General features: G+C 46.0%; 6 protein-coding genes across 10 annotated transcripts; 2 read left to right on the forward strand and 4 right to left on the reverse strand.

Moving 5' to 3' along the window:
- Positions 1–16683: 16683 nt before the first annotated feature.
- Positions 16684–45896, forward strand: LOC129346207 (metabotropic glutamate receptor 6-like). Its single transcript, XM_055003533.1, has 10 exons — positions 16684–17172; positions 24241–24457; positions 25931–26066; positions 26152–26306; positions 28541–28681; positions 31594–31794; positions 32901–33040; positions 34412–35347; positions 42327–42552; positions 45841–45896. Exons 1-10 carry the CDS (start codon positions 16684–16686, stop codon positions 45894–45896), a joined length of 2697 nt encoding a protein of 898 aa, XP_054859508.1.
- Positions 45897–53135: 7239 nt separating this feature from the next.
- LOC129346141 (ZW10 interactor-like) lies at positions 53136–64286 on the reverse strand. 2 transcript variants are annotated; one of them, XM_055003437.1, is made up of 10 exons: positions 64218–64286; positions 61482–61581; positions 61240–61389; positions 60014–60180; positions 58442–58498; positions 58193–58344; positions 57202–57373; positions 56947–57086; positions 54026–54185; positions 53136–53352 (listed from the first exon to the last, which is right to left on the reverse strand). In XM_055003437.1, exons 3-10 carry the CDS (start codon positions 61304–61306, stop codon positions 53248–53250), a joined length of 1020 nt encoding a protein of 339 aa, XP_054859412.1. In that variant the 5' UTR covers positions 61307–61389; positions 61482–61581; positions 64218–64286; the 3' UTR covers positions 53136–53247. The 2 variants fall into 2 exon arrangements, with proteins under 2 accessions (XP_054859412.1, XP_054859411.1); XM_055003436.1 differs by having other exon boundaries at positions 61240–61351; positions 64218–64280.
- A 1284-nt stretch (positions 64287–65570) lies between these two features.
- On the forward strand, positions 65571–76259 carry WDR13 (WD repeat domain 13). Of its 2 annotated transcripts, none has more exons than XM_055003433.1 (10): positions 65571–65678; positions 70090–70176; positions 70836–71076; positions 71753–71862; positions 72097–72227; positions 72697–73004; positions 73364–73544; positions 73640–73781; positions 73944–74062; positions 74480–76259. In XM_055003433.1, exons 1-10 carry the CDS (start codon positions 65599–65601, stop codon positions 74662–74664), a joined length of 1584 nt encoding a protein of 527 aa, XP_054859408.1. In that variant the 5' UTR covers positions 65571–65598; the 3' UTR covers positions 74665–76259. The 2 variants fall into 2 exon arrangements, with proteins under 2 accessions (XP_054859408.1, XP_054859409.1); XM_055003434.1 differs by lacking the exon at positions 65571–65678 and adding an exon at positions 68452–68510.
- A 300-nt stretch (positions 76260–76559) lies between these two features.
- Positions 76560–90114, reverse strand: SUV39H1 (SUV39H1 histone lysine methyltransferase). The gene is made up of 6 exons (XM_055003435.1): positions 90021–90114; positions 82432–82586; positions 81337–82002; positions 79525–79671; positions 79293–79422; positions 76560–78483 (listed from the first exon to the last, which is right to left on the reverse strand). The coding sequence occupies exons 1-6, from the start codon at positions 90037–90039 to the stop codon at positions 78347–78349; spliced, it is 1254 nt and encodes a 417-aa protein (XP_054859410.1). The 5' UTR covers positions 90040–90114; the 3' UTR covers positions 76560–78346.
- Positions 90115–101155: 11041 nt separating this feature from the next.
- On the reverse strand, positions 101156–128668 carry WAS (WASP actin nucleation promoting factor). Its single transcript, XM_055003670.1, is given in 13 exon segments — positions 101156–101385; positions 104370–104475; positions 107718–107918; positions 107920–108143; positions 109581–109734; positions 111711–111753; positions 111899–112076; positions 113401–113451; positions 114524–114565; positions 117352–117448; positions 117688–117774; positions 119579–119719; positions 128519–128668. Coding segments are annotated over 13 exon segments (1491 nt in total). The 5' UTR covers positions 128633–128668; the 3' UTR covers positions 101156–101332.
- Positions 128669–136273: 7605 nt separating this feature from the next.
- Positions 136274–213194, reverse strand: SLC38A5 (solute carrier family 38 member 5). 3 transcript variants are annotated; one of them, XM_055003232.1, is made up of 16 exons: positions 213031–213194; positions 169427–169627; positions 163770–163839; positions 161854–161972; positions 161601–161674; positions 157491–157583; positions 157262–157343; positions 153429–153511; positions 150521–150579; positions 149020–149163; positions 148006–148085; positions 146484–146584; positions 145879–146003; positions 142478–142622; positions 140071–140174; positions 136274–137718 (listed from the first exon to the last, which is right to left on the reverse strand). In XM_055003232.1, exons 2-16 carry the CDS (start codon positions 169516–169518, stop codon positions 137614–137616), a joined length of 1476 nt encoding a protein of 491 aa, XP_054859207.1. In that variant the 5' UTR covers positions 169519–169627; positions 213031–213194; the 3' UTR covers positions 136274–137613. The 3 variants fall into 3 exon arrangements, with proteins under 3 accessions (XP_054859207.1, XP_054859205.1, XP_054859206.1); XM_055003230.1 differs by lacking the exon at positions 213031–213194 and adding an exon at positions 197040–197141; XM_055003231.1 differs by lacking the exon at positions 213031–213194 and adding an exon at positions 196750–196918.
- Positions 213195–218268: the final 5074 nt, after the last annotated feature.

Raw genomic sequence — 218268 nt, forward strand, 5'->3', positions numbered from 1 at the left:
CTTTTCCCCCACGCAAAAACAGTGCAGGGGAGGAGAGTTTTCCCCTTTCTGTAACCACCCGTGCACAAAATACCTCCATGTGGAACAGCAGAAATGGGGAAATGTCTCCCCTCCGCACTGTTTTTGCATGGGGAAAAGAGCTTGGGAGAGAGGCAGGACCCCTCCCTCCCGTGGCAGCAGTTTTCTGAGCGCATTGGCACGCTCTTTTTTTAAAATAGAAGCCAATCCCTGTGGTGATGTGTCTGCAAGGAGCACGGGTTGGCTCCGTGGAGAACTCGTAAAAGAAGTCACGTGTAGAGTGACTGCAACATTCAGTGATCTGTCATTTCTCCCCAAAGGCTGGCTGAGCCCAACTGCACAGTCTTGTCCACTGTTCTCTACGACTTTGTAAGGGGTCCTCTGCAGAGGAGCATACTTCTAAGATTATATGGGGTCACCACTGGAGCGGCCAAAATGTCTCCGGTGGGTTGCTTATTTTGATTCAGGACTATGCTCTTGCAAGATGCAACCAAGGGGGGATAGAACGCATGCACACATGTGCGTGCTCGTATGCACACACACAGACGCCGCTGCTGCTGCTCTGTGGTGCGGCAACGCACGGGTGGGGCTTTGCCGGCCCCAGCGCATTTCTGTACAGAAGCTTGGAGGCCTGCCAATCTTGGATGGCAGCTGAGTGCTCTGGGAGGGCTGTTCAGCCACCTGGTCGAGTTGTTCCAGGCTAGCTGTCACAGCAAGGACTTGTGGCCGAGTCAGAAAGGGCAGTTATCTACCCGAAGCAAAACAGAAGTCCTTAAAGACGAACAACAGGAGCACTGTCTTGTGAAAGCTCCTATTGGAATCACTGTTGTTCGTCTTTAAGGTGTCACTGGACGTCTGTTTTGTTTTGCTACAATAGACTAACATGTCTACCCCTCTGGTGCAATCTACCCAGTCAGAACCTGAGACATGTAAGATGTGTTCTTGGGCAATGCAGGAAGAAGGGGTAAAAACAGTGTTGCATAGCAGCTCCGTCTGTTGTACGCTTTTATTCACAGTGTGCTTCAAGAGGAGTCAGCGAGTCCCTGTTCTGTAGTTCTCCCCACCCACCCCCTTGCTCTCCAATGCCACAAAGTTTCATACAAGGTTCCTCCATACAAGACAATTCCCTGCCCATGAGCATGTCTGGGAGGAGGATCCAAGCCTAGCTTCATCCTTACATGCTAGTTTTCCATGTGCAGGGGATTATATAAATGTGTATGCAAACATATGGATGGCTCGGTCTACTACCTTGAGAAGAAGGCGAAAGGAACAGAGAATAGAAACCAGAAAATGTTGCCTCTGGCAAGTAGGGTTGCCGGATCTCAGAGTTGCATGGTTGAAGCTTCCCTCTCAAGGTCTTTACATGCAGGGGAAATTATCAGCATGAGGGAGGGGCCACAGCCAAGGGACAGGCTATTTCCCTTAAGTGGCCAGGTTGTATCCCTTGCCCACTTCAGGAACCACTAGGCGCCAAGCCTGCCCTTAACCTCTCATTCACACATTATGGAGAACAAAGGTTAGGTCCAAAAAGCCCCACACTGGGTCCTGTGTAACATTCGCACATGAATTGCAGGTTCTCATCAATTCTCCCATGCATGGTGTCCAGTTCGGATCATGATCGTGGCATGTGCAGAGAAGAGGCTGTGCCACTTTCCTGACTAACAATGGTTCTGGTATACTTCTGAATTTCTTCAACAAACCAAATAGTTACACCCCCTACCCTATAATTTAAGGTCAGGAAGGCAGGGGGAGGGTACTGCTGAAAAATGGCTGCTTTGGAGGAGGGAGTCTGTGGCACTATGCTCCTCTGAGATCCCTTCTCAAGTTCCACCCTGAAATCTCCACCAATTTCCCAACCCACACTTGGCAACCAGAGGGCCAATTTGACTAGAGCTTTGAGTTTAAAGGGGGAGAGGGTCGAGATTAGATACTGCAACTTGTTTTCATGCACAAATGACGATACACAAGCAGGGTATGCCATAAAGTTCATGCTCCAAAGCAGCCTTTTTTCCAGGGAGATAGACCAAGAGGGGTAGCCGTGTTAGTCTGTCTGTAGCAGTAGAAAAGAGCAAGAGTCCAGTAGCACCCATAAGAGCAACAAAATTTGTGGTAGGGTGTGAGCTACTGACGAAGTGAGCTGTGGCTCACAAAAGCCCGTACCCTACCACAAATTTTGTTGGTCTTATAGGTGCTACTGGACGGTTGCTTTTTTGCCAGAACTGATCGCTGCAGTCTGGATATCAGTTGTAATGCTGGGCGATCTCAAGACACTACCTGGAGGTTAGCAACCCAAGCGAGTACCCAGAAGTGACATCACCATGTTGTACGATGTTCTACTTGATTGCTATGGTTTCTACCATAGAGACTGGGGAGATTCCGCAAGCATCACATGAAGTAGTGATATTTAGGGTTGCCAGGTGGGAGGTGGAGGGGTGTGAGCATAACCTGCTCCTGCAGTGCGCCCCAATGTTATCATTTTCGGTGTTTTCACTAGGTTTGGGGCCAATTCTGGCCCTGGCAGAACACCGGAAGTGACATCATCGGGAAGTGTGCGCAGCCATTTCACTGGCCTGCCTGCCAATGGTGGGCAATCTCTGGGGGGCTGCCCTCCTCCAGTGATTGGCAGGCAGAGACCGGAACCCCCAAGAGACTGTCCGCCAGCGGGCAACCAAAGTGATGTCACTTCCAGGTGCTCACCCGGAAGTGCCATTGCGATATTGCCTGCTGCTGTTCTCACTCTGTACCCCCCCCCAACTGCCTGCTAGTTGCCAACAAAGGGCCACCAAGCTATTTGCTCTACAGCGCCACTGCACTAGATGGCCAGAGGGCGTACTGCATCTTTCAAACCTGGCAGGCTCTGGTGGTCTCAGGAGCCAATAAGATCCTACCTGGCCTTAGACAACATCCATCTCTGGTTCCTTAGCCTGAGCAACTTGTTATTGGGCAGCCACCCACCTCTCCGTCCCTCTTGACCGCCAGCCCTGCCAGTATCTCTTCAGTACCAGTGCAAGGCACCCTGACCTGGACAGCCCAGGTGAGCCTGATCTCGTCAGATCTCAGAAGCTAAGCAGGGTCGGCCTTGGTTAGTACTTGAATGGGAGACCTCCAACGAAGACCAGGGTTGCAGAGGCAGGCAACGGCAAAACACCGCTGTTAGTCTCTTGCCATGAAAGCCCCACCAGGGGGCGCCATAAATCAGCTATGATTCGAGAGCAAGGCAGTGGTCAACATCAGCCCAAGTGTCCTAAGGTGACCTATATCCATGAGTTCTCTGTATGCTGGATGAGCCAGATCTCCACAGCCTCTCACATTAGCCCTGTTCTGCTAGAAGGATTGAGAGGGCCAGACCCACAAGGGATCATCAAGATGTATGAATTAGGAGGACAGCTGATGTTGTCCAGGGTCAGTGTGGCATGTTGGAATGGGATTAGCCTAATGCAAAAAGCTTCTCCCGGGCGCTGCTTTCCCCTCCCTTCCTGCTGCCTGATGTGGTTGCTTGGAGGGTCTCAGACCCTCCCCCAAGCCAGCGTTCCAGCCTATATCACCAGTCATCTTAATCCAGTTTGGATGGAAAGGACCCTCCGTTTCCTACCCTGCCCCCCAGCCTGATCCTCAGAAATGCACTCTCCGCTCGCCGTCTAATGCACAACGCTATTATCTCAGCGGCCCAGGCTTTGGCACCAATCCCTTTTCACGGCAGAAGGAGACATGCCGCTTCCCGCTTTAATCAGCTGCATTTCATCACATACTCGCAGCATTCAAAAGTCACGGCCCCGTATTTATGGCCCTTGGCTGGGGCAGGCAATTGCCTGCCATCTTTCGATTCGTGAACATGCGGAGCCCTGTGTTTTCTGCTCTCGCTAGGGCTCGGGAAGAGAAAAGGGTGCCCTAAAACCTTCCACCTGAGATCCTGTACCTGGAGGTCCTAAGAATTAAACCTTCTTCATGTGAAGCGGTTTCTCTACCACTCAACCATGGCTCCTCTTGCTTTCCCCAAAGCCACCCACTTTCCAGCCTCCACTTCCCCATTTTCATCCCACAGCACTGTCCCTTTAATTAATTAATTAATTTAATTAATTAATGTCATTTATAGTCCGCCTTTCTCACTGAGACTCAAGGTGGATTACGCAGTCTCGAGGACAATTTCGTAAACAATGCCATAGGGAAAATAAACACAAGTTTACAAAGACATTACATTAGCAAGAATCCAATACAGAGGATGGTTGTTGTGGGTTTTCCGGGCTGTATTGCCGTGGTCTTGGCATTGTAGTTCCTGACGTTTCGCCAGCAGCTGTGGCTGGCATCTTCAGAGATGCCAGCCACAGCTGCTGGCGAAACGTCAGGAACTACAATGCCAAGACCACGGCAATACAGCCCGGAAAACCCACAACAACCATCGTTCTCCGGCTGTGAAAGCCTTCGACAATAAATCCAATACAGAGTTGAAGAAATGCTGAAACAGAACATAATTAATCCTAGGCTGACATAGGAGCACATATTTAAAGCAACAGATAGTACATAAGGCAACATAGTGGTGAAGTCTCTGGGTGGTGAAGTCTGTGGGTGAAGTCTATGGTCCCTAACGCATTAATCAACCCGTTAGAATCTTAGGGCTAAGCTCCGTGATCGAGTGGAGTGCAAGTGGAGCACAAGTGAACAGGGAGGAATACACGTGAGTCTGTTCACTTGCGATTCAAGTGTAATTCGTCACTTGTAGCTTGGCCCTAAGGTGCCGTAAAATTACTGTTGCTGCAGCTACTACTGCCGCTACTTCTTATTCTTATTTTTCTTTTTGCTGCTACAGATGCATGCGACGACGACTACACAGGAATTTCTACCTGTTATCACTGGTCAGGAGGATCTAGTCAGAAAGTGGCTTCCGGGTTTTAAAGACTGGGCAGCCTGAGAGATAATATGAGGATGTGAGAGGAGAAAGCTGGGATTTGCAGGCAGCAAGATTTTTAGGGTGAAGACGAAAAATGAAATCCGGCCCTCAAGTCACAGCTGACTTATGGCCACCCCTAGTGGAGTTTTCATGGCAAGAGACTAACAGAGGAGGTTTGCCATTGCTTGCCTCCGCAACCTTCGTCTTTGTCGGATGTCTCCCATCCAATGACTAACCGAGTCTGAAGCTTAGCTTCTGAGATCTGACGAGATCAGAGTCACAGGGGCTATCCAAGGCAGGACAGGGTAGAGATAGATGTGACTTTTTTAAGCTGTAGAATCACGCTGTCTGCATGCAGTCCCGACATATCTTTCCTTTCCAAAAATGGCTAAGAAAGCACTTTGGGGTGTGAGCTTTATAGGACAGGAGTGCACAGATCCCCAAGAATAATTTAAAAACATGAAATAAAATTAAATGTACAAAGAATTGGAATTGGGTGCAGAATCCATAATTATGTGACACAGATCTCCACTAGATTCAACCATGAAACTGGTTTGTTCTCAGCATGGCCATTAGAGCAGAGTCTAATGAAAACATTGCCTCTCTCAAAGCGTAAAATACCTGCAGCTTGAATGCTTGGGAAATGGGACATCGTTTTAACAAAAGCTATGCCCGGCGGGAGGAGATGCGAGTTGTACACCAAGCATTTTCATGATGCAGACTTCTGTCTTTCTCCCTCTCTGCCCCACCCCTCAGTTTATATTATTTCAGCGCATGCCTCTTTCTTCTCCAAAAGGTTCTAAAAGGTCCAGGCGCACAAGCTTCTCAACTGTTCAGTAAGAGCGCAAAACAGACATGTTACAGTCGCCAACTTCCCGGTGGGGCCTGGAATTCTCCCAGAATTACAACTGATCTCCGGATGACAGAGATCAGTTCCCCTGGAGAAAATGGCTGCTTTGGAGGGTGAACTGTATGGCATTATAACTAGAGATGGGCACGAACCGAAATACGAACCAAAATTAAGCACGAACCAGGCCGGTTTGTGGTTCGTGAACCACGGTTCATCAGATCCCATTTCTGACGAACCGCCATGAAATTTTAGGCTGGTTCGTTTGGTTTGTTTTTTGGTGCGTCACTGTAGACAGCCTGGTGCCAATCAATCAGTTTCCTAGGCAACAGGGGATGGACCTTCTGCTGGCCCGGAAGTGAACTTCTGCTGGCCCGGAAGTGATGATTTTCTGACCTGGATGTGATGTTTTCATAAACCAAACGAACCGGTTTGCGAACCAGGGGCAGGTTCGTGAAAGTTCATGGTTCGTAGTTCGTGAAATTTGACGAACCACGAACCACATGGTTCGGTTTTTTTCTGGTTCGTTCCCATCCCTAATTATAACCCACCGAGGCCCTCACCCCTCGCAAAACTCTGCCCTCCCCAGGCACTGCCTCCAAACTTTCAGGAATTTGCTTGGTAACCCTATATATTATTCTCCTCTCCCCATTTGAGGTTGCATTTCATTCATGTGTCCAGTCCAAGGATCTAGGCCCAGCTTGTACACCATCTCTTAAAAAACCTGTGTCACATAACTACTGCTGCAAAAGTCTCATCAAAGTTTTCTCCATATTTCTGGGAGTATCCTTTTGCTACTCGTCTAGCTTTGTATCTTTGTACATCACCAGTTTCATCATGCTTTACCTTGAAGACCCATTTGTGTCCTATGGCCTTTCTTCCTCATGGTAGTTTGGCGAGAGTCCATATTTTGTTCTTGTGTAGCGCTTCTGTTTCCTCTTTTGAGGCTTTTCTCTATTTCGGTCCTTTTTGTGGAGGTAGCTGGGATATTGGGTTCCATGATAAAGACTCTGTTAGTTCCGCTGTTCTTGCGAGGTAGGACAGTCACTTGCTAGGAATGCTTTGGGTTGAACTCCTTTGGAGGTTTTTAAGCAGAGGCTAGATGTCCATCTGACGGCAATGCTGATTCTGTGGACCTGGGCAGATCATGAGAGGGAGGGCAGGAAGGGCTGCATCTGTGCTTAGTTCTTGTGGCCCCTTCTTACATGCCCAGGGTAGTGCCAATTGCCAATTTGAGGTCAGGAAGCAATTTTCCCTAGGCCAGTTTGGCTAGGGATCCTGACGGTGTTTTGCCATCTTCTGGGCATGCAGTAAGGGTCACTGGGTGTGTGTGTGGTAGAGAGAGCCCTCAAGTCAGAATTGACTTATGGCAACCCCTGGTGGGGTTTTCATGGCAAGAGAAGTGGTTTGTCATTGCCTGCCATTGCCTGTCTCTGAAACCCTGATCTTCATTGGAGGTCTCCCATCCAATTACTAATCAAGGCCAACTCTGCTTAGCTTCTGTGATCTGATGAGATCAGGCTCAATTGGGCTCTCCAGGGGGAGGTAACTGTTAATTTCCCACATTGTGCAGGGGGTTGGACTAGATGACCCTATAGGTACCTTCCAAACCTATGATTCGTTGATCGTGTTGATCAGCTTGGCTCTCCCTCCCCTTCCGTGCCTTGTCCCTCTTAGCTAGGCATCTCAGGTGGAATATGGAGGCACTGCAGTCAACCAGGACTGTCTGTGGCTCTGATGAGTTTTCCTCTTCTGTCGTTTTGATCAGGATAGTGGAGCTGGCTGTTCAGACCAGTGGAGGCCCTCTCTGCAGGTGTAGTGCTCTGCCTCTCGTCAAAGTACACATCTCTGCTCACACTGATCTGATTGGTAGTTGGATCTAGAATTCTGTAGCCTTTGCTCTTTGAAGAGTGTCCTATAAAGATCCCTTCTGCTGCTCTGTCGTCTGATTTGGATCTCTTCTCTTTGCAGTTGTAGGCATAAAGTTTGCTCCCAAAGACTCTCAGATGTTTCATGTTAGGCTTGTAGCCTTTCCAAAGCTTGAAAGGTGTGTGATCTGTGTTGTTTTTGTGGGTAGCCTATTCTATATGTATGTGGCAGCCGTCATGGCTTCTCCCAGGACTTTTTTCCGGGAAAAGAGGTGGTTGAACTCAGTGGGTTGCCAGCACAGGGAGCAACTCCTGGCGGGAGGTGGTGCCCCTGGTACCACATGTGCACATGCAAAGTGTGTGCATGCTCCCAGGACTGCACAATGATGTCACTTTGGGTCAGCTGGAACAAGAGGGGAGTTTTTAAAAGTTTAAATCACCCTCGGTGAAAATGGTCACATGGCTGGTGGCCCAGCCCCGTTCTCCAGACAGAAGGGAGTTTAGATTGCCCTCTGTGCCGCTGAGCGGCAGCAAGGGCAATCTCAACTCCCCTCTGTCTGGAGATCAGGGGGCGGGGCCACCAGCCATGTGACCATTTTCAAGAGGTGCCGGAACTCCATTCCACTGCGTTCCTGCTGAAAAAAAGCCCTGGCTTCTCCCCAGACTGTGTGCCAAAGTGATGCATTGGAAAACATGCATCTTACCTTGTCCAGAAAACTTCTGTTTTTCCTCTCTGCCATTCCATTCTGCTGAGGTGGGTACACCGTGGTGGTCTGGTTCTGGATGCCTTCCTCTCTCGGGAACTGCTGCATAGCATGGTGCACATTCACTTCCATTATCGGTGTGCAGGACCTTTGATTTTCTGCCAAATTTGTTGTTCACCACGGCTGTGAACTCCTTCAGCTTCTCTAGCATTTGGGATTTGTGCTTCTCTAGCATTTGGGATTTGTGCCTAAGTAAATAGATTACTGTATAATGAAAGAAATCATCAATGAAACACATTGGTTAGTGTCTTATTAAGCTGAAGTTGGTTCCCAGTTCCCGGTTCCTTATTCGCACAGCAAAACACAAATACTGGGGGAAATTGAAAAGCTCTGTACCCTAAAATAAGACAGTCTTGTAAGAGCAGGGCTGTGTGATCTGGGGTCATCCAAAGATTGTTTTGGGGTACAGAGGGCTTGTATCTCTTGCCCTACTTTGAAGCTGTTAACTCAAGAACTGGGCTTTGTAGGAGGACCCAGTATATGTCCACGTAGAGGGCAAAGTCCACTGAATATGGAGGTGTATGATACGTGCTCCTACAGTCTTTATTTTGGGTTACAGAGCTTTTCAGTTTCCCCCAATATTTGTGTTTTGCTCTGCGAATAAGGAACTAGGAACTGCAAATAAGGAACTGGGAACCAACTTCAGCTTCGTTAGTGTCTTTGCAATCAGTTAAATCAATGCCATTATCCGAACCTGGCTGTGCAACTGCTAAAGTTTCTCAGAGCTTGCATGTCTTCTGTGCCACAGATGAACACGGGATTTATTAGTACCTGATTTTGTGAGATTCACACGTTCTCCTGTTTCAGGTTCAGCGCCTTCCCATTTCCCCTTTCTTCTTCTTGCAAATTAAACCCTCCTTTACTTATTGTGCCCGTTGCATAAATGTCTCCATCCAGTAAGACGGCACATGTATCATTTTGAGGCTTATTTCATAGCCTTTCTCACTCAGTTTACTCCGAGAAGTCCAGTTTGCATCTGATTCAGGAACATACAATGGATCTGTCATTTGGATCCTGCACTGGGCAGGGGGTTGGACTAGATGGTCTCTTATGGACCCTTCCAACTCTATGATTCTATGATCACATTGATGCCGTCAGTTTGGGATAGTTTGCAGTTCAGCACTCCAGACCCTGCCAAATTAGTTGTAAAAGATAAAGCAAATTAGCAAAAAGATAAAAGTTTGGTGGGAAAGCCCCTCGAATTGCAAATATGAAGATCCAGAACTGAGAATGAAGGTGGGTATAGGGCTGTATTGACCCATGGCTGGGCTCCTAGGCTTTCAGGTATTTTGAGCCCCCTCTGGCACTTCAATCTTTCACCCCACTACAGCTGACAGCCTGACCCTGGTAGGGTAGGTACTGGACCACAGTACATAGCCCTATATCCATTTTCAGGGTCTCCTGAAGAATTCTATTCACAATTTTTAAATATTTTTATTGCACAAGCAGAACTCTTCAGGAAAGCACATTTTGGGGGGATAGTTGTTCGAGACTGTAATATTTTGAAGTGAATATAATTTTTATTATTTATGAAAAATATATATTTCATGAATAATTGTTTTAATATAAGAGACAATTTGTTTCACTTCAATAAGGAAGCAGTTAATTATCTTATTAATAGAAGTTAGATAAGAGAATCAATTAATTGTGATTTATGTGGGGGTGTGCCTCAGCAAAAAAAATTGATGGGCCCCTAGTCCCTGCAGGGGCCCTAGGCTTCGGTCTAGTCAGCCTTATGAATAATACAGCCCTGGCCTAGGCTTCGGCCTAGTCAGCCTTATGAATAACATGGCCCTTACCTAGGCTTCGGCCTAGTCAGCCTTATGAATAATACGGCCCTGACCTAGGCTTCGGCCTAGTCAGCCTTATGAATAATACGGCCCTGACCTAGGCTTCGGCCTAGTCAGCCTTATGAATAATACAGCCCTGGCCTAGGCTTCGGCCTAGTCAGCCTTATGAATAACATGGCCCTTACCTAGGCTTCGGCCTAGTCAGCCTTATGAATAATACGGCCCTGACCTAGGCTTCGGCCTAGTCAGCCTTATGAATAATACGGCCCTGACCTAGGCTTCGGCCTAGTCAGCCTTATGAATAATACGGCCCTGGCCTAGGCTTCGGCCTAGTCAGCCTCATGAATAATACGGCCCTGACCTAGGCTTCGGCCTAGTCAGCCTTATGAATAATACGGCCCTGGGTGGGTAAGCCATACGTTTGCATCATGTTAAAGACTCCGCTGGTAATTCCTGGCTGTTTGCTGGCTGAACTCTTGTTTGGACAGCGGATGGCTTTATGGCCTTCTTGGTCACAAATAAAGCACCTGAGCTCAGGCTTTCTTGGAACATTCCCTTTGATGGGTTAATTGGCTTTAATGATCTTGGTAACTTGGCTTTCTCTTTCTCCGTGCAAATTAAAGTCTCAACCAGAGTTTCCGCTATAGCCCTCACTAGAAACACAATGAGCTTTTCCAACATGCATTCTTTTATTTCCATTTGACTCCCTTCTTAATACATCTTTGTCAAAGGCCACAACAGCTGTTTGAAAATCTAATGTTTGCTGTGTCTGTAAGCGGCTTATCACGTGCCAAATTGATTCTGGCATACTTGAAAGTAACACTTACATTTTTGTGGCATCATTAACTGGAAATTAAGAGTACTGAAATGCAGGGAACAAGTTGCATAGCCTTTGCACATGCAATTCAAGGGGGTTCCTTCGATATATTTTTGTGGCTCTTCATTCAAACTAGATGGAAGAGCCCATCCTGTTCTTGTGTGTTTAGCAATTAGCATAGCCTGCATTTCCTTAGCAGTAGGTAAATCTTTTATATGCACAAGAAAAATGTCACTCACAGAGTTTATAATCACGCGTCTTGCCCTGGCGCCTTTTGTCTTCCACGGTCCCCTCACAGCTGCATTGGTGAGCGAGTCATCAGTTAGCATGTTGGTTAACCCTTCAGCCTTGATTGACATTTTGTTCTGATGTCTCTATCGTTCCTATCCTTTCTTTGATCCTGCCTCCAGAACTTGGTTGGGTCTTGCTACTAGGACAATTCTTGACTGAGGACACTGGGAGAAATGGAGGAGCCCTGGAGACACCTCCCCAAGGTGTCACCTATAGCTAGGTCAAGGAGATGATGGGTGTCCAGCAAGAGGACTCTGTTATCTGGCTCTCCCCACCTGAACCCCATCACTGGGCAAAGAGCCCCTTTTATCCCATTCTCATTGACGTTGCCCTATTTTATTGTCATTTTCATCCCATCTTGACCTATCATCAGCAGCCAGCTGTTGTTGGGGAGGGGAGATAGAACCATTCTTCAATAACTGGAGTGGTCCCAACATGACAGACAGACCAATAGAAATGGAGGGAACTGGAGACAGACAGAGAACCAGAAATAGAGAGGACCGAACTGGAGAAAAGAGACTGAGAAAGAGAAGGATTGGTGTGGGGGGGTGGATGATTGGATAGATGGATAGCCAGAGACAGATTTGTCTGGAATTACTAGAGACTACTGAGCCCCTCCCAGTGGCCTGATTTCCTCCCAAAGCTGTGCGGCACCTCTGCCTCCTTTCCGGATGGTGGTGGCCGCACTTTTTCTTCCTCCTTGGAGGTTCCAGAACTGAAGCTGCCGAGAGCGTGTCTCGGGTCAGGTACCAGGAAAAGCTTTTAGAAACCGATTCCTGACTGTCAGCCAGGCCATCTCCCTCCCCTCCTCCTTCTCTTTAAGTAAAGCATCCAACTGTCACCCATCTTAGTCCTGGTTGGTGTAGGGGGGAGCGGGTGGGGGGGTGTATTCAGCTTCCTCGGGCCCTAAGTGGCACTAAACGCTCAGCTGTGTCAAGGGATATGCCCCTGTTCTGCCAAGGCAGAGTCTGGAGTCCAAATATCACAATGAGGTTATAGGGTTGCCAGCTCTGGATTGTGAAATTCCTGGAGATTTTGAGGGTGGGGCCTGCAGAGGGCGAGGGTTAGGAAAGGAGGGACCTCAGCCGGGTATAATGCCCTGGAGTCCACCCTCCAAAGCAGCCATTTTCTCCAGGGGAAGTGATCGCTGTAATTCTGAAAGATCTCCAGCTACTCCCTGGAGGTTGGCAACCATAAAAACAAGGCTGGCCTCACACATTTCGGCACCTAAAGGGCAAACAAGATATGAGACGGAAGATCGCTTATCAGGATCTTCTGTCCTTTCTTAAGGAAAAGGCCACCATGGGGAGGGGACGCTGTTACGTTACCTTATGTCCTTCTCCGTGTGGAACAAACAGCAGTTCTGAGGAGAAGGAGGTTTGTGTTAGAAAAAAGGCACGGGTGAGAGGGTTCCGCAAGGATGTCTCACGGTTGCTTTTGCCTTAAAAAGGAATCTTGGGCGTTGCCGATAAAGAATCTTCCATTTCACATGTAATTTGACCCCAAAGTGGAAAATCCAAGATGGCGCCACCTTCCTCCAGTCAATATGGAGCTGACAGACACCACCAGGAAGACACCGTCCTCTGTATGCACAACTCCCATCCGTTCCAGTTGGGTTTATATTCCAGTTGGCTCTTTGCATTCCGTTACCACCTGGAGGCTGGCAATCCTACCTGGAGAAAATGGTTGTTTTGGAGGGTAGACTCTATATCATTATACTGTCCCTCCCCAAACCCCAGGAGCCCCGTGGCGCAGAGTGGTAAGCTGCAGTACTGCAGCACAAGCTCTGCTCATGACCTGAGTTCGATCCTGGTGGAAGCCGGGTTCAGGTAGCCGGCTCAAGGTTGACTCAGCCTTCCATCCTTCCGAGGTCGGTAAAATGAGTACCCAGTTTCCTGGGTGTAAAGTGTAGATGACTGAGGAAGGCAATGGCAAACCACCCTGTAACAAAAAAAAGCCTGCCAAGAAAACTTCGTGATGCGATGTCCCACCATGGGTCAGTAATGACTCGGTGCTTGCACAGGGGACTACCATCACCTTTACCTTAAACAGAAGAACTTCCTGGTGAAGTTGGCCACAAGAACAGAAGAAGAGCCCTGCTGGATCAGATCAGGGTCCATTTAGTCTAGCATTCTGTTTCACGCAGTAGTCAACCAGTTGCCCTGGGAAGCCAAAAAACAAGGCCAAGAGGCCGAGGCCTTCTCCCAGTGTTGCCTTCAAGCACCGGCACTCAGCGGTTTGCTGCCTCTGGACATGGAAGTTCTCTTCAGTCACCAGGGCTAGTAGCCAGGGATGGACCTCTCTTCCATGAATACGTCTAACCCGGGGGTGGCTCATCTACTAGGCGGCCCTAGGTGCCAGTGATGGAGGGGTACCAACCATCCCTTTCACTCACCCTCACCTCTCTACCCAGTTGCAGTAGAGGGCAACTGGCAGGAAGACTGCGTCCTCCTGCCCTCCCTCCGTTGGGGGGATGGAGACTGGGCGGCCCATCTTCACCTCAACCATCTCACCTGACTGTGGGGGGACGAGGAGGGCGGGCAGCAGTTTCTTGCCATGTCGCAGGGTGGAAGAAGGGTAGGTGCTGTATTCTTGTCTCCCCACAGCGGGGAGGGCATGGCTTGGGCATCCTAACCTAGGGCGCTCAAAATTCTTGGGCTGGTCCTGGTCTCTCTTTTAAAGCCAGCTCATGGCCAGCAAATTCCACCACTTCATGTCCCGTCACGTGATTTCCTTTTGCCTGTGCTGAATTTATGGCCCATCAACTTAACAGGTGCCTTAGGGCTGCCAGCTCCAGGTTGGGAAATTCCTGGAGATCTGGGGATGGAGCCTGGAGAGGGTGGAATTTAGAGAGGGGAGGGACCCCAGCAGGGTATAATACCATAGAGTCCACCCTCCAAAGCAGCATTTTCTCCAGGGGAACTGATCTCTGTCTCCTGGAGATGAGTTGTAATTCCAGGAGATCTCCAGCCACCACCTGGAGGCTGGCAACCCTAAGGTGCCTCCAAGTTCTAGTATTATAGGAGTAGGATAAAACAAAGATTGATCTCTTGCTGCTCCTGCCCTGGATGGTGTTTGGAATCGGCTATCTTAACTTGAAGTCCACCAAGGACAGCCCCTTAAGGATGCGGTTCATACAGCAAGTGCACAAAGACTCCTTCCACTGTTTACGAAGCTTCCGTGGCTCACCAATCTCCATGGCTTGGCACCCTTCAAAAATGGGGTAAACCCAATTGTGTTGCTCTTTGGAGTTCAGAGTGAGCAGGGCTCATTTCGAGGGGGAACGCGCAGGAACACAGTTCTGGCAGTTCCCCAAAGAGGTCACATGTCAGGTGGCCCCGCCCACCTGACTCTCGGCCATTTGGGGCCCATTTCAGCCTGGATTGGGGCCGAAATGGCCCAGATCGGGCCTCTGACGAGTGGTAGATTGCTCTCTCACTCAGCAGCGGCCCAATCCTGACCATTTTGGGTCCCTTTTTGGCCATTTTCAGCCCCTTTTTGCCATTTTGGGTCCATTTCGGTCCTGAATGGCCAGGATTGGGTCCAAAACAGCCAAGATAGGTGATGTCAGGGGGTGTGGCATATGCAAATCAGTTATGCTAATGACACACTTCCAGTGCTGTCAAGGGGTGTGGCATATGCTAATGAGTTATGCTAATGCATTCCTCCAGCTCTTTTTCTATGAAATGACCCCTGAGAACAAGTATTGATAAATGGGACGGAATTTTATCCTCTTCTTGCTTTCTGTGGCAAGGGCAAAACACACAAGGAAATATTTTTATTCCTGCCTTAGAAATGTTTCTTCCCATTAAAAGGCCCCAGCCTTTAGAGGAAACGGATAAAATGTCATCTTTTGCAAATAATCACAAATGACATCCAGTCAGAGATCCAGCATGGTGTAGCGGCTAGAATGTTGAACTAGGTTGTGGAAGACCCAAGTTCGAATCCCCACTCTGCCTTGGAAGCTTGCCAGGTGACCTTGAGCAAGTCACTCACTCTAAGCCTCACCTACCTCACAGGGTTGTTCTGAGGATAAAACGAAGGAGAAAGTGATGTAAGCTGCTTTGGGTCCTTACTGGGGGAAAACTGGGGTACAAATGAAACCAGTAAGTAAATACATAAATAAATAAAACCATCCAGTGGGTTGGAGGGAGCACTTTGAGTGTTCTGCTTAGGGTTGCCAGTCTCCAGGTGGTGGCTGGAGATCTCCCAGAATTACAACTGATCTCCATCCAACAGAGATCAATTCTCCTGGAGAAAATGGCTGCTTTGGAGGGTGGAATCTATGGCATTATACCATTCTGAGGCCCCTCCCCTCCCCAAACCCCACCCTCTCCAGGCTCCTCCCCCAAATCTCCAGGAATTTTTCAACCCGGAGCTGGCAAACCTACGTGCTGCTCTGTGTTATCAAGGACAAATGATTATGAAGAATCTTCAGAACAGACAGAAAGAAGTCTTGTTCCATACATTGCACAACTAATCTATGGAATCCATTGCCAAGCAAGGTGAAGATGGCCATTAGCATGTCGCTTTTTAAAAGATGCAGATCTTTTAAAAGATCGAGGTAGTCCTACTTTTAATTATTAACCATGATAGCCAGGAAGAGAGCCTCCACATTCAGAGGTGGTATACCTCTGACTAGTGGACGATGGGCATAAACAACCGGTGAGGTCTATGCTTTGCTTGTGGTCTTTCCTTGGGCATTTTGCTGTACGCTGTTGAGACAAAAAAAAATCTGAATTCTCACTGCGCTACCATCTCAAGGAATAACTTGTGTGTCTGAATGGGCCGTCATAGATTTAACACTCTAGATAGAATGTTCCCAATTCTTAATGTTACTTTAGGCGCTGATCTCTCCATTGCAGTCAGTTCAGACATTTCGCTGCCATTCTCTCTCTTGTGAAACAGTGTGTTGTCCTGCATGTTCGAACCAGTTCATGGGGGTCTTCAAATGAATTGGACGGTCATAGGACTGCCAACTCTGGAGATTTGGAGGCAATACTTGGGGAGAGAGACCTCCAATGGAGACCAGGGTTGCAGAGGCAGGCAACGGCAAACCACCTCTGATAGTCTCTTGCCATGTAAAACCCACCAGGAGTCACCTAATTCAGCTATGACTTAAGGGCACTCCCCACCACCACTTGGGGAGAGTAGAGTTTGTGGAGGAAGCTCAGTCGCTCTAGGACTTCCATTGCACCTAAACTCTGGGGTATACCATTGAGTCCACCCTGTGAAGCTGCCATTTCCCCCAGGGGAACAGATCTCTGTAGTCCAGAGATCAGTTACAATTCTGGGAGAATGTCAGGCCCCACTCGGAGGTTGGCAACAAGGACCCCCACTGTAAGCCTGTTTCTCTTCCAACTCCCAGGTTGTAAGCGTCGTGGGACGTCAGCAAGACTCACCATGGACTCGGCCAGTTTCCCGTTCTTCTGGATATGCTCACTGTGGGTCTTGGGACCAAGTTGGATTTGTGGCCAACAAGTTACACAGCCCCAGTCCATCAGGATAGAGGGGGACATCACACTAGGTGGACTCTTCCCCGTGCATGCCCGTGGCGCAGCTGGAGTGCCATGTGGAGAAGTGAAGAAGGAAAAGGGGATCCATCGCATGGAAGCCATGCTCTACGCTCTGGACCAGATCAACAGTGACCCCTACCTGCTTCCCAACATGACCTTGGGGGCTCGCATCCTGGATACCTGCTCTCGCGACACCTACGCCTTGGAGCAGTCGCTGACTTTTGTCCAGGCTCTTATCCAGAAGGACACCTCCGACGTGCGCTGCTCCAATGGTGAGCCGCCCATCATCTCCAAGCCTGAGCGCGTGGTGGCCGTCATTGGGGCCTCCGCCAGCTCTGTCTCCATCATGGTTGCTAACGTGCTCCGCCTTTTTGCTGTGAGTAGAGGGAAAGACTTTTCAAGCGATATTTCCAGGAAAGAGGCAATAAAGGAGGGCCGGGAGGGTGGCTAATGGGTCGCTACACTGGGCGATAGGATGACGAACGCAGGATATTTATTTATTTTATTTATTTATCTATGTCTTTTATAATCTGCCTTTCTCACTGAGACTGAAGGCGGATTACCCAGTGTGAGATTAGTACAGCCAATTTCAAGGCCATTTCCATTAACAATGCCAGAGGGTAAACAAACACAATTTTACAAAGACATAGCATTACTAAGAATCCAATACAGAGTTGAAGAAATGCTGAAACAGAACCTAATTGATTTTAGGACTGACATTAGACCACATGAAGAACATAGGAGCAAATATTTAAGACAACAGTAGTATGTGAGGCAACAAAGCGGTGAAGTCTATGGTCCTTAACTTGAAGCATCTGAGAGCCCCTCCCTACAGTACGAAACATTTTTGAATAATGTGGTTTTGCATCATTCGTGGAAAGCTGGGAGAGTGGGGGCTAGGAGCTAGGAGAGTGGGGATATGTAGACTTCTAGAGAACGAGGGAGAGAGTGCTAGTTCAGTGCAGCGGACTAGGTTATGGTGTGCCCAGATTCAAATTCCCACACAGTTGAAAAGGCTCACTGAGTAATCTTGACTGACAGCCAAACCAGATGAGACGTTTGGATGTGTCTTCCATGGAGACTGATTCTGGTCAGGGCTGTGGCACCGGGAAGAGGAGACACCCCTGCCTCTGCCCCCCCAAAAGTTTTCATTTATGTCATTTATAGTCATTTATAGTCCGCCTTTCTCACTGAGACTCAAGGCGGATTACACAGTGTGAGAATAGCACAGTCAATATCAGGAACATTTCCATAAACAATGCCATAGGGTAAAAAGATACAAGTTCATAAAATACTTCCCCGCGGAACAGCAGAAAGGGGGAAATATCTCCCCTCCCCAATGTTTTTGCATGGGGAAAAAAGCTTGGGAGAGAGGCAGGAGCACTCCCTCCTTCGACAGCAGCTTTCTGAGTTCATTTGCACACTCATTTTTTTTAAAATAGAAGCCAATCCCCAAAGCAATGTGTGTCTGCAAGGAGCACAGGTCGGTTCCGTGGAGAACTCGTAAAAGAAATAATGTATAGAGTGATCTGTCACACATGAACACGTGCCCTGACCTTTCCATTATACTTAGCGGAGAGTCTCAGATAATCTCCCTGTTATGAATGCAAACAATGTTGATGAGAAAGCTTCCTTTCTTTTTTCTGCCTAATATTGTTACATATATGACCCACTTCTCTGAGCAGTGAGAAGCGTGGTTAGCGCTTGCCCGATCTGGTTGCCTTAACAGCAGAGAGCACCAGTCGCTTATAGTGTTTTTGTAGTATCTTTTTGATCTACAGATATACCGGTAGAGTACAGGTGCAGGCTCAGAGACAATCCTGCAGATCCACTAATCCATGTCAGATACCCAGAGAGAAAGAGAGAACCTGACACCCAAAGAGCTTCAGTTCGCTCTTAACAATTGCTCTCTGCCTCCTTCTGTGTCTCTTTCAGCCCCTGAGAGTCTCTCTACACGAGACATCTGACAAGTGAAGAACACGTGTCGAGAGATGCAATGTTAGCCAGGAAGGGTAGTTTAAAAAGACAGAGCCGGCGGCAGGGCAAAAGCTTTGCTATACACTGGAGCTGTGTGAAGGAGCTGTGAAATGCCAGAAGGGAAACTTCAGCCCATTAGAACCTCTCCAGGTCCAAGCCCGGCTCTGGAAGGCAGCTCCAGCCCATCTCCATTCCTTGCTGCCCTCTGGTTGCGATCCCACACAGTTTTAGACTGGAGAGGTGAAACTGACAGAGTCTCTGAGAAGGTGAAGATGAAATTAACAAACCCTCTGAGGAGCAATCGCCGCCAGCTCTGTCTTTTAAAACTATGCTTCCCGGCTAACATTGCATCTCCGTACACTTGATAAACACGCGCTGAGGTGTCTCGTGTAGAGAGACTCTAAGAAAGTGCTTCCTTTTCCAGTCATGAGCTGTGACCCACAAAAGCTCATATTGGCCCCTTTCACACTACTTACCTGCTCCCGGAACGTTGCGAAATATCGCGCAAAAACTGCGGAAGATAGCATCTTCTCGCAAGAGTTTTGCACGATGTCGCACAAAACTCTCACGAGAAGACGCTATCTTCCGCGTTTTTTGCGCGATATTTCGCAACGTTCTGGGAGCAGGTAAGTAGTGTGAAAGGGGCCATTGAAATAAACGTTAGTCTTTAAGGTGCCACTAGATGTTTGTTTTAACCTTGCTTTTTACCCAGATGCACACCTGACCCCTTCCCTTCAGCCAAGAAGAGAGTCATCCGAGGGACGGCTTGACCAGTCCTCCAGGCCACTGAGGGGAAGATTGAGACATTACGAAATTTGACCATTCCTTTTTCATGGAGGCAAAACTATCAGCAAAAGCAATATCCTTGCTCAGGAACCAAAAGGCACATTTATTGCTATATCACTCCTCCTATTAGTAAAATGTGCAATGACCCGGATAGCCCAGGCAAGGCCGATCTCATCAGATCTCAGAAGCTAAGCAGGGTCGGCCTTGGTTAATAATTGGATGGGAGACCTTCAATGAAGACCAGGGTTGCAGAGGCAGGCAATGGCAAGCCACCTCTGTTAGTCTCTTGCCATGAAAACCCCACCAAGGGTCGCCATCAGTCAACTATAACTTGAGGGTAGGATTTCATTTCATTAGTAAAATGTAGTCGTAATAAAAAGTGGACAAAGTGGGTACTGAAACAGTGAGAGAGACAGGTGGGTCTCTCTACATGCGGAGATGTGACAAGCAGAAAAATCGTGCTTTAAAAAAAGACAGCAAGTATTTATGCCCACTGCTATCATGGTGCCCGTGAATCTTAGCTGTGGACAACGATGGCTGAAAGGTGGCAGAATTGAGCTCAGACAACACAGACCCTACTGAAGCACACATAGCATCTTTTTAAACTACCCTTCCTGGCTAACATTGCATCTCCTGACATGTGTTCTTCATGTGTCAGATGTCTCATGTAGAGAGATTTTTATTAACAGCTTCTACTGTATTACCCAGGTAGCAATTCTAGCTGTAACAAACGTGTCTCTGACCCTTGGTCCATACTCTAGCCCACTGTTTGTCTTCTGCTCTGGCCTCTAGGGAGTTGAGTTTGGAATTCTGGCTTGCTAAGTCTGGTTTGGGAAATTCCTGGAGATTGGGGCAATGATGCCTGGGGAGGGCAGAGTTTGAGGAGGGGAAGGAGGTCAGTGGGGTATAATGCCATAGATTTCACCACCCAAACCTGCTATTTCCTTCAGAGGAACCATGTAGACTGAAGATCAGTTGTAATTACAGGAGAACTCTAGACTCCACAGTGCGGTTGGCAACCCTACCAGGGTATCAAGTAGTAAAAGGGTCTTTACCTGGCATTGTTTAAGGTAGAGTTGCCAGGGACCAGACCGGGGAGCTTTTGCAAACTGCAAATGTGGTCTGCTGCTAAAAAACCAAACTGGACATGAACCCACCACACACACATGAGAATTAAGTTTTTTAAAAAATCACTGGGATCTCCAGACACTGAAGTCCCAGCACACACCTGGTTTGGCCCAGGTAAAGTAACAACAACAACATTCGATTGATATACTGCCCTTCAGGACAACTTAACACCCACTCAGAGTGGTTTACAAAATATGTTATTATTATCCCCACAACCCTGTGAGGTGGGTGGGGCTGAGAGAGCTGTGACTGACCCTAGGTCACCCAGCTGGCTTCAAGCGGAAGGGCTGGGAATCAAACCTGCCTTTCCAGATTAGAGTCCTGCCGCTCTTAACCACTACACCAAAATGGCTCTCCAGCTGAGATTAAAAATGAAAAGTAGGAGCAAAATATACACTACATTCCCTTCCTACACTTGTAGAGTTTATTAGTTGCTTCTGTTAAATACTTCAGTGATTCTATAAGGAATTTGGGGTAAACAAGGATTGATTATACACTAATATGGAGTAGAAAAAGATGGTATTTGACTCCAACAAAAATGCACCATATCAATTCAGAAATCTCTCCAAAGTGTTGGAAGAAATGTGGGGGGAATGGCACCTTTATACATTGCTAGTGGGAATGTGTTCATAGTCAACAATTTTGGGCTGAAGTGGTCAAACATATCAAACTCATAACTAATTATTTCGTCCCACTGTCGCCAGAAACCATTCTCTGAAATGATCTCAATCCGAAATATATGCAAAAATTTGATTGCAAACCTTTTATTGGCTGCCAAATCAACGATCGCCTCAATGTGGAAGGAAAATCGACCCCCAACAATTCCAAATTGGCTTATCTGAGCGTAGGATCAATTTACTATGGAAAAACTTACAGACCAAATAAAACAACCAAATTTTAAATCACAGTCGATGGGGCAAAGGTTTCCTGTGTTAGAATTCTTGACGAAAGATGATTCTGTAAAAAAGTTTTTGCCAACCCAGGATTATTATAGCTTGCTTACCTATTTTTGATAATTCTTGAAAAGCCATTAGGAAAATATATATTCATTATCAATGCTAGAGAGTAATAACGGTATGAAGGGAAGATGTATTTTATTCAGAATCTCTAACCTGAATGTAAATAACAACAATTGTGTTGATGGTTTATTGGAAGATTGATATCAGTTATGTTTCTTATTCATTGTATAAGATTTTGCAACTAAAATGAAATTATTATTTTTTTAAAAAAAAATGTGGAGTAGAAAGGGAGACTGAACCAAGAAATCAGAAGGAGATTGAGACTTGAAAGGGTAGCCACAAAGGAGCTAGAAAAGACTCTGGAGTTTAAGGAAGTATTGTTGGAGATCAAGAAAATTCATATTAGGGTATTCCTTATAACTATATATGGATGTGGAAGTTGGACAATGAAGAGAGCAGATAGGAAAACTGGCAGTGCAGAAGAAGGGTGCTCCCCCCGCCCTTTGGAAAAGCTGCCAGGGCCTAGAATATCAACTGCTCCTCTGCTAGTCCAGGAGACACATTTCACTTCAGGAGCACAAGTCAACACACATGTAAACCTATCTGCCTTGTAGCCATTCTACCTCACAGATCTACTGGAAGTCAATTGCCCACATGCTTCCGTTGAGTGGCTGCAACCTCTCTCTCTCACACACACACACACACACACGCACCAGCTTCAGCTGTTCCTGACTGGAGCCACTGTTCATTTTGCTAAAACCCCCTAATCCCTGTTACTAATCGCTTTAATGGGTCTTCTCACAGACCCCAAAAGGGCGGGAAACAGGGAGAAAGGAAAAGGGACAGTTTGGTTCAACCCCAAAGGAATTGGGTTGGGAAGGCGTGCCTTGCTTCCTAGCCAGAGAAGGGATTGGGAACAGGGCCGTATTAAGCCGTGGTCGGGCCCCTAGGCTTTCAGGTATTTTGGGCTCCCTCCAGCACGTCAATCTTTCACCCCACTAGTGCTGACAGCCTGACCCGATACGGTAGGTACTAGACTGCACTGCAGCCCTATATCCATTTTGAGGGTCCCCTGAAGAACTCTATTCACAATTTTTAAAATATTTTTATTGCGGAAGTAGAACTCTTCAGGAAAGCGCATTTGAGGGGGATAATTGTTGAATACTGTAATATTTTGAAGTGAATAAATTTTTTCTTATTTATTAAGAATATATATAATTTATGGATAATTGTTTTCATATAAGAGACAATGTGTTTCACTTCAAAAAGGAAGCAGTTAATAATCTTATTAATAGAGGTTATGTAAAAGAATCAATTAATTGTAATTTATGTGACGGTGTGCCTCAGCAAAAAAAATTGGCGGGTCCCTTGTCCCTGCATGACCCCTAGGCTTCGGCCTAGTCAACCTTATGGATAATACGGCCCTGACTGGGAACCAACCAGGAACTGAGTGCAGCATGATGGGGTGTCAATCTGAAATAAAAGGAGAGGGTCAAAAAGTTGTTGAAGCAATTGAAAAATTGAAAAAAATGAAGGCAGTAGGAAAAGAGGAGTAGGTTTCTTCAGAAATACTTCAAATTCATATACCAGAGAATGTGTGAAAAAAACTGCCAGTTGATAAATAAATCGTTATGTAGGCCCCAGAAACCTAATTAAAAGATTCCATGTTTGGCCTGTTAGCAGAGTCTATCGTGTGGCATAGGAAGCGTGATTATCGGTGGTTGTGAGCTGGTTCTGCTGGCTGGTGTGTGTGCAGGAGAGAAAATAATAAAAGCATACACTTGGTTTATATTTAGAAAAGGAATAAGAGTTCTTTATTGCAGGAACTCCATTCTCTGCTAGGAAAGAAGGAGAGATAGATCCTAACTACCTATCTAGTCTAAGGATGGGCAAGGCCTGCATCCATGCTGCCAAGATGGAGGGAGGAGAAGGAGAGAAGTGTTGCCTGGAACAAAGCCAGGAAGAGAAGAGAGAGGGAGGAGGTCAGGAGGAGGAAATCCTGAGAATAGCAATCTGCATATTAAAGGACAGTCAGAGCAGTAAACAATAGTAAACAGAAAACAGAGTGACCCGACCTCTCTATCTTTCTAACTCTTTGGTTTGTCCCCCTCTGAAACCTGAGAAGAGAGACAGCGCTGGATCCTCCTCTTCCAACACCAGAAACCCGCATCAAAAGACAACATCAGAGCAAGTGCGGTCCCGGTAAAGACACAGAAAACCCAGTAACAAAACAATATGCACACGCTCGGCAAACAATGTGTGCATGCTTGGGAAAAAGCCACCACAATTCCGAGGGTGAACCGCACCTCTGAGGACACACTGAAACGGTCAATCACATTCCCTGCAGCTGCTGTGTGGTTGCAGAGAAAGTAAATCTGATTTGTTAAAAAGCATCACTAGTTTGGCTCTTATAGGACTTTGGAGAGTCGCTGCCAATCTGAGTAGTAGACAATAATGACCTTGTCTGATTCAGTATAAGGCAACCGCTTACGTTTATTCTAGAGTTTGTTTTTGTGTATTGCAGCATACATAGAGCCCTTCAAATAAACAAGCACCTTACCCTGTTCTTTTCTCCTCACCTCTCCCACCCCTAGATCCCCCAGATCAGCTATGCCTCTACCGCACCAGAGCTCAGCGACAGCAACCGCTATGACTACTTCTCCCGCGTGGTGCCTCCCGACTCCTACCAGGCCCAAGCCATGGTGGACATAGTAAAGGCCCTGGGCTGGAATTATGTTTCTACTCTAGCATCTGAGGGAAACTACGGCGAGAGTGGCGTTGACGCCTTTGTGCAGATCTCCCGGGAGGCTGGTGAGTGGGGCTAAGGTTGCCAGCTCCCAGTTGGGAAATACCTGGAGATTTGGGGATGCAGCCTGGGGTGGGTGGAGTTTGGGGAGGGCAGGGACCTCAGTGCGGTACAATGCTATAGACTCCACCCTCCAAAGAAGCCATTTTCTCCAGAGGAACTGATCTCTATAGATGGGGTTGCCAGGTGTCTGGTTTTCTCCTGGACAGGCCGTTTTTTTCTTAGACTGTCCGGGGAAAACGTGCTTAAAATACTGGACAAATAAAAGTCCAGTGTTTTTGTGCATGGGGGAGGACCGGCTGGCTGCTGGCATACAAGAGCTGGCAGCAGTGCCAACAGGCCTTCCTCTGCCGCCTCCACCTCCTCCCCCTGTTTCCAATCCACCAAGCTTCTTGCATGTTGGGGAAGCGGCTAGCCAGCCAACCCACCCAGCTTCCTCCTGGATGCCAGGGAAGAGCCAGCCAGCTAGCATGCTCAGCCTCCGGCACACTGGCAATGATGTCACTTCAATGATGTCACTTTCTGGAAGTGATGTCATCTCACTGGGTCTGGGAGCGCAAAGGAATACTACAAGGTGAGTGCTGGGACCCCCATCTAGTTTTGGCGGGGGAGCCATCTGGCAACCCTTTCTGTAGTCTGGAGATCATAATTCTGTAAGAACGCTAGACCTCACCTGGAAGTTGGCAACCCTAAATATTGATATGAAACCAATAGGAGGTTGTAATGTTCATATGCCTTCAGTGTCCCTGGGAAAATTGAGAGAAACGTTATTTCAGTCCCTGGGGGTTGCCAAAGCCCTATCGTTGAGTCCTGCCTTGACTTGGATAGCCCAAGCAATCTTGTCAGATCTTAGATGCAGAGAAGTTAGCCGTGTTAGTCTGTAGTAGCAAAATAGTAAAGAGTCCAGTAGCACCTTTAAGATTAACCAACTTTATTGTAGCATAAGCTTTCGAGCATCACAGTTCTCTTCATCAGATGCAGAGAACGAAGATGCAGATCTGATGAAGAGAACTGTGATTCTCGAAAGCTTATGCTACAATAAAGTTGGTTAGTCTTCAAGATGCTACTGGACTCTTTTTGATTTTGTCAGATTTTGGAAGCTAAGCTTAGCAAGGTCTGCCTTGGTTAGTAATGGGATGAGAGGGGGAGAGGTAGGGTAGGGAAGAAGATGCTGGTCCAAATGTGAAGGGCATCAGAGCCAGTTTAGTGCAGTGGTTATGAACAGCAGGACTCTAATATGAAGAGTCAGGTTTGATTCCCCACTCCTCCACCTGAAGCCAGCTGGTTCATCTTACCCACAGCTCTCTCAGAGCTCTCTCAGCCCCACCCACCTCACAGGGTGATTGTGGTGAAGATAATACTAACACACTTAACACGCTCTGAGCAGGTGTTAAGTTATCCTGAAGGGCGGTATATAAATCGTATGTTGTTTTGTTGTTGTTGTTCTCACTCCCTGAAACTCTCTTGTCCCCTGGCAGGTGGAGTCTGCATTGCCCAGTCCATCAAGATCCCGCGAGAACCCAAGCCGGGCGAGTTTGACAAACTCATCAAGCGCTTGATGGAGACCCCCAATGCCCGTGGTATCATCATCTTCGCAAACGAAGACGACATCAAGTGAGTGCGCCGTCTACTGCAAAGCGCCCTGTGACGGGGGTGGGGAAGGTTGGCTGGGGCACTCACTCTCGTTTCTCCCATCCAGGCGAGTGTTGGAAGCTGCGCGCCGCGCCAACTTAACCGGGCAGTTCCTGTGGGTGGGTTCAGACAGCTGGGGCTCCAAGGTCTCCCCTATTCTGAAGCTGGAGGACGTAGCTGAGGGAGCTGTGACCATCTTACCCAAACGAGCCTCAATTGAAGGTAATAAAGGATAGTGACACCCCTTTCCGTACAGCTCTGAGGCTATCCCACGGAGGGACCTAAGAAGATCACATCCTTTACCGGACCTGGATGGCTTGGAAAATGGGACCACCCTGGAACCACTGCTCTTCCTTTTGTATCCACTGCTCTTCCTTTTGTATTTTTCACTAAAGCGCACCTGCTCAAAGTGTCGTTTGTGATGAGATAATCCAATGATGCATTCCCTCACCACACCACCATGGGTCTTTTAAAATCAGGAGTTGACAATGCAATGCATCATTATATCAGTAAGTTGATATGCCAATCACCATTTTTTTTAAAAAAAATGAAACCCACCCCATGTGGCCTGGGGAAGACAAAAATGGCTGCTACGCGAGGGGACTGGAGAAATCTGGATCTTGCATGACAGGTAAAATTCAATGGCTAATAAAGTTTTCCTGAATCACAACATTTCTCAGCAGGGAAAAGCTTTGACTTCTGCCTGCTGTGCATCTATTAGAAGGCATTCTGACCCCTTTAAAATGACTCTGTTCTATATCATTTGTTTGTCTTAATAAAGGGTATTCTTGGTTTTGGAGTCTCCAAGACTCAGGGCCGAAAAACATGTTACATTTGACATGTGTCGGGATATGGGTGCCCAATCTGAACCATAGAGACGAATTACACGAGGAGGAGCACGTGAAGGGAATCACAATGTTAGCGGGAAGCTGGATTTTAAAAGAGATTGGAAGGCTTTGTCAATTTCCCCTTTCTACAGAGCCATGGAGATGGCTGCTCAGGGGGATTGTTAATTTCCTCTTTGTCTCCTAGGAGGTGAAACTGACAGAGCCTTCCAGAGACAAAGAGGAAATTGACAAATCCTCTGAGGAGTGATCTTTGCTGGCTCTGTAGAGAGGGAAAATTGACAAAGCCTTCCAATCTCTTTTAAAAATCAGCTTTCCAGCTAACATTGCAACTCCCTTCACATGCTCATATAATTCATCTCTTGTAGCTTGGCTCATAGTCATAAGTTAAAATGGGGACTAACCTCTGGCTTCACGTGCCCATCCGCATTCCCCTGGGAGTGCTCATGGAGCGAGAGGAACAAGCAAACTGGACCCCCTTCCCACGGCCATTCCACTGACGAAAATGGAGGGCAGCTTGAATCCTCTCCTTCCCCCTCACAGCCTCAAACGTCATATGTATTTTGGCCCTTAGCCTTTCAATCTGTTCTCAGAGCCAGGGTTCAGCCCTGGAACATGTAAAGTAATGATCTCCAAGCATGTGAAGAATAATAATGAACAATGGCAGCCAGTTTGCATTAAAAGGGCTTCAGGACTTCTTGTGTAGGCAATTCCAAGAGGCTTATTTTTCCTGCTGGTTGCAGTGGCAGGGGAGGAATAAATAGAAGTAGCCGCAACTGCTGCTTTTCTCTCTTTTCCGTGGTGGCTTTTAAAACCTGGATAGCTCAGGAGAGCCTGTGCTTGTCAGATCTCAGAAGCTAAGCAGGGTTGGCCTTGGTTAGTAATTGGATGGGAGACCGCCAACAAAAACAAGGGTTGAAGAGGCAGGCAGTGGCAAACCACCTCTCTTCATCTCTTGCCATGAAAACTCCACCAAAAGTTGCCATAAGTCAACTGTGACTTGACGCCAGGATTTAATTTTTCAGTGGTGAAGGGAGCCTGTCTTCCTCTGCATCGTCATACTAACAGAGCCAGTTTGGTGTGGTAGTTAAGAGCGCGGGACTCTAATCTGGAGAGCCGGGTTTGATTCCCCAGCTGGGTGACCTTGGGCTAGTCACAGTTCTCTGGAGCTCTCTCAGCCCTACCCACCTCACAGGGTGTTTTGTTGTGGGGATAATAATGACATACTTTGTAAACCGCTCTGAGTGGGCATTAAGTTGCCCTGAAGGGAGGTATATAAATCAAATGTTGTTGTTATTAACTTCCAAACATCTAGGATAAAATAAAAAAGCTTCTAAAGGCAGGGATCCAGATCTCTGCACACCCAGCACCCCTTATGATGGAAATGAAGTGTTTGAAAGGGTAAGGTTGCCAACTGACCAGAGAAACAACCCGCCTGGCCTGCTCAGGTGCTTTTAACAGCAGTTTGGTGTGCAGAAATCAGCACAGGAAAACCTGAGCTTTTCATAGCAGAGAGACAAGTATGAGGTGCCCATCCCACTCTGGAGCAGTGAGCTGCAAAGGTCTTGACTGCCTCCTTCACTCCTCCGGGTGTCTTCCTTTCCCGCCCAGGTTTCGACCAGTACTTTACCACGCGCTCTCTAGAGAACAACCGACGCAACATCTGGTTTGCCGAATACTGGGAAGAGGATTTCAAGTGCAAACTGACCCGGCCGGGGTTGCAACCTGATGAGGAGGTGCGGAAATGCACAGGTATGAATGTCGGAGGAGCTCAAAGCGAGGAATGGAAACTCCTGAGCAGTGCTGGCCAATGACACACTGCAAGGTGCCAACTCTGGCTTGGGAAATTCCTGGAGAATTAGGGATAGTGCCTGAGGAAAGTGGAGTTGGGGAAGGGGGTTGTGATGCCGTTGAGTGATGCCTCCAAAGCTGCCATTTCCTCGAGGGGAACTGACATCTCTTCTCAGTCTCTCTACTTGAGACACAAGGACGCTCCAGTGAAGGGAGACACAAGCCGGGAAGCGTAGTTTAAAAAGACAGAGGCAAAGGCTCTGTCAATTTCTCCTCTCTACAGAATCCACAAATATATCCTCAGAGGGTTTGTTAATTTCCTCTTTGCCTCCCCCAAGGCTCTGTCAATTTCACCTCCCCTTTGGGGAGGCGAAGGGGAAATTAACAAACCTTCTGATCAGTGATCTTTCCAGGGAAGGGAAATTGACAGAGCCTTTGCCTCTTGTCTTTTTAAACTGCACTTCCTGGCTAACATCGTGTCTCCCTTCACTTAATCGTCCTTGAGCAAGAGGTCTTGTGTAGACCGAGAGGTCAGCTGTAATTCCAGGAGAAATCCAGACCTCACCTGGAGGTTGGTAACCCTATGTTACATTCTGTCTTTCACCACTGGCTTCTCCCACTCTGCTGTGTACTAATCCCTGGAGCCGGGAGGCCGTGGGGATGTTATCAGAGAGGCACAGAACTGTTGGGTTCATTTCACAGCTGTACAGAAACAGAAGGGATTAGAGCCCCCAATCCCTCTCACTGGCAGAGCAGAAGGGGGCGAGATGCCAGCATCTCCCCCCACCCCAAGATAACCCTCTCCCATTCAGTGCCATCGTCCCGTTCAAATGCTCTCAATTCTCACGGAAATGCTAGATTAGAACCCAACTGGATTTGAATCAGCATTGCAAAGTCTCCGGGCGTCTTTCCCAGCTCTTCTGGGTTGTCTATAACTCTCCCACTCCAGCACCTGACAAGCTAACAGCGAATTTTGCTCAGCTGCCATTCGCACACACCCAACCACAGCAGGCGGCGCATCAGTGTGCTGAATTCGGGGCCCAAATATTTCACTTTTCGAAAGGATGAGAGGAATTAATTAAAGCAGGCTTGCAAAGAAATATGCAAAAAAAATACACTGCCTCCCCGTTAATAATCCTTCTGCTGACAATGAGCATTAACCATTTCTGGCCTAAAAGGAAAAAAAATTCTAAATGTCTTCTATGTTCTTGCATCAATCCTACACATACTGGTGACTGGGCAAGCGGCTGTTATTCTTTACTTACATGAGTGCAGATCTGTCTGTGTATGTCTTCGAGGATCGTGGCCCGAAAGCCAGAGGTGCAGTTTGTAAAATACTGACAGCCTTGGGTCTGAACTAAATGTTCTATATGCAGGGCTTTTTTTCTGGGAAAAGAGGTGGTGGAAGTCAGTGGTGGAACTCAGGCCCGCACAATGACATCACTTTGGGTCAGCTGGAACAAGGAGGGAGTTTTTTTAAGTTTAAATCGCCCTCAGCGAAAATGGTCACATGGCCGATGGCCCCGCCCCCTGATTTCCAGACAGAGGGGAGTTTAGATTGCCGTCCACGCCGCTGGCGCAGAGGGCAATCTCAACTCCCCTCTGTCTGGAGATCAGGGGGCGGGGCCATCGGCCATGTGACCATTTTCAAGAGGTGCCAGAACTCCATTCCACCGTGTTCCAGCTGGAAAAATGCCCTGTCTATATGTAACATGTGTTCATCACGGGAACTTGCAGTCAGATGGCAGCTTTAAATCCCCCAATTCTGAAGCACCGTAGGGGCCCGACTGGGATCAGAACCGCGGCTTCTGAGGGAAGAGGGGCTTCAGCCTTCCCCCGTGCTTGTTCCTCAACCTGGAATATCTCTTGGGGATTGCCCCATTGGGGAAATGCATGTACAAGGGTTGCTCATGTACAACAAGGAGGTTTCTCTAGTGGGGCAAATAATGGCTATCTGGGGCCTTTTCAGATCAAGAAAATAACGTGAGGGGAGAATAGCTCCAGCACATCATCATCTGCATCATGATGGCACTTCTGGGAAAATTCAGAGGTGATGTTGGGTCACTCTAGGAATTGCTGGAAACTCTATGGTAACGTGGGGGGAGAATAGCACATCATCATCTGCATCAGGACGGCACTTCCAGGAAAATTTGGAGGTGATGTTGGGTTGCTCTAGGAATTGCTGGAAACTCTATTGATAATGGCTGATGCTGATGCTGTGAAACTCTATGCTGTGAAACTCTATGGTAATAGCTGATGCTGATTCTGTGAACCTAGGCAGATCATGAAAGGGAGGGCAGGAAGGGTTACATCAGTGCTTAGTTCCTGTGGCCCTAAGGTACATGCCCAGGGTAATGCCGATCACTACCTTGGGGTCAGGTAGCAATTTTCCCCAGGCAAGTTTGGCTAAAGATTCTGACGATGTTTTGCCATCTTCTGGGCATGGAGCAGGAGTCACTGGGGGTGTGGGGGAGAGGTTGTGAATTTCCTGCATTGTGCAGGGAGTGGAATAGATGACCCTGGAGGGCCCTTCCAACCCTATGAATCTATGATTCTGTGTGGCGGGAGAATAGCTCCAGCACATCATCATTTCCATCATGACAGCACTTCCAGGAAAATTTGGAAGTGATATTGGGTTGCTCTAGGAATTTACTGTAATAGATTTTTATTAGTTTTTTTTTTAAAAAAACAAAGAAAGAAAACTTTTTAGTATCAGGTTCATGTACAAGATAATTATTATGCATCCAAAATTTCAAGAAATTTTCGGTTGCTCTAGGAATTGACGGAAACTCTATGGTAAAACCTGACTCGGACTAAAGAAGAAACCATATCTTTTCTGTACCAAGTGCCAACTCTTTTCTTTGTCCACCCAGGGGAAGAGCGGATTGGACGTGATTCAACATATGAGCAGGAGGGAAAGGTGCAATTTGTCATCGATGCTGTCTATGCCATGGCCCACGCTTTACACAACATGCAAATGGAACTCTGTCCGGGCCAGATTGGGGTGTGCGACAAGATGGATCCCATTCACGGACGCACGCTGCTGCACTACATCCTCTCTGTCAACTTCAATGGTGAGCCCACTAGTGGGGGATGGGTGGTAAGTCGATTAACCCACCCTGTAACACAAAGGGCAATCTATGATAGGATAAAGGGTGAGCCAGGCCAGATGCACAAGGGTGATAAAGATTTTTCAGTTGGGAATTTGAAAAATTAAGTGTTGTGAGGTCACTGCTTGTTCCAAAACAGACAATGGCACCCTAGCAGTCTCTGCTCCCTCAGGGCTCCTAGGGATTTGTTAGTCAAGGGCTGGCAACTCTAGCTACAATGGAAGCCAGGGGATGGGTGTTGAAACCAGGGACTCCTCAAGAACAGCTACTTTAGAAGTCACATCTTAACAAAGACAGCAGCAACTCACATTGTCTTCTCCCATGCTGCTACCCAGGGGCAAGGTTGATAAATAAATCGTATATCAGCCCCAGAAATCTAATTAAAGAATTCCATGTTTGGGCCATTAGCAAGTTTGTCATTTAGCAGAGGAAGCGTGATTATAGGTGGTTGTGAGCTGGTTCTGCTGGCTGGTGTATGTGCAGGAGAGAAAATAACAAAGCACGTACTTGTTTATACTTAGAAAGGAAATAAGAGTTCTTTATTGTAGGAACTCCATACTCTGATAAGAAAGGAGGATAGATCTTATCTAACTATCTAGTCTAAAGATGGGCTAGGACAAGTCCTGCATCCATGGTTCCAAGATGGAAGGAGGAGGAAGGAGAGAGATGTTGCCTGGAACAAAGCCAGGAAGAGAAGAGTGAGAAGGAGAATGTCACGAGGAGGAAGTCCTGAGAATAGCAATCTACATATCAAAGGGATAGTTAGAGCAGTAAACAGATGCCCTGGCCTCTCTGTCTTTCTAACTCTTTGGTTTGTCCCTCTCTGAAACCTGAGGAAAGGGACAGCGCTGAGTCATCCTCTTCCAACGAAGGTGAGCTCCAAAGATTCAGGCAGCACCACTGGGTCTCATCTTCTTCCAGCTAGCACTGAGGGCAGTTCCAGGAGGGGCCTGCCTCCAGACCTAACCTCTTGGGGCAGCCAAATATCTTGAGGTGGCCTTGGAGGAGGCGTCCATGTTCAGATGGAGAGAGGTCTCAGCATCATGCTTGCACCACTTCCCTTTTTACAGGCAGTGCCGGGACACCCGTGATGTTCAATGAGAACGGAGACGCACCTGGACGCTATGACATTTTCCAGTATCAGCTCACCAACACCACAAACCCCGGGTACAAAGCCATTGGGCAGTGGACAGAATATCTCCGTCTGAATGTGAGTGATTTGGCAGAGGGGAATGAGATGAAACTGTGGCAAGAAATCTGCCTCCATACACACAACAGTGACCCATTAAGTTCTAATAGGATAGGATCTATCTATCTATCTATCTATCTATCTATCTATCTATCTATCTATCTATCTATCTATCTATCTATCTATCTATCTATCTATCTATCTATCTATCTATCTATCTATCTATCTATCTATCTATCTATCTATTTTTGTTCAGCTTACACCCTGCCCTTCTTGCAAGCAGGCTCAGGGTGGCTTCCAACAGGATATACAATTAAAAATACAATAAAAAAACATTAAAACGCCATTGGTCCAGATAATATAAAAAGTCCAGGCACCATCAAGCAAATCAGGCTACTGCAGAGTCGACCATAAGCCTCGGGCACCACCATGATGAAACTCCAGGGCAGCTGCAAAAGGAAGGCAGGGCGGTCAGAGAGGGACAAAATGCTGGCCCCAAGTCAAAGGCCCCCTAGGGCAAGGGTCCCCAATCTTGTTGAATCTGTGGGCACATCTGGAAATCTGAGGATGGGGAATGGGCGTCACTACAAAATGGTTGCCATGGGGACTGGGAACAGTCACAAAATGCCTGCTCTAGAGTCTGAATCCAATCACAAAACATTGGGAGATTCTACAAAATATGAAGAAGTTTCATGCCAAGCATACTCCCAGAAGTGACATCATCGTGTAGGCCTGGGAGCCCATGCACACACAGCGCACGCACAAGGAAGAAAAACAAGGGAGGGTAAGGGAACCTGGCAACCCTACCACTGCATCTACTCTGAACTCAGGGGAGAAATAATAGCTTAAAAATGTGATCCCCGTTTGCCCTTTTTTGACATTATGGTCACATGCACTAGAAACCTGGCAACTGTGCATACATCCAGCACTCTTCCCATATATGTGGTAAAACATATGATGACAGAATGGTGCAGCTTCTAAAAAAAAATAGGTAGGAGGCTTGCATATATTCACAGGAATATTTTCATAATAATTTATCTACCAAGGAATCCCTGAACGTCTGTCATTGACGCCTGCATGTTGCAAAGGATTCTAGGGCATATTTTAAGGTGCAGACACAGTCTGGTTAAAGCACAGTCCATGCTTGTGGGGACTCCCAGTTGTCTCCTGTGAAGTGAGAGCAAGACCTGGGACATGTCCGATACTCTCATGCACCTAATTATTTCTGGGGTGATTGGTGGTGGGAAATGTGTTGTCTTTCAAAAAGGCTTTCCCACCATTATCAATCTCCACGCTGATAAGTCCCCTGGGAGTTTCATGAGGAATTTCAGAGCTCTTTGAAGCACAGTAGCATAACCACTGTGGTATGGCACTCTTCTCTGTCTCCCGTAGATCGAGGACATGCAATGGTCTGGCGGCCAGAAAGAGATCCCCAGTTCAGTGTGCAGCCTTCCCTGTAATTCGGGCGAACGGAAGAAAATGGTAAAGGGGGTATCCTGCTGTTGGCACTGCGAGTTGTGTGACGGCTACCAGTACCAGCTGGACGAGTTCACCTGCGAAATGTGCCCCTTTGACATGAGGCCCAACCCCAACCGCACGGCGTGTCGTCCGACGCCCATCGTCAAGCTTGAATGGAGCTCGCCCTGGGCCGTTCTGCCTATCTTCTTAGCCATTCTGGGCATTCTCGGTACTGTTTTTATTGTCATCACCTTCATCCGATTCAATGACACACCCATCGTCCGGGCCTCGGGTCGCGAGCTGAGCTATGTCCTCCTCACTGGGATTTTCCTTATCTACACCATCACTTTTTTGATGATCGCCGAGCCCGGAGTCACCGTCTGCGCCTTCCGACGGCTCTTCCTGGGCTTGGGTATGGCCATCAGCTATTCCGCCCTGTTGACCAAAACCAACCGGATCTACCGGATCTTCGAACAAGGCAAGAAGTCGGTGACCCCGCCCAAATTCATCAGCCCGACCTCTCAGCTGGTCATCACTTTCAGCCTCATGTCCGTGCAGATCGTCAGCGTGATCATCTGGCTAGGGGTGCAACCCCCTCACAGCATCATCGACTACGAAGAGCAGCGTACGCCCAACCCCGAATTTGCTCAGGGGGTGCTCAAATGCGACATGTCGGACTTGTCCATTATCTGCTGCCTCAGCTACAGCATCCTCTTGATGGTCACCTGCACTGTCTATGCTATCAAGGCTCGAGGCGTGCCTGAGAACTTCAACGAGGCCAAGCCGATAGGCTTCACCATGTACACAACCTGCATCGTTTGGCTGGCCTTCGTGCCCATCTTCTTCGGCACTGCCCAATCAGCAGAGAAGGTGGGAGAGACAAAGCTGAGAAACGGGTGGTAGAGAGGACATAGTCGGGGGAGGTTTAAGCAGAAAATAAGCGCTAAATTAGACTGCCTCCAGGAAGCACATGAATAATCTCCTGGCTTTAAACAAAAAACTGATAAGCAGACACCCTGCCCAAACTGTTAAGGGAAATATAAGATCTTTTCCCCATGAGTGGGGAATACGGAGACCTCCCGGCCGTGGTTGCTGCTCTGCGCAGCAACGAGAGAAAAATGGTAGGGAAACTGGCATTGCAGGGAGGCAGCGATATCGATTCGAATGGCCCTGTCCCATTGAATTCCCACTGGTTTCCAGATCTTCGCTGGCAAACCCTATTGGGGAAGCATCTCTCTCCCCCAGCTGTTATTCTTCACCCCCCAGTCAACATGGTATACTTGTACTAGTTTTAAATCAAAATGTTCATGTGTCTCCTGGGGATATCTGACCCTAAGATTTGAAACGGATAAGGAATATATTTCTTGCGGGGCTATACCACTTCAGATTGCAGGAGCAGGGACTGAATTTATACTGTTTCTTCACTAAAGGACTCCCCGTAAGTGTCGAACTGGCAAGCCTGAGAGAAAGCCAGCCCAGAACCTTTTGTCCAATGTGACAGTTTTGTATAAAGTTGGGAGGGGGATTAATATGATGAAAGCATTAAAATATTCAGTCCCCCACCTGCAGTCTGAAACGACACAAGTCCAGCAAGATGCTGATCAGGTGGAGCTTTTGCTGATCTGTTTTGGCATTAAAGGTTTGCTTCAAATCTTTGAGGCTATTTTTATCCTGGCTGATTACTCCCAAGAGAAGGAGGAAGAAAATATCAGATGGCCTTTCATTCGAACACAGCGATCGGTCGCCTTTCGGCCCAATCCTGAGGGCTGCTTGCAGAGGTGGTGCGGTCCCCTCCTGCGCTGCTACTGCTGTGGTTGGCCATTAGCCTTGGTCCATTGGTCCACTCCAGATCAGGTTGCTGTCTCCCACCCCATGCAGAGTTGTTGGCATTTGCCCACAGGTGCTATGTTGGTTTGCACAGCTAGGGTGTGGCACACCTTCCATCCGTGGCCTTGGCAGTTGTGGCTGGGGCCACAAGGGAGGGCCTTGCAATTGCCATGCTGCTGCGCTGGGGGCTATTTTGCTGTGGGTGGGAAGCTCCTGCTGTTACTGTCCCAAGAGTTGCCAGGTCCCTATACCCTCCTGCCCGGGCAGGGTAGGGGGGACTGGCACTTACCTTGCGCCAGCAGCAAGGTCTTCTTTGCTCACATGCACACTCAGGCACCTGCGCAATGACGTCACCCCCGGAAGTGACATGTTTCACTGGCCACGGGAGCACTCCCACGCACCGTGCAGGGTTAGGGTTAGCCCCAAACAAAGCGCAGGAATGCTCCCACAGCCAGTGTGATGACATCACTTCTGGGGTGACACAGTCACGCCCCTTTGGGAGCACGCGCATAGCACACGTTCCTGGGGTGCCTGCTGGTGACAGGAGACCTCCGCGGGCTTACCACCTCCCACTGACGGGGCGGCAAAAAGAGAGGCAAACCCCTGGGAGTTTGCCCACCACTAGCGGGCAGCTGGGAACTCTACATGTACATCTATAGTCCACTTCCTGACCTGGTCCCAGACTGCATGGCTGGAAAGAAGGGTGCAGGAAACACCCTCTGTGGGGAGGGGAAGAGTTCCACAATGGCCTGTTGGCCCTCTGCAGATGTTTCCCTGCTTCCGTGTTTTGAATGCACAGTGCCCCTTCGCCCCAGGTGTGCCTTCATCATCATAAGCTTTATTGCATAGGCTCACAACCTTAGCAATTCAAAAATACCAACAACATCAAGAGGATAATGCAATGACCACAGTAACAATAGAAACTCTAATATACATGACAATTTTATAAACCGTCATTAAGATCACAACAGAAATCTGAGTTAAAATCGATATCAATTCAAACAATGCAGTCAGATAGTTGACAAAATGTACAGATTTAAACACTGGCCACAACAACACTGGATGGTTTTGGTGAGGCCTTTATCACTCTTGCCACAAATGTTGCCGTTTGTCGGCAAGTAATAGAGTCTATCATTATCTGCTCTCCCTGGATATTGTAATAAAATTTTCCCAAGACATCTTTCATGTTCTGATGAGAATCTTGGGCAGTAAAAGACTCTATGGCTTAGATCTTCGATAGAATTTTGATCACATTTTGATCTTTATATGGGATTGCAGTATAACAACCGCTTCCCATCACCAATTGTAAGGTATCCAACTGTTCTTTAGTAAATGCTCTCCTATGCACCGGATTACGTAAGTCAGTAAGGTAGGATAGGAGAGTTAAAAGAGGAGCGAGTTGCTTGTAAAAGGGAGCCATTCTCAAGGTACTTAACAATGTGGTATCTATCTAAACACTTCTGTCTAGCAGTCTTTGTTTTATTAATTGCTTCGCTGCAAAAAAATCCAGTCCTCTTAAACAGTTGTCTGAAAATCCAAGTTTGGCTACCAGATTCAATATATAACTCTGCCACAGGTTACTTTTCCCTTCCTCGTAAGCCGTAGTTAAGAAATATGAAACCTAACCCAAAATGAATTTTCCAACAATAATAACTATGTGGGCTGAGACCAATATTGGCAATAGAGCCAATTCCAATCTAGTTATTATAGCTGCTGGGGTTGAATTAAGGACTGCTCCCCAGTCAGTATGGTACGAGATGCTAGTGTGGGCTTGCATGACGTAGGCCTGTGCTCCGTAACTTAACATCTGGCTTAGCTGGGCCCAGGTCGTGGCTTATACTGCCTGCTGCAGACTGGGATTGGCTGCTGTGTCAGGGCAGGGCTGAGATTGGAGCCACTGGGCATGGACTGTGTTGCTGATTGGCCTCTTGTAGTCCTCTAGGCTTCGGGGACCCGAGGGATGTTTTCTCGCACAAAACACCTCAAGGGCCAGCTTCTCTCTACAAAATGAGCACCTATGGGCTATGCAACAGGTTTCACCGGCATAGCATCTCAGTGTCAAGAGCACTGAGTGGCTGAGGGAGTTGCCTAGCCCTTGTCTTGCCCCTAGGAATGCCCCTTCCTATGGCAGTGGACCTGCGGCAGTGGGCTATGTCACAGTCGCGCCGTTGGCTGATCGGCACAACACAGTGCCACAGCACTCCACTGACATACCTCAGAAAGATGCTGGTGTAACTTTGGGATATGTCAGTATAACAGCTAGTCAGCTCCCCGAGTACTCCTACCCCCCTCCACAACTGTGTTATTTATTTCTTAAGCAGATGCTGTCTGGCACGATAGCGCAAAAAGGCATCTGTATTAAAAGGATTAATCAATTAAACATTCTTTTAATCAAATAATTCTTTTAATCATTCCCCAGAGAACTGCTGAGCCTGCACTGCAGGGAAAGCGGATGATAAGTCCAGTAAATAAATAGTAACCCTAATAAATATACAAGACACAAGATCTAAACTTTCCTTGAGTGGAAAAGAGACATTACAAGAGACATTTTGGTTCTGCATCTTTTTCTCTCATTTTCCTCATAATATCTTATATAACATAACTAGCTTGATACCCATGCTTTGCTACGGTATTTAACTACTTTAAATCCAGTTATAATACTTATGGGTATGTAACATTTTTTGGTTTGTGCTGCGCTTACTGTTTAGAATGTGAGGGGTAAGGACCAATCAGCCCACATATGCAAATGACCTTGAAAGGCTGGCCCAATCAGGGAAGAGTGGCCGAGCTGGCAGTGGGCAGGGGTGCAAGCAGGCAGCAGCCTGCCAGCCATGCAGGAAAGCTGTGTCCCTTTGGGAAAAACACATTTGACCCCTTTTTATCCCTTTAGGGGGCAATTTCTTAAAATCCCTTCTCAAGTGGGTGTTGATGAGTCAGTCAGGACACTTGTCTTTATATATATAGATGTATAATGTGTATGGGGTGTGTGTGTTCTTACAGTATACAATAGCCAGTAAATTTGTAGCAGGGAGAACTGGGAGCCATTGTGAAATTCAGAGGTAAACTAGAAGGCCATAACCCCTGTGACCATTGCAGGTTGGAAAAACAGATGTAAGTAGCAAATCTGACCTAAAATAAAAAGAAAAGCAGCCTGAAAGGACAAACACAACGGAGGGGAGGCAACGTTTTTGCCCTGCTGGCCATGTTTATGCTCAGCATGATCTCCCTCCATTGTTTTTCCCTTTGCAAGGATTCCAGATATAATGCAGGAGGGGTGAAAAAAGTCAGTGGGAGAATTAAGAAGCCTCTCTTTTACCCCTATACGCTCATGGCTGCGGTCTCCTGAAACAGCTGTTCGCTTCTTTTAAAACTGTTACGGGTTTGTTATGTACATTTCCATGTAATTTGCCCTTGCTGGATGACTGGGCCCTAGTCAGTATCCCTCAGTCTGGCCTACCTCACTGGGTTCTTGTGAAGGGGAAAAAAACGGGACAACTTTTGAGCTTCCTGTGAAAAGGGAGGGTGGAGTACACAGCTAGTAAGAGAACAGTCTCCAGTCTTGGGTGAGGCGCTTAAGAAGTGATTCTGCCAAAGTTCCCTTCCTGCTCTACGCTTCAATTATTTAAATATCATCATAATTCCTGATCTCTTACGTCAGTCCTTCCCCAGAGAACTGCTAGTATGCCACAGGAAATTAAATTCATTTAATAATTAAAGGATTTCAAGAGCGCAAGACGCAGGGAAGATTGCCTGCTGTATCTCTGCATGAGTCACTCCTCTGCCCTGACCTCTTTTCAGTCAAGAAGTATATCCACCTGAAGGACTTGTGCAGACACATCCGGGGTAGTCTCTGCTGAGGGGGCTTTTACCTGCTCAAAATGTAAACTTTGGGGACCATAAGAGTGAAGTGTACCTCCAATTTATAAAATAGCAACAACAACAACATTTGGTTTATATACTGCCATTCAGGACAACTTAACACCCACTCAGAGCAGTTTACAAAGTGTGTTATTATTATCCCCACAACAATCACCCTTTGATGCGGGTGGGGCTGAGAGAGCTCTGAGAGAGCTGTGACTGACTCAAGGTCACCCAGCTGGCTTCAAGCGGAGGAGTGGGGAATCAAACCCGGCTCTCCAGATTAGAGTCCTGCCGCTCTTAACCACTACACCAAACTGGCTCTCAATAATAATAACATTCAATTTATATACTGCCATTCGGGACAATTTAATGCACACTCAGAGCGATTTACAAAGTATGTTATTATTATCCCCACAACAATCACACTGTGAGGTGGGTGGGGCTGAGAGAGCTCTGAGAGAGCTGTGATTGACCCAAGGTCACCCAGCTGGCTTCAAGTGGAGGAGTGGGGGAATCAAACCTGGCTCTCCAGATTAGAGTCCTGCTGCTCTTAACCACTACACCAAACTGGCTCTTTCCCTCACTCTAAGTCAGATTTAACAGTCCTGCACTATGTTTCTGTGCACATGGGGTGCCCAATTCAGATCAGGACTGTAGTGTATAGACAAGCAGCTTCAGTCCCCCTGTCCCTGCTGTTTTCTCAACCTGCCATGGTCCCAGGAGTGGCAATATTTGGCCTGTTGAGGAATCCCACGTGTGACCCAGAAAACATACAGGTTTCTCGAAATAGTGCCCCCGGGACTATTTGCACCTGATAAAATGGTGAAGGGTGTGTGTGTCTGAAGCATGGCATGATCTCAGTTAGGTACCACATGCGCAGGCATTGAGGAGAAACAGCAATTCATGTCTGGCTGTTACAGTCCAACACAGGGGGGACCCCAGACCCTACCTATGTACTCGGTAATGTGTGAATTAGCACGTTGATCCTAGATCCAGAGGACTTAACTGTGTTTGTCTGTAGTTGCAAAATGGCAAAGAGTCCAGTAGCACCTTTAAGACTAACCAACTTTATTGCAGCATAAGCTTTTGAGAACCACAGCTCTCTTCATCAGATGCATGGACAAAGAAAGCTGTAGTTCTCGAAAGCTTATGCTACAATAAAGTTGGTTAGTCTTAAAGGAGCTACTGGACTCTTTACCATGTTGATCCTATACACATTTGCAGGGCTAGGCAGGTGAAACGAATGGGCTCAGCGGAGAACTGCAGCTACAGAAACAAGGGAGCACTTACAAAGGTCCACAGATGTAAAAACCTGTCGCTGGTCTACTTCCTTATTACTAATCACTCTGTTCTCAGTAAAAGCCAATTTATACAATGAATAGAATGCAGTAGGGAAGCTTTCCTTGAACTGTATCATGTCAAGTGGGCTCAAAGTACCTTTTGTTTGAATGGTCTCACTTAAAGGATTAAAAAAAAACCTGAATGCACACATGCATGCATACATCAGGCTTGCCAGACTTCACTGCTGTAGCAGGGGATCCCCTACCCCCCAGCCTCTGCTCCCTTGGCCAGCGGGAGGTAAAGGCACCTGGAAAGGCCAGAAACAGGCCTTTGTGTGTGGTGCAGTACTCAGCACTTGCGGTAAGGTTGCCACTGCACACCTCTAGTGACAAACCAAAAAACAAACCAAACGAACCAGCCTAAAGTTTGTCATGGTTCGTCAGAAATGGGCTCTGACGAACCGCCGGTTCGCGAACTACGAACCAGCTCGGTTTGTGATGAACTTTGGTTCGTATTTCGGTTCGTGCCCATCTCTAGTTGCCAATCTCAGTGGGCCCCCGAGTTCTCGTGAAATTACAATTGATCTACACAGATAGTTCCCCTGGCAAAAATGGCTGTTTCAGAGGGTGGACTCTGTGGCATCACCACTAAGGTCCCTCTCCTCTCCAAACCCCACCCTCCTCAGCTTCCACCCCCAGATCTCCAGGAATTTCCCAACCTGGAACTGGCAACCCTAACTTGTGGTCCAATGCCTGCCAATCAAAATGGTATAGACCACTTGAGTCTGCTGATTCTACAAAGGGATCCTTGCAAACTTTGAAAAGATGAGGCCTGTCCCTCACAGCTTCTGTGGCGAGCATCCTGTTTTTCTTCCTCACAGATATACATTCAGACGACAACGCTAACGGTTTCCATGAGCCTGAGTGCTTCGGTGTCCCTTGGGATGCTCTACGTGCCCAAGGTGTACATCATCATCTTCCACCCAGAGCAGAACGTCCAGAAGCGCAAGCGCAGCTTCAAAGCAGCAGCCACGGCAGTCAACGCCTCCACAAGACTATCACAGAAAGGTGCCCAGAACGGGGAGAGCAAAGACGAGAAGCCGGACAGTAAGTAGCCAGAAAGTAGGTATCGTTTTCTTTTTGGTCTTTGGCGAACCCACCCAACCTGCCTCTGACTGACCTCAGCCTACCCTGTAAGTACCGCTCCTCCTACTCTCCTGCCAGGTCCCCAGGTACTCCCACCATCTTTCCCAGTGCCACTGTGCCTTCGATTACATCGATATTACCACCAACAACCAATGAAAAACTTCTTGGATGTTTTCTGTTTTAACACTATAATTCGTTCAATTATATACGTTTTCATTTCGCCCAAATTTGGGGTTTTTTTATGCCATTTATAGTCCGCCTTTTGTCACTGAGACTCAGAGTGTCTCTACACATTACTAAGTACCTAGAGATGCTTGAGTCCAAGATTGTATGTCTAGCCTTCTATTCATGTGCGGGCTGTTCTTGCTCTGCGCCCATGAATGCCAATTTCACGGAAGCTCCCTTTGTGTGACTGCATCTGCAGGTGAGTCTGGAGGGCAAAGCGCCGATTCAGCTCTGTTTCCACTGTGAGAACAAGTACTGTAGGCTCCTTTGACTTGCCAATTTGCATTTCCTTACAGTGAGAAAGTGTCAAGATCTGCATTTTGATGAATGGATGTGGGGGAAGCAGATACTTTTAGTCAGGAGGAATCAATATCAAACACTTGACTAGGAGCAAATTGATGTGTGACTGTGTGATTGAGTGCATGGAAAGTTGGAGGGGGGACACATGAAATGAGGTTCACTTGAGTGTCCCTAGGGATTAGTAACGTGTAGAGAGACTCTAAAGGCGGATTACATAAAGTGAGATTAGTACAGTCAGTATCAAGGACATTTCAATAAACAACGCCATAGGGTAAAATAAATACAAGTTTACAAAGACATAGCGTTAGCAAGAATCCAAAACACAGTTGAAGAAAAGCTGAAACAGAGCGCAAGCAATTCTAGGACTGATATTAGATAACATAGAACTACCCAGTAGGATCATACTTAAAGCAACGGATAGGACGTAAGGCAACATGAGATATTTTATAACATTAATAAACAAAAGTCACCATTATTTGTTAGATATCAGTTTTTAATTATACTCTGGTTTTACCAACCAGGAATAACTACATCCACCCCAATATTTTGCCAACGAATACTAATGTGAATTCAAATCTCCATTTTGCATACATGCTCGCTTGAACAGTGTGGCAAGAAACTAACTTCTTGCCTCCTTGATTTGTTGATTCCAATATATATCCAGCCCATTCATCAAAATCCCCTTACCCAATCTGTTTGTCTAGGCCAGCCTTCTGTTTCCAATAGCCATCCGAGAGACATTCAGAGCAGGGCGTGAAGGTAGTTTGTCCCCAGAATCTGGTACTGAACAGTACACTGCCTCTGTCCAGGCACATTGCACTTAGCTATCCATTTATTTCATTTAAATATTTATATGCCCGCCTTTCTCCTGATCATCTCAGGATCCAAGGTGGGTAGTTCAACAGACTTAATGTCTATGGATTCCTTTCATACTTTTAAAAGCCACCTAAACTAGTTGCAATCATCCCCATCTTGTGAACTCCATAACTTAGTTATTCTATAGATGCAGAGGAGTTAGCCGTGTTAGTCTGTAGTTGCAAAATAGTAAAGAGTCCAGCAGCATCTTTAAGACTAACCATCTTTATTGTAGCATAAGCTTTCGAGAGCCACAGCTCCCTTCGTCAGATGCATCTGATGAAGAGAGCTGTGGTTCTCGAAAGCTTATGCTACAATAAAGCTGGTTAGTCTTAAAGGTGCTACTGGACTCTTAATTATTCTATGAGTTCAATTATTGTTTTCTTTTATTTGCCTTTAAACCAACTTCAAAGAAATTTAATCGGGTGACCATGAGTTTTAATTTATAAGAAAAGGGAAAAAACTCTCTTTGTAATTTAATATCTTGTCCTCTATCTCTATCTTGTCCTCCTTCAGTTATCTTTTTCCTCTAAAGCTGAACAAATCCAAGGAGTTGGAACAACCTCTTTACAATAAAAGCATTATGACCCCCCGCCCTGCCAACAGTTTGCCATATTAATTTGTATTGTACAGTGGTTAGAATGTAGGACTAGGATCTGAGAGACCCAGGTTCGAATCCCCAGTCTGCCATGGGAGCTTACTGAGTATCCTTGGGCCAGTCACACACACTCGGCTTCACCTACCTCACAGGACTGTTGTGAGGATAAAACAGAAGGGAGGAGAATTATGTCAGCCATTTTGGGGGCCAATTGAGAAAAAAGAGATATTAATAACAACAACAACAACAGCAGTGTGCTTATATACCCTTCTTCTAGACAAGGTCCGTGTAATTATTATCCCCACAATACAGCTGGGAAGCTGGGCTGAGAGGAGTGGCAAACCCAAGGCCACCTGCTGAGCTCATGGCAGTAGAGAGAATCGAACCAACAGAGTACTGATTTGCAACCCAACTACTTAACCACTATGCTTGTAACAAATTATCCTCCCTAGACTCAAATTCACTCCCCCTCATGCATAAATGGAGCCAGTTTGGTGTAGCGATTAACAGCGGCAGGACTTTAATTTGGAGAGCCAGGTTTGATTCCTCACTCCTCCACTTGAAGCCAGCTGGGTGCCCTTGGGTCAGTCACAGCTCTCTCAGTGCTCTCTCAGCCCCATCCACCTCACAGGGTGATTGTCATGGGGATAATAACAACACACTTTGTAAACTGCTCCAAGGGGGCGTTAAGTTGTCATGAAGGGCGGTATATAAATCAAATATTATTATTAATGTACACTGACTATTTACTTCATTTATGACCCCACTTGTCTCTCGAATGAGGAGCCCAGCTCACCTGAGTCCTGCATGGCCCAGATGTGGTGCCTGGCCAGGTGGATAACCTTGCTGCCTCTTGCTCCCTCCCTCCTCGGGGGAAAAGAGACTCTAGGCCCTATGCCACTTTTCCCTCCCAGTCCACCCTTTCCCCCACCCGAATTGTCAGGCTGCTGACAGCCTCAAGATTGTTACTTGGTGGAGGGAGATTACGCAAGTACCAGATTACGAGTCTGGCTATGAAAGCCTTTCTTGCCAAGATGGGTAGCCGTGTTAGTCTGTCTGTAGCAGTAGAAAAGAGCAAGAGTCCGGTAGCACCTACAAGACTAACAAAATTCATGGTAGGGTATGAGCTTCCGTGAGACTCACAACTCACTTCTTCATCTGCCAAGGACAGGCCAGAAGAGCTCCATCTCTTTCCATTCCGGCTCCCGCTGTGGTCCGGTCCTCCATTGGCTTCCCTCTCTCTGACACGTCTCATTTTGTGTCCTTTGCAGGCCTCCCGAAGGTGATGTACATCAGCTACACAGAACTAACAATGGTGCCCACATGACGGAAGATGAGGCTGGGCACATCCCTTGGCAGGGGAAGGGAAATGGGAGGAGTTGTGGTGGGGGGGAGATGATTGGGGGGGGTCAGCAGAAGGGGCTGGGATGGGCAGTGGTTGGGGAATAAACCTGTATTTTTACAACAATGCCTTGCTGCCTTCAATATCCCTCACGAGTGGTGAAAAGTTGAGGGGTTTGTTCAGGCGTCCTGCTATTCTGAAATGGGAGTAGGGTTGCCAGCCTCCAGGTAGTGGCTGGAGATCTCCCGGAATTACAACTGGTCTCCAGGCCACAGAGATCAATTCACCTGGAGAAAGTGGCTACATTGGGGGATGGACTCTATGGAATTATGCCATGCCGAGGTCTTTCCCCTCCCCAAACTCCACTTTCTCCAGGTTTCTCCTCCCAGATCTCCAGGAATTTCCCAACTTGGAGCTGGCAGCCCTAAATGGGAGTCCACCAGCAATAGTTCACTACAGCAGTAAAGGACTTTTTTTTTGTAGGAGTGAATGAACCAAAGCATACAGGAGCAGTGTATTCACCACCATATTGGTGAGGAAGAAAATATGGAAGAGAAGTACTTTACTGCTGGAGTAAACACATAAAGCTACCGTATACCAAGTCAGACTCTTGGTCTATCAAGGATAGTCATGGCTCCTCAAACCGATAGTTGCTGCCCAGGGTCTTAGGTGGGGGTCTTACCAGGGCTCATTTCGAGGGGGAGCGCCCTGGAACGCAGTTCTGGCAGTTCCCCAAAGAGGTCATGTCAGGTGGCCCCGCCCACTTGACTCTCGGCCATTTTGGGCCTGTTTCGTCCTGGATTGGGCCCAAAACAGCCTGGATCGGGCTTCTGACGGGTGATGGATCACTCTCCTGTTCAGCAGCAGCCTGATCCTGACCATTTTGGGTCCCTTTTTGGCCATTTTCAGCCCCTTTTTACCATTTTGGGCCCAATTTCGGCCCTGAATGGCCAGGATTGGGTCATTGCTAATGAGTTTCTCCAGCTCTTTTTCAACGAAATGACCCCTGGGTCTTACCAAATCTTTTAACTAGAGGCGAAGGGGATTGAATCTGTGACCTTCTGCATGCAAAACCAATGCTCTACGACTGAGCTATGGCCCTTTAAGCTTGAACACATGAAGCTGTTTTCTACGGAGTCAGAACCTTCGTCTATTAAAGGTTTTTTGTCCAGGCTTGGATGCTCCCAGCGGGCATTTTAGGGGTGCTTTTATGCACCTCCTGGATTCTCCCCAACTTTACTGCATTCTTTAAGAAATCTGCTTTTCCCCATTCTTTTTGGAAAGATCTCGGCCACGGCAGGGGGCTAACACTGTAGGTGGGACGAAGCTTTCAAAAACCCTTCTGGTGTCAACACAGGAAACATTTTGAGGGGGAAAAGCACAAGCAGGGGCAAGAAAATAGTGCCAATGTGGGCCAGAACCTTTGCAGGGCAGGAAAATGCACCCCATTCCTTCCAAATAGGGATCCCAGGTCTTCCAGTGAGGGATCCCCCACTTCCACCCTCTGCCCCCCTACCATCATTCACCTGGCCAGTGGGGGTGGGGGTGCATGAATGGGCTTCCTAAGCGCACTCCCAGGGCGGCACATCAATGTCATTTCTGGGAGTGACATCATCGCGCTGCCTCAAGAGCGCTCCTGCGCTTCACAGGCTGAATCAGGTCCGTTTGGGGCATGAATCAGCCCACTGCGAAGTGTGCCAAGACAAGGTGAGTGCCGGACCTCCCACCACTACCAAGAGGGTAAGGGGACCTGGCAATCCCACTTCCAAACAATGTGCTCGGAAAAGACTGGAGTAAAGCAGATTTGGGAAAGACCATATGGACAGCAGGGAAAACATGGAAACCGAGCGACTATAGCACGACATTGGGTGTCATGCTATAAAACAAAGGACTCTAGTCAGGTGTAGAAAAACTTCTATGTGGAAGAAGCCTTAAATAATTTATTTTAACTGCAAGACAGAGAGGCAGATACAGCGCAACTCAGCCCTGTTCATAAAAAGGGCAGAACTGTGTGTTGAAATCGCAAGCCTGCCACAGAAAATGGCAGCCCTGTGTCAGGATATTTCCTTCCTTTGTGGTAATATCATACCTTTGAAAATTTTCCTGATATCACAAATGTTCTGTTTCCCCTTGTTTTCAATAGCCTTTTAATTGTTCTCAGTAAAGGTACACACCTCAAAGATGCCCGCATGACTTAGCCTGGAGCCACTGAGGGATAAACAAAACTGCTCTAAAAACAAATTAAATTTTTCTATTTGTTGTTACTGTATGCTTCTCTTCTTGCTAGTGATATCCTTATCTCTGAGCAGTAGCTCACTTGCTCAGAGTAAACGCCCCAGTGGGTAACTAGTACAGCCTAGATCCAGAGGAGTTAGCCATGTTAGTCTGTAGTTGCAAAATAATAAAGAGTCCAGTAGCACCTTTAAGACTAACCAACTTTATTGTAGCATAAGCTTTCCAGAACCACAGCTCTCTTCGTCAGATGCAACCACTGAAAGGGAGATTGAAAGGATGCATCTGACGAAGAGAGCTGTGGTTCTCGAAAGCTTATGCTACAATAAAGTTGGTTAGTCTTAAAGGTGCTACTGGACTCTTTACTATTGTACAGCCTAGGGTGATCTTATGATTCTAAGGCATTGGGCAAAAGTCAAGGATGAGGCTCAAGAATCGTTGGGAAGACCAGCTTAAACACAGTGGTCAAAAACCAGCTGTAGGGTGGTTGGAGGGAGGGCCCCATTGCTGCCAGAGCGAAACTGCCACTGCTGTGACTCCAAAAGCAGCAACAGGGAGAGAGGAAGGTAGGGTTGCCAGCCTCCAGCTGGTGACTGGAGAGCTCCCAGAATTCCGGCTGATCTCCAGGCCACAGAGGTTAGTTCCCCTAGAGAAAATAGCTCATTTGGAAGGTGAAATTTATGGCATTATACCCTAATGAGGTCTTCCTCCTCCTAAAACCCTGCCCTCTCCAAGCTCCACCCCCAAAATCTCCAGGAATTTCCCAACCTGGAGCTGGCAACCATAGGTGGAGGCCACAAATTATTTTAAGCAACCATGTTAAATAAAAGTAACAAAAAACTGTTGGTGCCTGCAATACTTTTCTAGATGCATTTTAAAAATTTGAATAGTTGACATCTATATTGAACAACAGGACAGAACAGAAATGAAATCCCTGTTTGGGATTAGGGAAGGTCTTAATATATATGTATGAGAATTCCCCCCTCTTTCTTTTCTCTTTAGAGTTCATGTTAGCTCTAAAACAGGGAAGGATGTTCTAAAAAGAAAACATAGCCATTGTGGGCATGCACAAAAGGAGGACTGAAGAAGAGAATGTAAAAAGACACCCCGAGGGACATAAAAGCGGCTACAGAAGATGCGAGAGAAAAAGCTCAAACATTAATGTGACGGGCATGTTCCAGGAGACAACTGATGTAAAATTCTGTTAAAAGCCAGTATATATTATGAGCCTCTAGAGGGCTGAAAAACAAGGTACACACACAAAAGAAGAAAATCTTCAGGATAACGCTGGCCCATTCTAAGCCCATCTCTTCCTGTGTTAACACGAGGTTCCATGTAAGGATGGTGAATTTCTCAGCAATAGCCCAATTCAGATCCTTAAAACCGAAAGAGCTCCCTGCAGCTTGGAGGAAACAAATTTGTTTTTATTTGTTTATATCTAGCATGAATACTTTCAGATCCTGTTGTGCAGACGACAGGATAAACCACATGGTCAACTTTTTGTGTCGGCATCACAAAAAGAGCTGCAAATGTAATTTTTAAAAACTCAAGCAACTCAGAAATTGAATGAGCAGCAAAGGGTGCCACACATGCGTCAGTGCCTGGAGACAGCAGTTTGGCCTAAGCTTTTGTCCCATCAAGCAGCTGTCCTCCAGGACTGCACAGGGCCGGATTGAGGGGGGGCAGGGGGGTTATCCTGACCCTGGCACCGCCAAAGAGAGGCCACAAGCTGGCTGCCCTGGAACATGGCATGCCATGGAGCTGGCAGCGGCCACACAGGCGGCTGAATGGAGAGCTGGAAGGCCACCGCGCCATTCACCGGCCCCGCAGACCGGGCAGCTGGCAGCAGTGCAGGGTGCCCCCTGGAAGCATGCCACCCATGCTCCCTACTGCTGGAGGGAAGGGAGCATGTGGCAAGCCGGCCACCCCATCAATGGGGAAGGGGAACGGCACAGGCGGCCTTCCAGCCCTCCACTCAGCTGCCCACCATCAGCAGCTCCACGGGACGCCGTGTTCCGGGGCAGCCAGCTTGCCGCACGCTCCCTTCCCTCCAGCAGCAGCGGGGCGGCATGCTTTTCCTGGGAGGGGGCACGTGATGATGTCACAAAAGTGACATCATCACAGTGTTGGGAGTGCACGCGCTTTGCACTTGGGGTTCTGCACCAGCTGCACTGGCTCCTAGTGGAGTTCTGGATCTGGTTCACAGTTTTGGTATTAACCTATAAAGCCCTTAGCGGACTGGGACCAGCATATCTGTGGGACCACCTGTCACCCTATGTTCCCCAGAGGCCACTTTGATCTGCTGAAAAACAGCTGTTGGTGATCCCTGGCCACAAAAATGCTTGTCTGGCCTCGACCAGAGCCACAGCCTTCTCGGTCCTGGCACCAACCGGTTGGAACTCTCCGTCTGTTGAAGTTAGGGCCCAGCGAGATTTGCTATTCTTCTGTCAGGTCTGTAAGACAGAGATGTTCTGCCAGGCATATGGCAGTGGTCGGGGCAGCAATGGGCTCCTCAGTTGGTCTTCTGATGATAGGGGACCGAACCCCTTACCCCGGTTTCCACTGATATGTTTTAATGCTATCAGTTCCCAGCTCACGGAATAATTGGCCGGGTTAACGCAATATCGGCTGCCACCTAGAGTCTATGTTTACTGAATTTTATACTTACTTTTAATGTGATTTTATTTTGATCTCACGAGATATGTTATCCACTCTGAGCCCTCCTGCGGGGCGAGAACTATACATTTACTATTAACACTCTCTCCCATTCTTCCATACAATCCAATTTCCTAATCAGTCACACCCAGCCACACCATCCCTTTGCACATGTTGTCACCCGAATGGTGCCCCATCCTCCCCCAGTTACATTAGCCCCGCCAACTCCCTTCCTTGATTTCACCCATCTCAACCTCTAGCTAACCCTGCTCTTGATTCCGGACAGGATATTGCTCAGTTCTTTGCCATTTTTGAAATATTCAGTCATGGAAGGGGAAGTGAAATTGACAGAGCCTTCCAGGAGGCAAAGATGAAATTAACAAACCGTCTGAGGAGCAATCTCTGCAGCTCTCTCTTTTTAAACTACCCTTCCTGGCTGAGTGTCTCCCAACACTTGAGTGTCCCCATGTAAGATGTCTCATGCAGAGACTCTATGAAGAAGTAATTAAAGGGTAAGGAGGAGAAACCTTGTGTGTATCCCTGAACCACCAGAGGCATTCCCTCATCCCTTCCAAAATACTGGGGCAAGAGTTTGGCTTTACTCTGATTACAAGGAGACCAGTAACTCCAGCCCATGTCAAAAGCCACCATGGCAAAAAGCAGCCCTATCCATCCTTACAGGATAAAAACTGCATAGATGGTCCCACAGCACCACCTCATGGCCAAATACAGTACTACTCACACCAGCCACCGCTATTAGCTGCATATAACCTACAGCATTTTTAAAACATATTACTGAAGGTTGTTCTTGGTTAAGAGAAAGTTGACAATTCAAAAAAGAGATGACCTGTATGTGTGTATTCACACAAACATAGCTGGGGGACCCCCTCTTCCCAAGGAGGAAGCCTCGCAACAGCCTTTTATTTGGAACTGACAGTAGACGTCTCTTTGTATTTATCAGTATTTATCTGGTTTTATGGTTTTAATGTAAATTGTGTTTGTAACGAAGCTGAAGACAATGCATCCACCTGGACTGAATCAAAACCTAGGCTTTCTGTCTCACTACCAATACTGATTTCTCCACACCCACCACCTCTCTGCATATCCCACCGTATCCAATCACAGCCGCTATTGTCATTCGCTAGCTTTTGTTATTTACCTGCTATTGTTGTTCGGCATCTGAAATCACTCCACTCACCAAGATACAAGGACAGATGGACTCATATTCTAGCTGTATCTGAAGAAGTGAGCTGTGACTCCCGAAAGCTCATACCCTACCTAGTCTTATAGGTGCTACTGGACTCTTGCTCTTTTCTACTGCAATTGATATTGTTGGTGACCCTTCCCCTTTAACCTGTTGGGGGGGGGGAGGGCAAGCAGGCTATAAAAAGAATGAAATGAATGAATGAAACCAGGCAGACCTTATGATGCTTCATCTCCTGCATGATCTGCTCTCTTTTCCCCCTTCGAGCGGTCAAGGCAACAGCGCAGGCAATTTCAGATGAGTAGCCACATCAGGCACTAGGATTAGAACAAACATTTGAGACCGGTAGCCCCATAAAGACCTTTTCCAGGGTACAGGCTTTCATGACTCACTGCTCACTTTGTCAGCATCTGACAGTACGGACTCCCTAAAGCATAAAGACCAACACAATTTTCTGGGATAGAAGGTACTACTAGACTCGGATTTTGTTCTCGGACAAGGCAGTTTTGTGTGGCCGCCCAGCTCTGCATAACAGGCCGTCAGGACTCCACGCAATACATATGTATAGTAGGTTACTGTATGTTTGTACTGGGCTCATCCTGAGTATATCTAACAAGCTATTGTGCTTTATGGACTATTTTACTGAGCATAACCTTTCCCTCTGCAATGCAGAAAGAAGCATGTGGAAGTCTAGGGCCTTTGGTAGGATAGGGTTTTATTGCTGGTTTCAGAATATTATTTAACAGATTTTGGATTGCTGTATGGGCAAACCACTTTGAGCCGATTTTGCCAAGACTGATAAATTTGCATGCAACAGCAAACTGCCAAGAATTTGGAAAATGTTTATATTTACTTAAGAATGTTGACCGTCCTGGTCAAATTTTGTGTGTTCTCCCTTTGTCCAAATTTCATTTGTAAATGGTGATTGTCAGCATGCACGGGGGGATCTTCGCAGACATTTGCAAGATTCAGCTGCAGTTATTTCTCATTCATTTAAAGCTTTAGTCATTCCCTGCAATATATACCCCACACAGACACAGAACACAAATCTGGTCTTTAGGAAAAGAGACAGGAGCACCAAAGACTGCTATGCAACAACGTAAAATAGGGAAGTCAGAACTAGTAATCTTCACTCATGTTTTATTGAACAAAACATTGAAACTTAAACACAGACACACGCATCCTCAGAATCTAGAGATTCTCAAGAGATTCTAGCCCCACATCTTGAAAATGCTGCCCAGGGCATCAGACGGGGGCTGTGGCAGCTGCTCTGGCCGGGAAAGGAGCATCGTAGTCCTTAGCTGTGAGGTACACCAGCCAGTCCTGCAAGGAAGGCCTCTCCTGAGAGGGCTGGAAGAAAAGTGGAGGGCAGAGGCATCAGAAACCCCAAGAGCTCCCAGCCCAGGTGAAAAGCTGAAAGTTTGGCAGCCATAAAAAGCCCCTAAATGGTTGATTCCTCCTAGGGAAATATTACCCCTATGACCTCACCACCTGTCACACCAATCCCAGCCACCCTCTAAGACCTATTTGCATGCCTAGCAATCGAGGGGGCAAGGACTGCTATACCTTACAGCCCTGAGAAGTAAATTGCCAAGAATGATGGATGTGGGCAGACCAAGTCTAGCATAGCCCATCCTCTGGCAAACATTTCTCTGCTTGTAAATATTTTTCCAAGCCCAGCATGACTTTGATCGTTTTCTCAGTTCTCCCATCTTCTGGCCCAGGGGGACACTGGAAAAGAGAAAGCCCAGCAGCACCAACAGAGCCAGCATGGTGTTGGACTAGCATCTAAGAGACCCAGGTTCAAATCCCTACTCCACCACGGAAGCTCACTGGATGACCTTGGGCCAGTCTCCGACTCTCAGCCAAACCTACCTCACAGGGTTGTTGGGAGGATAAAATGGAGGAAAGGGGAATGTTGTAACTTGCTTTGTCCCCCACTGGGGACTCAAAAGATAAATAAAGCCGTTTCCTTGTGATCTTCACCCTGTTCAAGACGCCACCTCATCCATTCAGTACTGACCCTATAGGAAGTCACATCAACTGCTCCGGATTGACTCTTGATAGAGAGAAGGCGGATCCCCCCACTGGTTGGATATCCTGGCTCCACGTAGAGGGTACATGTGGAGGATGGCTTCAGGTAGTGCAACAGACGCTTCTCTGGCTGCCAATCAATGGCAAAACTGTAGTCAGGGGAGAGGAGATTGAGAAACAGTCATCAAGCCAGTAACGATATGCACAGAGAACTGGAGGGGGGGAGGGAGAGGGCATCTGAAGGAAGCCAGTGAATTGGCACACACAGAGGACCAGTAGTCCTGACAGCACAGGGTAGGTTAACAAAAAAGAGTCACACGTGGCAGGACTTGGCCCAGAGGCCCTGGTTGCTCATCCTTGCTCCAAGCACTCTGCATAGCTCTACCTTCTGCATAGCACCCAGATGCAAAAGAGTAAGACCAGACCAACAGCAGCTACATTTTATCAGATCTGTATCTCACGTTCTTTTCTCAACAGGCACCCTGTAACCATTCTTCTTTACTTTTATCCACACGGATACAGGCTTGTCACAGGCAACACATACTACTAGGTGGTCCATCTGCTTCATTTATATTCAGTACTCATAACATTCCCTTTAAACGGAGATGTGAAGGAGGAAAAAAAATGAGATTTTACATTTCTTTGTATAGGTAGACCCATATTACCACCCCACACTTCAGACAGGGGGCAAGAGAAAAAGGAGGAGGCTGGAGACTCTGAGCTCATGCTTGTAATTGCTGTTGAGACACCAGCCCATCCAAGGCATGTTGTGACTGAATGGCAGACATTAGAGTTACGCCTCTCAAGAGAAAGAGGCTGGCCAAGGTTAAGTTTGGTGTAGCGGTTAAGAGCGGCAGGACTCTAATCTGGAGAGCCGGGTTTCATTCCCCGCTCCTCTGCTTGAAGCCAGCTGGGTGGACTTGGGTCAGTCACAGCTCTTCCAGAGCTCTCTCAGCCCCACCCACCTCACAGGGTGTTTTGTTGCGGGGATAATAATCCCGTAAATTCAAAGAGGTGTAGAAAGAGGGAAATCTCCCAAAGAACCTGAAAATAACACAGCCAAAGCTCAAGGAGACTGTAAAGGGTTACAATGAAACACCCTGTGAAACATACACGAAAGTTCAACTTCAATCTTATTTTCGTATGGACAATTCTGATTTGTATCAACGCACAGTCACTCAGTCCTGTTCCCAATATACATATAGTCTTATTCTCAGAAACTCTCTGTCTTTATTTCTTCAGTAGCTCTGAAGAGCTGCCACAAGGTTTCAAAGGACTAATTGCTGTCACGTGGTGTGGGCAAGCCGCTCGTCCTCATCCGAGGAAAAAATGAAGGCACTGCCTTGAGTTGCTGGCTACGAGTTGTGCCGGCTCTTCTTTATCTTTATAGGCTCATTTGGGCCAATCGAAATCGAATTACTATGCAGGTTGATTGAAGTAACAACCCCGACAAAACTAATATATTGGCCAGAAGAAGATGAGACTCGAAACAAGCCTATAAAGAAAAGCCGGCACAGCTCGTAGCCAGCAACTCGAGGCAGCGCCTTCATTTTTTCCTCGGACAAGCTGCTTGCCCACACCGCGTGACAGCAATTAGTCCTTTGAAACCTTGTGGCAGCTCTTCGGAGCTACTGAAGAAATATAGACAGAGTTTGAGAGTAAGACTATATGTATATTGGGAACAGGACTGAGTGGCTGCGTGTTGATACAAATCGGAATTGTCCATACGAAAATAAGATTGAAATTGAACTTTCGTGTATGTTTCACAGGGTGTTTCATTGTAACTCTTTACAATCTCCTTGAGCTTCGGCTTTGTTATTTTCAGGTGGGGATAATAATGACATACTTTGTAAACCACTCTAAGTGGGCATTAAGTTGTTCTGAAGGGCGGTATATAAATTGAATGTTGTTGTTGTTATAACAACAACAACAACAAGAGGAACGTGAATCCAATTTGAGAGAACATCAGCGTGGGAAGATTTGTTATCTACACAGATGTAGGATTACCTTTTCTAAAGGCAGACAGCCTCCAAAGGAGGCATCTCATATAAAGTTGCTCTATACCAGTAGTACTAACTCTGCAGAACCACCCTTCCAAACACACATGGACAATAAGACAGAACTCTCTGTTAAAAAGAATTTTCAGATACCACTGAAGAGATCGGATTCTCTCTCTCTGCCACTGCTGAGCCTTGGCAGTGGGGGGAGAAAGTGGCTTCCGCCTCTCTGCCTTCTCACCCCCGCCTCAAAATGAGGCATGGCAGTTCAGCTGAGAGAATGGAAGTGCCATGGTGTCTAGAGCAGAGCGAATTGGCTATGGGGAAAGGGAAGTAAAGTCACCACCCCCACACAGCCAGCGTGCTCTTTTCCTGGGAGGCTGCCGGGGGTGGGTGGGGTGGCCAGCTTCCAGACAGCTGCATGATGCCGGGATGACTGCATGGAGGTTGTGGAAGAGGTGGTGGTGGTGGTGGGTGTTGTTGGAGAGGTTGCATTCCATCCCTGTCATGAGACCCACAGCTCAAAGAGGGGCGCAGCTTTACCCACCCTCCAGTCCCTCTGACAGCAGCTGCTTCAAGGTGGGAACGGCCTGCCAGCCACATGCCCTCCTAGACAACGGGGCCTTGCCATTTCCAAGCAACACAGCCACAGAAGAGCCACTAAGTGACTATCACTGTCCTGTACAGAGTTAGACCATTGATCCAGAGTCTCCCATACAACCTTCCTTGACAGGCAATGGTTCTTCAAAACAGGGATCTTTCCTGATCTAGTTACTGGGGGACTGAACTCTGGAATTGTGTATAAAACAGATGTTACGACTGCATCCCCGCCCTCCGTATGTTAAGTCGGGGACTCATTGCTGCACTCCAGAGGCCTGAAACAGAACCACAAGGGGCAGCAGTGCTCACTTACCAGCCCTGCAGCCGTTCGATCTCCTCCAGGAGCTGTGCTTGCTGCAAGAAGCTTTGCCGCAGTTCCAGAAGGACGTTCTTGACGGTGCCCCGGGAGCCCATGGGGAGCACAGTAGAGAGGAGGAAAAAAGGACAGTCACTCTGCCCAGGGTGGAAAAGAGAGAAGCCGCTCACCAAATGAAGCGCATGCCAGTTTGCATCGTCCAGCTCAACCTCTCCCCCCGCCCCCACAACACATACGTGTACACACACTCACTTGCAGTGCGATGTTTCCGTCCTCACCCCAGTGTAGCCTCAGCTTCAGGCGATGGGGCTCAGTGGCCACAGGCTGGGATTGAGAGGTCAGCTCAAGCTCCAGGTCTCTCTCCGAAGCATAATTCAGTTTTACGCCTTGCAGTGTCTCCAAGAGGCACCGGAAATCAGAGAGCCTGAAAACAAAAGCAACCGGGAGGAAAAGAGAACACTGAGGGTGCGCACTCAAGATCACTTGAGTGATCAGAGAGTCAATGTAGAAGTGGGTTTCCCCATCCTTTTCAGTCAAGCTGAGGGAGCCATTGCCTCAGGACCCTTCATACTGGGAGGCTATGCTGGCCTTCAAGCATTGCAGGGCCTTTTCGGTAGCTGCCCCAGTGCTCCACAATGTTTTCTCATGACATCCAGCTAGGCATTCTGCTCAGGGGGCAGAAATACTTTCTGCCTTCTATGTGGCTCCTCAACCTGTTTGTGCTTGTTTTGCCTGATGCTACTTTTACATACTTGGTTTTAAGTACTGTGATTATTTAATGTTTAATATTTATGATCAGTGCTTGGTTGCTTTCTTGTTAACACGTGTGCTGCTGGGAAATATTGAAAAGCCATTTGAATGAGGAAGTAAAGGTGAAGATTTGGCATATCTGTGTGGATTCAACATTATCTGAATTTACTGGATTCTGGTTAGACATGGGGAGGAATGAGCAAGCTCGGCACCCCTCGGCAACTGGAAATGTAATTTAGCAACTTCTATGCCCACCTATGTTGAACATCCAAGTATTGCACCTTTACCACCATAAGGATTAGGTACCTTACAGAATACACCTTCCCCTTTTTAAAGAAGTTGGCTCTTCTGCACTTCCCCTAAAGTCAAAGCATACACGTACAACCTGAATTATGAATATGGAAGCACGGCACGTGTGAGCAATCTTACGCATGGCGCTTTCAATTCCCTCCCCTGCCGACGGGTCTTGAGTAGCCCAGCCCTCAATACTCACTTCTGCACCTTCTGCCGCCACTCACAAGCCTGCCGCTCTTGCTCTTCCAGCGCCCCCTGGAGGCACTGCAGCTCCTCCCGGTGTGTCTGCAGCCTGCCCTGCACTTCGGCCACCCGCCCTTCCATCTGCTCCTGCAGCTTGCGCAAGCGGTCCTGCCGTGGGAAGAGCAGCCTGGATCAGACCGAAGCCGTCTGCTTGCCTGTAACCCGGATCAGCCAAGATCCGGTTTGTCTACCTGAACACCCTCACCTGTTCCTTGTGATGCAGGTCCTGAGCTCTCTTCACCTTCTCCTCCATTTCCAGCTTCTACAAAGAAAATGGAAAATTGAAGCAAGTGCAGCCCTGACAAGAGGCAATTGTTTTCTGATCTGAACGCATTTTGGCCTTGGAGGAACTTTACATTTTAACAGCACCATCGAGCCGCATCTGCAACTCAAATTAACAGTCCACATTCACTAGTTGCCTGCTTCTGAAATCAAACTAAACTGGACCCTATTTCAAGTAGAGTATCCATGTCCTACACAACCGAACAACTTACACAAAGCTCTTTCAAAACAAATTTACTGCAAGAATTTTAACGGCTGAACAATTTATGCTTCCAGGTAGAGATGGGAAGGCCTAGAAAAATTGGGAAGTTTGGGAGAGCACAGAAAAAATTCGATGAAATACATTTTTCTCTTCTGGAAGCGTGGAATAAGTGAAATGTCCTAAGATAGTATAGGGTGCAACAGTGCACGCAGGTCTTTCACTTTATTAATAGGCATATGTGCAATTTTGCTTGTAGAAAACGGAGGCATTTAGGTTCCATAAATATCATACAAAATGGCATTAATAGGCATAACTAAATTATAAATGATGGTTTTATGTTGTTAAAATAGTAAAATGGGTTTGATGAGCTATACGTGTCAATTTTTCTCAAAATTTCCACTTTCCCCCTAAATAAAGGGTTTTCTCACGCCTTCAAAATTTTTAGAACTTTTATATATCTACTTCCAGCATAACAGATTATTCTCACCTGTAGGAAAAGCTTAGCACTAAGACAACATAAACTCTTTTGCTGGTCTCCTTATAAAAAAGTTATAAATCAGGATTTATTCGGCTTTTCAGCCAAGACTGGTTTCCAAAAATAAAAATCCATCGTAACAAATATAGTTATTTTCTTTGGCTTCATGTAGTACCTTCAAAGGTTAGACTTTATTTCTCTCTCTGTAACTGTACTCCATGGGAGACTAGAAATTCTGACTTCTCTCATCGTTCAGTATAATAACCTCAACCGTTCTTCTTTCACTAAAACTCACACCAGAACTTTTAGAACCAGTCTGTCTGCTACAACTCATTCCTGCCCCTCCCCATTGCAAACTTGGTTGGAAACATCTCTGCAAAATAATCAACCACTCCATGTGTATCTGAAGAAGTGAGGCCCGGCCCTCAAAAGTCTATGCTGGAATAAAACCTTGTCAGTCTTTAAGGTGCCACTGGACTCCTGTTTCACTTTAATGTTCAACGTGTGTGCCACAATGCCACCAAAATCACCCAAAGGGAAACCGTTAAGAACGGGTGACCCTGACAGCCGCAGGCAAAAGGAGGAAGGCAATATACAGGATTCCTTCGAGCCAACTTGGAACGAATCGGAGGTGGAGGGAGCCAGAAACGGAGCGAGTATAAGAGAAGGGAGGACAACTGCATAAACGGCAAAGCGAGCTTGCTAGGAACAAACTTGAGCATTTGGGGGGGGGGGTTGTATCATGGACATCAGCCATTTGCTTTAACAACAGAACTCTGGAGACCTCTGCTTTGATCCCCACCTCCAGAGGAACAGACCTTGGCTTGGTAGCGCTGCAGCGCGTCTTCCAAGAGCTGGGCCCTGCGGCGCCCCTCCTCAAGTTTGGCCAGGGCTTGTGGAACAGCCTCCTTGATGGCCTCGACCTTCTCCTGGTACTCAGCTTTGAGGGTCTGCCACTGCTGTTTGGCTTCTGTCATCTCACGCCCTGCAACAGAGAAGGCCAATGAGAAAAGGCAGAGCTCTGGACTCAGTGCCAGAAGGAGCAGCCGGGAACCCTTGGCTCCAATCAGAAAACGGGTCTCATGAAATTGACAAGCATAAGCAGGGCTCATTTTGAGGGGGAACGTGCTGGGACGCAGTTCCGGCAGTTCCCCAAAGAGGTCACATGACAGGTGGCCCTGCCCACCTGACTCTCAGCCATTTTCGGCCCGTTTTGGCCTAGATCGGGCCTCTGATGGGTGGTGGATCACTCTCCTGCTCAGCAGCGGCCTGATCCTGACCATTTTGGGAACCTTTTCAGCCATTTTCAGCCCATTTTTGCTATTTTGGGCCCAATTTTGGCCCTGAATGGCCAGGATTGGGTCCAAAACAGCCAGGATAGGCGATGTCAGGGGGTGTGGCATATGTAAATCAGTTATGCTAATGACACACTTCTGGGGCTGTCAAGGGGCGTGGCATATGGGAATAGGTTATGCTAATGAGTTCCTCCAGCTCTTTTTCTACGAAATGACCTCTGAGCATAAGTAAACCATGCCAAATCTGATACAGGGCTGTTTCAGGAAGCAAAGCTGATGCCCCTTTAACAAGAGAGCTCCTTAGAGAAGAGTTCAAGAACCCTGTAGAATAGGCTGAAAGCCACCAGAATTTGAGTATAGTTTGGTCAAGTATGAGTGGAGCCACAGAAAATATTCCAGGGAAGATAGTTTTAAAATTTCAGCCCCATTCCCTCCAAAAAGTGCAATAAATGAGGTTATAGAGGCTGCAGACAGCAACCGACACCGTAGTCCCAAAATATAGGTAATATGAGAGTTAGTCCAACTGAATTCCACATATTTTCCTCCTGAACAAACGCGCAGAAATCAGACTGCTAGCAGATACAAAAGATGCTAACTAGCCTCATAAATCTATTTTGTGAAACCATTTCAGTTTGTTTGTTTTTTAAAGTGCCAGGCAGGGGCACTCCTTACCAGAAACCACCCCCCATCCCGATTAGGTTATATACCCAGCCACTAGTGACCAGTAGAGCAGCAGTAACAATACTCACGAACACTCGAAAAAGAGGCATCTTGGATACTCGGGCCAGAGTCCAGGAAATCCAGGAGGAACTTCATCACTTGCAGCTGCACAAAGTGCAGCTTGTGCGTCTTTCTGGTGTTCTGGAAATCACACACCAAAGAAGGTGAGGCATCAGCACCTGAGGGGCATAAGGAGGTCCCACCGGTTGGAGCCAGCCACAGGTGAGGCCACCAGCGCCTTCTCGTGGGTGAAGAGGGAACTACCACTCACCACTGCATGCTCAGCCCAGACTTTGGTTGGCAACTCAGCCCCTGCCTCATCTTTGGTCTGGCCCTCCAAGGCAAGCACGTCCTTCAGCCGAGCCAGGAGCCTGAAGAGGGCATAAGCAACTATAATATCAAGACAGGCTAGAATGGTGAGTTTCAGACTTTATATTTTTAGAAAATCTCAGTAGATGATCTCTACAGTGCAGAACAGTTGTACATGGGGAGATCATCTCAGGGCATGGTCTAGGGCAGTGGTCTTCAAGCCACGGATCAGGACCCTCAGGCAAGTCATGGTGCTTTTCTTGTAGGGATGTAAGCTCCTGTAGAGCTGCTGGTTCGGGGAGGACATGCAGAACGTGTGTTGTGCCTTCTGTCTCTTGTTGTAGCACTCTGAAAGGAGCAGCAGAAGAGCAAAGGAAGAGAATTCCTCTGTAGGGAGGAGCAAGCCAAGGGTCAACAGCCTAGTAACCCTCCCAATGCCTGGCACGCTTTCCTGGCCCTAGGTCTTTGGGTCCTAGTCTGGATATCTTTATGGAGGTAATGCTGGCTCCGCCTCTTCGCGTCACATGACTTCCTGCCAAGTTTGCAGATCAGTGGGGCCTGGGACGGTTGAAGACCATTGTCCTGGAGCATATGTGGAATACATGCACAGAGCTCACCAGGCATCTTAGACTTCATTGGGTCCCTACATTAACAGAGCATGCCTCCTAAAGTACACCTAACGTCCCACTGTCCTAGGGTTGCCAATTTCAGGTGGGGCTTCCCAAAATTACAACTGATGTCCAGACTGATCTTAGTTCTCCTAAAGGAAATGGCCTCTTCCAAAAACAGTTGCAGCTACAGGTTGGGAAATCCCTGGAGGTTTGGGTGGTGGAATCCAGGGAGGGTGGGGTTTGGGGTAAAAGGTAAAGGTAGTCCCCTGTGCAAGCACTGAGTCCCCCCCATGGGGGGACGTTGCATCACGACGTTTTCTTGGCAGACTTTTTGTTACGGGGTGGTTTGCCGTTGCCTTCCTCAGTCATCTACACTTTACCCCCAGGAAACTGGGTACTCATTTTACCGACCTCAGAAGGATGGAAGGCTGAGTCAACCTTGGGCTGGCTATTTGAACCCGGCTTCCGCCAGGATCGAACTCAGGTCGTGAGCAGAGCTTGGGCTGCAGTACTGCAGCTTACCAGTCTGCGCCATGGGGCTCCTGGGGTTTGGGGAGCGACAGTATGAGTCTACCCTCCAAAGCAACCATTTTCTCCAGGTAGGATTGCCAGCCTCCAGGTGGTAATGGAATGCAAACAGAGCATCATGGAAAAGGCAGAAACAAAAACAAAAGCTGTGAAAGACTATGCAAACTAGAAAATAAATTATACAATAAACATCCTCTTATAGCAAATCGTCTATATTTTACTGCGAGTTATGCAATTTTCAAAGTGTTATAGTACTTCAAAGTGCTTTGTAAACATAAATAATTTTGTTTTTGTTTCAGCCTCCAGGTGGCGGCTGGAGATCTCCTGGAATTACAACTGATCTCCAGGAGACAGAGATCAGTTCCCCTGGAGAAAATGGCTGCTTTGGAGGGTGGACTGTAGGGCATTATACCCTGCTGAGGTCCGTTACTTGTCCTTCTTTACTGCCCCAAACCCTGTACTGCTCTTCCCAAGCTTCTCCCAATGATCTCCAGGAACTTCCCAACTCATACTCGGCATCTCTGTTTCTCCATACCATAGGATGGTGTGGTATATTGAATCAGATCTGTGGTCCCGGTAATCCCACATTGCCTGTCCCAACGGAGAGCAAGAGATCTCCCTGGAATTACAACTGATCTCCAGGCTATTAGTTCACCTGAATGAGTGAGTGGATGGATAAAGTGTACAAATATGCATCGATGGCTAAATTAACTTATGTGCATAACAGACCAATATTGGAATTCCAGAAGAAATGGAAAAACGTTTTTGATTACATAGCTTGAAGCTAAGAAAAAATAAGGGCAGTCAATATAGAAATAGATTTAATATAGAGACCTTAAAATGTTGAGAATAAAATATGAAATAGATGACTGATTAAAGACTTCATTGATATGAAATTTTAGGTATAAGTAATTAAAGAAAGGGAGAGGAGAAAGATTCCATAAGTTAGCTGTGTTGCTGCCACATATTTTGAATATATTTTCTGTTGTAGTTCAAATTTAGTATTTTGTATTTTCTCTAAGTATCTATGCACTTTCAATCACTATTTGTATTTTTCTTTTCAAAAAATTGTTTTTTAAAAAATTTGTTCCATGGAGAAAACACCTGCTTTGGAGGATGCACTCTATGGCATTATACCCCACTAAGGCCCCTTCCCTCCTAGGGTTGCCAGCCTCCAGGTGGTGGCTAGAGATCTCCCAGGATTATAAATTAATTCCCCTGGAGAAAATAGCTACTTTGGAGGGTGAACTCTATGGCATTATGCACCACTGAGGCTCTTCCCCTCCCTGAACCCCACCCTTTCCAGGCTCCACTCCCCTCAAATCTCCTGGAATTTCCCACCCCAAAGTTGGTAACCCAAGGGAACTGATCTTTCTCTCCAGAAGACCTCTTGTAATTTCAGCAGGTCTCCAGCCTCCAGCCACCACCTGGAGGTTGGCAACAATACGTCCCCCATAGAACCCTACATTCTCTGACTTAGGAGATTCCCAAGAGCAGAGTTGTGGTGGAGATAAGCCACCTCTCCAGCTCGACAAGGCTCTGTCCTGACTAAAACTCACCCCCGGGCCGCTTCCTCCATGGAGCCGCTTCCCTCCATCCTCTCACTGACACCCCAAAAACACTTCTCGCGCCCTTTTATTGAATTCTTCCCTCCACCCAACCCGACAGCCCAGCGCTCCAATCAGCTTTCGGGATTCCAAACCAAACCCCGCCTTCAGGGGGTGATGCTGCGATGGTATTGGATGGCAAAACAGCCTCTTCGGCCGCCATCTTTAGAGGGTCGAACCGGGGCTTATGGGAAAGGAAGCCGTTACCAAAATAGGGGGAAGCGAGGTTGCGAGGGAAAGAGCTCCAGGATACTAAGCAACCGTTACTTCCGGTGTTTCTTAGATTAATGTCCCCCTACTTTACAGAACCGGAAGTGGTGCTGCTTTTACATTGAAGAGGCCAGTCTCGGGGGGAGGAGACCCTCCCGGGGCTAATGTGGGGAGGGGCTAGGGCAGGGGAGGGGGGCGCCGTCTTTGGAAGAGTTTTTCTGCAGCGCCTCTGTGACAAAGGCTGCAGTAGACTCAACCCACATAACGTACCCACTAATCCCACTGGCCTCAATGAGGCTTACTCTCAGGTGGGAGAGTTCAGACGGGTCGCATCTCTTGCAATTCGCAGCCTTTGTCCGGAATTCAGAGAACGGCAGCGCAAGCCCGCGCGAAGATACTCCGATCTTAATCGCATTGATTTTCAATGGGTGTAGACTAGAGTGGCTCCCCAGAGAATTGCCTAGTTTTCATATGCTTTGGATAAAGCGCTTTGGCAACTTGAAAACGATCGCCAAAGTGCACTGAAAGCGCATTATCCAAAGTGTTTCGAAGAACATCTCGCATTTTGTAAACTGCGCTGAGCAGGCGTTGTCTTGGGCGGTATATAAATTGAATGTTGCTGTTATTGATCGGAATCAAGTCCCGCTCATGTTCAGTGGGACTGACTCCCAAGTAAGAATGCTTAAGGCGTCTGCCCCGAGCTTCTTAACTCACCCTCCCTACCGTCGCTCTGCTTTCTATCCCCAGTCTTAAATCAGAAAACTATCCCCTGTTGATGCTTTTTTTTTTTAGTGTCAGGCTCACGTTCAGCTCTTGTCTTACTTAATCAATAAATGATGCCCTGAGCTAGAAATAGCTGCCCTGTGCACCCATGGCTCGCCTCCTCGAACTTACTCCGGAGTAGCCACGCACAGGCTGGCCACGGGAGAACGACCTGCAGGCGCACCGGGCGCCTCCCTCGGTGCCAGGCACCGCGGGCCAGGAAACGCATCCAAGCAAGCCGAGCTGCCGGGCTCGGTTTGCTTCCCTTTTCCACAGCCGCTCCACCCCGTGGCAATAAAAGGCCAGAGAGCAGCCGAGCGAGTGGAGCTGGCTTCTCCGGAGTGGTGTGGCCGGGCTTACTATGGCGCAGCTCCTCGAGAGGCGGAAGGGGAGCTCTCTGAGCTCCAGCGGGTGGGACGCTCAGGACTGGAGACGATTCCTGTAAGTTCCCCTGCTCTGGGGCCATCCCGAGCTCTTTGCGTGCCGGAGACGTTTGGCCAGGGCAGAGATTCTCGCAGGTGACGGTTGGGCTCCCTGGTTGAGTTCAACTTCCTTACTTGCTGGTAGCTAGAAAAGGGAAAGTCTTGGCTTCTCCTGCTCTGGGCACGTAAATCCACTGTGAGAGATCCAGCAAGGGGTGGGATTCTAGCTTGGAAGGGGGGAGGGGGAGTCTATTAAGTGAGGGAAGCAGGGGAGGGCAAGGCCCTGTTGGACAGAAGAGGGAATTCTGGTAGATGTAGTTTCCTTATGCAGGGATGGGGGAGGGGGGCTGCACCTGCCCCAAATTCCCCTTCTCTGATCAACAAATAGCTCTTTATCAGATCTCGGAAGCTAAGCAGGGTTGGCTTTGGTTAGTAATTGGATGCCAAGGAAGACCAGGGCTGCACAGGCAGGCCATGGCAAACCACCTCTGTTAGACTCTTGCCATGAAAACCCCACCAGGGGTTGCCATAAGTCAGCTATGACTTGAGCCCCCCCCCCTACCCCCAATGAACAGAGGAACCTAAGCTTCTAATGTGACTGGCATTCATTTTAGTTGTTTCATTTATACCCTGCATTTCTCCTAGTTGGGACCAAAAGTGGCTTATATGGTTCCCCTTGCCTCGGTTTTATCCTCACAATAAACCTGTGAGGTAGGTTAGGCTGAGGGAGACTGACTAGCCCAAAGTCACCCAACAAGCTTCCATGACAGAGCAGGGATTTGAACCTGGGTCTCTCAGATCCTTGTCTGATACTTTGACCACTGCACCACACTGGGTCTATGCTTCCTTCCTGCAAAAGCAGTTTACCTGTATTTATCTGGGACTCTTTCTGGCTCCCTTGCTTGCTAGTTATGCATAGATACCGGGGTCTGGTTCATTTATGCAGTAGGATACAGTGGTGAAGAATGGACTGTACCCACTTCAGACTGCAGATTCCAGTTCTGAGTGGTCCTGTCCATTAAAAAAAAAAACAGTGCTATGCAGGCAGAAAACTAGGACAGCAGGGAGATGGGTTCAACCTATTTTTTTCTTGTTGGGCTTGTTTTTTGTTTGCAGAGAGTTTTTAAGATGGGACTCCTCCACCCATGCTGTGACACAGTGCAAGTGTTGCTATCGGATCTTTGCTACCTCATTTGCCTGCGCATGTGAACCAGGCCTGGGACTGGGAAACCCAAGTTCAAACTACCAGGCAGCTGCCAAGCTTGCCAGGTGACCTTGGAACTGCCGCTTTCTCAAGCCTACCTCACATGGTTGTTGTAATGGAGGGAGAATTATGTATGCTCCTTGGAGGAACGGTGAGGAACGTGCTCCTGGTTTATGGGCCGATGCCACTGCTGGGCCTTGCCTTATTTTTCAATATTTAAGGCTTCACATTTACTTAGATGTAAATGCCATTGAATTCAATAAGGCTTGCAATTAAATGTGAAGGTTGGATTGGGATGCTCCTCTGAAATATAGGAAGTGGAGGGGAGACGCTTCAAAAGTAGGAGATCTCAGCCTCTTTACTTCCAGACTGGCCGTCATCTTCATCTGTCCCATAGCTTTGAGAACCCTTGATGTGAGTAAAGGTGGAAATCATAGAATCATAGAGTTGGAAGGGGCCATACAGACCATCTAGTCCAACCCCCTGCCCAGAGGATGTAAGAATGGCCACAAACACCAATGGCTTGAAAAGGGGATTAGGCAGATTCATGGAGAAGAGGTCCACGAATCATTAAAAGGAACTTTTACATTCAGAGGCAGCAACTCCAGTGCCAGGAAGCAACACTGGGGAAGGCCTTGGCCTCTTTGTTGAGGGCCTGTTGGCCCTCCACTGGTCTGCTGTGTAAAGAGAGTACTGGATTAGATGGACCACTGGTGTGAACCAGCAAAGCTTCCTCTTACGTCCATATGAAAAACTCTGGGAAGATGTTGGTACAACTCAGTAGGCTCATCTCCAGACTCTCAAATAGGAAGCCGTGCTTGTTTTGAGCTGTTCTGAGATTTGTATCCTGAAAAGCTTTTTAATTTTTTTTAAAAAGTACCTCTCCTTGTGACTATGTCCAAAGTACATCGTTGCAGAATACCTGCAGCCTGCCCCACACGTTTTAGGATTATTCAGGGGTAGAGCTTTTAGGGGTAGCTTCCAGATAGACTTGCCAACCTCCCGGTGAGACCTGAAGATTCCCCTAGGATTACAACGGGTCTCCAGACAACAGAGATCAGTTCCCCTGGAGAAAACAGCTGCTTTGGAGGGATGACCCTGTGGCATTATACCCTGCTGAAGTCCCTCTCTAGGCTCTGCCCCCAAATCTCCAGGAAATGTCCCACTCTGATTTGGCAACCCTACTTCCAGGCTGGCCGAGAGGCCCCTTTCAACAGAACCATGGGTGGATAGTGCTGTCCTCTATGAACCGCGGACCCAAAGAGCCTCTGCTAAGGAAGCTGGGTGTGGCTGCAGAAGCGAAAACCGGTTGTTGATCCGGAGCCATTCGCCTCGCAGAAAGCGGGAGAAGACAAGCGACGGCTGCAATCCCAAGAACACCTTCCTGGGAGTAAACCCCGCGGAAGAAGGCGGGCCTTACTCCCACGAAGACCTGCTTAGGCTTGCTCCCGAAACGCCTGGCGCTTTGAGAGAGGCGGGGGCGCCGCGAGTGGGAAGGTTCCATTTAAGGCGGGGGCGGCCGAGCCAGACCGCATGCGCGCCCTGGGCCGGGCCGGACCCGGGAGGCTCCACCTCCCCGCCTCCCTTTTCTTGCTTTGCCGCCGCCGTCGGCCATCGCGGAGACGGAGAAGCCGGGAGCCGCTGCAGGTACCCTCCTGGCCCGACTCTTTTGCAGGGAGGGGTGGGGGGAGCTGTCCTGCTCTCCTCACCTGCCGGTTCTATAGCCCCTCCCCGGGCCCTGGCATCAGGAAGAGAAGCCAACCCCTGCCCCATCCATTCCCACTTTCCCATCTTGTCATTTTGCCATCTTCTTCCCCGAGATGTCGTCTCCATGGAGACCGCATCTTTAGAGATGCTCTTTGAAGTATCTTCCTCTGTCCCTGCGTCTTTGAACAACTAAAGTCATCCTTCGTTTCATTCCCCCCCAGCTCCTCCCATCACCATAGAAACAAACCAAAGCCGCCCTCGCTCAATAGGGACGCCTTCCTCCCCACCCCCTTCTTTAATAACGTCCCCTTATTAATCCCCATCCCATAAATCTGGGATTATTCGGATGTTGTCATCGCTTGCCATCCTCCCCCCATATTGCTAAAGCCCCAAATCATTGGCCCTTCCTCCACTTTTGGCTAGATTTATTTCTAATCTTCAATTAATGTTTTAGGTGGGCAGGCATGTTGGTCTGCAGTAGCAGGATTCGAATCTGGTGGCACCTTGGAGGCCAAAAATATTTTCAGGGTGTAAACTTTTGAGAGTCAGAGCTCCCTGGTGTCTAAAGAAGAGAGCTCTGACTCTCAAAAGCTTGCCCTGAATATCTCTTTGGTCTCTTAAGGTGGACTCAAATCCTGATGCATTATTGTGTTTGGAATGCACCCATCGAAAATGCTCTGCTATTTAGTTGCTCACATGGGGTCCCCTTCCTCTCCTCCACTCTGTACTTGAGGTTAAAAATAGAGCATCTCCATTCCATAAAATTGCACATGGGAGTCACAGTTCATGTCAGGGACATTTTCTGAGGGAAGATTTAACCCGTTGAGCCCCACTCAGTTTTGCCAATCCAAACCAGGCTTTCCATACCATTAGTATTTTAGTGGAGGAAATCTTGGGTTTAAAAGGATGCTGTCTTGTGGCTCCTTTGGAGGAGGAGCATCTCTCGTTGTTGATCCCTTGTGCGCTAAGGCATGGCCAGATTTCCAAGCTTGAGGATGGGCTCCTTTTCTGGCCTGCCGCCGGTAGGGCTGGCAAGAATCAGTACAGCGATAATGAGGGCTTTGCAGTCCTGAGGCTTCTGAGGGGGCGGGGGTGCTGGTTAGCCGGCCAGCACAGCAGAGAAACGCTCTTGTCTCTGTGTTAGCTGCCAGGATGTGAAGGCAACATCCTGGCTCCACAGTATAAAACCTTCATCTTTCTCACCCTCCCAGAAAAACAAGTTCCAAATGGCTGGCATTCAGTCTCGCCTCCATCACCCCGGACGGGAGCGGAGTCCCCCATCCTTTGTTCAGATTGATTCCTTGCGGCTTCTCAGAATTGTTGCGGGAAAGCTATTTTGCTGCGGCATGGGAGTGCGAATTGTGTGTACTCTCCAGGGTTCCCCTGCTCGATATAGAAAATGTAATACCTGAAACATCGATACTGAGGCACCCTTTAGCCACGTGAATGACCGTTCAATTGTTTCAGGCTTTTTATCCCTCCCTCCAGCACTGACTACCCTATTCCTTTGCTGCTGCAGGCGCCCGCTGAACAGCTCCCCTGAGCGGCCAGTGCCAACGAGGGGTATGGCCGCAGTGTGGCAGCAGGTGTTGGCTGTAGATGCAAAGTAAGTCTGGTGTGTGTGGGGGGGGGGGTCCAGTCCTTTGACGCTGGAAAGGAGCAGAAACGGGAGGTGGGGTGGGAGTCCTGGGTTGATGATTCAGGAAGCCAGGCTGCCCTTAATCCACATTTGACGGGCGCTTTCAATCCTGCAGATGCATGGCGGTTCACAATTCTACTCTCAATCCAGGACGATTCATATGGCATGATGATTACTGTACATTTAGTCAACAGCAAGAATTAAAACCACTACTCTTAGTATGTTCTAAATAAGTATAAATTAAGTGATGAAACACTTAATTTTTTGTGATTTTGTAGACAAAAGCTGGCTAGTAAAACAGCCTGTAGGTGTGGCTTCTTGCTATGTGGTTTACAACTGAAGGAATTTCAGTCATTTCCCCATATTCTTCACCCAGGGCATTGGCTACGTGTAGATACAGTACTGCAACCCTGTCCCGCTGTCCTCATATGGTCATATAGGGGCACTGTGCTGCAGGGAATCTTGTATAAAAGATTCTCTCCCCCCAGTTGGTGCTAACCTAGAATGATGCTTTTATTTATTTGAACTGGTATTCTCCCCCAGGGTAGCAGTGGGGTAGGGAGGGCTAAGTAAGGGTGCTACCAGCTTGAGCTTCCAGCGGCTGACGCACCAAACCCCCCTTGCAGGTACAACGCATACCGCACTCCAAACTTCCCGCAGTTCCGCACGCAGTACATCCGCCGGCGCAGCCAGCTGCTGCGGGACAACGCCCAAGCTGGCTACGACCCCTCGGTCCGCAAGCAGTACCTGCGGCTGCGCAGCCAACTCTTGGCCCAGCGCTACGGCCCCCTCTCAGAACAGAGCAGCTTCCGCGCCTACAGCAACAGCATTGTCCGAAGCAGTCGCACGACACTCGATCGCATGGAGGTAACCACGACTGCTGTGCCCGAGGGCAGCCAGGGAATATCAGCGCACTGCATGAGATGGGGCGAATCCTGCATTTCACTTGTGTGTGCAAAGTGGCTAGTTCCTAGTAGAGGGAGGACAGTGGCAACTTTGCTGAGGCACTAAAGTTAACACTCGCTGTGAGGAGAGAATGACCCTCAAAGCACACAGCTGCTTGAATGACAAGATTATCTAAGCTCTCGCTCCATGCAGCACAGCATCTCTTTGCCACCATCATCAAGGCCGTGTACTGTAACCTACACATACGCAAAATACTTGTACAGATTAAGTCGGTTGCATAGACTGACTCAGCATAATTCTGATTCCAATAGTCAGGTTTTTTAAAAAAAACTTCCAATAGGCTTGGAAAAAGGGGCAAGAAAGGGAAGGGCATTGAAATGGGCAGGGAGAAAATCTGTTGCCCGATCCTTCTTTGGGTACTGCTAACGTCTGGGCAATCACAAGGACTAGAAAACTGGCAAGCAAAAACAGAAGAGACTCAGTTCTGAATTCTAGATCCCAGTCTCCTGAAGCAGCACCTTAACAGCTGAATGTTGCTAGTGTCTCCCTTGTACAATAGCCCCAGCTGGGACTCTGGTCTTGTCCTTGTTCCAGCATACCTGGCTTTCAAATGTAACTGCTGTGTGTTGAATCATAGGATTTTGATGACGACCCAAGAGCACTGGGCGCCCGTGGCCACCGCCGCTCCGTCAGCCGAGGGTCCTATCAGCTGCAGGCTCAAATGAACCGAGCTGTCTACGATGAGAGGTACAAGACCACCAGGGACTTGGATCTGGGACAAAAAGTAGGCATGGACCCCCTGTATTGATCTCCTTTGTTGGATGGCATCCACTTGGCCTATTATGACCAAACGGTGGTCATAATCAAGATGTCCGAACGTGTTTCAGTTCATGAGCTGAGGTCCAAGCAAAGGTTTTCTGTGCTGCTCCCACCTAGCTTGTGGTGTGCCCTCGTTTATCTTAGTGTCTTGTTTTCTTTCAGAGCCCCCGGCAGTGTTGTCCCCACTTCGGTGGCAGAAGCCAGCCGTGCCATGGCTGGGGATACTACGCTAAGTGAGAACTACGCCTTTGCTGGCATGTACCATATCTTTGACCAGCATGTGGATGAGGCTGGTGAGTAGAGCAGCCATTCTTTAGCAGGGGCATTGGAGGACTGGCTTTTTATGAATTACATCCCTTTTTGGCAGTCATGTCATGTTCATGGCACATTTGGTGCAAGCCAGGGGGACAAATTAGGTAGCTAACAAGACCAGGTGGTTATTATTCTTGGAGTGGGAATAAAAACTGTAAGCAGAGGGCTTAGAAAGTTCTTACATTCTGCAACTGCTAAGTACATTTAAGTGCTACTGGGCGCTGTCCAGCAACATAGTATGATATCTCCCTCCTCTACAGTACTACTTAAGACATTCCTTGGGGAAAACAGGAAAATTAAAATAGGAAGGGAACCATGTTCTGAGTGGTACCTGGCAAACGGCTGCATGTACTTGGAGAGCAGAAAGCCAATTTGGAAGTCTGGGAGGCTCTTTGAGAGGTGTTCTGTCAACTGCTAGCTAACTATCTCCCCGCCCCATTCCTTCCCCAGTTCCCAAGGTTCAGTTTGCCAATGACGACAAGCACCTCCTAGCCTGCTGCTCTCTGGATGGCACCATTTCTGTGTGTCAGCTGGTACCCACCCCGCCAGTGGTGCTGCGAGTGCTGAAAGGCCACAGCCGTGGCGTCTCTGACTTTGCCTGGTCCCTCTCCAATGACATTATTGTCTCCACTTCACTTGATGCCACTATGCGTATCTGGGCCACGGAGGATGGCAAGTGCATTCGGGAAATACCGGATCCAGATGCTTCTGAGCTGCTGTGTTGCACCTTCCAACCAATGAACAATAATCTCACAGTGGTGAGTAAAGAAGCCCCTAAGTGAGACTGGATCATTCTTTTCCACCAGTGGGCGAATGAACAAAGATATACCGGACCTTTGCTATTCAGGCCAACCCCTTCCCATCCATAGTGGAGGCGTTCTCTGGTTTAAGATCGCCTTATTTGGACAATTCAGAAGAACAGAATCCAGATTGATTGGTCTGACCTATTTTTGGAGGTGTGGAAAGGGAAGCATTTTAACCTATGATAATAGTTCCCTTTTCCAGTTCCATAGTCAAGGAGGTGGGGTGGGGAGAAGGAGGCAGAAGGCGTATGCATTTTCCCCCCTGCATCTCCTGCTTTATGCAATGTTATGAAACCAATGTCTTTGTCCATAAGGTGGGGAACGGCAAGCACAACATCCATGTGGTGAACATCTCAACAGGGAAAAAGGTGAAAGGTGGTTCAAGCAAGCTCACAGGCCGGGTCTTGTCTCTCTCCTTTGACTCTCCTGGACGGATCCTCTGGGCAGGAGATGACAGGGGCAGCGTATTTTCCTTCCTTTTTGACATGGCAACAGGTATGTCAAACAGATTTGGGAGTGGAAGAGCATTTGGTTAGGGACAAGGACTAGTGAAGACCCAGTCTGGCTACATCTTTTCTCCCTCCCCAAAGGAAAACTGACCAAGGCCAAACGGCTGGTGATTAATGAGGGCAGCTCTATCACCAGCATCTCGGCCCGCTCCTGGATCAGTCGAGAAGCACGCGACCCCTCTCTCCTGATCAATGCTTGCATTAACAAGCTGCTGCTGTACAGGTGAGGTTCCTTGTAACGTCCTGCTCTGCTGGTAATAACAGTAAGTCTTGCTAACTTTTACACACACAGTAATGAAGAGCTCTCTCTTATGGGATGGAATACGAGATAGATAACCAGTCACAGGTCCTGTTTAGTATCCAGTATGCTACTTTCCCCTGACAGGGTAGTGGACAACGAAGGGACACTCCAGCTTAAAAGAAGCTTCCAGATCCAGCAGAGCTCCCATCCTGTTCGCAGCATCTTCTGCCCGCTCATGTCCTTCCGGCAAGGAGCTTGTGTTGGTATGAAACCAGTGGGCCTAACCTCTAATTGGGGGGTTATCGTTTTTATCTCCTGAGATTTCTTGGGAGTTTGCCAAATCTGCCTATACCTTCTCCTTTCCAAATGGCTGCCAGTACAAAATTGCTAAAGGTTTAGAAACGGCACTCTTATCAGTTGCGAGGGGCCTATAGTTAGAATCCCGATCTCATCAGATCTCAGAATCTAAGCAGGGTCAACCTTGGTTAGTAATCGGATGGGAGATCTCCAAGGAAGACCAAGGTTGCTCCGCAGAGGCAGACAATGGCAAAACGCCTCTTTTAGTACCTTGCCTTGAAACCCCAGAAGGGGTCACCATAAGTCCACTATAACTTGATGGTACATTCCATCATCACCACAGTTACAGAGAGATCCTAGTAACTTTTTTTTGTACATTTCAGTGACTGGCAGCGAGGACATGTGCGTCTACTTCTTTGATGTGGAGCGTGCCACCAAAGCCATCGTGAACAAACTGCAGGGGCACAGCGCTGCCGTGCTGGATGTCAGCTTTAATTGCGATGAGAGCCTTTTAGCCTCTAGTGATGCAAAAGGAATGGTCATTGTCTGGAGGAGAGAACAGAAATAGCAGTCCCTTCTCCAACAAGTGGAGATGAATAAGACACACTGAATGGATTGTGGAAGGAAGCAGCTTAAAATGGCAGCCAAGAGCCCTGGAAAGGGACAGAAAGGCCTGTTTTACTTCCTTCCTCATGCTGGTAATTTTTACACCTGCCGCACATAGGAAAATGCTGTGCATTTTGCTGCACTGAAATGGCAGTTGTTGCTTCCCTGGCTTTCAGTTTAGTGGAGCTTTGTACAGGAGAAATGGGAATCAAAAGGCTACCCTGCATTAGGTTCTTCATCCCCTACTTTCCATTTGTGGCTTAGCCTGGACGTAATCTCCTGTGGATGCTACCTACAGCTGCTAGCAGCACCTGCTGAAAAGCAATTGGTAAACCTCTGACTAAATGTTCATTGTGAGATAGGATCTGGAACTGCAAGGCTTCTCTTCTGTCTCTTGCGCATAGGATCTAACGGCCAGAGCTCCTTGCACAGCTTGAAATGGCTTCTGTTCCCCCGTTTCTCCAGAAATGCAACAACCAGTGATAACCAACAGAGCCCTCATTCAAGCACCAAACTCAGTATTAAACCATACTGAGGACCACCTCCAGAAAGGAACACTTCCTGGCCTTTGTCAAGCACCAGACCAAGCCATCTCCTTCGAAGAATTAGCTGGCAACATTAACCTACATTTTGGGCTTGCAAACTGCTGAAGCTTTAACTGACTTACATGAGAAAATTCTACTTGCTTGTCTCTACCTAGGGCTCAGTTCTCTAGCCCCTCCTGGAAACAACGTCCAGGGACTGAATGTCTTCCTGTTACAGAAAGGAGAAAATTAACGCTTGGCTAACCTAGTGCTATGTAGAAGCAAGTGCTGATTGTTTGGAATGTTACTGCTAGGGGTTGTGGAAGGAATACTTGTGAGAGTTGTAGGGAGGAACAAATGGTTCAAACTTTCTAACAAATTAAGCTGAGTCCATCAAGCAGCTGTGGAAACTGTCTGAGGCAAAAGGCAACCACGTTCTCTGTTACCGCATGTATAACCTTGTAAAAGGGGGGGAAGGGGCTAGTTGTAATGAAACCTCCCAGTACTGTGGCTGTGGTAGTGAGTGACTTCCCTACCATTTTGTTGTTTTTTCTTTAGTGTGAACCAAGCAAAATGATATCTATTTAAGTTTTACTAGGCAGCATTGAAAAGGTGATAGATGGGATTTGTGCAAAAACATTTTCAGAGAGGTGTCCAGATGCTGAAATATAATTAAACAAGGGAGACTTCTAAATTCCATGTTAAGCATGAGGCTAGCAGAGCTCTACACATCTTTGGGATATAAAGCAAGCTATGCAGCCTCTTGCGAAGTTGAGATCTGTGAGAGTACAGAGAACTATGACAAATGTTTGAAACAGACAATGTAATCATTCCAGCTCCAAAACATTATTTACAGGGGCTACCAGATAAATAATTGAAATCAATCTGTAAAGAGATGACAGTTTAAAATTGCATAGGAATCTTAAAACACATTTCCCACCATCTTATTTATGCAGGCAAACTAGCTGCATTTCTAAAGAATTGTTAGTTGCAGTTTACCTTAAAATTTAAAAATAAATTGATGTGACTTTGACAGTGGCTTTTTCCGAAAGCAGGAGCTGGTCTTGCAAGGGCCTGTCCTATTGTTACAAAACATTAAGTCCATACCAGCTTGTATTACCCACTATTGGTACCCTGAGATCTTGAGTGACTAGTTGGTACCTGCTCAAAAACTGATACCAGGACCAGTTTCAGTTCACAAAATGGGGAAGAAGTTGATCAAAATGAGAGAGATGCAGGAAGAGCCCTGTTTCCTATGGGCCTTTGATGGGGGACTGAAGTACCCCAAAGTGGGGGCTCTGCCTGCTTCATTTTACTCTGGACAACTCCCTCTTTTTTGGATAAATAGAAACTCTCCGCAGCTGAAGCTGAAAGCAGCATCTAGTAAATTTCTGCCTATCAACCACAGCAGCTCCATCAGTTACTTATTCTAAGCAACTAGCTAGATGTGAAAGTCAAACTTGAACATGGAAACACGAACAACTAGAAAATTGTATAGATGGTGTGTAAAAGCTTTTGTTTACCCTTCCACATTAAAAAAAATCAGCAGCAGCACTATGAGATTAGAGTAGACCTACATCTTTTAATGAAAAAGAGAAAGCCCTTTTCTTTTGCACTTTTTCTTCAAACTGAATCCCTTCTCTGCAACGGCCACAAACTAATTATTTCTAATTTAACATCACTAAAACCTAAGGTAAGCGCAGCTCATTCTCCATTAGGTCTCTACTTCCAGGAGTTACAACCCAGAGATATCCCATTATCAGTCACGTACAAGGTGAAATGTGGGAAGATCTGCTCAGCAGTTCATTCTTCATAAGGCAAGGAAGGAAGGCAATGTGTCCTATTGTTTAAGAAATATTACTAGATTGTTGATGATGTAGATAGTTCATAAAGTGTGGGTTTGATTACTAGAAGGGAAATGGATACTAAGAGATAAAAATAGTTTTAAAAGCATAACATCTATATGTCAAACGTAAGTTCAGTGTCCCCTGCAACAACCTGCCCCCTTTTTTCTGTACTAAAGGCCGCTAAAATATTCTACAAGTGAGTGAAAGCACCGAGCGCTTGCTATGACTTCCTCAAATGTTAGCCAACTTCAGTTTTGTCTTCCTCTTGCTAGGCTCAAGAGGGCTTCCAGTTCCCATTCTCCATACACAATTAGACTACTCAAGGCATCTGACTTTGTTTGTTTTTTAAAAGAAACAATCAATACAAAAAGTGTTACGTCATAAACAGAATAAAGAATCCAACCATCTAATTAAGTTCATCAGCCATCAATTAGAAGCTTCATTCCAGCTCCCAAAACACAGCTGCGTCTAGAAGCTTAGATTCTTTGCCCCAACCAACTTCCAACAATACACTTTTAAAAATGTCCTTTTAGAAAAAAATACATTAGTTAAGAGAGGTGACAACGGCTTGTCTGTTTGCATAGGACAACTCCAAGGTAGGCATTAAGTGCAACTTCAAGTACAAATTCTCTTGAACTCTCTCCCCCATGCTATGCTGAAAGGAGATTCCATGAATGTATAGAGGCGGACAGCAGTCATATATAGCACAATGAGGTAATACAGAGCTTGTGCCCAGTCAAATCCATGAAAAACCAAGTGGTTGGGTTCCCCCCCCCCCTATCTGTAAGGCAACCAGGAAGTGCTTCCAATTTAGAAAGAGACATTCTAGCCCTTAGTAAACCACAACAAAGGAAAGAAATTAACCAGTGTTCTCTGCCCCAGAGCACCTGCAATCAAGCCTTTCTAATAATAAACTGAAGAGGAGAAAACACTCCTGCAGACGTATGATTTGTTCTAGACTGTTGTCCTTGCAGCCAGCATCTCAGCAGCAAGTTTGACGATTCAGTCACCTATTGAAAAGTCCCTTGCCTACCATTTAGAATACTTCTGTTTGGTAATAAGAAGCTGCCATGTAGGGCTGGGAAATACAACAGAGGTTGAGTTAATTGCCCTCTATGTAGTTCATAGTCCTGATAATCTGGGTTTTTTTTTTCAAGCTAGTCCATTATTGACTCTTACCCTCTTGCCTGCTGTTTAGCAGCAAATGCCAGTTCATCTCTTGCCTTCCAGTTCAAGCACGGCCAGACATTTTCCAAGCAAAATTGCCAAGGAACTAGAAGAGGTACTTCCGGCAGGACTCGGTGCCACACTTGCACTCGATGCGCATCCGCTTCTTCGGGGAACCAGTCAGGCCTCCCACTAGACCGAAATTAGAGTCCATCCTTGTGCTCTCTGAATTTACTGGGTCCACTGGGGGAGGGGGGGGGAGAAAAGGGGCAGATGGTGGGAATCCATAGTGGAACCAGGAACTCTTGTTTCTTACCACGCCATCATATTACAGCTCCCAGCAAATGCTCCCTGATAGCATGGCTATTTGGCCCAACAGACTGCACTCTGGCAACGGCCTACTTCCTTTAACTGTGACCTCTCATAATGCCCTCTATTTACCTAACACTTATATATAGAAGACTAGCAACAAAGCCCATTGTGAGAAAAAATGCTGGATGAAGACAGGGGGGCGGGCATGGCCACCTCCTCTGCACCTGATCCCGGCTGAGTGAAGGGGGGGGGGGCGGACATTGCCACCTGCTCTGTGCCTGGTCCCAGCTGGTTGAGAGTGGCAGATGGGCATTGCCACCTGCTCCGCTCCTGATCCCAGCTGGGTGAAGAAGGGATGGGCATTGCCACCTACTCCTCGACTGATCCCAGCTAGGTAAAGGGTAAGCGGGCATTGCCACCTGCTCCGCTCCTGATCCCAGCCTGGGTTTCCCACCATGGCACACTTGCTGAAGGTCTGGCTGCCTCATCTGGGCTTCCCTCCACAGCTGCACCCTCTGGTGGCGCACCAGAGTAGGAAGTGAGTTGTCTTGAATACATTTAGCCTTTTATATAGTAGAATACCAAAGTTAAGTTACCAATAAGAGTATTTTAACTCAGACAAAATCAAACTGGATTTTTCAACTAGTTCAATAGGATCCTTAGTGCTAATACTTGCACCCCAAACTACATTGTGCAAACTGCAATAGGCTCCACCGCCCTTCCAAATTACTGCAGGTTACCTTGCATGTTGTAGTCAAAGGTGAGTTCTTCACCGACACGGATTGGCTGAGTAGCAAAAAAGGCAATGCGTGGCAGCCGCTCATCCAAATTTTCAATAAAGACATTGTACACCTGTAGGTTAGGGTTACACTGGAAGTAGAGAACAAAAATGAGGGAGAAATCAAGCCAAGTCCTAATCAGGTGGCATGTTAGGGAAATGCCTCCCTTGCAGTTGTGACACACTCTACTCACACTGTGGTTGACAAAATGCGAAATGTTGCCATAGTAGGCAGCATCCACTGTATATACATCTTCTACGTAGTCCAGGTCAAAGAGGTAAGTGGCACCCTGCCGGTCATAGATTTGACCCCGTCGCTCAGCCTCCTCTGATGTGATGATCTGGGAGAGAAAAGAAAGTGAACTCAGCATGCAGGAAAGGCATTTCTGCTTTCTTAATCCACTCCTGTGAACTATCAGTTCCCTGCATTTTTGTACCCATTGCTTCTATGGCTCTTCTGCCTTTCTCTGTGCCTTCTAAATATATCCTAATATTTTAGTCCTTTTTTCAGCAAGAAACAGCATTAACATTCAAAAGCTCTGGTTAACTCTTGAAAGTTCTGTATTCACAGACCTAGTTATTCTCACTGTACTAGAGAAGTTGTGGAATGATTCCTTAAATTCCAAGTAATCTTTGAAGCAGCCACACAACGAGGTATGGTAATTTACATCTTTTTTGCCACCACCAAATGTTCAGTAGATGGTTCCAAAGTATCTCATCGCTGATATGAATCTTTCATGGCATGAAGCAAATAATGTTCTAATACGTATTAGGCAGGGTTTGTCCCATTATTACTTTCTTATTGGCAATGATATGTACTAGAAGTTTTATAAACAGTCACGTACAAACGTAATAGATTATCTTAATTCTCGTCTTATGGACTAAAAAATAAATGCTGCACGAACCTAATTCAGTAATTGCAAAGTGATCTCTTGCTGTAAGACATAGCTACATCTTACTGAGCACCAGCAGTTTATGACAGAAAGGGGAAAGGAAAATCAAGATTTTAAGGAGACGAAATACTGGAAGAATTCAATGAATATCTCAGTGGGTTAGCAACAAAATTCATCTAGTAACTTTTCTTTTCTCCTTGGAGAAGTCCGGCTAACTGCCCCACTTGAGTAAGCAAGGTCAACCGCTTCTCCCTGATAGCACTGCTCCTGGAATTCAAAGGACTGACTGCTAATATTTGGCAAAACCAAGGGTGAGACAAGTCAATGTACACATTCTTAACAACTGGGAAGTTTCCACTCCACCTCTGCATTCCTTCATCACAAAGTTCAGGGGACTCTATCACATGCTTAGCCCTTACAGATAAATCAGTTTTATACATCCTGCCTATTTGTCCTACTATCTTTCCAAAATCACTCTTTTCTCTGATAAAGTAGTCTTCTCCGCTGAGCCTTTTCATGAGAACTCAGATGAGACTCCAACCATGGACTAGACCAGGTTCTCCAACATGGCACCCACATGAACTTCCCCAGGCATCCATGTGCTTCAAGAAAGTAGAAGGGGATATTGTGAAGGCAGAAACAGTGACTAGCTGCCTTCATAGAATTAAAGGGGCTTTTCACCTGGATCCTCCCCTCACCCCAATCACTGGAGAAGGATCCAGGATCCTGTAAACAGAATCTTCCTTTGCTCCCACTGGCCATATTCTTTTTATGTGTTATTCCCCCACCCCTTGGGTTTCTTCTGTCTGTGTATATTTCCCATTCCCGCTCCTCTTGTGTATAACTGCTTGGCTCTGCCTTTTGTGGCAGCCATTTTGTAGTGGCACTCGTTGCCCTACTTCAAAATTCTAAAGGTGCCCACAGGCTCAAAAAGGTTGGGGATCCCTGGACTAACTCGCATTAATTGGCATGTATGACGTTCCTATCTGTTCAATGAGCAGAGGCATTACTGCTTCCATTCTTACAACTTTACACAGGTGAACCCAGTTTCAATCTCTTTCTGCATCCTAGGCCACATGTAAACTTCTTTTGCATCATGCCTGTCCATCCTACCTCTCCCACATATTCCATGACAAAGCTGTTCTTGCGGATCTTCTCCAGCGTGCGCACACCCCAGCCACGCCCGTTATTTGTCCGGAAAATGCAGAGATCGTAACGGATGCCTTTCTGCACCACACGATTGGGGCAGTCCATCCCACAGTTGCAGCGAGAATTGCACTCATAGATGGGCATGCCAGCCTTGATCTTCACTTGGCCGAGCTCGTTATAGGCAAACTTATGGTTCGAAGCACCTGGGCAACACCCCCCCGATGCTTCCAATAGACAGTCTCGGCATTCGCAGCCCACAGCCACCTGATTGAGGACAATGCCGTCCCCAACCTTATACTCATTAATGTAGACAAAGTCCCGCGGAGGCCCATCCAAATCCACCTCATTCTCTACCACAATGCGTCCCTTGTGATTGCGTTTGGCGTTGAGCTCATACTCCCACTGCTGCAGAGCCTGCCGCTGTTTGGCTTTCTGTACCAGATAGTTGGTAATGCCTTGGTCAAGAAAGCGCATGTTCTTTTGGATTTTGTCTCCTCGCCGGATCAACGCCTGCTCTAGGTCCCGGTGGAACTGCTTAAGGATGCTTAAGCAGCGCAAGTTCTTACGGGGCTCCCAGGTGTTCTCCAATTCAGGGTAGCCCCGCCATTTCACCAGATAGTATTCCTCATCCTGGGCAAAAAGCAACCATGCACAGTGTTAGCTTGAAACATGACCATTCTCTTCCCAGAGCTGAAAACAGACCCCAGAAAGTAAGGTATCTCAGTAATCTCTACTAAAACCCTAAGGCAAGGGTAGATCCCAAAAAACCAGAAGAGAATTTAGCAATCTTATACTGTTTACATCAAGTCTTACATAATCTCTTCCCAGCAATTCCAATACTGTAGATCTCCATCCACAAGAGGGAGATTTGCTCTCCATGTCAGTACTGCTTGCCTAAGAATAACGAAACAGGAAGTGTGTGTGGGGGGGGGGGGGGAATATCCCAAAATAATGCAAAGACTCTATACAGAAATCGTTGACTGAGAACTGGGGAAGAGAAATGCAAGGTCACATAGAAAGAAGTAATGCAAAAGCTTTGGGAAGGGCTGCAACACTCACCCGGATCTTCATGTAGTCACACAGATATTCCACTTCAAAGTCATAGAGATTTTTCCTGGTGACTCCCAAAGAAGGGCAGCATAGCTTTTCCAAGCGGCACAAATCCTGGAGCTGGGACCGAGTGGATTTGCAACATACGGAGCAGGCTACAGGGGCTGGGAATGGGAAAAAGGGCAGATAGGAACTGTTAGACACAGCACAGGTTTACTTTCAAAAGATGGTCAGTTTATCAGGCTATTCCCATCAGACTGCTAATTTAGGGGTCATAGGAGATGGAGAGTGCTATTAAGTCATAGCTGACTTACGGCGACCCCTAGTGGGCAAGAGATTAGGGGGAAAGAAACCTCAGAATGTTGTGCCAGAAGAGCTGGTAAGGAATCTTAGAAGGCCCCTATCACACACCCAGATTGACTTCTGCATGCCAGTTCCAGACCAGTCTTCCACTCATCCCAGCCATAAGCTTTCCACCATAGCTGTTTTCTTTAAAACCTGCAGTTCTTTCATTTGCTTTTGTCCTCTTTCATATATTCGTGCACTTGGCAGCCATGAATCCCTCTCTAGTTTTATCCGTACAACTCTCTGAGGCAAGTTAGGTTGAGAGTGTGTGACTGGCCCAAAATTACCCAGTGAGGGGTGTTTCAACCCACATCTCCTAAATCCTAGTCTGACACACTAGGACCAAATGCAATTGAGACTGGCACACAGATTAGGAAGATATGGCAGTAGAACTAGCTGCTCGTCATTATCTATACAAACAACATACACCATCAAGATACTATGATCAATTTTACATCCTAAGCAAAGAGTCACTGTTAACATTGCCAGTTCTTCCAACTAGTCCAGACCCTAAGAAATAGCATTATTTCCTCCATTTACAAACTAGTAAGAGAGAAAAAAAGAGGAAGGAGCTTGTTCAGAAACAAAATCGAAGAGAGTCCAGTAGCACCTTTAAGACTAACCAACTTTACAGTAGCATAAGCTTTCGAGAATCACAGTTCTCTTAATCAGAAACATGCTCTTTCCTGGGTAATGCTTAGATACTTCAAGTTAGGTATTCATATAAAAATTGGCTTGATTAACACGCATTGGAGCTAGATCAGGTCACTTGCCAAGGATTCTGAAATCGTTTCATTCAACTACCCAGTCTCCAAGAAAAGGCTGATCAGAGAAGTTGAAAGGCAGCAGTAAGAGAGGTAAAGTGGAGTCTATTTACTTACTTCATTTATACCCGCCTTTCTCTTCAACGGGGACCCAAAATGGCTTACATGGTTGCCACTGGAGAACTTTATCTTCCCTAAATTTTTCCATTTCCCTGACCACCATTTAAAAATAGCCCCACGTTAAAACATTCAAATCTTTACATTAAATAAAGATTTTATTAAATAGTTTAAAACTACACAAATACTGAAATGTATAAACACAGGAGATTCAGAAAAGACAGGAGCTTCAATAGGAACTTCTTTAAACACTGATTGCTAACTGAAGTAATACATGTGTTTTGAAACACTACTAAAAATTCAAAGAGGACATGTCAACTCATATATCTAAACATTAACACAACAGAACATGTTGTTCTTGTTTTAAAACCACACTAAAATTATATAAAATAATTTTCAATTAATATTCTTGGAACAAATGGCTGAACTGAAACCACCATATGAAACTTACAATTGTGAAATTGCAATCAAAAATCAAGTTAGAAATGAGAGATTAAAAAGTATTATTTTAAAAAAGATAACAGAACAACATACAGCTATCACTTCTAGTTTCCTTTTTGTTTTGAAACTCCCTTAGTTTCTGATCGTTTCTTCCATTTTAGCTCCTAGTTGCTCCTTTTCATCAAGGTTTCTTCTTGTTGCTTATGGTGTTTAACTTACAAGTACTCAGTGTATTGAGTGTGAGAATGCCTCACTGGCTACAATATTCTTATCAATTACAATAGATTCAGGATAGCATCATAAACCTGGTGTTAATAGGCAACAGTTTCTTCATGCAAATTCTCTATTAACATTGACTTATTAACTGAAAATCTACTTTCAGTTGAAGTATTACTAGGAGACAGGAATCTTTGAATACATAACACATGTTGCACAAGACTGAATTTATGTCTCATTTCAGTGTATGCAATCCTGTTTTAAAAGACCAATGTACAACATGAAGGCAACACATTCCAATTTCTTCTCTTTTCCAGTCAGGGTTGGTTTTCATTTCTTCTTTCCCCCTTTTTTTTCCAGAAAACGGTGATCTACAGTTGTTTTGATAGGAGGTCAGAGAAATATGGTGCCAAGCAAAAAACTACAACATACATTGCTTTTGTTTTTCCAAGATGAAACTGTTGAGCTCTTTGGCTGTCTGAGAACATTTGCTTGAAAACTCAATGATGCTGTTACAAGAGTTAAATGACATCTTCATCACTAACTGCTAAGTTCACTCTGCTGTCCTAACAGTCTTTGATTACATAGACAGCCGTACTGGTTGTGTTGCAGGTACTTCTTTGCATTTTTCATCACTTTGAACATGTTTTTCACTGAGTTTGTCTCTTTCTCCTCTGTGCTTTCACTACCTGAACTTGCATTTGGTTTTGAACCAAAATATATTGCAATGGACTGATGACTTAGTTTTCAGGTTCTTCCTGTGCATGAGACCCATATTACTTATTTCAAAAGTTTTGTACCACACTTTACCGCTGTATTTGTCTCCAGCAATTGATGATAGCCCTGGAATTTACATGTTTGAAATCTAGCCATTGCATGTGAAAAACTATCTTCTTCGAAGCCATCTTCAAAATGTAGTTCCCAAGGCAGCTTTCCACAGTACTCGGCTGCCTGTCTGGCAAGAAGGAGCTTAGGAGATCAGCAGCAAGGAAGGAGGTGGAGTTTGAACATTTGTAGTCCATTTCTGCAATCTAGAAGCCCATCTGCGAGCTTTATGTTTGGAAGGAGTCAAGGGAGGGGGAGCAAGAGCTCGCTTTCTGTAAATTTCAGAAGGAGCAGACAAACTTCATCTGCAAAATTTACCTTGCACAGTGGAAAGTGTTGTTGTTTTTTCTGTGAAATCCAACAGCAGCAAACACCATTCACAAGCTTTTCATTTAACTCAGCTCTGAGACAAAAACTTCATCTCCTGTCTATCATTCCTTTCATAGCCCCAACATGTGGAGTTGTGTGCTATCTATTTGGTGTGGAAGACTAGAAAACTGCTTAATACTTCACTATAAACCTTATATGATAAACCTTGTATGTAAGGTAAATGGAGTACTTGCAGGAATGTTCTATTCCAGTGGATAAAATGCAGGTTACATGTAACTGTGTAAATGTCTTGATGGTTGTTGTGGGTTTTCCGGGCTGTATTGCCGTGGTCTTGGCATTGTAGTTCCTGACGTTTCGCCAGCAGCTGTGGCTGGCATCTTCAGAGGTGTAGCACCAAAAGATAGAGATCTCTCAGTGTCACAGTGTCTTGAGTTGCAGCCAGTGGTGCGCTTTATCAGTCCCAAACTGAGCCAGGATGACATAGGGTGGCACCCTGAATCTATTTCTTTGGTTCTCAAACTGCTTCCTATAGTCCAGTTTTGCCCATTCTTTTTGTTTAGTGCCATTATAAAAAAAACACATTTTACCACTGAATTTCTGCCAATTGTCAAGGTTACAGACTTAGACCACAGACATTTCCATGCAGTCTGAAGTCTATTTTACATGGATGAGCATAAAACAGTAGAATCTAATTCAGAACAAACTATAAACATTTATTTTATTTATTTCAAATTTCTATTCCGCCCTCCCCGCGGGTGGGCTCAGGGCAGATAACAACATATTAAAATACAATAAAAATTCATCTACATTAAAACATTATTAAAACAGCAGTGTATTTCTATTAATACACATTTAAAACAGGATGGTGGACAGCCTTCACAGGGAGGATTAAGGTTTTATACACCCCTTTTTTCAGGCCGGCGGAGGCCCAGCCTCAGCCATATGCCTGGCGGAAGAACTCTGTCTTGCGGGCCTGGCAGGATAGTAGGTCCTGCCGGCAGACAGAGCATTCCACCAGGTGGGAGCCAGGTCCGAAAAGGCCCTGGCTGTAGTCGAGGCTAGGTGAGCCTCCTTGGGGCCAGGGACCACCACCAACAGCTGTTTGTCCCCTGATCAGAGTGTCCTTCCAGGGAATATATGGGGAGACGGTCCCATAAATACGCTGGACCCAGTCCGCACAGAGCCTTATAGGTCAATACCAAAACCTTGAATCTGATCCAGTACTCCACTGGCAACCAATGCAGCTCGCGTAAGTTTGGTGTTATATGCGCCTTATTTGGCACTCTTGTAATAACACATGCCACTGCATTTTGTACCAGCTGTAATTTCTGGGTCAGGCTCAAGAGCAGCCCCGCGTAGAGCGAGTAACAGTAATCTAGCCTAGAGATGACTGTTGCCTGGATCACTGTAGTTAAGTCACGGGTTGACAAGTAAGGGACAAGTTGCCTGGTCTGCCGCAGATGGAAAAAAGAGAACCTGACAACCACTGTGACCTGTGCCTCCATTTTCAGGGAGGCATCCAGAATCACCCCCAGGCTCTTAACCCTCGGAACTGGCACTAACGGTGCCCCATCAAGGGCCGGGAGCCAGAGTCCCAAACCGAATCCCCCATGGCTCAAGCACAGGACCTTTATCTTCGTCGGGTTCAGTTTCAGCCAACTGTGCCTCAACCAACCAGTCACGGCTGCAAAAGCATGTTCCAGGACATCTGGGGCTGAGTAGGGCCATCCGTCCGTCATCAGATACAACTGGGTGTCATCTGCATATTGATGACACCCAAGTCCGAAACATTGCACCAACTGGGCGGGCAGGGGGCACATATAGATGTTAAACAATAAAGGGGAGAGTATTGCTCCCTGCGGGACCCCCAAAGGGTGGCGGGATGACAATTTCTCCTCAAGCGCCACCCTCTGTCCCCAACCATGGAGAAAAGAGACAACCCACTGCAAGGCAGTCCCTCGTATCCCCACATCAGCGAGGCAGTGAGTCAGAAAACCATAATCGACTGTATCAAACGCTGCCAACAGATCCAATAATATCAGCAGCACCGAGCCACCTCGATCCAGATGTCTACGAAGATCGTCTATGAGGGCAACTAGCAACGTCTCTGTCCCATGTCCCGGGCAGAACCCGGACTGGAAGGGATCTAGGGCTGAGACATCCTTCCGGAAGCCCTGATATTACAAGATGCCCATTAATGTTATCCATCCCATTGATTTTCTTTTCTTCCTAGAGCTTATTCCATGGGGACAACTCCAAAACTTCACCATTTTAAGTGTTAAAAACGTTTCCCCCATTTTATGCATACTTACACAGAAGTGAGCCTGACTGAACAAAGTGAGACTTACTTAGGCATAAACTTGCACAGAATTACACTCTTAAGTTTGTTAGTGGCTGATTTGCAGTAATTAGTTGGACCCAGAGTAACCTAAGTATTTCGTCTCACTTTTCAGCAAATAAAGTCCACTAAAAGGATCTCTAGATTGTATACCTGCTTTATCAATTTAGCTTTCTGGGAGTCAGGTGACTTAATCCCATACATACTAACAATTCAAACAGACACGACACTTAGCAAAGTCCTTGGAAAACTGGTTTGTTCAAAAAATCTGCCTTTCACCCACAGAAAATTCATTCCTTTCAAGCACATAAGACTAGGTGCAAGGTTAGTGTGAGCATATACTGAAAGGATTGGGATGAAGAGACAGGGACAATTATATCTTGTGATTAGAACATAGTCATCTACTCAAGTTCTTAGGACGGAGAAGGTAATAAATCAGATGCAACAAAAACATAGGAGTCATGAAGGAAAACTCAAGTGTGTTTTACAAAAAGCAAACCAGTGGGTTGAAGTTATTATAAACATGTGTCAACCCAATTCTGGAGGCCAGGTCAGTAATACCAGCTCCACAAAATTCATTCAACTGATCCATCTAGTTTGGTGCTAAAGGATCCCCACCCCAATATCAAGGCAAAATTGTGGACCCAGTAATGTGATTTAGGGAACCAAGCTAAGGGTTAGGATGGCACTATGAATACGGACATGACTGGGGGGGAGGGGTATCTAGTAAACTATATAGGGTTGCCAACATCCAGGTGGGGTCTCAAGATTTCCCAGAATTACAACCGATCTCCAGACCTTAGAGTTCAGTTCCCGTTTTGGAAGGTGGACTCTATGGCATCATGCCCCACTGAGGTCAAACTCCCCAAACTCTGCTCTCCCCAGACTTCACCTCCGCCCCTCTAATCTCCAGAAGTTTCCCAAACCACAGCCAGCAATCCTGAAACCATGAAGGAAAAGACTCTGCAAAAGCAAAGTGTGTGCACTTGGGGGGGGGGCAGAATCATTAAACAGGACAGGGTTTTTTCATCCATGGGCGAGGCAAGCACATGGTGACAGTGTGGTGCAGTGCTGGACTATTGCCCTGAACACCCAAGGTTCAAATCCCCACCCTGTCCTAAAGATCATTGGGTGACCTTGGCCCCTCACTGTTTCCGACTCAGGCACTTCCCACGGTTGTTGTAAAGGTGAAAGAGGGAGAAGAGTGCTTAATGTATGCAAGTGTTGCCAAGCTCCAGGTGGTGGTTGGAGACCTCCTGGAATTGCAACTGATCTCCTGACCACAGAGATCAGTTCCCCAGGAGAAAATGGCTGTTTTGGAAACCGGATTCTAAGTAGGCTTGCCAACCTCCAGATGGGACCTGGAGATCTCCTGAAATCACAACTGATCTTCATGTGACAGAGATCAGCTTCCCTGGAGAAAATGGCTGCTACGGAGGGCATTATGCCACGCTGAGGTTCTGCCCTCCCCAAATCCTGCCCTCCCCAGGCTCCACCCCCTGAAATCTCCAGGAATTTTCCAACCCAGAGCTGGCAACCCTATATGGCATTGTATACCTGCCCTCCTCAAACATTGTCCTCAGCCTCCACACAAGTCTCCAGGAATTTCCCTACCCGGAGCTGGCAACCCTATCTGAGGAGACAAGGCGATCTATAAAAACAATTCAGAGTCGTGCGAAGGGGCTGAGCGGCTGAAAAAGACAGCCCTCCCCCTCAAGCAGGCCTACTCAGAAGTAAGCCCCATGTTATTCAGCGGGGCTTACTTCCAGGAAAGCGTCTTCGGGGAGGCAACGAAGCGAGTCGGTATTTTTAATTTCCCACGGAAGTTTCCCTCAGGGGCGGCGAAAGGGAGAAAGCCCGCGCCGCCAGCCCCGGACTCCGGCGGGGCCCCTTCCTCGGTCTCCGCCACCCGCCCGCCTCAGCCCGGGTCTCTCCCTTCCCGCCACAGGCTCCCGGCGCGCGCGCGCGCGCTTCCCACTCGCCCGCCCCGTAACGGTCGCGGCCGCCTCGCGCCGCTCCGAACGTTGGCGGCGGCGGGCACCGATTGGCTCCTGCGCTCGCGGCGGCCTCCCTCTGGCCCCCTCCCCGCCAAAACAGCCCCCCCTCACGTGCGCGCGCCGGGGGGCGCGCACACGCGCGCCGGCCGCCGCCGCCGCCTTCCGCTCAGGCTCGCTGGCGCGCTCGCCCCTGAAGCCCCAACGCGCTTCCCGCCTCACACTCACCTTTTAAATTTTCCGCCATTTTGCGGGTTCCCCCCCTCCCTCCTCTTCGCCGTCGTCTTTATTTATTTATTTCCACTCCCCTCCCCGTCGCTTCTGGCCGCCAGAAAACTTTTTCATCCTCCGCAGCAAAGGGAGCAGGGAAAGGGGCTCTCCCCCGGCGGCGCGCGCCCATTGAGCCGGGCTTTTTGAGGAGCGCCCGCGCGGCCCAATGGGGAGGCCGCGGTCCCGCCCGGAGCCGCCCCGACGGCCCGCCTCCTTCGGCCTCATTTGCATGCGGGAGCCAAAGCCCGCGCCCCGCCTGGCCCGCTTTGGAAGTGCGTTGCCAGCTCCAGGCGGGGGAATTCCTGGAGATTTCGGAGGGGGAGCCTTGAGACGGCAAAACTTGGGGGAAAGGATGGCCCTCAGCAGGGTATAATGCCATAGTGTTTACCCTCCAAAGCTGCAATTTTCTCCAGGGAAACTTTTCCCTATGGCCAGTGGAGACCAGTTGTTATTCCAGGAGATCTTCAGCCATCACCTGGGGGCTGGCAACCCTATTTAGGGAGCGAGTCCCATGGGTTTACTTCCGTGTAAAAACATGGGCTGCAAGAACCAGCTGTCAGTTGCGCAAAGAGAGAGCCCAGTTCCCTCTTGCCCAAGAGTTTTGCAAGAGCTGGTAAAGAGATGGGCAAGCCAGACGGAAAACAACAGGTTGCTAACCTCCAGGTGGTAGCTGGAGATCTCCCGGAGTCACAGCTGATTTCCTAGTGTTTTTTTTTTAATTAAAATGACAAAGGTAAAAGTTTAAAACAGTTTTCATGACAGCATATACCACATATTGGAAATAGGTCTGAGCTTATATGATGTAATTTCCTAGTAATCTACAGCTACTTTTAATAACTGTACAGATAATGAATTAGGCTAAAATGCACTATAATAATTGGTTGACTTAAGGAACAGTATCCTTAGTTACATCACAAAATACATTTTGATATTCCAAAGAAGCAAGACTTCCAAGTAGGCATTTTAAACATAACTAATCTACAGCTACAAAGTTATACTCTTGATAGCAGCGCCTCCTTTCATGAAACACAGCTCACTTCTTCACCGAAAGCTCATGCCCTATCACAAATTTTGTTAGTCTCACTCTTGCTCTTTTCTACTACTACAGACAGACTAACACAGCTACCCATCTGGATCTGAAGAAGTGAGCTGTGACTCTCAAAAGCTCACACCTTACCACAAATTTTGATAGTTTTATAGGTGCTACTGGACTCTTGCTCTTTTCTACTGCTACAGACAAACACAGCTACTCATCTTGATCTATCTCCATGGAAAGCTGATTTCCAGATGACAGAGATCAGCTCTCTTGGAGACAATGGCTGCTCTGGAGGGTGAACTCTATGGCATTATACCCTATTGAGGACCCTCCCCAAACCACGCCCTCTCTGTCTCCACCACCTCCCTCCAAATCTCCAGGCATTTCCCAACCCAGAGCTGGCAACCTTACTTCATATTCTAACATGATTGTCAAGCATGTGCATGCACAACTTATGGGGACCCAAGCAAGGGGCTTTAAGGGCAGGTGAGAAGCAGAGGTGGTTTGTCAACAGGCCAGCCTCCGGGGGGTGGCTGGAGATCTCCTGGAATTACAACTGATCTCCAGGCCACAGAGATAATTTCCCCTGAAGAAAATGGCTACTTTGGAAGGTGGACTCCACGGTATTATACACTGCTGAGCTCTCTCCTCTCTCCAAACCAACCCTCTCTCTGCTCCCCTCCCCCCGCCCAAATCTCCAGGAATTTCCCATTCTGGAGCTTGCAACTCTATTTGCCATTGCCTTCCTCTACATAGTTTTTCATGGTGGAAAGCACCAAACCTGGTGAGCATCCAAGATGGACTATTCCCCCACTCATGCAGGACATAAATTCCTTCATTTTGGGGTGTGAAGGACTTAAACACAATCCTGTGCATGTTTAATCAGAAATGGGTGTGTTATGGCAACTCTCTGCATTAATAACCTCCAAAACGTCCTATCATTGACAGCCTTCCTCGGGTCTTGCACAATGAGGGCTGTGGCTGCCTACCAGTTTCAATTTACTCTCAGCTATCCAAAGAATCGAAACCTCTTTCCAAGCATGCGCAGAGAATTCATTTGCCTTTTTACAGAAAAAATTTAAAAAATACAATAAAAAAATGGGTAAGTGTTTTTGTGAGCATGCACAAGGAGCTCTGACAAGAAAGGCAAGGTTTTATACTCCTTAATTTGGATCTTGCAATCTTCCTTTGTGGCCCTGACCTGCGATGGGAAGGACTGGTGAAAGTCCTTACAGGGAAGAACCTTCAAGATTTCTTCCTCAAAACCTCAATTTTTATCTTTTGTATATCCCCAACCGAACATGTTACCATGGGAGGGGAAAGCTCATGATTAAGGAAATGTGACAAAACAGCAAAAAGGAGCTTTTTGCTTGCTGCAAATTCAAACATTAAGGAATACACATGGTGAGTCTGGACTCGACACCCTGTATAACAGCCAGATCCGTAATTCTTTGGTGAGCAGTGCCTGATTTGGACTGAGAGAATGGCATAGGTGGTGAATGGGTCAACCTTCCCCCTCCTAGCTATGGATTGGGAAATTCCGGCAGATTTGGGAGTGGTACCTAGGGGCGGTGAGGTTTGGGGAAGGGGCGAACCTCAATGGGATATAATGCCATAGAGTCGTCTCTCCAAAGTAGCCAATTTCTCTGGAGGAATTGATCTTCACAGTCTGGAATTCAGTCGTAATTCCAGATTTCCAGGCCCCACTGAGAGGTTGGGAATCATATCCCCTCCCACGGTATTTCTCCCCCCTGCTCCCAGCCTACTTGATGCAGGCCAATGAAACCCACGTATGTGATCCCAGGGAACGCATGGATTTCCTCAAAGGGCCAAATGGTGTCCCCCTGACAAAAAGAACAGAGGTAGGTAGCAGAAACGCCTTCTCACATGTGCCATAGTGCCTATCTGGATATCTGAATTGGGTATTGCACATACAGGAACTGAAAACCCACCACTCACACGTGGCTTTTACTCAGGGTAGGGACCTCAGCCCCCGACCAATCATGTGTGAATCACATCAACAAACCCTTCTTTCCTCAAAGAGACGGACAGCCTGGAGAGATGGCATAATCCTCCCCTTTGTAAAATTAGAAGTCTTCTAACCGGGAGGTGGCAGTGTCCCCAATGTAAGGATCCAACGATTCCTCCAGTTGGAAAATTCCAACTTCTCCTTCATAGAATACTAAAGAGATAAATGGACAAATTTTCTGTTGCCTAGTCAATCAGGAAAAAAAGACATTAGAACAGGAATTGAACTACAACTGCATTTTATTAAAAAATCTGGGGGAAATGATGCTAAATGAAGATACGGTTGCCAGCCTCCAGGTGGTGACTGGAGATCTCCTGGAATTACAACTGATCTCCAGGCAACAGAGATCAGTTCCCCTGGAGGAAATGGCTGCTTTGAGGGTGAACTCTATGGAATTATACCCCACTGAGGTCCCTCCCCTCCCCAAACCCTACCCTCTTCACGCTCCACCCTCAAAATCTCCAGGATATCACAACCTGGACCAGGCAAACCCAAATGAAGACAATAGCCAGATTTCTAGATGATATGGCAACTCTACTAGGCCATTTCCACACTACTCACCTTCATCCAGAACGCTGCAGAATGTCGCGAAAAAAACATGGAAGATAGCGTCTTCTCGTGCGAGTTTTTGCGCGACAAAACTCTCATGAGAAGACACTATCTTCCGTGTTTTTTTCACGACGTTCCACAGCGTTACAGATGAAGGTGAGTAGTGTGGAAACGGCCCTACTTTCTCTACCACATAATGAAGTAATGCATCTAGTTCAGTGATACTAGTTCAGTGATAGTGGTTTGGACAGGTTGCCCAGCTGTTTCTGGCAACCAGCAAGATAGCTGAGCCTGGCACTCAGTGGAAGGGCTGGGGTGGAGAAAGGGGGTACGACATCAGCTACACCACTACACCACTTCCAGGGAAATCCCTGAAGTGATGTAGAGGTAGCTCTAGGAATTGCTGGAAACTTCATGGTAAACCATAGCAGCATGGATAGCATAGCCTTTTAAAAAAAATTCTCGCCACCACTCGGAGTAGTGGTGGGCTACTAGGGCTACCAGTGGAATACCATAGTGGGAGGTCTGGCAGCCTTACTCAGGAGTCACATGTAACTCTTTGACTTGCCCCTTGTGGGTGGCTCTTCTGAGCCCCTGCCACCATGATTCAGGAAAGCAGGCAAGGTCCTTGCCCAGTGGCGCTTCTGCTTGGCAGTTGGTTCCCACCTTGAAACAGCTGCCAATGGAGTAACAGGTAAACTGCGAGCCTCCCTGAGTTGCAGGCCTCATGGCAAAGCTGGAAACTAAATGTGGTTCTCTTGGTTGATGGCAGTCGTGAAAGTAGCTTTCCATGTGCTGTACACTGAGTATCACCAACCTAATTAGGCAGCAATAACCCAGGGAAACAGCACTTGAGTTCTTTGGGCTGAGATTAGAAGCAACAGTTACTGATTGCAGTGCTACCCACTAGGGTTGCCTCCTGGCGAATGGTGGGAGAGGGTTAGTGGGGACAGCAGGTTCCTTATCCTCATACACACGCCCCTTGGCACCTGCCGAGATCACTTCTGGTGTGACCAGGAAGTGACACTGCCACTTCTGGGCCGCACTGGAAGTGACGTCATCCGCTGGAGATGTGGGTGCATTCATGACCTTTTCCATGGCCTGCCTCCAAGCCTCCACCAATGGCAGGCAATTTCCAGGTGACTGCCTCCTCCTACAGATATCTGGTCTTCTATAGATGTAAAGACAAGTGTCCTGACTGACTCATCAATGCCCATCCCAAACCCCCGGACCTAGAAACATGAAATTTGGGGAGAACGTTCCTTTCATGATGTAAACACCCACAAAGAAGGGATTTTAAGAAATTTGCCCCTTAAGGGGGTAAAAAGTGGTAAAATGTGTTTTCCCAAAGGGATACAGCTTCCCTGTGTGGCTGGCAGGCTGCTGCCTGTTTGCGCCTCTGCCCACTGCCAGCTCAGCCACTCTTCCCTGATTGGGCCAGCCTTTCAAGGTCATTTGCATATGCAGGCTGATTGGGGCTCACAACATTCCACACCTCTCTCTCCCCCCTCTCCCCCGAGACAACTGGAACACAAAGGTCATCTGCCTGATTGGTCCTCATCCCACATTCTAAACAGTATGCAGTTGCTATTGGGAGTCATTGAATGTGTCCTGAGGTAAAATGCCCCTCCCAATCTTCCCCTCAAAGTTCACTAGGGCCGCCAATCTCCCTGTGGGGCATGGCTTTCCTATGTGGCTGGCAGGCTCCTGCCTGCTTGCACCCCTCTCTCTCTAATTGGTCAGCTGTGGAACTCTGTATTCTGAGGTAAAAATCAGGTCAAGGAAACTGCAGACAGTTGAAGAAAGGCGATAACTGGATTTAAAGTAGTTAAATACCATAGTGAAGCACGGGTATCAAGCTAGTAATCTAGAGAGAGCCAGTTTGGTGTAGTGGTTAAGAGCACGGGACTCTAATCTGGAGAGCCGGGTTTGATTCCCCACTCCTCCACAAAGCCAGCTGGGTGACCTTGGGTGAGTCACAGTTCTCTTGAGCTCTCTTAGCCCCACCCACCTCACAGGGTGATTGTTGTGGGGTAATAATAACACTTTGTAAACCGCTCTGAGTGGGCATTAAGTTGTCCTGAAGGGCGGTATATAAATCGAATGTTATTATTATGTTATTATTATTATATAACAACAGAGAGTATCACGGAACGAAGACTATAGGTAACAGAACACCGTGAAAGCTAACTACAAACAATCAAGGAATTGTCAAGAATATTTATTATATGTTTTTTAAAACTTATTTATGAATGGACTCACTGGCATTAGCACTTTAAATGTAGTAAAATTTCCTGCTGTAGTAGGGTTATTTATAGAGGCTTGTGTTTCTTTGCTATTTAGCGTTTACTTTTTGTACCTTTTTATCTTCTACTGTAAATGAGACTTGTGGAATTGTGACTTATGAAATTATTGTACAAAAACTATACATATTTATTTAAATCAAATATATTTATTCTTCCTTGCACTTTACCATATATATATATACATTGATGTAAATATTCTTGACAATTCCTTGATTGTTTGTAGTTAGTTTTCATGGTGTTCTGTTAACGATATCCAGCAATCGGCAGGCAGAGGTTACAGTTGCTGGGAGATTGCCTGCCATCCATGAGAACCTAGCAAGGCTATATACCCCATGCATGTTTTCTAAGAAGTAATCCTTGCTGCCTGAATAGCCCCAGACTACCTAAGCATAGAAGCTAAGCAAGGTCAACCATGGTGAGTACTTGGATGGGAGGACCACCAAAGACCACCTGAGTTGCTGTATGGAAGAAGGCAATGGCAAAGCACCTCTGCTTATCTCTTGCCTTGAAAATCCCTTGCGGGGTTGCCATAAGTTGATTGCAACTTGACAGCTCTTAATTTTATTGTTATCTTTGTATTATGAAACTTCACTTTTATTTGTTTGTTTATTATATTTCTAGTCCGTTCTCCCCACAAATGGGCTCAGAGCAGAGTACAACAAACATAAACCAGCACAACAATTTTGTTTAAAACCAACTGAAAACATCAAATGAACACAGAACTACTGTTACAAAAGCAGGTATAGCCGTGCTGTCGGATTTCCCCATCCTTTTCCCCGTCGGCATGCCTCGCCTCCCAAACGGCAACATTTTCTCCCCAGCTTCCATACTATAGTGATAGAGTGATACAGCCACTACCTTTTTTTTTCTAAGCTAGCAAAAGCCGTAGCCAGTGGATGTGGGGCGGGGCAGGGGGGGAGCTAGCAAACACAAGGAACTACCAAGAAAATCAGTCTTCTCCCTCCCTGTGTGGATGTTGCTGTTGTTACTACAAATTCCTCTGCATTCACAGAAGCAATGAGAGCACAACAGAGAATTATCCTCATGTAGATTTGCTGTCCCAAAATGCCTGACAATGAACCACACTTCACATTAATAATTCTCCTGATAAATTTATATTTGGCTAGCTATTGGAACACACGTACACTGTACCACGGCTTTTTTTCTGGGAAAAGAGGTGGTGGAACTCAGTGGGTCACCCTTGGAGAAAATGGCGCTGGTGCGGAGGGCAATCTAAACTCCCCTGTCTGGAGACCAGGGGGCGGGGCCACCAGCCATGTGACCATTTTCAAGAGGTGCCGGAACTCTGTTCCACCACGCTCCAGCTGAAAAAAAGCCCTGCACTGTACTATTATGTTTACTTGTTATTGGCTAATCTCTTTTTTTCTCTTCCTGTTGCTGCTTGGAAAATCTTTCAAAAGTTATTTAAAAATTCTGTTGATGACGTGTTGACAATTGCTTGGATTAAGAATCATGAACAATAGAAGAAAGAAGCTCTTAGATTTAACATAGAATAAGCGAGACTTTGAAAATGATGTATATTTGTTGTGAAGAAAATCGGAACTCAATTTGTAGTTTAGGTTTGTTTGTTTTCTTGTTTATTTTATGTTTATGTGTATGTGTGTGTGTGTGTGTGTAGAATCATGAACAACAGAAGAAAGAAGGCTCTTAGATTTAACATAGAATAAGCGAGACTTTGAAAATGATGTATATTTGTTGCAGAGAAAATCGGAACTCAATTTGTAGTTTAGTTTTAGGGTTTTTTTCTTTTTCTTGTTTGTTATTTTATGTTTATATATGTGTGTGTGTTTTAGAATGTTGTGTTTATTGTTTATAGCTTTTATGTTACTGTTTATAGCCTAAATAGAGAAAAATTCTTCCCCTTTCCCCCCCAAAAGACAATTGCTTGGAGTAACCTGACCTTACTCCGTTCCTCCACTGACCTGTGTGACGTGGCTGCCTTTATCTCCTACTGCCTGTTTTTCTTTTCTTGCTGTCTCTTTGCCTCTATTTACCCAGGGTGTGTGCAGTGTAAGAGCTACATACTCTCATGAACTCTAAGAATTTCTTTCTTAAGGGTCATCCAAATGGCCATTTCTCCATGCCTGTCACTATGTGATAGAAGAAAACAGGAGCCTCATAGTAAAAGAGCTTTCCGTGAGATCAAGAGGCAAGGGTTGCCAACTCTGGGATGGGAAATTCCTGGAGATTTGGAGATGGAGTCTGGGAAGGACAGAGTTTGGAGAAGGAAGAGAGTTCAGTGATGCCATAGAGTCCACCCTCCAAAACAGCCGTTTTCTCTAGGGGAACATCTCTGTAGCTGGGATGAGTTGTAATTCCAGGAGATCTCAAAGCCCCACCAACATTTTGAAACTTTTAAAATACACATTTTCTTACCACCTTGAAAGTGCAACCAATAGCTCCAACAGAAGAGCAGAGGAAAACCCACTGACTGTGAGAACTAGATCACAACGTGAAGAACTCTATTTTTAAGAAGCCTAGAGCCACAAAAGGTTGTTCTCTCCTTCTTCACAGTGCCATCCTTTCCTAAAGCACATCCTATTTCCACCCCACTGAGGTCTCCAGTTTGCAGCCTGACATAGCTAGTGAGACACCAGCTGGGGGCCTTTGGACACTTGTATATTACAGATTTAACCAAAGATTCCAGTAGCCCCTTTAAGACTAACCAACTTTATTGTAGCATAAGCTTTCGAGAACCACAGCTCTCTTCATCAGATGCAATGTTCAGAACCTTGGAAATGCATCTGACGAGGAGAGCTGTGGTTCTCAAAAGCTTATGCTACAACAAAGTTGGTTAGTCTTAAAGGTGCTACTGTACTGGACTCTGTCTTGACTATTTTGCAACTAGAATCATAGAATCATAGAATCATAGAGTTGGAAGGGGCCATACAGACCATCTAGTCCAACCCCCTGCCCAGTGCAGAATCAGCCTAAAGCATCTCTGACAAGTATTCATCCAGCCTCTTCTTGAAAACTGCCAGTGAAGGGGAGCTCACCACCTCCCTAGGCAGCTGATTCCACTTTTGAACTACTCTGACCGTGAAAAAGTTTTTCCTAATATCCAGCTGGTACCTTTGTGCATGTAGTTTTAGCCCATTGCTTCGCATCCTACCCTCTGCTGCCAACTGGAACAGCTCCCTGCCCTCCTCCAAATGACAGCCTTTCAAATATTTAAAGAGAGCAATCATGTCCCCCCTCAACCTCCTCTTCTCCAAACTAAACATTCCCAAGGCCCTCAGCCTTTCCTCGTAGGGCTCAGTCTCCAGACCCTTGGTCATAGATCCAGAGGAGTTAGCCATGTTAGTCTGTAGTAGCAAAATCAAAAAGAGTCCAGTAGCACCTTTAAGACTAACCAATTTTATTGTAGCATAAGCTTTCAAGAATCAAGTTCTCTTCGTCAGATGCATAGTACAGAAACAAAAATCATTCTTGTTGCTCTCCTCTGCACCCTCTCGATTTTGTCCACATCCTTTTTGAAGTGAGGCCTCCAGAACTGCACACAATACTCCAGGTGTGGCCTGACCAAGGCAGTATAGAGAGGGGCTATGACCTCCTGCGATTTCGATGCTATGGCCCCTTTGATACAACCCAGGATTGAATTAGCCTTTTTTGCCACTACAGACTAACACAGCTAACTCCTCTAGATTTAACCGAGTTTAACAATGATTCACAGCTTCATTCAGTCATGGGATCTGTAGATCTACAACGGGATCTTTCATAGAAAATTTTCAGCATCCTCAACAGTTCCCGGGATTCCTTGAGGGAAACCACAAAACTTAAACCGGTATAAAACCAATATAAGTTTGTAATCCGGCTATATCTCTGTGGCCACATGACTCTGTGCAGACAATGGCTTAGATCCCATGACCTCATTCCCCTTGTACATCTCTCTGGCTGCTGTGGAGGCTTTCCTCTTCTCTGGTGCTAACTTCCTCTGCTGCTAGCACTCTCACATGTGCAATATCAATGTTTTCCAAGAAGCAGTTATGCACATAGAAGAGCTAGTAGCAGAGAAATGCCTACTTTTTTCAAACTTCCCCTGGAGTAAAAGAGTGACATGGAGTAAAAGAGAAGCATGAGCCGCAGAGGCGGGCAAGAGAGTGTAAGTGGAACTCAAAGGAAAGAATCTCTGTTTCTTGACCAGAATGCTTAGACTCTTTCCCACAGCATCAAAATACCAAAGGTAGGCCCTGTATTCCCAGCTCTGAGCAAATAAACTGAACTCTCTGCTATTTTAATATAATTAGACCATTCAAAAGTAATTGGGAGAGATATTTGTTTGTGGTTTGCCATTTTCGAAATTGTTGTTTTGGTTTTAATGTAGGTCCGTTAAAAAGATTTTAATTTACAGCATATATCTCTCAGTGAAGGCACAATCGGAAAGTGATGGAAAGATTCAGTGAGGTTAACACTGGCTTATTTCCTCACAACTTCACGACAATCAAAGCATTGAGCCAAGTTTGAAGGTAAACATCTATGCCTGTCTTAGAGCTTGGAGGTTGCTTTTTTCCCATGGTAAAAGCAAGAGAAAACATTCTTAATAGAAAAGGTGTGAAGAATGCAACCAGCTAGGATTTCTGCAGAAGTTAACAAAGCACAGGTTATTTTATATGACAAGAGCTTTGCTTACATTCCTCTCTTCTTCCGACCTGTACACTGGCCTCAAAAAGGGAACCACTTTAAAAAAACAACTCACAATTATATGGCTAGGAGAAAGAAAGGACGATGAAGGGGTTGAATGAAAGCTGATATGTCTTTTAGAAAGTTAGAAGCAGAAGATTATATATGGTATGGTCGAGAACAAAGGTTTGAAAAAGATAGGATTACACCTCACTTTCTAAAACTGTCAAAAGCATCCAGGTGCACCTGAGAAAATTAGAATTAGGCTTTGGCCTGGGTGATGCTGGAGACAAGAATTGAAAAGAATTGCCCTCCTCTGGTTGGGTGAAAGAAAACCAGTTCCTGCATCAACTGGAGCTCAGAGCCAAGCTACAAGTGACGCCTGACACAGGTTGGAAACTTGTCAGCTTCCCTCAAGTTTTGATGGGAAATGTAGGCGTCCTGGTCTTGCAGCTGTAATGGAGAGCCAAGCTGTAAAACCAGGACGCCTACATTTCCCATCAAAACTTGAGGTAAACTGACAAGTGTCCAACCTGTGTAAGGCGTCACTTGTAGCTTGGCTCTCAGAGCGGCCTGCACAGATTTCTAGGCCAGGGTACGGGAATGGGTTGCGGGATTCCAATGACAAAACGGCAACATAATGAAAGGCCCAAAGCAATTCAGACAACAGATGATTGGTAGAAGGAGCAGCCTGCGTGCCCAGAGGACCTCAATCGTCCCACTCATCGTCATCATCTTCAACCCCATTATCTTCATCATCATCTGTGGATACAGAAGAACAGGTCAAAAATATGTGAGGAAGCCGAGCACCCTTGCATGACGGTTTCATGTATCCCATGCACATCCAGACCTCCAAAGTCTTTAGTGACAAGTGATTTCAGCATGCACCGGTCCTTTGGTGCCAAAGCAGAAATTTGATAGGCAGGTGATCTCTAATTCTAAATTCTCCCAATGGTTTAAACTATTCAAGAAGGATCACGTTAGATCCCTCTATTTGGTCAACATCTTTCCTTACAACCTTAGAATCGCCTTTACCTCAATACAGTTTCAAACTATGCCCACAGCACTGTTAGCTGGTCGTTTTGCTAAAACACGTCAAGCCCTCTGCTATTGTATTTGTGGTGCCCATGTTGTAGAGGATTTACCACATTACCTATTATGCAGAGCCAAGGAATAAATTCCTAGCAGAGTTTTTAATTGGTTTAAACTCCTCCTGTCTGATACTGCTGTATTTGTGTCTTATAGAGTCTCTCTTTTCACATTAGCAGCCAAGAAAATTCAGGCTAGAGTTGTTTCCAGCGACTGGTATTTTCTGTTTAGATCACTTTAATCTCTTAATATTTGTACATATGTTTGTGTGTTAGACTGTTTTATGTGTTTTTTATGTAGGGACTGTAACGGCCTTTGGCCACAAACAATAAACCTACCTACCAAAGAGACTGGGAGGTCTGCCATTAACCCGTTGGTGGTTTTTGTTTAATCCATGCAACCATGTGTGACAGTGTGTGAATACACATGTATATGCTAATTTGATCAGGGAAGAAGCATATACGGTGGGGGGGCAGAATTTAATTCTCCACCTCTAACTCTGTTTTCCTGATCTAAAGTTCTTCCTCTTCCTCTGCTATTTGCTCTGTGGTCAAAAACTACAGGCCTGCATTTCCCCCCAGCATCTTGGGAGAAGGAATGATTTAGATCAAGAAAACGGTGCAGGGGAAAAGGAGTTCATGTTCCCGGCTTCCTGTCGCAATTTCCCTGAAACCAATCACAGATTTGCCAGTATAACGCACAGTTTGGCCCTGAGTCACTCGTTACCCATCCAGTACCAGAAACAGGGCCAACTGAACACCTGGGGATTTCACCTGCAAATCTTTACTTTGTTTTCACACTTCTGGATAAGCACAAAAGCTCTGAAATAAATGTATGAGAGCCAAGCTAGATGTCACTTTTTTTTGCACAAGTTATCACGCAGGGAAATGCACTTTTTTTTTTAAAAAAAAAAAGGAAAGCCCAAATGAGCTCAGAATGGCTTGTGCAGCTTGCGCCTCCCCCCTCCAGCAGTTTTCTTGCTCGAAAACTGCGCTGGGGGAGTTAATTCACCAATTTTGCTGCTCCAGATGGAATATTCTTTATGTGTGGAGCAGCAAAACTGGATAAATAACACCTTCCAGCATGGTTTTTGCATGACCAAACTGCGTGGGATGGAGGCAGGAGCCCTTCCTCCTCTGTGAGAGCCAGTTTGGTGTAGTGGTTAAGAGCGCGGGACTCTAATCTGGAGAGCTGGGGTTGATTCCCCACTCCTCCACTTGAAGCCAGCTGGGTGACCTTGGCTCAGTCACAGCTTCTAGGAGCTCTCTCAGCCCCACCCACCTCACAGGGTGATTGTTGTTGTGGGGATAATAATGGCATACTTTGTAAACCGCTCTGAGTGGGCATTAAGTTGTCCTGAAGGGCGGTATATAAATTGAATGTTGTTGTTGTTGTTGTTGTTGTTGTTATGTGGCACCATTCTAACCCCACTTGGGCTCTCTTTTCTTTTCTTTTTTTACAAGTCATTCACCGCAAGTGAAAACCTGTGCAAACCCATGCAAAAAATAATATCCAGTTTGGCTTTGAGAAGAAGCTGCTCTTAAGCATATGACCCCAAGGTGGTGCTAAACAAAAGAAAAAAATAGGGTGGGAACTTTCAAACCCACAGAGAACAGAAAAAGAGAAGTACAGAAGGATGTTACAAATAGTTGGGGGGAAATGTGCAATAAACCAGCTTGAGCTCACTGACTGAAAATGATAAATGTGTTCAAATAAGAGAAGATGATAACATCAATTATCACTGCTTTCACAATGCATCAGTAGCATAAAGCGAATAAAATAAACATACAAAAATGTTAAGTAACCATTGCAAAGTGATTCAAATACAATTCCCCCAAACATTCAGAGGGCAACAATTGAAAAGTGACTCAAGTGCAATTCCCCTAATTTAAACTAGAATTATTTCTTCGTATAAGAAAAAATCCTGTGATTCACTGCTTTGTACTTTACTGGTAAATATAATATTTAAAAGATGTCTCTCTGGGGACCAAGATCAAGATAATCCAAACAATGGTATTCCTCATTACTCTGTATGGATGTGAAAGATGGACAATGAAGAGAGCTGACAGGAAGAAAATTGATTCATTTGAAATGTGGTGCTGGAGGAGAGTTTTGCAGATACCATGGATGGCCAAGAAAACAAATAAGTGGGTACTAGATCAAATCAAGCCTGAATTCTCCCTAAAAGCTAAAATGACAAAACTGAGGCTATCGTACTTTGGTCACATCATGAGAAGACAAGATTCTCTGGAAAAGTCAATAATGCTAGGAAAAGTGGAAGACCTTAAACAAGATGGCAGGACTCAATAAAAGAAGATACACCCTCCAATTTGCCATATCTGAGCAAGTCTGTTAATGATAGGACATTTTGGAGTTCTTTCATTCATAGGGTCTCCATTGGTCAGAGGCAACTTGATGGCACATAACATACACTCATAGCATTTTAAAAATGGAATTAGCACGTGTTTCTGAAGAAAAATATTCAAAACTGGGTTGCTAGCATACCATCATGGAATTTTGCCCTCTGCACACTTAGGGGAAATTGTATTTGAGTCACTTTTCAGTTATGGTTTACTGCACATTTCCCCCCATATATTACACCCTTCTGTACTCCTGTACTTCTGTTTTCTCTGGTGGTGCCAAGCAACACAACTCACCTGAAGAGTGGATAACCTTGCTCCTCTTTTGCATCACGTGCATGAGCGCCCCAACCAGGCCTTCGGAGCTTTGCGCAGGTGGCGGTAGAGGATCCATGTCGGGTGTCTGAAATGAATGAAGAAGTGGTGAGTGGTGTAATCTGGGCTTGTCGGACACAGGCAAGCCTTTGACATTTTCTAGCAGAAGGTTAGACAATGGATATCTGAGAAGAGGTAGAAAGAAAAGAACAAACTGCTCAAGTGAAATCCCTATTATTTCTTTCCCGATCCGCTGAAACCACCACTATTATAGGCTGAATCTCTTGAATGCGTCACTGCTGAGCTGAGATCAATTCTGTACCATACCATCACAGATGGAATCTGGCCGAGACTTTCATCTGCAATACCGGACAATCAGGGGTCATTTCGTAGAAAAAGAGCTGCAGGAACTCATTAGCATAACTCATTAGCATAACTGATTTGCATATGCCCCACCCCCTGACATCACCTATCCTGGCTGTTTTGGACCCAATCCTGGCCATTCAGGGCCGAAATTGGGCCTAAAATGGCAAAAAGGGGCTGAAAATGGGCCCCAAATGGTCAGGATTGGGTCGCTGCTGAGCAGGAGAGTGATCCACCACCCATCAGAGGCCCGATCCTGGCTGTTTCGGGACCAGTCCTGGGTGTCTTGGGTCTGATCCTGGCCATTTTGAGCCCGAATTGGGCCGTTTCAGCCCCAATCCAGGCCAAAACGGGCCCAAAATGGCCAAAAATCAGGTGGGCAGGTGTCACCTGACATGTGACCTTTTTGGAGAACTACCAGAACTGCGTTCCTGCGCGTTCCCCCTCAAAATGAGCCCTGCGGACAATACAGGATGTAAGATGAAGCAAATCAATGCACTCAATTTTATTTTACAGAAAGTGAACAAGGGAGAACAACTCAAACAAGGAGTAGTCCCTTCCCCTTAATCCTACTCTCGACCATTGTATGGTGGTGGAAAATGCCACCAAGTTACGTGATCCTTTATAATATTTTTGTATATAAGATATTTTTTCTGGTGTGTGGGGTTTCCCCTGCTAGCTTCCGAGATCTGACAAGATCTGGTTTGCCTGGTCAGGTCTCAGCTTTTAGAAGAGGCGAAAGAACTTTACCAGAGAGTTCTGTTATTCCTAGAGCTGCCCATTTTTACATTCAGGTTGTACCCCAGAAGTGATGTGCCAGCAACTGGACCAGAGACTTATTTTTATTTATTTTTCTCCAACTGGTTGCCAAGCTTGGCCTGGTAGCCCTAGTAATCACTAGGAGATTTCCCCTGGTTCATTAGAAGTATAGCATAAAGGTAACTCTAACCCTAACCCTAACCCTGTCATGTGCAAGCACCGAGCCATTACTGACCCATGGGGGACGTCGCATCACGACGTTTTCTTGGCAGGCTTTTGTTATGGGGTGGTTTGCCGTTGCCTTCCCCAGTCATCTACACTCTACCCCCAGGAAACTGGGTACTCATTTTACCGACCTTGGAAGGCTGTGTCAACCTTGAGCTGGCTATCTGAACCCAGCTTCCACCAGGATCGAACTCAGGTCGTGAGCAGAGCTTGGGCTGCAGTACTGCAGCCTACCACTCTGTGCCACGGGGCTCAGAGTGTATAGCATGGCACCACTCAAGTATAGCATGGTACCACTCCAAGGAAACGCTTTGGTTCTAGCACCCTTTGCAAAGTGGTGATCAACAGGTTATAATCTTGATGATTCCTAGGCTCAATCCAGGTAAATTTCATGAACTTTCCCTTGCAAAAAAAGAGTCCTAAAATTCAGGCTTTACTGCACTGGTCCAGCCTTCAAGCTGCAGGGCAAGTTCAAATTATTCTGCTCTGTTTGTCCAAGTCTGTCTCTCACTGATGCGCGAGGCTGGGTTAAACATGGGCCACCTTATCAGAACCAGCGCCTCTTTTGGCACCGTCTGATTTTGCAGCAGTCAATCACAGGCTTTAAATAAATAAAGGGTGATTTTGTTTGGGTCATTCTCACATCCCACCACTGCAAATTGTAACAGACACACCCAGAAGGGGTCTGGCTGAGGTTTTTTTTGTAAAATGTGAATGGAGAAACAAACAATATCAACACAGTGGAACAATTACTTTCTCTCTCCATTCTCTTTCATCCCATCGATGACTGGGCTGGCTCTCGACCATTAGGAGGGTGGGAAATTAGGCTTGCCAACTTCCAGGTGGTGGCTGGAGATCTCCGGAAATTACAACTGATCTCCAGGCCACAGAGACCAGTTCCCCTGGGGAAAATGGCAGCTTTGGAGGGTGGACTCCCACTGGCTGCATTTTTAAAATGTCTCATGGTTAGAAATGAATGGATAAGAAAGGAGCAGCTATAACTGTATGCATTCTCTTCCGTCATTGTTTTTAATTTGCAAATCTGATGTGCTGTTTGCTCTGGATACTGGTTCTCATTGTGAGTCGTTGCATTTTAAGAATGAAAAAAACAGGCAACGGTATGTTGTTGAAAAATCTCAAGAAGTACAAAGAGTTAATTAAATTGAGACTGCAAGTGCAACCCGGATCAGGGCCCATGGCGATTTTGAAAGAAATGTACCTGCTTTTTAAAAGGCATCAGCGGCTATAAGACGGACTCATGGATGCTGTCATTTGTCATTTGTGTCCCTGTGAGAGCTGTAAGACTCTGCCTTGAAGGACCATTTCTCCCGCATGCGACCTTCAGTTTTTTGGTTAAATATTCTGAAATCAGGGGGCCTGTTAGCATCTGTGCTAGACAGCACCCAGGCTTATTCATACCGTTGTTCTCATTTAAATAATGGTATTTGTTGTGCAGTTACCAAGGTGTGCAAGTGGAAAGTAACACGTAAATGTTTAAAGGAAGCTCCATGTGCCCTGGGGTGGGATCTTGAAACAAGACTTAATGCTGTCCCTTTATAAAGGGGGACAAACCAGAAAGTTAGAAAGATAGAGAGGTCCCAGCATCTGTTTACTCCTTACTGCCCAGAACTATCCTTTGATGTGTAGATTGCTGATCTCAGGACTTCCTCCTTGTGACATCCTTCTCTTCCTCTATCACACAGTTGTCTCTTCTCTCCATCCTGCACCATCTTGCTTTGTCTTGCCATCCATGCCTATCCTTAGACTAGAGAGGTAGCCAGAAATCTGTCTTTCCAATTTCCTATCAGAGTATGGAGTTCCTATAATAAAGATCTCTTATTTCTTTTCTAAACCTAAGCAAAGTGTACGTTTGTTATTTTCTCTTGCATGCTCCAAAACACCCATCACATTTTCTCTGCAATTTCTCCTACTAGTCTATAGAGGTCCAACTTTAATACATTGAGACTCCATAGCATGTCTCACCTTGTTGAGTTGTATTCCTTGACGTATTTGATCCAGCAACGCACCACGCCCCGAGGAAGCAGCAGGAGGAGGTGGCGTCCCCACGGAACCAATCACTCCAGGGAGGGGTGGGGGTGGTGGACATGGTGCAGAACTCTGGAAAGGAGGTGGGGGAGGAGGTGGGGGAGGAGGCGGTGGTGGGACTGACCCAGAAGGAGGGGGGTGGAGGACGGGCCGAGCGACTGACAGATGGGGGAGGCCCCCACTGAGAATTGGGATGTCCTCGAGGGGGTTGTGGGGGTGAGGGGACAGCTCCCCTGCTGGATATGGGTGGAGCACCTGGTAGCGGGCTTGGGACGGGTGGTAGAGGGCCAGTTCGGGAATGTCCAGAAGGTGGGGGGAAGGGGCCAGATCGATTCGGAGGTGGGGGTGGAGGATGTGTCGGACCTGAAAACAAACAAATACAAATGCTCAAATCTCATTTAACGGATGGTTTTCTGCATATCTTGACACCGTACAAAATCTTTAAAGTATCGGGCGTCCTGTATGGATTGCCTGCAAATCAGCACATCCAGATTCTAAATAAGAAGTCCATGTGGGCAAGACATTCAGTAGCTGCAGCCCTGCTGTTTAGCGTGGACTCCCTTCAAAAGGACGTGGCACGAAATTCCTCCCCGGTCTACGTGGGAATTAAATATCCTACCCAGCTCATTACCTCAGTATGCTGGTAGTCCCAAAACTGAGGTGGTCACACATGTTCACGCATTGCAACGCATTGCCGACAGCCCAGTCGAAGGGCTGCTTCCTTAGAAAACCAACAGATCAGTGCTTCTGTGACTGCCCTTTGGCTGAAGTTGATTTGCTGTCCCATACCTTTTTTCACTGTCCAAAGCATGAGCTAGCCAGAGAGAGATTCTTCACAAAATGGCTACTGAGGTATTTGAACATCCTCAAAATTAAGACTATTACTGAGTAGCCCTTGTAAAAGCTGCATTGCAGATGGGGCAGCCATTTCTTTAACCGTTATTTTTAATTCCTAGAGTGTATGGCCTATAGGCTGTTAAGCTGAATAAACGGATGCTATTTAGCAGGGCTTTTTTCTGGGAAAAGAGGTGGTGGAACTCTCAAGAGAAAAATGAGGGAGAAACACACGAACCCCCTTACAAAATGGCCATTTCCTCCAGGGGAGCTGATCTCTGTCTGGAGATCAGGGGGGTGGGGCCACCAGTAGGGTTCCCATCCCCACGCTTAGGGTGGGGGATCTCCTGATGCCACCTTCACCCCCCCTGCGGCCACTTACCTGGCCAGCAGGGGGCGCGCTTCCTGGGGCACCCCCTCCCTGGGTGGTGTGGCGCGCCCCTGGGTGCGGGGCGCGCTCCTATGGCGCAAGAGCAGGTGGTGGCAGAGAGAGAGCAGGCAGTGGTTGTAAGATCATGCCGCTCTCACTGCCACCGCTGCGGCCGCCGCGGCCCACTCTCTTGCCATGGCTGCCGCCGTCCCTGTGCAGCCGGCGCCAGCAGGGCGCGGCAACGGCGACAGCAAGAGAGAGAGAGAGCGCTGCCCACTCTCTCTGCCCTCCCTGGCGCGTGTGATGCATCATCCCTGCGTGATGATGTCACTCCTGGAAGTGATGTCATCACACACACCGGGAGTACGCGCGTGCTTTGCGCGTGCATAGTCGCAACAAGAAAAGCACCGAGGAGTTAGGAGCCAGTGTCCCAGTCGCCCGCTGGGAGACTTGGGGACCTGGCAACCCTAGCCACCAGTCACGAGAGGTGCCGGAACTCCGTTCCACTGCGTTCCTGCTGGAAAAAAAGCCCTGCTATTTAGGGACCTAGAGGAGACACCAGATATCAGAGACATCCTGCCATCCGAGCGCCTCACCCTGCTTTCTTAGCTCCTCCTTCACAGCCTCCAGCCCTCCTTGGCCTTCAATGAAATCATAGATAATCTTGGAGGTTTCCACATCAGTCAGCTGAGCTTCGCTGATTCCCGCCCGGGAGAAGAGCGTCTTCAAATCGGGGTCTAAGTTGTTCACCTGAAACAGAAATATCGACAGACAAGGATGTGTGTGAGTTCATGCTGCCATATTCCGGCCGTGTGAGGCCTGCCTTCTTGAGCCGACACATTTGAACACAGGTGTGAAGAAACAGCTTGATTTACTAAAGTTCTGTTAAGACAGATCAAGATGGGTAGCCGTGTTAGTCTATCTGTAGCAGTAGAACAGAGCAAGAGTCCAGTAGCACCTAGAAGACTAACAAAATTGGTGGTAGTGTATGAGCTTTCGTGAGTCACAGCTCACTTCTTCAGATACAGCTAGAACTTGTAAGTCCATCTGTCCTTATATATCGGACAGTGATGTGAGATGGTCTCACATTCTAGCTGGATCTGAAGAAATGAGCTGTGACTCACGAAAGCTCGTTCCCTACCACAAATTTTGGTAGTCTTTGAGGTGCTACTGAACTCTTGCTCTTTTCTACTGCTAAAGTTTTGTTAGTCACTTTAAACTCTTTGATCTGCATGACAAAGACAAATGAAATGGGAAATCGTGAGAGAGCTCATTTCCAGAGATACCTGACCCAGGTCTTGAACCTGTTGAGTTGGGAAGATGGAAAACTCAAGGATGGACCATTCCATCCAATTCATTTATGTATCCGTTCCCAGGGAAAGCTGGTACATATTTCAGGGCATGATAAAGCTGCAAAGTGTCACCCTCTTACGTCATTGTCAAGCTCTGATTAGTCAACTAGATCACCCTACATTGCTGGCCAATACGGGACAAAAAATGTAGAATTTGGTTCTGCTTTGTCTTGAGTCTGGGGTCCCTTTGGATATGAAATGTTGATGCTGAGATGGTAGACTGGCAAGAGACTTCATTAAATATGTATAGGTTTAATCTAATTAGCTCTTTGTTATTTTTCTATCCTTTATGCACACTCTCTAATAATTAGCATTTTATTCACTTTATTCACTTATTAATAAACAATATATATTTTACAACCGTGGGGTAGTTCATTGGTTTATGGCTTCAATTTGAAATAGTGCATTTAGGGGGGCAAGGGGAGCACGCCAGCGGCAGCAAAAGGGAACCGAGCGTGCCAGCGACAGCCAGAGGACCACGCTCCCCTTGCTCCTCTAAATGCACTCCGTGGCCAGAGGGAGCCCAGTGTGCTGGCGCCAGCAAGAGGGAGTCAAGTAGACTATACACATGTGCTCTTAGCTAGGGTGTGGGGAGGAGGGAGTGCTGAGCACTACTCCTGCATGGTTTGAAAAACCTATTTGTTTTATGGATGGAAAGGGGAAAGTACCAACACAAAGCCCCAAAGCTCCATTTGCTGAGTCTTTTTATACAAGATGCCTCGGGGCATGTTCGTAAGTTTAAGGAGACGCAATGTTGGCCAGGAAGGGTAGTTTAAAAAGAAAGAGTTGGTGGAGATCACTCCTCACAGGGTTTGTCAATTTCATATTTGCCTCCCCGAAGGCATTTCCCTGCCTGCAGGTTTTTGGCTGCAACGATCTTCCTGAAGGGCTAATTCTCCGCCACACCACTCAAAGGGTGCTGATGCACCTCAAAGACTGAGCTTACTTCCAATGATTGGCAGCATGGGAGGTGAATTTGTTAGGACTCCAGAAAGATTAACCCTTGTCTCCCAACCTTTGGAGATCCAAGAATTAATTTCCCCATAAGCACATGCTCTCTCTTTCTCTCTCCCTCTCTGAAAAGCCCATTGAGAGCCAGTTTGGTGTAGTGGTTAGGAGCACGGGACTCTAATCTGGAGAACTGGGTTTGATTCCCCACTCCACCGCTTGAAGCTAGCTGGGTGACCTTGAGGCAGTCACAGTTTTTTGGAGCTCTCTCAGCCCCACCCACCTCACAGGGTGTTTTGTTGTGGGGATAATAATAACATACTTTGTAAACCGCTCTGAGTGGGTGTTAAATCATTCCGAAGGGCGGTATATAAATAGAATATCATTATTATTATCATTATCATTATCAATCTCTGATTTACATACATCAAATCCGCTGTTGGGATCCCAACCAATGTGCTGGATATGCCTGAAAAAGAATCACAGAAGAGATCTGTTAAGCAAAGACCTTCCACATCCTCTTGTTTTCTCAACCCCAGAGATGGATCTGAAAGGTGCTTCCTAGAGGTCTTACTCATTGCCCCCCTGTAGCTCCCTCTACTGGAGGCACTCACTTGAACCCACTGGGAGCGCCAATGTCGGCTTTAGAAATCTTCTTTTTCCCCTTCTTTTTATCCACTGCTGTAGGAACAGGGAGCCCACGGTAACGGGAAAAAGTGATATCCGGATTCTGGATGTCGACGGTTGCCAGATTCAGAGCCGATGGCGGGGAATTTGGCTGCTTACCAGGCCCTGTTGTGAACATAAGATGGGGCGTTATACTGAATGCCTGCCACTTCGTTATTCTTTTTTGGCTTCCTTCCTCTCACTTTTCATTATGTTTTTATTTAATTTTGGAGACCGTGTGCCCCCTTTCTCCAGTACAGGAGCTCACAAGTTCTGCCCTTTTAAAAAAGCAAGGGAAAACTAAAATGTGTTTGACAAGTTTTCCTTACAGTTTTCCGGATACCAGTTCACCTTCCAAGCCTCACATGAAGATATCGTATGGATCCACTGGCGATGGAACAAACAACTCCTACAGCTGTACAAATATCTGTTGCTTTTAATACGTACTCCTATAAACGACCTGTGCTTCATGTTGTCTAAAGCCAGTCCTAGAACTGATTATGTTCTGTTTCAGCATATCTTCAAATCTGTATTGGATCCTTGCAAATGCTATGTCTTTATAAACTTGTATTTATTTTCCCTATGGCATTGTTTATGGAAATGTCCTTGACACTGTATGGAAATGTCCTTGATACTGATTGTAATAATCTCACACTATGTAATCTGCCTTGAGTCTCAGGGCCAAGCTACAAGTGACGAATGACACTTGAACAGCAAGTGTATTTCTCCCTGTTCACTTGCCCTCCACTCAATCCACTTGCCGTTCAAGTGTAATTCGTCACTTGTAGCTTGGCCCTCAGTGAGAAAGGCGGACTATAAATGATATACATGCATGCAGGGCTCATTTCAAGGGGGAACGCACAGGAACGCAGTTCTGGCAGTTCCCCAAAGAGGTAACATGTCAGGTGGCCCCACCCACCTGACTCTCAGCCATTTTGGGCCCGTTTTGGCCTAGATTGGGGCCAAAACGGCCTGGATCGGGCCTCTGATGGGTGGGGGATCACTCTCCCGCTCATCAGTGGCCCGATCCTGACCATTTTGGGCCCCTTTTCAGCCATTTTCAGCCCCTTTTTGCCATTTGGGCCCAATTTCAGCCCTGAATGGCCAGGATTGGGTCTAAAGCAGCCAGGATAGGTGATATCAGGGGGTGTGGCATATGCAAATCAGTTATACTAATGACACTTCCAGGGATGGCAAGAGGTGTGGCATATGCTAATGATTATGCTAATGAGTTCCTCCAGCTCTTTTTCTACAAAATGACCCCTGCATGCATGCATGCATGCATAAATAAATAAAAATATTAAGCACGACGATGTGATTGGGAGGAGGCAGCATGCATTTCAACACCAGCACAGGGACTGCTGTTAGGTAGAAATTCCTATTGTGTCACCATTTTTTACCTCAGTCATATCTTATGGCTCTATGTCACCCGAGCCTTCAAACAGCTTACCATTCAAGTCACTCCCAGAAGATGGGATCCGGGGAAGGGTTGCTCTTCTCTCTAAAAGAGAACGAAAATGAGTGGGATTTCACCGTCAAATGTTTTGGGTCGAGTCCATGACTACGCACTTTACTGTGCTCCAAATTTGCATATACAGTATACTGCAACCCCACAGTGGGGCTAATAACACTAGCATGGGGGCATTTCAGGATGGAAAAATGGCTTGTGGGAAGACAGAAGCCTCTCACAACACAGTTCCAACCCAAATCAGGCCCTACCTACATCACTTGCTGTCTGGCTGTGCATGGAATGAGAGAAAACCCAACTTACAGCCAAACATCTACAGTTTAACCCCAAACAATCTTTCGTAGGATTCCCTTCTTTTTCCCTACAGCAGTGATTCTGTATCCTGGCATCAAGAGTAACTCCATAAGCATAATAGTGCATTGCTAAACATTTCTTATTCCAGTTATTAAAGATCCCCCATTCTTTGATTTTATAGAAAATAACAGTTCTTTACCTGGACTAAAACTGTTTAATATGTATATAAATGTATAAATTATCTTCATGTTATTGCTGTATATTTATTTATTGAACCAGCATGCTAAATATTGTAAACATACTTTCCTTGAAATTGTACTTAAATAACCAGGCATGAATTCTTGTACTTTACTTTACTTGTACTTTAGAAAGTTACAAATTGTATTATTATTATATTTTGTTATGTGTTGTTTATTGTTATATATCATTATCTTATTGTAATTTTGAGCGTTATAAAGTTTTAATAATTTTTTTTTAAAAGATCCTTTCCGTACTCTTAGATGGTGCCCAAAGAAGTATGACTAGAGTTACCAGCCTCCAGCTGAGGTCTGGAGTTCTCCCAGAATTACAACTGATCTCCAAACTTACAGACATCCACTCCCTTGGAGGAAAAGGCAGCTTCAGAGGGTGGACTCAATGGTATACCATAGAGTCCAGGAGAAGCAGACATGCTAGAGTGACATTACATCCCAGTTGAGTTCCTTCCTCTCCTCAAACTCGGCCCTTCCCTGGCACTGCCCCCCAAAACTCCAGGAATGCACCAAGCCAGAATTGGCAACCCTCAGGCTGAGATAACAGGAAGGATGCTTACCTTCATTGACAGGAGGTGGCGGAGGTGGTAACTCTCTCCTTTCTGTAACAAAGGAAAGATTTATGAAGAAGAGAATAGAGTTCAAAAGCCCTTTGTACACATGCCCAACTTCTCTGGGCAGTGAGGTGTCCTGTTGGTTTCCTTTGGATGAGAGTGGACTAGAGACTTGTGGGGAATAAAACATGTTTCCCAATAGCATCCAAACCAGGGCAAATAGCCATGTGAAATTGATCTTTTCTGTGCTCCTTTTTCCTATTTTTTTTCTTTTACCATTCAGTTTTACCTTCACCAGGGAAAACGTGTGTGTGTGTGTGTGTGTGTGTGTGTGTGAGAGAGAGAGAGAGAGAGAGAGAGAGAGAGAGAAGTTGCAGCTGACTTATAGTGACCCCATAGGTTTTCAAGATATGAAACAAACAGAGAAGGTTTGTGTTGGGATTTTTACAAGTGCCATTCTCTTCAGTCATGAAAGAGTTAATTTGTTTGTGTTTAGTTAGAGACAACTAGTTTGCATAAGGCCAGTTAGATGTCAAGTTGTTCTTCCTGCCAGGGTAAAAGGGGAGTTGCTTGCTTAATGAACAGATCTAGGATTGATTATTGGCTGACCAGGTTTATTGGGGGGCAATTGACATTCTTTCCTTTACTCAGGAGGATGCCATTGCTCTCCAGTTGGTTAGACCGTTATCTCCAGGGATGTAAGGATGTAGGAACTAAGTTAGCTCTTCTTTATTTTATCTCCAGTGTAACCTTTATTATTTCCACACACGTTGGATAATCCACTTTCAATCCTCTTTAGTGAACATTTGGAACTGCTTCTCCATGTGTGAAACAAAAAAATCCAATTCCAAAGGATTGCTAAAGTGCATTGAAAGTGCATTATTCAACATGTGTGGAAATGGCCATCATTATAAGTTTCCCAGCAAGGATCAAAGCAGGTTAAAGGGGGCAAATTCAGCAGGAAAGCTACTGTAAAACTTCTCCCCAGATTTCTGGCTCCATATTGCAGGATAAAATGTGTGCAACTATAATATCAGAATCCGGGGGTTCTTCTGGAGTTGTACACACAGAAGAAGTAACAACACGAACCAGTGTACCCCGCTCGCAATTTTAAAAACACTGTATTTCAGAACAAGACGTCAAGTCTTGTCCTTCAGTTTTAGGTCTGAAAGATGTTGTATTTTTTTAATAGCACCGTTGTATGGTTCTGCAGATTAAAAATGAACAAATAATTAGAAACCTTTTCAAACTGTTTTTTTTGTGTGTGTGCCAAAATTATAAAAACATAAAAAAAATACATTTTGGGCTATTTTAAAACTTTTTTTGTATTTAGTTGCAGAACTTTTTTTGTATTTAGTTGGTGGTCCCTGGCCCCAAGGAGGCGCACCTAGCCTCGACTAGAGCCAGGGCCTTTTCGGTCCTGGCTCCCACCTGGTGGAACGCTCTGTCTGCTGAAATCAGGGCCCGGCAGGACCTACTATCTTTTCGCCGGGCCTGCAAGACAGAGTTGTTCCTCCAAGCATATGGCTGAGGCTGGGCCAAAAAAGGGGTGTATAAATCTTAACCCTCCCTGTGAAGGCTGTCCACCATCCTGTTTTAAATGTGTTGTTTTTAATGTATATGAATTTTTTAATTGTATTTTTAATATGTTGTTATCCGCCCTGAGCCCTCTCACGGGGAAGGCAGAATACAAATCTGAAATAAATAAAATAAAATAAAATAAAGAATGCAAACAGGGATTCCTGAAACAAAACAAAACAGCCCTTCAGAACTAGTCCCTTGTGTGCTCTGTGTGTGCCTGTGGGTGTAGAGGTACACATGATGCTAATTTTGAAAGGAGTTCTGTAGCATTTCTGTAAAAAAATAACCCCAAAATATCACTGTGTCACACAGCATGATAGGAATTTCCCTGATCTCTATGGTTTTTGACTTGAAAGTTTTGGGGGAATTCTAGCGCATTGTTCAGTGTGCTAACATCAGTTCTGGTTACACAGACAGAAATGATTTTCTGACACTGTGTGATGCCATTTTGGAAGGTCTCCCTCCCATTGCAATGGGCTGGCAACCCAGGTTTTCAAACATTCCACTAAAAGTGTCTTTGAGGGTCTCCGGCCCTTTATTCATGAGTATGCATAAACGTCATTATTGCGAGACTGAAATCTATGAGAGCTATTACCAATTCAAACACGAGTTCTATCACATGCAGCTTGTACATTCAGAGACTTGCTACATTTATTTTTTGAGTCAAATATATGCCTAGGAATGCCATTAGCCTGATATTGGTCGGCAAACTCCCGTCAGTGTTTCTTCATTCCCACTGGTGCTCAACTGAGAGCTAAGCTACAAGAGACGAATTACACGAGGACCTGCACGTGAAGGGGGTTGCAATGTTAGCCGGAAAGCTGAATTTTAAAAGAGATTGGAAGGCTTTTTCAGTTTCCCCTCTCTACAGAGCCAGCAAAGATCTCACCTCAGGGGGTTTCTTAATTTCCTCTTTGCCTCCCAAATGCTCTGTCAGTTTCACCTCCCCTTCTAGGAGGTGAAGAGGAAATTAACAAACCTTCTCAGGAGCCATCTCCCTGGCTCTGTAGAGAGGGGAAATTGATCTCTTTTAAAACTCAGCTTCCCAGCTAACATTGTGACTCCCTTCACGTGCACATCCTCGAGTAATTTGTCTCTTGTAGTTTAGCTCTCAGTGGCGGGGGGCGGGGCGGGATGGAGAGAAGGCCATTGGTGATGTGTCAACATCACTTCCAACTAGATCCCAGAAGTGGCATCAGTGAGACTCTAGGAATCTTGCCAATCTCTATGGTTTTTCCCTTTGCAGAACCTACCTATCCTCTGGCTCCTCTTCTGGATCTTCTCCTCCACTATTTGCTGAAAGTCAAATGCCTCGTTCTCATCGGCAAAGCTGAACCCCACTTGGCACTCCTACAAGCAACAACAGCACAACATTGTAGCTAAAGTACCCTTGCTGTCCCCCCACCCCCACAAAACCAGCTCCCCTGTCATGGCTCAACGCGCCAGTTATAGTAGCTCGTATTTCCCTAACCAAACGGCACTGCCCCTTTTTAGGTGGAAATGCCTTGCCTCCCCCTCCAGTATCTTCTTCATATGACAGTCTACTAAGCACATACTCTCCACCCGCCCGCCCCAGCACCAGTACTCACATCTCCTGGAAAGGTGTGGAAGAAAGAGGTGGTAGCCGTGTAGATGAGCTGGTTGTACAATTCCTGTTCCCAGATCATCTTTCTATCCTGCATCAGACCGACAGTGATATAGACTACTATTAGTTCATAGTTCGCTCTGTCCATTGGTGCCTACATCTAGGATTTGTTGGATATTTAAGCCGAGACACAACATTTAAGAGTAAGAGATTTACATATACAGCAGCGGCACTCCAGTTTTGTCCTGATTCTCTAAATGTAAAAGCAGCAGTTATGTTTGTTCTTCACCAGTCTGGATATTTAAAGTGTGCGTGTGTATATGTGCACGCACACCCTTATCAGGTAGGGTTGCCAACTCCAGCATGGGAAATTCCTGGAGATTTTTGTATCAAACTGTATGATTTTATAATGCTTTTATGTATTTTTATGGAGCCATATTTAATTATGTATTGTGTGTGTGATCCACCCTGAGCCCGCTTGCGGGGAGGGCGGAATAGAAGCCAAATAAAATTATTGTTGTTGTTGTTGTTGTTGTTGTTGTCATTTATAGTCCACCCTTCTCACTGAGACTCAAAACAGATTACACAGTATGAGATTAGTACAATCCGTATCAAGTAATAATTTGGGAGTAGTGCTTGTGGAGAGAATTTAGGAGGGGATGTCATCTAGAATATATGGTACATCTAGGATTGCTAGGTCCCCTTACCTGCCCCCCCCAGTGGGAAGGGTGATGGCACTAACCTTGTCTTCGCTTTTCACACACACACCCTTCGCATTGGGCTGATATGGGCCCCATACATTTGGGGGCCAAATCAGCCCACTGCAAAGCACAGGAGTGCTTGCGGGGCAGCGTGATGACGTCAACTCTGGGATGTGACACTGTTGCACCGCCCCGGGAGCAAACCCAGGAGGCCCATTCCCACACCTTCCCCCCCCCCCATCAGCCAGGTAAGTGGTGGCGGGGGGTGGACAGTGAGAGCAGGGAATTCCCCAGCCTCACTGGAGGACCTGGGATCCCTAGGCAAACCATAGAGCCTGCTCTTCGAAGTTGCCATTTACTCCAGGAAAACTGATTTCTATAATCCTGAGATTAGCTGTAATTCCAGGAGAACTCCAAGTCCCACATGAATGTTGATAATGATAACTCTAATATCAGGTGCTCAATAAATGGATTTTTGGCCTGCCCTATATTGTAAAAACAAGAGGCACACGATACATGGCTGATGGATTGTGCTAAAATGTTACGGATCTTAATTAGTACAGGCCTGACTGTTTCAATCCACTTTTCTCATTCCTGCAGCTTGGGGGATTTCATTTAGTTTCAAACTAGGGGACCCCATTCCCCCAGTGGGGGTGGGCGATCCCCCACTCCCACCTTTCGCCTCCCGCCACTGCTTACCTAGCTGGCAGGGGACAAAGGCCCGGGGAATGGGCCTCTCTGGGGCCAGTGCAACGACGTCACTGATGTCATCACGCAACCCCGAGAGCGCTTCTGCACTTCGCAGAAAGCTGATTTGGGTCCCAAATGGGCCAAATTGGGCCCGTTTGGGGCCCAAATCAGCCTGCTGAGAAGTGTGCGTGTGCTCCCAGCCTTGCACAATGACATCACTTCCCGGAAGTGACATCATCATGCTAGCACAGAGCCATGCGTATGCTTTGCATGCACGTGGGGCCAATCCCAGCTGCACAAGGAAGGTAAGCACTGGGTCCCTGCCCTCCCACCAGGAGGGGAAGGGAACCTGGCAAACCCAGTTTCAATCTGAGCAGCTCCTTGCACGAGACTATAGAAATTATTAGTAGATATCATATTCGTGACTGATGAGCAAATGATGCATCAACCTCTGCTGGAGATGGTAAGCGACTTGCAAGGCCAGGCCGTGAGGGAGGCTGATACCTTCAGATCGTAGAAGCGCATGAAGTATGAACGCCTGGGATTATCCTTCACGAAGCACAGGACTCCACAGCCTTGCTTGGACCAGTTTCTGCTGCCCTGGGGCAAGGCCAAGAACAGCTGGGCTACAGTTGTGACGATAGCCTACAAGGAAACAAGAAGTTGCAAGTTACGGATCTCCCCGAGATCAGGACACAAAACAAGGAAGAACCTAAAGGAAATGTTCATCCAAGAGTTGTAGGCCTGTGCGACCTCCAGCGAGTCTCTGAAAACCAAGAGAAAATCTTTATTCCTGGCAAGACTACTATATGCTAAAAAATTTAATGGTCTGACACTGTCTACAATAGAGGAATGGATAGTGAAGATGACTCAGAGCCAAAATAGACGAGATGCCTGATGCGTGGAGGACACGTGTCGGTTTCCTGCCAGCGTGCTCAGCTCCCTCTGACTGACGAGTGCATTTAGGGGAACAAGGGGAGCGCGTTGGCAGCAGCGAGAGGGAAAGGAACTGATCGCTGCTGCCAGCTCCCTCTGACTGCCACCAGCACAGTCTTGCTTGGACCCTCTTGCCGCCCACAGCGCGCTCGGCTCCCTCTGGCTGCAGAGTGCTTTTAGGAGAGCAAGGGGACCTTGCTCTCCTAAAAGCACTCCATCTTATGTTCACAACAGCGCCTGGTAGCCGAATTCTCCCTGGCGGCGGCAAGAGGGAGACAAGCAGACTAGACAAAATGCCTAGAGAAAGAACCTCTGCCAGGGTTCCCGTGGAACCCTGCGGGATACCGACGCATGTCCTCCACGTGTCAGGCGTCTCGTCTGTTTTGGCTCTGAGTTAGCCAAGAGAGCGAAACTTACTGCTCTGATTAGAGAGAAGACATCCACAATTATAGCAAATTGGAAACCCATTATTGATTTTTTGCATGAAACTGAAAAACAAATGAACGGATGATCTGTGCTTTTGAAGAGTAAGAGGAGAAAAAAAGATTATAGAAGAATGAGAAGTTTTATTCTGATAACCATAGAACAAGGGTTAACTCTGAAATCATGTTAATATTTGTCATAGAGAAAATCAAAAGCTTTTCCTGTATATTTTTTTCTCTTTCTTTTTTCTTCTCTTCATCCCTTCTTTCTGTTTTTGTTCCTTTTAATTTTTTTATTTTTTAAAAAATCTTTCAATAAAATTTATTTTTTTAAAAAGAAAATCTATATTCCTTTTCTCCAGCTAATCCTCCATCCCTGCTTATCAGTCATTGTAGACTGTCTCATCTCTGATAATCCCTTCAAGTGACCAAACTAGGAGAAACCAGGAGAAAACCAGGAGAAAAAATGTCCTGTTCCTTGAATAGAGGCTCACTCTGTGAAAATGGGCAGGTTCTTTTCATGGTATGGAGGTAAAAGAGGCACAACATTTTTAAAAATCCCAGTTGTTGGCTAAACTACACAGAACTCAAACTGTTCTTTGCAAAAATCCACACCTTAGTTAGTTACCAGTCTTAGCATATACATTTTATGTATTTAAATTATAAACAGTAAACATAAAAGATAGAAAAAACAATACAATCTAAAAAAAACCCCATACTAACAATACATATAAACTTGAAATAAACAAGACAAGCAGCGAATAATAATAAAAGTATAGTTTAGAAAGATTAAAAAAGAAAAGGACAAAAACTAAACTACAAATTGAGTTCTGATTTTCTCCGTAACAAATGTATATCGTTTCAAAGTCTCACGTATTCAATGTTAAACATAAGACCCCTCTTTTTTCTATTGTTCATGATTCTTTTGTTCATCCATAAATCCAGGTATCAAATCATTATTATCTATTTCATGCAAAAAGTCTATAAATGGCTTTCATTCAACCAAAAATGTAGGCAATGTCTTTTCTCTAATAAGTGAAGTTTTGCCATTTGACGCAAACTCCAAAACTTTTATCCACTATTCCTCCATTGTAGGCAATGCTGGAGTTTTCCATTTTTGTGCATATAATACTCTTGCTGCCCTGATCATACATAAAAAGAACGCACAGGAATGCAGTTCCAGCAGTTCCCCAAAGAGGTCACATGTCTGGTGGCCCCGCCCACCTGACTCTCGGCCATTTTGGGCTTGTTTCAGCCTGGATTGGGGCCGAAACGGCCCCGATCGGGCCTCTGATGGGTGGTGGATCACTCTCCCACTCAGCAACGGCCCGATCCTAACCATTTTCAGCCCCTTTTTGCCATTATGGGCCCAATTTCGGCCCTGAATGGCCAGGATTGGCTCCAAAACAGCCAGGATAGGTGATGTCAGGGGTGTGTGCCATATGCAAATCAGTTATGCTAATGAGCCACTTCTGGTGATGGCAAGGGGCGTGGCACGTGCTAATGAATTATGCTAATGAGTTCCTCCAGCTCTTTTTCTACGAAATGACCCCTGCAAAAAAACAAAGTTCCATAACTTCTTTCCAAGTCTTGAACCTAATAATCTCCAAAGGATGAAGAACATCATTATAATTCACAACATGGCCTCATCTGTAGATGCTTAAATCCAAAGATTAGGTCACGTGGAGAAAAAAAAGATCCTTTCTGGAAAAATACACTGGAGAAACCCCAGGTTTGCAGAAAAATCCAAAACTTTGAAAAATGGACCTCTGTCGGCCCAGCCTCAAGCATGTTCCTGCCTCTGTGCAACTTTGCTGCATTAACTAAAAAATATCTTCAATATTAACAGCTTCCCGATAGGTTCAGAGCTTTGCCACAAAGATCGGCAAGCCTTAAAGTTTTGAATGCAAAACTGGTTTAAACAATAGAACATTAAAAAAGAAAGAGGCCTATGAACAACAACAAAAAATAATCAGGTAGGGAATGGATGTGCTTTAGGGATGCTTAAAGGTAAAGGTGCAAGCACCGAGTTATTATTACCCATGGGGGGACGTCACATCACGATGTTTTCCTGGCAGACTTTTTACAGGGTGGTTTGCCATGGCCTTCCCCACACTTTACCCCCAGGAAACTGGTTATTCATTTTGCTTAGGCCATTTTAAAATGGTGCCTTACAGAGCTGAAGTTCAGTAAAAAGTAGTGACAGAGAAGAAGGCCCTCTGGGACTTGAGCACGTGGGTGGCATGGCAGCCAGGCAGCTTCGTGGTCATGGGTGCTTCCATGAGTGCCCCCACAGCATCTCACGCTATGTGATGTCATGGAATGGGCTGATTTATACCAACCTGCTTCATGATGACCTCACATAGCATTTTTTTATTCATGCTGCGCCTGGTCGGAGCTATTTTACTTTATAAACGAACGGTGTTTAACAGTTAATTAATCAGTTATGGAGTTGTGTCTGATCATTTCAAAGCGATCCGTTGACATGCTCATGTGTATTGTCAGGGGTTTTTTTCTGGGAAAAGAGGTGACGGAACTTTCAAGAGGGAAATGAGGAAGAAACACACGGGATTCTTTAAAATCATATTATTTTCAAGCACTATTGCCCAGTATTTTCAAGAGGTGCCAGAACTCCGTTCCCCCACGCTCCCCCTGAAAAAAAGCCACGTGTATTGTTTTATCTTGTTCCTTATTGAGAGTCAGGTTGGTGTAGTGGTTAAGAGCACGGGACTCTAATCTGGAGAACTAGCTTTGATTCCCTACTCCTTGAAGCCAGCTGGGTGACCTTAGGTCAGTCACAGCTCTCTCAGAGCTCTCTCACCCCCTCCCACCTCACCGGATGATTATTGTTGTGGCGATAATAATAGCATACTTTGTAAACCACTCTGAGTGGGTGTTAAGTCATCCTGAAGGGCGGTATATAAATCGAATGTTTTTGTTATTATTATTATTATTATTTATTGTACTATCTAAACTTAGGTGGCTATCAGGTGGCTTAGGTGGCCAGATCTCCTTCCCCTCCCAGTGAGGACCCAGCACTTACCTTCCCGGTGCTCCTGGAATTGCCTGCGTGTGGCCCCATGCTGACACGATGACATCACTTCCAGGAAGTGACATCATCACAGAAGGCTGAGGAGCACACGCATGTGCTTCACAGAGGGCCAATTTGGCCTGTTGCAAAGCACAGGAGTGCTCTCCAGGCAGCACGATGACGTCAGTGATGTCGGCATGCTGGCCCTGGGAGCGCGCCTAGGAGGCCCATTCCCTGCCTTTTCCCCACTGGCTAGGTAAGTGGTGGCAGGGAGTGAAAGGTAGGAGCAGGGGATCCCCTGCCCCCAACCGGGGGAATGGGATCCCTAAGGCAGGAGTGTCTACTGCATGCTGGCCCGGGGTTTTTTTTTGCCCCCCAGGCCTGTTCCCTGGGCCTTTCTCCCTCGCCAGCCAAGTGAGTGGCAGTGGGGGGGGGGCAGAGGCTGGGAGCAGGGGATCCCCCACCCCCACCAGGGGACCTGGTAGTCCTAGTGGCTATACGTATGGCCATTGCTTTCACTCTTTTTTGTTGTTCTACATTTTAAATAAAAAATACCAGTTTTTCATTTTCTGTATTTCCTTTGATATTTTGTTCATTTTGGTTTGTTTTCCTCAGCCTTTTCGTTTTCCTAATTCATTTGGAATTGGGTCTTCCCCCCTTCATTTTTGTCATGTAGTTTGTCTACGTACCCCAAGAACCGGGGGGGAGGGTGTTAGTTCCAAAAGCACATTAGTGTTGTGGGCACTATTGCTTCAACTTTCTCTCCTTCATGTTTGACTGCCACTCCTCCCCATTTCACCCATGCTGCCAGAAGACTTTTTTGAGCTTTTTAAGTAACCACCAATAGCTATATTGCTATAGGGTAATAACATTATATAATGATCTATTGCCACGGCATACTCCGCTTTCATTTTGAAAAGAAGGACACCGAGACCTTTTCGTTGTGGAGTCTGAAGGATAATTATGTGGCTTACACCTTTCCCTTTATAACTCCTCAACAAAAAGGGCGGGAGTGTTCCGTTTTTAAAAGTTTAAAGCTGAGAATGAGTGCATTGTTGCAATAGATCACTAGAGTGATTTGAACGACGTCAGAAATCGTGCGAGGAAGCTGGCACTGATCTGTGAGTATCACGCTATTTTTAGACTGTGGGGAAACAGTCCGTGTTTGGGAAAGACCACAGCAAAGCAAGAGAAAACACAGAAGCAGGACGAACCGAGGACAGCATCATGTGATTGCTCCCAAAAGCTACACTGCTGTTAGGAAGCCAAGGTGAAACAAAACATTTGCGTGCCTTACAAATTTGAACCCACAAGCTATGGAAGCTCTAAAATGAGCTTGTGGGGGCAGGGGGAAAGGTGTCTAAATATGACCAGTATTAACAACACACAATAACGACACACAATATGCATCTGACGAAGAGAGCTGCGGTTCTCGAATGCTAGTGCCTCAATAAAGTTGGTTAGTCTTAACGGTGCTACTGGACTTTTTACTATTTTGCAATTCACAATAAGAATCCTCAACACACTCACAAATCATCAGTTTAAATGATGCTAGAACAAGAGCATGCCCTGAAGTGGAGCAGGTACTGAGGACCGAAGTTTCTAGAGGGGCCTGCTGCTGCTCTGTTCCTACCCACACATCACCTCTGAGGCCTGCACTCATGCTCTTCCCCTGCCTGCTCGTGAGTGTTTTGTCACCCATGCGCCTGGCTGCACATGCTGCCTAGCACTACGGGTAAGGGCACATGTGTGGTGCGTACAGCAGCAGCGGTGGCCTTCGCCGTGGCAGTCCTAGCTGCACCCACCACCCATCACCATACAGGAAGGGTATGCAAGTGGTGTGGGCTGCTGTGACCACAGGCAGTGGGAGAGCTTGCAAGTGGGTGGGGAAGGCGCACCGACAGGTGGTGGCACGAGGTGGGCAAAAAGGGGGGGGTGGTATTAGGCGTGGGGAACCCCTGTCACTCTCTGCACTCTCTGGAAATGGCCTTGAACTGATGGCCTTGAAGAGTTTGCATTTGTAGTGTAGACATACCGACAGCACCTCTTCTGCCATCTCTAAACAGCAGAAGAATCCAATCTCCTTATCGGTAGCTACTGCCAGATTCACTATAGCTGCTAGATGGAAATCACCATTTCCCCCCTCCATCTCGCTTGGCACAACTTTGGTACAACTATGTTATGGTAGGGTTGCCAGCCTCCAGGTGGTGACGGGAGATGTCCCGGAATAACAACTGATCTCCAGGCCACAGAGATCAGTTCCCCTGGAGAAAATGGCTGCTTTGGGGAGTAGACTCTATGGCATTATACCCTATTAAGGCCTCTCCCCAAGCTCCACTCTTTCCACACTCCACTCCCCAAATCTCCAGGAATTTCCCAGCCTGGATCTGGCAACCCTATGTTATGGGTAGAATTACAAATAATTCTTTTTTTGAGACTAAGATAAATTTCGCCCCTCAAGGGTATGTACATGGGCTCCTGTGGCACGCTCTTTAAATGACCAAGACGTTATATCTTCAAGCTGGGGACGATTTTTGACAATATAAGGGGAAATTTGATTATTATGATGTTACCTAAGAAATTTTTAATCTTTTATCACGTGTGCCTGTTTTTGTATTTGTTATATCGTATGTGATTTAAAAAAATTAAAATATTTTTTTTAAATAAAAAATTTAAATTAAAAAAAAACATTAGCGGCATTGTTAAAAATGCAAGCTGTCATCTGTTAACAGATGTTAAAAATGTTGTTATCTGCCCTGAGCCTGCTTGCAGGGAGGGCGGAATATAAATACGATTAATAATAATAATAATAATAATAATAATAATAATAATAATAATAATAATAATAATAGCAGCTCTAGGCCACATATTTGTAAGCAATAAAGGAAACTGTCTTTCTGTTCTGACCATGTACAAGGCAGATCTCCCATTCCGAGCATTACCAAGGGTGGTTATGATGACTTGCAACTCCACCCCAATGCTTGCTATACGTCATCCCGGCCTGAGCCCTTTTGGGGAAGTGGTTTTTTCCCCTCCCCATTTCCTGCTAATGAAGCAGCGTAGAAGCTGAGTGAGTGGCTATATTCCCCCTGTACACATCAGGCGTTCAGTAAGTTTAGTAACTTCCACAAGGAAGATGGAGGGGTTTTCAAGATGCATCGGTCAAATATGTCCCTCCACCCAAGTTTCAAAACCAGGGATTAGATTATGAACATTTAAGTATGTAAGTATTTAAACGAATTAACATACTCAAGTGAGGTTTATAAAACTGTGCATGGAGCAGAGAAAGAAAACAGGGGGGGGGGAAGTCTCCCTCTCATTTGGAAGCACCCAAACGAAAGTGATGGGGATTAGATTCAGGCAGACCAAAAGAAAAGATTCGTATTAAATTGTGGAATTCGTGTAAGCGGATATAGTTATGGACACTGGCAAAGAAAGTTTTAAAAGGGATTAGACAAAGGTCGTTTCCACACGTCCCGACATAGCGCTACACTCATGGAATGAGGGAGTCTTCCTGGTGCCATTTCTGATGCAATCGCGCCACGATTCCATTCTTGTGGCACGATGATGTCAGAAATCGCGCCAGGAAGACGCCCTCGTTCCATGAGTTTAGTGCTATCCTGGGACGTGTGGAAATGCCCAAATTCGTAGAAGATAGGTCCCTTTTAACCTTCCAGGACATTCCGTTGCTCACCCCAAAGTAGCAGTTATCCTGCAGCGGAATTAGAGAGACTGCTGTACTGTGATTGATAACGAAGCTCAGGACAATGAATACACCTGGACTGAACAGAGACCTAGACTTTCTGTCTCATTACCAATGCTTGTTTCTCCACAGCGATTAACCGTCTCCGTACCCCACCCTATCTAATCATGCCTGCTGTTATAACTGGCTTTTGTCATTTGGAATCTGAAATCACTCCACTCTCCAAGATATAAGGACAGATGGACTCACATTTTAGCTGAATCTGAAGAAGTGAGCTGTGACTCACGAAAGCTCATACCCTACCACAAATCTTGTTAGTCTTACAGGTGCTACTGGACTCTTGCTCTTTTCTACTGCTATAGACAGACTAACACAGCTACCCATCTTGATCTATCTCCATAGAAGGCACCATGTTTAGCCATATAGAATGGAAATCCATCAACCTTGAGATCTGAAGAAGTGAGCTGTGACTCACAAAAGCTCATACCCAACCACAAATCTTGTTAGTCTTACAGGTGCTTACTGTTCTTTTCTACCGAGGGGAATAATTAATTCTGAGTACCAGTTCAAGGAGGCAATTTCAGAGGATGTGGCCTTGGAAGAGGCCTGTTTGTTGGTCCTCCAGGGCAACTGGTTCACTACAGTGTGAAACTGGACGGATGAGATGGACCACTTATCCGTTCGTGCGGGGCCCCTCTTACGTTCTTGAGATAATACATCTGCAACTGGTGGACCCTCGGTTCATATTAACTGATTGAAAATATTTATATGCCGCCTTTCATCCCAAACAGGTGGCAAACATTAAAACATTTAAAATATTAAAACAACCTCTAAAATGTATATAGAAATACAATAAGAACATATACAGGTTGAACAAACACACACATAAACAGGGACGTTGGCCAACAAGAGTCTCCTGGGGGTATGCCTAACACAACGAAGGTCTTCACCTGCTAATAATAACAACAGAGGGATACAGACAGAAGGAATTCCAAAGTTTTGGTGCCATGACTAAGAAGGCCCTTTCTTGGGTTGGCCGCACTAAACCCACCCCAACATCTAGAAACCCTCAGCAGCTGAATTACAACCCCAGTCTTAATCGTAACCATTAATTCATAGCATTTATTCTCAAAACAACCCTGAGAGAGAGATCTGGTTGACTTGCCTGAAACCATGACCTGGTCTCTCTGAACCAAACTCTGTTCACTGTGCTTTCCCAGTTTGTAGAATGACACCTTGGCCCACAACTAGCTGATATCTCAGTCACAAGCTCCTCTCTTCCTGTATCCATTACCCAGGAGAACCTGTAGGTCCTACTGAGGCCTTATTCCCCATGATAATAACAGAATTACCGTGCATTTCCTGCCCAAGAGGTCAAACACTTGTTGGTTCTCGTGATCCTTGAGTAAGCAGGACGGCATGTTTTCGTGCTGCCCCCGGACTCCAGGCTTGGATCTCCGGCTCATCTTGGCCCCGCCAGATTATTCAGGGGCTCTCTCTCTCTCCACGCCACGGTCTCACCCAGAGGGAACTTCCGTGTCGCAAGTGCTTTTCAACAGGAAGCTCAGAAACCACTGAGACAGAGTTAGAAAGAGCTTGGTTCCCTGCCCGCTTTGAAAATCCCAGCAGCACCCAACCCTGAGCAAGACAGAGGTGTAAACAGAAGCCAGGCCTGTGTGAAGTGTAAGACGGCGATGAAGATGGTGCTCCGAAGAAACAATATAATTCCGTTCAGAAAAATCCACATTTTGCCCCAAATCAGATTTTTTGCACTCAAAATAATTTCAGGAACTTGTGAAAATATGTAACATTTATTTTGCATGAACATACTTTGTGCATGTGCTTTATTCTTAGTTTTTCCAGAATTTAGCAGCGGGGTTAGTGGCAGAGACCTCTATAGGAAATGTACACCCATTTGTGAAAAAGGGCCTTGTAGCTACTCAGACGGCCAAAGAAGCAACGCCTTCTCAAACAACAGAGCCAAGAAGCAGATTTTCAAGTGTGCCTTCAGAAAAATGAAATAAATGGCGAGAGCTGAGCTTCCTAGGAACCAAAGGTAGACATCAGCTTCTATATAAAATTCTCCCTGTTGTGCAGAAAATAGTTCTGATCAAAGGAAACTGTTTGGAAATGCAGAAGAGGTTCAATATCTGAACAAGCTATTTAAACAATACATTTTATGGGCACCGGTGAAACAGAACCTATATTTTGTTAGTGGCACTCGCTCTCTCTTTCTTGGGGGAAATCAAAGCAGAAGGTGGGAAAAAACATTTTGGCTCGTTTCTTACCAATACTCTGTAATACTCTGTATTGTCAACCCTGCTTTCGTGAAAAAAAAAGTCTGCCACCAATAAGTTTCTGTGTTCCTAAACCCACTTTTTCCAAGATAATGTAAATGTGGGAACATTGCAAGGGGGGTGGGATAATCAAGTCATCCTCTTATACCTTCCAGATATATTTAATTAGATATTTATACCCCACTTTTCTCCCCTCTGGAGACCCAAAACAGCTCCCATCATTCTTCTCTTCTCCATTTTGCCCACCCTGGGAACTAGTAGGCTAGGTTGAGAAGGGGCGACTGGCCCAAGGTCACCGAGTGAGCTTCCATGGCAAAGTGCGTGATTTGAACCTGGGGCTTGCATATTGTAATCCAGCATTCAAAGATTATGTAAGCCACCTAGGATTCCCATAGGGAGAAAGGTGAGGTATAAATAAAGTTACTAAATAAAGAAAAGTCTGCTCCCCCAGCTGCTTTCCTCTCAGCTGGACATATTGCTGGTTTTGGAGTTCAGTGTATCTCTGCTGGATATCTGCAAGGGAGAATCAACGGGCAGGGAAGGGTTAATCTTCCTTTCCTTTTCAGAGCTCCTATGATCAAATGATCCTGAGCAATGGCTAACAGAATAATAAAACCACAGGAGTTAGACATGTTAGTCTGTAGTAGCAAAATAGTAAAGAGTCCAGTAGCACCTTTAAGACTAATCAACTTTACTGTAGCATAAGCTTTCGAGAACCACAGCTCTCTTCGTCAGATGCACGGAGGGTAAGAAGAAACTGGCCAGCTATGTATAGGTGGTGAGGGGAGGGGGGAGTTGATGCAAATCAGTTTGCTTCTGATAATGAAATCAGTTACTTTTGATAATGAGATAACCATGCATAGTCTCTATTCAATCCAAGCCTGACTGAGTCAAATTTACATATGAATTCCAAATTTGTAAATGCAAATTTGACTCAGTCAGACTTGGATTGAATAGAGACTATGAATGGTTATCTCATTATCAGAAGCAACTGATTTCGTTATCAGAAGCAAACTGATCTCATTATCAGAAGCAAACTGATTTGCATCTACTCCCTCCTCCCCTCACACACACACATATATATATGGTCAGTTTCTTCATACCCTCCATGCATCTGACGAAGAGAACTGTGGTTCTTGAAAGCTTATGCTACAGTAAAGTTGGTTAGTCTTAAAGGTGTTACTGGACTCTTTACTAGAATAATAAAATAATTTCTAAAGGAAAATATGGTAGACAAATTTAGCAACCAACAAGGGTGTGACACTGAGAGATCTCTATCTTTTGGTGCTACACCTCTGAAGATGCCAGCCACTGCTGTGGGAAACGTCAGGAACTACAATGCCAAGACCACGGCTATACAGCCCAGTAAATCCACAACAACCAACAAGGGTCATTTCCACATGTCTTGGCATAAACTCATGGAACGAGGGTGTCTTCATGGCACAATTTCTGACATCACCGTGCCACGATTCCATTTTCGTGGTGCGATGACATCAGACGCCCTCGTTCTGTGAGTTTAGCGCTGTGCCAAGACATGTGGAAAAGGCCAGGGTTATATTTGGATCACTAGCATTAGATAGGGAAGAAGCATCCCCTTAGAATTATTAACCGGAGCACAAGTTAAAAGAGGTAACATCCAATCATTCCTAAGAACAGTAAAAAGAGGAATTTCTGGTATTTTATGAGACAGTGGCCGTTTTCACGCCAGGCAGACTCTTGTCGTTCCGGGAGCTTGGAATGACGTTCCGTGGCCGGTAAGCAGTGTGAAAACGGCCGAAGTGTCAACACGATAAATCTGCCATTCAGTACAGGCCGTTGGATGTCTCAAGCATTTTAGCTCAATTATATTTAAGTCTAGCTCAGTTTAAGTTTCGCTCAATTATATTTAAGTCTATCCTACTTTGATTCCAACTTCTACTCTAATATAAATACAGGGGTAGGGGAAGACAAACTTATCAGGGCAATACTTTTACCTCAACACAAAAATAATATATTTCCCCCCATCTGTTCTTTGTTTAAAAAATAGCTTACAACTGAGTGAATATTTACATGCCTGCTTAAACATATGAATGTATAAATAATAGCATTCTACTGTCTCCACTGTAGGTCAGAATAAAAATTTTCCAGGCTATAAACTTTCATAAGTCAGCAGGGTTTTTTTTATTGAATTCCAACATTATACAAATACTGTGTCCTTACATCAACTTCACATTTGGAATCTGTTTTCTGTTCGCCCTTAAATCCACCCCCATCTAGGGTTGCCAACCTCCAGGTGGTGGCTGGAGATCTCCTGGAATTGCAATTAATCTCCAAGCTGCAAAGATCCGTTCCCCTGGGGGAAATGGCGGTTTTGGAGGGTGGAGTCTATGGCATTATCCCCTGCTGAGGTCTCTCCGCTCCCCAACCCTTGCCCTCTTCAGACTTTACCCCCTAAATCTCCAGGAATTTCCCAACTTGGAGTTGGCAACCCTATTCCCAGCAGAATAAGAGCCCTTGAGTATATATGAGGTTTTCCAGACTGAAAAATCGAGAGAACTGAGGCCGCCGTAGACATGTGAGAGAAAAGAACGGAGGGAAAATGTTCATGAGATACGCATGTCATGTTAGGAAAGCCTGAATGGGTCTGCGTCTCCTTTCATTGGGGAAATGGAACATCCATCCTAGATATCGGTTCCGCCATTTATCTCACCTGGCATTCCCACTGCTTCTAGTTATAGCCTTAATTAGGAGAGCAAGATTGGAGCCCAGAAGCACCTTAAAGACCAACTCCCAGGGCATAAGCTTCCGAGAGTTAAAGCTCCTTTCATTCGCTACGAGTTTTAATTGGGGATGCTGTGAATTTCACCCCGGTATCTGGCGTTCGAACTTACTGTGTTTGACAGTATTGGTCAGACATGAGCCAATAATCCAGGCTGCTCGGTTCATACTGAACAGCAACAAACACCGGCCAAACAGGTTTGCGTTGGTTTTTCTTTTCCAAAACTGTGCATGCTCAAAGATGTCACCAGTTCAAGCCGATCAGCAGTCATTCGTGTCATTAGGGACTTCTTGGATGAACATTGAGGGTAGGATTTTACGGAAAGTATTTACTTGAGTGATTTATAAGACTTGCACGACTAATTGTCTATTCAAACAACTGCCTGCTGAGAAGAGCAGTTGCACAGCAAGGATGGGGGGAGCAGAAGAACTCAATGTGGCTAAGTGAGAACGTGCGTGTGTGAAAAGCCAGTTGTGCTGAAGAACATCAAAATACCACCTCTCTGTTCACAACCTGCAAACAGATCGTGAGCCAAACCAGAAGGTGTTACAGCATCCCTTGTTTTAATTCCAGCCAGTTTGACTTTTGATTTGATTAAGGATGGGACGGGGGGAAAGGCCACTAGCCTGTTCCTTTTCAATACAAAATGAACACAAGGATTGCACAAACAGAAAATCCACACTCCCCTATGGGGAAGACGTCCCAAAATTGTCTCTTAATGAAGCGAGGCACTCCTTTTTACTCAATCACGGTGGTCAAATGATGAACACACTCCATTGACCAGCCCCCAGTCGGGAGATTCCACAAAGAGGACGCCAACCCTGCAGGGAGGACGGAAAGCCACCGTACGTGGATTTCCTGCCCAGCACAAAGGGTTGGACTAGATGGCCTAGATAAGGTCCCTTCCAACTCTAGGGCCTCTTCCACGTGGTGAACTTTACATCAGGCTTTCTGTGTATTCAACCCCTGGGGATTGGATCTGCTTTATTAATATTAATCGGTTCTGGATCCACACTGCTTCGATTCTTTAAATCTACACTTTGAGGGAGTTGAACCGAAGTGGTGTCTGTTTATTATTTCTGCATTTAAAAAATGACTCGATTTGGCTGCGGGCTTTGAGGACTTGTCAGTTTCCTCAGTTGATTGCTGAAGAAATAGTCTTTTTTCAACGGCACCGACCTTGCAAGGCTGCCATTTAATTTTTTAAAAATCAGAAAAGAACTCGATTGGTTGCTGTTCAACCAATCAGGAGACAAGGGGATAAAGGGACAAGTGAAAGGCAGGGGCAGGGGCAGGCCTCACACCAAGGAAAGCATTCTGCCCTTCGAAAAAAGCCCTGGTTTGACTTTGCTGGGGGGGGGGGGGAATCAGAGTACATGCACAGGGAGAAAAGCTGCAGAAAAGCTGGAGAAAGGTCGATTCTGCGGTAGCTGCAGCCTTTCTCTGTGCAGAATGTTAAAAAGTCTGAGAAGCAATTTGGATACTGAATCGGAGTATTTTGACCATGCATGCAGAAGTCTGGAGAGAAATCGATGCATTATGGGGCCAGAACCAATGAAAAAGCCCCGTGTGGAAAGGCCTAGGAATCTTACTAACTTGTGAGAAATAATGGGGACATCCTCCCCACACACACACCAGGTGTCATGTCGTAGAAAAAGAGCTGGAGAAACTCATTAGCATAACTCATTAGCATAGCTCATTAGCATATGGCATGCCCCTTGCAATCATTGGAAGTGTGTCATTAGTATAACTGATTTGCATACACCACACCCCCTGACATCACCTATCCTGGCTGTTTTGGACCGAATCTTGGCCATTCAGGGCCGAAATTGGGCCCAAAATGGCAAAAAGGGGCTGAAAATGGCTGAAAAGGGGCCTAAAATGGTCATGATCGGGCCGCAGCTGAGTGGGAGAGTGATCCACCACTCTTCAGAGACCCAATCTGGGCCGTTTTGGCCCCAATCCAGGTTGAAATGGGCCCAAAATGGCCGAGTCAGGTGGGCTGGGCCACCTGTCATGTGACCTCTTTGGGGAACTGGCAGAACTGTGTTCCTGCGCGTCCCCCCTCAAAATGAGCCCTGCCCCCCCCCACGACACAGAAAGCAGACATGCACTAGTAATGAAAAAGTCAGGGCTTCCACGAACAGCATCATCTGATAAACCATCGGTGGCGCTGATAGGATATTAAGGGGATATATTCCAAAGCCAGGAGTAATTGCTGTCACCTAGCTAAGGCAGAGCAAAACAGAGAAACAAGATGTAGAGAGAGAGAGAAGAAGGGGGAAACAACAGAGAAGGCTATGGCCTTGGGAGAACATCCCAGAATTGTTAGACTGGCAGCGAGAACTTCGAGAGAGAGCAGGTGGAATAGACTCCGTTCCCGATCTGCTGCTTCCTTATACCAGTCACTTGACTCAGAGGTGGCCCCAAAAGATTTTGGTACCCGAAGCAGTCAAGTGGTACATCCCTTAACATTGGCAAAAAACACCAACACTAAGTGAACCATTGACCATACGCTGCCCTTTCATAGTATCACCTGTGACAAGCCATCAAGAACCAAGCATCCCATTAACGCTATTATTATAATCAGGGCTTTTTTTCAGCGGGAACGCAGTGGAATGGAGTTCCGGCACCTCTTCAAAATATTCGGCCATAGTGCGTGAAAATAATATTATTTCAAAGAATCCCGTGTGTTTCTTCCTCATTTCCCTCTTGAGAGTTCCACCACCTCTTTTCCCAGAAAAAAAACCCTGATCATAACGCCAATCAGTACCAAGAGTAACAAGAGACGCAGATAGGCACAGCTCTGGACTCCACAGACTGAACTCTAGAAGTAATGATGTTTTGAAAAAGTGTGTACGTCAGAGGCAGTGCTAGAGTCTTCCAGAATGGGAACTGAGGAAATTTGGTTTACGTAATGGGTGAAGCAGTTTCCGGGGCACAGACGATGAGGTAAGGTACCATTAAAGAAATCTGTTGGCTCTTTGTAGTTGTGCTTTTGTTCTGTTTTACTTTCTTTCATTTGCTCTATCTTTTCATTTTTCCATAATAAAAAATAATAATAATACTAATTTGGGAAAAAAAGAAAATTGAATAATATTCTTTGGCATTAAGAGTTGGATACAATATTAAACCTTTGAAACACATTGAAATAAAGATGTGTCGCGTTATGCTAGGAGAGGCTGGTTTGGGGTGGATTGTTTCTCCCCTTGCTTTAATTAATGGGCCCTCCTGTATTAATTAAGTGCTGTCACGTTGCAACTAGAGATGGGCACGAACCGAAATATGAACCAAAGTTCGTGACAAACCGGGCCAGTTCGTGGTTCACAAACTGTCAGTTTGTCAGAGCCCATTTCTGATGAACCGCCACGAACTTTAGGCTGATTTGTTTGGTTCAGTTTTTTATTCGTCACTGCAGACAGTCTGGTGCGGATCAATCAGTTTCCTAGACAACAGGGGATGGACTTCTTGCAGACCTTCTGCAGATCTGGAAGTGACGATTTGCTGGCCTGGATGTGATGTTCTCACGGACAAAATGAACTAGTTTGCGAACCGGGGCAGGTTCGTGAAAATTCGTGGTTCGTGAAATGTGATGAACCACAAACCACATGGTTCGGTTTTTTCCAGTTCGTGCCCATCTCTAATTGCAACCAGTCTGCGGCAACCCCTCATAGTGTTTTCAAGGCAAAAGATGAGCAGAGGTGGTTTGCCATTGCCTTTCTCTGTGTAGCAACCCTGGACTTTTCTGGTGGTCTCCTGCTTATCTGGTGGCTGAGCCTGCTTATGTTCTGACAAGCTTGGGCTAGCCTGGACTATTCCAGTCTTGTCCATTGTATCCTCCATTTTGCCTCCTTTAATTAAGAGCACATCTGTATCTTGATGTGAACGGGCCTGTGTTTGGTGTGGTTTTGTGATCCTTTCGGACTGGCATTGAGAAGCAGGAAGAGACAGTGTGGAGGCAAAGTAGGAAGGTGTCCCTAGTGCTAAGCATTTTTCACATACATTGGCAGGGTAAGGAAACACACAAGCCCCTTAACAAAAACTGTCATGGCTCATCCAAAAGATTAGTTTTAAGATACTGCAAATGGTCTTGCAACAAGAGTCATGACAGTTAAACCAGGACTGAATCCAGAGACACTGAGAAGTTTCAGTCTATGGATTACATGGAAGAAAATGGTCGAAACTCCGGTTCCAAAGCAACATCTCAGTAGTTGTCCACACCATCCCAGGGAGCTATGCCAAAGGGGGACCAACAGACAGCATTGTAGTGCACCTAGAAGGAAACTTTTCTGGGTAGCCCCTGGAAAAATCTAGCTTTGCTCTGGGACAGGACAAAATAAAAGTCCCTCCACCAAGACATCTGCATTTCCCTCCCATCACCACAGAACCCTTGTTTCCAAAATTCATTCTATAATCTACGAGATCCATTTCCCCTTCCAGGGCAGAGAATAGAACCCATGTTCACACCCTGCCCACCCTCCCCTATCTGCGCACCCCAGACCCTCTTCTCTGTCAGAGAAAACCAGGAATCCTGATATGGATTGTGTAGGCCTTAGGATGTAGTCTTTGGTCTGGTAGCCAGGTCCAAATTAAATACTAACCAATAAATTAGATTGTCCACTAGAGGGCACTGTTGTCTTAGGCCATTCCCCATGTTGGGGGCTCGTACCCTTGAGGCACAGTTGGTATTATGGTCCCCTATCTGATACCAGACAGGGGAAGTAAGGACCAGTGGGCAGAGGCTAAGGCCATGGTAACAGTAAGGGTGGAGCTGTGCTTCCATGATGAATGACAGGGAGAAGACAGGCTGCCCTCAAGACAGCCAGGCAGGCACTGTTACTACAAAAACAAAAAAAGTAGGACCAGCCAGGGATTCTTTCCCGAATGGCAAAAAAAAAAAAAGAGCAAGTGTTGAGAGACAGTCCTATGGCACTTGACTGTACACAAACCCACACAGTTTTGTTGTGACAAGCAATGTGACAACAGTATCATATTGCCGAGGATGAGAGAAAATGAGGAACTCTCTTGCCGTTACCACAGAGGCCGAAAGCATTTGTCGGTTGATTGTGTTATCATAGCACCAAAGCCAACCAAGGAGGAGAGATTACACTGCTTTCCGTGCAGTGGGGTAAGTCTGTCTTCTGATAACCTGTTTCGTGGCCACCGGGGCCCAGAAAGGCCTCGAGAGAAGCCCCGGTGTTGTTGCAAGCAACTTAGCGATTGCTATGGCAAGACAGGGTGCTGTTCAATACTTCTTCCTCAGTGACGAGTGGAGAAATGCGGCATCTCCAAGATGAGCAAGGAACAACAGGAGGCGATGGTGTCTTCTTCCCGGCACTGAAGGGTCCTCCCCGGTTGGAACTACTGCGTCTCTTGGGGGGGCAGGAAGGGGTTAGTGCCCCCCTACGTTGCTCTTTCCTGTCGTAACCCAGTCAGCAATGATGAAACTGAGGCTCATTATCATGAAAACGAAGCCTAGGGCGGCGAAACAGGCGGCCTGGGAGGGAAGACGAAACAATGATTCCTGAAGTAAAGAGTTTACACCAGAAGTTCTCAAACTCGGGGGGGGGGGTCACAAGCCAGTAGTGGATTGTGACTCTGAGCTTGCAGAGGAAGCTCTGAAGCCCCCTCCTCTCAGCCGTGGGGAAAGGAGATTGGAGTTTCTATATTTATTCCTCCCCTTCTTTACCCTGCATCCCCCATTCATTCCCAGAGATCCGGTTCTTTCCCCGCCACCAGAGTGTGGGAGGACGCACCCGTGGTAGGGCCTAAAAGGTAGGACTAGTTTAGACGAGGGTCCCATTTCAAAAATGATCACATTAATCGCCTTGCTTGCTTCCATGAGAGAAGAGGGAGTGATACTTTGGTTTAAGGGGGGAAGGCGGGAGGAGAGATTTCCGTTCAGAGTTCTGACCAATTCTCTTCAAAACAGCCATCAACAAAACATCCCCTCAAATACTTTCCTTGTTGGTACCTAAGGATCTTGGGTTTGTCACACCTACCACCGCATCTCCCCAAGCACGATGCCATTCTGCATTGCAAGCGGAACGTAACCATCCTACCTGACGAAGTACCCCACCCCAGACTTTACCTAAGCAGGGCAGTGTGCATCAGGAGGGCATGAACACTCCCATCCTGCAGTTACTCCACTGGTTACCCATCAGTTATCATGCTCAGCTCAAGGTACTGGTTATCACTTCCACAGCACTTCACAGCTTTGGTCCAGCATACCTAAGGGACCTCTTCCTATGCTCCTCCACAGCAGTTTCGCTCTTCCGAACAGGGGCTGTTTCCACACGGCTTACCTTATTCTGCAAAATAGCGAAATCTCGCGCAAAATCTCATGAGTTAGACGGTTATTGCGCGAGAAGACGCGATAACAGCGTCTTCTCACGAGATTTCGCTATTTTGCAGAATAAGATAAGCCGTGTGGAAACGGCCCTGGTCTCCTGCAGGTGCCACCCTGCACATCGGCAAAATCTACAGCAGCCCATACATGGGCTTTCTCTGTGGTGGCCCCCACCCTGTGGAATAGCCTGCCTGAGGAGGTCAGCAGAGCCCCCACTCTCCTGGTTTTCCGCAAACGATGCAAAACCAAATTATACAAAAAGGCTTTTTACTCAGATAGGAGGGCTGTAAAGAGGGGATCTCAGATGATCCCCTAATGAGTTAGGAACCATAGACCTCACCACTATGTTGTATTGGACTCGGACTAAGGCTATGTCTTTGTGAACTTGTATCTATTTACTCTACGGCATTGTTTATGGAAATGTCCTTGATATTTTGTCGAAGGCTTTCACGGCCAGAGAACGTTAAGTTGTTGTAGATTTTCCGGGCTGTACGGCCGTGGTCTTGGCATTGTAGTTCCTGACGTCCTTGATGTTGACTGCACTAATCTCACACTGTGTAATCCGCTTTGAGTCTCAGTGACAAAGGCGGACTATAAATGACATAAATAAATAAACGAACGAACGGACATCAGAGGGAGCACTTGGCATTTTTCAATGACTAGACTGGTCTCCTTTCCCAGCCTCAAAGAACCAAGCAGGGGTTCTTATCGCATTAAAGCCAGGTTGACAGTGCTGCAGGCAAGCTGGCCGGCTATATTTAATTTTGTTTGGCTTGGCCTTCCACACCACACTCCTCTTCTGAGGAAGCTAACACACCCACAGGCACATGAAGTGCATTATTCCCTGAATTATTCAAAAGGGCTTTTTACTCAGATAGGAGGGCCGTATTATAGGGAGGTGGTCTCAAAGAGATGCGTCACTAATAAATCAGAGACCACAGACTTCACGTCCTATCTGTTGCTTTAAGTATGTGCTCCTATGTACGACCTGTGCTTTAAGTATGACCCTACTGGGTAGTTCTATGTTGTCGAATGTCAGCCCTAGAACTGCGTACGCTCTGTTTCAGCATTTCTTCAACTCTGTATCGGATTTTTGCTAATGTTATGTCTTTGTAAACTTGTATTTATTTACCCTACGGCATTGGTTATGGAAATGTCCTTGATATTGACTGTGCTAATCTCACGCTATGCAATCCGCCTTGAGGCTCAGTGAGAAAGGCGGACTACAAAATATAAATAAAATAAAGTTCCCTTGGAGCTGAGTCAGACACTTGGTCTATCAATAGCTTGTCTTCTCTGGCAGGCAGCAGCACTGCAGGGTCTCCGGTACAGGCCTCCCCCATCGCCGACACCCTGAGCCTCTTTTAGCTAGAGATGCCAGTGACTGAATGTTAAGACCTTCTGCATGCAACTGACCCCTGGCCCCTCCTCTGGTGTCGAACATCTTTCCTGTCCCCCCCAGTGCTTCCTATCATGCCTCCTCTCTGCAGCTTCTGGTACCTGGATTTTAGATTTGGACAACACCGGTTCTTTCTCATTTGGGACGATTCGGACGTAGAAGATGCCAGGAAGGATAAAGATGAGGCTGGGCGCTGAGGTGGCACCTGAGGAAAAGAAGAACTCGGAGTCAGATGGAATTCTTGAGCACACAGCTGTCCAGCCTTTGAGCCATGGCGGGAAAGAGGGGCAGTGCCGGGAGCACCTTCCTAGGGCGCTATCCTTCCCTCCTGGCCACCCATGGCCGATCGTGATGTCTGAATGTTTGGAGGGAAACTTCAGAGTGAGTCAGCATTACCTCAGCAGACCGTCACCCTTGCGTATTGTGTGTTTCACAAACCATCACCCCTTCTGTGTAGATTGCAGGCAAACTCTTTGATTTGGGCCTCTGGATAGAGAGGAGGAAATGCTCCTGCCCTTCCCTTAATGCCATTTTCCTGATTAATTATGTGCTCCTATGTATTAACTAAGCTTTAAGTATGAGAGAGAGCCAGTTTGGTGCAGAAGTTAAGAGCGGCAGGACTGTAATCTGGAGAGCCAGGTTTGATTCCCCACTTCTCTGCTTGAAGCTGGCTGGGTAACCCTTGGGCCAGTCACAGCTCTCTCACCTCCACTGACCTCACAGGGTGATTGTCATGAGGATAATAATAACATACTTTGTAAACCGCTCTGAGTGGGTGTTAAATTGTCCTGAAGGGCGGTATATCAATCGAATGTTATTATTTTACAAAAACAGCATGTGCGGGGAGCTATTTCACTGATCAGGCAGCTCCATGCAGACGATCTGCGCACAGGTTCTCCTCATGGACCAAAGAAGTCAGCAAAATAACTCGCCTCCACGTGTTGTTTTTGCACAGGAAAATGTTTAGGGGGGAGGCAGGAATGCTCCCTCCCCTTGGGGTGCCGTTCTGAGCTTTTTTCAAAAGATATATGTCCGCAGGGAGCGTGTTAAACCACTGACTGCCTGTGCAAAAATGTATTGTCTAGCGAGACGCTAAGTTGTGGTTTATGACCACGAAGCGAACAGGGAGGAGAAAATTGAGAATATCTCTGCCTGCCAGCATAACATCCACGCACAGCTTCCATTTCTTTTGTTGTTTGCAGGTACTTAAAACCTGGGCATGGCCAGTGGGGCAAACCAAAGGGCAGGAGACGAACGGCTCTTGGCCCTTGGGATTTAGCCCATGACCACAAATGGGCTGCCCACTGGATTTACGACCATCCCAGGAGTTAGTGTTGTATATTTTTGTTTTCTCTTCTTGGTTTATTTATTTAAATTATATTTTTATATAAATATAAAATTAATATATAAATATATACATTAATATAAATATATAAATTATATTTTTCTGCTTTTTTCTCTTTTTTCCCCATTATACAATTTTATTTCTAAAACAAAAAAGGGGTACAGGAAAGAAAAAGAAAAGAGGACTAGAATTTTAAAAGAAAATATTACAAAGCTTTTTGTTACAAGGGCTATCGGAGTACTAAAGAGAGCTGCTGTAGCCCAGTGGTTAAGTGGTTTGGCTGTGAATCAGCACTCTACCGGTTCGAATCCTACGACTGCCATGAGCTCAGTAGCTGGCCTTGGGTAAGCCATTCCTCTCAGCCCCAGCTGTATTGTGGGGATAGTAATAATAACACGAACTTGTTCACCGCTCTGGGTGGGGCACTAATCAGTCTAGAAGAGTGGCATTTATGCACAGTTGTTATTATTATTCAAATTTCACACGACACAATCAATAATAAATAAAGATCACATGTTATCATTGATTGGACTTGCTGAGCTGATACAAGTTTCCACCAGAGACCTAAGAATCAGCCAGGTACCGGTGTAATATGTACGCTGTTCCACTGTCTTTTGCAGTTCTGTAGGTGTTATTATTAAAATCTTACAACATTTAAGATATCTTTTTTCAAATCAACAACATATACAAAATTCAAACATATTTCCACCCCTGACCTAGGGGAAAAAACACATCATTACCCTTATCTTATCTCTGCCTTATATATTTCTTAACGATATTTCAATACTGGCTATAATAAATTGTATTCTACTAATTACATTGATCAGATTAAAAAACATATCTATCTATCTATCTATCTATCTATCTATCTATCTATCTATCTATCTATCTATCTATCTATCTATCTATCTATCTATCTATCTATCTATCTATCTATCTATCTATCTGACAGATCAATAGACAGATCGATAGATCGATCGATATACTTTTCTATTCTTTCGTTATATAACATCTATCTATCCTCCATCTCAAAAATTTAAAACTTAAAACAAACAATATCTCTGGGATTTTTTTTCTTGTTAGCCACTTCCGGTCCCCAACAAAGAGGCATAGAAATGCTTAAATAAATAGACCACCAAGCCAGGAATGCAGCGGGTACTTACCAATGACACCAAAGATGTCCCTGATGTTGGGCACAAAGATGACAAGGAGGTTGACCAACACAAGGAGGAAGGTGGCAATGACGGCGTGGCGAAGCCAGCTGAAATCTTTCTTGTGGAAAAGCAGCTGCTGAACAGCCCTGCGGATCTATAGGGGACAAGTATCGTTTGAGCAATGCAAGCGGCAAAAGACAGACACACACACCCTTAATCCACTGCTAAAATTATGGGGGTGTACAGAGAATAACAACAACAGCGTTCGATTTATATACCGCCCTTCAGGACAACATCACCCACTCAGAGTGGTTTACAAAGCATGTTATTATTATTCTCACAACAATCACCCTTGTGAGGTGGGTGGGGCTCAGCGAGCTCTGGAACAGCTGTGTCTGACCCAAGGTCACCCAGCTGGCTTCAAGCAGAGGACTGGGGAATCAAACCTGGCTCTTCAGATTCAAGTCCTGCTGCACTTAACCACTACACCAAACTGGCTCTCAATAATAACATTTGATTTATATACCACCCTTCAGGACAACTTAATGCCCACTGAGAGTGGTTTACAAAGTATGTTATTATTATCCTCACAACAATCACCCTGTGAGGTTGGTGAGGCTGAGGGCCAAGCTACACGTGACGAATGACACTTGAACGGCAAGTGCATTTCTCCCTGTTCACTTGCCCTCCACTCAATCCACTTGCCGTTCAAGTGTCATTCGTCATGTGTAGCTTGGCCCTGTGAGAGCTCTGAGAGAGCTGTGATTGACCCAAGATCACCTAGCTGGTTTCAAGTGAAGGAGTGGGGAATCAAACCCAGTCCTGTTGCTCTGAACCACTACACCAAACTGGCTCTCTGGCTCTGTCAAAGTTTGAGGCAGCTGTGTGGTCAGAGAGGCCAACGTCACGCTCAGACTCCATCAAACCCTTCCTACCTCCTTTCTGCTGTACCTGGGACTCTTTGAGATGCCTGGGCTACCAGCCCCTGCATCCCAGAACCTTCCTGTGAGGAAGAGGGCATAGGCAGGTTGCTCTCCAGATCCACATAGCCCTCAAAGCTCTCTTCAGAGATTTTTATCTTAAAAGCTCCCCCCACCCCTGCCAAATGCTTGGTTCGTTTAGACGTGGTGGATCTGCCCAGTAACTACACCAAAACTGGAGAACTTTGAAGAGGGCAAGCTTTGTATTCCATGGAATAGGAGTACAGTTTCGAGCAAGCAAAAATCCTCTGAGCCCACACAAGAAAGGTCTTTTATACCTTGTTCTTTCTGAGACAAAACCCACCTTCTGGATGAGGCAAAGAGCTCACCCCCCTTTTCTGCTCTACTTCCCTTTCTTCCTTATCTAGCTGGTTTCAACCGCCTTTGTTTACTTTTTTTTAAGAAAATTTTTATTGGTGAGTATACTTTTCAAATTCAATACATACATTCCCTCAATATCTAATTAACCCTATCCCCCACCCTTTTCCTCCCCCCTCTCTATCGACTTCCAACAGCTTTCCAACCCTTACCCCCTCTTATTACTTGATAATTCCCTTAGTCTAAGCACATTCTAATTTTTTTTCCCAGGTATTCTATCATATATATCAAATATCCTATCAATATAGCATGCTTCTATCAATTATACTATCAAATATTCTATCAGTATAATATACGTCTATCAATTATACTATCAATATAGTATAAATCTTATACCCCTCAATATAGCAGACCAGTATAATATAATATAATATAATATAATATAATATAATATAATATAATATAATATAATATAATATAATATAATATAATATAATATAATATATAACAAAAGTCTTAATTTAAACATATTCTATTTCTTTTAAACATATATTCTATCAAATATACTATTGTCATTATAATATGTATTAACACCCCTACTGTGCGCCCTGCCACCAATGTGGCACCGCACACAGCACCATACTGCACATTCATTATATAATATACAATCTGATCTACCAACATAATAGTATATATAGTATGCCCCATCAGTATATTTATTTAACTATTCCCTTATTCATATACTCTGAGAAAGGTATTACTTATCGTAACCTCCCTATCTTATTCTTTAAAAAATCAGTTCTAAATTTCACCCCTCTTCTGCTATGTTATAATCCAAGCTTAGATTAAAATAGATATAAATTCTTAATGGTAAAGTCACTTCTCTCTTCTGTTTAAAATGCCTTATTTCAAAAGTTCTCAAACTGCCACAGTTCTCCTTTCACATCCCATTTTTTTTCCAAAAATTGTTTCAGTTTCGCCCAGTCTGCCAAATACTGTCCCGGATCCAGGTCTTTTTCTTGTCATTTTATCCATCTCTGCCATGTACAGCAATTTGTAAATCCAGTCCTCTACAGTAGGTACTTCTTGCACTTTCCATTTCTGCGCATACAGTAATCTTGCTGCAGCTGTCATATAAAATAACAATGTTCTATTTTGCACTGGAACATTCTCCATTCCCAAGTTTAGTAGCAGCAGTTCTGAGTTCTTATTTATTTGGGTTTGTAACACCTCATTAATTACTTCTATTATATCTCCCCAGTACTGCTTCGCTACTTCACAAGTCCACCACATATGGTATAATGATCCTTTGTGCTTTTTGCATTTCCAGCACTTATCTGACATTTTAGCGTTCCCCAGCGCAATTTTCTTCGGTGTTAGGTACCATCTGTATATCATCTTGTATACATTTTCTTTAATATTCGTACACGTTGTAATCTTAATTGTATTCTTCCACAAGTGCTCCCATGCCTCCATTGCTATTTCTTTATGAAAACCGCCTTTGTTTACCAGCTTCTGCTGTCCTGCTGTCTAAGCTGTTCTCTACAGTTACACTCTCAAGGCCAAGCAAACTAGCAAGAAAAATGGCTGTGTTTTTGCTCACTAAACTCTTTGGAGTACTGTAAAGGACTACACATGCATTGTAATCATATTCATCTTGCCAAGCACCTTCCAGGTACAAACTCTGGGGCCGCGCCCATCAGAGGATCTGTCAATTTCACCTCTCTACACAGAGCCTGCAGAGATGACTCCTCAGAGGGTTTGTTAATTTCATCTTCACCTCCTGGAAAGGCTCTGTTAATTTCACCTCCCCTTTGAGGAGACTTAGATGAAATTAACAAACCCTCTGAAGAAAGATCTCTGCAGGCTCTGTGTAGAGAGGTGAAATTGACAGTCTTTGGCTCTGTCTTTTTAAACTACACTTCCTGAGCTAACATTGCGACTCTCTACACTTGAGCATTCTCGTATAAGACGTCTCGTGTAGAGAGACTCTGGGATGAGACAGGAAAAGAACGCTGATTGGGTAAGAGGTCTGTTGCTTGGGAGAGAGATGCAACTGGGGGGGGAGCCATTCAGTGCAATGACTGGGGAGAGAGAAGGGCCATCTCTTACCGGGAACAGAACCACGGGCACCGTGAGCGTCACCGCAAGCAGCACAGCCAGCCGCACACAGAGGATAAGCTGATCAAGAGGGTCTACTTTGATGTAAGTGTGCAACATTTCAGCTTCCACATAACCTGCCGGAAAGAACGAGAAAAGCATCTGAACAGTCTAGACAGATGGCAATTTGACACAAGAAGAGAGGGGGAGGAACGGCTGGATTTTTAAATCAGAAGACTTTGGGTGGGAGGGGGAGATCTTTCAGGTGTTGGCATCCAGCCTGCACCAGATCATGGAAAAATAAACTTAATAACTACAACAACATTCGATTTACATACCGCCCTTCAGGACAACTTAACACCCACTCAAAGCGGTTTACAAAGTGTGTTATTATTATCCCCACAACAACCACATCCAATTTTTAGTTAGTTACAATGTAGACCCTACCTTTCTGCCCCCATAACGGCCACCAATGGGACCCTGGTGGATAGGCACTGAAACTGTATAGCTGTAGCAGCTGAGGAGACTGTCGACCAAAGTGACCTCTCTTGTCATTTGTAGGAAAAAGAAAGAAACAACATCCTCCGCTCTCACCAGCTGAGGGTTGTGTCCCTTACCGTAGAAGGTGAGGTAGCCAAAGATGGCCGTCAGCAAGTACATGATAAACATGGCCAGGATGGAGACGTTTGCTACATTCTGCATCCGACGCTTGGTGGCCCTAAGACAGATCGTGCATATCATCAGGGCTTTTTTTCAGCGGGAACGTGGGGGAACGGCGTCCCGGAACCTCTTGAAAATGGTCACATGGCCGGTGGCCCCGCCCCCTGATCTCCAGACAGAGGGGAGTTGAGATTGCCCTCCGCGCTAGCGCGGAGGGCAATCTCAACTCCCCTCTGTCTGGAGATCAGGGGGCGGGGCCACCGGCCATGTGACCATTTTCTCCGAGGGCGACCCACTGAGTTCCGCCACCTCTTTTCCCGGAAAAAAAGCCCTGCATATCGTAACATTATAATCTGCTACTTTTTCAAAGTAGTAAGCGGAGCCCAAATGTCCTAGCTTGCAAGTGCCTTTCAATATTAAGCAATGCCTTTAAATATTATTTTAATGTATTATTTATTAAATAATAATAATGTATTTAATTTGTTATTTATTAAATATTAACACCAACCGTTCTGTTTAGAATTAAAATATTTATACCCTGTATTAGATCTCTCTCTCTCACACACATACACACGGGCTCTGGTCAACTTCTAACTTTACCATGTGCGTCCTGATGGAAGGGATAACTACCAGATAAGGATTGTATGCCACTTCTTACCTGGTTGTTACGCCTTCCATCAGCACATATGAATTCACCCTACCAGAAGCTTTTACTCTGGTGCATCTCTCACCCACTCTGATTCACTTGCGCTACGCTTGATCAAGTGGAGAGCTACAAGTGACGAATGACACTTGCCTGGCAAGTGAACAGACTGAGGGCCAAGCTACACATGACGAATGACACTTGAATGGCAAGTGGATTGAGTGGAGGGCAAGTGAACAGGGAGAAATACACTTGCCGTTCAAGTGTCATTTGTCACTTGTAGCTTGGCCCTCACATGGATTCCTCCCTGTTCACTTGCCATTCACATAGTGATCAAGTGAATGGCAAGTGAACAGGGAGGAATACACGTGAGTCTGTTCGCTTGCCAGGCAAGTGTAATTCGTCACTTGTAGCTTGGGTCTCAGTCTCTGGGAGGCAGGTACAATGATATCATGATTACGGATTGGTAGAAGCAGGGAGACCCAGCCCTTGACAGCTTGAGTGGGGAACCACAGCTTGCTACTGGCCCAAGAACCGGGCTTTTGCTGTCCTAAAATCTGCATCTTCCGTTCCATCCTTTCCAACAAGTTGGAGGAGAACTAATGAATTACTTGATCTGTGGACAAACTTTTCTTATTGTAAGGCAAATTCTTTTCCATGTTTAATCAAATCCTTCCTCCATACACTTCCTCTGCATCTTCACATCCTGCCTGTAGCACCTGGGGTGAAAAGTTGCTCTGTTTCTCTCTCTCTCCCTCTCCCCTTCCAAATAACCTGTGAAAAAACTGGGCAGCCTCTCCCTGTTTAACCCTCTTTCATACCTTCTGTTTACTCACCTGCGCAGTTCGGTGTATATGGGAAGCACCTCTGGATGGCAGACGAAGGCAAATGCCAAAATGGGGATGGCATAAGCCGTCTGCAAAGGAGAAGAAAGGTTAGGCTGCAATCTGTTTTGACTTCCTGCTCTGCCCTAAGGTAGGAACCAGCACTCCTAGCATACGCCTTCTTTCTTCTCCTCTTATATTTCTCTTTTGTTAGTTATTCACTAGTAGAAGCACTAGCAGATCACAGAGGAAAAAATTACGTCGTGGAAGAAAATGAAATTTACAGAAACAAGTGCTTAATTTTGTTCTACAAAAATGAAAAATCAATGTTAATTTTTTTTAAAAAATTGTATCTTAACCCTCCTCCGAAAATCACTTTCTATCTTAAAATCATTCTTAACCCACCAATCAACACAGTTTTAGGTGGACAGCCATGCTGGTCTATTGCAGAAAAGCAAGGATCGAGTCCAGTAGCTTCTTAAAGGCCAACAAGATGTCCAGGGTGTAAGCTTTCAAGAGTCTAAGCTCCCTTCGTCAGAAGCTTCATCCTGAAGTGTCTTCTTACCAATTGTTTTAGTAAATCTGTTCTCCAGTAATGGAGCAAATAAAATTATAGTTATGGATTGCTTCCACACTATGTTTTGGTCTGATGAGAAGCAGGCTGCTCCCCGCCCCGCGCCCCACTTCCACACAACATCCTGGTGTTCTTGCGGACCTTGTGGCTTTCCCTGAGATCTTGTGCAATCTATCCTTAATCTGCTCTACTACAATCTTTTTGCAAAGATCAGCAGCTATCGTGTAGATGAGAAAGTACAAATCGATGCTGTTTTCCCAGCCGCAGCAGGTATTCCTGCTCCCCATACCATCAGAGGCAGGCATTTCCTCTATATCCGTTTGATATCGACTCCTACAAACATCTACGAGTTCATTATAAATCTGTCGTTTGATGCGTCTTCTTCTCACCCTGAAGTTGTTCTTAATTCACTATACCTCCCACAGAAGACTTCAAGGACCCCTTAAGCTAACCTCGGAGCTGGTAGTGAAGATCTTGGCAGCGCAGACATCATCTTTGTGCGCAACGGTGGTGTTGTATCCATTATAGTAGATGGAGGAGTCTTCGTAGAGGGTCCCATTGAAGGAGCAGGAGATCTGGAACTTCTTGTAGATCACCTTTGGGATGGGAATGAAAGATTCTGAGCATCAGGATCAGATAAGCAGAAGCAGAAAATTGTGGAGTGACTGGAGAAACTGTTCCTATATCTACATTTCCCTTTCTATACCAAATAATATTGGTGTAGAAAGGAGAATGTTGGCAGGAACCATTTCACTTATCCTATCCTATCCTATCCTATCCTATCCTATCCTATCCTATCCTATCCTATCCTATCCTATCCTATCCTATCCTATCATATCCTATCCTATTATTCGATTTATATATCACCTGCCAGGACAAATTAACACCCACTCAGAGTGGTTTACAAAGTATGTTATTATTATCCCCACAACAATCACCCCGGATGGAGCTGAGAGACTGCCGAGAGAGCTGTAACTAGGGTTGCCAGCCTCCAGGTAGTGGCTGGAGATCTCCCGGAATGACAACTGGTCTCCAGGCCACAGAGATCAGTTCCCCTGGAGAAAATGGCTGCTTTGGCGGGGGTGTGTGTGTGTGAACTTTATGGAATTATGCCGTGCCAACTCTTTTCCCTCCCCAAACCCACTTTCTCCAGGTTTTACCCCCTAGATCTCCAGGAATTTCCCAGCTTGGAGCTGGCAGCCCTGGCTGTGACTGACCCAAGGTCACCCAGCTGGCTTCAAATGGAGGAGTGGGGAATCAAACCTGGTTCTCCAGATTGGAGTCCAGCTTCTCTTAACCACTACAGCAAACTGGCTCTTGATATGATATGATATGATATGATATGATATGATATGATATGATATGATATGATATGATATGATATGATATGATATGATATGATATGATATGATATGATGTACACGGGAGAGCCAGTGTAGTACAGTGGTTAGAATACTGCATTAGGATCTGGGAGAACATAAGTAAAGCCATCTTAGATCAGACCAAGGCCCGTTTCGCCGAGCACTCTGTTCATACAGTGGCTGACTGACCAGGAAGCCCACCGGCAAGATGACTGAAAGAGCATTCTTCCGCCCATGTTTCCCAGCAACTGATACAAAGAGGCATGCTGCCTCTGGTACTGGGAGAACAAGGTTTGCCTTCCTACTCTGCCATGAAAACTTGGCAGGTGCTCTTGGACCAGTTACATACTCTCAGCCAAACCTACTTCACAGGGTTGCTGTGAAGATAAAATGGGAGAAAAGGAGAACAATGTAAGGTGCTTTGGATCCCCACTGGGGAGAAAGGTGGAGAATAAACAAACAGACAAACAAACAAATAAATTTAAAAGTGCAGGAACTTTATCCTCTCTGAGTCTGGCAACTTTTAGGGAAGGTACAGTTCTACTGTGGGAGAAACAGTTGTGTGTGTGAGACGGATTCTATGTCAACTTACCGAGACAAGGAAGAAAAACATACAACTGAGTGAAAGTCCACTGGTGTAACCTAGATAGCCTGTAAGGAGAAGGAGGTGAAGAAAGAGAGAGTCAAGCTTCCATGTGGAATCTGATGAAAGAAATTCAGCAGGCCCCCTTTGTTTATATCATAGCCCCAAGGGTTAATCCAGAAGGTTCTTATTTTGAGGACAACATGCCAAAATAGTGCCCTGATCTCAAATTTGTCACATGGTTTCTTTTTTCCAGTTCGGGAGGTTGGAGGGTTGGGGAAATTGGGATCTGGCTGGCACCTTTTGGAACTGCCTAACAGGCAGAAATTCAGTCGGTACAGCTTCCCCCTTTTTTGGCACCTCCATGCTGACAAATGCAGTATCTGTTCAATTTAATCCTGTCAAGGCAAAAGAGCCCGGTCTTCTCCACAAAGTTTATAACTTTAAACAAGTGCCTCACCTGGATCAGACATACACATAGGTTTCTTTCAACAGGCAGAAATTATTAACGTTAACAGCTCAGGAAGATGTCGTTTTGGGCCAGTCACTTCTCTCAGCCCCTAACAACACGTTACACTTTCCTCGAGTATGTACCTCCCTGGGTCAGTTTGACTGATATGATCTGGGTGTTCTGCGCTTTCCAAACATACGTGTAAGTTTGCAGGTGCCACTAAATTACTCAAGAAGGTGGTAAAAGCCCAAGCAGACTGGGAAGAGCTCCAAAAGATCCGGACCAGAATCTTGGCATGTGGGGAAGAGGTAGCTTAGACCAGCGCCCAGTGAGCCGTGGAACTGGCAGCAGCGTGGGCATGCGCTGGGGCAGCTGGCTGGCTTGCTGCACATGCAGGACCTCCCAGCCCTGCGCTCAGCCACCCGCGTGGCAAGCCAGCTGCCCCACCGCGCGCCCTCGCTGCCGCCAGTTCCACGGCTCACCAGGTCCTGGGGTGGCCGGCTTGCTGCACGGCCGGCTGAGCACAGGGCTAGGAGGCCCTCTGCGCAGTTCATGTGCCCCACTGCCCTGTGCCGCCCACTGGGAGGTCCTGCGTGCGCGGCAAGCCAGCCACTCCATCAGCGGGGCTGGCAAGGGTCTCTCAACCCTGCGCTCAGCCTCCCGGGTGGCTGGCAGCCACGCCCAGCGCCACTTCTTTGGCAGTGCCGGGGGCAGGCTACCCCCCCTGCCCCCCCTCGATCCAGCCCTGGCTTAGGCCTTCCTCCAATACTGAAAGGGATGGATTCCAAAATACCAAGATACAGAGGGAAAACTCCCAGGAACCCCTCAGCACCTTGGGAAATGTATAATATGTGATTGTATTATGGAATGAGTTTTTGTAATATTGTAATACTGTATGAAATTGTGTATATCTTTGTATTTGGACCACGATAGTGTAATTAAATTTTGATATATATAGTATACAGTTGAGGGGTTCCTGGGAGTTTTCCCTCTGTATCTTAGGCCTTCCTCCACCATGTCATTTTCGTAATCTGAAACAAACCCCATGAGCTGCTATCTGCCCCGCCAGGAAACTTACTGTGTAGACCATCAGTATGTGTGAGTTTCTCAAATGGGGCAAAGAGTTGCTCCCCGAGGCTGTTCAGGTTGAGAAAATGTTGTTGAAGGAAGGCCTAACCTTGACAAGAGTGTCAATGCAAATTGGTCTGGCACATGCCAGCCAAGCATGGATCTTCCAGGTGTCTGTCAATTCAACTCAGGGACATATTCAGAAAATGCATGAAATGCTTTTAGGTGACCAGCCTAAGAATGAAGTGAGGTAAACATCCGTATTAGTTGCCCTGAGCTCAGTCAAGGAATGGATAGGACACAACAAAGTAATCTCTTTCCATTTCCCGCACCCCCCCAAAAGGCAGTAACTGGACCGCTCATGGCCACTTCTCTTACACATTCACTTGCCATGCACTCTCCTTCACCACCTCCTGTGTGGCACACCTGGAGACCTGCTTGCCACAACAGGTAAGGGAGAACAGACAACCAAATCAGGGAGCAAAGGAGTAGCAGGAACAGGGCGGACTGCTTCATCTCCTGCCGTATCACTAAACCGAGAATTCTCTTGTCTAATATTGCCAGGTTAAGAAGCCTCAATCCCAGTTTCTTTCTTCCTTATCTTGCTCCTTAATTTCTGGTATATTGAGCAGATGGTGCTTTCTATCTCTTTACCTACAGGCTTGGAAAAACTGCACCTGCTTCATCTTTGTGTGCATGAGGTTCTTGATAACGGCACAGAAGCAGAGCCAGAGAAAGACTCAGTCCTACTGATAGGCAAATGCTCTGTGGTGAGAGGCAATATCTACTCTTCTACACAAAGCGATGTCTATGGACAGCCCTGGACAGAAAGGGGTAATTCCCAGAAGCAACAAACATTATGAGCAGAGTGGATCAAAGTTATGCTGGGGAGACTCTTTCTCTCTAACAGGGGTGGGGAACAACAAAGGGTGGGGAATCAACACAGTGAAAAATTAACAAACAAGGCCTTGAACCCTCAGGTAGAATGCTATTTCCCCACTGCATTCAGGGGTCATTTCGTAGAAAAAGAGCTGGAGGAACTCATTCGCATAACTTATTAGCATATGCCACGCCCCTTGCCATCATCAGAAATGTGTCATTAGCATAGCTGATTTGCATATGCCACACCCCCTGATATCACCTGTCCTGGCTGCTTTGGGCCCAATCCAGGACAAAACGGGCCCAAAATGGCCGAAAGTCAGGTGGGCAGGGCCACCTGAGATGTAACCTCTTTGGGGAACTGCCGGAACTGTGTTCCTGCATGTTGCCCCTCGAAATGAGCCGACTGTATTCATGCCCACACACAAACGCAGACAAGCATTCACAAGAATGCACACTCTTCTCTATCCAACATTGCTTGTCCAAGCCATATTCAATTATGAGGGCACTGCCACTTACCCAAATGTTTCATCAAAGCGAGGGGCAGGATAACACAGACGGTGACGATGATGATCAAGAAATTCCCGTTCATGAACCAGTCGCTGAAAAAACAAACAAGACCAGGGTCAAAGCAGCCAATGAAGGCTTTTTTTCAGGAGCCTAAAGAAGAAAGGGAATAGGGTATTAAGAGGTTGAGTCAGCTGTATTTAAGGTAGCATACTCCCAGGAAAGCATTCTTGGGATTGCCTTCTAAGTTGTGCCAAAAAGAAAAATCTGCTGTTATTAATAGAATTTCCTTCTATTAATGAAAGTGTCAATAAAATCTGGTCTGCGGCCTTCTTGACAAAGCTACCATACTATCAAAAAGCTCAGAGGAGTAATTTTCAAGTGACTGATAGCGTAGGGCATCATTGTATCTTAGAATGAGAAAAGTCGTGACAAGATTTATCCGGTTGCTTTTTATAAACCTTTGTAGTTTACTTCTGTGGTGGTTTGTTTTTGTGGAATAAAAAAAAGAAGAAGAAAAGATAAATCTGGCAGAGTGTGGTGTTATCTGTCTTGTATGATCTTTACCCCGCCTCTCTAAAAGGATAGGGGCTTTTTTCAATTCCAAACTCTCAATTCTATATTCATTCACAGATAGATAGATAGATAGATAGATAGATAGATAGATAGATAGATAGATAGATAGATAGATAGATAGATAGATAGATAGATAGATAGATAGATAGATAGATAGATAGATAGATAGATAGATAGATAGATAGATAGATAGATAGATAGATAGATAGATAGATAGATAGATAGATAGATAATGGTTACTATGATACAACATGCCTCAACAAAGGATCCTAAGTAAACTTAGTGTAAGATGAGGGGTGCTCTTGTAGACTGATAACTGACCAAAGAGTAGTACGCAGGAGGTAGAACTAAATGAAGGAAAGTAAGCAGAGAAGTCTCTCAGTTACTAAGTGTGATTCGGATGAAGACTGTGGCACAAAGGGCAGTTTTTGATCAGGAAAACAGTGCAGAGGGACCCCCCCCCCAAAAAAACTTACACTGTGCTCCCATTCCAAACTGTGGAGAAAGGCCAGCCATGGAATTCCAGACATGGAATTCCCAATGCCTTGTCTACTTTGGCCACCGGTTCTAGACTTCTGATGTAACCTAAGGAGAATTTAGTGGGAGAAATATTGGGGTGCTACAGATAGCTCAGTGAAAATGTCAACTTAGTGGCAACTTCCCAGACTCCTGACAGCCAACACACACCTTTGCTAATTTAGAACTTTTAGCCTATGTCGCATTTCCCTTGCCATCACAAAGAGCAAGTTTGGTGGGGGGCGGGTTGCATACAAATCCTTGTGACGGCCTCATCTCTTTCCACATCTCTTTTTGCCTCATCTCAGAAAGGATATTGTAGAGCTATTTCAAACAGGCCCACATCCTGCATTCTATTTTTGTTGTGACACTAGAACGCAATGCTATAGAGTCCTAGGACACTCAACTGTATAATCTTGCCTGTTTCCTCAAAAACCTAACTTTTCTCATAACTATCTGGTATTTATTAAGGTCCCATTTTAATTGTATTTTATTTTTATTATTCTAATAACTGTATTTTACGCTTGTAAGATAGATTTCTATTTTTACTGTTTTTTAACTTTGTATTGTGACGGCCTTTGGCCATATACAATAAAACCTACTACTGGGTTAGCTATGTGGAATCAAACAGTGTTCCGAATCCCATGGAGTCACAGCTTGCATAGACCATTACTCTTCGAAAAACCCCTGCGTGCTGGTGGATTGTAATTGTTTGTTGTCCTGTGGCTATAACTGCTCTATACAAAGGGGAAGAAAAACCAGTGTTAGCAGTCGCTGTTTTTTAATTTATTAAATACTCTTCCGGACACCAACAATCTCCAGGGGAGACACTGTCAGAAATACAAAATCACAAACTTGCCTTCTCTATCAGGGACAGCCAACCCTTATATTCTTGGAGGTAACTGTTCGACAGACAACAGAATCTGGGGACTGGAAGACTAGTTTGCGGGACAAACTGACCCTCTCTAAAGTGGTCAGGATACGTAACAGAATTGGCACCATCCAAAAGGGTTTCAGTTACGCAGCATATATGCAGAACCATAGCCAGGACATTACGATGTAACCTTAAACATGGACTATATTTATCTCTTAGAACTTGAAAACATTTTTTTCTTTTCCCTATGGATAAAACTGTAGACCACTGTTTTTTTGGTGGGGAGGGCGTATCCATACCCTTGATTAAAATTTAGCAGGGCCGCTAAACTCCTTACAAGCATCAGGAGCCAGAACCAGCCACAGCATAAAAACTAGTCTGTTTTTATGCACATTTTCCCACTCAAGGACACTTGGGCCGTTTCCACACGGCTTACCTTGTTCTAGAAAACAGCAAAATCTCGTGCGAAATCGCGCGAGAAGACGCTGTTATCGCGCGAGAAGATACGATAACAGCGAGATTTTGTGCGAGATTTCGCTGTTTTCTGGAACAAGGTAAGCCGCGTGGAAACAGCCTTGCAGTGGCTCACTAGAGTGGGATCTCAGGACTGAACCAAAGTCACTCTGGCTCCCAAGGCTAAAGTCTTAAATAGCATTAATTGTTTTTTTTAAAATAGCTGAAAAAGTGGGAGTCAAAGGTTGTAGCCTCGAGGCATTAACCTGCTAGGATCCCCAACTAGCAGGTACTTCGGGAATTTTGAGGAAGGGTGTCACCACAAAATGGCTTCCATATGAGAGGTCCAATAACAAAGTGAGGGTGAGGCCCATCACAGAATATTGCAAAGTTCTACAAAAGAAACCATTTCTAAAGGGGAAAAATCCTCTGGAGGAAACAGTTGGTAATGGAAAAATAGTTGAAGGGAAGGAGTGTTTAATTCCCCTTGTATCTGTTTTTCCCTCTCAAAATCCCTTCTCCACAGCTGTTTTTACCTCCATTATGATTCTAGGTGTTTACTTCGCTATGGAGCAGGAAAATGGCCTTGGTTTAACATTTACACAGCTATGTAAATGTGCAGTTAGCCCCAACTCAGGTATAAACAGTCAGGGGAGAAGTTATGATCATTTGGGAGGGGAAAAGACACCCCTTCCTTCTCACCACTTCTGTGTGGAAATTTGTTACACTGCTGAGCAGCGGAGAGCAGTGGCATGGGTCCAAAATTCTCCTCAGCTGGGAAGGCATGCGAATAGGGCAGCAAGCCCCAAACGTATCCATTTTTAGAAGGGAAACCGAGCCAAAAAGAGCAGCTGTTTCTCTCCATAAAACTACTTCGAAAGCCTTAGAGAAGTGTTGGCTTGGAGGGAAGGCCAGAGGGCAAGGGTGGAATGGGGGAAAGCTTGCCTAGCATATACCTTCTCCCATTTCATTCCAGGTCACAATGGCGGTCAATGGAGGTTCAAGTTCTTAAAATAATCAACGAAATGACTGGCGTAACCTCCCAGTTGACTTTACAGTGCTATTATTGGGTGTTTTTGCTGACTTTGTATATTAAAGATAAGGCTTTAACTGAAAATCTGTTTGTCAACATGTTCAATTGCTAGGAACTGGAAATCACCCAAAAGTCTCTCAGGCATGGCTGAGGAAGGCATTTGGGAAACTGGAAAGCCGCTTTGGTAGACAGTAACACGTTTGCGTTAGAGAGGTAGTCTCTTTTCTTTTGGGAACAAGTTTGCTACTCAAAGCGTAATGGAAAAAATAATCCTCTCCTCTGTTTTCTCTCTGTAATGGTTTAATGGCTGTCGTTTGGGGAAGAGTTACTGTTTATTTTAAAAAGAAAGGTCTTTCGGAAGCTAAGAATTGAACTGGATGTAGCTTTTCTTACCCGGTGTTCTCCTTTAGTCCTAAGAAGGTTTGAATCACAAGAGGCAGCTCAGATTTAACAATGAACAAGTAACTGGACATGGCTGTGAAAAGAGAAAGCTGTTAGGATGGCCTTGTTTTGTTGTTTTTTGGTCTGTGGGTAAGGAGAGGTGGACGGGATGGTGCTAGAGTGACTCTTTTCCCTCTGACCTGGAAGGGGAAATGATCTGACGGTAAAAACATGCCCTTACCTCCTATGTTGTGTATTGAGATGATCACAGCAGCAACGACTTTGCCCCCGGGGCCGAATGCCCTGAGTCCCAGCTGTTCATAAGCTCTGATTCCTAGAAAGAAAGAGAGTGCCTCGGAAATCACTTTAATTATCATCTTGGCAGACGTCGACACCACTTTGGCAGAGTTGTATAACCTTTACTCTCAATTGGGGCCTCTACCATTGTTAAAATCTCCACTAGAGATGGGCATGAACCGGGAAAACGGCGGTTCGTTGTGGTTCATGGTTCGTAGTGTTTCACAAACCACGAACCAGCATGAAATTGCCCGGTTCGAGAACCGGTTCGTTTGGTTCATGAATATGTCACTTCCAGGTGAGCAGAAGGTCTGCAGAAAGCCCATCTCACCTTTGTTGCCTAGGAAATTAATTGATCAGTGCCAGGCTGTCTGCAGTGACGAATCGAAAAACGAACCAAATGAACTGGCCCAAAAATCGTCGCTGTTTGTCAGAAATGCCCTCCAACGAACTGCTGGTTCGTGAACCAAAAACTGTCCTGTTTGTGATGAATTTTGGTTCGTGCCCACCTCTAATCACCTTCCCCACCCGCCTATTGCTCCTCTTCAGGTAGTCTATTCACAAAGAGCACCAATATCAAAGTGCACGTGTCAGTCTTCCTTGCACAGTCCTCAGTTGATTGAAATCTGGATTCTGGCACGCTGGAGACTCTGTAATCATCATTCATATATGCACAACTCATGCACAAGAGACTAAGGGATACTTATAGGGCATTATAAACCAGGGGCCCACAAGGAATTGTAGGAGGGGGGGGAATTGTTTTGAAATCCCACACACACACACCCTCTTCCAAAAGCTCTCAGGCTCACGGGCACGCTAGTTTCCCTTGACCTTACCTCTTGTTTTCCTTTGATTGACTCACATCTGTGCTCAACAGTCAGAGGGAAATTAGCATACACAGTCAGAATTTTTTTAATTAATTCCTTTTAATTTAGTTATGTCAGATGTGCCCTGCTTGTCTGCCACGTGTGCCTATTATATGCTGTATTGAATTCTGAGCCTCTGAGAATGTGTAAAGAACTATCTGTGTAGCTGTCTAACTGTGTAGCTGTGAATCGCTTATCTTGCAGGTGGCTGCTTTTGCTTTCTCGACTGGCATGGGAAAGTGTCCTTGATGTGCCAGTCGAAGCCGTATCTCCCTGAGGCATGAAATGAGCTCATCCTTGTCTTCCCCTTCCCTACCCCCTCCAACCTCCTAGGCCCTGCACACCTAAATTCTAACGGTCTTTATCCCAAGGCTGGAATCCTGCCCTACAACTATTAGAGATACATTTGGATCTCTAATAAAGAAACTTTAACTGGACTCTTGAAGTGTCTGCAGTGAACTGGGGATCTAACTGGCAGAGCCTGACAATTTACAAAGTCATAATTTGTGCATGTTCAGGGGATCTGCCAAGTATACAGAAACCCCTTCCTTTCTGGAGTGGCCAAGTTTTGCAGATTTTGTAATTGGTGTGAATGGTACAATAGTCCCTTTACTATCAGATATATTGATACTAAAAGCTTATAGCAGTGTTATTACCAGCTGAGGTTTCTCCTAAGAACCTGGGAATTGTAGTTTGATGGAGCACTCTGAAAATACTGTGATGGGAATCCCTAAGCTAGGGTTGCCAGACTGCAGATGGCAACCCCTGGGAGAAATGGGGGCGGGGGGCTAGCATATAAGTATCACATCAGCATGCTTACATCACTTCCAGTAAACCATGGGAGTGATGTCTGTGGGTGCTCTAACCATTACAAAAATTTATGGTTTTACCATAGAGTTTTTCTCAACTGCTAGTGTCCATATGTCACTTTCAGTTTTTATTGGCAGTGTTACACCGGCACAATGTTGGCATGTCATTCATTTCCCCCCATTTCCTCCTGCTAGCACTCTGGATGGCAGTGACTCTTGGGCCTCATTCTGGACTTTTGCCTGGGCCCCCCAAATCACTAAGGGCCAAGCTGCACATGACGAATGACACTTGAACAGCAAGTGTATTTCTCCCTGTTCACTTGCCCTCCACTCAATCCACTTGCTGTTCAAGTGTCATTCGTCATGTGTAGCTTGGCCCTAACACCACCCCAGTAAGGTTCCCTAAGGAGATGGAATGTTTAGTAAACACTGAAGTCTGTACTGTAGATATGCCCTTAGCTGTGTTGATATCTGATTCCAGGTTCAGTCTCAACAGCAGTTCAGACTCCCACAGTCCAGGCGTTTCTGTAGCCCACACTAGTTCATGCCTGTCCAAACACAGAAAGCACATCTGCATGTACGGATATCCTTATGGAAAAGATATTCCCTCCTCCTTCCAGGAACTTCTGACACTTCTGTCCATAAACAGTAGGAGACTTCACAATACTACCTTTTAGTAGTAGGCCAACTGGCCTTTAAATTATTGGAAGGAAACGTTTGACTTAGTTCAAACCTAATGCAAAACCGTTGTTCAAGTAAACTAACAAATCAATGGGCTTAGACTTGAGTAACTCTGCTTAGGATTTCACTGTTAGTCAGGGACCATCAAACTAGGCTCCGAAATGTTGGTTTGAAATGGGCTTATTAACCACAGCTAGTCTTAACTGTGGTTTTGCATGACATTATGGTTTAATCCTGGCCATGCCGCCCTTGTGCACTCCCTAGCTACCGAGAAATGTGGCCGGACCAAAAGTGATGAAACCATTATTTGCAAAGGCCAACCAGGAATTGAGTGATCAACTCAGAAATGAATCCTGGTTCCACAAACGAGCTCCAGTAAAAATAAACAATAGCTTGATTCATGTCTGAAGCAAGCCTTTAATTTATACAGAACTCTTCTTCAGAGCACAAAGAGAAATAGTGGTTTCGTGGCTTGGGTAAGGATTATTCTTCTGACGCCAAGGTAACGACAGGATGTTAGATTAATAACATACTGTGGGGATAATATGAGTGTAAGAGGGAGAAAAAACCCAAGATTTGTTCTTGGACAGGGAGGGAATAAACCGAAATGTGAGAAGCGTGCAGGGCTGGATATAAATTAAGAGGCTGAAAGTATCCGTTGCGGCTTGGTAACCGTAGCCTGGGAATCCTTATCACAGAAATTTCAGAGGGCGCTATCAAACTACAATTTGCTGGGCTGCCCCATTTCAACCTCCTCACACAGAATTAGCTTGTCAGGGAAAAATTATCCTCTTCTTTGGCATGAATCTTCTCTGGGAGAAAGGCAGCAGTACGGCGCCAAACACAACAACAGAATGCTTTCAAGGTAAGTTCCCCAGTTCATACGGGCGACAGTGAGTTGGGTCAGGGATCCACGCCCTGACTCATGTCACAAGTAACATCTAGTTGGCACTAAGATACTCACTTATAGGCATTCTTTGCATCAGGAATGGCACAAGGGAATGGAGGTTTCCAAGAAAGCAAATCGCTGTATACCAGTACCAGGAACCAACATCAGGGAGAAAGGCCGTAGCCTCCGGGCTCGGCTTGCTGGCCATCCAGGGCAAATGGTAGGCCATTGTCTAAAACCAGATGCTAGACTGGATGGATCCAGCGGGGCTCTTCTTAGATTTACAAATCCCTAGAAAGCTTGTTGGCTTCAAAGAGGAATGTGGTACACATGGTGTACCAGTTTAGTCTCTGGGAAAGGAGATTTTGAGCACTTTTGTCAACCACAGGAAACTTTGGAACAAAGTATCTATCTATCTATCTATCTATCTATCTATCTATCTATCTATCTATCTATCTATCTATCTATCTATCTATCTATCTATCTATCTATCTATCTATCTATCTATCTATCTATCTATCTATCTATCTATCTATCTATCTATCTATCTATCTATCTAATCTCCCATGTCCAGTCATAGCAATAGAGCGCTGATGCTCCCATTGCTTACTGCCAGAGGCTGGATGAATACTTGTCAGAGATGCTTTAGGCTGATCCTGCACTGGGCAGGGGGTTGGACTAGATGGTCTGTATGGCCCCTTCCAACTCTATGATTCTATGATTCTATGAACCTATAATCTGGATTTTATCCTGCCCACCGCAGTGATGCTGAATCTCATCCAAAAGTTTTTCTAAAGTTCCCAACTTACCCACAACTCCAGCACATTCCAGCAGCAGGTGAATGGAATAAGCAGACAGCAAAGCGATGCTGATCAGAAGCACCCTGGAAAAATGAGGTCAAAATGCAGAATTAGTCCCAAATGCCTCTCCTAGAAACAGGCAAGCGACCTGGACGTTTCGATTAGCCCCAACCCCAACCTCAAGTTGAACCCATGCCTCTCCCAACGGCAGACCAGGGCTGCAAAGCTCTCCTGGGAACAGACGTTTCGGCGCGGCACTCACACGAAGAGGACAACCCCGGTGGTGCTCATGGCGTAGGCCAATCCCAAAATGCCGCTGCCCATGATGGCGTTGCTCAGGTTGAAGACGGACATCCCAAACGACGTCTTTCCTTCGAATTGCTAGCCAGGATGTTAGAAGAAGACAAAACGTAGGTCAGACAGCATAGTCAGAGGGGAATAGCATCCATGGAAAAGAAAGGGGGGACAAGGATTGGAGGGGATGGAAGAAAAGAGGGCAATTTGATGCATTTAACGGAGATAGAACTGATGGTGTCAAATTAGGCAGAATTGATATTCTTTGGTTTAAAAAAAGTTAAGGGTGTGGCCCTTAACTGGCTGGGTTAGCATAACCTTTTGACCATTGGAGTTCAACATTCTGCAAATACAGGGGCACTGTATGATTGTGAATGCCATAATCACTGGAGCAGGCAGCTGCATTTCCATTCACGCCACAGGCACTGTCCAATAGGAACTTGAAACAGTTCTGCGATTACATTCTGCAACACGCTGTAACCTGCAGCACAACACAGGGGAAGACTGGCACCTGAATTTTAATGTTTTAATATGTTAACAGGTTTTTATTGTATTTTAACAGTATATTTGTTGGAATCTGCCCTGAGCCTACTTGCGGGAAGGGCAGGGTATATAAGTTGAATGAATGAATGAATGAATGAATGAATGAATGAATGAATGAATGAAAGCACATCTTCTACTGGCAAAATGCTGTAACTCTGCAACAGAGGTTCATCCTGGAGGGACAATATTAGGACTGTACCCAGGGGGTTTTTTCTGGGAAAAGAGGTGGCGGAACTCTCAAGAGGGAAATGAGGAAGAAATACACAGGATTCTTCGAAATAATATTATTTTCACGCACTATTGCCGAGTATTTTCAAGAGGTGCCGGAACTCCGTTCCACTGCGTTCCTGCTGAAAAAAAGCCCTGACTGTACCCATTATGGGTTGGATCCATGGATCTCTTCTGCTAATGGAAATGGTTCCCCCCCCCACTCCCCAAGGCGGGGAAGAACCCTTCCCCTGATGCAAGAGACTCTTCCGCCAGCTGAAAAGCCTTTTGCATTAAGGAAAGATTTCTTCTGCAGAAGGAAAATACTTCCACTAGTAAGACCCAACTTGACATATTTACTGTGCTAAAAAATTCATTCTCTGAAGAGGTCCTTTTAACAATGAGCATGGATCTATGGGGGGGGGGGAGGCAGCTTTCCCAGATGCAAGAATCTGAAAACTAGAGAGGTTCTTCTTGCCTACATACTCACAGCAAAGGAGAAAACAACCACAGAGCAAAAGGCAGAGATTAAAAAGGGAGGCAAGGAGAGGAAGAAGAGATTATGAATAAATATCAAATCAGGGTCACAAAAAAGAAAGACAGTGAGTTACATTGTGGCTTAAAGGACTGAAACCCGCTAGCAGGAGAACGGATGCGGCGTTTAAAGATTGCAGTAGCCGCACATTTGAATGCTCCCCTTGCCATATAAAGCTGGAATGCCAAATGGAAGGGTTTTGAGTTTATCTTTTCCCATGACATGCTGGTTTCTGTATTTTAAACGGGAGAACACCCGCAATAATTTCCTCCTTCCCCAATCTGCCCTCCAAGAGAAGCCAGTCTCTGCACACATCTGTCCACTGCCTGAAATATACTCCAGAAGGGGAAGCTTAGGCACCAACGAAGATGGGAGGAGACGGTAGAGGCACCCAGGCAATGATACCTCTGTTGATCTGTGCAGGGACTCTGTGAACTCCATAAAGTTTGAGGAGGAGGGCAGCGCTATATATGGCTGGGCAGAAGACAGTTAACTGCTGTCCATCAGAGTTCCAGGAAAACAGATCTCCTACAGAAGTTTGGGAGTCAAGGATTCTATTCAGGACAGGATGGGGAAATCTGGACCCTGTGACCGCTTACATCATTGAACTGGTTCAGTTTCTTGCTGGCAATGTGAGGAAGGAACTCCTCCTGTTCTTCCGCCTCGTAGCTGAAAAGAGAAATGGGGTCAGTGAGGCGGACATGGCCTCCCTGTAGCCACAACTTCAAGACTTCTACGCTCACGGTGTCAACCCAACAGCAGCGTGAAAAGCGCCGGCTCGTTTCGTATCAACTAGGGTGAGAATCTGAAAAAGAAGTGAGGGGACTGGAAGAAACATATGGGGAAACTGGTGCTGTAGATACATATGCGCAATGGATAGAGATGGATTTATAAGGTGGGGCAGATAGAGACAAAAAAAATGCCACCCTCTAATAATGGAGTGACTGATTTCAAAACTGTTTCTGTGGTGATGAGGGCTAGAAATCTGGCTTTTAAAAATATTCTGAGAAGGCCGCATTCAGAACCAGACAGCTCATTAAAAGTAGCTGGTGGGGAGGGGATAAGCAAAATCTAAGGTTACCAGGCCCAGCCTGACAGTCCAAAAAAAGAGAAGCTCTCTCAGACAAACAAACCTAAACCAAGAATGGTATCCCACAACTGGGAGATATAGCAATATAATGTAATAATTTAATTGGTGGAAAAGTGCAAAGTGCTACGAGTAATATGTCAAACGCTAAGAAATAGTATAATAAATATCTAAGACATATACAAAACAACTATAGTCCCAAAATGGGTAAGATGGCCAAAAATACAATAAATAAAAAACAATACATTCAATTCATTCACCCAGAAATTCAACAGGTTAGAACAAGAAATGTATACACAATCTTCAAAGCGGTGAGTATTTAAATAAATAAATCATACATTTATCATACAAATAAATCATACATTTGGACAGGGCTTTTTTTCTGGGAAAAGAGGTGGTGGAACTCAGTGGATTGCCAGCACAAGGGGAAACTCTTGGCGGGAGGTGGTGCCCCTGGTACCACACGTGCACGCGCAAAGTGCAGGCATGCTCCCAGGGCCAATGACGTCACTTTGGGTCAGCTGGAACAAGGGGTGAGTTTTTAAAAGTTTAAATCGCCCTCGGCAAAAATGGTCACATGGCTGGTGGCCCCACCCCTGGATTTCCAGACAGAGGGAAGTTTAGTTTAAACGCCAGCAGCGCGGAGGGCAATCTAAACTCCCCTCTGTCTGGAGATCAGGGGGCAGGGCCACCAGCCATGTGACCATTTTCAAGAGGTTCTGGAACTCCGTTCCAGAAAAAAAGCCCTGCATTTGGATACTCATTGCTTTGAAGATTGTTTATACATTTCTTGCTCTAACCTGTTGAATTTCAAGGTGAATGAATTGAATGTATTGTTATTTATTTACTTATTTATTTTATTTTTTATTTATTGTATTTTTGGCCCTCTTACCCATTTTGGGACTATTGTAGTTTTGTATATGTATTAAATATTTATTATACTATTTCTTAGAAGTTGACATATTGCTGGTAGCACTTTGCACTTTTCCACTGATCAAATTATTACATTATATTACTATATCTCCCCGTTGTGGAATACCATTCTTGGTTTAGGCCAGTCTGACGATCAGCAGGAGAAGGGCAGAAAGAAAGAACATGGGAGGATGGCCGTTGGCAAATGACATGATGTCACTTCCAGGAAAACCTCTCTAGGAATCAACAAAAACTTTTTATGGTTTACTCTAGAATTTTGGTCAATTCTTAGGGAGGTGTGATGTCACTTGCCGGTTTCCCCCAAATAATGTCAGGCTGATAGCCTTAAAAAAAAAATTTCTCACTCCTTCTTCTCCTTCACAAGTTCCACTGAAATTAAGGGGAAATTATACATAAGCCCTATCTGCATAGTTTAGGCAGGTAACCATTTGGGTCTGCAGTAGAACCGCAGGATTTGAGTCCAGTGACAACTGAGAGCCAAGCTCTAAGTTCTTAGAGACCAACAAGATTTTCAGAGTGTAAGTTTTCAAGCGTCAGTGCTCCCATCTCAAATCCTGCTGTCCTACCTGTATGAACCCTGTCCAGCCATAACCTTGTCCAGCAAATAGGAACTTTCTGGAAGGATCCATGAAGACAGGTGAGGTGGGATTTCAGAAGAGGACATTTTTGCTCTGTGGCATTCCAAGGATTCTTTGGAATCAGGGGTGCCCAACACATTGATCACCCTGACCTGGATAGCCTAGGTGAGCCTGATCTCGACAGATCTCAAAAGCTAAGCAGGGTCGGTCTAGGATAATAACTGGATGGGGGACCTCCAGCAAAGAACAGGGTTGCAGAGGCAGGTAACGGCAAACCACCTCTGTTAGTCTCTTGCCATGGAAACCCCATCGTAAGTCAGCTATGATTTTAGGGTATTCTCCACCAGCACCAATGCATTGATCAGAGACAAGCAACCCCCCTACATGTGCGCGCATGGCGGCAAGCCATACTGCTGCTCTCGGCATGCAGGGCTGCTCGTCTGCCCAAGCCACTGAAGCAAGCTCTTGACCTACTGGCAGGCCTGATGGGGCACAGTTTACTCTCGTGTGACTAGCCAAGTACTCGCCTCTCCCCTTCCCCTTTCTTCTGCCAGTACATCAGCATCCTCAAAGGTAGCTGTTGCATTTTCTTTTTCAGCACGTGGACCAAAAACTTTGCCTACTTCTGCTGGACCGAATGAAACGTCGACACAGAGAAGCTTTCTGTTGCCAACAGCAGCCAATCAGACAGTTTTTGTCCAGCATTTGGTCTTTAGAACTATACTGCTTCTGAACATGGAAGTTCAATTTAGCTATCGAGTCCAATAAAACATTATTTCCTGTCTAATTCTTTTTAAATCCTCTAAAATGAATGGCTGTCACCAGGGGCCATTTCGTAGAAATGGAGCTGCAGGAACTCATTAGCATAACTCATTAGTCTAACTCATTAGCATATGCCACACCCCTTGCCATCACCGGAAGTGTGTCATTAGCATAACTGATTTGCATGTGCCACACCCCCTGGCATCACCTATCCTAGCTGTTTTGGACCCAATCTTGGCCATTCTGGGCCGAAATTGGGCCCAAAATGACAAAAAGGGGCTGAAAATGGCTGAAAAGGGGCCCAAAATGGTCAGGATTGGGCCGCTGCTGAGTGGGAGAGTGATCCACCACCTGTCAGAGGCCCGATCTGGGCTGTTTCAGCCCTAATCCAGGCTGAAACAGGCCCAAAATGGCCGGAAATCCAGTGGGCGGGGCCACCTGACACATGGCCTCTTGGGAGAACTGCCGGAACTGCGTTCCAGCACGTTCCCCCTCAAAATGAGCTCTGGCTGTCACCATTATCTAGTGGCAGTGAATCCCAGAAGGGCAGGGACAATACCTTTTCTTTAAAGGCTCAGATACATAATCCCTTTCAAAGTGCTCAACATACACTACACTGGAAAGAGAATGGAAAGAACAGAGAGAGAGACAGAGACAGAGATTCTTCTTTCTCTACCTCAAAAAAACCCACGAATCAGTCGGCACAATGAATGCTGCTTCAGCATTTGCTGCCTTTTAAAGACTCCATGCTTAAGCATCCCAAACAGCACACTTCCCATGCGCTTCCTCCATTTCTAATTCCATGTGCCAATACTAAGAGTCTCTCTACACAAGACATCTTACCCGGGGACGTGCAAGTGTAGGGAGACGCAATGTTAGCTGGGAAGCATAGTTTAAAAAGACAGAGCCGGCGAAGATAGCTTCTCAAAGGGTAGTTAATTTCATCTTCGCCTCCTTGAAGGCTCTGTCAATTTCACCTCTCTACAGGAGGGTAATTTTAAAAAGACAGAGCTGATGGAGATCACTTCTTAAAGGGTTTGTTAATTTCATCTTCGCCTTCCTGAAGGGGAGGTGAAATTGACAGAGCCTTGGGGGAGGCAAAGATGCAATTAACAAACCCTCTGAGGAGCGATCTCCGCAGGCTCGGTCTTTTAAAACTACGCTTCCCAGCTAACATTGCGTCCCCCTACGCTTGAGCGTCCCCATGTAAAATTTCTTGTGTAGAGAGATTCTAAATCCAGAACATGAAAAGCTGCCAAGCGAATGTTCTTCGAGAGACATCTCTCAATCCCACCATCAATTTGAGACCTCCACAGAAGACTGGAAATGTTGTGCCTTGTCATAAACTTAAAATGTCTGTCTGTATCTCGCATAGGCCCAAGATAGGATACGGGTGCCATGCCCCCACCTGCCTGAGTGCAGTTTCAGTCAAAACAGATGCAGGTGGGAATAATTTTGGAGCTTTGTAGAAAAAGTTGCCGAGAGGTTTTCTGCTGACTGAAGCAGCTTCTCAGACAGAAATACGTAATCTTTTGGGACTGTACGCCTCAATGATTACCTGGGAATTTGCAGGTGGGGTGGAAAACACATGGCATGTTATGATATGAGGGCTGTGCTTGGTCAGGGACGCCGGGAGCAAATCCAGTCCTATAGGCGCTCTGGGACAAGAACCAACCAGCTCTGCTGCTCAGGCAAAATGGTCTAGTATGCCAATGTTCCACAGGCCTGTTGCAGATTGCCTACCCATTTTCTAACACATTTGGACGCTGGACTGATGCTGCCAGTGAACCAGTATTATCACACCATGTAACCCAGCACTGGTTACAATGTTGGGCTTAGATCTGCGAGACCCAGGTTCGAATCCTCCCTCTTCCATGGAAGCTTGCTGGGTGACCTTAGGCCAGTCACTCGCACTCAGCCTTATCTGTCTCACAGGGTTGTGTGGAAGCAAAATAGAGGAGAGGAGAAAGATGTAAGCTGCTTTGGGTCCCCACTGGGGAAAAAAGTGGGTTATAAATGAAGTTAAAAAAAAAACTTGCTTTCTATCTGCTCAACCTGTATGTATTCCCAGTGAGCCCTTGTTCGTTTCAGGCAGGGCTCATTTCGAGGGGGAACATGCAGGAACACAGTTCTGGCAGTTCCCCAAAGAGGTCACATGATAAGTGGCCCTGCCCACCTGACTCTCGGCCATTTTGGGCCCATTTCAGCCTGGATTGGGGCCGAAACGGCCCGGATAGGGCCTCTGACAGGTGGTGGATCACTCTCCTGCTCAGCAGCGGCCCGATCCTGACCATTTTGGGCACCTTTTTGGCCATTTTCAGCCCCCTTTTGCCATTTTGGGCCCAATTTTGGCCCTGTATGGCCAGGATTGGGTCCAAAACAGCCAGGATAGGTGATGTCAGGGGGTGTGGCACCTGCAAATCAGTTATGCTAATGACACACTTCTGGTGATGTGAAGGGGCATGGCATATGCTAATGAGTTGTGCTAATGAGTTATGCTAATGAGTTCCTCCAGCTCTTTTTCCACAGAACGACCCTTGGTTTCAGCTGTGTTCGTCTGTATTGGTAGGACAAAATTCATAGAAGGGAACTTTGACTCACAAAAGCTTGCAACCTGGAAAATTTTGTGGTTCTTTAAAGTGCTACTGGACTTGAATTCTGATGTGCAGAAGGCACCCTTGAGTCTCCCCTCCTCACAGGGAGACTGCCCCCCTAAAAGGCTGCTCAGAAACTGTCCTCTACTTACAGAAACGGAGATCACAAAAAGACTCCCAAACTTCCTAACTTGAATTCCAAGTTTCCACCTCCCCTTTCCACTCTTCCGCCAGGCTCTTCTCTTTTTCCCACGCCACCCGTTCCCAGGCACCCTGCCCGTTTTTTACTCCCCAAAACTCACTCATCCTCCAGCACAGCAGCCTTTTCACTGTCAGGTATGGTCCCATTGAGGTGCTCGGTGCCCGCCTCTTCTCCAATCTTCTGCATCTCCATCGTGGACGTGTGGGTGCACGTATGCTGGGCTCGAGGGTACGCAACCAAAGTGGGTAAATCACACCGGAGAGTGACACTAACAGTAGATGTGCTCGGATCAGCAACACACCTAGAGATATGAAATAGAGAAACGTTCAGCAAGCAATGCCCCATGTACGATGTTTGCAAAGAACTGCAGGGAGTTGGAACAAAGGGGGTTCTTGGAATCAAGATATCCACATGTTCAACCCCCAGCTGGGGATGGGTGTGTCTGGGGAGGGGTCTGCACAGAGATGCATTGCTACTGAAGTTAGTTTAGTTTAGTGCATGCCAAGGAATAGGCAGTGATTCCAATTTCCTACCCCATGCCTGAGGGAAAGTCTGTCCTGACAGGACGTGGGTGAGGAAGGATATTACCCAGTCCGCCTTCCTACCCACCCTTTCAGGCAGGAGCTGGCATGTTACCCTGTCTGGCATTTTCACACAGCCAAACATCCCAGAAGGATGGCACGTACTCCACATATTGCGAACTTCTCCCCCAACACACACCCAAACTTTGCAACAAGGAAAAGAAAAAAACGCACACCACCAATGATGCTGATCAATCCTATTCCTTTTGCATAATTTTATTCCGCTTTCTAAATTCAGGCTTTCAAAAATTTAAGGATGGGGTGGGGTGGAGTGGAGTGAAGTACTTGGGTGGCCCAAAGCAAACAAGGAGGGGAGTAAGACACATGGCTTGAATTGTCCAGAAGCAAACAAATATGGACAAAGCAAGTGGATTTTTGATTGCAAAGAAAGCGTGAATCCTATTAGTGAAGCTACCTTTGATGCCACTTCCTTCAGTACGTCTAGTCCAGTCCAGTCTATTTGTCACTCAGTCTTGGTTACCTTTCGGGAGGGGGCATTTGTGGAGGAAACTGGCAGGCAACCCTTTCACCCATAGAAATCTCCTTCCAGCCTTCCGATTCTCTGCTTTACATTCTATACTTGTGCTTCATGTCTTCTAAAGGTGGGGGGGAGTTGTCCAACCTGGGCTCTGAAATCAGAAGTGAACTGGTGGAAAAACGTAGCTTTCCCAGTACACTTAAGCAGGGGTCATTTTGTAGAAAAAGAGCGAGAAGAACTCATTAGCATAACTCATTAGCATAACTCATTAGCATATGCCACGCCCCTTGCATCACCGGAAGTGTGTCATTGGCATGGCTGATTGGTATATGCCACACCCCCTGACATCACCTATCCTGGCTGTTTTGGACCCAATCCTGGCCATTCAGGGCCAAAACTGGGCCCAAAATGGCAAAAGGGGGCTGAAAATGGCCAAAAAGGTGCCCAAAATTGTCAGGATTGGGCTGTTGCTGAGTGGAAGAGTGATCCACCATCCATCAGAGGCCCGATCTGGGCCGTTTCGGTCCCAATCTAGGCTGAAACGGGCCCAAAATGGCCGAGAGTCGGGTGGACGGGGCCACCTGACATGTGACCTCTTTGGGGACCTGCCAGAACTGCGTTCCTGCGCGTTCCCCCTCGAAATGAGCCCTGCACTTAAGTTTCCCCTGTGGGGCAAACAGTAGCTACCTTGGGCCATTTCAGGTGGATTTAGGGTGGTGGTCTTACAGTGAAATCAGTGGGCTTAGACTGGAATAAATCTGATTAGGACTTCACTGTTAGGTGCCCTTTTCCTACCTACTGCAGTCCCAATGCAAACAACGGCTGAGAATTTAGCTGACAATATCTCTGCGAGCTCCAAACACAGAACTGCCAAGGTACATCTGGGCAGCAATGATTCTCCATGTCGTTTTCGTCGAGTGGCAATGTGCTCGTAATGACAACGGAGTAGCCACACAACAGTTTTCCCTGAACATTCCTTACCTTAGCTCGCACACCATCATTCCTCCCACCCATTCTTTTTAAAATTTGTAACAACAACAACAACAACAACAACAATAGTAGTAGTAGTAGTAGTAGTAATTTATTAAAATAATAGAATGTTATTATTATTTATATACCACCCTTCAGGACAACTTAACATCCACTCAGAATGGTTTACAAAGCATGTTATTATTATCCCCACAACAATCCCCCTGTGAGGTGGGTGGGGCTGAGAGAGCTCTGAGAGAGCTGTGATTGACCCAAGGTCACCCAGCTGGCTTCAAGGAGAGGAGAATCAAACCCAGTTCTCCAAATTAGAGTCCTGCCGCTCTTAACCACTGTACCAAAGTGGCTTTTTAATTTATTAATGCAAAAATATAAAAAAATAAAAATAGTATAGAGGGAAAATATATATTAATTGGACGTAATATTGGTAATCTTCACTTCAATAAGGAGAAATGTTGATAACGGTTAAGCTCTCTCTTTTTTTCTGTGTACTCTGTATTTTAATAATACTTGTAGTGAATAGCTGTAAAATCTCTGTGACTTTATTACTCTTCCCTTTCCTTTTTTCTTCTGTACTTTTTATTTTGGTAAATTAAAACATTAAAATTAAAAAAAAAAAAAAGCAAACAGGAGGAAAAAAAGAAAATACAATGCTGGCCACAAAAACACTATTGGCAAATCTATACATAGGTATCTATAAAAGATTTCCAAATATCGAAATATAAGTCCATGCACAGTTGCCTTCTATATGCGATACATTCAAATGTTGGTAAGTTTATAAGGTTGTCAATTAAGAGATTTATAGGAGGGGGACTTTTGTCTTTCCAGCGCTGAAGTATAAGTTTTTTAGCAACTGTAAGGGTACAGAGGGTCCATTTCCTTAGATTCCAAGAGCCAGGCATGTAGTTTAACAGCACATTAACGTCTTCAAAAATAAATGAGTTTTCTACCACAAAATTAATATGACTAATAATTTCCTCCCCAAATGACTAAACATGACCAAAGCATATGCTTAAGAGATGCATTTTGTGAGTTACGCTGCCAACAGTTAGACACTGTGCTTAAACCTTGGCCGATTCCAGATGGCCAGAAATTGCGGTTTTTCTGCGGAAATAATCGCTTACCGGCCACACGTTCACTTTCGTCTCCATCCACTTTGTCTCGCAGCGTGCCGTGCCATCCCGCTTCCGGATGTTCGCACGGCCAACTGAGGTACCCGGGATTGGTTGTTTCCTCCCCGTCACAGTTGACGTCGGGGGCCTTCATTGGTTCGCATTTCAGTTTTTTTAAAAAAAAAATTACGTGTTTTGCGCAAATGCGCAAATGCGCAGGTATGCGAATACGCAGCGTCAACTTTTGTGCATTTGTGCATTTGTGCAAACGTGCGACTGCGCAAATGGCGCCCGGTTTTAAAAAAAAAATTAAGGGAATATTGTTGCCGGCCGGCCGACAAAGGAAGGAGGAAAAGGGGAGGGCCTCTCCACGGCGACGAAGTGTCCAGAAGTGTGCAAACCCGCAATACGGCGTTCACACCATCCACTTCTGGAGCGCAACACAGCGCCATGAACCAGAGGTAAGCAGGGACGGGACATTACGGGTTTTTACGAGTGAGGTCGCTGGAAAAGCGAAAGCGCTCGCTTTACTTGTGCCCGTCTGGAATCGGCCCTTTAGTAAAACACACTGTGCTGTCCAATATACCCTAAACACAATTTTTTGCTGAATGTTGCAAAAAATTGCAACAGGTATTTGACATAGTGGCAACAGGTATATGACTTAAGGCCTTATCCCATTGCTTTAGCAAAACTGAGAACTCCAGACCATGTTAGCTTGTTGCAGCAGAAACCTTGCAATCAGCCCAGGAGAAAATTATCTTGTCCCTTTAATAGAGGCGATAATATGCAGAAAAGGGTACTTGAAGCATTTTATGGTATGGAACTAAATGAAACCACTGAATAATTTGCTGTAAATCAAACTGATATTCAAGAATCAGCTAGAGGAACCAGTTTAAAGCTGGCAACTTTAAAACGAACAGTGACCATCCACTGTTATTATCACTAAATTATTGGTGATAATTTAAACAATCGTCCTGTTAATGTGTGGTAGGAACCATTAAATAGAATCAAGACGACTGATAAATTCTAATTTAACAGTTTCATTCTGCCTTTGATGTTTTCTTTGTTGAAGACAGGTGACTTGAAATTGCCCAGTAAAGAGCTTTCAGTGAGAGACTGCGACATGAAATTGCTAAATTAGTCTTTATCAGTAATCTTCATTCTATTAATTTAGGCCTGCATCAGAACAATAGTTCCCTCTCACACAGCAGGGGTTCAATCAGGGTGGAGATACACATTACCAAATACCTAGGGTCACTCAGAGCCAAACTACAAGTGACACCTGACACAGGTTGGACACTTGTCAGCTTCCCTCAAGTTTTGATGGGAAATGTAGGCGTCCTGGTCTTGCAGCTTGGCTCTCCATTTAATTGAAGTTTACAGAGCGGCAGTCTATGGGAGGGAGAACATGCGGTCGGGAGGGGAGTGCGGGCGTCGGGCTCTTTTCAGGAGCCCCCCTTCCCCTCCACTGGGTGTGGGGGGGGCAGTTTCTGTAAACTTCAATTAAATGGAGAGCCAAACTGTAAGACCAGGATGCCTACATTTCCCATCAAAACTTGAGGGAAGCTGACAAGTGTCCAACCTGTGTCAGAAGTCACTTGTAGCTTGGCTCTCAAATGAACCTCATTTCACGTGTCCCCCCTCCAATTTCCCATGCACTGGATTGCACAGTCACACTTCAGTTTGCTCTGAGTACATTCATGTGTTCGATATCAGTTCCTCCTCAACTGCTAAAAGTATCCCAGGCTGTCTACAACTGCCAAATTCTCAGTTTCCCTTACCTCCTACATCCATTCATGGAAATGCAGATCTTGACACTTTCTCAGACCTTAAAGAAATGCAAATTGGCAAATCAGAGGAGCCTAAAGCACTTGCTCTATGGTATAGATCCAGAGGAGTTAGCCGTGTTAGTCTGTAGTAGCAAAATAGTAAAGAGTCCAGTAGCACCTTGAAGACTAACCAACTTTATTGTAGCATAAGCTTTCGAGAACCACCGCTCTCTTTGTCAGATGGTTCATCTTTAAGGTGCTACTGGACTCTTTACTATTTTGCTCTATGGTATCCATCCCTGAGAGTTCTCATTGAATTGGAACTCGGCTCTCCCGACTCGGCGTAATTGTGGTGAGTTCATACAAGGGAGCTCCCATGAAAGCGGCATTCACATGCACTGAGAAAGAACAGCCTGCACGTGAATTGAGGGCCACACACAAAATCTTCCACTTGAGCGTCCCCAGGTAATTTGCAATGTGTATTTCCACTCAGTTAGCAAAGCCAGGTAAGTTATATTGATCACACATATACATATGAGCTTCACATTGAAAAGTCATAGGGCTGGATCCCATGACGATTTTGACAGGCAAAATCAGGAGGACAGATTTTGTCCTCCTGTGGTTCCTGGGGGGGGGGCCCTGGAAGCAGCATGCTGGGGGGAGGGCATTTAGGGCTGCAGTGGGGAGGAAGGGGTCAGAAAAGACCACTCTGCAGATGGAAATTCCTTCGATCCATAGAAATCCTCTGCTTGATCCACTCATTATTTGTACTGCCTACATTTCATACTCATTGGATTCCATTGTTTTCTTCTTCTCTAGAATCCCCGTGGCGGAGAGTGGTAAGCAGCAGTACTGCAGCCCAAGCTCTGCTCACGACCTGAGTTCGATCCTGGTAGAAGCCGGGTTCAGGTAACCGGCTCAAGGTTGACTCAGCCTTCCATTCTTCTGAGGTCGGTAAAAATGAGTACCCAATTTCCTGGGGGTAAAGTGTAGATGACTGGGGAAGGCAATGGCAAACCACCCTGTAAAAAGTCTGCCAAGAAAACGTCATGATGGGTCAGTAATGACTCGGTGCTTGCACAGGGGACTACCTTTACCTTTACAGGGGAGAGAAGACAGTATGGCACAGTCAAATTGCAACAGATCTCAGAAGCTAAGCAGGGTTGGTAATTGGATGGGCAACCACCAAGGAAAACTCTGCAGAGGAAGGCACTGGCAAACCACCTCTGCTTCTCACTTGCCTCAGAGGATCCTTGTTGGGGTCGCCATAAGTGGGCAGCAGCTTTACAGCACATATGTGCATACGCACATCCAATCAGGTGGGTTTGGGCCCCTAAAAACGTATGTTACAATGAATCTGTTAGACCTGCTACAAGGTTCAGCTCTTGAATGCTATTTGTCATAAAGGGACAGGAATCCTTCTGAGAAAAGGTAACAAAGCACGTTTTTTCCCCAAGATACGTTAATTACATTTCCTGTGGAAGCTGGAATCCCTGGAACTAAAAAAACCCTAGCTTAACCCAGCTACCTGCTCCTGGGAAAGAAGTCCCAGAGCAGGGCGGAGCAGGACTGGCAGTGGAGAGGTCTGGTTAGTGCCTTGAACTGTAATCACATCCTTGGCTCCAAGTTATGTTCCCATAGAAGATGGTGATTGTTCTCACTCTGGCAGGAGAACAAAGCCCACTGGGCATGGGAAGGTGGGCTGGCAGCCAATACGCCTCTGTCTTCCTGCAGTCTCCAGAAAGAGAGTAAGATCCGCAGGTGATTCAAGGAGGAGACAGAGGAAACCACGACGCCTGGCCTATTTCCTTTGCAAAATAAGGGCCACCCCCCCCAAAACTTTTCTGCCCAGCGTTTCTATTTTTGCCACACTGGAAAGGGTGTTGGCCTAGCGCGGGTGCGTCTCCAGGAGTCTGGTGAAAAGGTGAGGCTGGCCAGCTGCTGCTGTGGTTGCAATGGGCAGCTGTACGCCACCCACAGAGAGTCTGTTCTCAGGGCACTCCCTACAAGAGGCCTCTGGGAAGAAACGGCGTCTGAGGGCCAAGCTACACATGACGAATGACACTTGAACGGCAAGTGGATTGAGTGGAGGGCCAGTGAACAGGGAGAAATACACTTGCCGTTCAAGTGTCATTCGTCATGTGTAGCTTGGCCCTAAGATGGTAAACCTCCAGCATCACCAAGGTTGCCAACTCCAGGTCTGGGGACTTCCAGGAGGTTTAGGGGTGCAGCTTGGGGAAAGCAGAGGTTGGGGAGAGGAAGGGCTTCGGCAGGGCATAATGCCATCTCTGTCGTCTGGAGATCAGTTTTAATTCCAGGAGATTCCCAACTGCCGGACGGTGTGCCCTTTTTCCGTTCTTCACATTAACCAGGGCTTGTAAATATGGACGTCATACCTTCCAACAGAGAGTCTAGGCAGACTACTCGATTAGGGCTGCCAACTGTGAGAAGCCAGCAGTGTAGTGGTTAAAGCAGGGGTTCCCAAAATGGTGCCCACCAACATATTCCCTGGCGCCCGCCAAGTGTTTTTTTTTTTTAAATCAGGCTTTTGTCCAGCAAGGCTTCTGGCTGGCCACTGGAGATCTGACTGGCTGGTTGGATATTTTAAAATGTTGCTTCAGCAGCAGCTGCCACCACAGCTCAAGGAGCTTCACTGTGTGTCTGAAAGTGGCAGCCATTTTGTGGCTGGTACTACCTCCTGCAGCAACCTTTTTTTGGCAGCCATTTTGTGGCACTGCCCATCATACTGTGACAGAATTCCAAAGATGCCTGCAAGAACCTAACCAGTGTTAGAGCCTTGGGGCCAAACTACAAGTGATGAATTACACTTGAACGGCAAGTGTATTCCTCCCTGTTCACCTGCCCTCCCCTTGCTCTCCGCTCGATCCACTTGCCGTTCAAGTGTCATTTGTCACTTGTAGCTTGGCCCCAAGGGACTAGAACCGAACACATGAAGAACACGTGTCTGGCGGCTCGTGTAGTTTGGCTCTAAGAGCAAGATTTGAGTTCAGTAGCACCTAGAGACCAACAAGATTTCCAGAGTAAAAGCTTTCAAGAGTCAAAGCTCCCTTCCCTGACAAAGGGAACTGTACCATGGATGACGGGGGACCAGCCTTGGTCTCAGAACGTGTAAACTTGGCTATTAATGCCTATCAGAGCCCATGCGGTATGATGGTTGGTGCCTTTGGCCTGAATGTGGGAACCCACAGTCAAATCCATGCTCCACTGTGAAACTCAAAAGGCAAATTGCCAGGGGCCAATTCACATACTACTGTTTGTTCTTTGGGTAAGGACACGCAAGTAAAAATACACATAGCAGCATGTGAATGGTACCAGGGACTATGCTGTTCACACATGCACAAATATCCAGATCTCTTCCACAGAGGAGGGGCCCGATCCTTTCAGCTGCTAGGATGCTCTGGGAGATACTCAACCACTGAAACAAACTGGAACCAAAATTAAGCACAAACCAGGACAGTTTGTGGTTCGCAAACTGCAGTTCGTCAGATCCCATTTCTAACAAACTGCCACGAACTTTAGGCTGGTTCGTTTGGTTCGTTTTTTGGTTTGTGACTGCAGACAGCCTGGTGCCAATTAATCAGTTTCTTAGGCAACAGGGGATGGACTTCCTGCAGACCTTCTGTTGACCCGGACGTGATGGTTTTCTGACCTGGATGTGATGTTTTCACGAACCAAATGGGCCAGTTTGTGAACCAGGGGCAGGTTCATGAAACCTCGTGGTTCGTGAAATTTGACGAACCACGAACTGCATGGTTTGTTTTCCGGTTCGTACCCATCTCTATTCACAACTGACAGTGCCACCCTGTGTCATCTTTTTTTAAATTTTATTTGGGGATCCATAAATTCAAACACAAAATGTGAATCTTGGCCTACCTCTAAGCATCTCTGCCATTTTTTTTACCAGCTCCTGCTTTCTGAGCTGTTGCGGAGGGCAACAGTGTGTGCCCTTCTGATTGTGTGTGCCATCAAGTCGCAAGGGGCTTTCAAGACAAGTGAGAAGCAGAGGTGGCTTGCCATCATCTTCCTCTGCTGAGTCTTCCTTGGTGGTTGCCCATCCATCTACTGACCCTGCTTAGCTTCCAAGATCTGATGTGACCAACTCATACCATGCCGCCTTCCCTCCCCTCCTTCTGATTACTGTACATCAAACTTCTGATGAAGTCACAAAGTCATATTTTCCCCTGAACCACTGAAAAACCTACCTCAGAGGATTGCTGTGGAGCTGAACTGCTGCTTTAAACACTGTAGATTAATAAATGCAGAGCAGTTAGCTGTGTTAGTCTGTAGTAGCAAAATCAAAAAGAGTCCAGTAGCACTTTTAGATTAATAAGCATCCTTCACATTAATGTAGTGCTTTCAGTGTTCAAACCATTCCAGACACATGGCGACATTAATCCTTAGAACAGCCCTGTAAGGTAGGCCAGTAATACTATCCTCATATTGTAGTTGGGGAGCTCAAGTTGGAAAAACAGCTTGCTTAAGGCCACCTAGTGAGTTTGTGAGAGTTCACAATTAGAGATGGGCACGAACAGCAATACAAACGAAAAGAACTCACAAACAGCCCAATCAGCTGTGAGGCCCCATTCTAAACGGAACAGGTGTTCGTTGCAAGCCTCTTTCATTGCTCTTCATTGCTGTTCGTCAAGCCAGACAGTCCGGCACCTGCAATCAATTCCCTTGGCAACTCAGGTAGGGATTGTCTGAACTCTGTCTGAACTCCTGCTGTTGCCCTGGAAACCCCAGTCGAAGCCCAATTTAGCTTGATAGGCAGGTCTTCCTTCCAAGTGTGGACTGGAGCTCCAAATTTGTTACAAGAGGAAAAGACCAGGGGGGAGGGGGGCTCCCAGCTCTGGCTTTCAGGGAGAGACAGCTGCTGTTAGAGAGACAGGGTGAGTGCATTGGAGCTTGAATTTTCTTTGTGTGTGGTGGGATAGGGATCTACCCCTTCAAGTTCCAGGGCTGCTTCCAGGCTATATGGCCAAACTATTATTTATTATTGGTACCTTTCCTGGTGCCTGCTCAGGTAGGGTTTCTGGGAGTGGTGCAGTAGGGATCTTGATGGCTGGAGGAGAGCCTGCTGGCCCCCACGAACAACGAACAACGAACATGTTTGTGAACAGGATCATGTTCGTCAGTGTTTGTTGTTCGTGGATGGGAACGAACAACGAACACCATGTTCTTTTTTTTTCTGTTTGTGCCCATGTCTATTCACAATCTTCCCGACACACACAGTTCTTGGCCTCTATCCTATGCTCACTCCCTTATATGCTGAACAGAAAGCAAAGATAACGAATGAATGACTAGGCAAGGGTGTATTCCATTGAAGATGAACATTACCCCACCCCTTTTCTGAGGCACTACGGCTCTAGAAGAAAACATAGCCGGCCACATCCACTGACTTTAGAATTAAAACACCTAGCATTAAAATGCTTGTACATCATACAATGCCCGCATTATGCGCTAGTCAGATCACTCCACCCCAAAATCAAATACGATAAACCTGGAGAGGGTAGAAACATGGGAACTGAAAGGAACAGGAAGAAGAATTTAAAGTCCCGACTTTTATAACCTGGGGAAAAGCTGGTGAAGAGTAAACCAACATATATGCAAACTTGTCCCCTCCTTTCAAAGCAAGTACAGGAAGGGGCTATTTTGACAAGGGCAGGCCCAAGCTGCTGCTTCTCTGTTAAACATGGTTGCCCCCCGAACTGTGAGGGGCTTTGTTAGAAAGATGTCTCTAAAGTCTTGATTGGTGTAGTGAGAAATCATTCTCTGAATGACAGAAACAAACCACAGGCTTATCTACTGGAATTGCTAGTTATCGGATTTAGGATCAGCAAAAGTACTTTTCCCACACGGCACATAGTTAGACTACGGAACTCATTGCTACAGGCTGTTCTGAGTTCCATAGCAGAAGTATTTTGTTTCAGAAAGAAGGAAGGACCAAGATATGTTGGTGTCTCCATTCTCTCAGCAACAACACAAGAACTTAAAAGCCATATATAGCTTGGGGCTAGCGTACCTGAAGGATGAGGTCCACCATATGAACCTAGCCAACCACTCCAGTTATCTTCAGAAGGTTCTACCAAGAAAAGGTCTTCTTGATTCAGGTGGCAAAACTTTGGAACTCCCTGCCCAGGGAAGTTTGTCTGTTTCCCTCTGTCATCATCTTCTGCCAGTGGGAGAACCACGTAGTGTGGTTTGGCATTCCCCTGCTATTCCTTATTAGCCCTACGCCCCATTTGTGTGCATTTTATGTGTTTTTTTAAAGTGTGTGTTTATTATATTTTAGTGTTAAAAACATATTTGTATGGTAAATGCTTTTTAAGGTATTTAACGTTTTGTTTAAATGTTCACCCAATGTGAGGACCCTGAATTGAGTGAAAAGGCAGCATGGAAATGTTTTTAATAAATAAATAAAAGTATATCTTCCATCTTTGGAGGGCTTTGAGAGCAAGAAAACATGGATGGGGCGCTCCCGTTCTGCTTGCAAATGTCTCTGGCGTACCTTACACCGGCAACCAAGGCAAGCAAGACGGTCTTGCCTTGTATGTTCTAAGCAAGGATTTCTAAGAGACTGCATAGAACTCCAGCAGCGCAACCCAACTGGCAAAATGTGTTGGTTGTTCACCTAAGCTTGAATCCCCACCAAATCTCATACAAGTGGGCAGGGGTCATTTCATAGAGAAAGAGCTGGAAGAACTCATTAGCATGACTCATTAGCATATGCCACACCCCTTGCCATCACCGGAAGTGTGTCATTGGCATAACTGATTTGCATATGCCACACACCCCTGACATCACCTATCCTGGCTGTTTTGGACCAAATCCTGGCCATTCAGAGCTGAAATTGGGCCCAAAATGGCAAAAAGGGGCTGAGAATGGCTGAAAAGGGACCCAAAATGGTCAGGATCGGGCAGCTGTTGAGTGGGATAGCGATCCACCACCCGTCAGAGGCCCGATCTGGGCCGTTTCAGCCCCAACCCAGGCTGAAATGGGCCCCAAATGGCCGAGAGTCAGGTGGGCGGGGCCACCTGACATGTGTCCTCTTTGGGGAACTGCCAGAACTGTGTTCCGGTGCGTTCCCCCTTGAAATGAGCCCTGCAAGTGGGTGACCTAAGCAGGTCATTGATTCTTACAGTGAAATCCTATGAAACCAAGCCAAAGCAAGAGTGTATGAAGCTGCCATGTGGTTGCCTTTCTAACAATGCAATCCTATGGTGAGTTACTCCAGTCTAAGCCTATTGAATTCAATGGGCTTAGACTGGACTAAGCTCCGCTTAGGAAATGGGATTGAAATAAAATTGAAATAACAGAACGTTACTGAAAAATTCTACATTGTTGATTGAGGGATGGAACATTACATTAAAACTTAGGGTTCTACAAAACACATCAGAAAGTGTTCAAAACACTTCACATTTCAGAAATTTTTACAACAGTCCTGTATGAGAGGCCAGTATCATCATTCTGTTAGGGGTGCGAGCATATTTTTCCCCGACAGGGTTCCTGTGGCTTTAAAAATTGCACGACTGTCAGGAATTTAACAAATAAATGTTTTCTTTGGCCAGCTATCTCTAGGCTGGGAACACCGCTGGCTCTTCCTATCAGACAGCTTTGAGATGCACAGCTAGTCTGATGGTGGGGGGAGAAAAAGTTGGTAACCCAGCGTGTATGTTCACAACCGGGGCGATGGAAAACCAAAGACTTTTCATATCCTTAATGTGAAAACAGATGCAGCAGCCACAAGATAGAAGATGTCTAGCAAACATGAAGGTCCAGAGGATTTGGAGTCGTGGAACCAGGGCTCTTGGGTTCCACGGCAGCAGGGCTTTTTTTCAGCAGGAACATGGTGGAACGGAGTTCTGGCACCTCTTAAAAATGGTCACATGGCTGGTGGCCCCGCCCCCTGATCTCCAGACAGAGGGGAGTTGAGATTGCCCTCCACGCCGCTTGGCAGTGCGGAGGGCAATCTAAACTCCCCTCTGTCTGGAGATCAGGGGGCGGGGCCACCAGCCATGTGACCATTTTCGCCGAGGGCAATTTAAACTTTTAAAAACTCCCCCCTTGTTCCAGCTAGGGTTGCCAGCCTCCAGGTAGTGGCTGGAGATCTCCCGGAATTATAACTGGTCTCCAGGCCACAGGGATCAGTTCACCTGGAGAAAATGGCTACTTTTGGGGGTGGACTCTATGGAATTATGCCATGCCAAGGTCCTTTCCCTCCCCAAACTCCACTTTCTCCAGGTTTCACCTCTCAAATCTCCAGGAATTTCCCAGCTTGGAGCTGGCAACCCTAGTTCCAGCTGATCCAAAGTGACGTCATTGTGTGGTCTCGAGTTCCACCACTGAGTACCACCACCTCTTCCCCCCCCCCAAAAAAGCCTTGCATGGCAGGATTAGCAAAAGACTTACTTCACTGCCAGGGCTTAAGGTAAACCAGGCACAGTATCTAAAACCCCTTCTTAACGCCAGGTCTTGGATCTGGACTGGAGGCAGATCATCGTGAAATCAAGTACAGTGACCCCGACTCCTGCTTCTAGCTGCCAATTGGGAAGCATGCATATGCGAGGGGGGCACTGGGGGGGGCTGTCACGTGGAATCTCAAGGAGAAAGAAACTTGTGTTGGAATGCAGGGCCACGTCATGCCACAGCCTGGGAGTATTTATTTTATGTATTGACATAACCTTGCCAGGCAGGTCTGCAAACTTCACGCCTCCCCAGGCTGACCGAGCCGGGAAGGGCCAGGAAGGGCCCCCGCTCTTCTTCTTCGGGGAAACAAACCACGATCTGGCCAATTTTCTAGAGCTCAATCTGTTTGCTGACCCTGTTTTGGAACAGAGTCCATCTTGGTCACTTTGACGGATGACCTTCAATAGGAAAAGCAGGGGACGTGCCATCTTGTTAATTCTCCTGGACTTCTCAGTGGCTTTCAATGCCCTCAATCATGGTATCATTTCAGACTGGCATCTAGGATGGGGGGGGGGCACTGCAATCTGGTGGATCTGCCTCTATTTGACAGAACTGTACCAGAAGGTGGTGCTGGAAGATTGCTGCTTGGTTCCTTGGGATTTGTCCTAGGAAGTCCCAACTGGGTTCCATATTGTTTGCCACACTATTCTACAGGAAACTGCTGGGAAGGGGTGTGTGAAGATTTGGTGTGAGGTGTTATCAATATGTAGTAGGCCCATCTCTCTCCCTCTCTTTTTGCCCTATCCAGGTGAGGCTATAAGTTGTTCTGAATAAGTGTTTGGAATTGGCAATGGATTAGATGATGTTCATCAAACTGAAGCTCAATCCAGACAAGACTGAGATACTGTCGTCAACAATAGGGCAAGCCACAGACTGAGGTGCCCGCCTGATCTAGGCAGAGTTGCATTACTTCGAGAGAGTGGATTCACAGCGAGGGTATATGCGGTAGACCTGTGCTGAGACATATGAAGGCTCAGTACTTGCAAATATCTTTAGTTGGCCTACCAGCTGTGCCTTTCCCTAGTAAAATGCGATCAGGCCACGGTTATCCATGTTTTGTTCACACCAAGATTGGACTACTGCAACCCACATATCCGGGCTGCCTTTCAAGGCAGCTAGGAAATTGCAATTGCGCCAGAATGCAGCAGTAAAGCTGTTGACCGGAGTAGGATATAACAACAAGAACAACAACATTCAGTTTATATACTGCCCTTGAGGACAACTTAACGCCCACTCAGAGCGATTTACACAGTGTGTTATTATTATCCTCACAACAATCACCCTGTGAGGTGGGTGGGGCTGAGAGAGCTCCGAGAAACTGTGACTGACCCAAGGTCACTCAGCTGGCTTCAAGTGGAGGAGTGGGGAATCAAACCTGGCTCTCCAGATTAGAGTCCTGCCGCTCTTATTTTGCCAGTTCTGAAAGAACTTCACTGGCTTCTTGTTCTTTCTTGGAAAACCTTACATGTTCTGGGCCCAGGGTGTCTGTAGGACCATCTTCCTCCCATATAAACCTACCCAATTATTAAGATTATCAAGGAAGTCCCTGTTGTTCTAAAGGAAGGTGGAGGACAGAGCCTTCACTGTTGTGGCATCCCACCTGTGAAACTCACAAAGCTCACATGTGCGCTTTTTAATCTTACCTGACAGTAAGATCTTTCATTTCTGTTGTTCTGAAATGTTCTGTAGCGGTCAGTCCAGGGAGTAATATATTGGCTACAAAGTGAGATATATCGAGGGCAACTAAAAAAGATATGGGCAACTGAGTCAACTCGATCTTTACAATATGTACAAAAACATTTCTCAGAAAGAGAAATGTTTAGTTCTACTAAGACAGCCCTTCATCTCAGCAGAAGGTAACACACTGAATCTAGGTAAGAGGAAAAAGTGACGATACTTTGGAACTGTTAAATAAAAGAAGTATTTAGAGAGCTCAAACATTTTCTGATAAGGTAAATGGAAGTAAATAGCAGAGCATTTATTTATATCATATTTGTATTCCGCCCTCCCCGCAAGCAGAATTCTGCTTGAAGTTTTAGCATAGCCCAATCTTTTTTAAGTAACTGATTTTGTACGCAATTCAAACGATCATCTATCTTTTAAAAAATTACAGCAGCAGCAATAAAAAGACAAGTAATTTCTGCTCTTTTTTATTGCTGCTGCTGCAATTTTTAAATGATACATGATTGATTGTTTGAATTGCGTTTTGTATTTTATTGTAAGCCACTCTGGGCATGCTTGATGAGTCATGCCATTTTGAAAAATCTCTTTAATACGGTGACTAAAATAGTTCCCTGTGGCAGGTCTCAGTCAACAAACTACATACACACCCCACAACTAGGGAAACCAGAATGTAAAGTACTCAAGATTGCGCTGTAAATGACTTTAAAAGGGGATTCAGCTAATACTTGGAGGTTACATTTGTTCATGACAGCTTAACACAGGGAGAGTGCAGGAGGATTTGAAGCGAAACACAGCCAGGAGACGAAAGATTAAGCAACTCCTACTCTACGATTCTTCCCCTCAAGAACACAATCAGAAACTGCTTTTCTTTAAAAAGGCAGAGCTTCAGTACACCCACGTGTTGACATGCAGTTTGCCCTCCGCCCTTCGATCCTGCCATCTGCACTTCACCCCAAAACCATAAGGTCTAGAAACTTATTTTTATTTTTAATTTACAAGTGAAAGCCAAGAGTGTCCGAAATCACATGGCAGGAAACTTTATCAGTGCCACCCTCACAAGGAAAATAGCTACACACGCCCGGGCACAGTGAAGTTTGTGTTTCAGATATGCTGACCAGAAGCCCCTGACTCCACACCAATCCTTGACAGCAAGCGGAGAAAAATCTCTGTGTGTTGGGGCTGTGCGTAGATTCCCAGAAGCAGAGATGGACGCATGAGGCAAGACGCAATCAATAAAGGTGTTACACATTCCGCCTCTGACCTACTGAGGGAATTACAAATATACAAAACATCCAAACAGACGCTTCATTGATGTTGAACTTACTTAACCGAACGGAGGGGGCAGGATCCCCCCTCCTTCTTCAGGCAAAAATAAAACGGGAGTTTTTGCCTTCGGCTCAGCTCTACGAGGCTTCTTAGTCAAGAAACGGCATTGCAAGCCTATGCATGTTTACTCAGAAGAAAGTCACACCGAGTTTGAGTTCACTCCCAAGTAAGCGTGTACAACACTGAAGCGCTAAGGAACCCCCCTCCCATAGTTTTAAACCACTGCCTTTGCTCCCCTAACCTCTCTAAGAAATGCTTCAGATTTTTCAAAATCGGTCTGTCCAACCATGAAAGATCTTCTGTTTAAATTAATGGATCAGTTACACTCAGGGCTTTTTTTCTGGGAAAAGAGGTGGTGGAACTCAGGACCACACAATGACGTCATTGGCCCTGGGAGCATGCACTTTGCTCGCGCACATGTGGTACCAGGGGCACCACCTCCCGCCAAGAGTTGCCCCCTGTGCTGGCAACTCACTGAGTTCCACCATCTCTTTTCCCAGAAAAAAAGCCCTGAGTAATATAGAAATATATTTGAGTATGGTGGCGGTGGAGAGTGCCCTCAAGCCATAGCTGACTTATGGCGACCCCTGGAGGGGATTTCATGGCAAGAGACTAACAGAGGTGGTTTACCGTTGCCTGCCTCTGCAACCCTGGTCTTCGCTGGAGGTCTCCCATCCAACTACTAACCAACCCTGCTTAGCTTCTGAGATCGGACAAATTCAGGCTCACTTGGGCTATCGAGGTCAGGGCACACTTAAGTATAACCAGGGCTTTTTTTCAGCTGGAATGCAGTGGAACGGAGTTCAGGAGCCTCTTGAAAATGGTCACATGGCTGGTGGCCCCGCCCCCTGGTCTCCAGACAGAGGGGAGTTTAGATTGCCCTCCGCACCACTCTAGCGGCGCAGAGGGCAATCTAAACTCCCCTCTGTCTGGAGATCAGGGGGCGGGGCCACCAGCCATGTGACCATTTTCAAGAGGTGCCGGAACTCCGTTCCACCACGTTCCAGCTGAAAAAAAGCCCTGATATTACTAAAAGTTAATAGATTCTTTTTGGAGGGTATTAAAGGAAATGCAAGCTCATTTCCAACAAACCACAAAAATTCTGCGGTTTGTAAGAAAGACCATTTTGAATATTTCCTTTCTAAAAGTGACAGAAGCATATCAAAGCCCGAAAGAAACAGAACCACCCTTAAATTTCAGCCTCCAAATATATGCTGCACTCAGGTTAAGGAAGTGAAACGTCAGTTTGTTAATCGACCAATAAAAGCATGCAGCTCCATTTCCAAATAAATTCACATCGAAATCGACCACAAAACCAGACCCAGAGGCATGTTACGTTACCTTACCGTGTTGTTCTATACTGTCAACCCACGCGGGTTCTTGGAAGAGGGGAGAAGAAGAGGCTATTTCCAAAGGGAAGATGCCAACCTCTGATCCAGCCTCCTTTACGATCACGCTTGCACAGCTAGACGTAAGAGCCTGTTCACATGTTCCTTTACATAGACCTTGTGGCTGCCAGAGACCAGACGTGTTCTAAGAATGCCTTGCTTAGAACTTAATTCCCAGGCAAGCGGAGGCCTGATTTGGAACGGGATCACAGGGAATGGGCGTTTATGACTTCCTCCCTACACACTGCATCAATTCCCCAATCTGAAACAGCCCTGGGGAGCCACTGTTGCCCTATTGGAGAAACTTTCCGATAAACTTTTGTTTAATTTTCCCCAAGAGGGCAAAGAGCAGCCCCCCAGAGCCAGTTCCGGTCAGGACAAAGCCACACAGGGAAGACTAAAGCCAACTGTCCCCCACACAAACTATAGTCCGCAAGGCCAGCATGCACCCAGGAATTAAGGCCAGCATGGAACGCCAAGAGTGCATCCGATCCAAAGTTGTTGTGGCAGCCATAGGGACTCTGTAATGTGTGAACAGGCCCAGCTGAGGGGATGAAGGGCAGACCTGTCACCCATATTGTCCCCAAATCAGTGCTCAGGAAATTTCCTTTTGTATTAAGTGACAGCGGCAGGTTGCCCGGAGAAAAACGTCTTGTCTTTTGAACAGAGGTTTAATGTGCAGCAATGGTCAGCCAAACCTTTTCAAGCCTGGAGGTAAACAACATTACCACTAAGGTAAACAACATCCACTAAGTTTCTGTTAGCCCTCACCTGGATAGCCCAGAGCCTGATCTCATCAGATCTCAGAAGCAAAGCAGGGTTGCAGAGGCAGGCAGTGGCAAACCATCTCTGTTAGTCTCTTGCCAAGAAAACCCCACCAGGGGTTGCCTTAAGTCAGCTATGACTTGAGGGCACTCTCCACCACCACCACCCCTCTGTTAAAGGGACAGAATGCTTTTTCTCCCCTTCCAGGCAGTTGGCATCCCTAGGTTTTTAAAATCCCAGTGTTTCTCCCAGGAAGGAAGAATAACATCTGTCACAGCTGTTGAAAGCAACCAACTTCTGTGAGGTGGGACGGGCTAGCAGCTTACAGGCAGCACCTCTATCAAATCCGTCCCATCTTGTTTCAAAACAGTCTTCCTAAAATTGAAAAAAAAGTTCCTTAGCAAGACAGAGACTACTTTTTAAAAAGAGGACCATCCCAATGCAATCAATTTGGAGGACCCCAGCTCCAGCGGAAGAGCGTCAGGAACGTAATGCTTTTAAAAATTAGGGAAGTTTCTCACCCGTAGGGGCGTGAGGACGAGTTTGACGGCATTTGGACACTATCTAATGAATCTGGGATTTTGAGGCCAGGAGGGCGTGAGGTTTCAGTGTCCTGCCCCTCCTCCTGGCTAGCCAAATAAAAGATACAAAAAATGCAGATCGGCAGAACTTACAGTAGTATTTAGTGTTCAGAATTTGGGTTACCTTGCTCTCTTCTTTTCTCTTTTAAAAACACAGCATAGCCACCCTATCTGAGGACAACATCTATTGCTGGCACCACTGAGAGACTGGGGGCTTTTCACGAGCCCCAGGCCCCCAAAACAGCACACAGGCCGAGAGCTGCTGCTATTTTGGTCAAATTGCTTCCAGCTGCAGCCACATGCAACGCCCCCCCCTTCCATTTCCCTCTTCAAATATGTTTGTGAGGGGGTGGCTATGGTTTTTTTTTATAGATCATATCATGAAAATTCCATTTAGGATCTGCAGCATCAGAGGCGGAAAACGTGCGGGCTTTAAAGCACCCCCTGGAAAAGACCCTTATTTCCTGGGCAAACTCCCCTATTAATTGCAGCCCCAAGAGCACAGAGTGAGAGCATGATATTGTGTGTGTGTGTTTTGCAGCTCTCTGTACCCCAAGCCTGGGGAAGGCTTGCAGAGGGAGAAAGCCAGGAGATGACAGAAGGGGCTGATTTACGAATGAAATCCATCCACCCCTTGGGATTCCAGGAAAAGAGAGCTGCCCGGATTGGTTCCAGAATGGGGAGGCAGGAACGGGTTTAATAGCCCCTAGGCAGCACTGGCTTTGATCCACAGCCAGATCAGCCAGGCTTAGCTCCTTGAGATGGTTTTGTCTTTTTCTGCCAGGGCTCTGAGCCCAGAGGAACACGGAGCAAGTAGGAAAGAATGTAGGCAAATATCTCCGAGCTGGCTGACACGTGTTTGCCTGTCATTTGAGGATCAAACACTATCCAGGTCCGGTTTGAACGTGTGAATGTGCCCAAATAGAAAACGGCACCCACCTCTCGTCAACCCCCAGAATGCTGTGCCCCCTGGAGTCAGATCACACATCCGTGTTCGCACCCTCGTGTGTACAGAACTCGTGTGTGAAACGGGCGAGAGAGCAGGGAATTTGTAGACAAAACGGGGTCTCTAGCAACTCTCACTTTAGAAATGAGGCAAGGGGCTGAAAAGTACTGAGGTTTGAAAATATAAATGTATCCCTTGGCCGGAAACCAGGCCGCAGTTTGAATGGAATGGAGGATAAGGGAACAAAACATGTGGGGAACTCTGGGTGTGATCCTAAGCAAGTCTGCTCAGGAGTAAATGCCATTTTATTCAATGGGATTTACTCCCAGGAAAGTGTCTTTAGGACTGCAACCCCCATGTTCTTTTTAAAGGTAGAAGCCACTGCCCCAGTTTTCCAATTTAAATCCCCTCTTATTCAAAAGCTGTTATTTATGGCAGAAACCAAACAATTTTTCTTTTCCTTTCTTTTCTGTGGTAGTGGATTAGATGAAGCCATGCCACTGGGCTTGTGAGAAAGGAAAGAAATGGAGGAGAGGGACAGACTTCAAAGAAACCCATTTTTCAATTAAGTCCAATTACATTTTATGGCATTTTATTGGCACGAAACCATACAGGCATTGCCAAAAGTATGATTACAGAGATATGGGGCAAATAATGGTGTAGGAAAGGTGCACCAAATCAAACCGCTCTGGAAAATCTTGAATTTCTAAACCTACAAAGGATACGGGGCTCAGCTCTGCTGCATCAGAAAGGGACAAATTTTCCCACAGGGGTATCAAATAAATTTCTTCATATTTGATCGAGGGGAGAGAGACCGTCCCTGCATGGAAAATCACAATGCCTTTACTATGGTTTACGGCAGGGTTGTATTATCAAGGCTGACTAGGCCGAAGCCTAGGGGCCCCACAGAGACGAAGACCCGTCAATTTTTTCACTGAGGCACACGCCCACATAAATTACAATTAATTGATTCTCTTACATAACTTCTATTAATAAGATAATTAACTTCCTCCTTATTGAAGTGAAACAAATTGTCTCTTATACTAAAACAATTATCCATAAATAACATACTTTAAATAAATAATAAAAATTTTATTCACTTCAAAATATTACAGTATTGAACAATTATAACCCCAAAATGTGCTTTCCTGAAGAGTTCTACTTGTGCAATAAAAATATTTAAAAATTTGTGAACAGAATTCTTCAGGAGACCCTCAAAATGGATACAGGGCTATGTACCATGGTATAGTACCTACCGTACCAGAGTCCGGCTGTCAGCTGTAGTGGGGTGAAAGACTGAAGTGGCAGAGGGGGCTTGAAATACCTGAAAGCCTAGGGGCCAGGCCATGGCTTAATACGGCCCTGGTTTACAGAGCAATATTCTGCATATTAATTCAGAAGTTTCACTGGATTCCTTGGGGCTTATTTATGCTAAGAGACTTTAATCTGTTCTTGGTTATATTATCATGAATATTTTTTAAAAAAATGCCCAGCTTTCCTCTAAGGAGTTCAGGGTGACCCACTTGAGTCTCTCCTCCTCAGTTCTATCCTTACAACAGCCCTGTGAGGCAGGTCAGACTAAGAGAAAATCTGGCCCAAGGCCACCTGCTGAGTCTCACGGACAGGAGGGGACTCGAACCTGGGTGTTCTAGGTCTAACCATTACACCAAATTTCACAATTTCTTGGGACTGCAGATCTCTCTTTAGCCGTCTTGGCAAGTCAGTACAAATGGATATTTAAGGAGCGTTGAGTGGAGTGGTAATTAAACCACATAATTACGCAAAAGAATGTGGGTAAAACAAGAATTCATATATATATATATATTTACCATTCTCCAAGCATGCCCGTTGGTGAGATTACTGTAAGGACAAGAACTAAATGAACTATTGTAGTCCAGGTCAATTATACAGGAATAAAAAGTTGCTGTCTTCCATGCCACTCTCTAGCATCACGCTCACAATATAGTATACTTGCATTATTATCTGCTAACAAATCTGGAATAACCCTTTGGCTTTCTACTCACAACCCAGGCTAAAATCACCTCTGAGAAACAGCCCAAGTCCCCTATGTCAGTGGCAGAAGATAAAAAATCTGGGAAACAAAACAACGGACAATTTGCTTGTCTACACAAAGATGCACCCTGACGCAAGCTGCCTGAGTGCCTTGATGGTTGGCACCTCTCTGTCCACAAGCATCCATAAAAAAGGTTATCATTATTCTCTTCCTGATTCTACAACAAAGTTAAAAGATATTACGTGTCAATCTGCATTAAGTGATGCTGCCAATCAAAAGAAGAGATGGGAAAAGGCACCGTCTCCATCTCCAATGGCTTTACTCGCCTTTCCCATCTCCTAGGCCCTTTCTGTTAAGGAATCTCAAGCACTTTACAAAGGCAAGATCACTTCATGAGGACTAGTCACTCTTCTTTCCCTTTAAACATGCAACTGTACTGCACTCACAAAAACGAGCTGCAAAATTTCAGGACTTAAAGCCTCAATGTAATCTAAGCACTGTAGATTCCCCCCTCTCACACATGCTTTTGCTATGGAGTTGTAATTGAACTGTAATCCCCATCGCATTAGCAACTGCAATTTAGGAAACTGGAGATTGTGGCTACTTGCTGCTATAGTAAAGAAGAACCAAGAGTGGGATCTCATGGGACTGCCAAGTACCCCCTTCCCCAGTTCCCTTTTCCATCCAAGAATGTGAGAAGTTGAACCCAGGACGCTTGACTTTTTGAAACAACACAAAAACATATTCATAGTTGTATTGTTTCTTGGTTGTGTTTACTCAGATCTTTCAGTTAGTGGATATATTGCAAGCTATAATCTGTAATTCGGAAGTTGGATCTAGTCCACAGAAGCTTATGCTAGAATAAAATCTTGTTCGTCGTTAAAGACTCCTGTTTATTTTTGCTGCAACAGACCAACAGGGCCTACCACCCTATGAAAGTATCTCAAACGGGGATGGGGGGCCTACTAAAGCAAATGACAAGAATACCCACTGGAAATAATGGGAGTCCTCTGAAGGCCCATTGGACACAATGGGAAACAGTAATGTCAATTAACTTGGCTGATCCATTGAAAGATGTTGAAATTCTTCAAATGTGCAAATAAAACAAGGAACAGACTTAGAGCCAAGCTACAAGAGATGAATTACAGTGGGAGGAAAACACACAAAGGGAGTTGCAATGTTAGCAGGGAAGCTGAGTTTTAAAAGAGATTGGAAGGCTTTGTCAGTTTCCCCTCTCTACAGAGCCAGGGGAGATCTGCTCAGAGGGTTTGTTAATTTCCTCTTTGCCTCCCAAAGGCTCTGTCAGTTTCTCCTCCCCTTCTAAGAGTCGAAGAGGAAATAAACTCTTTTAAAACAGCTTCCCAGCTAACACTGCGACTCCCTTCACGTGCTCCTCCTCGTGTAACTCGTCTCTTGTAGTTTAACTCTTAGAGAAATAATAGAATGATACAAACATGGTCTCTGAGACTGGAAGGAGCATTTAAGATCTCGAAAGTTAGCCCAGCATATCTGGACGGCAGATATCTTTCGCCCATTTCTGGACTACCGCAAAAACAAAGCCACATCTTTTTGTCTGTTGCTGCCACGTTACCATTGCCCCTCTCCTACTTCTTTTAGGACTGCAAAGCAGAAAATCCTATGATGTGGGGACACAGTCCAGAAAAGTGATACATGGGATTGTGGAGGACGTCGAATGCCCCTAAAATGGATCACGAGAAGAAGCATGGTACCATATTCAGTGAGCATGGTAGAAACTGGTTTGCACTGAAATTGGACTCAGAGGAACACAAAACAAGTATTTTCTGGTTCCTTCCAGAAACTGCACAAGTAAGAATCACAGTCACAGTCCTTTTTGGCATTAACAAATAAAGATACCGGCAAACGTTCCCAGTTTTGTTCCAGTAGGGCTGCCATGTTAGTCTATTGTAGCAAAACAAAACAGAATTCTGGGGGCACCTTAAAAGACTAACATGTATTCCACTATGAGCGTTTGTGAGACAGCGCTCACTTCCTCAGATGCAATGAAAAAGGAAGACAAATCATTTCCCTCATTATTGCTGTTGCACAGAAGGGGAGGGGGAAAGAGGGAGGAGTTGAGCAAAGAGAGGTCTGGTATCATAAATCTGGTTTGATTCTCTATGTTCTGAAATTGAACCTCTTGCATAGTTATAACTGAGGCTCTTGGCCCCCTCATCCTGCGGTGAGGCCAGACTAATGCGCAATGGTGGGGAATGCCCTCAAGTCATACTTGACTTATGGCGACCCCTGGTGGGGTTTTCATGGCAAGAGACTAACAGAGGTGGTTTGCCATTGCCTGCCTCTGCAGCCCTGGTCTTCGTTGGAGATCTCCCATCTAAGGCTGACCTTGCTTAGTTTCTGAGATGTGACAAGATCAGGCTCACCTGAGCTATCCAAGTCAGGGCAATACATGTGCAATAAAGTAGGGTAATACTTTAAATGTGCAATAAAGTAAAAGATCATGTCAAGGGACATGATCCTCAGAGGGTTTGTCAATTTCATCTTCACCTCCAGGAAGGCTCTGTCAATATCGCCTCTCCAGTCTAAAACTGTGTGGGATGGCAACCAGAGGGCAGTGAGGAATGGAAATGGGCTGGAGCTGCCTTCCAGAGCCAGGCTTGGACCTGGAGAAGTTCTAATGGGCTGAAGTTTCCCTTCCGGCATTTCACAGCCCCTTCCCACAGCTCCAGTGTATAGCAAAGCCCTGCCGATGGCTCTGTCTTTTTAAACTACCCTTCCCGGCTACCATTCTTCATGTGTCAGATGTCTTGTGTAGAGAGACACTGTGTCTCTTGCCTTAAAAACTGTAGCAGGGGTCTCTATAAATGACCTGTGACTTGACAGCGCTTCCCACCACCAAAATGAAGTGCCCAAGACAGATATTTTGGCCCTGAAAGGAAACAGAATGGGTGAAAACCAGGGTTGCAAAGAACACACACAAAGTTTACACAGGAGATTCTGTGCACAGCTCCCAATTTCAACAATTTCAACCGTGGGGATATCATTCCATTACCTTACACAGAAAATTACTCCTGAAAAATCTGTGACAGTTTTGCACCAAACTTCTAAATGCCCTAACGCCCCCCCATCCCCCATCATTCTCTGTAAATGTGTGTAAAATGAGAGTTTCCCTTTAAAATGCATAAGCAGACATAAGCTCTGTCTCGCAAAATGTTCTGCTGGAATAAATATTGTTTTAAGGTGACACTGGACTTGTGTTTTATTTTGCTATAACCAACTAACACAGCTACCCTGCTGGAATTCCATTTCTCGGCCGTCATTCAACCCCCAGAGATTGTCATTCCACTCTTTTTGGCTGTCATTCCAAACCAAGTGCACTCACCCCCCCTCCCAAGGGTTGTCCCTTCACTCTCAGAACTATCATTCCAGATTTAGAGTACATTCATTCCACCCTAGGGACCCTCATTCTATTCCTGGGGCTCTCATTCCAGTCCCAGGGAACCAAGTTTGAATCATTCTGCTCTTTTTCTGAATAAGTGTTGCCAACTCTTGGTTGGGAAATACCTGGAGATTTGCGGGGCGAAAGCCTGGGACAGTGGGATCTGGAGTACAGCAAGGTACGATGCCACAAAGTGCATCCTCCAAAACAGCCATTTTCTCCAGGGGAATTGATCTCTGACAGCTGGAGATCAGTTGTAATTCTGCAGACCCCCACCTTGAGCAATAGTGCATATATTAATGCTAGACAGTCTGGCAATCTAGTAAATAAATAGTGACACATAGTCATAAATACAAGTACAAAGTGTGTGAAATAAATAGAAATACAATTTATAAGGGTCATGAAAACTTTTTTTTCTCCTGCAGTGTGATAAAAAGCACTTGAGTCACTTTAACGTCTTAGCGGTCTTTTCTCACGCCATATACAATTGACTTTCAGCCTTTTAAATTGTATTTCTGTTTATTTCACATTCGTTGTACTTGTATTTATCACTGTTTATTTACTGGATTGCTAGATTGTCTAGCATTAATATAATCAAAATGAGTCCAGTAGCACCTTTAAGACTAACCAACTTTATTGTAGCATAAGCTTTCGAGAATCACAGTTCTCTTTGTCACATGTATCTGACGAAGAGAACTGTGATTCTCGAAAGCTTATGCTACAATAAAGTTGGTTAGTCTTAAAAGTACTACTGGACTCTTTTTGATTTTGCTACTACAGACTAACACGGCTAACTCCTCTGGATCTATAGCATTAATATATGCACTATTACTCATTTTCAATGTATTGTTAATATGAGCTTCTTTACGAGTTATTCTTGTTAATTGACCGGTGTTCATTTGTTTATTGGCTGTATTTGAATTAGTCAGTCTGTTACGGTGATGGTCCTTCTTTCCTCCAGTCACTACCCTAATTCTCGCTTTGGCTTGTTGTTTCTAAGGCTGCCAACCCTACTCCGAATCCAGAAGCGATTTTTTCTTTGCACCTTTGCAATCTTTCTCCATGTTTCCAGGGAGCCCAAGCCATTGGCATTCCTGCCTCCCCTATTGTTCCTAATTGGCATTCCTGCCTCCCCCATTGTCCCTAATTGGCGTTCTTGCCATTCAGCCATCCCATCGCAAGTTCTATGCCAGTCTCGCCCACCCCATGCTGTATTTACTCTGGCAGCCCACGTGGCAATGACAGTCATTTTGAAAAAAAAGTACAACAGCTGCTTTGCTGGGGGGGGCAGTAGAAGGGAAAGCAACAGGCGGACCGCCCACCTCCCCCCACACAGCCACACACGCCACCGAGTGGTCCCTCCACCCTTTTCGTCAGGGGGCATCTGGCTTTAATCCCACCCTCGCCAAAGGGGGGAATTCGGGTTTATTTATTTATTTAATTTTATTTATAGTTTTCTCTCGCAGCAAGCGGGCTCAGAGCGAATTAACAACATAAATGCACATATGAAAACACTGGTAGCAATTGTGTAAATGCAGCATTAAAACATAAAAGGCAGGTCATATTACACTGTACATCTCAGCTCCTCAAAGTTCATGGGGCAGGGTTGGGCACATATCCCCCCCCCGCACTGGGATATATTTAAAGGGTTTCCGACCCCCCCCCCCCCCCGCCAAGCTCGGCTCCTGCCAAACCTTTACTGATCTTGCCCACGCTAGTGTTGCCAACCTCCAGGTGGTGGCTGGAGCTCTCCCAGAATAATAACTGATCTCCAGGCCGCAGAGGAAACGGCTGCTTTCGAGGGTAGACTTTATGGCATTGTACCCCACTGAGGCCCCTCTCCTCCCCAAACCCCACCCTCCCCAGTCACCGCCTCCAAATCTCCAACCTGGAACTGGCAACGGGGAACCCGATTTGGGGGCGACGCCCCCCGTCGCTTGGAGGAACGCGCTCCGGATCCAGCCCTCCCACCGAAAGGGGCTTTTCCGAGCGCGGGGAAGGGGCTGGAGGGCTCTCCCCGAGCCTCCAGCCCGGCCCTCCTCCCTCGCAGCGTGGCGAGAGTCTGATGCAACCGCCCGGTCCGCTTGCAAGAGGAGACGCGCCCGCCTCTCCCCGCTCTCAACGCGCAGCAACGGGCGGGCGCGCCAGGCTGGCTCTCCGCGGGCGCCGCGCACTCACCCTCCGTGCGAGCGGGGCTGAGACGGGCGGCCGGCGGCGGCGATGCGTCCCGGGACGAGGCAGGGGGAGAGAGGCGGGTCGCACACCCGGGCGCACCGAGGCAGGCGGGCACAAGGGCGCACACGCAAGCGCCGGAGCCTCGCAGCCAATCGCGCTCCGGAGAGGTTCGAGGCGCGCCAGCGAGCAAATCCGGGCTGGGCGCCCGCGTGGGAATGCGGCAGGTGGATCTGGGGTTGCCAGCTCCAGGTGGGGGGATTCCTGGAGATTTTAGGGGGGGCAGCCTGGAGAGGGATTGTCTTCGCATAGGGTTTTCCAGGTGAGACGCTCAAATGACAAAACCCAGGCTACCCTACTTGGGTCACAGCATGAGAAGACCAGATTCTCTGGAAAAGTCAATAATGCTAGGAAAAGTGGAAGGCAGCAGGAAAAGAGGAAGGCCTAAAACGAGATGGCTGGACTCAATCAAAGAAGCCGCGTCCTCCAGTTTGCAGGATCTGAGCGAGTCTGTCAATGACAGGACGTTTTGGAGGTCTTTCATTCATAGAAAAGAGTCCAGTAGCACCTTTAAGACTAAACAACTTTACTGTAGCAGAAGCTTTCGAGAATCTTCGGAACTGTGATTCTCGAAAGCTTATGCTACAGTAAAGATGATTAGTTTTAAAGGTGCTACTGGACTCTTTTCTATTTTTGCTGCTACAGACTAACACAGCTAACTCCTCTGGATCTATATGACCATGGAAAGCATTTCATTCATAGGGTCGCCATAGGTCAGAGGTGACTTGTTGGCACATAATAATAACAACATTCAATTTACATACCGCCCTTCAAGACAACTTAATGCCCACTCAGAGCGGTTTACAAAGTATGTCATTATTATCCCCTCAACAAAACACCCTGTTAGGTGGGTGGGGCTGAGAGAGCTCTGAGAGAGCTGTGAGTGACCCAAGGTCACCCAGTTGGCTTCAAGTGGAGGAGTGGGGAATCAAACCTGGTTCTCCAGATTAGAGTCCCGTGCTCTTAACAACTACACCAAAAATAAGACACACACACACACACACACAACCTGGAGCGGATGAGGTTTGGGGACAGGACGGCTTTCCGCAGGGTACAACGCCAGACAGTCCACCTTCTGAAGCAGCGATTTTCTCCAGGGGAACTGAACTCTGTGGCCTGGAGATCAGTTGAAATTCTGAGAGATCTCCAGTCGCCACCTGGAGTTTGGCAACCCCAGGTGGATCACAGGACCAGTTTTACTCCACTCTGGCTACTCCCCAAGTCACCGCAGTGTCCAGACAGCTTGGTCCTTCTGCCAAAGGATTGGCGTCCGGTGGCACTTTAGAGACTTTCAGAGGGAGACATCTGAGAGGTTTGACCCTTGAAAGTTCCCACCCTGAAAATCTTCCATGGAGCTAGATAAGATGTGTAGCCATGTTAGTCTGTCTGTAGCAGTAGAAAAGAGCAAGAGTTCAGTAGCACCTATAAGACTAACACAATTTGTGGCAGGGTATGAGCTTTCGGGAGTCACCGCTCTCTTCTTCAGATACTCACGAAAGCTCAGACATGCAGGTTTTTAAAGAGTTAGGTCTGGGTTACCCAGACTCAATTCAGGTTCCCTGCAGCCCCACAGGAGCTGTGGGGAATGGCTGTTAAAAAATAAAGGAAAGCCAAAACGGCCTCAGAATATCTCTGAGGGGGGAGGAAGGACTCCATCCTCCCCTTTGAAGCCCCCATGTAAAATAGCACAGGAGATTCCCCCCCCCTGCTTTTCCTGCTCCACGTGGAGTATTCAGTGCACATGGAGTAGTAAAAAAAGGGGGAAATTGCTATTGTGATAGAGGGAAATGACTTGAGTGGGGAGAGAAGAGCTCTTCTTTCCCCTGTAGCAACGTTCCAAAACTGTTTGGGTTCTATTTTTTAAAAGCCATTCCCCAAAGCTGCGTGCCTACCGGGAACTCGAGCTGGGTCAGGGAAATGCAGATGCAACCCTTTAAAAATCTGCAGGTATAGCTTGACTCTGAGAGTGACTGGCCCAAGGTCATTGAGCAAGCTTCCATAGCAGAGTGGGGATTCGAACCCAGGCCTCCCATATCTCAGTCCAACACATTTCTGTTTTACTACCAGTTCACAACAAGCATCAGGAAGTTGCAATAAGGAACAGGTTTCGAACACATGATGAAACAGAAATTGTGCAACATCTACCCATGAATTACGCTGGCTTTGACTTCTACACACTGCAGGGGAAAAGAGTATTATGTGCCCCCCTGCCCCTGTTCAGACCCTCTCCTGCATTGGACAATTTCAGACTGGGACTTTTTACAGTGGGTTCTCCCAGGTAGGTCTGCTATTAGTTAAGCCTCCAGCCACGACTCTGTCCTAGGTTGGTGCTTCCAGGCCATGGTTACAGGCCAATTTATTAATTCATTTCATTTATGTGTGTGTGTGTGGTGCCCTTAAGTCATAGCTGACTTCGGGCGACCCCTGGTGGGGCTTTCATGTCAAGACACTAACGGAAGTGGTTTGCCATTGCCTGCCTCTGTGACCCTGGTCTTCTCTGGAGGCCTCCCATCCAATTACTAACCAAGGCCGACCCTGCTTAGCTTCTGAGATCTGGTGAGATCAGGCTCACTTGGGCCATCCAGGTCAAGATGCCATTTCATTTACACCCTGCTTGAATCCCAAACGGAAGTGGGCAGAGCTGGCCCAAGGATTTTTGGCGCCTACTGAATGGACCAGCCCTGGAAAAGAGTTGATGGTGGTTATGGACGCTGATGTGCTGTGAGTGGGGGGTGGGCAATCAGCTCACAATGGTTGGGATAAAGTGATCTTTTTCAGCTCAGGTTGCAAAATCTGAGCATTGGATCCGTGCTTCTGTGGGCTACTGTATTGCACTCTATGGAAGACCGCTCCTTGAAGGCGACCAACTTGGGCACAAAGCAGCAGTTGCTCAATTTCGTCTGTCTCGGTGGAGCAGCCATCCTGAAACAACAACGGAGGCTTCCTGTTTGTTTCCAGGACCAAGAAGGGGGTGGTGGAGGAAGGTGCCATCAAGTCACAGCCAATTTACGGCAACCTCGGGGTTTTCAAGGCAAGAGACAAACAGAGGTGGTTTGCCATTGCTTGACCTTACATAGCAACTTCAGACTTCCTTGCTGGTCTCCCATCCAAGTACTAACCAGTGTTGATCTTGCTTAGCTCCTGAGATCTGACCAGGGCCGTTTTCACACGCACCCGTAAGATCGTGCAAAACTCACGGAACTAAGCATCTTCCTATCGCAATTTCCCAGCACAATTCCCTTTAATGGCGTGATGACGTTAGAAATCATGCCATTAAATGGGATCGTGCTGGGAAATCGCGCTAGGAAGACGCTTCGTTCCGTGAGTTTCGCGTGATCTCCCGGAGGCTTTGGCAGTGTGGAAACGGTCAATATTAGCCTCGCCTGGGCCAGCCAGTTTAGGGCACATTTCAAGACGCTGGTTTGCATCTATAAAATCTTTCACAACCTAGGGACCCACATACTTGAAGAATCAGCTTTCCCAGCAGGCAACTTAGAGCCTCGGACGAATTTATCCTTGCAGTATTCTCTGTCTCACAGGAACAGATTTTTACTCTTCTGCAGTGGCTTTGGCTCTTTGGAAGAGACTCCTTTTTAGAAAAAACAAACCAGTCCTGCAGAACCTTAAAGACTAACAACATTTATTCGAAAATGAGCTTGCATGAGACAGAGTTCACTTCTTCCGATGCTGTTCTTCCTTTGGGATCCTTCCCTGTTTGCTTTTCAGGGGCTCTTTCCGTAAGTTTTTGGAAGACTGACGATTGGACTCCTGGCTGCAGCTTGATAGTAGCTGTCATGTCTGTGCCCCATCCATGCCATTATTTGATGCTGACCTGTTATTCCGAACCAGTGTTTCATGTTGTACCCTGATACCATATTGCCAATGCCATAACTGCTTTGCTTTCACAGAGTTATTGAACTTGCAGGAGTCTTATGGCTTTGAATCTTTCAGGGCTTCTCACCTTGTACACTGCCCACTCCCATTCAACTTTAATCTCCTGCTTTCTCAGTGTCTGGACATGATAGTTAAAATATGTGAGAAGTTCCCAAGACGGGTTCGCGCCAAAAGTTATGTTTTGCTGATGGGAGGGGGGAAAGGAGCAATTGTGTTCTTTAGGAGGAATGGGTTTTCCACATGTTGCCATTCCTGTCAACCTGTTCTTACTGCTTAGTCGCTTACCTTGCTTCTGAGTAATCCTATGGACATATCTGTGGGAATGATCCGATTCCTGAATAAAACCTTTTAACCAAGAGCCTGGATTCTTGCTGTAGTGGTACAGGGGTCTATCTGCCATAGCCTGTCATCCATAGCCTGACAGTAGCTTGATGCTGTTGTTAGCTTCCTCAAATGTACAGAGATGGAGCATAATTGTTCAAAATAAAGGGATATTAATGCAATTCCCTGAGCACATGTATATGAAAATGTTATTCAAAAACTTATGTATGTATGTATGTATGTATGTATGTATGTATGTATGTATGTATGTACGAATGTCATTTATAGTCCACCTTCCTCACCAAGACTCAAGGCAGATTACATAGTGTGAGATTAGTACAATCAGTGGCATGGACAAGGGCAGACATTTCCACACAGTGTCAAGAACATTTCCATAAACAATGTCATAGAGTAAATGAATACAAGTTTACAAAGACAGAGCATTAGCAAGGATCCAACATGGGGTTAAAGAATTGCTGAAACAGAACATAATCAATTCTAGCACTGACATTATACAATATGAAACACAGGTAGTATATAGGAGTACATATTTAAAGCAACAGATAATATGTAAGGCAACATCATGGTGAAGTCTATGGTTCCTAACACATTAGCGAAACATCTGAGACCCCCTCCCAACAATACCACCCTCCTATCTGAGAAAAAAGCCTTTTTGAATAGTTCGGTTTTGCATCGTTTGTGGAAAGCCAGGAGAGTGGGGGCTCTCCTGACCTCCTCAGGCAGGCCATTCCAGAGGGTAGGGGCCACCACAGAGAAAGCCCTGTGTACGGGCTGCTGTTGATTTCGCCCATGTGCAGCCTGGCACCTGCAAGAGATCCTGTGGTTAAGAGCGCGGGACTCTAATCTGGAGAGCCGTGTTTGATTCCCCACTCCTCCGCTTGAAGCCAGCTGGGTGACCTTGGGCTAGTCACAGTTCTCTGGAGCTCTCTCAGCCCCACCCACCTCACAGGGTGTTTTGTTGTGGGGATAATAATGGCATACTTTGTAAACTACTCTGAGTGGGCATTAAGTTGTCCTGAAGGGCGGTATATAAATCGAATGTTGTTGTTGTTGTTGTTGTTATTCAGATGAGCAAAGCTTTTAAGAAACTGTTATGCTTTCAAAGATATAAAAACAATAAAAGTTATCACTAGATGTGGCATGTGATGCTTGTTGATCTCGTATTCTGCACCAGCCAGAGGTCTAGTGATAAGTGGTCACTATATCCTTAGTCATAAACAGACCATAACTGGGTTAACTTGTGGATGCTGGAATCTTCTTCCTGCAAGAGTGGTAGATATTTTAGGGTGACTGGCCCAGAGACACTTACGGATCCATTTTTATTTCATTGTGTTGCATGTTGTTCCTATTGCATTGTTTTAAATTGTGTCCACCACCTTCAGTCTCAGCAAAAGAAGGCAGGTTGTAAATGGAGTGAAATACATGAATCACTGACTGGCTGTTGATTGCTTGGGCTGGCTCAGTGGCAGTGGATCGGGCCATTAGTGCAATCTTTGACAGCGTCAAAGATTTGCTTCCTCTTTGTTCTCAAAGAGTTACGCAGGCTGAATCTATGGCCTTCAGTCCTTGGATTCCCATCATAACAGAGTTACTTTGGAGGGGGGATGCCTGTTGGAAGGATAGCTCCTAGCACAGCTGCATACACAGTAGGTGTGCCACAGTACCTGCTTCTTTTTTGCATGCATGCCAAAAGAAGCAGGCGGATGGCAGCAGTGACAGGGAATCCACCATGGCTCTATGCTAGCGGTTAAGAGCAGCAGGACTCTAATCTGGAGAGCCAGGTTTTGATTCCCCACTCCTCCACTTGAAGCCAGGTGGGTGACCTTGGGTCAGTCACAGTTCTCTCAGAGCTGTTTCAGCCTCACCCACCTCACAGGGGGATTGTTGCTGGGATAATAACAACGTACTTTGTAAACTACTCCGAGTGCTTGTTAAGTTGTCCTGAAGGGCAGTATATAAACCAAATATTATTATTATTAGTGCTTGCATCTCCTGTCTCCAGCTTTCTCGGGTCCACTGCTGCTAAGCAGTTGGTGGGTAAAACTGCTGATGTACAAGTTGACTTGAATGCCTCTAGTATGGCAGAATCAGACCAGAAGTGTCTTGGAGGGCAACTTCTCATATGAGCAGCCACAGGATATCAGCCCACACCTTCACCCTTAAACAGGTGAATTGTCGAAGTGCTGGATTGTAACGTTTGTGATTTTATTGTATGCCTGTGTTTTTATTTTGTTGTAACCTGCTCTGAGGCCGCTTGCAGAGAGGGTGGGCTATAAATTAAAATAATAATAATAATAATAATAAATAATTTTGTTGGGAAAATTGACTCTGCCATCAGATCTAACAATTTTCTTTGCATGTCTAGCCTTTGAAGGCACCAACTTAAAATGCCATCGAGGTTTCGGACCCAAGATTGCTAACAATCTGTTAATCATTAATTAATTTAGGCTTTCAAAAATCAGTCAGTTTTCTATGTCAACATGACTTTTCCGCAACAAGATCCATGAATGAAAACCCAACAGGAAGCTTATGTAAGCATGTGCTTATGGCCCTACAGTGAACAGAAAGGGGGACTTGGCTAGGGGAGGGTCTGCAATCAGGGAACACGGCTGAGGTGAACAGAAATCCGGAGGAGTTAGCCGTGTTAGTGTGTAGTAGCAAAATAGTAAAGAGTCCAGTAGCAGCTTTAAGACCAACCAACTTTACTGTAGCATAAGCTTTCGAGAACCACAGCTCTCTTCGTCAGATGCATCAGGTGAACAGAGTGAGTTCAAAAGGGAAGGTATGCTCTCGACCTTTTTGAGACCCTTAAGAGCCAATTTGGTATAGTGGTTAGAATGGCAGGACTCTAATCTGGAGAATCAGGTTCGATTCCCCACTCCTCCACTAGAAGCCAGCTGGGTGACCTTGGGTCAGGCACAGCTCTTTCACAGCTCTCTCAGCCTCACCCACCTCACGGGGATTGTTGTGAGGATGATAACAATACACTTTGTAAAGCGCTCTGAATGGGCATTAAGTTGTCCTAAAAGGCGGTATATAAATCAAATGTTATTATGGTTCTTGTTGTTGTTGTTAGATGTCAGGTAGGCATTAATTTGATCAATTACAGGTTGGTTATAAATTCAACTGGAGGCGACCATTTGTCCTTCTACTCCCCAGAAGGCCCAAGAAGAGACTTATTTTGCCCAACGCAACACCACTTTATCTACTCAAATTTCCCTGACACAGATCAGGGCTGGTAACATCCCCCCCTCCCCCCCACACTTTTTAAAATATCTAGCTCTGAATAAGAGTTCTGGAGAATTCATTTGTTCTCGGTGCAATCCTACGCGAAGTTACTCCACGGGCTTAGACTGGAGTAAGTCTGTTTAGGATTGCATGGCCTTGTCATTTTGGCCGATCCTAATAAAAGGTAAGTCATGGCTTTTGTGGGGTTTGCCTTTGGGGGAACACAGCTACCTGCAACATCTTTCGATTACACGGGTTTCTGTGCTCCTCGCCCTAGACGAAGAGTGTGTATCTAAAGCCTGAACTCCACATCTGGATAAGGGCCTGCTTTTCAGCTGGGCTGAGGCTGCCCCAGAACTTTTCCTCGGATTTCCATATTCCTTCAGGCACCAGCCATTAAACAGGCTTGTGCCTGACAACGGCTATAATTATGCCTCCTCGCTAATTAGCTGTAATGAGAAACCTTTCCTTCAAGCAGCTTGAGATTCCAAAGGGCTGTGGATTAGGAACGCAACTCGCAAGGAGAGTCAAAGATACTTGAATGCTGGTTAGAACTGGAAGGAATTCTCAGTGTTGCGTTGGTTAGAAAGTTGTCATAGGACCGAGGGGGACTCCGGTTCAAGGCCCAACTCGCTTTCTCTCTCAGCAGCCAAGCTTACCTTCTAGGGTTGTTGTGTGAATAAAATCAAAGGGAGAATCATACATGAGGTCTTCAGGGCCTTGGAGGAAGGGTGGGATAAAAAATGAGCTAAGTAAAGCAGAGAATCCTGTCGGATTCCACTGCTGCTCACAGTCGCGAAACTGAACAGGAGACACGGCTCTGGGCACACACTCTTACCTGTAGGCCCTGATCATGGGCTGCATGTAACCCTGCAGTGTTTCACAACTGCTCAGAAAACTCGAGAGAAGCCTGCCTGAGGAGGTCAGAAGAGCCCCCACGCTCTTGGCTTTCCACAAACAATGCAAAACTGAGTTATTCAAAAAGGCTTTTTACTCAGATAGGAGGGCGGTATTGTAGGGAGAGGGTCTCAGATGTTTCGCTAATGAATAAGGAACCATTATGTTGCCTTATATATTGTCTGTTGCTTTAAATATGTACTCCTATATAATACTTGTGCTTCATGTTGTCTAATGTCAGTCCTAGAATTGATTATGTTTGGTTCCGGCAATTCTTCAACCCTGTATTGTATCCTTGCTAATGCTATGTCTTTGTAAACTTGTATTCATTTACCCGATGACATTGTTTATGGAAATGTTCTTGACACTGTATGGGAAATGCCTGCCCTTGTCCTTGCCACTGATTGTACTAATCTCACACTTGAGCCTCAGAGAGAAAGGTAGACTATAAACAAACAAACCAATAAACGTACGAGAGCCCCGTGGTGCAGAGTGGTAAGCGGCAGTACTGCAGCCCAAGCTCTGCTCACGACCTGAGTTCGATCCTGATGGAAGCCGGGTTCAGGTAACCAGCTCAAGGTTGACTCAGCCTTCCATCCTTCCGAGGTGGGTAAAATGAGTTCCCAGATTCCTGGGGGTGTAGATGACTGGAAAAGGCAATGGCAACCCCCCCCCCCGTAAAAAGTCTGCCAAGAAAATGTCGAGATGCGACGTCCCCCTATGGGTCAGTAATGATTCGGTGCTTGCACAGGGGACTACCTTTACCTTACCCTAAATAAATAAATAAATAAGCACGATAACATCAGGCTCCATTATCACATTCTAGCCAGTGCTGCATACACTCTCTACTAAAATAAAAACTATGTGGGAAAGACAACCAATGGAAAATGATCAGTTGGAATTCTGGGAGATCTCCAGGCCCCACTTGGAGGTTGGCAACCCAGATCAGAAATCAAAAAGAGTCCAGTAGCACCTTTAAGACTAACCAATTTTATTGTAGCATAAGCTTTCAAGAATCAAGTTCTCTTCGTCAGATGCATGGTACAGAAACTGGTCAAATATAGAAGAGGAGGGGAGGAGAGAGAAGATGCAATTAGGGGGGGAGAGGGAGGGTGCAACCAGAACATTCCTTTGCTAGTAAATGTAAACATCTCCTTTTGGTGTGGAGATCAGTTGGCTTGTGTGAGCCTTCAAAGGAGTTTAGCGTGTTAGTTTGCAGCAGCAGATCAGAAAGGCTCGAAATGGGTCAAATTAAACTCTGCCCACCCGGCAGTTAATCTCTGACAAACCAAGGATCCTTTTCCTTCGCAGCTGCTTTTCCCCAAGGCCTTTCCCAGGAGCAGGGCAGGCTGATAACAAAATCAGCCACCCCCGGGCCCCTCCCCACCTGGCAGGAGCCACACTTGGGCTTCCTCTCTTGCTGCAGCTGCAGAGCAGAACCATTTCCTCATTTGCAGTTCCAGTGAACTCCTGTTTGTCAAGCAGTGTGCATAGCTGAGAGCCTGACGGTAATGTGACAGCTCCCACTCCGCGCGCAGCAATGGCCAGCTATAAAGCTTTGCACATCCCAGGAGCATTACAAGGCATCTCAGACCTCTCAAAACACTAGAGGGGCCAAAAGGACAAGGATTCCCTCTAATTGATCTGTGTTAATAGAGTTGCCAGCCTCCAGGGGGTGAAACCACCAAGAAGAGAGAATATCGCAGTTTTGAGTAACCTGCAACAAGTTTACCCTGCGAAATCTTGTGGGAAAGAGTCCATGCGCACTTCCTTGCGGTATCCAAAAGTCCAAGAGTTTAGTTAGGGAGTCCCATAGATGGCTGTGATTAATTATCTGATGGGACGTCTAGATCCATAATTACCGATTTCGAAAGAATTCTTTTTCAAAGAATCCCAGACCAATATCCAAAAGTCTCTTTCATATGTATAGAAGTATCTTTCTTCTTTCCAGTTTGGCAGTTAGACAAACTGAACTTTTACTCCTGGACTCTGCTCCATCCAGAGAATGAATCTTATGATATTCTGACTGTTTGAAACATGTACTATAAAGAGGTTTTCTATGTATTTGCACTTTATGGACGTTTGTGCAATGTTTTGTAAGTGAATTGAGGACTTTCTATTGGAGCAAATATTGGAGCCTTAGCACTTTACTATTTGAATACATGTTACTTCTGTATGAACAGTTTACTTATGTACATGGTACTTTAAGAGGCTTTCTCCTTGTTGGTACAGAATATAAACCTTATAGTCAGATTTGAATATATATGTCAATATAGAAGTATGTACACATTCGTTACAAGTAAATATAAGATTTTGATTTATTTTTTTCATATTTCTATTTATTGTGAACATTTTAAACAATATTTAGTAAGATTTTGCAGGGTAAACTTGTTGCTGGCCAGCCTCCAGGTGGTGGCTGGAGGTCTCCTGGAATTATGACTGATCTCTTGATGGCAGAGATCAGTTGTCCTGGAGAAAATGGCTGCCTTGGAAGGTGGACTCTATGGCATTATACCCTGCCGAGGTCCCTCCCCTTTCCAAACTCTGTCCTCTCCAGGTTCCATGCCCCCCCCAAAAAATCTCAGAAGACCAGGGCTTTTTTTCAGCTGAAACATGGTGGAACGGAGTTCCGGCACCTCTTGAAAATGGTCACATGTCCGGTGGCCCCGCCCCCTCATTTCCAGACAGAGGGGAGCTTAGATTGCCCGCCGCGCCATGGCGCGGAGGGCAAACTAAGCTCTCCTCTGTCTGGAGATCAGGGGGCGGGGCCACTGGACATGTGACCATTTTCACTGAGGGCAATTTAAACTTTTAAAAACTCCCTTCTTGTTCCAGCTGACCCAAAGTGAGGTCATTGTGCAGTCCTGGAAGCGTGTGCGCACTTTGCGTGCGTGCATGTGGTACCGGGGCACCACCTCCCGCCAGGAATTGCCCCCTGTGCTGGCAACCCTCTGAGTTCCACCACCTCTTTTCCCAGAAAAAAAGCCCTGCCAAAGACACATAAAGGGAAGCAACTTGGATTTCCAACATGAAAAGCACTGGTAACTCTCCACAGCCTGATCTGAACATCTTGGAGGAGGAGCAGGTTATAATAATAATAATAATAACATTCGATTTATATACCGCCCTTCAAGATGACTTAACACCCACTCAGAGCAGTTTACAAAGTGTTATTATTGTGTTATTATTACCCCACAACAATCAATAACCACAGCAATAACCACAGGGCGGGACCCAGACGAGCGCATAATGTGCCACAAGGAGCTACGCCCCATCTGTAAGTGGAAGATAAAAATCCTAGCCTTTGCAGAACTATCGCCAGAACGGTTATTGCAATTATGGGATGTGTTCAGAATACATAGCAAAAGGGCGAGGTATTATTATTAAGATGGAGACCATGTGAGCATGCACAAACCCCTATCGTGAAGCTGGGTCTGGGCAGGCTAAGGACATCATGAATGAATGAATGAACTCCTACCCTCAAGTCATAGCTGACTTACGGTGACCCCTGGCGGGTTTTCACGACAAGAGACTAACACAGGTGGTTTGCCATTGCCTGCCTCTGCAACCCTTTCGTTGGTCTTTTGTTGCCATACTCCCCAGAATTGTTCTTATTGGATTTTTGGCCCAACTCTGTGCTAGATAGGAATACCAGATCTCTTGTTTCGATATTAGTTGCCTCTGCTCGTCTGGTCATTGCTGGGAATTGGAAATCCCTCAAAGGCCCATTGCTAAAAAAATAGTATCAGAAAATCTGGGAGCAATATTTGATGGGTTAGGGTTAGGGTTTGATGGGTAGGATTATGCACAATCCGTTTTTTGGGAATTTGCATATGGCAGTCCCTTTATTTGAATATGATGAAATATGGAAACCAATTTTGGATGTTTTAGATGCCAAAGAAGTAATTCCCCCAATGCCACAAAGTTTAAATGCTTGTTTATTGTAATTATTGGGTTTTTAACAATTTGCCAAGAGTGGTTTTGATAACGTCTTTTATGGCTTAGTTTTAATCCCTTTCTTGTTTGTACTGTACGGTTTTATCATTTCTTGTATTAAATTTGTTTTTTAAAAAATGAATGAATGAATGAATGAATGAATGAATGAATGAATGAATGAATGAATGAATGAACTCCTGCCCTCAAGTCATCGTTGACTTATGGTGACCCCTGGCGGGGTTTTGATGGCAAGAGACTATCAAGAGGCGGTTTGCCATTGCCTGCCTCTGCAACCCTGGTCTTGCTTGGAGGTTTCCCATCCAATGACTAACCCAGGCCTGTTGTCTTCGTTCTCCCCACCCCATACACACATATGGCTGAAGGGCCTTCTCTACCCACATTTGGAGTATGGACTCCATGCACTCCATACTAGACCATCCTGCACTCGCTTCTGGAGTTTTTTAGGACAGTGGTTCTCATCCACACCTTACTTCCCACCACTCTATGGAACCACTCTCTCCACCTCCAGGAAGACACTGATATGTTTATAAACATTCTATTATTTACTTATTTACTTATTTACCTTTCTCACTGAAAACCAAGGCAGCACAAGTGCAAATACAGTATAATCTACAGCTAGGGCATTCAATGAACAGGTGCAACAGGGAAAGGTGGTGGTGGTGGAGAGTGCCCGCAAGTCATAGCTGACTTATAGTGACCCCTGGTGGGGTTTTCACGGCAAGAGACGAACAGAGGTGGCTTGCCAGTGCCTGCCTCTGCAACCCTTGTCTTTGATGGAGGTCTCCCATCCAAACACTAACCAAGGCCGACCCTGCTTAGCTCCTGAGCTCTGATGAGCTCAGGCTCACCTGGGCTATCCAAGTCAGGGCATAATAGGGAATAGGAGTAGATACATTTGAAACAAGAATAAAACTGTGGATAGAGAAATCTTCTTGAAACAAAGTGTAACTAACTAAACATGGCATGTTGAACAACATGGAAAACACCCAGTAGGAGCATATCTACATCAGCAGATAGTATTCAATGGTGTGGTCTATAGTATCTGTCCCTACCAATGCACCTCTCTGAGCTATTTCTCATGAAACAGCCCTATAATCTGGGCAGAATTCAGTTTTGCATAGTTTGCGGAAACCCTGGAGGGTGGGAGCTTTCCTGACCTCCTCAGGCAGGCCATTCCATAAGGTGGAGGCTACCACAGAGAAAGCCCTGTGTACGGGCAGTGGTAGATTTTGCCCAACTGCAGAGCGGTATCTGCAGAAGGCCCTGGCCAGATGAGGGAAGCTGCTGTGGCAGAATACAGAGGGAGAGACGGCTGAACAGATATGAGGGGCCAAGGCCACGCAGGGCTTTAAATGTGATAGTCACGATCTTGAATTGAGCCTGGTAACCAATGGACCGCCAATGGAGTGACTGCAGAATGGGTGTGATGTGTATGCTCTGCCTAGCTCCTGAGAGTAAATACGCTGCAGCGTTCTGCACTGGCTGGAGTCTCTGAGTTGACTTTGAGGGACAGAGCTATGTAAAGTGCATTACAATAGTCCAGTCTTTGATGTTACTGGGGCGTGAATCCATATATATCAGAGATTAAAAAATTGCAGAATAGAATAGAATAGAATAGAATAGAATAGAATAGAATAGAATAGAATAGAATAGAATAGAATAGAATAGAATAGAATAGAATAGAATAGAATAGAATAGAATAGGCTCATCAGAGACCCTTGCCGATAGGCGGAGGCAACCTGAGATTAGGGGAATCAGAGAGTGTCCAAGATTCGTACATTCTCCTACAAATGGACCTTGAGCTTGTTTGGAGGTTCTAGCAGGGGACGCAGCTATTGTATACCCTTGACCGAAGAACGGTACACTCCTTCTATCTGGGATGGTTGTCCTCTTCCACCGAGTGCACAGCTTCGGGAGGGACGCACATGGAGCGGTGAGGAAGGGAGGGGACACCCGCCTAGCCAACCAGATCTGCCGAATCAACCCTGGCGATCAATGGGGTGACAGATGTCGCAGCCAGATCACGCTCAAATTCAAGATTCCTACTAGATCATCAAAATGTCACAGGTAGGTGATTTGTGGCAGGTAGGGTTGGCAGGAAACAGCACACATACACTTGCGGTGGGCCCAGGGATTGAGAGTTAATTCTTCGTAACTGGTATGAAAACCTTGTGTCTCACCAATCGAGAACCACTACGTTAGTAAAAGGAGCACAACAGCTTCTTTCACCACTGAATTGCTTGTGCTTAAACAGCTGCAACTGTGAACCAAACAATAGAGTATTTTTTTCCTGAGTCCGGTTGAAAAACGAGGTCTGGACATTCCATGTTCAGCTCTCAATTCACCGGCACCTCAGAGCCCAAATTGGATTTGAACTGTGAAGAGAAGGATTTAAGCCTTCTGCCCTATCCATTTTTCTGAACTGAAATGGCCTCCAGGGGCTGCTATTTGCCTCACCGGGAAAACTTGCTTATAAAACATGTACTGCGCATCAGTACCTGTTAAATTTTCCCAGTGAGGCCAACAGTGCCCCTCTGGGGCAATTTCAGGTCAGGAAGATGGCACAGGACAAAGCAGGTCCCTTCTACATACATGCCGCAGTCCCAAATCAGGTTCCAGGATGCCCGAAAAATGAGTTTTGAACATGCTACTCTCAGACTTCATTGGTCGAATGTACTTGGGGAAAAACCCAGGAAACCCCCAAAATTCTCTAACAATTTCCTCTCTGGATAGGCTGCTACAGCCAGAGGGTGTGCGGGGCAGGGAAGCAGCGCCTATGTACTGTTGGATACATGACTGTATGGAGTTATCATATACTAAGTTAGACCGTTGGTCCGTCCAACTTGGTACGTTCCTGAAGGCAGTAGTTCTTCAGAATCGTAGGGCCAAGCTACAAGTGACGAATGACACTTGAACAGCAAGTGGATCGAGTGGAGGGCAAGTGAACAGGGAGAAATCCACTTGCCGTTCAAGTGTCATTCGTCACTTGTAGCTTGGCCCTCAGACAGGTCTTCTCTTGTGATGCTGAGGACAGAATCTGGGAATCTGTGTCTGCAAAGTGTGCGCCTACATGCTTTATGATTTATGTGCCCATGTTCTACATTTATTTATTTTACATTATAGTCCCCCTCTTTCACACAAGGTGGGTTCCACAGGGTAAGTCAATATGGTCAACAGCTGCGACATTCAACAAACAATGTGCTAGGAGATGCAAATGAAAACATGCAGAAATTGGAAATGAGTAGAAATCCAACACAGAGCGGAAAACAATGCTAAAGAAGTTGCATACATTTTTAGAGAACTGGGAGACGGGTGTGAATCCCAACAAACACCAGCAGAAGCAATTCACAATGTTTTTAATAGCACCCCTAAAATCTATCAAAAATAGCAACAAAATGGTTTATCAGGGTACAATTTCCCTGGTGCATGGAGACAGTGTGCACAGCACAATTGAGAAGGAAGCCACTCGGGAACTTGAACTGATTTGATTTCCGTTCGCTCAAGCGATAGATTGTTGTTACTTTTATCTGACCTGCTCTGTCAAAACCTGGCCTAGCTGTTTTCATTACTGCTCCATGCCTTGCCTCAGCCAAGTTCTCCATTCCTCGTTGCTACTCACGGTTTCCCTGCTATGAACGGCTCTCTTCTTCTGGAAGAAAATGACCCGCCAAGCGTCCGCAGTCCAGTGCGATCTGCGAAGCCTCAAGGGAAAGTATCCTGGATTCTAGCCCGATCACAACATCTGTGGGCTTTTAAAGCCAGAAAAGATGACAGGAGGCCCCCTGCGGCTTTTTCCTCTCAGCTCTCAGCAGGGTGTGGATGCAGATATGAGTCGGCTGAAGGAATGGTGGCTCAGAACGCTTTGGGAGTCTCTTGTGGGAGGGCTGTGCTGTGGGAGGGAGTAGGCAAAGTCGGGTGGGATCAGCCCAGACTCCTGGCTTCTGTCCTCTGCTGTACATTAAGACCAAAACCATCCACAGCAGTGGCTACTTTCAAAACATGAAAATGTTCAAGATCGAGTCTGTCATAGGGCTACCAAACTCCAGGTAGGATACAAACTATAGGGGAACCACCTCATTGGGAGAAAAGCTCATAAACAACCAGTAAATACCATCTCATATGGAATATGCTGTAATATAAAGTGCAGAAGAAGTGCAATAATAAAAAAAGTGCTTCAGTGCTGTTCGCAAAACAATAAAGATATATCCAAACAGGGCTCATTTTGAGGGGGAACGCACAGGAACACAGTTCCAGCAGTTCCCCAAAGAGGTCACGTCAGGTGGCCCCACCCACCTGACCCTCGGCCATTTAGGCCTGTTTTGGCCTGGATTGGGGCCGAAACGGCCCAAATTGGGCCTCTGACAGGTGGTGGATCATTCTCCCACTCAGCAGCGGCCTAATCCTGACCATTTTGGGCCCTTTTTCAGCCATTTTCAGCCCCTTTTTGCCATTTTGGGCCCAATTTCAGCCCTGAATGTCCAGGATTGGGTCCAAAACAGCCAGGATAGGTGATGTCAGGGGGTGGGGCATATGCAAATCAGTTATGCTAATGACACACTTCCGGTGATGGCAAGGGGTGTGGCACATGCTGATGAGTTATGCTAATAAGTTCCTCCAGCTCTTTTTCTACGAAATGACCCCTGTATCCAAATATTCCACTAATAAGATCCTGACTGACTATATCCAGACCCCAAGAATCTCCAGATAGGTACAAAGATTGCATTCCTATGTAGCACAAATAATACAAAATACAATAATTACAAAAGTTACAATAAATAAATAATAAATATAAATAATTATATTTAGTTATGGCAGATTTTGAACATACTTTTTAATTAGTTTCCTGTAATTTTAAATGCCGTGCTTGTATGAGTCTCAAACTAATCCCAAATGTACTGTTTATTTAAGTTTGTATGTCTCAATTTAATTCCAGTGTAGTGTTTACATAATCCTTTTAATGCCCTTTCTATTTTCATATCTTTTCTTATTAAATAAAATCTAAAAATAATAACAAATATAAACAGTAAAAGGCAGACAACATTCACATATGAAGAGGCTGTATTAATTTTCAGTTACGCATTTGTAAAGCTGACTCAGCAGTCTTCTACTCCATACAGGTAAGTGCAGCTTGCATTCAAACTCATCCTATGTATCTTTACAGGTAAGTAAGTGCACAGAACGCCATCTGGCTGCTCCGTTCCAGTATCTTGAAGATAAGCGCAGGCTGTACTCCAATGTAGCAATGTAAACCAATGTAAATATATCTCTTACATATCCTCTATTTCTTCACAGGTATATAGAATCCTTGAGCACGGAACACAGTTCAGCTGCCCCTCCGGCCAAAAGTTCGCTCGTTTTGATCTGCTTTCTCAAGGGCAAAGAAACATTATGGAAGTCTACCTGTGAAAAAATAATATGAACATACATACGCTGCCTACATTGGCCATTTCGTATTTGAAATCAAAGCCAATAAGGTATCCGTTACTTACTGCATCTCAGGGCCAAGCTACAAGTGACGAATGACACTTGAACGGCAAGTGGATTGAGTGGAGCGCAAGTGAACAGGGAGAAATACACTTGCCGTTCAAGTGTCATTCGTCACTTGTAGTTTTGCCCTCAGAGACTTTCTAACAAGAGTCACACGTAATATCTGTTGATGGCCATCTACCCTACTCTTTAGAGATATCAACTAACATTTAAAGACCCTGTCGATCAACCGCTCTTACAAACCTTAAAGACTCAACGCATCACAAACTACCCTGGACTCACATAAACCTCAAAGATAACTTGATAGATCCAACTCGTCGTTCAACTCTCTAGGTGGGGTCTGGAGATCTTCCAGAATGACAACTGAATTCCAAATGATGGAGATCAGTTACCCTGGAGAAAATGGCTGCTTTAGAAAATGGACCCTCTGGCATTATACCCCGCTGAGGTCGTACCTCTCCCAAACCTTGCCCTCCCTGGCTCTGCCCTCAGAAGCTCCAGGAGTTTCTCAACCTTTGAGCTGGCAGTCCTAGGGAAAGCAGACCAACATGGATAGCCACGTTCCCTGACAGCAGCTGTCGGAGGACAAGCCAGTTGCTGCTTAGTGATGAAACCTCGAAATCTGTACATGTTCAGAAGTTTTTTCTAGGATTAATTTTTCATACAGGTCAGGCCTCAATGTTGTCACTGCAAAGAGTTTCCAGAGCCATAATTTGGTGAGGTGTAGCTGATTCTGATGAACCTTGGCTTCCAAGCCGGACCAGCACGTCAGCTTGGCTAAACCGGGACCAGTCCAAACACCTGCGTGTGGAATATTGGCCAGCCTGGATCAGGCAGAGTTTGTTTTTTGGTTTCAGGTGGAGGGGCTGTTACAGCAAGACTCAATGCCTTGGCTTTTCTGTATGTTCAAAATTAAGCCATAAAACACAACATCTTTTAATATACTCCCTCCTTTAGGAACAGTCCTCCCTTTTATTGTAGGTGGGTAGCCATGTTGGGTCTGTAGCAGAAGAGCAAGATTTAAGTCTAGTAGCACCTTAGAGACCAATGACATTTCCAGGACAAGAGTCCAGTAGCACCTATAAGATTAACAAAATTTGAGGTAGGGTATGAGCTTTCATGAGTCACAGCTCACTTCTTCAGATACCCTGACTCATGAAAGCTCATCATTACTATACCACAAATTTTGTTAGTCTTGTAGGTGCTGCTGGACTCTTGCGCTTTTCTACTGCTACAGCCGGATTAACATGGCTACCCATCTTGATAGATTTTGAAGGTATTTCCAGGGAGCTTTGATTCATGAAAGCTTACATCCTGAGAATCTTCTTGGTTTCTAAGGTACTGCTGGACTCAAATCCTGCTGCTGTCCCTTTTATGGCACCCCAAATGGGACAGGGCTATAGATGCTTGATGGAACGGTAGGGGCCTCCATCTCCCAGAAAACTGAAGAAAAAGGTCTGGAATAGCCACGGAGCCCAGCTTTGAAAGGAGAGATTTCCTCAGGCTTTCTACAAGGAGGCCAAAGAAGGGGGGACCAATCAATCCAAGAAGACCATACAATATACTCAATCACATACGTTCTTATTGTCAATCGATATACAATTAAAGAGTCTAGCTTATTTCGCTGTGAGAGTTGAGAAATGGAACACTGTACTGAATACTTCAAAGGCTGGTGAAGAAGCAGGGTGCAGCGAAATGGGGAACCATCGAAGCCGGCATACCCGTTGCCACTCTCCCGCCGGGAGCTCCTTCTGGGGCGGTACAGCGGTTAGAAACAGTGTTGTCGCGTATGAATGTTTTCATGGCTATGGAGATTCTGTTCCTGTGAAAAGTAATGAAAATAATGTGACCATAAGTGTTGTAGTTTACTGTTTGATGGACTGGACTCTTTAATTGTATATTGATTGACAATAAGAACTTATGTGATTGAGTATATTGTATGGTCTTCTTGGATTGATTGGTCCCCCCTTCTTTGGCATTGTGTTTTGAAGACCATTCCCTTGTTATATTGCCATTTCTACAAGGAGGAAGAGAGAATAAAGCCACACAGGCCTTTCTAGGCTGCTTCTTGGTATATATTCTTTCTGCAACAAACATATCTGGGATCCTTCTGCTCCCCGGCCACAATCCTGTATGAGAATTCTGGGCACACACCCTTGTCAGCATCCATGACCATACCCAGCCTACCCATCCCCTTCATGAGCACCCCCTCAATTGAGCCTTCAGAGGTTTGTTTGATGTAGAAACTTTCTGGCAAGGCCATGGGGGGGCATAAATCATAGCCTCCCATCTTCTGTCTAAAAATGGCCGTCCCATAAAACAAGTTCCTCATCACCTGGTGTTCCCCTGTATTCAGGCAAACTTGTTTAACAGAAGGTGACCCACTGCGTTAGCTCAAAAGTGCTCCAATGGACAAACGGAGAAAGCAGCTGCCACACTGTGCATATGACAGGGACAACTAGGCCCTTCGGTCGCCTTTCTGCTCATCCTTTGGAAAGAGAAATAGGATGTGCTGATAAGAGAATCACTCTTGCAACCCCACTGGAATCAATTTCACTTGCTTTATCAGGGGTGGAACTCAGGAGTCCTGGCTGCCCGAGAGTCCCCCGAGCTGCAGCTTTATAGTGGCACTGAGCGTTCAAGGAAGACAAAGGCCTAGCCTGCCCCCCCACTCATGTCATGAGGCCTATCCCAGAAAAAAAGCCATCATGACGGTCCCATGAGAACTAATTTCTCAACAACGGACAGCCACATTCTTCCTTTTAGAGCTGCTGTCAGATCCCTTGATGTTCAACCAGGAAATCTCTCATCAGGGGAATCAACCAAGGGATGAGTGGCCACGGTCCGAGGCAACCCTTAACTTGAAAGGAGTGAAGCACGCACTCCCCTATCTCTGGTGCTCCACACAAAGTGCGAACGGTGCTGTTGTTGGCTTTGCCAGTCTTGCATCCTTGGCTATATCAACAAGTGGAAAATCCCACTCGGGCAAGTTATATCCAGGGGTCATTTCATAGAAAAAGAGCTGGAGGAACTCATTAGCATATGACTCGCCCCTTGCCATCACCAGAAGTGTGTCATTAGCATAACTGATTAGCATATGCCACACACCCTGACATCACCTATCCTGGCTGTTTTGGACCCAATCCTGGCCATTCAGGGCTGAAATTGGTCCCAAAATGGCAAAAACGGGCTGAAAATGGCAGAAAAGGGGCCCAAAATGGTCAGGATCAGGCCGCTGCCGAGTGGGAGAGTGATCCACCACCTGTCAGAGGCCCGATTTGGGCCGTTTCGGCCTCAATCCAGGCTGAAATGGGCCCAAAATGCCCGAGAGTCAGGTGGGTGGAGCCACCTGACATGTGACCTCTTTGGG

Source organism: Eublepharis macularius, chromosome 19 (genome assembly GCF_028583425.1).
Source record: "Eublepharis macularius isolate TG4126 chromosome 19, MPM_Emac_v1.0, whole genome shotgun sequence".
NCBI lineage: Eukaryota > Metazoa > Chordata > Lepidosauria > Squamata > Eublepharidae > Eublepharis > Eublepharis macularius.

Excerpts from the sequence above, each read along its gene's own strand:
- WDR13 (XM_055003433.1), top strand. The coding sequence starts at position 65,599 with ATGGCGCAGCTCCTCGAGAGGCGGAAGGGGAGCTCTCTGAGCTCCAGC. Across the intron at positions 65,679-70,089 it reads CAGGACTGGAGACGATTCCT|GCGCCCGCTGAACAGCTCCC; the intron begins GTAAGTTCCCCT and ends TTGCTGCTGCAG. Across the intron at positions 73,545-73,639 it reads CCTTTTTGACATGGCAACAG|GAAAACTGACCAAGGCCAAA; the intron begins GTATGTCAAACA and ends CCCTCCCCAAAG.
- SUV39H1 (XM_055003435.1), bottom strand. Across the intron at positions 82,003-82,431 it reads GTGACTACATGAAGATCCGG|GATGAGGAATACTATCTGGT; the intron begins GTGAGTGTTGCA and ends CTTTTTGCCCAG. Across the intron at positions 78,484-79,292 it reads CTTTGACTACAACATGCAAG|TGGACCCAGTAAATTCAGAG; the intron begins GTAACCTGCAGT and ends CCCCTCCCCCAG.
- SLC38A5 (XM_055003232.1), bottom strand. The coding sequence starts at position 169,518 with ATGGAGATGCAGAAGATTGGAGAAGAGGCGGGCACCGAGCACCTCAAT. Across the intron at positions 163,840-169,426 it reads GCTGCTGTGCTGGAGGATGA|CTACGAGGCGGAAGAACAGG; the intron begins GTGAGTTTTGGG and ends TTCTCTTTTCAG. Across the intron at positions 157,344-157,490 it reads CTCAATACACAACATAGGAG|CCATGTCCAGTTACTTGTTC; the intron begins GTAAGGGCATGT and ends CTCTTTTCACAG.
- LOC129346141 (XM_055003436.1), bottom strand. The coding sequence starts at position 64,255 with ATGGAGGGAAGCGGCTCCATGGAGGAAGCGGCCCGGGG. Across the intron at positions 61,582-64,217 it reads ATGGAGGAAGCGGCCCGGGG|GCTCCTGGCTCGGCTGAAGG; the intron begins GTGAGTTTTAGT and ends TGCCCTCTTCAG. Across the intron at positions 57,374-58,192 it reads TGGCGGCAGAAGGTGCAGAA|GCTCTCTGATTTCCGGTGCC; the intron begins GTGAGTATTGAG and ends TTTTGTTTTCAG.
- LOC129346207 (XM_055003533.1), top strand. The coding sequence starts at position 16,684 with ATGGACTCGGCCAGTTTCCCGTTCTTCTGGATATGCTCACTGTGGGTC. Across the intron at positions 24,458-25,930 it reads GCAGATCTCCCGGGAGGCTG|GTGGAGTCTGCATTGCCCAG; the intron begins GTGAGTGGGGCT and ends GTCCCCTGGCAG. Across the intron at positions 28,682-31,593 it reads GGAGGTGCGGAAATGCACAG|GGGAAGAGCGGATTGGACGT; the intron begins GTATGAATGTCG and ends TTGTCCACCCAG.